The sequence below is a fragment of the Cupressus sempervirens genome, chromosome 8, assembly GCF_028749045.1.
Source record: "Cupressus sempervirens isolate cs-2001-9-10 chromosome 8, ASM2874904v1, whole genome shotgun sequence".
In the NCBI taxonomy this organism is placed as follows: Eukaryota; Viridiplantae; Streptophyta; class Pinopsida; order Cupressales; family Cupressaceae; genus Cupressus; species Cupressus sempervirens.
The window spans coordinates 624672811-624961168 of record NC_143125.1 but is presented as its reverse complement, the minus strand read 5'-3'; the positions used below and the strand labels follow the sequence as shown (position 1 = coordinate 624961168).

At 35.2% G+C, this 288358-nt stretch overlaps 1 protein-coding gene across 3 annotated transcripts; it reads right to left on the bottom strand.

Moving 5' to 3' along the window:
- Positions 1-87782: 87782 nt before the first annotated feature.
- On the bottom strand, positions 87783-256989 carry LOC149543994 (DNA (cytosine-5)-methyltransferase DRM2-like). 3 transcript variants are annotated; one of them, XM_089798633.1, is made up of 13 exons: positions 256808-256989; positions 256559-256603; positions 256361-256459; positions 207997-208093; positions 207834-207877; positions 207521-207617; positions 207359-207405; positions 206972-207068; positions 206795-206841; positions 206584-206709; positions 184009-184084; positions 170897-171012; positions 87783-89078 (listed from the first exon to the last, which is right to left on the bottom strand). In XM_089798633.1, exons 2-13 carry the CDS (start codon positions 256559-256561, stop codon positions 87867-87869), a joined length of 2061 nt encoding a protein of 686 aa, XP_089654759.1. In that variant the 5' UTR covers positions 256562-256603; positions 256808-256989; the 3' UTR covers positions 87783-87866. The 3 variants fall into 3 exon arrangements, with proteins under 3 accessions (XP_089654759.1, XP_089654761.1, XP_089654760.1); XM_089798635.1 differs by having other exon boundaries at positions 207521-207598; XM_089798634.1 differs by lacking the exons at positions 256559-256603; positions 256808-256989 and adding an exon at positions 256658-256755.
- Positions 256990-288358: the final 31369 nt, after the last annotated feature.

Sequence of the window (288358 nt, the reverse complement as noted above, 5' to 3'; positions counted from 1 at the left end):
GATGGATCACAATTAACATGGTGGAGATGTGTGTGCTTGACATCTATCCACCTACTCCATCACAATTAACATGGCGGAGATGTGCATGCTCGACATCTATCCACCTACTCCAATTGGTTGCCTTGAAATCTATGTTGTCGCATCATTTATTCACAGGTCCATATCTATCCACCTGCTCCATCACAATTAACATGGCGGAGATGTGTATGCTCGACATCTATCCACCTACTCCAATTGGTTGCCTTGAAATCTATGTTGTTGAAATCTATGTTGTGGCATCATTTATTCACAGGTCCATGTCATAGTCCACACTGATGGATCACAATTAACATGCCTGCTACTACCATCTCACCATGTCATCTTCATAACTTGAGCACTTGCTTCAAGACATCTTACTTTTGAGTATCCCTTAATAAAAAGACTTTAAAAGTTCATTCCACAGGAAATGTGGGACAAATAATAGTTGCTTTCATCAGTACTTCAATACAGCCATGGTCGTAGCAAACCCCAACTTAACCAGTGCCACAATCAAGATTTAAAAATTTCCCACCGATTCAAGTTGGACCAACTTTCCAAGACTTTTCATTTTTTGTCTATTTTATCTCTACACGAGTCTAAGTCTGTGCATAAACACAACATCCTTGTCAGTTTGTGAACAAAATGGAAGAGAGGGAATTTGCATTAAACGATATCCTGGCATCTTTGTTTATTTTTTGATCCAATGCAACACTCAAATACAAAAGAGATGGGCAACAAAGATAGGAGTCCTCTACAAATTTCTGAACATGTCCTTAAACCAAACTTGTTGTGCCTACATATCTCTATGGTGATACTTGTGGGATAATGGCTCTAGGCCGATCTCATAAAAAAAACTATGCTCCTTCTACTATATATGCAACAGCATTCTACCTGTAGATTGAGAGAATATTTTACTAATGAAGACTCAATATCGTGATGCTTATCACTACTACAATGGAATTTTGATTCATAGTCTTCTATATAACCAATCAGGCCCTTGTCCTTGCACAGAACGACACCTGCAACTTTTTTTTTCTTTTTAAAACAATGGCATTCGAACATCCATATTTCTCTTTTCATCTGTACTCCTCCATTTTTATCAAGGTGTCTTTTCCTGACGTATAGACCAAACAATTTGGGTGCATGTCTATGCTATGCACACATCTAGTCACAAGTATTAATTTCAAACTTTGTCACTGATCTGTGTCGTATTTCCCTAGACTCAAGTTCTGTCAATATATTCCAATGCCCTCCTTTATTGTTTATTGTATGTGTAATCCGCATAACCATCTGATATAAATGATATCCTCTATTACTTTGAGATGTCTATGTGTACTAAACAGTGATCTAGATCCAAATCGCTCCCTCGTATCTGATATAAATCAGAGGTCACTCCAAACTTCATCCTTTTGCATTGAAAGTTTAGTCTGAGTGTATAAACTCCTCCATTTAGTAGAAATGCTCATTCCATTTACAGATTTTATAAAGGTTATGTAGGCATCTCATCAGGTTGGGTAGTCAATTTTGTTCACAACATAGGATAGCCAAACCAATGCATTCGTTACTTGAGTTTGTGCAGTGCCTTAACGTTGAGGGAATTTGTTTATCTTGTAGTACTTTAGTGAGGCATCAAGAATGACTTTAATCAAAGGCTCTATAAGTTTGTTCCCAGACATAGTATGCTAGTGATAGAAAATGCCTCAGACTGGCACATTTCCTTCCCATTTATCTTTGTTTCCTACTTAAACTTGAAATGCATGCCCCCTTAATGGTCCATGATCATGCACTTCAAATCTATGTGAATGTCCAAATTAATCAAGCTCTCTTCATTTGCAAACAACACATTTTTATATCATCAGATAAAGGTTCAATCGAGTGTTATCTTCATATCTCATAGCATGAAATTTCTTCCACACATCACAATATATCACTTTACTATTCATACCATTTATAGCTTCTACTAATAGGAAGAGATAACTTGCATTTTCAAATAATTATTAATATTTCAGTGAGGTGAGTTAGACTCCAAAGTGGGCCTGACTACAAAAAAATCACTTTCAAACAATTTTTGATCTCTAAGAAAATGCTCTAAATAATCTCCTCGCACTAACATGACTTAAAATGGTATGTTGGTTTATCAATTTAAAACCAAGTTTCAAATTCCTTGAAAAGTGTCAAATACGTGTTGATAGGATTTACAACCAGCCTTAAAATCTGACAAAATCACTTGACCAAAACTTCACATTTAATACACTTGCTCTATGGTCTACATACATCTTGCTAGTAAAATCTAAGCTCATGATTACATTTGAGTCAAATGACATTGACTGTCAAAATTTCTCACTTCAAACTATCTGTCAAATAAACAATTTAGAAACAAATAATTGTGTTTCGATTTGACTTTAAAATTCAATCAAACAACCACTTGGCAAAATAAAAATTGAGGCATTACTTCACTTTCTCATAGGGAGTATTAATTTGTGATTTGGGCTGATGATGAATAAGTAGTCATATTTAGAAAGCATGTAAAGTTGGCCATTGAGATTTACAAAACTAGGCAACCTTATGAAATAGAGAGTTTTTGCATATGGAATGGACCTAGGAAAGTGTACAAATTGATTCATCAAGATTTGAAAATTGGTATGTTGGAAGTATTTTTAGGGAAATTTGTTTGATTTCATCTATCATGGTTTGAAATTTATTACCTCATAAACAAGCCTCTTGATCAATCTACACATCTAGTTACCAGAAAAACTTTAGAAATTATATTTGAAATCATGTTTGAAAACTAGTCAAATGGACTAGTCATAAGCTCAAAACTAGAACATAGCATGTCCATGACCCCTAAAATGCAATGGAAAAATAATCTCCTCATTTGGTTCAACTAAGTCAACATTGTGATTAGTCAACTAGGGCCGCTCCTAAACTATCATAAAAGATAACTAGGCAATTTTAAGTTTTTTACAAGTGGAATCAGCTTGGAAAACTCACCAAACAAAGTCATCAAACTTTGAAATTACAAACTTAAGATGTATTTTATGACTATAACATAGTGGTATGACCACTTCTTCAAAACACTAAATGGGTCATGTTGGGTTGTCATTTTGCACAATTCTTAACAGTAGGAATCCTTTCAAACTCCTCCCCTGAAAAGCTAATCTAGGATCAACTCCAAGGTTCTAGACAATCTTGCGACCTAATGGAATTTGCTCAATTGAAGATAAATGTGTATGTTCACAAGGAGGCCTTTATTGGTTTGACAAATTTCAAATAAGATGCTTGATCTGTTGTTTTGAAAAGTAACCACAAAAGAGATATATTTTTGTTATTTTATGTCTTATGATGAATGCAGTTTATTGATTGAACTATATGAATTCTTATTTTAACCAAGTGTTAGAAAAGAAAATAAAAAAGGTAAAGTAATGAGAGATTAAAGTAAATAACTTGAAAGGGAAATTCCTAATGAACATAAACCATGCTAACATGTCTTTGAGTTAAACTATTGAAAAGATTGGGTAGAAAACCAATGAAAATAGGAGCAGCACTTCCTCAATTCCACTAATGCAATCGTCAATGGGAACTCAATAATAATTGAATGATGTTTCACTTCTCATCAAATCACAAGGCCACAAAAAGTGTGCTTAGGCAAGACAAGAATCTATGTAGGAACAATAGATGATCTTTTCTCCAACTTGTTATGTCACAAAATTCGTTAACACGAGGAAAACACTAGAACTAAAGTTCACACAATCATTACAACACAATAAAATCATTGGCTTCATTATTATTCATGAACGTGCATTCACAAAAATAACACACTCTAGCAAGAATAACTACACTCAGAATGAGAGCACCAATAGCATATATTATTGCATCAAAATAATGGCCTAGAGTACATATTACATCCATTTATTTATCTGAAATTATTCCTCCTTTTGTGTTAGGAGTGAGAGCTCTTCTAATGCAAACTCATGATAAAAAAAACTAATAAAACAAAGCTAATTACATACAAATTGACTCTCTAAATGGTGCTAAGTAGGTCTTCACCCTTGTTTATATCAATTCGTGGGTGCATGATCATTTACATGACTTAAAATAATAAAAGAATGAGAAGATAAGAAGAGGGAAGTTGGAAGATGATCTAGAAGTCTCTGGGAGCTCTAAACGCATTTTTAGGAGTTAAATTGTCGTCAAAATGCATTTCTGGTGCATGAAATGCTCTAAATTAGAAATTGGTAGTTAAGTGTCAGTGCATTGATTCTTCTTCAAAACTATTAGCACACCTCTAAGAAAAGCGCACATGCACACCTTCGCACTTCAAGGAATTGTGCAATTCACCAAAAAATCAAAGTTCTCAGTTTTGAAAATAATTTCTAGGTTTTTCTCAAATGGGGTTTTAGATCACTTTTGTGTACTTATTTTGACCATTTTGATGATTTAGGCTAATTTGCGCACCTATATACTTTGCTCTTCAAAACTTGTAAAATTGCGCACATGCACACCTTCTAAAGTCCCTCAACTTATGCATATCTCAAAATTACAATCTAGGAGAACTCTAGTGTACTTATTTTTCCTTTTTTGATGATTTATACCCTCTTTATAGCCCAACATTATCACAGACTTGAACTGCTACTTCTTCTATCTGAAATCCCAAGGCACCTATTTTGAAAATGCACATGCAATACCATGGATATTTTCTATGGTATGCATAATGAGGATGTCATTTTATCTGTATAAAGAAGAAAACATTAGTTATCTTATGCTAAAAGACCCAAAAGAGGACTCTACATGACTTAGACTGACAAAAAATGGGTCAACACTAGTCAAAACAGAAAAGACAGTGGACTTTTCCCCCAAAAGCTAGCTTGGCACACTAGCACACCTTAGCAAGTGTGCTAGTGTGCTAATTTTTCCTTGGATATGGAAAAGTGTGGAGTTGTTCACTAGCACACATGCACACCTTGACAAGATGTGCATATGCACAACTACACACATGCACACTATGGCATTGTGCAAGCGAGGGGCAAGGGTCTTCTATTGGCCCTCGGGGGACTAGAGTGCACAACTCTGTAGGTGTGCACCTTTGAGGGTGCGTGCCTCCAAGGGTGCACACATGCACATGTGTACATCCCTAGAGTGAGGGTGAAGTGCACATGTGCACAATTTAAGCACAATAAAGTCTTAAACTTTATCTTTTTATCTATGTTTAACTGGCCAACCCTTCCCCAATTAGAGACCAAGGTTTGACCTAGACCCAGGGAAGGATCCAAAATGATCGAGGCTTCGGACTAGATGCCTCATAGAGAATTTTGAAACTAGGGGCCCCCCATTTTGTGACTCAAAATGGGGCATGTGTTGTGAGCCCACAAAAAATAGCCCCAACAAAAAGGAAGAAATGACAAAGGCATTTCTTCATCAACAAGCATTCTTTTAACATGAGTCAAGTGACAACTAGATTTCAAAAATTTCTAGCAACTTTCAAGTTCTTTGAAATTTGAAACTTTAGAATCTCAAATTTTCTAGCTAAATGTGTGTTTAGTGTATCAATTCCCTTTGACATCTCGAGGTGTACTCTTTCATAACTATCTAGCAACTTGGAGAAAATATTTTGCTCAACCAATTCATTCATCATGAATTGTCATAAACCTATTTTTCAATTACTATCTAACTAGATGAGAGAATCCATTCTCAGGGCTCTTGGCAACTTATCAATTCTTTCTATTTTGAGTCTTTGGTAATCTTCTTTAGCTTGCTTTGTGGAGCTCAAATTTTTCCACTTGATTCTTCCTTGGAGGATTTTCATAGAACAAGATAGCCATTTTGGAGTGCATATCCCTATATAGTTGATTACCTTTTACAATTGTCTAGAATCTTTATATGTAACACCTTTGTAATTCTCATTTTCTTTCTTTTCTACCTTGACCATGCTTAGACTGTGTGGCCAAGGTATTTGTGTTATTTTCTAGATCTATACTTCAATTGATAACTCTTGTGTTTCTATTTTGATGAACTGTTAGGAAACTCTCATGTGAAATAGTGGTCTGAGCAGGTCTTTGAAGAGTCCATTTGTTTGAACTAACAAGTTTTCAATTATCCCTTGCTATCGTCAACCTAGATTCAAAAATCACCTAGATAATCAATTCTTAAGTTTGTACAGTGTTGAGCTATCAATCTATGATTCTCATTTAATACTAGAAGTCCTCTACAACTACAAGCGACATCTTGTTTTAGTTGGTACAAGAAAAAAAATCATTTGAATGCTTCAACAAAGAAATACCTCTTCCCTAAAGTTGAGACTAGTTGGGATGGACCACATTTTGGGAACAACCTAGACAAAACACACAGATTCCCTGACTCAAAGACTTAAAAAGAAAAAGAAAGAAAAAAGATTAAAAAACTCAAACAAAATAGTCTCGACACAAAGAAATCTAACACCTAACTAAAAGGACTAAATAAATAAATTCAAATATATATATATATATATATATACAAAAGAATATGAATAAAAAGAATGTGGGGTGGTTGTCAATAGATTTCTCATTATGTGCAATAGTAATGAACCACCCCATATAGTTCTAAAAAATACAAACTTGTCTTTGTACTCAAAAAAATAAAATTTGGACAATCTTGGTTCAAACTCTGCATACAAATCACACAAAATTAGAAGTTGTGGTAACTCTCCATGGATTTGATTAAACCAAAAAAAAGTTCTCTTACCATCAACATCATATTCAGATTGAAAATCATCAAATTGAGCAGGATAATGAGAAGATGTCACCTTATCTAGTGAGTCCCCACCATAGGGGTACACTCACACATTGTAATTTCTCCTTTTCATGGTCTTATCTCAATGTACACAACTTCACATACACATGGAAATACTAGCATCGATGATGTAATATAGCTATTAGAACAAGACCCAAAAGATAGAACATTATTTTTTATGGTCCTTATTATCACCATCATTAGCCTTGAACCATGAATTGTCACCTTCAAGCTCCTTGGGAATATAAAACTCAATCATAATCCTTCCTTTCAAATTGTAGGATTCATTAATGTCATTAATCAAGGTGTTTCCTCCCTCATGTCCCAAACAAGCATGTTCAAAATCATACTTGCCCTCCAATGTGATCTCCCAAGCTAACATGAAATCAAGACAACTTACTTCTAAATGAAACCAAAATGGATGGATTCTACATGAATTGGTTATTGCATGGTCTAATATATGTGTAGAATATACACAAATATACATTTCCTCAGTGAAGCTTGAGACCAAATTATGCATTCTATCCATCTCTTCTAATGACATATCTTTTTTTAAGGGAGGCATATTCTTATTATCCAATGGGAGATCAATATCACAATAGGAAGCATTGGTATCTTATTCTTGATGACTCCCTAATTCAAAAATGTCACCAACCTCAGGATCTTTTGCATTTCCTATTGGAATTTACAAGTGGAAGATTTACTTCTGAGAGGGTGGGGTGAATCAGAAGTAACGAACTTTAACCTTTTCAAAACCTTTTAACTGAAAACTTTCACATGTATCTACTTCATCTAATAAACATGAAAGTAAAGAAATGCATGAAAATAGATAACACAAGATTTGGTAACCTAGAAACCCTCCAAAATTAGAAGGTAAAACTTGGGTGGGGATGACACCCACAAAGTATCACTGCAACAATATGTAACTGTTCAAGGTTACAAAGTTTGACCACTTCCAATGGTCTACCCTATGAAAGTCCCATTCTATTAAAGAATTCACACCCTATTAAAAGTGACCTGGTTAAAGGATTTACAAACATTAACTTGGAATGTTATCTTGTTAAAGGATTTAGCACCTTGACTAAAGGCTTACAACATGGCTATTAAACCAACCTATCATCATAGGATTTTCATTCCTAATACAATTGCTAGAGAGTATTATAAATTCTTGACCTGATGACTTGCAATCCTTAATTGCTGATTCTAGATCCTTGTTCTGCTCTATTTGTTCTAATCCTTGCTTGATCTAATATGTCACTCTTCATAACTCTAATACTCTATTCTTGATCAACTGAATTATATGCAATGTTGTTCTACTCTTTCTAAGTCTTTACACCCTTCTGCACTTTGCTATAATTCACTCATACACTTCTCACATCCACACATACAATGGGGTTTCATCTTCCTTTTAAAGGCTTCGAAGACTTAGGGTTAGGTATGAATCTATGATCAATATTTACTCTTCATTTCCTGCTCAATTCTTGAACTTTTCCTATTGGTTGCATGCCTTCTCCAATTTTCTTATTAGCTACATGCTGATTACATAGGTAATGCAAAAGATTCTATCTTATCTTCAAGATCCTTCAAGATTCATCCTATGTCAGCTCAAAAAATGGTTTACATATGAGTTTTTGATGATACAAACTCATATGTCGATTATGTGTTACTTGGCACTTACTAGTTGCTGATGCTTGGCACATAAAGGAATTCTATCTCACTCGGCTCCTATAGCAATTCTATTTCACTTGCCATCTATACTTTTCTCGACACCTATAGTGACTTGGCATCACTTATCACTCGACACTTGAACTTCACTTGGCACCTAAAGTTCACTCGACACCTATTGAATTCTCTGGCTTGGCATAGATTGTAGCTTAGCTTCTATATTATACTCGGCATCATCTTGAGAATTGATTAAGTGTGTTGACACTCAATTGTCAAAACCAATCTGAGACCAAAAATCTCCCCCTTTGACATGAGTGGCAAAAACACTTAACTAAACATTATGAATTTGATCTCTATGAGTACACTACACATTTTTTTTGGCATTTATACAAGACTTTCAAAAACTTGTTCAAAATTCTATATGCCTCAAAACCTTGTAATTCCCCCTGAGCTAATGTGCCAATTCTGTAACCAAAATTCCATTCTTGTAACTAAAAAACTCTTGTGCTGAATTTGTCTCATGTTGATGTGTTTGATACTCTTTTCCTTGTTTTTCTTATCATTCTTTTGCATCTATTTCTATGTACCATGTTTATGCTTTGTTTGTACTCTTCCTTTTTTCCTACTCCCTTTTCACATCTTGTTGCATTTTTTACATCCTTTTGGCTTTATTCACTTATTACTTCTTCAAAATTTAATATCTCCCCTTTTCAACATTCTTTATTACCTTCTTCAAAGAATGTAAAATGTAATTTCTCCCCCTTAATGCTTATCTCGCCCTTTTTGACACTTATGTCAAAGGCTTCTAAGAATGAATAGAATATTTAGCCAAAAATATTTTATTTACCTCCATGATCATCTTCAAAGAAGCATCCCAATTGTCTAAGAAAATTTCCAGTGATTTATGTTGGATGGTTGTCTCTACTGCAAGATGTACTAGCCCTTTGAGGGTAGAAAGATTAGGATCTTTCTTTAAAATATTTTTTACATAGGCCATTTCCTTATGGAGTACTTTTAGATGCGGAGTAATAGAAGATTGGATCTGTATCAATTTGGCCTTAACGTTGGCCTCTTATGTTGTCAATACAGCTAACTCTTTCTGGGTGTGAAGCGTAGTTGCAAAATGCTTCTCACTTTGAGCTAGATCTTTGGGTAGCTGTGTGCTAGCAATCTTGAGATTTCGTTCCAAGCTTAGAACCCTTTGGCTAGTTTCTTGTGTGAGGAATAATGAGTCACACAATTTGAAGTTCAATGATAATATATTCTCAAGTATTGTTTTGACTTTCTCAACCTTCTTAGCCAATTCTACTTGTGAAAGTGTTATTTCACCAGATATCTTTTCATTGACTTTCATTTGAAACTTCTTTTCTAACCACTCTAATAATTTAACATTTGTATCAGGGTCTTCATTTTGTACCTGGTCCACGGTGTTGGATAATTGCTCCATAATAGGCTTGGTTTCATCAGGTACTGGCAATCTAAATGCATCAAGGAATATGTCTTTGATTTCTACAAGTGCTTGCTTCTATCTATACTCATTTTTTAGTATCTCCTGCTTCTTTCTTCTCTCCAGTGCCTCTTCCACTTCATTTATTTGTGCTAGGTTCATTGTCCTAGAGTCATAACTAGGTATGACTATTTTCTCATCAAGTGTAGGGTCTCCATAGTAAATTACCCTTGCAACCTTGGTGGAGCTTGAGCTTGGTGCTAAGATTTGTAGTGGTACTACATCAGTGCTCAACTTTTTGGTAGGAGACCCTAAGGTATGCAAGTTCACCAATGTTTGTGTTGCCTCCTGCTCTTTTCTTTAGGGGTTTTCTCCTCTTCCTTCTCTTCTTCTCTACTCCCTTGAGCAATGATAATGATTTGAGGAGGTGCACCATGGTTTTGTACTATAGGAACATCTTGTCCTATTTGTTCCTTTGTTGGCTCCTTGGAAAATGTTGTTGTTGTGACTGCATGATCATCCTTAGCATTTGTATCCTATGCTTCTTGCTCTTTTGGTTGATTTTTTGTAGCTATGGGAGGTTGTGGAGGTGGTTCTTGTGTGTTCACCTTCTCGCTAGTGATCTCTATTGTAACCTTTTGCAACTCTTCAACACTCACCGAAATAGGATTTGTGCATAGTTGTGATTACAATGTGGTTTGGTGAAGGATCTTTTTGAGATCCTCTATAGTGAGTGGATTGATGTTCTAACCTAAGGTGTCAGGAACATAGTTTACAATTACTATTTCTATAAGTTTTGTATGTGGAGGACTTGGTGATGGCAATTGGGTGTCTTGGACACTCTGTTTTGGCTGTTGCTCCTCATCTGTTACCTCTTCACCTTATGTCTTCTCCACTATTTCCTCTTCTTTTTCTTTCTCTCCTTCCGAGCATCTTTTTCATTCTCCTCTTCTTCTTCATCATTTCTTCCTTCAAAGGGGTCTTCCTACCCTTCCTTTACTATAGTCAATCCATAAATTAATTTCCACATCTATGTGGACTTTTGCACAACATCTTCAATTTGATTTTGTAGAATTCTAAAGGCTTTTTATTTAGGTGAAAATTTTCTCCCATGTTTCTTGTTAGACTTGCTTATTTGACCTTTGGTTAGGTTAGGAATTACATGAGCCAATTTAGACTCCCTTATTTCCTTTTCCATTTTAAGGCAGTAATGACATTTGTTCTCTACAATGGAGCTTAGCTACTTAGGCATTGAACTGTCTAGTTCAAGTGGGGTGGTCTTGAACTTAGCCATCATATTGTAGATGGACTCTTCCACTATGTTTTTTTGTTCCCTTGTCAACTTATTAAAATCAATGGTCTTTAAACCAATTAGATCTGCATTATCTCTAATGTTATTACAAACATTTTCCAATTTAGATTTGGCAAAATGCCTTACCAATTTGAATTTTTCATCATTAGACTCTATCTTTTCTTCATCTGATTCTGGAGGTGCAACATATTTTCTTATTTTCTTTGGTTTTGTATGCCCTCCTTGCTTTGTTTCTTTGTTTCTCCTATTCTTTTTCCACTTGTGTTGTTGCCCTGGTATCTGCCCTTGTAGTTAGCTTGGCTGGGCTTAGCTTTGTTGCTTTCTTCTTCCCCTTGGGCTATGCAGTTGGATGTTTTTGTGCTTTTCTCTTCTTTGGCACAGCCTTGGGTGCTTCCTACTTGACACCTTCCTCTTCTTCTACATCCTCCCCTGTTCCTTGGGTTAAAGAAAGTGTTTCCTAACCTTGTTCCTCTTCATCATCTTCGGCTTCTTCACCTTCTTCTTCTTCTACTACTTCTGTAGTGCCCTCACCAAATTTGGCCTTTAACTTCTTTACAATTTTATCTTTCTTTTTTAGTTTGGAGGTAGTCTTTAACTCCATATCCACTTTTGACCTAACCACATCATAGGTTCTAATAGGTGGTGTAATTTTTTCCACTTCTTCAACTAGTAATGTTGTTATAGCCAATGATGCCTCATCTATGTTTATTTCATAATCAAGAGGTCTTAGCCATCTAAATCTTGGTATGGCAGCTTGAATGTATGTATAGTGAATATCTACAAGAAAACATACATCATTTACATGTTTCTCCACTAAAAAAATTAGAATTCTTAGCCTTTGCTTCATTGTCTTCTTAAAGTCTTCAAAATAGCTAGTCATAAGGATCTCAAAATTAGCTCCTATTTGCTCTATGTATTCATTAACTTGAGCTATGATAGACCTATTTTCTTTCCACAATACTTTAGCAAAACAAGGAAACTTGTTCTAAACATAGAAGAATATACAAATCAAAATAGCACAAATTTGCATCGGGCTCCCTTGGTTCTTCTTATTGCTGCTAAATTCTCATTAATTTGTTGCAATTGCAGTTCTGCAAGATCATAAGTATGATCCTTTTTCACTAATTTGTAGCCTACATCTACTGTAATGCAAGGCACACTATTAAGTCTACTAGATTGGTAGAATTTATGTGCAATAACCCTAACAACAAAGTCAACAAGAGGGTCTTGAATGGTGTCTATTGTCATCCCCCTCTTGTTCCACTTAGCACCAATATTTTTCTCAATTGCCTTCTTAGAATCACTCCTAAGGGTCTTTGGTTGATCTAGGGTTGGATACCCTATTACTCTATACAATTCTCTTTTTTTTTTTTATTAGGCCATCCTCCAACCATAAGCTTCCATCATGTATTCTGTTAAGCACTAGCCTGATCCATTCAGTCTTGAAAATGGTACAAAATTTTAGGGCATGCATCAAACACTTCTTCTCAACAATCTGATATTCTTCTTTCAACATTCCATTTTCACACAATTTCTCATAAGCTTCCCTCATTTCCATGTCTCATATGGCTCCAATCTTTCAATTGTAACATCTGCTAACATCTTGAACCATAACTACCTTAGGGGGTATGATAGATAGGGATCTGGTTGGGTCCTTTTTATATGCCACTTTAGGTATTGGATAGAAATTAGGTTGTTTCACTTCATTGGACACTAGTTGTACCTCAAATGGTTCCTTCTCTTGTGTTTTCCTAGAGCTAGAAGCTATTTATATGATCTAGGGTTTGAAAACAAAGAAAATATGAAAATGTGTAGAAGTTGCTCTGCACTCTTTTCTATCTTTGCTCTTCGTTTGCAATGAAGAAGAATGATTGAAAATATGATAATATACCCTATTTTCATTGTATTTAATGCTTAGTGCATTTACAACTATCCACTTGGCTTCTGAAATATTTCTACATTACTTGGCTTCCATTGATTTTCAACACAAAAGTATCACTTACTCAGCTTCAACTCAATTTACCTCTTCACTTGGTTTCCTCTACCAACTCAACTCCAACTAATCATTTGGCTTCTACTAATTTTGATAGTCAACTCAGCATGTACAAGAATTTTACTCGGCATCTAAGGGAAACTTGGCAACACTTATGAAATTTTGAAGTTTTGACTTTGCATCTTTAATCATGCTAATTTCTTCTTTTCAATACTTGCCTATTTAGGAATTGATGTATGATGGAAGTTTGTAAATTAGTCCTTCATGCCTTCTCTTTACTTAGTTTGATGAAGTGTGACCACTTGACCTTTTAGGTGAAGTGATCCCTTCGTTTGATGAGTTTCTCCCATCTTTCTTCTTCCAAGTCTTGTTCATTTCTCCTTTGATGTGTTCAACATCTACCTTCTCTTTACCTTTGTTGACCTCTGAACTGGTGCATTAGACCTTGTTGGGTGATTCCTACTAATGTGACCAGTCTTCAAGCAACTAAAACATGTGGTTTGGCTCAACCATCTGGTATAGTTTCCTCTGAAATGTGTCCTTATTCAATTTTTAGGAATGTTTCCATATTCTTGATAGTAATGACAATTACACTAGGTGTTGTAGTCCCAATTGTAGTGTCCATGGTTATTTCCCCTTGTTGGTTGATTAGGTGTCCACATAGGCGTTGATTTGCACTCAAAAGCTCTATGTCCGTACTTCTTGCAATTGTAGCAGTGACGTTCAAATTTTGATTTTCTGATGGTCCTAGTCCTATAGTTATGTGCTTGATTTCTTTGCTTGTTGCACTTATGAAAGTGACTCACATTCTTAAGTTTGTCATGTTGATGATCATTCTTACTCCTACATACAATAGAGTTGTGTCCTTTTTTACCATAGAAATGAAAAGTAGGTTTAGTGTTCTTACCTTTGTTACTCCTTTCTTCTATAGTCTTGGATGACTCTCCTTGTTCAGTGTTGGTGTATCCTAGTCCTAAAGTATCATTGCTAGACCTTGGTGATTCCAGTAGCTGCTCAAAGTACTTAATGGTCTCATTAGGTTTGTTGAAGCTCTCTACAATATCCTTCTCTCTTTTTAGGTCATTTTATAGTTGTTCATTTTGCATTTTTAGTGTAGAGATCTCAATGTCCTTGAAATTTAGTTCATGATGTGCATTCATCATCTGGCTTAGGGTGTCTAGCTGCATGTTTGAAATTCTTGCAAGTTCAATTGACTTTTCTTCCAGATTATTGGAAATATTTCTCTTGTCTTCTTCTAGCATAGCCTTATCTTCCATGGCTTGTGATTCTTATTCAAGCTTGAGTGTTCTAATTTCTTCTACTTGGGCTCTATTCTTCTCCATCAAGTCTATTATTCTTGCATCAAACTCTCTGAAATCTCCATTTACAAAGGGTTTTGAGGTGTTAATCTCCTTATATTGTGTATCATTCTTAGCTATGGCAATCTCTCTTCTTCTCTTTAAGGATTTTCTCAATTCTTCTTTGGCTTCTTCCAAAGCATGTAAAGCAAGTTGTATATAAATTGTATGATTCTTTATGATCTTACCAAGTTTGTAGACTTCCATTTTCAGATCTTTTCTCCAAGTTGTAAGGCTCCTCCTTGTGAGAACTTGGCTCTGATACCAATTGTTGGAATTTACAAGTGGGAAGATTTACTTCTGAGAGGGGGGGTGAATCAAAAGTAATCAACTTTAACCTTTTCAAAATATTTTAACTGAAAACTTTCACATGTATCTAATTCATCTAATAAACATGAAAGTAAGTACTTGCATGAAAAAAAATAACACAAGATTTGGTAACCTAGAAACCCTCGAAAATGAGAAGGTAAAACTAGGGTGGGGATGATGCCCACAAAGTATCACTGCAGCAATATGTAACTGTTCAGGGTTACAAAGTTTGACCACTTCCAATGGTCTACCTTATGAAAGGCCTATCCTATTAAAGACATTACACCCTACTAAAAGTGACCTGGTTAAAGGATTTACAAACATTCACTTGGAATGTTACCCTGTTAAAGGATTTAGCACCTTCTCTAAAGGTTTACAACATGGCTATTAAACCAACTTATCATCATAGGATTTTCATTCCTAATACAATTGCTAGAAAGTATTAGAAAGTCTTGACCTGATGACTTGCAATCCTTAATTATTGATTCAAGATCCTTGTTCTGCTCTGTCTATTCTGATCCTTGCTTGATCTAATATGTCACTCTTCATAGCTTTGATACTTTGTTCTTGATCAACTAAATTCTGCAATGTTGTTCTACTCTTTCTAAGTCTTTACACCCTTCTACACTTCACTATAATTCACCCATACACTTCTCACATCCACATATACAATGGGGTTTTTTCCTCCTTTTAAAAGTTTCAAAGACTTAGGGTTAGGTATGAATCTATGATCAATATTTACTCTTCATTTCCCACTCAATTCTTGCACTTTTCTTATTGGTTGCATGCCTTCTCCATTTTTCTTATTGGCTACATGATGATTTCATAGGTAATGCAAAAGATTCAATCTTATCTTCAAGATCCTTCAAGATTCATCCTATGTTAGCTCAAAAAATGGTTTACATCTAACTTTGTGATGATACAAACTCATATGTTGATTCTATGTTACTTGGCACTTACTTGTTGTTGATGCTTGGCACATATAGAAATTTTGTCTCACTCAGCTCCTATAGAAATTTTGTTTCACTCGACATCTATACTTTTCTCGACACCTATAGTGACTTGGCATCACTTATCACTCGGCACTTGAACTTTTCTCAGCACTTAAAGTTCACTCGACACTTGAAGTTCACTCTACACCTATTGAGTTCTCTGGCTCAACATACACTATAGCTCAGCTTCTGTATTATACTCAACATCATCTTGAGAATTGTTTAAGTTTGTTGATAGTCAATTGTCAAAACCAATATGAGACCAACATTTCCATCCTTTTTTTTTACTTTGAAAAATTTTGCAACTCCATGGAGTTTTGGAACTTCAATTTTATTTTTCATCCTAAAAATTTCTTGGGATGTCCACACTTATTGTAACATCAAAACTTGAAAGATTTTCATTGCTTCTGACAATTTCAACAAGCCTATCTATCTATGCTAGCACATTAGATATTACATCTTGGCAACTAGCACATTCCAACTCTAATGAATCCTTTGATGGAGGTGACAATAGTTAGGAAGCAAAAGGATTTTCGGATTTTGACCTTCTCCAAGATACTTCAAATTTCTTGCTATGTTATCCATAAAACCTTTCAAAACCTTATCCTTTACATGTAATTCCTTCTAAACTATTTGGTAAATGTTGATTGGAGCCTCATAATGAATTGGAGTATCACAAACCTACACATTTGGATGAGTGGGATGTAACTATAGAGAAAAATCATACATTATAGACTCTTCTCTACTTTTCAAACTTTGTGTGTTCATATTATTGTCGTAATAAAAATGTATCCCAAAGGGTGCATACTCTTTCTCTTCATTGAATGGGAACAAAAACTCCTCTTGATCATCTTCATCATTTTGTCCTACTATAGATTTATCATATGATTCAAACACCATTGCACTAAACTACAAAAGTTGTTCCTCCATGATTTGGGGAGTCTGATTTGAAACATAGTTGTACACATATCCATTTTCACTTGGACTCGTACCTGTAATACCATTATTCTCATTGTTGATGTTACTGTACAAGCCAAAAATTTTGCTTTGATTTTGAGAATAATTTTCTTGGGCAGCAAGTTGTCTTGGATAATTTCCTTGGTTACTTGAGGAATTTAGCTTTATTTTGATGAGCTCATTGGATAAAAGAGAAATTGTCTCCTTGATGGCCTTAGCCTCACTAGCTATATTCTTCTCGAGTTTAACAGGTGGAGAAGTATTTTTCTCAAATAGTATAGTCTTTTGGGGTTCATATTCTGAATATGTAATTGTTGGCATTGGAGCAATAGTAACTTGTTGCAGTATAGGTATTGGATTAAATAGGGGCATTTGATTAGGCATAGTAGATGCCCTTGCAAGAAATGATGGTATGGTTACTATATTATTCAAAATTAAGGATGACACAAAGTTTCCTTCGCCATGGGTATCTACCTACTTCGTGAATATAATAGCCTCTTTGAAGACCTTTTCAATGGTACTAATGTCTCTGGATGGGAGCCTTCTTAGAAAAATAGAAGTTAATGAATCCATTTTTCCCAAATAGATCTCTATGAGATCCTCTTGTGGTACAATGTAAGGAAATTCCATTCTTTGATACATCCTATTGAAGTGATGATTAAACCAGGAAATAGTCTCATAGGGATCCCTCTTAATTGGGATGAACTAATGATGTAGGATAGCTAGATCAATATAGATCTTGAATTGTTCTAGAATTTTTTGCTCAAAAGAGTTTCAATCCCTTATTGATGCTAGTGACAAATTGAGGTACCAATTGAATGTTTTTTCCCCAAAGTATAAGGGAAAAGGCGACAGACCACGTCCATATGCTAAATCTAGTTTCAATTACAAATTTCCTTGAAAATTTTAATATGATCTTCTATTATTTGTGATTCTTCATAGATGAACGTTGAGTAAAAAAATTTAGGATTTTTGGCCAAGTCATGCAACGAACTAGTTAGATTCAAAGGTGAACTTTGGGCATTGAAGAAAGACATGGTGCACGATGATGGGAATGTGTGAAGTAGAATGTAGAGTGGATGATGATGATGATGGAATTTTTGATTTGAAAGGGTGGAGTTCTTGATATCCCTTTTGAATAGAAAGAAAATGGAAACCCTCTTCACAACCATAATTTCCAAAAAGAATGATCCAAATTGATTAAACACAAGAGGGTGTTCAATGCAAAAATGGATCATGTGATGAAAATAGGGAGAAAGAGGGGAAGGTTATATGATCTTTATAGTATGGGGGAGTATGTGCCTAAATCCTGAAACAGATAAAAGACAAATACTAACCTTGAATCTAGAAAATATTTTTTTCTAATGTCTGTATGTAATTTCTAGAAAATCTACAACCTAATCTAGACTGGACATGTCAAGATGGAGAAAATCCAAAAATATTTTTTTCTTTTTGAAGAGAGGTCGACCTTGACCCTGTTGGTGGGGGGCACAATCTTACCCCAAGGCATAATTGTACCCCAAAAAGTCAACCTTGACCTGCACTGCTCTGACAAAATTTCTATTCATAGATCTCACAAGTTCAACAAAAAGGGTGTCCAAATCTTCTCTCTAATTAGTTGTTCTACACCTATATCTACAAGAAAAATGGTTTTTTTTATTTGGATGAGGGGTTTTCCTTGGTAAAACTCTAGTTTGGAATCAACCTAAATAATGGTATTGAAATAGAGAATGCTAGAAAGTAGTAGAAGTAGATCTAACAATGAAGCTATGATATTCAATAGATATGCAATTGTATTTAAAATGTAAATAAGTATATTGATATGAAAGCTTGAGCATAACATTAACAAATGTAAATAAAAACTTCCATGATTGTATGCTTTGAATCAACCTTGAAAGAAGTCTAAATAAATTTTGAAGATGAACAAAGAATCTTGAAGGAAGATCACACCACCATAATGGCTAGATCTAGGGTTTAAATGATGAATCTTGAATGCTTAAAATAAATCCCTTCAAAGACCTAAATGCTTCAATCCTTGATCTTCAATGAAGAACTTGAATGCTTGAATGATAGAATGCTTTCTCACTTGAAAAGTAGGTAGTTGATCATAGATAGTGGATGCACTTATGAAATATATGGATGCCAAAATGGGGGAAGAAGGCTTCCTTATATAGAGATCTAGGGTACTAACTCCTAGAGAAGGCCAACATAGGAGCATTAAATCCCATTTAACTTTAACCCATAGGAATAGACCTATATTAAATGTAATTTAAGAGTCTACCATTTCAAAACCTAAAATAGCCAACCTGGAAGCAAGAAAAGAAACTTTCCAAAGCCGAGATCCCAAAACTTTTGGAAATTAAAAATAGGACCTAGGGTCAGGGAAAAGGTTGACACTACCCTAGGTTAGGGTTGAGGTCATCCTTGACCTAGTTTAGGGTCGAGGTCATCCTTGACCTAGAAGGTTTTCTTTGAGCCAAAGGCCAAAGTCCTTAGTTTCACAAAATAGTTTATCAAAAATAGGTTGAAAATAGAGAGAGAGAGAGAGAGAGAGAGAGAGAGAGAGAGAGAGAGAGAGAGAGAGAGAGAGAGAGAGAGAGAGAGAGAGAGAGAGAGAGAGAGAGAGAGAGAGAGAGAGAAGCAAAATAGGGGGAAAACATCCAAATCCATGCAAAAACCCATTAAAGGTACTTGACATGAACCCAGACCACTTTATCGAAGGGCTAAATTATCTTAACATTGAAGCGCTTCCATTTTAAGATGATACATTAAGCCCCCACTTTAGCAAGAGTATGGACTTGATGCAAACTCTTGGTAAAGGAAGGGAAGAAAGAAGATATCCAAGTGGATTCATAAAGAGATAAAAGAACACTTAGCTAAGGACATAAACCCCTAGGCTAAGGATTATAACTCAACATACATGCATGAGAGTGCAAGAAAAAAAATATATATAAAAGGGTTAGTACAAAAAAACCCAAATCAACTAGCACAAGAAACCTTGGTAACAAATATTTCTCACATTAATTATCATATTTGGAAAGCTAGCATAAAAACATAGGTGATTACATAAGAAAGACAAGAGCAATACTATAAATAACATAGCTTCATGATCCAGTCCTACTACCATGAAAGAAAAAATGAAAGAAAGGAAACAGTGATCATATTGCCTAGTAAGATGCCCACCTTACCATGAATCACCAAGGGAGAGGGGGAGCCAAACAGGTGGCCAAACCTGATAGTTCGCCCATAAACTATGCTTGCAAGTATAAATGCCTCTTCTAACAACTTTTGGAATATTCATAGATCCACCTTCTTGTATCACTATGAATATGAAAAGCATGTCTTCTTAGGATTTAGCAACTTATGTGTGTTACCTTCGAAAGATTTAGCATATTAAAAATTTGAAAAGGTGTGTATCTCTTCAGGATTTAGAAACTTATGTGTGTTACCCTCAGAGGATTTAGCAATGTGTGTCTCTTCAAGATTTAAAAACTTATGTATGTTACCATCAAAGGATTTAGTATATATATTAAAAATTGGAAAATGAATGTCTCTTCAAGAGTTAACATTTTATTTGTGTTACCTTCCAAGATTTGGCATGTAACACAAAAACTATAGTACAAGGGAGATCCTATATATGCCCCCTCCTTATCATGGTTGTATACTAGACATGATAAGGAAGAAGAAGAGGAAACCTACTTCACAATGTAAGGAGGTATCCTATTTAACAATAATGTATACTATATTTTTAACGAGGGATATTGATCCCTTTCATCCAAGAACATAGATAATCATGAAAAGGATATGTCACTAATGGAAAAAGAATCCTCAAAGAAAGAGATCTTATCAACAAGACTCTCATCATAGACGAATTCTTTTAGATAAAATACCATCTTTTAAAGATAAACCAAGTGGGAACAAAGATTCAATAAACAAATCCCTTATAAATAAGGGGAAAAGGAATCTTTGGAAAGAAAAAAACAACTCTAACACCAAAGAAAGGGTAAGAATTTATAAAGAACATAATTTGCAACATAAAGAAGATGTGATGAGCTAGGACAAAAACCTCTCATATAAAAATATTATCCATAATCAAAACATTTGTTAGTATGACAAAATAATATTGCAATATAAACAAATGCCACTAAGCTAAGGAAAGCAATTCCCTAGTCAGAGATAAAGAAGAAATAACCTTGCCCCCCAAGGAGGAAGACAAGGGACATCCTTTGAAAAAAAAAATGTAATAGAAAAGATATCTTGAATAGATTCTATGAATGAGTATAAATAGAATACAAAATCATAGAAAATGAGGAAGAAAGAATACCAATTAAGCCTAATAAAGGACCTAATGTATCCTAAGAGACTAGATGAAAATACACCTCTTGTCCCCCAGTCTAGAGACAAGAGGAGAAGAGATCTATATTATATCAATAGGAGGACAATCCCCTATATCAAAATTATGAAGGAATAATAAATCTACACGAGAGTGAGATATAATTCCTAAAGCACCTCATTTACGAACATACAATTTGAAATGTCTACAATCGACAAGTAAGTGTGTATTACAATAATGAAAAGGACATTTGTACTTGGATAAGACATCTTGCAATATATCTTTAAATATTTCTTTGTTGGAATTCATTAATTCAATACACACATTTTTGGCCACCTCTTAATGAATATCAGTTATCTAAAGTAGGTGTAGGAAGAAGTGTATGAAGAGGAGGACGATGATTAACATCACCTTTCTTAATTTGAGAGTTTTAACAACCAATACCATGAAAATTTGGTTTAGAGGGTATATGAACCAGATGCTCATTAACTTCAAGCCCTAAACCTTTATAAGCTTGTTTAGTGATCATCATATATCTTGTATTGTACATATCATGTAAATCTTCTACAAGAGATGACTATCTATAATGCTTATGAGAAAAAGTTGTATAAGAAGAAATAATAGATTTTGAAGAAGTGTATTTACTCTTTCCTTTAATTTCATCATGAATCAAATGAGAAGGTAAATCAAAGAAGTCTTGCACATTTATATCCTGAACTATAGCTTGAACCTCCTCAAAAATAACTAGGGATAGGAGATGGAGAATTAGGCATTAAATTAGGAATAATAGGATTCAAATTATGAAGATTAAGAGATGGTGTATCATCTACTAAATCCTTCACGTAATCTAAAATAACAATAAGTCTACCACATGAATCTCTAATAAAAGTTTTAAATGTAGAAAGACTAGTATCAGTTAAATTCACAAAGGCACAAACAAGAATAGAATGAAAGATCATGAACATAATAAATGGATTACTCTCTCATAAACATAATAATTATTGTAAAGAGATTCTGAAAGAAGGGTAATAAGAAACATAACCACACACGAAAGAATTTTCATCATATTCATAGTAAACAAAATGCAAAAAAATATGTTTTTGTATTTAATGGAATATATAGATTTTTTTGTATTTTTGAATTGTAAAATGCAAGAGCATAAACTAAATCTAATCTTAAAGAAAGAAAAGACCTAATGAATGAAAGGAAATACAACACCACAAAGAAGAATAGGGCATCTAATTCCACAAAAGAGAGGGGATAACTGTGTCAGGTTCACCAAAATGAATAGTGATGGTGAACACAAGATAATATGAAAGGAAATCTAATACAAGATTTAAATCTAACACCAAAAAGAAAGAGTTGTCTATCACAGGTTCACCAAAATGAATAGAAAGAAAATGGAAACCCTCTTCACAACCCTAATTTTCAAAAGGAATGATCCAAATTGATTAAACACAAGAGGGTGTTCAATGCAAAAATGGATCAAGTGATGAAAAATAGGGATAAAGAGGGGGAGGTTATATGATCTTCCTATTATGGGGGAGTATGTACCTAAATCCTGAAATAGATAAAAGACAAATACTAACCTTGAATCTTGAAAATATTATTTTTTGATGTCTATATGCAATTTCTGGAAAGTCTACAACCTATTTCGGACTAAAAATGTTGAGATGGAGAAAACCCATAAACATTTTGTCTTTTTGCAGGGAGGTCAACCTTGACCCTGTTGGTGGGGCACAATCTTACTATGGGGCATAATTGTACCCCAAAAATTCAACCTTGACGTGCACTTCTCTGACAAAATTTATGTTCTCAAATCTCACAAGTTTGACAAAAAGGGTATATGAGTCTGATCTCCAATTCATTGTTCCACACTTGTATCTACAAGAAAAATGGTTTTTTTTTGTTTGGATGAGGGGTTTGCCTTAGTCAAACCCAGTTTGGAATCAACCTCAATAATGGAATTGAGATAGAGAATGCTAGCAAGTAGTAGAAGTAGATCTAACAATGAAACTATGGTATTCAATAGATATACAATTGTATTTAAAATGTCAACAAGTATATTGACATGAAAGCTTGAACATAACATTAACAAATGTAAATCAAAACCTCCATGATTGTATGCTTAGAATCCACCTTGAAAGAATTATCAATAAATTTTAAAGATGGACAAAGGATCTTGAAGGAAGATCACACCAGCATAATGGCTAGATCTAGGGTTTAAATGATAAATCTTGAATGTTTGAACCAAATCCCTTCAAAGGCTTGAATGCTTCAATCCTTGATCTTCAATCAAAAAATTGAATGTGCTTGAATGGTAGAATGCTTTCTCACTTGAAAAGTAGGTAGTTTTTCATAGATAGTGGATGCGCTCATGAAATATATGATTACAAAATGAGGGAATAAGGCTTCCTTATATAGAGATCTAGGGCACTAACTCCTCAAGAAGGAGGCTTCCTTATATAGAGATCTAGGGCACTAACTCCTCGAAAAGGCTAACATAGGAGCATTAAATCCCATTTAACCTTAACCCCTAGGAATAGACCTAGATTAAATGTAATTTAAGAGTCTACCATTGTGAAACCCAAAACAACTAACCTAGAAGTGGGAAAAGAAACTCTCTAAAGCCCAAGATCCTAAGACTTCTAGAAATTGAAAATAGGACCTGGGGTTAGGGACAAGGTCATCCTTGACCCAGAGGCCAAAGTCCTTAGTTTCACATAATATATTTCTAGAAATAGGTTGGAAAGAGAGAGAGAGAGAGAGAGAGAGAGAGAGAGAGAGAGAGAGAGAGAGAGAGAGAGCAGAATAGGGAAAAACATCCAAATCCATGCAAAAAATCATTCAAGGTGCTTGACATGACCACAAACTACATACTTGGAGGGCTAAACACTCTTAATATAGAAGTGATTCCATTTTAAGATGATACACCTTTATCACTATGAGGCTTGTGAAAGTGATTGAGTTCTAAGAACTTGTGTTTATTCTAGAAAAGTGCGCCTTTGAAAAGTGCACCTACACACCAGCACACCTACGCATCTTCTAATAGTGACAGACTTGGAAAATTTATGAACTTACAAAAATTGCAAAAATTTCAAACAACAACTTGGGTTTTTGAGCCAAATGGTTTTTAGGCCCTCCTTCTAGTGCCACTTATGTTGAGCTATCATTTTGCATGATGCTTAGCAATGGGTATATTTTCAAACTCCTCTCTTGAAAAGATAATCTAGGATCAACTCCAAGGTTTCGAGCAATCTTGCAACCTACTAGAATCTGCTCAATTGAAGATAAATGTGTATGTTCATGAGGAGGCATTTGCTAGTTTGACCAATTTTGAATAATATATTTGATCTACTATTTTAAAAAGTAACCACAAAAGAGATATATGTTTTGTATTTTCTATTTTATTATGAATGAAATTTATTGATGTAACTATGTGAATTCCTATTTTAACCAAGTGTTAGCAAAGAAATAACAAAGATAAGGTAATGAGAGATTAAAGAAAATAACTTGAAAGAGAAATTCCTAATGGACATAAACCACAGTAACAATACATTTGCAAGTTAAATTGTCAAAAAGATCAGGTAGGAAACCAATGAAAATAGGAGCAATGCTTCCTCAATTCCAATTATGAAATCATCGATGGGAACTCAATAATAATCAAAAGATGATTCACTTCTCATAAAATCTCAAGGCCATGGAAAGTGTGCTCATGCGAGACAAGAAGCTATGTAGGAATAATAGGTGATCTTTTCTCCAACGTGGTACATCAACTAAATTCATTAATAAGAGGCAAACACCAGAACTAAATGATTGCACAATCATAAAAACACAATAAAACCATTAGCTCCATTATTATTCATGAACATACATTCACAAAAATAACACACTCCAACAAGAATAACTACACTCAGAATGAGAGCACTAATAACATATATTATTGCATCAAAATAATGGCTTGGAGTACATATTACATCCATGTATTTATAAGAAATTATCTCCTCCTTTTTTTTTAGGAGTGAGAGCTCTTCTAATGCAAACTCATGCTAAAAACTAATAAAATAAAGATAATTACATACAAACTGACTCTCTAAATGGTGCTAAGTAGGTCTCCACCCTTGTTTTTATCAATTAATGGGTGCATGAGCCTTTACATGACTTAAAACAATAAAAGAACGACAAGATAAGAAGAGGGAAGCTGCAAGATTATCTAGAAGTTTTTGGGAGTTCTAAATGTGTTTCTAGAAGTTGAACTCTCATCAAAATGTGCTTCTCGTGCATGAAAAGCTCTAGATTAGTAACTAGCAGTTAACTATCAACACACTCCTTCTTCAATACCATCAATGCAAATTTGAGAAAAGTGTACCTACACACATGCACACCTTCACACATGTGCACCTATGCACCTTCATGGGATTGTGCAAGGTGCCCATTTACAAAAAAATCAAAGTTCTTAGTTTTAAAAATGGTTTCTGGGTTTTGCTCAAATGGGGTTTTAGATCATTCTTGTTTACTTATTATGATCATTTTAATGATTAGGGGTATTTGTGCACCTATGTACTTCTCTCTTCAAAACTTGTAAAATTGCACACATGTGCACCTTCACACATGCACACCTTCTAGAGTCCTTCAACTTATAAATATCTTAAAATTACAATGCGCAATCATGCACCTTGCACACCTATGCACCTTCTAGAGACAATTCATTCACCAAATATTCAATTTGTGCACATGCACACTTGTGCACCTTCAAGAAATTGTGCAAGGTGCTCAATTCACCACAACATCAAAGTTCGTAATTTTGAAAATGGTTTCTGCATTTTTCTTAGACGAGTTTTGCAAGAACTATAATGTACTTATTTTTCCCTTTTTGATGATTTATAAGCTCTTTATAGCCCAACATTGTCATCGACTTGAACTCTTTCTACTTCTTCTATCTGAAATCCCAAGGCATCTATTTTTAAAATGCACATGCAATACCATGTATATTTTTTGTGTTATGGATAATGAGGATGTCATTTTATCTATGCAAAAAAGAAAACATTAGTCATCTTATGCTGAAAGACCCAAAAGAGGACTACACAAGACTCATACTGACAAAAAAATTGGGTCAACACTAGTCAAAATAGAGAAGACAATGGAATTTTTTCCCCCAAAAGCCATTTTTGCACACTATCACACCTTGGTAGGTGCGTTAGTGCACTAATTTTCCCTTGGAAATGGTAAAGTGCATAGTCGCGTACTAGCACACATGCACAGCTTGACAAGGTGCACATGTACATTGTGGAATCGTGCAAGTGAGGGGGGAGGGTCTTATACAAGCCCTCAAAAGACCAGAGTGTGCACCTATGTAGGTGCACACCTATGAGGGTGTGCACCTCCAAGGGTCAGCACATGTGCATGTGTGCATCCTTGGAGGGGGTGGAACTGTGCACATGTGCCCACTTGGCACACATGCACATGTGTGCATGTGTACACTTTAATCACATTAAAGTCTTAAACTTGATCTTTTTATTTGTGTCTAAATAGCCGACCCTTCCTAATTCAAAGACTGGGGTTTAACCTAGACCCAGGGGAGGATCCAAAATGATTGAGGCTTCAAATTAGATGCCTCATAGAGAATTTTGAAACTAGAGGGGCCCCATTTTGTGACTCAAAATGGGGCATGTTCTATGAGGCCACAACAGGTCACAAGATATCAACTATCAAATGGTGCCTCCCAGAATTCTAAACATTCGCATGAACAAGATTATAGTAAACAACCAACTTTGGGGAACTCGAAACCTTATCAAAACATATCAAAATGACTTGAAATATGAAACATAGCTTCTTTGATATGCATAATAAAAAATCCCAAATTGGTAAATCATGACACTCAATTGGGTGTAATATATTAAAATGCAAACTAGCCTTTTAAACTATGTTTGACACTTGGAAGGAAAATGCAGATTTGAAAAGTGCTAAAAACAACCTCACTGAATGATTCAAAAATTCAAACTAATGAATTGGGGTGCATGAATATACTAAATGAATGAAAATAAGTACTTGAAACACATCTCATGACTCAAAATGACAACCCGACACTTAAGCACAAAAAGCATTTATATGGACTTATTTTAGCAAGGTTCACAAATAGGTACTCAAAATCCTAATGCAATTTTGAGTCCAAAGAGAAGTGAAAACTAAGAAAGGAGAAATTACTTATATACATGACACCTTTATTCTGTCAAATTTATCCCATAATCTTTTAAATATTGGGCAACTTGTAGCAAAAAATTATAAGGTGATTATTTAGGATAACTATTGCAAAGTTTTAATTTTGATAAATCAGCTAGCCACCATCTTGTATCAAAGGCTTGTATGAAAGAGAATAGATTATTTCCTCTCACTTTTCTTTCCACTAATATTCATTCTCTTAAGGAAACCACATATGATTCATGGTTATGACATCAAAGATGGTCATTTGCATTTTTAGGGCTTACGTTTGCTTCATAAAAAAGACATGGTGAGAGGACTTCCTACCATTCAAACAAAAGAAGAAGTGCGCTCAAGGTATTCTCTTGGTAAGAAAAATTGACAAATTTTTTTGGTGAAGAAATCAAGGAGGGAAAAATATCCTCTATAGCATGTGCATGTTGAAATTTGTGGTGCTATGCAAGAGGAATCCTTTCGTAAGAACAAATCTTTTTTTTTTTTTAAATTATTGATGATTTCTCATGCCACAAATGGGTTTATTTTCTTAAGCATAAATCTAAAGCACTTGGATGCTTCAAGAATTTTAAAACTATGGAAAAAAAGGGGAAAAAAAGTGGCTATTACATTAAAATACTTAAAATAGATAGAGGGGGAGAATTTATCTCCAAAGAGTTTTCTGATTTTTGTGACACACATGGCATTCAAAGAAAACTTATGGTAAAACCTTTACCCCCTAGCAAAATTTTATTATAGAAACAAATAATTGTATCATTATGGAAATGGTAGGAAGTATGTTAAAGTCTAATAACCTTCTAAATTCCTATTGGGGATCTGTAGTAGTAATCACAGTCTATATTTTGAACCGAACCCAACAAAAGTGCTTTAGAATATCACTCCAAAAGAATCCTAGAGTGGACACAAGCCCTCAGTAGCTCACTTTAGTGTATTTATTTTTACTTTATATTCTCTTGTTCTTATTTAGAAGAGAAAGAAGTTGGATGTAAAATTCCAACTATGTATCTTCATGGGTTATTTAGATTCCACCAAAGGATATAAATTTTATGAACTAGACACAAATCAATGGATTATTAGTTGAGATGTATTTTTTGATGAAGGGGGATTATGGAAATAAAAGAAAAAAGTTCAACAATCTACACCATTCATCATGGGTAATGAAGATGTTCAAGTCCCTCCTCTCCCCACAAGTTCAAGTGGAAGCTCAAGCCCAAGTCTATCAAGTTCACAGAGTTCTTCTTCAAGTGAAAGTTTAAACTCACTATCCGGTCCAAGTTCCTCACAAAAGGTACAAAGTTTAAATGAAATATATCAAAGGAGTTATAATGTGGATCTAGTTTCTAATTTTTTATCGTTAAGTTTCATTCAAGTTGAACCATCTGTGTATCAAGAATTTGTGACAAATTCAATTTGTGTTGATGCTATGAATGAAGAGATGCATGCTATTGAGAAAAATGATACATGGGTGTGTGCACCAAGATGGTGTACAATTTAGTGGACACCACACACAAAAAAACCCAAAATGTTAATAAACTGATCAGTTTGTTTGATATTTCAAAAAGTGGTTAGGCTTTGTTACCAAGTCTAGCCAAAATGCATAAAAAAACAAAAACTGATCAAGTTTTGTAACAAGATCAAGTTTCAAGGACAAAAAACCTCTTCAAAACCCAATCGTGTTTTGAAGTAATAAAACTAGGCTTTACTCTGGAAGCCATAATTTTCTTATCCAGAGTCTAATTGACTCCATTCAAAATGTGTTGGAAAACTATTGAAGATATCTATAAAATTATGTAGATAAATCAATCCTATGTCATAAAAAATTTATTTTCCATCAATTTGAACTAAGCACAGTATAAAACATATAATCATTATTTTTTAAATACATAATCAATAGGTAAACATGAATGCTAACATATTTTTTAATTCTCTCTCTCAAAAACACATATACACATTCACTCACTAACTAAATAACCCCTAAGATGTCTCTCTTACTAACTCTTGACATCTCTCTCTCTCTCTCTCTCTCTCTCTCTCTCTCTCTCTCTCTCTCTCTCTCTCTCTCTCTCTCTCTCTCTCTCTCCTCCTCTCTCCCCCCCCCCCCCCCTCTCTCCATCACCTATCACATTCTCTCCATATTTATCACTCTCTCTATCCATGTCCAATCCCCTCTCACTCTCTCCATCACATCCCCCTATCTCTCTCTCTTCATCTCTCTCACTCTCTCTTATCTTATCCCCTCTCTCTCTCTCTCTCTCTCTCTCTCTCTCTCTCTCTCTCTCTCTCTCTCTCTCTCTCTCAAACCTCTTTCAAACCCCTTACTCATCTCTCTCTAAAGCCTAATCCCTAACCCCTCTCTCTCTCTCTCTCCATAACCTCCAATCCTTGAAATGGGAACTTCACAGAGAGAGAGAGGGGGGGGGGGGGGGGGGGGGGGGGCGGTTAGGGATTAGGGGTCGGAGAGATATGGGTAAGGGGTTAGAGAGAGAGAGAGATTATGGGATAGTATGGAGAGAGTGAGAGGGGATTGGACATGGATAGAGATAGTGAGAAATGTGGAGATAATCTCTCTATGTGTGTGTGTGTGTGTGTGTGTGTGTGTGTGTGTGTGTGTGTGTGTGTGTGTGTGTGTGTGTGTGTGTGTGAGAGAGAGAGGGAAATATGGAGAGAATAAGATAGGATGGAGAAAGAGAGGGAGGATCTTAGGGATTACTCAAAGAGTGACAATGCTTAAGGATAAAAATTTAGACAAAGAGAGAGGTTAGGAGTTAGTTAAAGAATCTAAGAGGTTAGGTGTTAGCATGAGAGAGATATTACAAGTTATTTATTTAGTGAATGAGTATGTGTACGTGTTTTTGAGAGAGATAATTAAAAATATGTTAGCATTTGTGTTTACCTATAGTACAAATTTGGAAAACAATGACTACCTACTTTAGACTATGCTTAATTCAAATAGATGAAAAGTAAAAATTTTATGACATAGGATTGATTTATCTACATAATTTTATAGAGATATTCAATATCCTTCCAATGCATTTCGAAAAGAGTCAAACGAATTACATATGTGAAAGTTATGGCCTTCAAAGTAAAGCCTACTTTTAGTTCTTCAAAACCCAATTGGGTTTTGAACAACTAAATTTTACTTCTTTGAAACCCAATCAGGTTTCATAATCTGATCGGGTTTTGAATGTACTTTTTCATCTTCATAAGCCAATCAGGTTATTTGAATCCTAGAAACTTGTTTGGGTTATGGCTTGGCGATAGGATAGGGAAACAACCCAAAGTCTTGGGAGACTATTTTCCTTGCATTTTTTTCCTTTATGCATTCTTTCAACTTTTAAGATGAATTCTCATCTTTTTCTTCATCAGGTTTGCTAATGGTGAAGTGGGTATCACTAAAATTACTACCATAATATTACATGTCTTCTTAGCTTTCTAACCATATAAATGTTTCAACATTAATTACTTTTACCAATGCCTTGACATTCCTTATAGACATATCTCTACCATTTTTTTATAACTTTTGATATACTTATCCAAATTCATAAATTATATATTATTGTTCTACACTTGATTCTATACACTTTTTTTAAAAACCTTTCCATTTTCAACTATTTTGGTGCAAGTTATGCTCAATACATGAGCAAGTACCAAAACATCAGGATGTAGTATGTTCAATAATTTATAACAAAAAAAATTACTCATCATAAAATTTAAAAAATAATACACATATTATAGATATGACTCTTAACTATCATCATACCAAAGGGATATGCAAAATACTAAATATAACTATCTTTTGTGTTGCACACAAAAATCGCTATGTTTTGCTTTCTAAAAAAATAAAGAACTATTTTTTGTGTCTGCAGGGTTTGACCCACCTATTCTTATCCATTTTGTAAAAAATCTAGTAGTTTAGAAATTAGATTCAAATCACTACAATTTATATATTTTACACATCTTGTCATTTTGAGTGGATGAACGTCAAATGTCTTGTCCAAGTTCAAATTTAACTAATTTCAAAAAAAAGGTGTCCACTTATACCCTCATTTTTGTACACCATCTTGGTGCACTCACCCACATGGAAATTAATTTCACTACCAAAAGATAAATAGGTGATTGGTCTCAAATGGATTTACAAGGTGAAATGCCATATGGATGGTTCCATGAAAAGACACAAAGCTAGACAAGTTGCCAAGGGATTCACACAAATACCTGGAGTAGATTATTGAGAGACCTTTTCTATAGTTGCCAAGTTTGATACAATTAAAATTATATTATCTATTTCTTCTCAATACAAGTGGCCAGTCTATCAAATGGATGTAAAATCAGCTTTCCTAAATGGTTATATTGATACAGAGGTTTATGTGGATCATCCAATTGGCTATGAAATTTTAGGAAAAGAACACTTGTTTTTAAAACCAAAAAAAGAACTCTATGAGTCAAAGAAAGCACCTCATGCTTGGTATGCATGAATTGATAGTTATTTCTTGAAGAAAGGATTCATTCAAAGTCCTTTAGACCCAACCTTCTATATCCAACATGTTGGTAATTATATTCTAATTATTCTCCTTTATGTTGACGGTCTCACATGGAGAAATTCAAAATAGAAATGAAACATGAATTTGAGATGTCAGGTCTGGGACTTATGCATTACTTTTGGAGTAGAGGTGCAGTGACAACCTTAAGGTCTATCCATTTCCAAACCAAATATGTTGTTGATTTATTGAAGTTTTTAAAATGATGTCATGCACTACAGTTGCTACCCATGTAGCCCTCGGTGAAAAGTTAACCAAAGATGAACTAAGTCTCAGAGTTGATCCTACATTATATAGAAGTTTGGTTGAGAGCCTCATGCACCTTACTATGTCAAGACTTGATATTATGTATGTTATAAGCCTAATGTCTTGATTCATGCAAGATCCACATGAGACTCATTAGCAAGCAGAAAAAATAATTTTACAATAAGTGGTACATGCAATTTTGGAATTTTGGAATTTATTATTTGTTGAGGTCGATGAAAGATCAACCCCATAGCTCCCAAGAGTCACCTACATGCAAACACCTATTACAGAAGAGAGAAGAAAAAAGCTATGGAGGCTGATAGATGAGACATTCTTGATGAGAAAAAAATAGATTGTTATTATCAAAAGTGAATCAATGTGTTACAAAGAGAGATCACCCTTATAAAGGAGACAAAAACCCTAAAAAGGTCTAACCTAGGTTCCATCATAATAATTAATAAAAGAATGAATTATTAAATGCCTAAAGTTTAGCTTAAGAAAACTAGAGTTAATTAGAAAATATCTAGTTGCTCTAACACCCCCCCTTAAGATAAACTTAGGGAGTAGCTAGAAACCTATAAACTACTACTAAAAGTAGAATTGGGTCATGACCACAAGGTTTGATGAGGTACCCACACACAACCAAATCTTTTTAAAGAGGAGAAATAGAGAAAACCATATGTGAAAAGCCCTACTCCAAAAAGAGATGGAAAAAATGCTGAAAAATTTAGTGAAGGAATGAAGAAGCCTCCAAACTAGGGAATGTCACAAAATATAGGAACAAAAAATGATCATGAAGAACATCACTAAAGCATGTAGAACTTGCAAAGTTCTATCAAAAGTAATTGTTGATTTGAAGAACCTCCAATGAAATAGAACCTAACCAAGTAGAGAAGACTGTAATCTGCATCAAATTAGGAGGCACACAAAGGAAAACAACTAAACTTGAAGATATAGATGACATGAAACACCAAAACCTAAAGAGTTGATTAATCAAACATGGAAGGCTGCAATCAAAGTAGGAACAAAAAGAAGAGTGTCTATATGGTAGATGATCCAACTCACCAAAATGCATAGGTACCCAACTATTGCATCTGCCTAATACATAGTAATAAATATTGAATACATAGCTCACTCCATCGAACCAAGGAAGTATGAGGGAAAAAAAAGAACCCCCCTTATGCAAACAAGGGTAAGGTGACAGGCAATTGGAATAGTGGGCCAAAACAAAATTGCATGTCAAGGAACCACAATCAAGATGCACAAAAGAATACATATGTGTGTATTGAGGTGATCAATCTTAGATACTTCGTGAAGCTAATTTCACAGAAGGGAAGCTCACTAAACAAAAGAAGATGGCAAACAAAGGAAAAACAATAACCCCCATGGCACTTTAGTTAAAGTAGTGCATGTACAATAAGGTAAAAGATATGGTGAATCCTAAGAATACAATAATCTGCATGAGTGTCCTGAGATGACATTGCTCGAATTAGAAGGAAAAAATGGAAAAAATACTAAAACAAAAATATAGATGGAATATGGCACTTTATCTCAATGTATTTGCAAGAATGCATACTAATGATGTCTAAGTAGACCAGAAGAGACATAAGACTAATACAATAGATATTATAAGTCATGATGAATCATCTGAAGCAAAAAAATTGATCCTTATACCTAAAATAACCAAGATATCCACCAAAATAGAAAAATGAAAAAGAATGAATAGAATGTGCTTGGAGTAGAATCTAGAAAAAACAACTAGCATCACTAGAAAGAGATCAAAAAGACCTTTCCAATGATGTAAAGAATTCCCAAATCAGAGATCAAATGCTCAAGATATGTCTTTAGGAATGAAAAAAGGAACTCCCTACTTTGATAGAAAAAAGCCATCAAAGAAGCATCAAAACTGAAAACTAACTATACCACTATGACAGACTCAGAACTAGCTTTCTGACAATATCTCATTTTTGGAAAACAAAGTCTATATGCTTGAGATGTGAGAAAAAATGCAAAGGTAGGTCCAAATAGAGCCTAAAGAGGTGGAAGGATATACATTTGATGCAATACTAAAAGGGCACTAATGTTAGCAAGTGACGAGCCCAAATTTGATGGTAAAATGGTTGTCAAGGGAAAAAAAATGCCTGAAAAATGACCCCTGCTAGAAAAAAATCCAGCCATCAGAAACATGTACTGAGAAAAGAGTTGGTGTCAAAAAAAATCTTGTGGCCAAGAAATAATCATGTACTTATTAAGGAAAAACACCAAATTCACTCAAAGGGCCATAAACCAGTATGTGGAAAAAAAATTCCTCCATGCTGGAAAAAGTAGTCATTCTAAAAAAAAACGTGTTCACCCAAACTATAAAAAAAACACTTGCCATGGAAAAATAAGTAAGCCCCATGGTGTAAGTCTTTAGAGGACTACAGAGGCCAAGGATGACATTGCACTGGAGGCCATATGGCAAGGTGTGGGGCCTGAGGAGAGGTGGCAAAGTCACCAAAAAATCACCTCAAAATGTTGTACTCCAAGAAGACCATTGGTTGCAATAGGGACTATTAATGTATGACCACAACACAAAATAAATTGTTTCACCATGAAAAATCATGCAACAGTATGGAGTATAGTATAATTTGTGGCTTGAACCCATGTTGAATAGTGTAGAGGTTGATTATTAGGCTCAAAAGCCAATCAAGAAGTTTGAAGGTGAGTAAAATAGAGTCTCCCTCCATAAATCAACTCATGGCATGTCAAAGAAAAAATCGATCAATGCAAACAAAAACTCAATTACAATTGATGGACACTCCACCAAACTGCTTCTCAAAAAATGTTGTAAGTATGTGGAAACAACCACCAAAAATGGAGGATCTTTTGTACCAAAAGGACTGTAATTGTTGAGTTAGTGCTTTGAAGGACAACACATGATACATGAAGGCCATAGCCTATAGTTGAAACAAACCTTCTTCTCCAAAAGAAAAAATATCAGATCATCACAAAGGTCCCCCATAATGAAGGTTCCATAAAAAAGCTCAACCAAAAATAAAAGCTCCACCATGCATCATTGATGGGTTGCTGATGTGACTAGGAGATATCACAAAAAATTTCATACATAAACCACCAACTATAAAATGTGTCTATTGTCCAACACTAGAATGTCACTGATCGAGGAGAAATTCAAGCTCCAATCACATGCACTTCCCACAAAAAACCTCAATCATTGATGTGGCACTATTGGTAGAGGTAGGTTTCGTGTTAGAGGGAGCAGAAGTCAAGGTCTCCAAAGCCAAAATATAATGGGTAGTATGGAGGGGCCAAGGATGAGTTGGCAGCTGACTAGGCCGCATACAACGGCATGAAGAAGGGCCAAACTCCCAAGCAAATCTTTCCCTTCAACAAAAAATTTCCCAAACTCAACTTGGCATATGCAATAGTAGTAGGTACAAATGGTGCAAAGTTGACCATGGTCAATCAAGGCCAGAATATCTGCTCTTAAGACAAAGCATAGGCTCCAATGCACGATTGAGAAATCGTACCCAAATAAGTCTCATCTCCACCAATAAACATTGTACATGGATTGCATGGGTCCACTCACAAGATATATTACTAGAAGGTTGAAGTCCAATCATGAGCAGAGTTACAAGTGTAGGAACATTAGAGAGGATGCCCAACTTTAAAAATTGAAAGAAAATGTCTCTTCAATTTAGCTTATAGATGACAAGCTAGTAGGGATCCAAAAACAAAAAAAACAATTAGGCAAGAAATGCTACCACATTTTTTATCAACCAATGTGGTTAAAAGTATGTTTTATTTTTAATGAAAAAAATTAATAAAAATATCACTGCCTTAGTTTTTGAGCCCAGGTCAAAATGGTCTAGGTGAAAAAAAAATTGCCTTAGATTTCAACAATGTCCAAACTGGATGTACTTTATATGGAAATGGAGGTTTTTGAGTTCTCTGAGCTCAACGGTGATGTCTATTTGGGTTCAAAGTGCTCTAAAAAAAAGGTCCCCCCAAATCCAATACAAAATCCTCTAAAAGCCATAGATCTAAAAATTGATTTGAAATCTCTCAAGAATAGAACAAGGGCATCAAGATTTGGAGCTCTGATACCATGTTGAATTTGATGAAAGATCAACCCCACAACTCCCAAAAATCACTTGCATGAAAACGCCTGTCACAGAAGAGAGAAGCAAAAATTTATGGAGATTGGAATTGCTAGATCCATATATGAGACATTCTTGATGAGAAAAAATGAGATTGCTATTACCAAAAGTGAATCAATGTATTACAAAGAGAGATCATCCTTATAAAGGAGATCAAAAACCTAAAAAGGTCTAACCTAGGTTGCATCATAATAATTAATAAAAGAATTAATTATTAGATGCCTAAAGTTTAGCTTGAGAAAACTAGAGTTAATTAGGCAATATCTAATTACTCTAACATTATTCTCCCAATGATAAGTTTGAACTAGTTGGTTACATAGATTTTGATTGGGTTGGTTCAAAAAATGATAGAAAATCAATCTCTAGTTATATTTTCTCACTTGGTTCTGGAGTTGTTTCATGGAATCGTAAGAAACATGCAATCATGGATCTCTACTCTGCAACAATAGAGTATATTACAGAAGCAATGATTCTTGAAGATTTGTATTTGGTTCAAGAACATTCTACAACCATATTTTGTGATAACAATAGTTCCATTGCAATGACCAAGAATCCAATGTTTCATATAAGATCAAAGCACATTGAAATCCACCATCACTTCATTCAAGATTCAGTTCATAATGGTACAATAGAGTTACAGTTTTTCCAAACCTCTGAGCAAGTTGTTGATATCTTCACCAAACTCTAACTACAACCAATTTTACTAGCCTAAGGATTCATCTCAATCTCATTCACATTTTTCAATTTTACTACCAATTTTACATTCACAATTTCCTCTTTAGTTTCACTGCTTCAGTTCCATTGCATTGTTTTTTTCTTTTTCTTTTTTTTGCTTTTTTTTTCTTTTTTGGGTTTTATCTCATGCCAATAAAACTACATGTATGTAGTTAGCTATGTAGGCACCAATTTTGTGTTCCCTTAAATTAGATTGTATAATGTGAAAAATGGTTGTTATCATGCAATCTTCTTGTATGTTAGTATTTAGAATTTTTTGTGTAGTTAAGACTCAATCTTTCTTGATCATCATAAAGGGTGAAGCTTTTTAATTTTTCTTTATAATGCATTTTATTTTCTAGAATTTATATAGTCAATAAAAAATTGAATTTTTTATTCCAATCTCTAATGTTTCTTTGAAAATGACAATGTTTTGACACATATTGCAATGTAGTAGCAATAATTAGTATAAATTCATAGTAATGATTATAAACCATTGATTTTTTTAAGTTTAATGTGGCACTACTAAAACTTTTTCAAATGAAATTCTTCAATGGTAATAGAGTGTGATTGAATAACCTCTTATATGCTATTCTTTTTTTTTGGAAAATACATGGCTATGCATTGCAGTAATTTTTTTTCGAATTCTATCTTCCAAGGATGCTTTTTTAATGATTTCTATAGACCTAATATATTATTATTTCCACACACCCCTCTATTAATACGGAGAGAAATCATTAAGATTTGTCCTAAAAATTAAAATTAAAATGGCATATATGCATCTAGTAAAACTATTTAAGTGCATAGGTTATGCTTCCATATAACATACATATGCAACATATGTTTGAGTCCTTATATATGTTTACACATTAATAGAACATTCCAAAATCCAAACAAGATAAGAGATCTAGAGGAGATTACAAAGGAAGAGTATCCTCCTTTCTAAAAGTGCTTGGTAAATGATTGGGAAGATTAGCTGGTTGTACAAAATTATAAAAAGGAAGAGTACATATTTCTTTCACAAGAGCATGAAAAATGACTAGGAAGATCACTTTGCTATCAAGAATTACCTAAGTCATGTTTGGGAACAAGAATTATAATGGAAACATTCTTGAGATCCATATAGAAAATAAATTTATTCAGAAGAAAAGTGAGGTATTTGTTGTTTGACGAACAAGGCATGTCTAAGTGAGGTGTTTCTTGTTGGAGGAACATGGTACTTCAAATATGATCATGGATATATTATAATTGAAATTGGTATCTTTGAACTTTTCAATGTTTTTGCCTCAATTGATAACTCTATTAGGGAATGTCATTAAAATTTATGAGTCAACAGTCATCCTCCATGCATGGATGGGATGATCTTGTTTTTATATCATGTGGTATGGAATTCACCAAGAGTATGAATATTAAATTTGAAGGTAAAACTTATTTTGTGGCATTGTAAGGTCTTAACACTTGTTTCCATTGTAGAAATATTTGGAAAAATGTTTAATTATTTAAAAATGTTTAGTCTTGAGGCTAAAAATTAAAGCAAAATGACAATATGCCAAAGGCTAATGTGCAAGACAATTTCATGTAAAACTAAAGATATTGTTGTCCTAGATGACTTAGTTTATCATTGGGTTTTCAAGTCAAGCATTAAAAAAGCTATCAATAATAATGAGAATAACATTAATACTTAGCTTGATTTAAAATATTATTCAAATGATTTTTGGTTGAATTAGATAGTAAAGATATTAATTTCACATAATCTAAATATTATCTTATTCAAGAGAATTTCATCTTATATGCTCTCGGACAATCCTACCTAGAGTAGAAATTATAACCCAAATCTCTAAAGCTAGTTCATTGATGAGACATTGAATATGGGCATTGACAACTAAGACAAAGAAAATATGTAGTACAATATATCTTAAACCTGGGTCAAAATTCAAATAATTTCTTACTATCTTACAATAGAAAAAACAAGGAAACTCACAATGTGCAATGGTAGTGATGATTAAATTAATATATAGGGTGGTCATTGTTAGTTAACTGAGCATATTCTACAAAACTATTGCCATAAATGTGTTAAAATTTTAAACCTACATTATAGTGACTTGCATAACATCAATATTACCATTAATCTTTCCAATAAAATAATTTAACTAGTTCAATATTGTTGAAACCAATATGGCATCGACATTGTCATTAATATTTCTAATAAAATGATATAATCGATTCAATATTGTTGCAAATGATATGGTAACATATACTAGATGTTTTTGACAATTATAATATTTTTTCTTAGAAAATGAAGTAAACTAGCACCTATAATGTCTAAGTGGTTTTGGCTTGGAACAACATTTCCTTAGCTAATTTTTTATAACTTGAAATTCCTAATGATATGAAGATCACTAAAACTAATCAATTTTGTAAACCCAACTAACCTTTGATTTATGTAATGGCTCCTACTAAACTTGTACTATAGACAAGTTGTTGACAAAGTGTCATCTATTATTGCATCATGTGGCACTTCATATCTACCTTATCTAGGACAGTATTGGTCAATCAATTTATGGTCAGCCAATTTATAGCCAAGATTAAACTTGCATTGTGAACCTTTAAAAATAGGTAAAAAAACTAGGTAATATATTTTCTATCCATTTTTAAGTGGAAATAAAAATGTCTTTTTTTCAATCCATTTCAAGAATAAGCTACTTTAATATTGTTAGTTAAAGCATAGTAAAATCAAAATAGTACTTTTGTAATACTATGATAATATATGTTCCTACTATCATAATATTTCTTCTTTTAAAATGAAGGAAACTGGAAGATACGCTATGAAGATTAAACTAATAGATATGTGTTATCAAGTGTCTAGGTTTGGTTGCAAACAAAATTTTCTCAACTCAACTTTTGAACCTTGAAATTAGAGAGAAAAACTAGTGAATCTGTGCTCATCCATTTCCTTATAAAATCCATAAAAGTGAAAAAGTTCTTGGGATGAATCTGCCATAACCTCTGCACATGCATGTCTTATTATTTGAAGTTTCCTAGTTGTACAAGGAAATATTTTTTTAGAGAGAAAAAATTGATTAATTCCATTTACCATTGTAAAATTCATGTGTATTGTGATATGTATCTATTTTTGGCTCTCTTGATTGCAATTGTCTAACCAATGCTAAGAAGGCCTTGATTGCAACCATTTGGCCAGTGCTAAGGAGGACTTTAGTTTAGTAATAGAGAAAATCAACAGCCTGTGAGAAGTCTATAGTTAGCTAGTAGCATCATCATTGAACAGTAACAACCTATGGGCTGAATTTAATCAAATAGTGAGGGGTCAAATAATACTTCACAAATTGTGAATAACTTGATAAAAGCTAGCTACAACATCTCTATGAAATTGAAACAACCAAAGAGAAAATGAAAAAACCTCAATTACTAGGCAAGAGCATACAACATAATGATAAGTTGTGAGCCTCTTATTGAAGAGGTATTGCGTTCAAATCTATATTAAAAAAAACCTTAATTTATTAAGAACTTAAAACAATGAGATATGCTTTCTAGATTTGATTGTGTAGAGTTTTTTTTTATCATCAACGTTTCGGATCATACTACATGATCCATCATCAGGATGAAGTAATTTGGCATGTTAGAACAATGAGATATGCTTTCTGGATTTGATTGTGTAGAGTTTTTTTTTATCATCAACGTTTCGGATCATACTACATGATCCATCATCAGGATGTAGGAGAAGAACATAAAATGATAGATTGCAGATCTAGCACACCACAAAAAATAACAAAGGGGGAGGGGGGCTGAGGAGAGAGAAAAGAAGGTACAAGGGTGACAAGACCAGACACCAACTTGAACAAGAAACAAATAAATACCAGCTTATAAAAAAATTTAATAATAATATTAATAACAAATAATAAATAATTAAACAATAAAAATAATAGGACAATAAAACAATAAAAAGAAGAAGACCATAAAGAATTGAATGTCTACAGAAAATAAAAATAACACGAGTCTATTAATGAAATCTAAAAATAGGAACTTATGTAGATAATAGTTAAAAAATAAAAATACAAAATACAAAACAAACAAACTAAATTAATTAATTAATTAATTGATTAATTAATTAAATAAATAAAAATGTGTATCTATATAAATAGAAAGACTCGCACGCAAAAATAATAATAATAATAATAATAAATTAAAATAAAATAAAAATAAATAAATACATAAATAAAGAAACTAACAAAAAGAAAGAAAAAGAAAAAGAGAGAAAGATAAATAAATAAACTAAAATAAACGATTATATATATATATATATATATATATATATATATATCACTTAATGAAACCTATGAAAACAAGCATGCTGACATCTAACACGAACAGATTCTCAAGTCAGCACTTGCCAAGCATTCTTCTTCGACCAAGCATCACATATGCTTAGAGGACACCCAAATTATGCATAGAGAGGAAAACTTCTTTAAATGTAAGCTCAAAGAGGCCATAGAAATCTATAACAACCCTTCTAACCTCAATTGAGATGTGGGTTGGAACTTAAGCACTTCTTGGCATCCATTGTTATCTTCCCTTCACAGCAGCAGCCCTTCATCCTGACTATCCTTCATAGTTGTTCCCTCTTTCAGGGTTTCTCTCCCCCCTTTCCAACCTCTTGCTACCCCTCTTATGACTCGAGTTCTCTTCTCCCTCTCCCTCATTGCTTGGTTGGTTCGTGATCGCCCCCACCCCCAATCTCCTTTTTGTTGTGCTAGTCCTCTCTCTTCTCTCTTCGCATCTTAGGCTTTGTCCCCCCCCCCATAGCTCTTAGCTCGATGTGTGTTTTCTTCATGGCTCTCACGTCTTCCTGTTACCTTTTCTTGTACTCTCTCCTCTCTTTTTTGTCCATTATTTCTTCTTTTTATATAGATTCACATTTTTATTCAATTAATTAATATATTTATTGAGTTTGTTTATTTTGTATTTTGTATGTTTATTTTTATCACTCTTGTTTTCATAGGTTTCATTAAGTGATATATATATATATATATATATATATATATATATATATATATATATATATATATATATATATATATAATCATTTATTTTAGTTTATTTATTTATCTTTCTCTCTTTTTCTTTTTCTTTCTTTTTGTCAGTTTCTTTATTTATGTATTTATTTATTTATTTATTTATTTATTTATTTATTTATTTTATTTTTTATTTTTATTTTTTTTATCGATAAGAGGCTGAAGCCAAGATTAATTATTATTATTATGTTATGTTATTAATTATGATTATTTATTAAGTGGGAGTATATTTGAACCCAAGACCTCCCATATGAGAGGCTCACAATTTTACCATTGTGTTGTAGGCTCTTGCCTTTTATTTTATTATTATTATTATTATTATTTTATTTTTTATTTTTTTTGCATGTGAGTCTTTCTGTTTATATAGATACACATTTTTATTTATTTAATTAATTAATCAATTTATTTATTTATTTATTTTGTTTGTTTGTTTTGTATTTTGTATTTTTTTTTTTAACTCTTATCTACATAAGTTCCTATTTTTAGATTTCATTAATAGACTCGTGTTATTTTTATTTTCTGTAGACATTCAATTATTTATGGTCTTCTTCTTTTTATTGTTTTATTGTCCTATTATTTTTATTGTTTAATTATTTATTATTTGTTATTAATATTATTATTAAATTTGTTTATAAGCTGCTATTTATTTGTTTCTTGTTCAGGTTGGTGTCTGGTCTTGTCACCCTTGTACCTTATTTTCTCTCTCCTTAGCCCCCCTCCCCCTTTGTTATTTTTTGTGGTGTGCTAGATCTACAATCTATCATTTTATGTTCTTCTCCTGCATCCTGATGATGGATCATGTAGTATGATTCAAAACGTTGATGATAAAAAAAACTCTACACAATCAAATCTAGAAAGCACATCTCATTCTCATGGATTGTGGAAATCTAATAGATCTTATGTTAGAACAAGACTAGTGTAGATCTTCGGTAGCTTTCCTTCTTCAACAATAACTCCACACTAGGCCTAGAAACTAGTACATATCACAAATTGCCCACAAATTTCAGATGAGTATAGCATTGCAATGATAAATGTATAACCATGAAAATTTTGTTTGAACATCTAGGCAAACTATGATTTAGGCAATCAAAAGACTAAAAAACAAAAAAATGAAGAGCCTTTACCATGCTCTACCACTACAGTAAATATCTAAGTCATTACTATCTAACTAAGGACAAAATAAACTATTCTTCCTAATTTCAACCCTAAACTTAGATGATAATATTTAGAAAGATACAAAATAATGAAGGAAATGAGGGTTTCAAAAATTAAATGCATAGCTCCTCAATGAAATGCAAATAAAATCTTAAATGCCCACATTGAAAATAATAAAATTTGGCACACAATTATAGCCCACTTCTCCTTTTGGTTGCATTATAATAAAATTGAAAAAAAAAACATTATTAAAAGGTTGTAATCATACCAAATTACAAGCTCTTGAAATAACATTTTTGTTACCAAAATCAAGATTCAAATAACTTTAAATGAACAATCATCTGTGAAAAAACCTGCACAATTTTATAAGAAAAAAATGGACATCAAAATATCTACAAATTTTATATATATAATTTTTTCATAATCTCACAAATATGGTGTAAACAATTTTTTTTATGAAAACCTTAACAGTGACGTGAAAGAACAAAAAAATATTGAAATGATCATTACTTAAGTTTTAGAGATTTCAAATCTTTATCAGTAGATTATACAATAGAATTGAAAAGAAAATATTTTATTCACAACTATTCCATTTGCCAAAAAATACTATGAATGTTCGAGGGAGTAGTTCAAATTTTTAACCAATGCTCAGTTGTAGTGTTGAAGGTCTACATAGTTAAACCTGTTGTGGTTGATGGACATATCTACAAACTCTTATACCAACTTTCATTTCTCATGTGCTCCTCTTCTGTTACTTCCTTTTCCACCGAATGCACTAAAAACTATAAGTTGTTAGACTATAATAGAGATCATCAAACTGAATACAAAATGGTGCTTAATAATTAAGGCACATAGAGATGCAGTTGCTACATTTTCCAACCTTACATGTCATATGTCACATGCTGTGATTTTCTCTCAATTTTTCAATAGTAAAAGAAAATACTACCACAAAAAATTATTTCATCCAATGAAAAAGGAGAAATCAAAAATATCAAAATATCAAATTCTCTTTAATAGGATATATTACAAAAGAAGCTTCGGTTAAGTTATTTTTGTACAATTCCCAAGACCTGAAGTAATAGGTAAAAGAAAACTAAAAAAATTAGTCACATTCCTTATAGAAGGGACTAATAATTATGTGCACATGTATGAGAGAGAAAAAGCATTCAATAATATATTCTAAACTATAAAAAATAATACGAGGTTGGTAGATGAGACCATGAATAGATTTAAGCAATTAATGCAAAGCCTATTCGAGTCTATCTTGAGATTTGTTTTCAATTGATGTCATTAATGTTGTAGATTAAGTATTGATGCAAAGAATATGAAGGTCATAGAATTTATCAAGATAGTTGGGATTGTGATCTCTATAGCACCTACCCTTCAGAGATATCATTTTTAACTTCTTTCTTGACTTCTTCCATTGGCTATTTGACATACTAAATCTACTAGTTCAAGAGATTGAACCTAGGAAATTGTGTTAATCCATTACAATGCTCTAACCAAAAGCTTTGGCCCATTTTGTTATCATCCCATTGTAGGGTTAAATATGATATAGTTTTTTTTTTTTAACATGTTGCATTTATTTATACTACTAGCTCTTTTGGACCCTAGCTTTAGTGGTCTCTTGAGCCTCATAAAATTCTTAAACAAATTCAAAAATAGAGTGTGTAGCATTTTTTAGATTAGGAATTCAATCCACAGAGGCTTCTCTCCTAGTATACACTCTCTAAGTATTGGCACACATCGACACAAATTCCCTAATGTTTAATATTAAATGCAACTTCAAAATGAACAATATAATAACATACTATGACATATTTATTACATAAGATCTTTGAGAATATGGTGTTCTTTCACGAAAACTAAATTTCATCATGAAACAAAAAAATAATTTTCCTCTCTTTCAAACACTTTAAACCATAAATAGTTTGAAAAACAACACAACTTTTCTTTAACATATTTAGTATACTTTGATTATTTCTTATTCCTTTTTCTATCATTAGAATAACTTCAAAATCCTTTTACTGATCTACATTCTTCACTTATTTCCACATATTCTTCTTTTCACAAATTTATTAACTTATTTTAACTTGTACTATTTGTATCCTTCATGCACTAACTAAAAATGTATACACTTCGTTTAAACCCAATATTTATTCACTAGACTCTATTTTGACTGTGGTGGGGTTTTTCTTCTTTTAGTTGTGCTATTTATTATTTGCTACATCCATCTTCCAAATGCTTTACTATATATATATATATATATATATATATATATATATATATATATATATATATATATATATATATATATATATATATATATATATATATATATATATATATATATATATATATATATATATATATATATATATATATATATATATATATATATATATATATATATATATATTAATACTCTTGATTATTATTAGGGATTATAATTCTTGTTACAGTCATGCTAAAGAATATATATTTTTACAACTTGTTGATTTGTTATAGTAGACTTCAGCATTATGATTACTATTTATTTCTTGATAGTTTTCTCTCATCATGTGCATTCTTTTCTTTGAATTGTTTCACCAAAAAAAAATGCAAATTTTTTGTGCTTCAATTTGAGTTGCAATCATAGATATAGAGAGTTTAGTTTTATTTGTTTATTTATTTTCCATTTAGGCTATGTCTCTTAATCAGTGAAGGATACATCATGTTTTTTAGTCAATTTAGTAGAGAGGAGAGTTTGTGGAAATTTCCATTATCTTATTCAAAAAAAATTATCAAATGATAAATCAAACTTTGATGCTTCTAATCGAGTCAAAACCTAGTCCTTCAAAGTTGCAAAATTGATGCAGGAGCATCCAGTGGTGTAAGGGCAATCCTGTATCACCCAAAAATATGCTTAGTATTTGTTTCTTTTTAAAGTTTTTTAATTTCTAGATACCCATTTGGGTCAAATAAAGATTCCAACTCTCATAGCTCCACTATTGGTTTTTTGGGTTAGAGTTTTTGAGCACCTTGGGATACGAGCCAATGTAGAAAATAGGTTATTTTTTAATTGATTCATAATTATAATGATTTAAAGGGTTTAAATTGGAGGTATGATTATACTTTTAATTTAAAGCACTCCAAAAAAAAAGAATTATGTCAAAAGGCTTTATAGTTTGAAAGTTATTGCAATTTTAAGTTCCCTGGAGACCTCTAAAGAGCACTTCAAATTCAGATTTGAGGCACTAAATGGCCTCATACAGGCCTAAAAAATGGTGGATGAACAAGGCTAGTTGATAAGGCTATAGAGTGCTTGGAGAGCTTTCTAGAAATGTAAACGGTTCATCAATTGGAGTCCTAGATCAAAAGTTATGTCTCTCAAAAGTTGGACTATCATTTCTAGATTCTTCTAATTTTACACCAACTTCTGACATGTTTTCTATAACCTTCTTTTTTTGTGGTCGATGCCAAATGGCATATTCTAAAATGTATTCCTAACCCTTAACCTAATTTGGTTTACTTAAGGAGCTTTATGGCATTGCAAACATAGTTTTTGGTGGAATTTGGGAGAACGTACCATGAGAAGGGTTTTCTCTAGAATATGATAACATTGTAAGCCCATAGGGCATGTTGTGGAGTCAATTTTTTTTGTACTAAATGTAATAGCATATAATTTCTAATAATAATATTCCCCTTTTCCGATTGTGTCCATTTTTTCTTGGATTGTGCCCTCATCAAATGGTATTAGAGCAAGTTTTCCTGAGTGTGTAGACAGAGTGCTGACTGTGAGGTTGTTTTCACTAAGATTGTGTGGTTGTGGATTTTTCTACAAGAAGATGTCTCTACAAATGGAGCATGGTAGAAGGGTCAGAGTTGTTACTCATGATGTGAGAGCCCTCCAAAGAAAAGTCTAGGCATTGCAGGAGGAGATCCGTAGAGGGATGAATGTTTCCATAGGTGAAAAAAGTGAGGAAGAAAATGAAGAAGAAGGAAATATTGGGTAGGAAGGGGAAAGAGAAAGTGAAATCCTAAACTAGGTGGAGAAGAAGCTTTTTAGGCCCATTTCCAAGCTTGGAAAAATATCTAAAATTAACATTGGGATGTTTTCAAGAAATCTAAACCAAGATGAGTTGATCGACTGGATCAATGAGCTAGAGGAATACTTTGAGTAAGAAGATATTGAGGACCCTGATAGGGTTAAGTTTGTGAAGGCAAAAATGAAAGGCCATGCCAAAATATAGTGGCAAGAGACTCAGTTGGAAAGAAATAGAAGAGGAAAGGAGAAAATCACAAGATAGGATCGCATGGTGGACAAACTAAAGAAATAGTTCATTCCTATTGATTACGAGCTTGATTTGTTCAAAAAGATGCAAGGGTTAAAGCAAGTAGGAAAATCTATCCAAGAATACATAAATAAATTTTACTAAGACCTTATTAGGGTGGGGAATGTAGAAGCAAATAAGGAGAAGGTTTCCTATTACCTTAGTGGGTTAAGACCTAGCATTCAGGAGGAGTTAAGTCTAGTTAGAATGACTAGTATTGAAGAGGCATACCAATTTTCCTTGCAAGTTGAGGAGAAGCCAAATAAAAATTTTGATGGAAGGAAAAGACGGTGCGTTCAAGGAGTAAGGGATGGTGGTAGGTCATTTGGAGGCCAAAATGAGAACCAAAAGAAAAATGAAGATGTGGGTATTAGCCAAAATCAAAGGAAAGAGAGTTTCAACTGCTCCCATGATCAAAACTTTGGAGATTAGATAAGAAAAGGTATAAGATGTGGAAAAATTTTAGGAAGAGGAGGCTTTTTTGGTACCTATTTTTATTGTAATGAAGAATTTCATCATGCTATTGAATGGCCTTAATGCCAAGGAAGGAAAGATAGGAGAGTCGATGATAAAGCAAGGGTTGTTGATGTGGATGATGATGCATAGTCATCACATTTAGAGGATGCAAAAAGAGGAGAGGTTCTAGTTAATGAAAGGGTCTTATTAAGCAGTGAGACTAAACCTAGACAAAGGAGGAGTTCATTTTGTACCAAGTGCAAGTGCAAGGATAAACTTTGTGATGTAGTTGTTGATGGTGGAAGAACTAACAACTTGGTGTCAGAGGAGATGGTCTCAAAGCTAAATCTCAAGAGGGAGAAACACCCCCAACCCTATTAGATTGCTTGGTTGCAGGATGATCATAAGGTCCTAGTTAGTGAGAAATTTTTGGTAAGTTCAAGATTGGGAGTTACCATGACAAGGATCTCTGTGGCATCATTCCAATGGATATCTGCCATTTATTGTTGGGAAGATCATGGCAGTTTGATAGGCATGCTATACATGATGGTCATGCAAATACATACTCTCTAACAAAAGATGGAGTTTGCCACAAATTGAAACCCTTGATAAAGGAGGGTGAAAAGGTATGTAGTAGTGCTAGGCTATTTTTTTTATGGAAGAAATTTTTTGGATGACATGAAACATTATCATATGTGTTATGCTTTAATTCCTAGAAAAGATAAGGTACTAGTGAAATTACACTTGAAGTTCCAGGTCTATTAAGTGAGTATGGAGATGTCATCTCTGATAATGTTCTAGAAGGGTTGCCACCAATAAGGAAAATTAGTCATCAAATAGATTTAGTCCCTAGAGCTAATTTGCCTAACAAGGTTGTTCATAGGATGATTCATAATGAGACTAAGGAGCTAAATAGACAAGTTCAAGAGCTATTGAGGAAAGGTTTGATTTGAGAGAGCCTTAGTCCATGTGCAGTATCTATAGTACTATCACCAAAGAAGGATGGAGAGTGGAGAATGTGTATAGACTCTCAGGCCATAAATAGAATAACCATCAAGTGTCAATTTCCTTTGCTAGGAACAAATGATCTTATGGGCTATTTGAGTGGAGCTCAGTACTTCACAAAGATAGATCTCAATAGTGGTTATCACTAGATATAGATATGAGAGGGAGATGAATGGAAGACTGCATTTAAGACCAAGGAGGGTCTATATGAGTGGTTATTCATGCCCTTTGGATTGACCAATGCACTAACCACCTAGATGTGGCTTTTGAATGAGGTACTAAAGAAATTTTTAGGAAAAATTTTTATTGTCTATCTGGATGATATTTTGATTTTTAGTAAGTCTTTGGATGAACATTTATTTCACATTTGTAGTGTCCTTGAAAGGTTGAGTGAAGAGAAATTGTTGATTAATTTGAAGAATTGTAACTTTGTCAAAAGGGAGTTAGTCCATTTGGGGTTTGTTGTATCAATTGAGGGTCTCCAAATGGACCCAGAGAAGGTGAAGGTAATCTTGGAATGGCCTACTCCAAGGTCTACCACTAATGTAAGATCATTCCATGGTTTGGCTAGTTTTTACAGGAAGTTCATTAGCAATTTTAATAGTATATGTGCACCCCTAACTAAAACAATGAGGAGGGATAGAAAAGAGTTCAAGTGGACTACAAGAGTTGCTAGGAGCTTTGAATTGGTGAAGAAGAAGGTGATAGAACAACCTGTGTTGGCACTTCCCAATTTCAACAAAGTGTTCTAGGTGGATTGCACTACTAGTGGTAGTGCTATTGGGGTTGTATTGAGCCAAGAAGGTAAACCTATTGCCTATTTTAATGAAAAATTGAATGGTGCAAAGAAGTATTCGGTTTATGATCAGGAGTTCTATGCAATAGTTTAGGCCTTAGAGAAATGGAGGCATTATTTGTTACCAAAAGAACTTGTTTTGTATGCTAATCACCAAGCATTGCAATACCTAAATAGCCAAGGTAAATTGAATTAGAGACATTTAAAATGGGTAGAATTTATGCAAAGTTATACATTTGTATTAAAACATAGAAGTGAAAGGTCTAATAGGGCTGCAGATGCATTAAGTAGGAGACAATTGTTGTTGATATTATAATGACAGTTGAAGTGGTTGGGTTTGATGAACTCAAGAATCTATACCCTGAGGATCCTAATTTTTCATAGGCTTAGAAGGCATATAAAGAACCCATTGCTCTAGATAGGACCAGATGGCTAGATTACATGATTTAGGATGGTATTTTGTTCAAGGGAAGTCAATTGTGTATTCCAAGGAGTTCCATGAGGGAGAACTTGATCAAGGATAAGCATGGTGGAGGGATGGTAGGACACTTTGCTCAAGATAATACCATTTCCATTATTAGAGAACACTATTTTTGGCCTCAATTGTCACAGGATGTGAAGAAGTTTTTGCAGAGTTGTCAAGTATGTCAAATAGCCAAAGGATTTATTCAAAATACTAAACTCTATCATCCATTGCCTATTCCATCGAAGACTTGGGAGGACATAAGCATGGATTTTTTTCTTGGGTTTCCATGGACACAAAGGGGTAATGACTTAGTTTTTGTGGTGGTTGATAGGTTCTCCAAGATGGAACATTTCATTCCATGCCACAAGACTCATGATGCAGTGCATATTGCAGATTTTTTTTTAGAGAGGTGGTGAGGCTACATGGTCTCCCAAAAAGTATTTTTTTTGATAGAGATACTAAATTTGTTGGGTATTTCTTGAGGACTTTTTGGAAGAAGTTGAAAATAGAATTGAATTTTAGTTCTACACATCATCCATAAACTGATGGACAAATAGAAGTAGTAAATAGAAGTCTGGGAAACTTGTTGAGGTGTTTAATAGGAGATAAACCCAAGTGATGGGATTTGATTCTACCACAAGTAGAATTTGTTTAAAATAATTCTATAAATACGAGTACCAATAGATCATCATTCCCAATTGTGTATGGGAGTGGTCCAAGGATTGCACCAGAGCTGGGGATGATAGAGCAAGGGGAGAAGACAAGGGTTGAGGAAAAAGACTTTGTTGAACATGTCAAGAACCTACATGAGGAGGTCCAAGCACATATTACCAAGATGAACCTACAGTATAAGGCTAGGGCAGATCAAAAGAGGAGACATAAGGAGTTCCAAGTTGGAGATCAGGTTATGGTATATTTGAGAAAGGAATGATTTCCAATGGGTACCTATAACAAGTTGAAGATGAAGAAATTTGGCCCCTACAAAATTTTGAAAAAACATGATTCAGGGAATGCATATGAGGTCTAGTCACCAGATGGGATTCACATTTCTCCTATTTTCAATATTTCAAACTTAACAAAGTATCATGATAATGGTGCATATGAGGAGTTGATGTTGGAGCCATGTCAAATTCCTATTTCTATGAAGGAAGAGATTAAAGAAATTTTGGATAGTCGTGTGGGCCAGAGTACCAGAAATAAGTAGTATGAAGAATACCTAGTGAAGTGGAAAGGATGACCATAGGAGACTCAACTTGGATATCTACAAGGAGGTTGCCCATTTGGGTTTTCCTCTACTGGCTATAAAGTGACAAGGTCACTTTTCAATCTACCCTGGGTGTTTGATGCAAGAGCATCCAATGGTGTAAGGGCAATCCTGTATCACCCAAAAATATGCTTAGTGTTAGTTTTTGTTTAATTTTTTTTCATTTCTATATACCCATTTTGGTCAAATAAAGATTCCAACTCCCATAGCTCCACTATTATTTTTCTGGGTTAGAGTTTTTTAGCACCTTGGAATACATGCCAATGTAGAAAATAGGTTTTTTTTAATCCAGCCATAATTATAATGAGTTAGATGGTGCGATTTGGATGGATTAGTATAATTATAATTTAAAGCACTCTAGAAAAAGAATGAGGTCAAAAGGCTTTACGGTTTGAAATTTATTGCAGTTTTAAGTTGCCTAGAGACCTCCTAAGAGCACTTCAAAGTTAGATTTGAGGCACTTAATGACCTTTTATGGACCCAAAAAATGGGGGATAATCAAATCTGGTCCATGAGGCTATAAAGTGCTTGGAAAGCTTTCCAAAAATGTAAATAGTTCGTCAATCAGAATCTTGGATCAAAAGTTATGCCTCCTGGAAGTTGGACTACCATTTATGGATTCTTTTAATTTTACACCAACTTCTGATGTGTTTTCTAGAACCTTTTATTTTTGTAGTGGGTGCCAAATGACATACTCTAGAATTTATTCCTAACCCTAAACCTAAATTGGTTTACTTAAGGACCTTTCTAGCATTGTAAAGGTAGTTTTTGGTGGAGTTTGGGAGAAGGTATCATGAGAAGGGTTTTCTCCAAAATTTGATAACATTGTAGGCCCATAGGACATGTCATGGAGTCAATTTTTGTTGTACTTAAAGTAATAGCATATAATTTCTGATAATAATATTCTCCCTTTCCTATTGTGTTCAATTTTTCTTAGATTATACCCTCATCAAAAATATAAACAAGTGGTATTGGTTGTCTCATAGTGTGATTAAATTGTATTGTAAGTCTTGAATGCTTTAAATCTCTGAAAAATAGACTTTATCTAAGCATAACTTACCTCAGTTGAAGGGCGTCATTTTTGTGATGTTATATTTCAGCATAAAAAATGTTACAATTAAATGTTGAACCATTTCAAATATTGTATATAATTTAAAATTAATGTAACCATTACATTAAATATACCTACATGAAAGCTTAAACATTGTAAATTCAGCATTTAAAATAAGTGGATCTTCTTCAGAAACATCAACTTCAATATCTTAATATACATTTCTTTTTGCAATACCAAATAGCTTGATTAAAAAAATTACTTGGGTAGGTTTTAATTTTACTTCAATTTTCATAGTTAGTAATAATAGTGTGAACACTATTTCTTCCAATACTTACCTATACTTGATCTCTTTGAACATCATGCTTTATTAGCTATTTAAATTATGAGTTACAGTTAGAAGTTATTTACATATTAATAAATTTATAAGTAATTATGATTAAAATTAGACATATAATATTGTTTAAAAGATTATATATGTGACTCAAAAAAACTTACCATTTTAAATGTAAAACCTATTTCCACCCAAACAAATGTAAAATAGATGATGAAGATCTAGAAGAACTAGAAGCATTATTGGCTAGGAGATTTCACATGAGGCAAAGGAAAATACAAAGGTAAGTTACCCATCATATATTTTAATTGTAATAAAGTTGGTCATATTGCAGAAAGGTGTCCTAAGAAGAAAAAAAATAGAAATGAAGACAAATTCAGAGATAGAAAAGATGAGAGTAACAAAGGCTATAAAGATAAGGGAAAGAAATCTTGTTGCTTTGCTGAAGAAGAATCTAATGATGAATCAAATGATCATGATGATGAAGTTGTGTATGTTTCTAAAAAAGATGATTCAAATGAAGGTGAGGCAATTGTATTAGTATCTTATGTAACCAAAGGTGAAAAATGGATTATTGACAATGGATGTTCTCATCACATGACTAGTGACGAAAGTAAGTTCACTACCCTTGAGCATTAAAATGGAAATAGTGTTAGATTTGGTAATGAAACACCCTATCTAGTGAAAGGTAAAGGATCAATAATATTTCCAAACAAGATCATGTGTCACAACGCTTACTATGTGGAAGGACTTAACTATATTCTATTGAGTGTGTCACAATTGAATAGTTGAGGATACCAAGTTGAATTTGAACACAAGAAAGCTAAGATCTATGATGTTGATGGAGAACTCATTGGAAGTGGAGACCAGACAAGAGGTAATTTCTTTTATCTTGACATGAATGAAGCTACTTGTCTTGTTGTACAATTTGATGATATGTGGCTATGGAAAAAAATATTTCATGTAAATTTTGACAACTTGGTTAGTATCAGTAAGATGAAAAGAGTCTAAAATTTGCCAAAAATGAAGAAACCTGATAATGTTATTTGCAAACAATGTCAATTAAGCAAGATGACAAAGTCTAGTTTTAAGAGCAATACTCACACTTCAAAATAAATTTTGAAATTAGTTCATACTAATCTATGTGAACCAATTTATGTGCAAAGCTACAAAGGTGACAAGTGCAATGCCCAACCAAGAGATCCAAAAGATTTAACCTAAAGTTTTACTAAGTTTGCCAAACATTTTTTTTAACAAGAAAGAATAACATACACATCAAACATAAAGTAGCAGAAGCAATAACATACAATCATCTATAAGCATACATAACAAGTTACATTCCTTAAGGATCCCAAGATGTTGAATCACATTTAAATTTAATTGATACTAAGCCTAATAAATACCACATCCATATGAAAGAATAATTAAAATTCCAATGTCCATTAAATAAATAATTTACATTTGTTCTGAATGCCACTTGGTAATAAAATTTGGAATACTCAGTCATCCACTGTACATGTCATAGGGTATGAAAGGCTAAAAGAATATACATTTATACAAACAAAATTACATCCTCCTCCTCGAATCCATGATACAAAGTACAATACCATAAAAGATATATAACCATCCATTATAAAAGATATATAACCATCCATCATAAAAGATATAAACATCCATCATAAGATACAACCATCCATCATAATGATACAAAGATAGAATGAAATGAAATGCAGATAAGGAAACACTAGCCACGGTAGCAACAGACGGATCTCAATGGTAAGAGTAAAAAGCACTACCATCGGACCACGTGGAACCTAAATGGCCCACTCCCACCACATTGAGGAGATAGTCTCAAGTCCCAAATAGGATATCAATCCAAATATCAAAAGTACTCTCTAAGTCTAAGAAATCCTAAAAGTAATCTAACTCAAAGGTTCCAAGATAAATCGACATCTAAACCTAGAGGCACACAAACACATGTAGGAAACATACTATGTTAGTGGACAACTATCATTGCACGAATCATGCTAGAGTTACCCTGGCAGTCTCTCAGGACCTCAACCCCCTAGTGATCCCTATGCAACACTCATATCCTCTCGTACTGACAAGGCATACTAACGATGTAAAGTCACAACCAAGCATTCTCTCTGCTCCTATCCTAGTCTATACTAGTACTCGAGGCATGGGTGAGAACTTACAAAGACTCTTATTAGGTTCATTTTATTCCCATTTAGTGTAGTGTTTTCACTTATTAAAAAATTTACAATGGGTTACTCTGGTAGCCACTTAGGGCCCTAGCCCCCATTGCAAGCCACTTCCTAACATTACATATAGATAACCTACCCTAGGCTCATAAAAATATAAATCAAAGAATCATATAAAATCACCTCAGTCCTATACAAGTGACTAGAAAGCATCAAAAGCTAATCACAATAACACATCAGTTCTCTATGAGCAATTGGAAAGCATCCCCAAAAATACTGATCAAAGACTCAAAATGGTTTAAGTCAAATATATCATAGCACAATGTCACCAAAACAAATCATACAAACACCTTAATCCTATAAAAGTGATTGGAAAGCAATCCAAATACAACTGATCATAGAGCATACCAACATATTACCATGGTTGAGTTTAAAAGATTGAGATCAATTCAACATGATAACACAATCACAAAACTCTCAAGCCTTTGGTAGATGTCCTAACATTGGTCAACACTCTAGTCAACCCAAACCCAAAACACAACAACACACAGAAATAGAGTAGTCTCACAGTTTGGTTTGATTTGAAAACATATTGTTGAGTTAAATGTAAAGTTTTAGTTTTTGTTTCAATGTATATTCCAGGTAGATGAAATTTGAAGTTTACCCTACAAATTAACCCACTTTAACATTCAGAAAGAAAATGGAATCACCCCTAATTGATTTTAAGATAATTTTCTAAAATACTCCAAGGGTAAATTATTTATTTAAAATTATTAAAATATACTTATTGATTTTTCGAATAAAATAACTAATAATTTTATTAAAATCAATATTATTAAAATTAATAATTTAAATAATTTTTTAAAACTTCATTAATGAACTTCTGTTATTAATTAAAATTAATTTAATTTAATTTAATTAATTAATAAATATATATTTAATAACTATACTAATTTCATTTAATTAATTGTTTAATAAATAAATAAGAACTATTATTAAGTTTTTATTAATTAAATAATATTTAAATTTTATTTATTAAATTTATAATTATAAATAAAATTAATAATAATTAAAATTTAATATTATTAAATATTAATAAAATAACCTTAAAAATTTAAAACGCAATTTTAAATAGAAACACATTTTGTTTTACAAGGCTCATTGGCCTTGGCCTGTAGTGGCAGGTCTGACTACTATTGTTACGGCCAGCAGTCTAGCCTGCGCCCGCTAGCAGGGTAGGATGGAGGTAAGGTGGGGGGTGGGGGTGTCACGGCCCTGCCTCCCCATTTTAAATATAATATTTAAAAAAAAAAAAATTGTTTATTAACAAAAATAAAATCATTCAAATTTTCACCCCCCTCAATTTAATAAAATGTAATAATATAATTATATAGTGATTATAAATTACTATGTAACTATATTATTATATATTTTATTTTTTATAAAAAGTTCTAGCTTCATCAGATAGAGGAAATATGACCAACCAATTGAATTTTCAATTGAAATCTTCAATTTTGATACAGAACCCTTCCCTGTTCATTTTCCACTTTTAAATCTATTGATGAAGGATAATATTAATCTTTTGATTTTATCGTAAACAGAAGATTTAACATGCATACTAGAAATACACAATACTAAAACATTTGTCACAAGAATTCTTCAGATAACCATTCAAAAAACACGAAGAAGACAAGAAAGAAAGAGCATAATGAATTGAGTGAATAATAACAATCGTCTACTTAGACTCTGATGCTAATCACTATGCCCAAGAAGATTGCGAGAGAAATTTCTCCTCTCAATACCTTCTCTCCTTCGAAAATCTTTCCTCTTCCCAAAATTTGCAGTCCCTCAAAAATGAACCCTCCATTTTGATATGGAGTTCTCTCCTAAAATCAGGGCACTAATTGTGCGATCACCTGAGAGAACTCTCTACTCACTAGACTTTAACTCTTTATAAACTTTTTTTAATCTTTTCTTTATCCTTTCCATGCACATTTAGTGAATTATAAAATATCTTTATTTAATTTACTTGACTTCTCTTTTTAAATTAATTTATTAAATTTTAAACTCATGTACACTTTATGCAACCTTTAAACTTTTAATAAATTAATATCTTCTTCACTTTTTAATTAATTTGATACATTTTAATCTTATGCATACTTTATGCAATTTTTAAACTCTTAATAAATTAATATCCTCTCACGCTTTAGCTTATTTTTGAAATGTTAATTGATAAAATGTTTATTAACTTAAATAATAATAATATTTAGCATTTATTTAAAAATTAAATCTAAATATATTATTATTAAATTAAATAAATATTATCACGTTCTAAAATTAAACTCATAAATTTTATCTTTTAAAATTATTATTTTTTATTTAATTAATTCTCCAAATTAATTAAATATAATGAAATATTAAGATAACATAATAAATTTCCATTAAATTAAATCCTTAATTTAATCATTTAATTTGACTTAATTAATAGAAAAATCACTAAAGACTCATAAAAAAAATACAAAAAATCATAATAGAAAAACACATACAAGATCAAACTAAAGGGTTATAATCATGAATTAACGTCATTTGACACATTCGAATGGTAAACAACTCATATACTTGTCCTAATTTTTTAGGACAAATGGCTTAAAGGTTTAGGATTTGGACTTAAGAATTTATCTCCCCTCTCTTACCATTAAGATAATGCAATAGGGTAGGCTCATCCTGGCAATTCAGGGAAGTTGATACTCGGTACCTGCAATCTACATAAAATTCATGCATGTACAAACACAATATTCTAAACTAAGCAGGCAATGGCAGGAAGTGGTGCATCATGTAGATCCTGACTAGCAAGTGACTATGACTCCCTTCCTTAACCACATTAGAAACGCCATATATAAAGAAAACATACATGCACACCATACACATGCAGTATGAGGTAAGTACCCATAAGAAGAAACATAATAATCCATCCAATTAATCATCAACAATAATTGAAATTACTAAATAATCATCATGCATACATGAAGTATGGAGTACCAAGTAATCTCATCATATAATCAATTGAATGTGAAACAATATCTGATAATCTCAAAATAATACTACTAATAATCAAGCATAAAATTGGCCTAAAAGAGTTTGGCAATGATAGCAAAAATACAAACTAGGGTTAGGAACTACAACAAGTTTTTTATTCTATTTTTTGATGATTACTCAGGAATGATGACAATTTTTTTTTTAGAGGAAAATGTGATGCTTTTCAAATATTTAAATGGTATCTGGCTAAAGTGGAAAAGGAAATTGTTAAAAACTTAAAATTTCTAAGACTTGACAAAGGTGGAGAGCTTACATCAAATGAATTCAATAACTTGTGCACCTAGGACCCCTCCACAAAATTAGATAGTTGAAAGGAGGAATAGATCTATGATGGATTGTGCCAGAACACTCTTGATAGAGAAGAGTGTTGCTTTAAATTATTGGATAGAAGTTTTCAATACAATTCTTTATGCCTTGAACCGAGTACAAGTCAAGGAAGGTACAAATTTCACATCTTATAAATTATAGTATGGATACTCACCCAATGTCAAATATTTTAAGGTATTTGGAAGCAAGTGTTACATTCTTAAAGAAAACAAAAATGGTAAACTTGATGTAAAAAGTGAAGAAGGTATATTCCTAGGTTATTTCATAAGAAGTAAAGCTTATAAGTGTTTAAATACTAACACTAACAAAGTTATGCAAAGTGAAATGTAAAATTTGATGAATATACAGAAATACATGAAGATGAACAAAAGAAATAGCTTGAGAATTACAAAACCTTTATGTACTACTATTAAGGCATGCATGCTAATGTTGATGATACTGTAGTTTCTAATCAACAAGAACTAGTGATTGCCAAATCACATACAATTGATGTTGAGTTGCATTCAAGAGCCGAGTTAAAATTAGAATTTGAGGTACATTCTGATGTTAGGATTAGTTTACATGAAAGGAATGTCAAAGTACCTGATAGAACTTTACAAAGTAAACTTGAGATTAAAATTTATGAATGACCTATTGTTGAAGAAAGAAGAACACATCCAAGATATTCAAAATATGTCAGAAGACATCATCCTATTGAACAAATCATTGGAGAAAAAGAGGTTGGGCCAATGACAAGGAATAGATTAAGGAATGAGACATGTTTGTTAAGAATACATGAACCGAAATCAGTGAAGGATGCATTAGAGAATGAAGACTAGAGTCAAGCCATGAAAGAAAAAATTGAACAGATTGAGAAGAACAAAAGATGGACACTACTATCAAAACCAGAGAATAAGAATGTTATTAGAACCAAGTGGGTTTATAGAAAAAAAATTGGATGAGAATGGTGAAGTAACCAGGAATAAGGAAGAGCACAAGTAAGAAAAAATATTGTTTGTTTTGATATACATTAAATTTGGATTTCCATCCAACTTGTTCAATGTGTGCATACAAACTTGTATTTTAGCTTACTTTCTTTCAATTAATCAAACACATGAACGTTCATTATTTTATATGGAAAATGTAATATGTTTATCAAATTCATTATAACATGTAATTGTATGCCACTTATTTTGATGTAATAAGACATGAAAACTAAATATACGTCATGATTTTTGTATTTGTGTCAAAGATCACAACCCAATAATGCTTAGAGATCCTTAGGGACACTTCCATTTAGTGTGGTTAATACTATCAGAGGGGCATTAAGGATGAAATGAGGTTTTTCGTAGCTTGATCCTAACCAACCTAAGCTAATGGAGTAGATAATTCAATCCTAAGACCAACGGCTTGAAATATACACAACCTTGCCCATTTTAAGTGAGCAACATTGTAATTTTTGGTAATAGGCAAGATACGGATACCAAATCCAAAAAAGGTAAAATCTCTAAAAATTGAGATAGATTGTTGTAGGTATAGATAACATGATCCTATAGAACTTGACAATTCATACATACTTTGCAATAGCTCAGAAAAATGTGTGATCAAAGATTATAGCCCAATGGTGCTTAGGGACCCTTAGGAACACTTTTGTTTAGTGTGGTCAATACCTTCGAAGGGATGTTGTGGAAAAAATGAGGTTGGTCCTAGCCTAAACCTAACCAACTAAAGCTAACATAGTGGATGATTCAATCCTACGATCAACAGTTTGAAATATACACAATCTTTCTCATTTTAACTAAGCAATATTACAACTTTTGGTAATAGACAAGACATAGATGTCATATCCAAACAAATTCAAATCTCTAAAAAATCATATAGATTGTTGTAGACCTAGATAACATAATCTTGTAGTACCTGATAGTTTGTCAATACCTTGCACGAGCTCAGAGAAATGTTCAACCAAAGATCGCAACCTGATGGTGCTTAGAGACCCTTAGAAATGCTTTCGTTTAGTGTGGTCGATACCATCAGAGGGACTTTTTTTCTAAAATGAGGTTGATCCTAGCCTAAACTTGGCCAACTAGAGCTAATGGAGTAGATGGTTTGATCCAAGGACAAACTATTTAAAATATACCCAATCTTACTCATTTTAATTGAACAACATTACAACTTTTGACAATAGGCGAGATACGGATGCCAAATCCAAACAAATTCAAATCTCTAAAAATAGAGATAGGTTGTTGTATACCTAGATAACATGATCATGTAGCCCTAACAGTTCATCAATACCTCCCTTGAACTCAGAGAAATGCCCAATCAAATATTGCAGCACAATGGTGCTTAGAGACCCTTGGGGATACTTTCGTTCAATGTGGTTGATACCATTGGAGGGATGTTGTGGGCTGAAATAAGGTTGGTCCTAACCTAAACCCAACCAACCCAAGCTAACAAAGTAGACAATTTGATCCTATTACTAACAATTTGACATATACATTAAATTGTTCATTGTAAATGAGTAACATTGCAACTTTTGGCAATAGGCAAGATACAGATGCCAAATCTAAAAATTTGAATCTCTAAAAATTGAGATAGGTTGTTGTAGGCCTAGATAACATGATCTTGTAGCACTTGACAATTCATCAATATCTTGCATGAGCTTAGAGAAATGTTTGATCAAAGATCCTAGCCTAATGGTGCTTAGAGACCCTTAGAGACACTTTTGTTCAATGTGGTCCATACCATTAAAGGGAAGTTGTAGCTAAAATGAGGTTCATCCTAACCTAAAATTGACCAACTAGAGCTAATGGAGCAGACGACTCGAACCTAGGACCAACGACTTGAAATATAAATTTGCAACTTTTGGCAATAGGCGAGATACAAATGCCAAATCCAAACAAAGTCGAATCTCTAAAAGATGAGATAGGTTGTTGCAAGCCCAAATAACATGATCATGTAGCACCTGACAGTTTGTCAATACTTCACACAAGCTTAAGGAAATTTCTTATAAAATATCATAGCTTGATGGTGCTTAAAGAACTTTAGGTACACTTTCATTCAGCATGGTTGATACCATCAGAGGGATGTTGTGGCTTAAATGAGGTTGGTCCTAGCCTAAACCTACCCAACCAAGGCTAACAGAGTAGACAATTTGATCTTAGGATTAATAGTTTGAAATATACACAACCTTGCTCATTTTAACTAAGCAACATTACAGGGTAAAAGAACAAACCTGTGTCACCCTTTTGTAAAGGAAAAGGCTAACAAAAGTATAACTATTCACCTTCAATGACATAGAACTGCCATTATTATTTAGATTTTGATAATGAAGTAAACTAATGAAATGTGTAGAAATGGATAAAGTTTAGGATTATAGTTTTTAATAATTATTTGGAATAAGAATTGATATATCTTCCTAATTTTTATAAATAATTTTTTAGCTGCTGAAAAACACTGAAAATTAGGAGTCTAGTTCCCACCACAAAACTATATGGAAATAAACTTATTTCCCTTTGATCCTAGACTATATCATAGATAACATATATATATATATATAGAAAAATCAAAACTAAAAATTGGTTGTAGACCTATATTTTCTCTTTTATAATGATTTGAATTTCAAATCACCTAAAATTGATAGATTTCGTCTCCCACCACATTTTTCAAAACAAATCTATTCTAACTAGAAAAAGAAATTATACATTTTGGAAGAAGACTCTCTCCTCTAGAATGTCATATAATTTTATTTTATTTTTGATACCATTTATATTTTGTGCGTTCTCAAAATTGACATCTTTTTGAGTGTTAAAATATGTGCTTGTAGAATCTTTTAATTACAATATACTATATCTAATTAAAACATTATAAACTCTATATAATTAAAACACTATAAACTCTATATGGGAATATTCTTGACTTTGAGCTCTATAAAATGATGTTTCTATGCTATTTTAAAAATATCATAAAAAATAGTAAGAATTATTGAAACGTCAGTTTTCTAAAATAATTTTATTTCTTTAGTAATTAGATAAAAATTAGTCTAAAACATGCATTTAATAGACATTTCCAATTGGAAAAGTGTGAGACCATATATAACTTAGTTAGAATTAATTTATCTAGATCATCTATTTTTTAAAAATTGAGGTTTAGATAGAAATACTCAAATTCAGTCATTTTGATAAGTCGGCCTAAAAGGTGACATAGCTTTGTACTTTTACCCTACAACTTTTGGCAATAGGTGAGATACGGATGCGAAATCCAAACAAAGGAAAATCTGTAAAAATTGAGATAGGTTGTTGTAGGCATAGATAATGCTATCCTTTAGCACCCAACAATTTGTCAATACCACACATGAGCTCAAAGAAATTCCCAATTAAAAATCACAGTCTAATGGTGTTTAGAGACCCTTAGGGATGCTTCCATTCATTGTCATAGATACCATCAGAGGGATTTTGTGGCTGAAAAAAGGTTGGTCCTATCCTAAACCTAACCAACTAGAGCTAACGAAGTAGTCGTGGATTTTTAAGAATGCATTAGAAGCTTCAAAATCCTAGTTGTTAGGAAAGCACAAAAAAATTAGTTTTCTTGCATGGATATGGAGATGAAGAAGAGAATTGAGGTTGTGGGGTCTAGAGGGGTATGAAATGATGGAATTGATCACTGATAGGTCCATAGTGCGGGTTAAGGACCTAGAGTTTGTTCTTTTGGAAGGAAGAGTGAGGTGTTGTTACAAAAGAAAAGAAAACATTAACATTCTCCTAAGAAGATTTTGAAAATACTCCATTAGCCTCTGCATCATGATCTTCATCATAGATACACTCCTCTAGGTCATTTGGTCATTTTCCAACCAACTTTTGCACTTGGTTGTGCATTCTTGACAACTTTTGCAAGAAATTGCAAAAATTACACTTTGCAACTTTTTAAGAACATTTTGCACTATTATGCAATTTTTCTCTTCTCATGCTTTATATAGGGTGGTTGGGTGGTTAGTCACCCTTAAGGACTCCTCTTTAATGCTTCACAACTTTCTCATCAAAAGTTTCTCAAGAAGCTTTTGAAAGTTGCAAAGTTGCATAATGCAACTTTTACATTTTTTTGCAACTTTTCACCAATCTGGTCAAAAGACCTTCCTATCATCTCAAACTTAACCACAAACCTTACCTATGGTAAAAACCTCACCCTTACTCTTCATAGACCCTATTAAACTCATGATGACATCATTATCATGTCTTGTGCTAATCAAAGGGTTATTTTAAGCCTAAAAAGTGGTGACATAGTGTGACAGCAAGGACACGGTCCAAAACAACCCTACCCAAAATTTACATATGTTGTAGAGAAGCCAACTAGGTATCCAAATCTATAAATTATTTTTGTGATGTTTTGGGAAATTTGAGAGAAAAATGCAAGAGGACGGTCATCTAAATCCATATAAGTTGAAGGTAATTGAATATGTTTTTAAGGATATCATCAAACCTACAGAAAAGAGTTCAAGAGAAAAATTTATAACAATAATATACAATATTTACATCTCTTATCAGTTTTATATACAAAATCCAGCATCTAAATATGGACATGTGACATCTCTTATCAGGATTTTATATAAAATATGGCATCTAAATATGCACATGTTACATGTCTTCTCTTTTTTATAAACAAAATTCGGCATCTAAATATGCACATGTGACATCTCTTATCGGATTTTTATACAAAATATGGAATATAAACACATGTTATGTGTCTTATTAGTTTTATATACAAAATTTGGCATCTAAATATGCACATGTGACATCACTTATCGGATTTTTATACAAAATATGGCATATAAATATGCACATGTTACATGTCTTCTCTTTTTTATACACAAAATTTGGCATCTACATATGCACATCATTACAAAGTTGCAATATTTCACATAATATATATACAAAATTTTCAAAATTATTCTACCATATGTAGAATGATCCAGCTATATAGCACACAATCAATTAAAGGAACCTTTTGGATTAGCTCTAACCCTTATTGTATCAAGTATTGCCTCGTGATCAGATTCACATACTTTCCACAACTTCTTGTTAAGAGGCCTACTATGATAGGATATCAATTGTATATTTGTTGCAACAAAAGGTTAGAGTAATGAAGAATATGTTTGTGTGTCTCAAAATCCTCAAATAACCACTTGGCAGAATTCTAGATAGGGTACCTACATTTAATTATAATGACAATTTAATGTCAAAATTGATACATTATACATGAGAAATTGACTTAAAGAGATCTTCATGGCAAGGTACAAAAATATACTACCTTCTAATACATGTTCCTGTCACAATGACGAATCCTATTGGGTACTCAATATCCTCACCATCAATGACTATAGTGTCATGCCCAAAATATCGAGGCAAAACACTCCAAAAAAAAATTCATAGATAATCAGTTCACTAAATAAATGCATGCTATATTGAAAACCTTATGGAAAATTTGACAAAGGATTAAGAGCAAGTTTTGCTTACATTTTACTAGGATGTACAGTTGACATCTCAACTTATTGTATGGGTTTGAAACCCTAAGCCCTAATGCTACAAGAACACTTAGTTTTGATTGAATGAGTCAATTGATTAAACATTAGGTTCAAATTAAAAAGGTACGACATCAAGTTTAAGATATATTTTAGGATTTCCAAGTTCTCCAATTGATTTTGAGATTGCTAGGTATATCTTTCAGTAGAGACAAGATCACATATTTCTATTGGAAATATTATGAAAGGCTAAGATACTGAGAGGGAAGGGGTGAATCAGTAACTTATGAAATTTAATTTTTAATTAGCATCAATCCTTCATGTGAATTTTGATCTAATTGCATGCATGAGAAACGAAAAACATTAAGGCATACACAACACTTTTGAGACACAATTTGGTGACCCAGAAACCTTCCAAATAGAAAATAAAACTAGGGTGGGCATGATACCCACAAGCTTTAGTACTGCAGTTTAAAGTTGTCTAGTTAAGGCTTACAATGATCACTTATGATGATCTACCCTATTAGGAGCAATAAGGACTGCCATGTCCACCTTGCAAAAGGAATTACAAACATACAATAAAGTATGCACTTAGTAAAGAGATTTACACAAGGATGTTAGGTCTACCTTGTTAAAGGATTTGACTGATCCACTTGTTAGGATGAAGCAGTGGTTGATCTCTGATCTACAACTTGGTTTGTTGAATGAGATTCCTCTGAGTGTACAAATCACCTTTCTATGTTAGATAAATCTCTGTTGCTCCTTATACTATTGTCACTTGTGTAATTCTCTCTTCTTCTCTTCTATGATTATTACATTACTTCCATACCATATCATACATTGGATGTGACACAATACATTACATATACACCAATTCAATTTACAAATTACAAAGTTGGCCACAATACAAGTTTACACAAATATTACAAAGTCAACCAAGTGTAGAAGCTTGGGTTCTGAAGAATGACTCAGTGAGGTTTTGATACTTGGCATCCACTATCAATGCTTGACATCATCATGCACTTGATAGACATAGAAGCCTAGTCCATACTAATCACTTCCAAGTAGTCTTGAACACAGTCTGCACTAGTGACTCGGCCAATACTGTGGAACTCGACATATAAATTGAATCATTTTATTTACACTGCATAGCTCGATCAATGCTATCTCTATGAGCTCAAAATAAACTAATTCACTTGGTTAACACTAAATAGTAGTTAACACTAGACTCACATCGCATCAAGTGCGAACTTGGTAAGCACTGCACAACTTGGTTTGCACTAGTAAACTTGGCATACACTGAGATGCTCAGTTTACACTACTAATCATCACCATAGTAGTAACTACTTGACACAAACTGAAATCTATCCAAAGGTCTCGGTAGCAACTATTGAACTTGGTAGTAACTAAATTGTTTGGTCAACACTATTAACTATACAATGTGCTTGGTAAATACTTACAATCTAAATAAATGTGTGTCACTAATAACAAATATGAATAGAATGTCAACAAAATTCATCTTTCGACATGAGGGTAGAAAACACCACAACTTTGACACATTTGAGATCATACACTTTTTTTAATGGTTTGATAAGCCTTACTTAACTAAAATATATTCCATATCATGTGATTTGATTGATAACATAAGTTATATTAAATTTAATCCGATGCTTACACACTTATTACATTTGACTAGGTCAATTCTCTAGCAGGGATAATTCTGTACTTTAAGGTTACCCTACTATCATATTTATACTCAATCTTAGTTAACCACATAGAGCATATTAGAACTAATTCAAAATTTAAACATTTATGATTAGACCAATCATGGCATTAGTGTGTCCTCTAACATAACCTAAATTGTCCAAACAAGTTATTGTGTCAACTCTTGATTCTATAGGACCTTCGAACATTTACATGGTCATTTACTAACTCAAGGACACACTCTAACCAAAACATTAATATATTCTTAGAAAATTGTCAAATACATATTTAATGATAAATGGATCAGATTTGAAAATAATATAATATCATATTTCATATTTAGAAAACATAAATATACAAACTACTCTTTTCCCACTATACAAGCAAAACTTTTATCAAATACTTAACTATTTATCCAAATAGCTTTATAATAAAATGCAATTCAAAACATGATAGAAACAAATAACTATATCTACTAGCCCTATTTTAAAAATTGCTAAGTCATTTAAAACAATGACACTAACAAACTCTACTAAAAATTAACTACTATCCTAACCACAAATCACAATAATATTGACTAACCTATATATAACCTAGCCACTAGCACTTTATCAATTATAGCTCCTAAGAAAATCATAAATTGAAAAGTTAACTAAACATAAATCACTACCCACTAAACACCACTTACCATCCCCAACCTTCTAATCAAAATCTAACTACCCCTTAAACTACATCTAACCCCACCTAACCATGTGCCACTTTCCAAGTGGCCCACTCCACTTGTTCCCCACACATCCCAAGGCTCCTAGGTGCCTCCCAAGGGGACTACATGTTGTCCCAACTTAGAAGTAGATTGCCCATCACAACCTTTTCCAAATGGTATGCCAAGGTCTTGATAGCATGTAAAAAGGTGACGATCTTTTATTGGATTAAAGGTTGGAAGTATATGAAAAGATGTATTGCATTCAAACTGACATGCCTTCCCCTAAGTCAACTATGACAACCCATTCATGCATAACAATGAAGAATGTGAGAAGGCTGCTCCAAGGCCAAGAAGGGTGATAGACCAATGGGAGGATTTGAATTAGAGGCATGAAAGGTAAGTTGCAAGTTGATATTTCTTTTTTTTGTTTAATCTTTAAACATTATTTCCACCAATCAACTACCCCTATGTCAACACACTACCAAAGGAAAAAGGTATGCATGGTATTAAGGTCCAAGACAGAACATTGTTTAAAGTTTTGAATGACTTTATTTGACATCAACAAGGCAAGGAGACATTATGTTTAAAAGTATAGTAGTTGTATCTTAGGATGGGATAGAATAGATATTTCCTTAATTACATTTCACTTTAATTTTATTTCATTTTATAACTAATATTTAAAAATATGTCAAAAGATAATCAAGGGAATCTTTTTAGAATATGCTCTATTCTAAAGGGAATTTAAATTTTCCCATACAAAGGACAAAGAGCAATTTTTCTCTAAGAGAGATTTTTCTTCAAGTCCCTTTTTTTCTAAGTGTTGGATTTTCAAATTTATTTCTTTTTGCCTTTATTTTATTTTTTTAAACAATATACATGGGCTAGCCACTTCTTATTCATTTTATTCAATCACCTAATTCAAGGACTCCCTCAGGGAAGAACCAACGAAGAAAACCTTAGATCATAATCATTTCAAAAATAAGTTTAACAATAAATTTTTATAATAGAATCATTATCCTGAGGATAAGTCTCCCATACATTTGAATTGAAACAACAACTCTGAATTCATGCTTGGCTCCATATCAAGATAGCCACTATGAAATTTGCAAATCACGTCAAGGTAACCATGGAGAAACTAAAACTGACTGGGAGACAAACAAATTTAATATGAAGACACATTCAACCCATTTAATCCCATCCTAGGTTTGCACAATAGGTTCATTATTGAACCAAACTAGGGAGAAGTTGGTTTTTTTTAGGGCAGGTGAAGTCGGTCACAACACCATAATAGAAGCCCCTTTTGAAGCTATAGTTATAAGAACTTTCGTTCTTTCACTTCTTAATTTCCAAAACACAAACATGGTTTGTACGGATGAGTAGGGGCACATATCACCCTACTCTCTCCCTCTCCTCATCAGCAGGAGAGACGCTGCACTGTCCAGAGTCTAATTGAGGCCCTCCTCCTGTACATGGCCACTTCTATTGTATCTAGGGGTAAGTAATGCCAACAAAACCCTTATAGTTTCCCTCATAAATCAAAATGTAAAACATGAAAGAAAACATTTAATAAAATTCATCACAATCTCATCCCTTACATGTTTCATAAAACATACGAACACACACATGCAGAAAACCTACTTAAGCAATGAAAACATAGCATGAAGACATGAATTTGAAAGATTCCTACCTTCACAAATGGTTATGGAAAAAAAAATTTACAAGAGCTATCCTTCTTCCTCCTTCAATCCTGAATTTTACTCTCTAAATGTTGAGATTGGGTGAACACTCTTCCACCCTCAAATCTGCAACTAAATAGGCTCCTAACTCAACCACCTAAAAATTGCTATGACTCCCCACTTGACTAAGGGCTTCTAGAGTCTTTGAACTTAATCTTGTCATTAAGAAAAACTTTATGGTGGAGTATAACCTGTCAAACTCATGGTGAAGCTCCAATTTTCGCACTAAAGCAAAAATGAGATATTTGGATGGTCACAAAAGTCAATGAAAGGGACTAGAGGGGTGAAAACTTCCTCCAACCCATACATATACCTCCTAGGCACTTAGTTTTCATAATTTTTGGCCTCTAGAACTATTTAATGACCTATTAAATTGCTTGAAATATAAGGACTTTCTAAAAGCCCTAGGAATGCAAACTTACCACTAAACCTTGATTAGGGTAATTAATCCTAATTAAGAACTAATTAGTATTAGGTTATTAACCTAGTCCATCTTAGATTATTAGGTTACTCAGCTAACCCTAATTATCATGCTGATATACATATACAGATTACGAGTGTCAAGTGATACTATAAAATCATTGTTTCAAAACATTAAACACTTTACAATTACAAAATGATACACACATTCAAATTATGATACAAATAAAAATGAAACAACAAGGTATGCATCTTTCATTAGACTCAACCCTAGTTTTTACAACCTATACATAGGGTCAAGTTCTGATTCTTCATTAGATTTCTCAACTAATAATTCTACACACTTCACTTCACACATTAGTAGTTTGAGAGAAATCACATGCATATATTTAAAACTTATTTGGATAATCACATTAATTAAACCAGCAACTTTTATTTAAATAACCCTTCCTCATTTCTGTACACATTTAATCATCAGTAATTACATAATCAATATAACATAACTTATTCATTAATTAAGATTAAAATACTAGAATAATCATCATTAGGCATGCACTTACCTATTTGAATGTCTATAACCTAAAAATCTAGGTACCATAATCAACATCATCATCAATAGATGAAACACCTCTTATTATTGTCAGTGCAAATTAATGTTTAAACAATCAAGATAATGTAGTAGTTCTTGAATCATTGAGTATTTAAAAATATGAATGTATCGGCTGATCTCAGTTTCTATTAGGACATCTAAACCATAAAAAATTACTTCATATCCATTCCAATCTCCTATAATGGATTTAACAGAGAAATTTATATTTAATAAGTACATAGAAGGAGGGACCTTACATGTAGCTATCAAATTTTTTTGGGCTCAATACACTGAAATAGAAAGTAATTTGTTCAACTTCATCATTATTATCATATGCAATAACTGCATATACATGACCTGCATTATATAGAAGGATAAGTTAATGGAAAAATTGAAAGTAATCTATTTTAACCAAGTATTCAATTGATAACCTAGTACCTGGTTCAACTAGGTCAGATACATGCTCAAAATTTGTTGATGCTTCAACCTAGTTGAATTGTAGTGTTGTAGGAAGTTGATATGAATCAATTGGATGTAAAGGTCTACAAGACCATTGGTCAACCTACTCTTTTGATTCACATTCATCCCATAAATGATGCATACACAAAGAGAAAAAACATACAAGGTTCTAGTATGAATAGTTAATGACATTGCATTTGAACTTTGAAATGAATGCATCTCACTTGATCCTATAGGTGTACAATAATCTTGCAAATTTTTTAGGTTAGGTTCATGTATCAACCAAAAATATATAGAAACCATAGACTTAGATGTATTACTTGGTCCCATGATAGAATTACACCATTGGACATTTCTTTCAACATTTTCTAATATTGCACCACCTTCATACTTTAATTCCTATCTACTAAGCACTCTTTCCACACATGCTCTAGCACCATCATTTTCTCCCTTTCCATGTCCCGCCTCAATGAAATTCCAAAAATGTTGCACTCCACATGTCACATGCACCCTACTCAACCAATAGAACATCCTTGCATTCTTAAATTGTGTGGTGCAATTGTTTGACCATATAATGTGTTGATTGTATCTTTCATCTCTTTCCCTCAAATTGTCATTGAAAAATCTAAAACATCCTTGCACAAACTCTAATGAATGAGTTTGATCATCATTGATATAGAACTGATACTCTCTTAATACTTTTATGTCATCCTCGGTGCTATCATATGCATAAATAAATGTTGTGTACAAAAATTGACACTTGTATAGAGTTGTTATACATTGGTTGCACTTCATTTTGAGGTTTTTGTGTATATTTTTCAGCGAAGTCAAAAATTGACACAATCATACCCAAGGGAAAAGTGTTCTTACACAGTTCTTGAATTGGTCATCTAACCATCTATCTTTATGTGTATGACCTATGTAATCATAAACTATTTTTTTTGAAATAATTTCATAAAATCAGCTACACATACATCACTTTTCACATATTCACACCTCTTTAATTATTTTCTATATTTAACACCATATATAAGTGACTTGTACTTTCTAAGAGAAACTAGTGTCTTACTAATTCCATGTGTGCTATCTAGATGTAGGCATCTATGAAACTTTTGTAAACCACCACATTGAGGGCAAAATCTTTTCAAACACATGGTCTTATAATAAATGCACCCATCATTGTGTTTACATAGTACACTTGCAATAAATTTTCTTAATGACTTAGGAGGTAATTATAGACCACATTCCTACAATATTTTGTTAGTATGCAAAGTACAACATATAGAATGATAAACATCATAATGAGTAGAAAACTCAACATGAACCCTACAACAACATGTAGTGTGTGTGTGATTTATCGTAACATAGAATGATTTTTTTATCTGAAAAAACCTTTAGCTGATTTTAATTTGAGGAAACCTTTGAAGAAACAATTCTTAATTGTGTTTGAGTCATATCCAAAAAAAAATGCATGTGGCTCAAGGTTTGTTTTTCCAATTCATATTTTGACAACATCTTTTTGGTTTGATGAAGCTCTTGTGTTGTCACGCCAAAATTTTTCTATTAATGTTCCTAGTCCATCAACAATAACTTTATCATTATGTGGGAGTCTACATTGGAATGACCAAAAAGAAGTCTCATCAGAATTCTCAATTTTCTCTCGCCTCACTAAGGCTTTGACTAATGTTGTTCTACTTATCCTTAATGATTTACTCATTTTTCTTACCATACAAGCTTTTGTCATTTCTTGTCCCATTATGGTTGATGTGATGACACGTCAACTTATATTAGCATCTTTAGTATGTTCTTTTGAACCAATGGATTGATATGCATGAAAGAGATTTCTAACAATGCTTCTTTCACTACTATTTTCAGATGTTCTTAACCCCAAAATTCTCATTGTCTCTCTAAATTTCAGATTTTTAACCATTTCAACAACAAGTTGGCATCTTCCACTTTGATTTAAATTTTCAAAATAGTTATTCCAAATCTTTTGAACAATTCTCCTACAATTTTTTTCTGACATTTTATCGTGCATTGGCTTCAAAATTTTCATCAATGTCAATTAGAAACTTTGGGCTTTCTACAAATTATTCTAGGAGATGTTGATGTATGGGTTAATGCAAGAAGTTGGGTCTCACTTTTGGCCAAAAAGTGGAAGTGTTTTTCCTGTTTTCGAAATATTTTGTCAATTGATGCCAAAATTTGAGCCATTTAGAGATCAAATATAAATGGAGTTACCTGACACACCAAAGATTGATGAGAATATTTTTCTTGAATTTTTAAATTAATTTTTAATTGGCTATAAAGGAAAATTTTAAAACCTCTCTTGTACAAACACCATAATTTGATCAAAATTTTACTTTTTTCAATTTATTTTTCTTAAACTTCAAAAGAATTGAATGTAGATTGATGACACATTAATTAATTTAAGAAAAATTATAAAATAAAAAAGCTATTAAAGTTTTAGTGAACGTTGCTATTTTACATTTAAGTACCACCTTTGATTAAAAAATATACAAAAATAGTAAATAAAATCATAACACTATAAAATTTATATTTTTGAAATCAGAAGAGTGAGAGCTCTAATGGGTTTTTGTTTCATAAAAAAATTTGATTAGGAAGACCCTCTAGAGATTATGGCAAGGCATGAATTTGTCAGTTCAATGCCTTAACCAAATCTTGAGAGGCCAAGGCATAGGCTTGGTCTCACCAAGCCTGTCCCAAACCAAAATTCGAGGCAAGAAAAAAAAATCTCGCCTCATGTTGTAAGAAATGGGCACCCATTATTTGAATTTCAAAAAATGGGTACCAAATTTGAAAAGCTAAAAGCAGCATGTAAAATCTGCTGAAAACTTTGAAAAATAAATTTTTAAGAAGCGGATACTCAATTTTTATTTTTAAAAAGCGGGTACCCATTTTTTAAAAATTCAAATTTTTAATTTTTTGAGAAATGGGTACCCATTTTTTGAAAATAAAAAATGGGTACCTGATTTTTAAAAATAATGAGTGCCCATTTTTTAAATTTAGGGTCGAGCACCTGAGCTAAAAACAGGTGCCCATTTCTTAAAATCGAGTACCCATTTCTAAGAGGTCTCATTTTTTGGATTTGACTTCCACGAAATTGTGACCCAACTTTGTGCATTCACTCGTATGCGCATGCTCAATATTTTCATTGCTTACATCATGTGCATTTATCATTTCAACTTGAGATGTCACATTAGGGGCATCAAGTGACATAAGTGTATTCATCATAATCATTTCAACTGGGGTATGTTGAGCATTTTCATTTGTCAAATTAGGTGCATTTGCGACATCAATATCAATAGGTAGATTTTCATCACTTACATTGTAGGAATTTGATGATGTACCCTTACATAATCTCCTCATATGCTCCCTTGTTTTTCCATTGTTGCCTCTCATTTTTCAATTGTTCCTCTTTTGTTCTTTCCCATGATTGTAGATGCAAGTTATGTTACAAACAATAACATGAATAAAATAAATAATAAAATACAAAACTAAATAAATTTGTATGATTATTTTATGTTGAATCACAAGATATTAACATAAAATAGGATGTTGGCACATGAAAAATATAAAATTTAGCATTTCCAAGAACAAAAAACCTTACCCTTGTGTGCCTGGTATAGAAATACATGTGAAACAATAGTAGAATCTAGTGGACCGCATTGAAACATCATAATAATTTTCCTATTGAGTTAACAGAAGAGTCATGTTGAGTGGTAAGAATGAACCTAATCAAAGAAGGAACTTGTTTTGTACAAGGTGCAAACGTGAAGATAAGTGTTGTGATGTGATCATTGATGGTGGAAGTATAAAAAATCTAGTGTCAGAAATGATTTTCATCAAGTTGAATCTAAAGAGACAGAAACACCTATGTCCATATTGTATTGCTTGGGTGCAAGATGACCACAAGGTCATGGTCAATAAGTAGTGCTCTACGAAGTTCAAGATTGGAAGCTACCAAGATGAGGTACTATGTGATATCATACCTATGGACATATCTCATATGTTGTTGGTTAGGCCATGGCAATTTGATAGACATGTTGTACACGATGGGCAAGCAAATACCTACACTCTAAACAAGGATGGAGTGAAACATAAGTTGAAGTTGTTGAAGGAGAAAGAAGAAAAGGTATGTAATGCTACTAGAATATGTTTTTTTGATAGAAAAGAGTTTCTCAAAGGTATGAAGTGTGAGCATGTGTTTTTCTATGATTCCAAAAGATAGTAAAGAAGAAGTAAAGGAGGTACCTGCAGAAGTTGCAGATATGTTGGGAGAGTTTTCTAATATTGTATCAGATAATGTACCTATTGGATTGCCTGCAATGAGGAAGATTAGTCATCAGATGGATTTGGTTTTGGGAGCTTGTTTGCCAAACAAGGCAGTGCACAGAATGACACCAGTAGAAAATGAAGAGTTGAATAGACAAGTTCATGAGTTGTTGTAGAAGGGGTTGATTTGAAAGAGTTTGAGTCCATGTGTTGTACCAGTCATATTAGCACCAAAGAAGAATGGTGAATGAAGGATGTGCATAGATTCTCATGCTATCAACAAGATCACAATCAAATATAGATTTCCATTTCCAAGAATGGATGATATTATGGACTATTTGAGTGGAGCTGAGTATTTCATGAAGATATATTTGAAGAGTGGATACCATAAGATTCATATCAAAGAAGGTGATGAGTGGAAGACTTCTTTTAAGACAAAATAAGGATTGTACAAATGGTTAGTCATGTCTTTTGGGCTAACCAATGCACTGAACACTTTTACAAGGCTTATGAATGAGGTACTAAAGGAGTTTCTACGTAAGTTTGTTATTGTTTACCTAGATGATATTTTGATCTTTAGTAAGACATTGGAGGAGCATTTAATCCATATTTGCAAGGTGTTTGATAAGTTGAGGGAAGAAAAGTTGTTGATAAACTTGAAGAAGTGCAATTTTGTAACGAAGCAGTTGGTGTACCTAGGATTTTTAGTCTCAGTAGAAGATTTGAAAATGGACCCAGAGAAAGTGAAGACTATTCTTGAATGGCCTACCCTAAGGAGTGCAATAGAGGTAAGATCTTTTCATGGACTAGCTAGTTTTTATAGAAAGTTCATAAGAGGTTTTAGTAGTATTTGTTGACCCCTGATTGAAACAATGAGAGGGGATAAGAAACAATTTAAGTGGACTGTAGGGGTAAATAAAAATATTAATCTATTGAAATAGAAAGTTACTGAGTAGCCTGTTTTAGCACTTCTTGATTTTTACAAGGTGTTTCAAGTAAACTATGATGCTAGTGGTACTACAATAGGAGTTGTTATGAGCCAAGAAGATGGACCTGTTGCTTACTTTAGTGAGAAATTGGATGATGCCAAAAAAAAATTCTATTTATGATCAAGAATTTTATGCTATAGTTCAAGCATTGAAGAAGTGGAGACACCATCTTCTTCCTAAGGAGTTTCTTTTGCATATTGATCATCAAGCTTTGCAATATTTAAATAGTCAATGAAAATTACACCAAAGGCATTTGAAGTGGGTTGAGTTATTGCAGAGTTATACATTTTTTTTGGACCACAAGAGTGGAAAATCTAATAGAGTTGCAATAGCTCTTAGTAGAAGACAACTTTTGCTAATAGAAATGCAAATAGAGGTGGTTGGGTTCAAGGAACTCAGTACTTTGTATCCAAATGATCATCATTTTGGTGAAGCATGGAAGGCTTGTATAGAACCTATTACACTTGACAAGACAAAGTGGTTGGATTTCATGATACAGGATAATATGTTGTTCAAAGGAAGCTAGTAGTGCATTCCTAGAAGTTCAATGAGAGAGAATCTCATTAATGAGAAGCGTAGTGGAGGATTGGCTGGATATTTTAGCAGAGATAAAACCATATCTTTGGTTGTTGAGAATTATTACTGACTATAGTTGTAGCAAGATGTGAAGAAGTTTGTATAGAGTTGCAAAGTATGTCAAATGGTGAAAGGAGTGAAGCAAAATACAGGGTTATATCAGTCATTACCCAAAGAAGCCTTGCGAGGATGTCAGCATGGATTTTGTTCTTGGATTGCCAGGGACTTAGCGTGGGCATGATTCTATTTTTGTGGTGGTTGACAGGTTTTCAAAGATGGCATATTTTATTCCTTACAAGAAGACTAGTGATGTTGTTCATGTAGTAGAGTTATTTTTCCAAGAAGTGGTGAGACTAAATGGTCTGCCAAAATGTATAGTTTCAGATCAAGATACCAAATTTGTTGGGCATTTCTGGTGTACATTGTAGAAGAAGTTGAAGATAGATTTGAAGTTTAGTTCAGCACATCATCCATAGACTGATGGATAGACAAAAGTTGTGAATCATAGTTTGGGAAACTTGTTGAGATACTTAGTTGGAGATAAACCAAAAGGATGAGATATGATTTTACCACAAGAGGAATTTTCATATCATAATTTTGTCAATAAGAGTATTGGTAAGTCACCATTCCAGATTGTATATGGGAGTAATCTTATAAATGCTTTTGAATTAATGAAGTTGATTAAAGGAGAGATAAATAGTGTTGAAGCAAAAGATTCTGCTAAACATTTGAAGAATATGAATGAGGAGGTGAGGAAACACATCATAAAGATGAATACAAATTAAAAGGCTAAGGAAAATGTGAAAAGGAGGTATAAGGAATTTCATAGTGGAGATAAAGTCATGGTTCATTTGAGAAAGGAGCATTTTCCAATGGGTACATATAATAAGCTGAAGATGAAGAAGTTTGGACAGTGCAAGATACTAAAAAGGCATGATTCTAAAAATGTGTATGAAGTGGAGTTGTCTACTAAATTGAATATTTCACCTATATTCAAAATTTTAAATTTGACAGAGTATATGAAGGAGGTGATGGAGATGAAGTTGCAGAAGCGTAGTGAGTATCCCAACAATTAGTTTGGCTACAAAGGAGATTGAAGAGATACTAGATAGTCATGTTGGCAAAATTACGAGGAACAAAACTTATGAGGAATATCTGGTCAAAGGGAAAGGGAGGCCAGTTGAGGATTCATCATGGCTAGCAAAGGAGGAGGTTAGGTATCTTGGTTTTCCTTTGAACACCTGAGACATGACGAGGTCACTTCTCAAATTACCCTAGGTGTTTGATATAGGAGCATCCTAGGTGTAAGAGTAATCTTGCATCACCCAAAAAATATTTTATTTTCAGTCTTTTTCTATTTTAATAAGGACTAGTAGATAGGGTGGTTACTATTTATGGAAACTTGCTATTTTTTAGGAAGTTTGTCATATGAGCTTGAAATGTTCTCATTTTCTACATGAAGGTTCATTTTAGAGTTGTAAGCCTACCATAAAAATCTCATTGATCCAGCTTAAGTATCAGAGAAGTTATTATGGATTTTCAATGGAAAATTTGTAGAAAAATCTTTAGGCTCACTATTGGAGGCCTTAGAGTGTTTAGATGAGGTCCAAAAACTTCATAGAAGGGCGCTTGCACAATTTGAAGTCTATAGATCAGGAGTTGACGTTTCCAAAAAATGGTTATAATAGCCAATCAGAGCAACAGTTCAAGAGTTATGGCCTTCTGAAGTTGGACTATTCGAAATATCTAAAATAATTGTCAAAGATGTATTTGGTTGACTCTATATGTATTGTTAGGGTCTGTTGGCCCTAGGTATTAAGTTTCATTGTCTAGAACCTTCTCAGGTAGCATAAAATTGCCTATTTAAGAAAGGCCTGAACATTGTCTAGGACAACTTTGGGTGATGGTTCGTAGCTTGTCTATAGATTATTGTAATGAAGGTGCCGATGTGAGTTAGTATATTATACTTGTGAATTATGTAATACCACATTTGCAGCAGAAATAAGAAGTCCACATTTTGTTCTCACATTTTATTTTGTTTCTTTGTTTCTATTATGAGTTTATGGTATTAAGGGGAGCACCATTCATCAATGGGATGTGAGAGAGAGAGAGAGAGAGAGAGAGAGAGAGAGAGATTAGGGGATAGAATTAGAGAGGGAGAGAGAGATGTAGGATGGAGAAAGGATTAGGGGATAGGAGAAAGAGAGAGAGGGGGGGGGGGAGAGAGAGAGAGAGAGATTAGGGGATATGATAGAAAGAATGTGAGAGAGATGGAGAGAGATGGAGAGAGAGAGAGAGAGAGAGAGAGAGAGAGAGAGAGAAGGGGATAGGAGAAAGAGAGGGAGGGTATGAGAGAGAGAGAGAGAGAGAGAGAGAGAGAGAGAGAGAGAGAAGGGGATAGGAGAAAGAGAGGGAGGGTATGAGAGAGAGAGAGAGAGAGAGAGAGGATGGGATGGAGAGAAGAATTAGATGATATGATAGAAAGAGTGAGAGAGAGAGAGAGATTAAGGGAGATTAGGGGATATGATATAAAGAGTGAGAGAGGTGGAGAGAATGAGTGGGAGAGAAGGGGATAGGAGAAAGAGAGAGAAGGGATATGAGAGAAAGAGATTAGGGGATATGATAGAAATAGAGAGAGAGAGAGAGAGAGAGAGAGAGAGAGAGAGAGAGAGAGAGATTAGGGATATGAGAGTGAGAGAGAGAGGGGGGGAGGATAGGACAAAGAGAGAATGAGAGATAGAGAGGGGATGGGAAGGAGAGAAGAATTAGAGGATATGAGAGAGAGAGAGAGAGAGAGAGAGAGAGAGAGAGGGGTATAGGAGAAAGAGAGAGGGGGATAGAGAGAGAGAGAGAGAGAGAGAGAGAGAGAGAGAGAGATTAGGGGATATGATAGAAATAATGATAGAGAGAGATGGAGAGAATGTGAGCAAGAGAGAGAGAGAGAGAGAGAGAGAGAGAGAGAGAGAGAGAGAGAAGATGGGATGGAGAGAAGAATTAGAGGATATGATATATATATGTAGAGAGAGAGAAGGGGATAGGAGAGAGAGAGAGAGAGAGAGAGAGAGAGAGAGAGAGGGAGAGGGAGAGGGAGAGGGAGAGGGAGAGGGAGAGATTAGGGGATATGATATAAAGAGTAAGAGAGGGAAGGGGATAGGAGAAAGAGAGATGGGGATAGGATAAAAAGAAAAAATGAGACAGAGGGAGTGATGGAGAGAGAGAGAGAGAGAGAGAGAGAGAGAGAGAGAGAGAGAGAATGGGACAGAGATAAGGATTGGGGAATATGGTAGACACTTGTTTAGTATAATACATAACCCAATATCTCTCTCTCATACAATCTAACCTTATGTAGTAGTAATACAAAACTCAATCGGGTTTTGAATGCATTTTTTTCATAACCTAATCGAGTTATTTGAATTCAAAAAAATTGATCGGGTTATGGCTTGGTGATAGCCTAAAAAAATGACCCAAAGGCTTGGGAGACTATTTTCCCTCCATTGCTTTTTCCTTTAGACGTTTTTCATCTTCTAAGATGAATTATCGTCTTTGTCTTCATCAAGTATGCTAATGCTAAAGTGGGTATCTCTAAAATCACCACCATAATCTTACACGTCTTCTTAGCTTTCTAACCATGTAATTTTTTCTTTTTTTGGACAACATTAACATTGTAAACTTTAATTACTTTTACCAATGTCTTGACATTCCTCACAGACAAATGTCTACCACTTTTTTAATAACTTTTGATATACTTAACCAAATTCAAAATATACATATTATTGTTCTACACTTGATTATATACACTTTAAAAAAAAAAATCATTTTCAATTATTTTGGTGCAAGTTATGCTTAGCACACGAACAGGTACCAAAATTTCAAGATGTAGTCTATTCAATAATTCATAACAAAATAAATATTCATTGTAAAATTACAAAAAAATACACAACTTATAGATATGACTCTTAACTATAATCCTACCAAAGGGGTATTCAAAATACTAAATATAACTATGTCTTTTGTGCTACACATGAAAACAGCTATGTTATATTTTTTTAAAAATCAGGAACTATTTTTCATGTGCATGGGTTTTGACCCACCTAATCTTATCCATTTTGTAAAAACTCTAGTAGTTTAGAAAGTGTATTTAGAGTACTACAATTTATATGTTTTACACATCTTGTTATTTTTAATGGATGACCCTCAAATGTCTCATCCAAGTTCAGGTTTACCTAATTTCAAGAAAAAGGTGTCCACTTATACCCCCTTTTTGTACACCATCTTGGTGCACTTACCCATAAACCAAAATTACTATTTTAAATATATCATTCTTTGTTGAATATAAAATGTAAAACATATAAAGCATTCAACACATATTTGACACTAGCATTTTTATATGGAAACCCAATTTGGGAAAAACTACCAGCAACATGTCACCAATTTTTCACTCTTTCGAAGTGAGCTTTGTTAGGAGTCAACCATGTTAAAGGTTACAATACACACTATTAAATGTGACCTGGTTGCAGGATTTAATCACCTTGTTAAGATTGGCCTTGTTTTAGGAGTCTAACATTCCATATAGAATGTTACCTTGTGAAAGGATTTTCACAGACTGTTAAGTCCTACAAATGACTGTTAGGTCAACTTCTATTAAATGATTGCAATATAAACTATTTACAATGATTACAAAGAAAATAGTAGGGTTTCGATCTGTATGATTACAACTCACTTTGCAAGTTCAGATCTTTGTTCAGTTCAGGTATTGACTCATTGATAAGCTCTCCACTGTCATCTATGTTCTTGATTCGCTTGACAACCCTTCAATAAATTAGTCTTCCCTCTTTAATAACACTTAAGCCTTCTTCCTTAGATTTCACTTATCAATATTAGCAACATCTATATAAGCAATCTCCTTTAGCTTCGCATTCACTCTCACTGTGTATCTCTGATCCAGCTTCTTCTGTATGCCTATTTTCACATACACAATTGCATACATACTTCATTCAATTCTACAACTCTTTAAATAGGAAATTCTCGCTTTAACATTTTTTGTGATCACTGTAGATCTTAGGGTTTACGATGAGGTTCAAAATGATTCATTATATATGTCCATCTTCTTGATCTTCCTCTAGAAACCTCTCTAGAATATGTATGTTAGGCCTTTACCTAATCCTCGTCGTGATTTTAATGATCTAACTCATCAATCTTATCTTCAACATGGTTTACATCTCCAAAGAAATCAACTAATTCAGTTGGGAATCACAATTTCCTCAAATTCATCTTCACTAGTGTTACTTAGAAATCATTAAATTCTGACACTCGGTCATCACTTAACACTCAAGTGTTGTGAAACTTTCTAGCTCGGCATCGACTAGCTTTCTCGGTCGATATTGATCCTCATTCAATACTAGATTTGCTCAGCATGTACTATGGCTCGATTGACACTAGCATCATTGGACATTCCTTAACCATTTACTCTATTGCTCAACTTGGCTTAACTTTCTTGACATAAACAATTACTTTGTCTCATCAAAGTCTAACTAATCAAATGTCCATTGTAGCTTCCTTTTCATAACTCATCCTTTCATCTAAGTGCTATTGTTATGAGCAATTTCTCAAATCCTCTTCATCAATCAAATATATATGACATTTAGATTAGGTAGCATTGTCTTATCAATAGATTTGACATCAATGACAAAACAACAATTGTTCCAATTGTAAGTTTCCAATAGTTATCTATTCTTTTGCACATAGATTTTAAGTGCTTATTTAGTTCAAATCTATTATGGGTTGTGGAAATGGTAATATTTTTGGTTACAAGTTTCCTTATAGTTTTTTGTATTTTATAATTTTGTGTCAACCTTTCAATAAGAAATTAACCTTTTGATTCCTATATAAAATATACATTTGATCATTCACAAGGTCTACATTTTGTAAGAAAGAGTTAAGATCCCAATTCACTCTAGAGAAACCATAAATATAGCAATAGACTTCAAGTAATTTACGCTCAAGTATATACTCATGTTTTACATTTATGATTATCATGTCATTTATTACATTGACACCTACAAGAATTCCAAAGAGCATTAAATCACCACCTTTATGTGGAACTCTTTTAGAGGTTTTCATACCTATGATAATATTCTTATTTCAATATTTGATCATTAGTTTTTCCTTTGTCCTTACAAGGGCATGCACACTATCAGTACTCTTTTATGTTGTGGAGATGTGAACACTAACATGGGGTTTGACTTAGGAAAGCCCCTATACAACACAAGTATTTGCCTTTGTTTTCAATGTGTGAGAATTCATATTCATTTACAAGATGACTAGAAGTAGATAAAGAAGACAATGGTAGACAATCCTAGACTTCGAACAAGCCAAAAACCTTGGATTGATTCAATGAGTGTTGCTATATGTCACTTTGAGCTTGGTTTCTTGGATAGAATATTTGGAGCCTCCTAACTATATTCTTGCTCACCTTCTTTAATTTTGGACATCTTAAGACCAAGAACCTAACACTCTTTAACACTTTCTTCTCAATCTTAACACCAAATTCCTCTCTATATTTCCTTTCTAGATCTATATCTTCTTTTGCAATTTTTTTTTTTTTTTTTTTGTTATGTCAATCATGTTTAATCAAGTCTTCTTTACCTAGTTACTACAAATACTTAATCAAATATATTCACATACAATAAACAACAAGGGAGAATCCAAGATAGCTTGGTTCATTGTTTTCATAGTAGCAAAACCCATTTATTACCCAAAAATTGTAAAAGAGAAGGTATTTATCCTAAGTTACGAAACATATTAGTCTAGGATAGCTTTTCCCATATTTCAATTATGTTCTAAAATAATACCAAGATATGTTAATTATTGGCATGGACCATTTTATTTTGGTACATTATTTCAATAAATAATCTCAAGGGTCCAATATATTAAACGCTACCATCAACAAATATATATTCCCTCTTACACATTTCTATCTTTTACTAAATGCACCTTTCAAATTTTCATTCCCATCAAATGCATATATAGAAATATTATTCAAATTATTGGAAATATAGCATGTCAAACATACCATGAACATACAATTAAGGAAATGGAAGTGAAAGGAAATTATGTCATCCATAATCTAAATTTATAGTTGGTAGTTGATAATATTAACGAGTACAATTTAAACTTATAGTTGGCAATGTTGTGGTAGACAGAAAACTAGAAGCGCTATATAGTATCTTATTAATAATTTTATGATAGATAACATAGCAGAAATAATATAATATCTTGTAAACCTAAAGGTTCTAGAAGGTAAGAGCCACTATAGAACAATATGTATTTATTGTTTTATCATCCAATGAACAAATTGTTGATAATTAGTGAACGTATACTTGATTGGTTAATATTTAGCCATTCAGCCATGTAGCATCATTTCATTAGCTAGCACTGTTAGAATAAGATTGAAGCATATAAGATATACGAATATATGAATGAGTGAATTTTAAAAATATTTGACTAATGGAAAAGAAAAAATTGTTATCTCGATCGATAAAACTTACATAATTGATATTATGATTTTAAGCATTCATCGTAAAAATGACCACTTATTTGACAAAGTTATTTTTAAGATGTTAGGTTCATGTTTAGATATGAAACAAGTAAATTGCTTTGATAGAAAAATATATTAAAGTTGCAACACAATCTTATCATACACATAACAATTGATTTTACATATAGACCAATCAATATGCAACTATTTTATATAAAAACTTTATACTAACATATGTTATCATATACATCTCATACAGAAAGTGTTTAGTTTACATCATATCAAAATATTGACAGTATCTATCTACCACCTATCCATATTAAATATATTTCATGTACATTAAAAAATAATTATCATGAAAATATGGAATCTCTCTTTTTGTTGGTAGTAGGTCCTACCATGGCCAACTTTTATGCCAATGGTAGGAGCTTGTGAACACTGTGGGGCCTCTTCATAGCAGAAAATGTGTCAATGACATGCCTTATCAAGGGGACAGCTTTTCTTTTTAGTGTTAAGTGTCATTATAAAAGGGGGTTTTAATTTACTGGATAGCTTCCAGTCTTGGAAGCATGAGGAAATTGATTCCAAGTGTTGGGACTCCAGAATAAAATAAAATAAAATAATTAAAAAGTTGTAAAAATTTCCACATATTGATAGATCGGAATTGTGCAAAGTTTATTATTATCAATTAATTTAATGACTATTTTGTCTAAAAAATTATCATGTTTCAAAAATTAACTTCAGCTTTAAAAAAAGTGTAATATCAATAAAATGATGAACAACAAGAGACACAAAGTGTCATAGTTCCTACCATACATGTCATGATTATAGTATTGTAGAGTATGGCAATAAAGGGTTGAGATGGAGAAATAAAAAAATTTAATTTTAAAGAATGCAAGATGTATTAGAACAACATTCTTTATATCGTTTGATGTTTTAGAGGTTGCACTATCTTTAAATTGTATTAAAATTAATTATAATTGTACATAGAACTCAAGAACTAAAGACAATGGAGAAACATAGACAATTACATTTTGCATTAATGTTCGTAGTTGAATTCAAGTAGATAAGTTATAGCTCTTACCAAGTCTCTGTGTCATTAGAATTTTAACATCAACACCTTTACAAAAAAAAGTTACAAGAAGCTCTAAAATTGGTTAAGAGGACTAGACAATAAATGATATTGTATGGTGTGCTCAACATAATACGAAGTTTACTTTTCATATTGTAATGAATTTGGTGTTAGGAATGCTTTTGTAAAATAACTAAACAACAAAAGTATTGATTTTTTTAATTATAAAATTAAAAAATGGGTCATACTTTTGGTCTACTTTGAAATTTATCACAATCAATTGTTGTTTCTTAAAACAAGCTATTATACTCTATACATATACAGAGAGAAGAAATTTAGAGCATTATAAATGTCTAATGACACGATTTAATTTAAAAAAATGAGTAAATCAAACTCTATAGTAGAAAACTCAAAAGTGTATAAGAATTTTAGAACAAAGTGGAATTCTTTAACTACAAGAGTTTTGAGACTGGAAAGCATCTTCATAAGCACTCAAGAAATGTTGTTCAATTTCACTAAATAAATCATGCATACATTACAAGGCAACACATTTTATGCATTATTGGTTTTTCCATGAGAAGTCTTGAGATAATAAATAAAATTTCTACAATATTAGTTTGAATGCAATTATATACTTGTTATAAATGTGTTGTAATGTGTCGTGAACAAATTGATCGTTGAGATCTTGTGCAAGGTTAAACAATACCAACCAAAACCCTAACAAAAGCATAAGCATGTTATAACTAAATTATACATATAGAAAAGACATCCACAATTTAAATTCTTTATTCTGTGTCTTGGAGTTTGCAATACAATGAATTTTATTTTATTTTTAGCATGTTTGCAATGTAAGCAATTAGAAACCAATTGTTTATCTTAAAAGAATGAATTATATGATTAAAAAACTAGAAAAAATGAAAATTAAGAAACAAAAATAATTTTTTAAAAATATTCAACATCAAATAATCCTTTGTTTAAAAAAAAAAACTACAATTAATTGTCATCTTTATACACTTTTAATTTATTTTTAAAAAAATTAATCAACAACTCGACAATAAAAAATGATATAATATAATAATAAAATTTAAACAAAAACAATAACTACCATTTTAAAATTATTTGTAATATTATTTAGTTTCTAGTTTTTAAAATTCTTTGTTATATTATTTAGTTTTTATTACTTTTAATTCTTTTAAAAGATAATGTTTCAAGGGCAAAATAAATCAAAATATAATGAATTAGTACATTCTATTATTATTAATTTGGCTAATGGTAAAGTAAAGTGTGGTGTAACATACTTTTATTAATAATATTATTAATTGCACAATTAATACAAAAAGTTAGAATTTAAAATTTTCATTAATTTTTAGTTTTAAAAATTAAATTTCTCCATTACTCTTTAGTAGGACCCAATAAGATTTCAATTAAATACTATTCTTGTTTTTAAAAAATAAAAATAAAAATGTTCAGACTTTATAAAAAGTTAAATTGTGAAATTCTTGAAATGATAAATAAATGTAGTGTCACATCATCTTTTATGATATTTTCAATCATATTAATTGCACAATTAATAGCTTTAAATATTTCTTGACTTTTTGTTTTGGAAGATTAATTTTCTCCTCTCCTATTATTAATGAAAACCAATAAAATTTCACTTAAATGACTTTTTCCATTTCAAAAAATAATAAAAATATTCAAACTTTATAAAAAACTTAGAACCTTAAAAAATACTTGAATCTTATTGATTAAACTAATATATTTTATAGTTTTTAATTGCATATGCAATAGTATACTAATAACTAACAATGATAGAACCACGTTATATCGTTTCAGTCGAAAAGTTCAGAATCCTCTCCCACTTTCAAATCTGCATCTGTCAAAAACTCTGGGGAAAAGTTCGTAGTATATTTTTTAATTGGAGCATGTCCACATTGATGTGTTTTTAAAAATGAGCATGATGTAAATGAAAGGTTGTATTGAAACTTGCGTTATCTCCATGAACCACCACATTCCTTCCTGGGTAAGAAAGGTTTGTTGCTAAAAGATGGTCATGATCTGGCTTTGACGTTGAGAAATAAATGAATAAATAAGCTTCCAGCTTCTCTCAAAGTTCTTCGGCTTGGAACATTGACATGAGATCTTGATGGTCATAGCCATCATTAACATATTCAAAAAAACGATTGATTGCCAAAACCTTTGTGGATGCATTACGTTTTCCTAAATTGGTTAAACGGGTGCAAATAGTAATTTTCAAGAATCCCATGGCTGTTTACATAACTTCATGTTGCAATCCTTCTTCGGAGAAACTGAGAAGAGAAAATTTGACAAACAAGTCATGAGACCCAGAGTAGGCAGAAAGGTCATTTCACAGTGAATCTACATGCAATAATTATCGTCCATACAAAAACAGTTATTCTGATGGGCGCCCACACACACAACTTGTTACATGTTCTAGCTATCAGATTTGTACATCAAACATCCACTGGATTAATATATAATGTCAACTACTAGCAGCGAAACAAGTATTCAAACATTGTTACAGATAATGTAAAATACTAGAAGTGAAAAAAGTAATCAAACGTTGCTACAGAAACTCTCTAGTAGATTTCCAAGACCTCCAAACATTTGCATGCTGGATTTGAAATAATTGACCGTAGAGGGTTTGTATTGCAAAATTGTACTAGTTTGTTACACCTTTGGTAATGATATTATTGTGTGAAGTTAGGCTCGAGTGCATTGCACACCCCTTACATAATTCAGAATCCTAGGGAATTCATAGAAAATAGAAGATTCATTTCCATCTAGTCCATGCCTGGTGCACCTATTGTTGCCTGACAGATTATTACAGGGGCTTCCACCTATTATGAGATCAAAACCTCCAATTGAGTTGATCATTTCATCAAGTCTTTCTGCTGTCAGATTCTTCACATCCCCCACCTCAATCAGTTTACCCTTTTGAAGTGTTTTTTCCCACCAGCTTCTGAGGATAAGCCTGTTTTGTTTGCAAATTTCTGCAGATACAACATAGTTGAGTACTATACCCAAACGATGTAAAGCAACTTCAGCACCCCCAATTCCAGAGAACAAAGAAAGCACATTTATCCCATTTGGATAAATAGACTTCAAAACAGAAAGATGGTATCCGACTGTTTCTACTTGAAATGCATTTCCAAGAGATCGTATACACTCTGTCCTGGAATAACAGACACGTGTGTGCCCCACATCATATCCTAACACACGCTCCATTTCATGAGGTTCAAGAGGAGCCAGCTGATCTGGACAGACCCATACCAAGTTCCACTTTTTACATTGCGAAAGTACAATATCCTGCTCTTCAGGAGTGGGTTCTCCGTTGGAAAGCTTGACAATATTCCTAAGTCTATCACATAATGGAATCCTTGCTTCCTCTGTTTTTATGCAGTTTAGTTTAGTTCTCTTATCCCATAATGGCCGATACTTCTGATACTGAGGAAATGCCTCTTCAATTGTCATGGGTGGCAAAGGTAAAATCTGAAAACGATTATCAATAGGAAGGTTATGGACGTAGCCACGTTTTCTACTAGAAACTGAAAAGTACTTTGAATCCACAAATTCCGGTTCAATATTATGGAGATATCGGGAAATTTTTGCCCATACACCCTTTGGTGTATTATACACATTTTCGAAGTAAAAATAAGGGGGTCCTTGCACAAACTTTTTGAGCTTCAGCCGTCGATTGACAGGGTGACCTGGAGCTCCAAACCCAACCAACTCTTTAACACGGTGTGATAAATGAAAATTCATATCTTCTACAGACAAACCTTTAAAATGTGCACTTTCTTTCAACTTTATCTTCTGAAATGGTTTCTTGTGATGGGTTTCGTTGCGGTCCTCTAAGTGCCCTTTTTTATGAATATTTTTTTCCTTCACATTCCTTAGGCTTTCATTCAATCCCTGCAAAAGAAAACCTTGGTTAGCCTGAATAATCAAACTGATGCCCCCATAATAATTGTTAATGGACTCTTCCTTCTTTTTTCTTTTTTTTCTTTTGTCTTTTTTTTTTCTTTCCCTTCTTTTTTTTAAAGCTTATTTGCACTTCTTAGTCTACTGATTTCGTTTTCTTACATTATATTTAAAACTAGGGACATTATTTTGCTTTTGTCATGTTTGTCTGCACAATCAATATTGAATCAATAGCAGTGGTCACGTTTATTCAACATTTTGAATGTATAATTGATCTCAATAATTAATCGAAATTCAAAAGTACGACAGGCAGAAGAAGATTATGTGTGCAGCCAAAGTGTCTGATAGATAATAAATTTATTTTCTCAAATTTCTACCTTTAAATTTTATTTTTTAAATTCCAATAGTCAATTTTTTGGTTTTAAATTTCAAGTTTCTGATTTTGATCATTCATTCTAATTTTAACTTAAATTATTATAAATTAAATAAACTTTTAAAATTATAAAATTGAAAAAAAATTAACTAACATCCCAAATGTACATTTTAAGACATTTCTTAACAGAAATTTAGAATATAACATGTTTTAAATTTTGAATCAATTGATAAATAAGTAAAATGCTCATCTGACTGTTGGATTTGTAAAATGGATGATCAAATTTAAAGACCAAAAAAATTCAACAAGTCAAATTTGCAGAACCCAAAAAATGAAGTCGTATGGAGAAAATCACACCTAAACCTATAATTTCATAGACTATAGACTCAGTTATCAATTTATATTTTACAATTTTAATATACATCAAATTAATATATTCTTACCTAAGTTGCTGGTTCAGGCATGGGTTCTGATTTTGGATACAACAATTCATTGTTTTTTTAATTCAGATTATGTACAACCATCTACAATATGAAAATCTATTGAATATATAAAATTTTGCCATTACTAACAGAATATATCAAAATAAAACAAAACATAAATGATAATTAACAAGAGCTCCGATGGAGCTGAAATCCCTGCCTTTTGTTAAATATGGAGAATATATTTGATCTAAATAAGCAAGGTTAGCAACAAAGATCTAAGAAAGTCTATTTTCCACAATATTAGGATTAGTGAGAGTCTTAGTTTATTTATAAATCATAATGAATGAATATAAAACAAAAGATGAATGAGTAACTAATCATATGGTTACCTTAGAGTTATACATATATAAATCATTTAAATACAATTCCATAAAAAGTATTATGCATGCTTTTTTCTTTAATGCTCAAATTTTATTAAATTGATAGTTGAATTCAATGGATGCTACATTTAAACATCATACTCTTCATTTATAAAATTACTTATGTATGCAAGAATATAAAGTGTAGTTAAGTCCTAGACATTGGAGGATATCTACAAATTGAATCTTAAAAAAGGCTTCAAAGATCTTTGAGGAGATTCTTATTGCTTCAAACACCATGGCTCCCAGTGACACAAAAAGATTTATGTTGACGAGGTTATGGTGTTGTTAGATTTGGAAAGCACTTAGTGCGTGAGAAATTTGAAGAGTCTCCTCAAGCTTTTTTAGATAAATGTGGACAGTTCAAAGTCAAACTCAACGATCTTTGTTGGTGTTCTTCTTGCATGTTCTAACATACGATATGGAAGTGCATGGAGGAATAAGGGATGGATATGAGGTAGGATTGGTCTACAATCATGGTTTCTTTACATTATCATGGATGAAATTCTGCCTTGCATTAAGACAATATGTTTGTAGCAATACACTTACGTACTTATGTGTTCAATGAAAAATAAATTTTGCAAAGACAATAATGTGACTAGAAACTAAATATCAAAAGTTGCATATTAGATAACTATATTTATGTATATGAGATTTATTATTATTCTTTAATATATATGAATAAATAGATATACAAATTAAACTTTGTCAAATACAAACTACTTTACATAATAAATATAAAAATATTTTAAGAAATAGTTTGCAAATGTATATAAATAATTTAACAATATATATATATATATATATATATATATATATATATATATATATATATTGTAAGGAAAATCATTTTTTAATTAAGATCTGTAATTTTTGAATTTACAGTTGAATCACATTAATTATTTGAATCACACTATTTATTTATCATTACAAAAAAATCAAACAAATTTCAAAAATAATTTACTTTCCAATCTATAAATTGTACAAAATTAAAATAAATTTAAATATGTAATAGTTATAATTATAATTTATTAAAACACAAATAATATTTATCTGCAAAATATCATAAATTTTTTAATTAAGATATGTAATTTTTGAATTTACACTGGAATCACATTAATTATTTGAATCACACTATTTATTTATCATTAAAAAAATCAAACAAATTTCAAAAATAATTTACTTTCCAATCTATAAATTGTATTACATTACATAAATATAAATATGTAATAGTTATAATTATAATTTATTAAAACACAAATAATATTTATAGGCAAAATATCATCAAAATTTATAAAATAATATAATTTTAATAAAAAGCAAACAAACATTTTTATATATCTATAATAAAAATGATGCAGTATCTTGATAAAGTATATATGTATAATCAATTCTACTGTTTTAAAAATATGTAAAATGAGCCATGTCCAATCAAACCAATCAAAAGAAAGATATATCATAATATTTTAAACGATGATATTAATTAGAAAACCAAACTTTAATTTTCAAAGCATGGTTAATGCCATCTGGTGGAAATAAAAACATGAACCCCTCCCTAGGCAAAAGCCAAGAGTCTGCCGTGCAAGTGCTTGTAAGTTTGAGCGTCGGAAAAAAAAAAATAGCAGAATCTGACGGTTAATAAATAGAAGAAGCTTCCAGAAAGAACAAAGACTTGTATTTCTATAAATTTTTGTATTAAAATTTTATTTTTACCTCTAGTAAAATTAGTGTTAGCCAATTACAAAATAAGAAATAATGAATAAAAATTAATTTAAAAATAAACTGTTTTAAAACCTTAGAAATTCACAGATGTTTGTCATAAAAAATAATTGTGAACCTCAATGAAAACATTAGTTCCCTGCCTATAGCATAGGCAGGGACTAATAATTGAAATTCAATGCCAAAATTCAAAGATAAAATAAAATGGTTTATATTTATGGCGTGTCTGAAATAGAAGAATATTCAGTGATCATACTACACCGACATTGTGCAACTGCACATGGAAACTATCTAATACTCTAGGTTTACCTAGAATAAAACTTTCTTTAAGTATGGACATTATAGAACAATAGCACAAATGGAGAAAATTACTCCTCTTAGGTTTTTTCAATTGATTAACAATATGCTTTTATAATAATAAGCAGAAAAACAATGGTAACATCCTATGAAAAAAAAACAGCCCAGAAGGTGTAAAACCATCAACTGCATTTTGACAGCAAACTAAGATAAAAAACTATACCAATTTAATAACATACTATAAACAAAAGTTTCAATGCTGCAACCATAGTCCAATAAAGTATATAAAATCATAAAGAGTCTTATCATAAGGCCACCTAGGGCCCTTACTAGAACTAACAATGAAAACGACAGCAAATTAACCATGGCCAGGGGTCTTAATTTAGCAGCCAATCTGAAAGAAGACATTTATCCAGTCCTCAGTTAGGAACTTAAAAGTTCCTTGTAGTTCCCTTTGTTCTCCTCATCTTTCCCTACAATCATTTTCTCTATGTCCATGACTTTGGTTTTGAGAAACTCCATATCCTTAGTAATGGATTTGCATTCTGCAAAAGTCCCTTCTGCATAGGCTTTGCAGGTCCATTCTACACCGGTTTTGTTCATCAACACTTCCTTTGGCATGGCATCATAAGTTAAGTCTATGAGCCCCATTTTTACACTCTTAGAAATGAGGTTAGAGCTGTCATTTGTTGAATTCTCTGAGCTATTCATCTCTTCATCAGTTCCTTTGTCCTTATTAGCCCCTTTACTCTTCCCTTCTTTCTCTGTTCTTGTATTCACTTTCCTGTTCTTCAGAATAATAATCCACAATCCACCAAATTATTCATTTGTTCTTTCTCCACTGAATAGGTTGTCAGTCTGTATTTGTTGAATTCTCTGAGCTATTCATCTCTTCCTCAGTTCCTTTGTCCTTACTAGCCCCCTCACTCTTCCATTTTTCCTCTGTTGTTGTATTCACTTTCCTGTTCTTCAGAATCATAATCCACCAAATTATTCATTTTTTCTTTATCCACTGAATAGGTTGTCAGTCTGTGTGAATGTCTTGGGTTACCTTCATTTTTGCTGTCTTCCCAAACATCCTCTCCTTCTCCAATTATCTATTGAATGTTTAAATTGGGTTTTTTTGGCTTAAGGGGAAGGTGTTTTACCCTTTTTCTTGCTAACAGAACCCAGAATTGGGGTTTCACAGTTCAAGTCATATGGATCACTGGTGACGGCAAAGGGTGTGGTGGTTTCAAGGATCCCAGGGCTGGAAGTGATTTTAGTAGCCCTAGGATAATGGATGCAGTTCTTTTTCTCAGGGCCAGGGATGTCAAAATTATTGTTAGGAGTGACTCAGTGGCTTCCTAAACAGTAATTTGCTCAGGCGGGCACATAGCTAGGTGAAGATGGTAGAAGCAATAAATAAAGCCTTAATGTTGTTGTGTTGGTAACACACACAGCCCAATGCAAATGGGGATGCCCATCTTTTGTTTTTATGTTTGTGCTTAGGGGTCTTCGTGTTAGTGTCTAGTCTGTTACCTCTGCAATGGGTCCAGTCCTGGGTTTCCAAATTGATCCAAGGATATTGTTAAGACAATATTCCAACGTTTCATCTAAGAAGAGTAGACAAGGCACCCTAACAATGTTGTGGCCAAGTGTTTGTTACACCCCTCCGAGATGCTCTGCATTAAACAATGGTTTTGTAAATTGTGCCCTAAATGGTTTTATTTTGGACTTAACAGTGGTTCTACAGGTCATGCCCTAAGCAGTTTTTGGTTTTATTTTAAGTTCACAGTGGTTTTGTGAATTATGCCCTAGATGGCTTCTGCACGAATTAATTCATGATTTTGAAATATTATTATTTAGTAATGAATTTCATTTGGTATTAAGATGTCGCTTATGGTTAATCAAATCAGGTAGATTTAATTATTGTTTTGCATTACGTATGCTTATAAATTTACATATGATAATAGGCTGAATATTTTCGCTTGATAAGTGGTTGCAGGACCGACATGAGTACCCAGAGCAAGGTGGAAGCTACCATCAAGAAAGAGGGATCTGTTAGAAAGGCCAGAGTTGCCGTTGCACCAAAAGATCAACCTATCAATGCCTGATACAACCAATAGTCTTATAGAACCACATGAGGCGGTTAAGCCATGTCACGAATCCTAAGAGGGATGCTGGCCCATTGCCAACAATCCCCCTCCTAATGTCACTCGCTATGGCCTGCGAAATTTGAACCTGTGACCAAGCTCTGATACCAATTGTTAGAAAGACCAGAGTAGTCGTTGCACCAAAAGATCGACTTGTCAATACCTGATACAACTAATAGTCTTATGGAACCATAGGAGGTAGTTAAGCCATGTTGCGAATCTTGCAAGGTATGCTAGCCCATTGCCAACAGGATCATCATATAGACTGAGGAAAGGTATGAACAATGAGGACAAGGTCTTCAGTAAACTAGTCAAGCTAACTAGCCTAGGAATAGAGCAATGTAGTAGGCTAGGGGTCTCAAGGAAGTGTTATCCTCTGTCTCTCAATCACAAGGATAGCATAATACTAACTTACACCTAGCTCAGACAACTTGCTTGCGACACTTTAAATCATTAACGGTCATCCTTTTGACATCCTCAATCCTAGCTTACCTTAGATTCTGAGCATATATGCATATAAGATATAATCAAGCATTTAATACATCTATACTACTTATTTAGCTATATTAATGCCCATCCATATACAAGTGATTTGTCATGGGCAACGTGTTTGACCATGACTAATCAAGTATTTATGAGCGCATAATGTGAGTTAAACTATTATGGAAGTGCATAAATGTTTACATGTATTATCATGCCAATCTTTATCATATTGTGGATTCAATTGATTATGGGTTATTATCAAAATTGATACCTCTTTTCAACACACCCACACTTATGATAACTATGATTCCCTTTTAATCAAAAGCTAAATCTATTATTATCTACAATTCCCCTCAATCTTATGTCCTAAACTTAAATGGGGAGTGACCTTGGATCCAAAACTTATAATAACTGAATAATATATTTTCTAACCAGCAAGGAAGCCGTGATATTAATAAGATGATTTTCTTTCAAGGCCTTTATAATGGACAGACATGCTTGGTGATTTGAGTGTGAACAAGTGATAGCAAAAAATTGTGCCTAGTCATTTACATCCATGGCAAGGATGCCATTGTTTTCTAGGGTGACATCATGGGGAATAGGTGGTGAATTTTATCGGTTATATGAAAGGAGAAGTCTCTTTCTTTTGTGCAAGAAACACATTCACTTGTGTTGAGAAATAAATTTTTTGGTTGCTTGTGTGGTTGCGGACCACAATATTATCCTTATCTTTGCACAATGACTTCTTGAACATTATCTTCTTTATCTTTGTGCAGTGCCTTGTCTTCAATACTACCTTCATTGTCTCTACACAATGTCTTCTATTATTATTCACCTTGAATAAGCAGTATGCAATGGGAGTTTCTCTGTAGCTAAACACATTGAACGATTAGCAAAGGAGAGTTGGTCCTCAATTTATTGCAGACTCCTCAACTTCAAAGTTCCAACATTACCTTGTCAACATATTTTAAGCTCAAGCACATCTATACATTTCTTCTTGTCTTAAGGAGGCTTGTGATTTGCTCTCTGTCTCAGATTTTGACGAATTGGAAGGAATACTTGTTGGTTGAGTACTCCAAAAATATGTATGCATGCCATCTAATGGATGGTCAAGTTCAAGATGATAGATATAGAGTGGTTGATGACATCATCTACTACAAGGGCAGAATCTCCTTGGTACTTGAGTCCAAGAGGAAGGAAAGAATTTTAAAGGAGATGCATGACTCACATTCGGCCAGACACCTGAGATATATGAAGACCTACTAACAAATTCAAGAACAATTTTAATGGAACAAGTGTTGTGTGGCAGTCACGCATTGAGGGCCAAAGATTAGCTGCAGAAGAGTTTGGCTATCCTAAGATTTGTCAAGGATAACTAACAGAGGGCTCAAAACCAAAAAAAGATGTATGTTGACTGACACTGGGTCGAGCAAAGTTTTGAGGTTGTTGATCTAGTATACCTCTGGCTTGAATCATACAAACAATCTTCCTTGAAGATCTGTGGTAGGGAAAAGTTGAGGTTGTGTTTCTACAAACCTTACAGAGTGGTTCGGAGGGTAAGCAAAGTTGCCTACGAATTGGAGCTTCCTTAAGGGAGTTGGATTCACAATGTCTTTCATATGTCATGTTTGAAGAAGGCCATAGAGCAGTGTGTCATAGCGTCAGAAGAATTGTCTCCTATTAATGGGGAAAAGAAACTAATTTTGGAGCCAACACATATCATCCATGTCCAGCAAAAGAAGTTTAGGTCACACACTATCAATGAGTTTCTTGTGCGATAGAAGTATCTTCCAGTCAAGGATACCACCTAAGAAGGCAAGCAAATTTTGGAGAATCCAAGTCTACGATTGATTGAGGACAAGCAATTTTCGAGTGGGGAGGACTACGATGACCTCGATATCATTAAATAAATTAATATAATAATAAATTTGAATATATGGCCTCAATAATTAATTTAAATCTCTTAGGCCCACTTTTTTTTTTTTTTGTTCGTAGGAGAGAGTCATGTTGGCACCCTTTTGTTAACCCTCAAGTGTTTATCTGAAGGGGTGTTTATACCGGCTTGTAGGTTCTAGTACGAATGTGTCTTGGAATATTTTATTGTATTGCGAATTCCATTCAAATTTTACGTGTCACCATTTCAAAAGGGTAAGGTCTTCCCTATTTGGTAAAAGTAGAGTTTTGATGGGAGTAACTCTGCACTCTATTCTACTCTGTGATGCAAAGGGCAACAATGAAATATGGTACTTAAGCCTCACTCCACAATCTGCAAGGAAAACAAAGAAAAGTGCGCAACACCATAGGGTTCCCTGTATAATGTTTCAATCCCTTCGTTTAGTGACAAATTTAAAATATGTTGTGTAACAAGATCCTCTGATCTCACACTTCAATGTAGAATTCACCCTTATTGCAACACCTATGCAAAATGACATGAAATGGATAGCGACATGTTCAACATGTTCAAAGGGACTTGAATTAACCATTAGTTAGGAACCCAAAGGTTGATGGATGGATTCTTGCAGTTTGATCTAGTAGGGAGACCTAGTAGAATTAGGTCAACCTAATGAGTAATCTGGCCTTAACTCCAAAAACTCCTGAACAACCTTTTAAACTAAGCACAGTTCCAAGTACCCATTTGGAAGATTTATTTTATTACAAGATTTCAATGCTTGGTTTGTTCATTCAATGCCCAAACCCCAATTTGGTCCTATTTGGACTATTAGGCCTAAATAAGTAGGTTTCAACTGCAAGTGCCTAAAAAAACAATGGGACAAACTTGTCAAATGTTGGAATAGTGTTAACACACCATAGGAACTCCAAATCCACCATTTGCATGGTCTTGATCCACCTTGTGTATTTGTTTTAGCCCAATTTACCTCTGTTCAAAGGTCGGTCACATAGAGATGTCCAACTAGGGCTGAGTGGAAAAAGTAGTAAAAGTGTTTTTCCTGTAAAAAGCTTTTGGAATCTGAGAGTACATCTAGTCTACTTGGTTTCCACCAAAGGCCATTGAAATCCTATGGTGTAAACTCAAGATGGAAGCATTGAATTGGGAAACCCTATAAAAATGAGGGTTTCGAACCAATCTTCCTTAATTTGATGATTTCTCCTCCCAAACTTTATCAAATTAAACCAAACCAAAACCAAATTACTATGAATTCATTCCTCTATTAATATCAATCAAAATTGCCTGAAGATCAATGCATTAACACCAATAACAAAGATCAGAATGTTGAAATTGCAAGAAAAGTAATTGTTTTTATTAGCTTTAACACACCAAAACTTTCTCATACATGCATTGCTTGTATGGATTTGACCCACGGGGACTTAAATAGAGCAACACCTTCTCAATCAACCAAAATTTGAACTTCCCAATCTTTGAGAAGGATCGTTGGTTGTTAGTTTAATGGAGTTGCACAAAATGTTGACAATGTTGTCAAGCAACATTGTCAACATTGACAACTTTTTGCTAATGTTGCATTTTGTGTGCAAATCTTTTGAAAACTTGTTCGTTTGATGTCTAAGGGCTTCAAAACCCCCCAAGAACACTAGATCTTATCTTCTAAGCTGCCCTTTGACCAATTTGACCAAGAGGTTTATAGGTGCACCTCATGGCAATGGCCTTACATATGAATTCTTTATTACATTGAATTTGGTCCAATGGACCTTAGACCTACTAGTCATAACCCGATACACCATTTATAGTCATGGCATCCCATGAGTGGGCATGATGAGGGTGTCATGCACCACTCTGCTCTCTTGTTTTGGATCTAGCAAATCTAAAGCATTATCATTATTTGAATATGAAGTTCTGTAACTGAAAAATTCTCTAGGTGTGATACTTATATCATTGTTGTGTCTCTATGGCATTAAATCTCTATTGTTCCATACTCTCATCTGCCAATACAATATTTGTAACATCTTAACAATATTGCCAACATTTGTATTTGCATGCGTATTGTGCAAAAGGAGATCAAATTGGTCCCTACTACATAGCATCGTGATTTGGTGTTCTACCACTTTATGAATAGATTGTCTATCACCACACGGCTTGGGAGTCCACTGTACTCTAATCCATGCACCAAGTTCAGATGATGAAATCAATCACCATAGTATGACACATAGCACCACATGGCCTCACACCCATACTACCTATTGACTCCGTACAACTAAATCCCCCCCACACCAAATGGACACCAGACCTATGCCACTATCCAGCGCACTGGTCCCTACCATATAGTTTCCTATAACCAACGGTCTTATTTCCCACGTCATACGATCATATCATCACCATATGAACTGCACATTAGAACAAGTTTGTGAGAGGTGTTTGCTTGTTTAGTACAAGTGGTAGTTCAATCTTTTGGAACATTATATAGAAAAACATCACTTAGCTACAAGAAAACATGCAAATTGGTTAGACAAAATCATTTAGAAGCTAGGAAAGTAGCAACCCCTCCATTTGAGTTAGGACTCCAATGAAAGCTCACATCTTGAAAAGAAAACATTTGTAAACATTTTATTGATGTCCATGGTTCAAGATGATCCACGATCACATAAGGAAAACTCAAGCAAGAGTTCATTGATGTTTTATGCCTCAAATTGATCTTCCTCATTGGAATTCATCCCCATCTAATAGAGATACTCTACATCCTTTTAAAAATATCTAGTAACATCCTAAAATTGTAGAACTTATTGTAATGATGATGACCATCTCACATTATTTTTGAATCCCATCACACATTACTTTTGACATACTCAAATCAAACTCAAATGAAACATTTTTTTCTATAAGCTAAGTTGCTGATTTGAATTCCGATACAAATGTGGGTTTTAGATTCGTCCAAAACAAATTTGGCTTGGGTTCGAATTCATTTTGGGTTCGTTTGTACAAAAACATATGTTTTTTAACTATATTAATGTGTGTGTGTGTGTATTCAACAACAAATAAGTCCATACACCACTCTACCACTCTACTAATAGTAAAGCAACATAGCAAAATAAACCACCATATCTATATTTTCAGTTCCATAGGATACTAATTGCATCATTTAGCCATTCATGCAACACGATGCATTTGCTCGGTCACATGCATGGGACATATTTCCATATGAAGGGGACTGTTTGAGAATGAAAGGAAACGTCAAAAGATAAGTGCAATTGTCTGAATTTTTATTTTGTATTGGTTATAGGATTTCTTACCAAGCTAGATCAAAAGTTGAGATTCAAATTTAAGCCCTAGATTCAAAGATATCATTGATTGTTTTAAGAAATTTCTCTATAATCATCAATTTGGATTTCACCTATTGCCAATTTGGATTTCCTCTATAAGCAAGTATTCAGTTTCATTCACAAATGCAAACTACATATAAACCACCTTGTTTGGCCTTTTTAGTGGTCACTCTTAAGGTTCGGAGGATCAAACGAACCAAATTAGGCCCAAAAAACACTTAATTTTTTAAAAAATGTTTTGAGACCAAATTTGGCCTAGGCTTGGCTGTTGGGCAACAGATTCTTCAGAATTCACTCCAGATTTTTCCTGGGTTCCTCTAATAGAAGTTGCAGCGAATCTGTGGCTCTATAGGAGAATTTGGGGAGAATTTGATAAGGACCAGACTTTGTACAAAATTGAACGAGTATTTGAGTGTTGCTAGAGAGAATCTAGTAACTTAGTCTATCAAAGGTGAGTATTTTTCATCATTTGTTTCTAACTCTACAATTTGAAAATGGGTACTAGCCATGAGTCTTGGAGAGGAAACACATTCTTATTTTCATTATTTGTATTTATGGAACCTCAACAAAAGAAACCTTTGAGATTCATATTACTCAAAACACCAAATTATTCTTGAATTCCACATGTCGAAGAACAATGTCAATCTCTAGCAACACCCTGTGAGAATTTTCCTCAAAAAATGACTGATATTTAAGTGAATTAGGCTTCTAGAAGTTCATCAAGAAGATTCCATTCAAAAAATGCATCCATGAGAGGAAGAAGAAACTTAGCTTCATTGTTTTCAAATGTTCAACTATTGTCCTCTCCTATGATATCTATCTCAAATAGATTTATTTTGCCAACTATTGCATGCTAAACTCTTAGTTCTTCATTGATACTTATGGAAGATGTTGAAGATTACAAGAAGTCAAGACAAGAGAAAATTCATTGTCTTCTATTTATGATCATCTCATAAGGTGTTCCAAGGAAATATCGAGACCTAGCAATGACTTCATAGATACTTTTGATATGATGTGTGCCTGTAAAGTACAAACATCAACAAGACTGTCTTGTTCTTTAGTTAATTGTGTTCTTTCTTTAGTACTTTCCCATCAAACTCTTTATATGCATCTTCGACTATAAAGAGGAACTCATTTGATGTTTCTTCATCCACGAAACAATTGCCCATTTATTCAAATACAAAATGCTAGATCATCATTCATCTCTACAAATGCATTGGAAACTTTGTCTTCCTTAGAAAGCAAATAATATGCTTGAGAAATTGCTTTTGTATCCAACCCAAAAGGTTGTTCATCTTGAATCAATAAACCTCCTCCCTCTTCATTAAGCAAGCTTTACGTGTTAGACAAAAAATCTAATGCCTCACCATGGTTCTTCATTGATGCTTATGGAAGATGTTGAAGATTACAATAAGTCAAAACACGAGAAAATTTACTGTCTTCTATTTATGATCATCTCATAAGGTGTTCCAAGGAAATATTGACACCGAGCAATGACTTCATAGATACTTTTGACAAGATGTGTACTTGTAAAGTACAAACATCAACAAGAATATCTTGTTCTTTAGTTAATTGTGTTCTTTCTATAGTACTTTCCCATCAAACTCTTTATATGCATCTTCGACTATAAAGAGGAACTCATTTGATGTTTCTTCATCCATGAAACAATTGCCCATTTACTCAATAAAAAATATTAGATCATTATTCATCTCTACAAAAGCATTGGAAACACTGTCTTCCCTAGAAAGGAAATGGTATGCTTGAGAAATTGCTTTTGTATCCAACCCAAAAGGTTGTTCATCTTGAATCAACAAACCGCCTCCCTCTTCATTTAAGCAAGCAATGGGCATTAGACAAAAAATCCAATGCCTCACTATGATTTTGTATTGAAGGAGAAAAGCTAGATTCTTGAGTTCAAGGCACTATGTTTTGGCAAAATAAGTCCATTTTGGGGTATAGAGTAGGGGATTTCCTACCTTAGGATATCAAGACCCTGAAGAGAAAAGGTACCTTATGCTACCTCGCTTCCACTAGCACTCTTGTGAGTGAGGGAACCAAAACAACAAAATAATAGATTATTAAATTAAGGTCAGTACAATCCAATATGAAGAAACTAATTGACCTAAATTATATTAATACGAAGTTAATTTCGAGATCAAAATACTTAGTTAACTAATGACTATGAAATGCTAGAAGTGTTTTGACTATAAGAACCAAATGTACAAATGATGTTCATACCTTGAGATGCGAAAACTTTCGGCCTTGGATGATAGACCATGAGGACATTTGTGCATCGCAGTGTAGTTCGTATCGCTAGAAACAACAGTGACCCTAGACTGATTTTCTTGCATGTCTTTTGCATTGTGGACTTGTTTGTCACATACACACACTTTAACAAGGAAATAAAGTTGGAGTTGTATAGGTGCTTGTCGCAATCTAAGTCCTTTCTTGGTGTTACCTCCTCCACAAAAAGAAACATAGAAAGATCAAAATGAAGCCAATATATAATAGTGTAATAGAAATGAACCCTGCTTTATGGAAGAAATCCCCTATTATGTGAGATATGCAAATAGAAACAAACCCCATTTAGTGGAAGAGAAATCCTATTGCACAAAATAAAAGATATATAAACAAGCAATAAAAATGAGTCCTCCCTAATGGAGGAAAGCCCCTATTCCCCAAAGATCATGACACAAATAGATAATATTAATGAACATTGATAAAATAATAGATATGTATTTATACAAGAGAGAAGAAAGGGTGTTATGTACTATAGACCCCTCTCCAACGATAGTATCTTTAAACGTGCACGTGAGAAGAGCAAGTTGTAGGAAACTTTTCAATAAAAAGAGCATAATAAGATCCAAGAGCCAAGAGACCAGACAGAGTCTAAAAGAAAAGGTGTTTGAGACCATGTGAGAGAGATTAAAAAGTGAAAATTGAGGAGGATAAAGTGTTTTGTTACTTAGAATAGGTGGTGGTAGTCACTTCAAATGCACTCAAAGGAAGGGATACATGTCAAAAGGCGATTAAGAATGGAATGTGCTCATTTTGAAAATGGAATCTCACAGCGATGAAAGTGTGTCATGCAAACATCTACAAGTCGTGTTGTCAGCCAACCATATTGACTCCAAATTTGGGCTAGGGATCATGAACACCTTGTTCTTACTATTAATGATGTCAAAACATGAATACTCGATCATGGATTTTTGTCATGAATGCACTAGGCTTAATTCTCAAGTATCATAAATGCACAAGGTGCAATCTAGATGCTACGTCTTCCCCATATTAGTAAACCAATCGAGTGCACTACATTAGCTCAAGAGCTATATTTCTTCAGTTCATGCAGTGCATTAAAGGCATTAATAACTTTGAAAAAACTAGATTGTAGCAATCACAAAAATTAACCAAGTGAATGCAAATGATGCCCCCAGTGCTTAGTGTGAAACCATGGTCTCTAGTGTGAAATTTTGAATTTTGTAAAACAAAAAAATTAGCACAAAAATGAAAGAACTAACTTTTATGAGAAGAATGCTTAGGAGACATTACTATCCGTTAGAATGAAAAATTAGGTGAAGGGGAAATAATATGACCCTATGTTTGTTCCCCTAGGGGGTGGGGAAAAGCAAGAAGGATTTGGAGCCAAATTCACCACGAAAAAAGTTAAATATTTGGGCCAATTCAAGGCTATATATGTGTAATGTGGGCCCTCAAAAGGGTACTTTGCACTATTCACCATGAGGAGCTCATTGAATTTCTAGAGCATTGCAATACAAATAACTTCCAAATGAGAATTGTGGGCCACCAAAAATGAGGAGTTACATGCCTCAATCAAGCAAGATGAGCCCATCGACAAGGGAAGTCTCGTTTAACCCCCTTTGGTCAATTTTTATGCACTTTATAGGCATTTTTAGAAAGAGGGGCAGCACATGCATCCCACTTTCATGCACATGTCCAAAATTTAAGCATGCATCCTAGGAGCGGTTCCGCACTAGCGACTTGGGATGTCAGTTGCACTAGTGTCCTCGGACTTTAGCCTCTCTAGTGTCTATAGGATGCACATCTATTTTAATTCGGTTTTCTTGTAGAAGATGTAGAAGTATTTGTTCTTACAACACATAAGCTGATATATTGTTCTCATACTTGCTTGGAGATGTTACCTAAGGTTTGTGAGCATAGAAAGGGGCATTCATCAAGCATAATATGTGACAGCAAACAAGGTTCCAATAGGTGCACAAAGAAGGTTTCAACTGATAGGTCTTTGGTGGGTTTGTCAGATACCTAAGATGAGGTTCCATTCATTGATGTTGGTGGCGTTAAAGGAGAGGTAGGATACCAACATTATATTATTCCATCTTCCTATGAGAGAGATGACTAGCATTGGTGGACATGTGCAAGGGTGACCCTAAATACCCCACATATAGTTTTTGCAGATCAATGTTGGATAATAGTCCAATGCACCAACATAGATGGCTATGTCACAACACACGTATGCCTGTGATGATCAAAGCAGGGACGGGTGGAGATTCCTAGGATTTGGAGGATCCTAATCAACATAGATGGCAATGACACAACACACGTATGCCTACAATGATTAGAGCAAATACTGGAGGAGATTCCTAGGATTAGGAGGATCCTAATCACCACAATGACACTAGGGTGGTTATAGACGGACAGGGCTTTCACCTACCAGGGAGCCTCATCCCTTATATCCGAGTAATGGAGATTTGGCAAATATATGTGTGGGGTTGTAGCATGTTAGCCCACTTATGTCACGACCTTAGTTAGTACATACATCATGAGTACAATAGACTTACAACATGTAAATAATTGCATGCTTGGATCTTAGATCACATCACATACACATGACAAGTTAGGTTCCCGCAGCCTATTGGTCACTAGCTACCTTGTGCTCATGCATACCCATTGCAATGTTGGGGATGAAGATTCCAAGATCTTATGTTTTAGCAGCTCATTATAGATTGCTTATGAGCTGGAGACGTGGTCTAGCAGCCATATAGAGGGATGGTTTCATGGAGATCTAATGTGGATTAGATATTATGTATGCAATGCAAAGTTTTCTTGTTGGCCACCCTAGCGATATCATAGTTCCATACTACAAGCCACAAAGTGTGCATTTGTTTGAGTAGATACAAACACTAGTAGTGGCTCCACCTCATATGTCCAGCAATTGTGCCTAGATCCAAACCTGCCAACACTATAAGGTTCGATGGCCCATGCTCCAAGTGAATCATGATTATGTGTATACATTTTTGATAGAGATAGATAGATATAGACATTGATATATCTCATGTATAGCACTCTTATTGAGTTATAGGGATATATATACATATAAATGGACATCACATGTTTTTGTAGTGATGTGGCATATACATTTGATATTCATCAATTAATTATATTTATAATAAAAGATTGTACCTTCCATTTATGCTTGTAAATATTTTCCATTTGATGATACATGTATTATGAATGCTCTTTTTATGTATGGTTAGATTAGAGGATATCATGTTTTGATATTTACATATGTTACACATTTTTTATTAAAAATGATCATCTAATATTTTGGATAGATGCAAATTATAGTTTTTTACTATGCATGTAATGGTATTTCATGCATATATGTTCATGTTCATGACTAAATCATGGGTCAAGAATCCACACACACACACTGGGTAGGTACAAACACTACCAATGACTCCACATATATACGTCCAAAAACCACATCGACACCCATATGCTAGAAGGTTTGGAGATGCATGCTCTAGGTGAATCATAATCATGTGTATACACTTTAGATAAAGATAGATATAGAAATTGATAGATCATGTACTGAATTCATTTTGAGACCCATAGATACATATACACGTACATTGACATCACATGTCTTTGTAGTGATGTGACACATACATTTGCAATTCACACATTGATGATATAAATATCGAGAATTTGATCTGTCTTTTTATTCTTTGTGTGGATACTTCGCATTTAATGTTGCATGCTTTATGGATGCTCTTGTTATGTATGGTTAGATTAGATGATATCATGATTTAATATTTACATATGTTGCACACATATTTAATTAAATATGATCTTCTAATGTTTTGGATAGATGTAGATTTTAGTCTTTTCCTATGTGCATAATGGGAATCCATGCACACATATGCATGCCTAAATATTGGATAGAGAATCCACACACACACATGCATGTACACATCATAACACAATGCATGTAACCTTTGTTGATATAGAAATGTTATGACACAATTACCTTGACAAAATATATGCTTGGGATCACACACATGCCACACAAGTAGATAAGATAAGATAAGATAATAAGATAAGATAATGATATTAATGTCCAACAAAAGACTAAAAAAAAGGTCTATGGGACCGAAAGATTACGATAGTGAGGCAAATACCAGCAAGAACACACAAAGGTGTCCGAAAATAAATGACTAAAACCAAAGCAACAACAACAAAGAAAGAGAGAGAGAGAGACAAAGAAAACAGAACACACAAAGGTGTTCGAAAATAAATGACTAAAACCAAAGCAACAACAACAAAGAAAGAGAGAGAGACAGAGAAAACACTAAGAGAGACTAGGAGTCATTCTTAGGCGAGAAGAAATCAGTCACTGAATGATACACATGTCAATATGTAGAGGCACTCTAACCGGAGCGAGATCTGACATATCTGGATAGCTCGATTGATCTAATAGAGCTAGAAGGCCTTTTTAAACCACGCAAAGGAGATAAAGGTGTAAAAAAGGCAATAATGAGCTGAGTAGATGAGTGGTGGTGTGGAAGCAGTGACTAGATCGTGCTATCACGGAGCGCAGTAGCCTCACGAAGATAAAGTGCAAGACATTTCTGATCATAATAGCTGAAAATGCCATAGAGAGAGAGAGAAGCATTCCTGGAACAGATCGAAGAATCTCCCTCTGATCTCGTAGAATATAGGGCATCGAAAAAGGAAATGAGCCTCGGTCTCCACCTCCCCTAGAGTACAGAGCATATAGATCTGTTCCCCACTATCAATATGATGGTCACTCTGGGCCTGAAGATGGTGAGATCCAACTCTGAAAGAACCTAAGGAGATCCGCCAAGCATGAGACCACCGTCGGGAGAGGTAGCTAGAACAAACAATAATCCCATCAGAAATATCCAAAAAGTGCTCCGTATAAAAAGACATCCATGGATGTAAGCTGCCAGAAGGGTTAACCCAGGTGGTTTCAATGTAATGTCTATAGATGACAAGTCAAACATGCTCATTCAACTACTGTCGAGAGGGGAGAAGATGAGTAGGGCCATCTAATGAGAACTGAAAAGGAGGGAGATGATCAATATCAATCCCAATCAAACCCAACAAGGAAGAGGCCTGTGCATACCAATAGCGAGCACGAGAACCAGACTCAACCTTCGCAATGGAAACAGACGAACAATAAGCTAAATAGGAGTAACGGTCACGGTCCCTAACATTATCCGCAAACCCACGGAGGCGATGAAGAAACCAAACCAAGTCAAAGATGGCCCCGAGACTGAAGGGATGAGCACCAAACTCAACGAAAATGACACTGTGACGAGTGACCCTATGACATCTCATGATGTGCCTTAAAAACAAAGTCTGAACACACTCAATCAAAGCCCAATCTAAGCTGAGAAGAGAAGGGCCCCAAACCACAGATCTATAAAGAACAGTCGACCGCACAAGAGAGTCTAAAATTGATAGCTTAGACAAGGTATCCTGGAACTGATGTCTAAAACATTGCTTCTCAAGCAAAGCAAGAGAACCCATACCCTTATTAACTCTAGGCAGAATAGCTGGTCTCATACTGAAACGTGCACTGGAAAACATAACCCCCAGATAAGTGTAGGATGAAGTGATCTCAATCTCCTGAACTTGAAAAATGAAGTGGAGATGAGAGGTCTTTAAGCAATTAAAAACCATGACCCGAGTCTTACCCAAGTTAACCACAAGCTGTCGCTGATCACAAAATGAAGCCAAGCCATCAAGAAGTCTCTGTAACCTGTTTGGAGAGGAAGCAAGAAGAACCACATAATTCACAAAAAGGATGGAGATCAGAACCTGACGAAGATAACATCCATCCCCAAGAAGCGAAGACTTCAAGAGGAAGTCCTCAAGCTCATCAATATATAACCCAAACAAGGTAGGAGAGAGAGGACAACCCTGCTTAACCCCAATGGTGCTATGGATCGGATCCGAAAAACCCTCAGGAGTCTTGAATCTACCAATCACGGTCTCATACAGTCTCATAATAGCAATACGTAACATCTCAGAGATACCGACCTCTCTAAGTCTCTCAAACAGAGCCACCCTAGGAACAGATTCAAAAGCTTTGCAGAAATCAACAAAGTAACAATAAACCTTTTCCGATCTGTGTCTAACCTCCTCAATAATAGCCCGTAGAGTGAAAATGTGATCCATAGTTTGATAATCAGCCCGAAAACCAGCCTGCCCTCTAGCCCTACAACCTTTCCTATCTAGCTCCACAGAAAGCATAGCATTAAGGGTTGTCGCATACAATTTGGCAAAGGTGTGCCCAATCATGATAGTTTTGTAGTTCCCTGGATCTGAGACATTACCGGTCTTGTGAATGGGATAAATCAAATGTGCGGGGCAGGAGGTCGGGAAACCAGTGTGAATCACTCTATTGAAAAGAATAGAGAGATAGAGGCCGAGAGCTGAGGAACCGAACTTGAAAAGCTTTGCCTGGAAACCCTCCTTGTCAGCAGCTCTACTACACTTTATGGATCTAATCGCCTCATAAATGTGGGAGGGGGTGAAAAGGTGGGTGAAAGGAGGTGAAGAGGGGTGGATGGAAGGCTATCCAGGAATGTCATAAAAAGCCATGGTGTGCAAGGTAAGAGAACGAAAGTCAAGAGTGGAGGATGGAGGGGAGTTACGAGGGAAAAGAGTGCTTCAAAAGAGCTGGGGATTGCGGATCAGCATGGAGCAAAGAGATTTGCACTTAGAAGCAACAAAGTTACACTTCTTACTCCGAAGAAAGTGGAAATAAGATGAGCGAATGCAGGCAAAATCAATGGAGTGAGCCACAAAAGCTTAATGCATAAAATGATGGAAAGATTTACAGTCTGAATCAAACCATTGGTTCATAGGGCAGGTATTATAGCATTTGTTGCAAAGGGGCAAGGAAGTACGATGCAGAATGGAAAGGGTGGCAAACTAAAGGATAGTCGTCGCAAGCAACTCAAACATGGAGGCAGCCTCGCATGAGTCTGAGAAGCACGATGGGTGGAGTCTCAAAAGATGAGCGAAAAAAGGCTCACAATCACCATCAATAAAACGGAAGTAAATGAGCGAGCGGGCAGTGATAGATGAAGGATGAGGCAACATGAGAGAGGGTGAAAGATAAGGGGAGAGGCGAAAATGAATATTGAGGAGAGCATGGTCCGCCAAACGAAGGCGCGAGATGGTGAAACTACGAATGTAAGAAATGAAGGAGGGACAAGCAAGAACATAATCCACAACACTAGCACCACCACAATGAGGCCAACAAGTGAAGATCTCAGAACCAGGAAAGCAGGAGAGGTCATTCAAGATCACAAAGTTAGAAGACTCACAAAGTTGGAGTAAATGTCTACCATACATGGATAATAGCCCAAGAGCATCCTCAAAACACCTCTGAAGTCCTAGAGAAGTAGGATCAATCTCGGTGTAGCATGAGGAATCTGAACCACGATCATAAAGTGGAGTCTGTAGTACTCTAGTTCTCAAATTGAAATCCTTGAGAATAAGAATGTCCCCTAAAGCAGCAAATTGTGAGATAGTTTCGCAAAGATAGAAAAATGGGTCTCCATCCTCGGTACCATGGATAGCATAGGGAGAAGAAGCCGGTGGAAAGTAGCAAGCAGCCAAATAGAGATCTCTCTAATGGTGACACTTACGGTCAATTGGGACCCACAAATCTGGCAAACATATCTAAGTGTACAATAGTAGTGCTACTGAAAATATCTTCCTTAATCAAACAAGCTACACCACCAAGCCCCATACCCCACCAGAAACATGAACCTCCTCTCTACAAATGAATAACCACTGAAAACTAGTAACACTTGGAAGAGGATGCATAGGACTCTCATGAGTCTCAGATATGACAAGAATATTTGCGGATCTCACAACATCATGTAGAAGACCAGGTAATGACCATAAAGATCCATTACCATTCCAGCAGTTAACAAGAAGGGAGCAAGTGGGGGTCTCCCTCTTCTCCGACTACTGGTGGGACCATCATTTGGCCTTGGGGACCTGCCTCTCAATCCAACCACTGGGGGGGGGGGGAATCTCTAATAACTGCTTTCAGCTTTCTGATAACTACCCATTTACCAACCCATCTTGCTTCTGCAACCATACCTCGAGCATGTTTGAGCTCTGCAAGCTGAGTCTTCGTGAGATCTTCATCTAAAAAGATCTTGGAAGGAAGAGAAAAAAGCTTCCTCTTAGCATGTAGAGCCCGAAGCCTGTCTACAAGTGAAAAGAATCTAATAAATAGGACATCACCATGTCCAAACCAGCACCTATCCAATGCGATGTCGGTAAGACCAAGTTGATCACAAAGGAAAGAGCATCCAACTGCAAGAGGATTGAGAGTAGAGAGAAGTCCACGTGAACATGTCTCACCCACTCATCCTCAATCTTACCTTGTACCATTTTGTCAATACTAGCCAGAGGTTCAGAATCTATGTTACTATAAAGAGAAGCCCATGACTTGACTTTCAGTTCTGTTTAAGATACAAGAGACGAGTGTTTAGCTACTATGATAGATTGTTGTTCTTTGATGGCATCAAGACCCTCCAACTATGAAATAATAGAGTTGATACCGTTTTGCAGTCCTACTGTCTCATTGGTGAAAGTATGTAAGAAACATTGGAACTTAGCCATATTAGAGATCGTAACACTCTTAAGTTCAGAAATGGTATCAATTAGTGAGGTAATCTGCTCTCTTAATTGTAAATTGTCTATTTCAAGTTTGGAAATCCTATCGCATAACTTTTGATAAGTGAGGAGTTGCTGCTGACCATGGGTTGAGCTTGAATCAATGTTTATCTGCCATAATAGCCATAATCAGACAAAGCAAAAGTCGCAACCAATGTGGAAAACTATGGAAAAATCCAAACACCTCGGAACCCTCAAAATCAAGTCGCAGAAATCACAAAAAACGCAGGCTACAAAAACATCCCGTGTACACTCAAAAACCCCTACACAAATCAGGTCGCAAATACCAAAAAAACAGGCGGCAAAAATGAGGTCGCAATCACGGAAAAGTAGCAGAAGAAATGGCACCCCATAAATGACGTGACGGGAGGTCTAGTGGCGAAAAACCACAGAAGAAATCACAGACGCGGCTAGATGCGATTTTGTAAATTTTAGAGGGGGCGGAAATCTCAGACATGGGCAGAAGATGGTGAAAATGGTGATCTATTAATAACGTCAATGCAAGTGTATAACATTTATGTTCCTTTAGTTGTGTGTCATCCATTATAGATAGACCATAAGCACTAGAACCACAGAGAAAGGTGATAAGGTAAGGACCTAACCAATTTGGGCTAAACTTCCCTTATTGGTTGGGTGTTGAATTTACACTTCTCTTATTCTCGTAGAGAATGAGATCGTCTACTTTGAAAGTTTGAGAAATAACATTTTGGCTATATTGTTTAGACAACATTTTTTTTCAAGCTTAGGGGTGTTGAAGGGCCTTAAGGTGTTTCTCATCAAGCAATTCCAATTCATGAAGTTGGTTAACATGGTGGGTGTAATAATTAACGAGCCCTCTTAGGGAAACCCACAAGGATGGGATCTCCAACTCAAGAGGCATAATAGCATCTGCGCCATACACAAGATTATAGGACATAGTGTCAATGGTCACACAGACCCTCCTATGATAGGCCCATAATGCATAATTTAATTAAATGTGACAATCCTTACAATGCTTGTCCATTGTCTTCTGCAAGTTCTGCTCAATAGTCTTGTTAGAAGCCTCTTCTTGGACATTAGATTGAGGGTAATAAGGTTTAAAAAGGATATTGAATGTGAAATTTCATAAGGAATTGCTTCACTTCCTTGTTGTGAAAGAAGGTAGCCTTATCAGAAATGATGGAATAAGTCAATACAAAACAAAAATGATTTTGTTTAAGAGAAAGCTACAAATGGCTTCAATAGTGGTGGGCCTTAGTAGAACAACTGCAACCCATCTATTAAGTAATCAATAGCTATTACGCTGAAGGTGGGTCCTTCAGAATAAGGAGGAGATATCTTTCCAAAGATATCTAGACGCCAAGTGTGAAATGGCCAAGCAGTCTAACTTCAAAGCTCAATAAATCAAATTACTATATTGGTCATACTAGGGATATTTCTTGGTAAAGGAAAAGGAATCTTGTTCAATGATTTGCCAATAGTAAACCATGTTAATTAGTTTATGTACTAAGGATTTACCATCTATAAGGACCCCAATAAGTTCTAACTCTGAAGACTTGATTCTAGCCTTTTGGCATTTTGTCAAACAGTTGTCACGCAATGCCTAAGCTCTGATTTTCTGAATGTATATGGTTTGCTTCGTTTGTATTTAAATGATTTTGCAATTTCAAACATATAGCAATACATGAAATCTAAAGATAACTACACAAAGTAAACACAAGAAATCCTTTATTGGCTGACTATTAACTTGCAATTATTTACAACGATAATCTGATGCAATAATAATTTACTAAATATCAAAATGCAGGAACTTGGTAATCTAAACATGTGTTACTAGACATCACAAAATTAATGTGTCAATTCTGAAAATGACACCAATGTCTGCAAACATAGATTGGGGTACTTCCCAGTCGGAAATGTGTTCTATACCTTTAACCTCTGCCCTCTAAATGAATGTCGTTTCCTCTAAATGGCATGCGGCTATCTGAAAATACCAAATGTAGTCCTTACAATGGCTGCAATTTACAATTAAATCAAATCCTCTACCCTTCAAACGGTTCTGAGATTAAATGGGGCTGCTAATAATTACTTTTCTAGGAGTCAACGAAAGCAATCTTGGTCTCTGGATGAAGCCAAAGCATCTGCACAATTCATTTGTATCTTGCAACCAATTCGAGGAGCTATACCAATGAAGAATTTACAATTCCCCAAGCTGATATTGTATTACTCTTGTTTCCATTCCTTCACCACACCAACAAAAGAAAATACATATCTTGAATAAAACCACCACTCACTTTGAAGGTATTTATAAATTCCATATACAAATTGAGCCTGAAGCTCCAAACTTACACTCCATATTTTTTATCATATTGGCTTTTGCTGCAAGTTTGAGATATAATACTTAATATTTCCATCCATTAGATGCAAAACAAAATAGTATAAAGTCTATTTTAATAACCTCTTATATCCCCCTTTAAATTTGCACTAAAAAATTATTCTTGACATGAACTTTATAATTTTACTTTATCGGACCCAGAGTCCATCAGGCAAATTGCCTCTGGCCTCGGACTTGGCAAAGTCAACATGGACTTGTTGAGTCCAAGGACTCTCCTAACTCGTAGAGTCCCGAGCTTTGGACTCTCTCCGGTAGCATGACTCATAAAGTGCAAAATAATATTTTTAAAAAGGGTTAAGTGAATTGTTTGTGCTTTGTATAGCATCTATTTTACCTAAAAAGGTCATTCTATCCTTTGTTAATGCTTGTGATAGAGAGAAAAGAGTTAGAGAAGAGTAATAGGATTTTGAGAAAGAAATTAGCAAACCGGTTGGCTCTCCCATATCCACTGCTGATTGTTTGTGCAACTTTGCAGCTTGCACTTAAGTGTTGAGAGGAGCTAAAGGAAGCATTTGGAGGAGGCTTCTACAAACTTATTTGCATTTCTATTGTTTATGCAAAAATTGAATGATCTTGTATTTGTAGTTTGTTCACTACAACCTTCGCCTTCTCCATAGACAGATCCAGGGCACCGATATATCACCGATTGTATTTAAGACTATTGATCCACATGCATTGTGGAACAGAGAGATTGTTGATCATGTCTTCTGTGATGAAGATGCAGAGTGGGTTGATCAGGTGGATTGTGAGGCAGAGGCAATAGCGATGGCAGTCAAGGAGGCTACAACGCAAGGAGATTGAGTGCAAGACCCTAAGGCTAGGAGTGATGGATCTGATTCTGATGATGAAGATTATGTGGGTGTGGATGAGGACGAGGATTCCACTGAGGTTCAGCCCTAAACATAGGGAGAGAGGATGGCTCTAGAGTCTTCCATGACTTATCTTAAGCGTATTCGTAGGAGGGAATAGGCTACTATGAGCCTTAGTCTTTTAAACTCTAGCTGATATTTTGGTATATATGTTTTGAACTTTTGATTCCATGGATTTCATATATTGTAGACATTTGACAATGACACTATGTTAACTTTATATTATGTTATTCATTTTTTTTCCTTCAGAATTTCGTTTTTATAGTTATGATCTATGCAAAATTGTGTATGTGTATTAAGTAGCTTCTATTTATCTCAATTATTGTGGATTTGATGTTAATTGACAAAAATATTCATAAAAAATCTTTAAATCCTTAAAAATCTTTGAATTTCACGAGTTTTTCAATTTTTCGAGTCCTTCCCAAGTCCTGGCCGAGTCTCATACACAAGTCCAAGTCTAAGCCCAGTTTTGAATTTTCGAGTCAAAGGTGAGTTCGGGTCCAGTAGCATAAAGGCAAATAACATTTAATGATGTAAATTTTTTAATTAATTGTAATGTCATAACTCCAGGATACTCATTATTCCTCGATTCCGACAAAACTTGGGAATTAACCATTGTATCCATTATGCATCCCATTGCCTTGCTAAATATAATAAGGGTCCCTCTCTAACATCCATTGACTTACCATGAATAGTAATTCTTCAAAACTGAGTCAATTGATGAATGAGCTAAATCACTAAGCATACCATGACTTCAGGTACTCCTTCCAGATATAGAAACTCCTTGACATGACTTACTATAAATAGTAAGTCTTGAAATAATTACTCCAACCAATGATATTGAATCTCAACACTACCTCCAAGTTGTTCAGGCGCCCTACTAAATATAGAAACCATAACTTTCCCAAAATATAGACACTACAAATATTAAGTGTGCCAAACTAATCCAAATGAAAGAGAAAGCCTAAACATCCCTGACAACTGTTGTGGAATCGGTCTTTAGCACTACCAACTCGACCCTTTGAACAACTCCATTAGCCTATAAGGATCAAGAATTAGGCTAATTCTCTAAAAGTTAATGCTCATGAACATAGTTCAAAATCTTGTTCTCTGCCACTTCTTGGCAAGGCCTAAAAAAATCTCCACAAATATCGGAGAGAAATCAGAAACTTCTCAGGAAAATATCAGGAATGTCAAAAATGACTTAAATTTAATTTAAATGATTTTTTTTCACAAAATTCAAGTAGATGCATGTAATGAGTCAATAAATGAATAAACAAACCAAACAAGTTGTCTAGATATATATAAATGCAATAAGTAACAAAATTGCATCCTCATCTAGAATGCCAATGTAGTCAGAGACTCTGAACTCTAAAGCAAACTACAAATACTGAATTGTCTTCGTAAAAATATAAGCAAATACAAATGTTAAGTACAATATGAAACTAGTCTACATCTTCCTCTTCCCCCTCCAAGTAGTTCTAGTAAAAACTATGGGAGAGGGAGGGAGTTTAGCAACTCTAGCTGTACTAGTCATCTGTGGTGGTGTTGGTGCTGGCTTTGGCACTGACTCATCATCCTCACTATCACTATACTCACTGTCAATGTCCTCACTCCCATTGCCCTCCTATTGGATGTCATCTAGTCCCACTACAAAACCACCCTCCTCCATAGCTTGCCTCTCCAACTCATATATGTCATCCTTGGTGAACAATGAAGGTTGCTCCTGTGTTATCCTATCACCAAATGGATTTGTGCCATCCAAATCAAGTGGCTCAACTGTTGTTGGCATTGTGACTTAACTTGACAGTGTGACTTACTATAAATAGACGCTTCCTCCAAGATTCTTGGATCCCAAACTGGAAGCCCGAACTAAAAATTGAGAGCATCGCACAACTCCTCTAACTCAATTGAGCTCACTGGAACCAACGTTTGACTTACTATAAATAGTAAGTCCCTCAAATGGAGCCAAAACACACCATAGGCTACTGAAAAGCCTATAACCCCACAACTGAGACCCTCAAATCCCATTGTTAGCTCACAAGGGTCGCAATGGTGAACTGACCAAGCCAATTGCAGGAACCGGCTAAAAATGGGGACATTGCAGTCCTCCCTCCCTAAGATTGCTTGTCCCCAAGAAATCCTAGAGCAAAATGAACATCACAATCTGCCTAGGTCCCAAAGGTAGAATTGCGTACTACCCCTACTGTGTATAAGCAACTCTTGTAGCACCAACACCCAATTAACGGACATCAATATCAAAATCAATTGAAAACGAACCGCAGTCCTCCCTCCCTAAGATTGCTTGTCCCCAAGAAATCCTAGAGTAAAATGAACATCACAATCCACCTAGGTCCCAAAGGTAGAATTGCGTACTACCCCTACTGTGTACAAGCAACTCTTGTAGCACCAACACCCAATTAACAGACATCAATATCAAAATCAATTGAAAACTGACCCGAGGCATTGACAAAGGCAACAACTAATCGGAACTCAACCCAACTAAAATACCAACTCTGTCCACACCTAAGTCTCCATCAAACTGATACTCACACCCAACTACACTGTGGAGATGGTAATAACCATAGGTACCTGAAACACTACCACCAACTCCAGCCTCTACCAAACCGTCATGGGTGTGTAAATATTGCAAGGGATCTAATTCACAACTATCAATCCCATCTACAAAAGATGGTGCTAACCCATCCCTTAATGGATTGTATGAAACTAGAGTCAACCCACACCAATGTGAAACCAAATCCTCTACCTCTGAGTCAAAATAAAAGTGATGAGCACTCCTCACAGTGTAATGTCGATAAAAACTCCCAAACTCTGTCAAGGGCTCATCAATATAACTCTGGGAATCAGAAGATGGCTCCAATCTCTGACTCTAAACTACTAGTCAGGCAGGATCACAGGCAATCCTCTCAGCAAACCCAACCTCGAAATTCCTGTGGGGAAACATTGTAGACAAAGTCTCTACAATCTTTCCCACCAACCTTCGAATGGCACGAGAGCCTCGGATGAGAGCACCCTCAAACACTGTATGAATCCTCCCTCATATCCGAACTCTCCAATAGATACTCCATGAAGGACTCTGTGCAGTAGAAACTATATGTGGAACCATCAACTTGCTCCCTTGCAACCCATAGTTGATCCCTCTAAAAATGTGGCACTGCCACCTGTCCAATGCTATCAACTATATGAGATAAAGAAATAGATTTGCTTCCAACAAAAGGAAGCAAATCAACATGAGAGCTCGACTCCACTGATACTCACCTCATCTGTACCTACTGCACCTATATCTTGGATGGATGTGTCTACCACATCATCATGTCTCTCATCCCCAACAGTGGAAGCAAACTCACCACCAACCACAATATGTAACTGCACGAGGACTGGGGCTGGTGTCGACAATACCCGCTCTAACTCCATGATAACCTCATGCAACTATGACTATGACTTCTAAAGAGCCAACTAAGTGTACTAAAGAGAGTCCACAGTCACCTCAAGCTCCTAGGTGAGCTCAACCACCTCCTCTTTCCCTAACAACATCTCATAGTAGGTGCTACCCCACTCCACAAGGTAATTCTTATTAGCAACTGACTGAGAGTAACTAAGCTTCAAGATCCTAACAACCTCTTGAAACACATGAACCTCTACCAGGGAAAAACTACTATCACCATGCTCATTTGACACAGGAGCACCTTGTAGCTAGCATTTGACAAATAGCATCATAATGCTCAAGAGCTGAAGAAATGTCACTATTGCTCACCTTCAACTGACAAGTCACATGATGACTCTATAACCACTGACTCCTATTCAAGCTCTTTGTTTCACTAACTACACTGTGATAGGAAACTGAATCAGAACTGCCTACCACAAGATCGCTCATGCTTATGCTATCGTCCTCGCACAACTCTACATCTGAGATACAACTACTATGTACCTTAACAAACTCCTCATCCAAAGAAATAGAAGCCCTCGCAGTATCAATCTCCTCGCATGTCTCAACTTTCACCTCAACATTAAAATACTGTAAACATCAATCCTGGGACGCAGCCAAAAACTCCTTGAAGTCATGACCCAATATCTGACAAGGGGTTTCATACCCAGTACAACTCATAGCATCATTAAACAAATCATCAGAGGTGTCCATATTATTTGCATCCACACCACCTAACAAAGCCTCAACTGTCATCACCTAACTCTACACACATGACTCTATGCCAGGCTGTGAATCAATAATGCTAGAGCATGAACCCACATCTACTAACTCTGCTCCAACATCCAAATCACTAACATAAAAGCTGGGTGACTCCATTTATGCATCAATCCCACCTGAGGAAGCAACTGCCTTCTGCACTGGAGCAACTCTATGATAGCTCACAAACAAATCTCCAATAATAATCCCCTTCTCAAGAGAGCCAGAAGTATCTGTAGTAATAATCGCATCATCTATCTCTGCACCAACTACAGCAACAACTCTGGGAGACTCAACCTGTTGAAGCTCAATGCCACTATCCACCAAGGGTACTGACACATCTACTGAGCTTTGTGAAATGATTCCATCATCAACACTGCAACTAGGACTATCAAGTGTCATACTAAATACAGATACATTTGCATCATGTACACTTGTCAAAGAAAACTCAAGCTTCCTTGCTGTCGACCTTCTAAAGGCGGAAACTATATACCTCACTACCCTCTCAACTGTCTTAGGATCCGAGAAGCTCTTCGCTAACCTTTTTTGATGAAACTTAAGTTTCTCCATACTCTCTTGCAAAGCATTCATTTTCATGCTAACTTCATCATTACTCCACCAGCTTCTAGAGCTACCTATCCTCTTATGTTTGTCCATGGCTAGAAAATTCTAGAATGCTGGTCACTCCAAATGCAATAGCAAATGAAAATAAAATAACTTTCCTCCCCCACATGATGTTAGAAAACCTCTGTGATACCACTGTAATAACTCCAACCGATTATAATTTTGTCAAACACTAAATTCTTTTATAATTCAATTGTTTGACATTTCATCAAACACTTCGCAAGCAAACTCTGATACCACTGTAATAATTGGGTTGGCTTTCAAACACTCTGCGCTGAAGAATTTATTTCTTTTTTTTTGTTCTTGAGGTTTGCAAATTTGATACAACAATATAGCAACAAACTAGAAAATTTTGCAATAATAATTTCAACTCAAATATTTAGATATTACATAGGGAATATACAGCTGTAAAACTCTAGATTTCAATACCAACTTAGATACTTAGTATTTTCACAAAATACCAACAACCCAGCTGATAAAATATCCCCTACTTTCTAAATCAACAATAGCCAAAAAAATTAGAAGTTACAATCCATGAACTTACAGATAAGACATGCCTTGAAACCCTCTGAAATGAAGACTAGCAGCAACAAAGAATTCTTCAACAAACAAATGCAACTACAGATTTGGAAAATGTTGCTCCCAAAGTGCAAATAGAAAATAACACCCAACAACAAATATAAATTGGCGCTCAACCAACTCCAAATTAACCAGCACACAATTTGAAATAACAATTCCAGTGAATCTCTTCACAAATTCGAGAACAACCTCAAGCAGCAAGAAAAATTAAATTTCTCCTTAGCAACAGTTAATAGAGTAGGAGAAATGACAAATCGTATACCTCAACACAATTTGCCAAGCAATCTCAAAATTGAATCTACAATACTTCAGCTGTAAATCCCAAACCCTTATACTTCAGCAAGGGCACAAAATTTCAGAACTTCAAAAGTGTCACAAAGACAACAAAGAGAGATAAGATAATCAAATAATCGAATGCTTTACTCATCAAATGGGCTCATATTTTTAATCTACAAATGGCACAAAGTTTCTCAAATGAACTTCACTTAAGAAGCTTCCCACACACAACATTAAAATATAATAAAGTGCCATTAATATAATTTATTAATTGCTTTTGGCTCCAAAAATGACCTTTTCCACCATAACTTAATATTTTGACACGCAAGGCCACTGTTTCTTGTTCCCACAATTTAAAACTTTTTGTTCCAGTTCCAACGAGCTATGATATTAAGCAACCAACAACACCAACAAAAATAGCAACCTCAACGTATTTAGATGAATAATAATAATTCACCCGTCTTGCGAAAACAACTAACAAAGCATCATAATCAAACTCTAACAACACCAAAGTGATCTTGATGATGAAAGACAATGAATGAACCTGACAGGGTGACTTGCTATAAATGGATGCTTCCCCCAAGATTCTTGGAACCCAAACTGGAAGCCCGAACTAAAAACTGCAAGCATCACACAACTATAACTCAACTGAGCTCGTCAGAACCAACAGTTTGACTTACTATAAATAATAAGTCCCTCAAATGGAGCCAAAACACACCATAGGCTACTGAAAAGCCTATAACCCCACAACTGAGACCCTCAAATCCCAGTGTCAACTCACTAGGGTCGAGATGGTTAACTGACCAAGCCAACTGCAAGAACCTGCTAAAAATGGGGACATTACACAATTTCACCACCAAGCATCTACAAGATAAATATTAAGGAGCTAGAAAGCAAGGTGAGGACAAGTTTTTGTAGCTTAGTATTTATATACTTATCATGCATGTGAAAGACTCCAAATTCCAAATATTGTACTAAGGGTTTGAGTTTGCCTGCCTCTCTTTGCCCAAGGCTGAGGAGAGTAGTTTTCCCATTGCATTTTGATACACTTCCATCTCGGCCACAATGAGGTCTCTCATCACAATGTCAGGTACCATCCTCTGCTTGCATTCACTAAAGCCCTCCATGACCTCTCCATTAGGATCCGTGCATGATAGAAAGAAGCGGTAACAAGGGTTGAGGAAAATAACCCACTACATGAATTGGATGATGGAGCTGATTGCTCCATCTCCTTTTAAAACAATCCCATATGGTCTGAAATTTTAGGCCCTCCCCCTATACTTATGTCTCACAGCCTCTTTGGCCCTATCAATGGCCTCATAAAGGAACCCCATTGGGGTTTGTTCCCCATCTACCAAGAACTCTAACCAAGGGATTCACCACCTACAATTGAAACATAAAAAACAATTATTAATCAAAGAGTAGGGTTATATATTAATAATGAAATACTTGATTAAGTACAAAAAATATATATTCAACTTTTGAAGTTTCCAATTTATCTCCACAATTTATGTAGCTCGATCAAAAAATTGGATGTCAAAGACAATGCATGCAACACTTTGACCATCGACCTTCTTTGAATAACTTGACTGTAGCCATTTTGTACACACAAACATCTGCCTCAAAGGATTCATATGAAGAAGAACACTTTGCAACGTTAAAAAAATCATTGCAAATCTTGTCTAAATAGCTCCTTATCTTGGGTGAAGTCTCTCATCAAGCAAAGAACCCAAGGGTGATTGTAGATATATTTTGTTATCTTCCTTGCTTCCTCTATAACTAGTTTCACCCAATCCGATTTCCCTATATCCTCCAAAAGAACATCAATAACATGCGTTGCAAAAGGAGACCAAAAGAGTGTGTTATGCTTTTCTTGTAAGATCCTACCTGTTGCCACATATGTCGTTGCATTGTCAGTTATGATTTGCACCACATTTTCAGCACCAACCTCCATCACAACATTCTCTATCATTAGAGCCAAAGTCTCAGCTGTCTTTATCTTGTCTGAGGCATCCAAGGATTTAAGAAAGACTACTTGATCCTTGCAAAAAACCAAAAAGTTGATGATGGTACGGTTTCTTCCATCTTTCCATCCATCTGGAAGTATGGTGCAGCCATACTATTTCCATTGTAACTTTTATTGTTCAACCACATCTTTACCCTAGAAACAACATCTTTCAGCAATTTACAAACACAAAATAAAAAAAGAGATTAAGTACACAACTTTGATTAAAAGAAATTGACTTTCAACAAAAATTAGTAAATTGTAAAACTGTAAAAGTATTAAAGTTTGAAACAAGTAAACTAACCTCCCACTCAAGGTTGCAGGAATAGGTGGCTTGTAGCCCTTTCCCGCTACCATACATCAAGTCACAAATTTTCAAAAAATATGGACTTGCTGCAACATTGAAGGAGAGGTTGTTAAAAAACCAAAAATCACCACATTGAATGTCAAGTTGCTCATGTACAACACGGTTCCATCCAGTACCCTCCAGTGATGGTTGTGCTCCAAGTGTATTTCTATGCATAAAATAAGAGTTATGTGGTCTACTAGAACCAATGGATGTGGAAGCTAAGCCTGAGAACCTGCCACGGGTAGGTGTGTTCCATGTGTGCATCCGTGGGCTATGAAAAGAGCCCACCATCCCCTCAAGTGCATCTTCTTCTTCATTAAGGGTGACTAGGATACCTAGTCACAACCCACATCATTTCACGATGAATCATGATAGTTGTTTTAGCACAAACATTAGTCATGATTAGAAAATAATAGATGATTCTTAAAAAGGAAACATACCTCACAATTCGTAAATGGATGACCGTATGGCCAATTTTGCCCTTTCCCTTTTCAACTTCTCTTCTTGGGCATTGGGCAAAGCAATTGTCTCCCTTTTTATTTCCTCTGTAGTTGCATCACAAATCCTTGTCATGCTTTCCCATACCAGCAAGGTGGTACTTCATACAAGATATGCCTCCATGAACTTGTTTTTCGCATTTTATGCATATGACACTATTATACTTCATTCTTTCAAAGCCATACTTCCATGCAAAGTCTCTAGCCCCTATAGGGCGCATGCCTATGAATCTAGATGGACGTGCTACGAGGAAAATAGGAGATGTTACATTTGAGACAGTTGTAGAGGAAGCCATATTTGCCATTTAATGTAAAATCAACCTACACATACAAAATAAGCCACAAATTTAGAAATTTAATAAACATATTTAGGAACAAACTATACCAGATTAAAACTTCAAATAAGTTTAAACACAAGCTGCAAATTCAAAGAATAAAACAAAAAAAATTAGGTTATGAAATTATTGAAAAATATGTTTTTTTTCCGAAAAATTTGCAAAAACATGGTGTTAGATCTTTGTCATTACACTCTAAAACATGTTAGAGAACATTAGAAATGGTATTCATAGAGTTTGTAAAAGGTTAGATGCAAGATATGCAAGTATGGCAAGGAAAACAATTTTTAACTCAAAAGAACAAAAAATTAAGAAACTTACTTGTGAATCCGGATTTGCTTGAAAAGAGCTTCAAATTGGCTTTGAATCCACTCTGAATCCATCGACAACCGCTCCAAATCTCTAGCAAACACCTAAATTTCTCCTCCCGAACCTTTCTCCCACACCCAACAAGCTCAACGCTGCAAAAAAGAAAGAATGAACTCATTTCTTGGTGTCAATCTTTTTACTAGCAACTCACGCACTGCCGGCGAGAACTTAAACAGCAAGAAGTTGCAAAGATCTCGCCAAGAAAATGGCATTGTCTCACAGCGAGAAGTTTGTTTTCTATGCCCCGGAATGTCGTGAGAAAAGGATGGAATTTTTCACCGCTGCTAGAATCTCGCAAGAAGCCAAGATATCACCGCTATTTTGGCAAGAATTTGAATTATGTTCACAAAAATAGGGACATTACGCCACTAGCACGCGCGCCTATGGAACTTGAATGGGCTTTGTAGAGAGACATGGTTATTTCAGCTTTAGTAAGACATTATAAAAGAAGCCCATGGTAAGATTTGCGATAAAGCACATTATACTAGATCAAGAAACAATCTAAGTGATTTTGTATTTGGATGTGATTACTTTTTCTTGCATCATCAAGAAAACTCCCCAACTTAAGATAAGCATCAATATTAAAAGACCATCCTCCAGAATCTATGTGAGAACACATAAGATTCTTGAGAATTGATTTGTTTGATATAGTACTAGAGCATAGGACTAAAACTACAAAGAGGTAATCATCTATATGATAATCTGTGCGTAAAAGGTAAGTTCATTTTTCCATTGCATTTGTACAACAATTCTCTCCTAGACATACTACCAATGGTATAGTGTGAGAAATATATAAGAAGGGATAAAGACAATTCTTGATAGTGGGATAGCTTTGATTCCTTAGCACGATATTTTCCCATCATTTGACTCATGATTAGCTATAAATCCACATGAATACGGATATACATAACTTTGGAAGCTATCGCAACACACAAGCCAACAATGAGAAATTCTTACTTGGAGATGATATTAGTGCAATGTTCAAGGTAGAAGGAAAGAGGAACTGGTTTTCCTTCGAGTGAGATTAAAATAGCACCCACTTCAAAGCTAATCTGACACCTGTTAATCTGATTATGGTTTTGACAAAGTAGTGACAAAACACTTAAGTCGTTATGTATCATGGTTGGTCATCACTGTGACCAAGCCACTACTTAGGCCGAGTGAACAGTGCATGTCGAGTGAAGAGAACAAGCCGAGTGATCAGTGTGAGTCGAGCGATCAGAGCATGCGAGCATAAGTGTCCAAACAATACATGCCAAACAATATGACAGTTAGTGTCGAGCAATAGTAGGTGTTGAGCAACAGTGTGCGCCAAGACATTCAAGAGCCGAGTAAACACCATAAGTGCACAGTTAAGGCTGAGCATTAGAAGCCTATTGATGTCAAGTAACCAATCAATGACATAGATGTTTGTAATGGCACAAACTCCTACGTAAACCATTTTCGGCCGACATTCACAATAATTTTCGATATTAGGAGATAAGGATGGAGTCATATCACACATCCCTACATGATACATGCAACCAATCAAAAAAGGGGAAGCATTAGGCGGCAATAAGAATCAACCAGAGTCGTTGATTATTATCTAAGATCGTCTCTTAGTTCCTACTTAAAGAGGTAAACCCTAAGGGGGAGTAAGTGTGATGAAGAAAGATACTAAGGAGTGTATCACGTCTGAAAGGAGGCATGGAGAAGATGTTTAAGTGAAGGTTAAGCATTGCAGAACCAGTTAATGAAAACAGAACCAGTTGAGAAGACAAGCAGTGAAAGGTTAGAGAAGATGCATTCCATCAAAAGGATCAAGATACAATCAGTAAAGAGGAGATCTAACATCTAGCAAAAAGGTGCTAACCGAAGGATTAGGTACTGAATCATTTTGACAGGTGATACAGGGTAAATCTCTTAACAGAGTAGTCCTAACAGACTTTTGTAAATCTCCTAACAAAGTGCTTACTTAATTGTGAGCTTAAATCATTTAGTCAAAGTGAGCCCTAACAGTCTTTGTAAGACTTTAACAGGGCAGACCTCTCACAAAGTAGATCATAGTTTATGATCAAAACTTTGTAGCCATAATTGGCCACAATTTATTGTTGCAGTAGTGAAAATTTGTGGGTGTCATCCCGACCCCAGTTTTACCTTCTCCTTGGATGGTTTTTGGGTAACCAAAATCTTTTGTGTTATGTGTTGGTTTACATTATGCTATGGATGTGATGCATGTTACATATTTCAGTTCATATGTGAAGTTATGAGATGGATGATGGTGAAATGTTGTATGGTTAAAAGTTTTAAGTACTGATTCACCCCACCTCCCCGCCCCCCCCCCCCCCCTCAAAACTTACTTTCCCATTTATATTTCCAACAATTGGTATCAGAGCATAGTTCTCTAGAAAGGAAAGTTTGACAGCTTGAGAGGAAAGATCTTGAAGATGGAAGTCTACAAATTGGGAAAGATTATTGAGAACCAGAAGATTGAAATACAGCTTGCAGTACATCAATTGAAGGAAGCAAGAGATGAATTGAAACAATCATTAAAGAGAAGAAAGGATCTAGCTATTCAGCAAAATGACACTCAACATCAAGAAGCAGACACTACAAGATTGTTTGAAGACAAGAACTCCAAAGAATTTAATGAAGCTATTGCAGATCTGATGGAAAAGAATCGTGCCCTAAATGAAGAAGTCGAGAATCTGAAAAGGGAACAAGAAGCTCAATCAGTAATGTTGTGTGAGATATCTGAACTGAAAAAGAAAGCTCGGGAAGATAAAGTCATGATTGAAGAAGACAAAAGATTACTGACAAATAGACTTCAAGAGAAGTCATTAGATGTGTAGAAACTTGCAAACATTCAATTGGACATGATGAATCAACTAATGATTGGAAATCAAGAACTGAAGAGGAAAGACATTGAGATTACAACTTTGAAATCACAGAATGACCTACTGCAGAATGAATTGAAAAGAGAGAAGGAATTCATTGAAAGGCTTAATAAGCCTAGTGAAGCCATAAAGCACTTTGAAAAATTGATGAACACATCAAGAACAAATGGTAATACTACAAGATTGGGATATTCTACTACTGAGGAAGGAGAATCATATAAAAGTAGTGAGCAAAGGAGTAAAAAGGGAAAGACCAACAAACCCACTTGTCATCATTGTGGCAAATTAGGTCATACAACAAATGTTTGCAGAAGTAACACTGGTAATCAAAACCAAGACCATCAACACTCAGAAATTTGAAGGATACTGCTACAACTGTCAAAAGTATGGGCACAAGGCATACGAATGCATATCTAAACCTAAGTGGACATCAAACAAGCAAGCAAAGGTATATCATCATGGAAACTCTTACAATTGGGATAACAATACAAGGTATAGTTGTCACTATTGTGAAGAGTATGGTCATATTCTTGAAAATTGCATAAGAACGCACTTAAGAGGCAATTACAATAAGTAGTTGAATGAGATTGTATGTTTCAGTTCTCAAGGTCAATCATGTAAGCAGAAACTGCCCAACTCGGTCACCTGCACCGAGTTATGAATACAACAAAGGCAAAGAAAAGGTAGTTGTTGAAAAGGTAAAATTCTAGATGAACAAGACATGAATAAAGAAGGAAGATTGCAGCACATCAAGCCAGGATGAGGTCACTTTATCCAATGGATCAAGTGATCACATCACCCCCAACTAGGCAATCAAAGGTATGTGTGGAACTGACACTTGAAATGATCTATTTTGCATCAGTTCCAAGCCTTTAAGGAATGAAAAGAGTTATTAGCATGAATTAACATGCAAAGAAGTGATTAGGAGAAAGAGACAATCTATCGTTATGATATATTCTGTGTTCTTGCCGAGTAAAGAAGGAATCGTAGTGACTGCTGAGTTAGCTATGTTGACCAAGCACATTGTAAAATTCTATAGCGACCGAGCTTACAGTTGTATATGCACTAAGCATTAAATGCAAGGTTTTTAAGGCTATTTATTCGATTTGCGAGTCATTTGCATTTACTAGACAATCAAAGAGCAAGAAGGCAATTTGTGAAAGAGGATTCCAACAACTGCAAACGAGATTCAACTACTACACAACAATTTTCATCGTATCGAGAGGTATTCCACTTGTGCCGAGTTGCATTGTTTCACGAATTCAAACCCTAGCAAGTGAATATGGCAGAAAGGAAAGAAGGCAAAGAGGTTGCGAATGTTCAATTGATATGCAATGATGTGCGTGAACCTCCTAAATTTCGAGCTATACCTGAAATCACATACAAGGGTGATCCGTCAGGAGCTTTATTGACGATCCCAACCAAGGTTTTGATGATTCGCGATGTAAGGTGTTGCTATATGTGCAAGGTAGGAGAAATTGGAGACCTAGAGATCAGAGAAACCTATCAGAAGTCGTGTGAGAATGGAATACTTAAGGAAGAGAACAAAATCGTAGAATAAAAAGGGTTAACGCATGCCCTTGATTTTCCCCTGGTATTCAAAACGGAATGGATCAAAATTGTTTTGAGCCGAATTCATGACAACCAGTTGTGGTTGGAAGATGGTCTTGTCAAGATCACTAAGCGAATCATTCATAGGGTAACAGGGTATCCTACCCTAGACAAACACAAGAGCATGAGGAGTGACACCAAGGAAGCGATTGAGAAATCTACAGGAGCAGTATGGAGCAAGAGGGGAATGTCAATTGATACAACTACAGACCCTATTATTACATTTCCAATGCATGTGATTGCACACAAATTCTACCAATCTAGCCAACTCAACAGTGTGCCATGCATTGTCGTTGACCTAGGTTATAAAATTATCAAGAGAGATCACATCTATGACCTAGCCGAGCTACAGCTTCAGCAATTATCAAAAAACCTTGAAGCTATCAAGAAAGCAAAGAGTTCATGTAAGTTTGGTTCACTTATTGTTTGCATATTTTTCTATGTGCAAAATACGTTTCCTACATTTGGCAAGGTAGTATGGAAGACCAGTCGGTCTATTACTTGGCACATAGGTGAGTTCATTGATTAACTAGGAGAGAACTTTGATTCAGTTATGACTAGCTACTTTGAAGATTTTAAGAAGTCTATAAAGCAGAGATCAAGGATACCTATATCTCTAGTGAAGCAACATTATAATGACGTTTGTTTCCTAGTAGATGTTGACTATACATATGTTCAGGTGGTCATTCCAAGGGTCAGATGGCTGAAACATTTATCTTATGAGATGAATCTTGATGAAGCATCTGCAGCCATCACTGCACTATTGGCAGAGGACATTGACAAGAATGCTATGGCATTTGGGAATTATCAACTTTCAAACTGCCACCATTGATGGAAAGAAGAACAAATTGAAGAAGAAACTAAAAGATCAATTTGGTGATGAAGAAGAAGTAGAAGAAGGCGGCCAAGGACCTCTACAGTTGACACAAGGACAAGGTGAGGATCAAGGCTCGGATGATGAAGAGGAAGCCAAGGAAGAACCTAAGGAAACTGGAAAAAAGAGGAAGGCACAACAGAAGAAAGAGCAAAAGGCAAAGAAGACAACAAAGAAGAAAGAACAAAAACCAACTGCACCTTTGACAAGATCAAGCACAAGCGCTGCCACTGCACAAGCAAAAGAAGCACAATCAGCTAAAGGAAGAATGATACTGCAAAGCTGAGTCAACCTGCAAAGAAACCAAGGAGGCAATACAAATCTCAAGATGATTCAGATGAAGAGAGGACAAAATCAAATGACGAAAATCAATTCAAAGTGGTAAGCCACAATCCCTCATCTAATATAGAGAATCTATGTGAGAATGTAAAGAATAATGCATATTTATCTGGATTTCCACATATCAATTTTGATAAGTTATATAATGGAGACAAGAATAACATTGAAGAAGCTATTTATGATATGGTGGCTAATTTCAAAACCACCCCATTAGAAATTGCTAACTCTGTACCTAAAAGTTTATATGAGAGATTTGAGCAAAAATGGAAGTTCAGCATGCAAACTAAAAAGGCAGATTAGAGAGGCAACTTTAGCTCAAGTTATGCCTTCTCTAGATAAGAAAATGATTAACAAGGTTGTAGAGAAGTATAAAGGGAGATTTGCTCCTAAATATAGAGCTTTTCATATTTTGAGGAAACAATTTGAAGAGGTGGTAACCCAAAGTACATTACTTTGGAGAACAATATATGGGTTGACCACAAAAGAAGTAAAAGTAGTAGAAGAGAGGGAAGAAGCAGTTCAAAAGAAGACATAGAAAAAGATGACACAAAAGACTATAGATGTTAATATGTCGGACAACAGTCTTCCACAGGAAGAGAAAAAGAGTCAAAATGACTCTATTACTATTAAAGACATCCCTGACAACTCCACACAGAATGCCAATTCACTGACTGATGATGACATAAAGAAATTGCTACAAGAATCCACTAATACAGCTAGTCCATGCACAAATCCTATATTGGTAAGGATTGATGAATCTCAAAAGGCTGAGATTGCATCCACTGAGAAACAACAAGAAGATACATCTATTGTGCCCCCACTTGTTGCAGAATTAAAGGAGAAAGAATCACATGATCAATCACAGGACAAGGTTTTGGTGAAGAAAGATGAGCTTCCTAATGTACCATCTGCAATACCAACATTTGTCATTGAGATGAAAGAGAAAGAGGCAGATACACCAGCTATATCACTGTCAAATCTCCAAAGCTCAGGGATTCCAGCAATTGTTATAATTGACAAGAAAGGAAGTGAAGAGAATAAGGGTAAGGAAGTTAGTCCTATACCCACCTCCCCAAAACATATTGAAGATCATAAGGAGGATGAACAAACAGAAAAGGATAAGAAGACTGCTGAGACAAAGGAGAAAGTACCAACGCAGAGACCAGTTACCTTGCCAGTGACTACATCACCTCTCAACAGCCAAACTCTTCAAGGATAGAGTACTCAAGCCACACCATTGCAGATATCAATGTCAAGTACTAGCACACCAAGGAGTGTTGAAACTACATTACTGGAGGATGTTAGTTTGGATGAAGTGATTGTTTTACCACAGTTCAATCCCACAACAATCACAATGGAAGAAATGGAGATACTCCAAGAGGCCCTTCAAAGAAAATCTAGGCAAGAGAAGCTCGAGAGAGAGAGAGAGAGAGCATAAGCAAAAACAGGTTTTGCATGAAATCAAAGATATTTTTATTGATGCCTTTGATATTTCAGATTCATTGTCCAATAATTCTGTCATTGATCCACTTGTACGTATAGTAGATAGGTTAAAAGAGGAAGACATAATAACTAATATAAAGTTATTGGAATGGTCCGAAAAGAAGTTTCACACTAAGGTCATGGATAAGATATCCTATGCTATTGAACTGAGACAGGTTGATTTGTCAACCAAGATGGATAGCGTGAAGAAAGTTTTGGAGAACATATACTCTCTGTATAGTAAATTATGCAATGTTGATTTCTTTACTCAAGAAATGCAACAAACAATTGATCGATTGCAAGGAGATCTTAAGTCTACTAGATCTTCATTAAAGACATCTCCTGGCACCACTCAATTACACTTTCAAAGATTATTGCTGACACGGGGAAGGCTTGCCGAGTTGCAAGCTAATGATGCAAATATAAGATCAACTTTGATCAGCATTCAGTCCATGTTGACCCCACACATGGAAGTTTTGTAGAGAGAACTAGCCTTTGCAAAGACATTGATGAAGAAAGATTCCCATCTTTCTACATAAGGTCTAGTTGACATGGCAGAAAATTTAGAAATTCAGATCCAATCTCTAGATGCAGCAAGAGATAATTAGGATTCCGCATTAGGAATCATAATGCAAGTACACAAGCCATTTTTGGATAAATACACTTTAAGTGTGATGGGGCTCCAAATTTTAGCAAAATTTTAGCCCTAAGCATCATGGAAAAGACAGATATGCTTATACAATGATTATTCATATATTGCTTGACATGTTTCAGGAAGAGCCTGCAAATATAAGAACGTGATATAATGATCAGAATGGGAACATTTTGTTGAAGACAATTCAGTTTCTCCAGAGATTCCTAATTCAGAGAAGTTAAATAGTATTGGCATAGATGATATCTTAGCATCCATAGCTGACAGTTATATAGCAACACATATTTCTGCTACCTACAGAATGCTTCTCCTGATCCAGAAATGAAGGTAAATCTGACACACATGGTAAATGTGCACATATGGAGGTTACCAATTACGGATCTACATTGAGGTAACAGGAGGAAGATTGTCCCAAGTATAGACTGCTGTATGTATCCCCATTTTATAAGGAGATATTGCTCAGTCTGAGACTTTTTATGAGTTGAAAGTAATTCTTCTAGTTCTGAAGATATTGCCTGTTCTTCATGTCAAGTAGAAGCAGTTTCTAAGAAAGAAAAATGTGAGCCCATTCAAGTTTGTGACTGCAAAAAAGATGCCTCGACATATTATTCTGAAATTACAACATGTTGCACTCACTTTACATGCTGATTTGCACTTCAGTACAATTTCTTTGCTCCAACTTATGGATGTACTAAATAAGCTTTTTCTAGAACAACAACATCTATGTTTGATTAACAAGAATGTCATCCAGGTTGAAGGAAATCACATGCAGCAGGTAGAATTTCCAACTAAAGCAAGTGAAGCTGTAAATCAGAGCTGTATGCTCCTTTACAAGTACTTGAACGACTGTGTGATGAAGGCTATTGAAGCATGCAGTGCAGACCCTTCATGGATGGAGAGGATGTTAGACATTATGGCTCATCAGGCTGGTAATCAGTCTCTCAATCTTTATCGACTTGAAACATTAAAACAAGTACTGTGCAAACAATTGGAAGTAATGATGGAAGAGTATCATAGATGAATTTGCAACCTCACCGTGACATTGTCCCTACTGAATAAAGATAGCATTGACAGTGCTAAATTCCAATGGATGATAAGAGCCGACAAAATCAAGCTTGTCTCATACATTAAGGAGAAAACTAGATATGCAATTAATCCAAGTACTGTGTTTGATATACAGGTTAGACGTATCCACGAGTACAGGAGGCAGCTATTGAATATTTTGGGAATTGTATATCGGTACAAAAGGATGAATGAAATAAGTCCAGAGAAAATGTTTGTTAAAGATTTGCCCTTCGTGTATGCATGTTTGGTGGTAGAGCATTCACAACGATATTGTACAAGCCAGAGATATAAGACAAGGATAAAATGAAATACATGCAAGACTGGAAAATATGCATAAAATCAATACCTCAAAAAGCCGGAAGTTATATTCTATTTAAGATATCTGGAGGTGTGGCTGAGTTCGTAGGAGAATATAGTCACCTTCCTACGGCAGCAATATTCATATGAATGACGTTTTTCATCCCACGTCCATGAGTCACCAAGAGTATGATCAGAAAGCTATATAAAATGAAACGTTATGTCTTCAGAAATATATAAAGACTAACGATAATGCAGATTAGATGATTCCCAGAGCATAAATTTGTGTGTTCAGATTGAAGAGTTTAAAATATATGCTTGTGCACCGGAAGTCTTTGCTGTATCTTTCTATGGTGAGGAACGATATACATTGATGGCCTGAGAAAGAATGCGAGTTTTCCAAGACTCAATCTTCGAATCGGGTTTACCTCTACCTGTGTCAATGGCGTCCACAGGGCCTTCAGCTAAATGTTTCCTATCAGATTATTCACCCCTATGTTTCCTTATAGTGCCCTTTTTGTGTTTTGGCAGATTGCAATTGGATGAAGGAAGTCATTTGATGGGTGAAGAATTGCGCAGGAGAAGATGAAATAAACGATGCCCAAAAAATATAAATGAGAATGGTCTAAAGTGCCGATTATGTTTGGGTTCAAATAAAATTATATATTGGTTAGCTTACCCAAATAAAATTAATTTGGTTGGTTTTTTGTTATGAAGGGATACGATGTTTAGTATAGTAACCGACACCCCTTACTCATATTATAAATATGAGATGTAAAAGCCAAACAAGAGAGACTTATGACATTATTGTTATTCATATTTTAAATTTCTGCCTTGCGATGATGTATTATATTCTTTTAATTGGCGAAGAAAATGACCTTTTGAACCTAGCTTCTGGATGGTGAATTATGGAATAAATTCTTGTGCGATTCCGGAGTTGAATTATATTGGATGGATCACCTGTAGGGAATGTCTCTAGTACGATTTTATTTCGGGATCAGTAAGAAGTATTTATTTAATTTACTTGCATTAGAGTTTTAATTTTTTATTAAGTTGTGTCCTTTATAAATGTTTTTTATTATTTTCTATAAATATTTTAATATTTGGATAAGTGGACTGGATCGTTATTGCATTTTAAATTTGATAAACTTAAATATTGTGAAATACTTTATTGTTTCCGTATTTAGGTCTAATTTGTCTCTGCAGGAGTTAAAGTGCATTTTAGACTAATTTGAATTGCATTCATATAATTGATCTGTCGCGTCTGAATCATTAAATTTATTTATAGTTAGATATATTAAACTTTATAAAGTTATACGTTTCAACTAATAATGTTGACTCTATTGCCCATTTAATTAGGCACTGGTCTTTTACTCCTAATTCATAATCCATATGCTGGCAAATGTTTCATTTCTTTCCATTGAAGAAATAATATATTCATCTATTGCGTTAATCTATACTTATTCTTTATTTTAAACATTATTTCAATCATTAGCTTTTGTTCTCAGTTCGTAAATCGCAAGTATAAAGTTTTTCTATAATTCTTGCCATTTGGAAAACGTTTATTGTATTCGCGTTCTAACCCATCTGCTTTAAGCATCTTGGATTTAAGTGTTTTATCTAGGATTGGGTACACCCGCCTTGGTCTTGCAGAGCCGGAAGCGCAGGGGATTTAGATCACATTGATCAATCTCGTCAAGTTGGCCTCAATCGGTTGGATATCCCAGCATCGAGCAAGCAAGGCTCGTAGGATTCCAATCTGCGGTTTTGGGAACCAACAGATTGGCGACTCTACTGGGGATAATTGCAACAGAAAACCCTAAGAGTTTTTTATTTTGAGATCAATAAGAGTTAAATTCTATTTGTTAAAACGCTTTGATATATATGAAATTCTAGATTAATAAGTCTTTTACATTTAATATTGTGCATATTAATTTTCTTGAAGATTTCGATCTCGTAATCATTTTATAAATCTGATTGCTTTGTGGAGATTGTATCTTGTAGAGCATTGTATGTCTTCTTCAAACCTTTGCCACAGGTGAAGTATACACTATACTCTGCTGGAAGGAAGTATTCAGATTCTTGAAGATTATTTATTTCCTCTATTTGAGGTGGCGATTCTATTGTATTTTGATTGGTACTTTAACAAAAGATGCCTAGATCATCAGTGACTCTACTGAGGGAGTAGACTCAAAAGGAAATTGTGGATGGTTTTTTAGATGTATCGACCATTTGAAAGAAAGTCTTTCATTCCAGATGGCATCAGGCCATTGGATTTCAGCAAGTTTGATTATGAACCTGACAAGTTATCTCCAAAGCTTTCACAACTGGTAACGAAATTTCATGGAGAATGGGATGAATCAGCAATTCGACATTTGGATCCATTCTATACATTTATAGAAGATTATGAGATTTGTTCGGAAGATCAAGTGATGAAGTTGTTTGCTAGAACTTTGAAGGACAGTGCAAGACAAGCATATAAAGCACTACCTACACAATGTATTGCATCTTGGAAAGAATTTGGAGGATGGTTCCTATATGAATTTGATGATGCAAACCATGAAGAAAAGATGTTTTATGAACGGTATGATGATCAAAACTGCAATATAGAAGAGGATCCTGAGATGTCTCCACTTGATGTTTTCTTCAATATAGAGAGATATGAAGGCGAGACTTCAGCGCATTTGTTTTTGAGAGTGATGAATGCTTACCATGAGATTCCATCCAATTTCAAACCTCCATACGAGGAATTTCTAAGCAAGATTGTCAAGTTGAAAATTTCACCAAAAGACCCTGATGTGAAGCTTCTTCTTCAAATATGGGAACAAGGTATTAAAGATGAAGCAAAGGATACCAAAGTAATAAAAGAATATGATGATGTCTCGAATTCAACTACAAAGAAAATGGAAGAAGAATCTGATCATAATGAGAACGGTAAGGAATTAGAAGGCGAAAATGGAAATGATGAAGAGGATTCTCTTAATGTGGATGAGATTTCGATCTTGTTAGATGTGGAATATCAAAAGTACGTTGAAAAGGGTGGTAAAATTTTTCTTCTTGTATATAAAGAAAAGCATATTGATGAGATAATAGATGTGTCCTATGAAAGCTTAGCCCTTTCTACAAATCCATATTACTTTCACGAGATGGAAACCAATGAACCCGAAGAATAATACAACTCTCAAAGGGATGACATGTTTGCTAAAGATGTGTATTGTAGTCCAAGTATAGAGAGTGATATGTTTAAATACAATGATCCTATACATGATGAACTAGTAGAAGGGAATGAAGAATACAGCCCTTATACATTTCTAAATTTTGAGGATAGTGTGAATATGCATGAAGAAGAAGAAAAGGCATCCAACGTCTTCAATATCATTCCAGATCTTTTATGCAATGAAACAATGGAGAATCTGGATATAGTATCTTGTGAAAATGAAGATGAACAGTATGAGAAAATGTTGGATGAAGGATATCATGGAAATATACTTGAGCATTCTATATTTTTGAGTCCATTGTTGGAGGAACAAATATATCAACGCTGTGATCAAAATAATAAAGATACCATGCTTAATGATAATTGTGAAGTCCATAAGATGTCTAATATATATTCACAAGGAGGGAATCTTTTTAGTTCATCCTATGAGCCAAAATTATATCAAATACAAGAGGATGATATGGAGTCAAACAAGTGCAGTGAAGAGAGTGTGTTGATCTTGAAGCATAGTTCTGAAATTTTTTCAAGCATCATATCTAATCAGAACCTTGATCACAGGAAGTCTATGTTACCTGAAAGTGGCCTGCTTTCAAAACCTTTGTGCGAGGAAAATCAGCATTTAAGGTATGGAGATCAAGGAAATTGTGTGCTAAAAGATGTCCAAGCAAAGAAAAACATTTGTGTGATTGATCAAATGCATGAAGACAAGGATTTTCTATCCAACAAGGACCATAGTGTAATTGATGACTTACCGAAGGCTAATAATTGCTCTGAATAAGAAAATCATATTCATAGGGATAATGCATTTGATACAGGTATGAAATATGGACAGCACACCGAGGTATGTATCCTCGAAGACCCTACGATAATATTTGCTAACAATATGCTTAGGGAGATGTTTTTAAGATTTTATCATTTTTTTGAGGATTTTTCTTCCATGTATACTGAACAAATGAATGAAGCAAGGGATCAAACGTTTGATTTAAATGATAGTGAAATATATTTCTTCTCATTTGATCCTATTGATAACGCAATGGTAGGAATTAAGTCTAGACAAGTATTAAATGAAATGCACATATTATGTAATGATTGTTTTCTAACACTCGTTAATGGATCAGATTTTTATAATTCCATGTTCAGTAGGTTCAAAGTATTGCAGGATCAGAATCGGGTATTTGATCGAGGAAACAAGTGATGTTTATTTTTTGGGGGCCGAGGGGCCACCCAATTTCATGTGCATCATGCTAAGCACGGGTGCACGGTCCGCTTTTCCAGAGATAGCTAGAATCTCGCTATGCTCACATGGAGCATACGTCCCCAAAAAGAGCCACTAATGGGGCTCCAAATTTTAGCAAAATTTTAGCCCTAAGCATCATGGAAAAGACAGATATGCTTATACAATGATTATTCATATATTGCTTGACATGTTTCAGGAAGAGCCTGCAAATATAAGAACATGATATAATGATCAGAATGGGAACATTTTGTTGAAGACAATTCAGTTTCTCCAGAGATTCCTAATTCAGAGAAGTTAAATAGTATTGGCATAGATGATATCTTAGCATCCATAGCTGACAGTTATATAGCAACACATATTTCTGCTACCTACAGAATGCTTCTCCTGATCCAGAAATGAAGGTAAATCTGACACACATGGTAAATGTGCACATATGGAGGTTACCAATTACGGATCTACATTGAGGTAACAGGAGGAAGATTGTCCCAAGTATAGACTGCTGTATGTAATCCCATTTTATAAGGAGATATTGCTCAGTCTGAGACTTTTTATGAGTTGAAAGTAATTCTTCTAGTTCTGAAGATATTGCCTGTTCTTCATGTCAAGTAGAAGCAGTTTCTAAAAAGAAAAATGTGAGCCCATTCAAGTTTGTGACTGCAAAAAAGATGCCTCGTCATATTATTCTGAAATTACAACATGTTGCACTCACTTTACATGCTGATTTGCACTTCAGTACAATTTCTTTGCTCCAACTTATGGATGTACTAAATAAGCTTTTTCTAGAACAACAACATCTATGTTTGATTAACAAGAATGTCATCCAGGTTGAAGGAAATCACATGCAGCAGGTAGAATTTCCAACCAAAGCAAGTGAAGCTGTAAATCAGAGCTGTATGCTCCTTCACAAGTACTTGAACGACTGTGTGATGAAGGCTATTGAAGCATGCAGTGCAAACCCTTCATGGATGGAGAGGATGTTAGACATTATGGCTCATCAGGCTGGTAATCAGTCTCTCAATCTTTATCGACTTGAAACATTAAAACAAGTACTGTGCAAACAATTGGAAGTAATGATGGAAGAGTATCATAGATGAATTTGCAACCTCACCGTGACATTGTCCCTACTGAATAAAGATAGCATTGACAGTGCTAAATTCCAATGGATGATAAGAGCCGACAAAATCAAGCTTGTCTCATACATTAAGGAGAAAACTAGATATGCAATTAATCCAGGTACTATGTTTGATATACAGGTTAGACGTATCCACGAGTACAGGAGGCAGCTATTGAATATTTTGGGAATTGTATATCGGTACAAAAGGATGAATGAAATAAGTCCAGAGAAAAGGTTTGTTAAAGATTTGCCCTTCGTGTATGCATGTTTGGTGGTAGAGCATTCACAACGATATTGTACAAGCCAGAGAGATAAGACAAGGATAAAATGAAATACATGCAAGACTGGAAAATATGCATAAAATCAATACCTTAGAAAGCCGGAAGTTATATTCTATTTAAGATATCTGGAGGTGTGGCTGAGTTCGTAGGAGAATATAGTCACCTTCCTGCGGCAGCAATATTCATATGAATGACGTTTTTCATCCCACGTCCATGAGTCACCAAGCGTATGATCAGAAAGCTATATAAAATGAAACGTTATGTCTTCAGAAATATATAAAGACTAACGATAATGCAGATTAGATGATTCCCGGAGCATAAATTTGTGTGTTCAGATTGAAGAGTTTAAAATATATGCTGGTGCCCCGGAAGTCTTTGCTGTATCTTTCTATGGTGAGGAACGATATACATTGATGGCCTGAGAAAGAATGCGAGTTTTCCAAGACTCAATCTTTGAATCGGGTTTGCCTCTACCTATGTCAATGGCGTCCACAGGGCCTTCAGCTAAATGTTTCCTATCAGATTATTCACCCGTATGTTTCCTTATAGTGCCCTTTTTGTGTTTTGGCAGATTGCAATTGGATGAAGGAAGTCATTTGACGGGTGAAGAATTGCGCAGGAGAAGATGAAATAAACGATGCCCAAAAAATATAAATGAGAATGGTCTAAAGTGCCGATTATGTTTGGGTTCAAATAAAATTATATATTGGTTAGCTTACCCAAATAAAATTAATTTGGTTGGTTTTTTGTTATGAAGGGATACGATGTTTAGTATAGTAACCGACACCCCTTACTCATATTATAAATATGAGATGTAAAAGCCAAACAAGAGAGACTTATGACATTATTGTTATTCATATTTTAAATTTCTGCCTTGCAATGATGTATTATATTCTTTTAATTGGCGAAGAAAATGACCTTTTGAACCTAGCTTCTGGATGGTGAATTATGGAATAAATTCTTGTGCGATTCCGGAGTTGAATTATATTGGATGTATCACCTGTAGGGAATGTCTCTAGTACGATTTTGTTTTGGGATCAGTAAGAAGTATTTATTTAATTTACTTGCATTAGAGTTTTAATTTTTTATTAAGTTGTGTCCTTTATAAATGTTTTTTATTATTTTCTATAAATATTTTAATATTTGGATAAGTGGACTGGATCGTTATTGCATTTTAAATTTGATAAACTTAAATATTGTGAAATACTTTATTGTTTCCGTATTTAGGTCTAATTTGTCTCTGCAGGAGTTAAAGTGCATTTTAGACTAATTTGAATTGCATTCATATAATTGATCTGTCGCGTCTGAATCATTAAATTTATTTATAGTTAGATATATTAAAATTTATAAAGTTGTACGTTTCAACTAATAATGTTGACTCTATTGTCCATTTAATTAGGCACTGGTCTTTTACTCCTAATTCATAATCCATATGCTGGCAAATATTTCATTTCTTTCCATTGAAGAAATAATATATTCATCTGTTGCGTTAATCTATACTTATTCTTTATTTTAAACATTATTTCAATCATTAGCTTTTGTTCTTAGTTTGTAAATCGCAAGTATAAAGTTTTTCTATAATTCTTGCCATTTGGAAAACGTTTATTGTATTCGCGTTCTAACCCATCTGCTTTAAGCATCTTGGATTTAAGTGTTTTATCCAGGATTGGGTACACCCACCTCAGTCTTGCAGAGCCAGAAGTGCAGGGGATTTAGATCACATTGATCAATCCCGTCAAGTTGGCCTCAACCGGTTGGATATCCCAGCATCGAGCAGGCAAGGCTCGTAGGATTCCAATCTGCGGTTTTGGGAACCAACAAAGTGTACAGCCCTCGGTGACATAAGTGTCAAAAAAGGAGGATTTTGAACATTTTGTAAATTTTGAGAATTTGTCCAAGCAAATATCTAGTCAAAGGGAATTACAAAACTAGAATGAAGTATTTACTCAAGGGGAGTAACATAAGAAGGTAATGACAGCATTTTTGCATATTTTGAGATTTTGAAATTTTGAATAGAGACTGAGCAAAGATTAGACATTGTCTGACTTATGTAGGAAGTAAGATTATATATGCCATGACAAAGTGTTTTTGCCACTCATGTCAAAGGGGGAGATTGCTAATGGTAAGTACCAGATACTGAATTGAATGAGTTCAGTAATCCTAGTATAACATGGGAATCACTTCGATGTGGGACATGCAGTTGAAGTGAGACCCCTAGTTTCTAGGCCAATTCCTATTAGATGCTTCACTTAAAACTTGAAAACTTATGAGGGAAAGGGATAGAAAGATAAAGGAAAACAAAAAAAACTAAACCTATGGTGATGCACCTAAAGTTTGAATCAATGATATTCAAAGAACTTTTACACTTTAAAACCATGAAACAATTTTCAAACTCACACAACTTGCGTAACACATGCATCCACATAAATATTTTACAAAAAGGTTGGAATGGATATTTGCTCAGTAAAGGATAATTAATCTTTCACAATAGAGAACACATTACATCGACTCTACACAACCTACAACCTGAGCCATACATTTATCACAGAAAAGGTACAAAAGTGAGACAAAACTGAAAGGAAAATAAGGCTTTAACTAACAGTTTGATCAAATCATATAAACACAACTCTGCAAATGACAAGAAGATAAAAATTATGCCAAAATAGTCTCCAAGGTAGCTTCCCAATATCACCGAGTCACAAAATCATACAAAAATTATGCTCAAAGGACCAAGAAAAATCTCTAAGAGCCCTAAATCTACATAAGAGAGAACTCCCTAAAATGAGTTGCAAAACTCATTAGGTACAATGTTAATTCAACCAACTGGATCAAATTGAGAAAAAAAAGGCCCAAAAATAGCACCTAAAGCACCTCTAAACCACCTCATACCTCCCCATGAAAGCTCTTTAAAATCCCAATAAACAGCCTCCAAACTGAGTCAAAACACTCCTAAATGAACTCAACTATCTCCTAGATTCCCTCATTGAAACTCCTCCATCTTTATGAGCATCCAAAAACTTGGCAATAATATCTTTGCTCAACTTCTATATTTGCATTTAAATTTATTATTTAATTAATTGATTTATGATATCAATTAATAAATAATAATTACAATTTATATGAAAATGCAAATATAAGATGTTTACCGTACAGGTAAAGAAGTCAACACATACAGACAATAATAGCAGAATAGCAGAATTATATTCGCAATAGTAGATGAATGATCCTTTACAATGATCCCAAACGGGATATAAATACTACTGCCGAACCTTCCCGAAGGAGTCCGTCGGCCACAATTATTCTATCCGTTACAAACTATTTACCGTCGGACCATCAGCTACAGAATACCGAAACACCGCCGGACCGTCGGCTTCAGAAACATCACCGGACCGTCGGCTACAGAATACAGCAACACCGCCGGACCGTCGGCTACAGGAACACCACTGGACTGTCGGCTACAGGAACACCGCTGGACCGTCGGCTACAGAAACATCGCCAGACCGTCGGCTACATAATACAAAATACCGCCGGAACCATCCAGTCGGCTAACACCATCCCCCCCAAAAAGAAAAGTCGTCTCCTGACGACTGACAAAATATCTGAAACAAATTAACAAACAAAATACATTAACAGAGTGACTACAACAAGAGAAATCTGCTTCCGACACATCATTGTCACCTTCGTCCCGTGCCTATAGCCTCTGCTAACACAACACTGTCTCCTCAAGCTGACCTTGATAGCCACTTGTGCTGCTTTCTCTGTTTTCAATTCCTCGGTACCCTAAGCCAAGTGTCGCTGCACTGCCTCCAACCGGATGATCAGCTCCTCCCGAGCTCTCTACGCATCCACCAAGACAACCTCACAGCCAACACCTGCTTCCACTGCCTCTGGTACATAGAAAGTCCATGCCTGCAGCCACTTCAACTCTTCTCAACTGGTCAGACTCCCACGACTGGGGGTCCAGGGGGCAATGCCCCCGGCGGGGTCCAGGGGCAGCGCCCCTCGCCGCTAAGACCAATTTAACACTTCGCAACTCACACAGAAATGCACGGATCACACCATTTTTGTCATTTTCTGCCGATTCTGCACTCTTTCTGGCAATCACGGATGCGTCCCTTTTCCTTTGGCATCATCTGTCACTCATTCTGAACAACTTGATTCTGTCGTCGTTTTTTTTATTTTTTTATTTTTTTATTTATTTTTTTTGGTAAATAAGTATCTTCCATTCATTACAAGCACACTCTCCGCCGGAAAATAATGTTTGCTACCATGCTCACAATCAGCAAGAGATGAAAACAGCCTCCACGGATGAGCATAAGGCAAATCATGAATTGAAACCTGCACCACTGCTATAGATCAATTCTTCCCATGGCAATGATCCGCAACAGCAACCCTCTGGTTGGACGACGGCAAAGTTCCGCCAGAAACCACTTCGCGGCAATTTAAAAAACTCCGCCAGACGCAACCACAACTTCATCGCCCGTGGCCTTCCTGTTCTCCCCGCGGCCTTTCTGTTCTCCCCGCGGCTTTTCCGTCTTCACCGGCAGTCTTTCTTTTTCTACTCGCGGGTCTTTCTTTTTCTACCCACGGCTAACTGAGCGAGGTTTTATAAAATGTTAAGCCCGCGGACATCTGCCCGCGGGGTTTTTAATAACCCGCGGACAGACTATCCGCGGGGACCTCCGGTTCCCTGCTCGCGAGGCTTTGTCTGCCCATGGGGCTTGTCTGCCCACGGACAACAGTTGCCCACGGGACTTTTCAGCCCGCGGGTCTGTCTGTCCGCGGCCCCTCTTTTTCAGCCCGCGGACAGCAGCTGCCCGCAGGACTTTTCAGCCCGCGGGCCCTTCTGTCCGCGGCCCTTTTTCAAAGAATTTTCAAATTTATTTATTTTTATTTTTCTTGTTTTTTTATATATATATAAATTTCTTTTTTCTTTTTCAAATTTTTTTTCAAATTTTTATTTTTATTTTTTTCCTCTTAAAAGAAATCAAATAACAAAGGTACCTCCATTTTGCCTCCAGGCGTCGCCATTCTGCAACGACGACGGAGTCAGCTGGCCATCTTGTGACAGCGACGGAGTCTTCCTGGCACCATATATTTTGAATTTGGATCTGTTGACTGCTGGAGGTACTTTCTGCCCGTCCAAAGTTGATAATCTGATCGCTCCATTATCGCCGACCTTCCGAATATGATATGGTCCAACCCATCTGCCCCTAAACTTTTCCACTTTGATTTCATTCTGACCGTCGTACACCTTACGTTTGTTCTGTGCCACCCCCATCGCCCATTGTGCCTGTGGTCATCGCGCAACTGGATTATTTCTTTGCTGTCGGTGCCCTTCCACTAATTTTATGCTGCGGTGTAACCTTTTCTTTCTGCGCGGTCCATTCACCATGTACCGGACAGTGGGATTTTTCGTTTTTCTGTGTTCAGACTGTATGTTCTTCCCCTCAGCTTCAGCCATGGCAACTTTTCCTTCTTCCACTTCCCTGCATTCCTCCGGACATTCATTTTCCTCCTTTTTCTCATCTTCGTCGACCCTTAGCATATTGCAACTCGGAAAGAGTTCATAGTCTTCTATCTGCCAGTGGTAAAGGCCATTTACCGAGTCTAGGTCGTCGTCATTCGATCCTCCGTCAAGTCTCAATACTCCTTCATCCGGTTCCATTCTCCTCTTTCCTTCGTCATCACTCTCGCCTTCACTGTCAGAATCTGACAATGCTGCCTCCTCGCCAACCATTTGCGTGTGCAGGTCAATTATGAATCTTTTGCCTCCACGCTCCATTGATAGGGTATTGCGTTTCCAATCATGTTTTACTTTTGCTTGCACCAACCAATCCCATCCCAGAATAGCATCATAGCCTTTTCTTTTTAATGGAATGACCACAAAATCCAACAAAAATGGTTGCGTACCAATTGTTACCGGTTGCGCTTTCACAATTCCCAACGGTTTGATTCCATGTTGGTCTGCCGTGAGCAACTGAAATGCAGGTGGCCACAACGTCGGCTTTCCCAACTTCTTGCAAGTATCCTCCGGCAACACATTCACGCCGGACCCTCCGTCAACAATTGTCTCTGTCAAAACATTTCCCAAAATCCCCATCTTGACGACCGCTGGATGCCGTCCGGAGGTGAGTGCCAGCAGCATTGGGTCTGCTGCCGTCGCTTCCCTACTGTCCCTTCCTGTGTCCTCCGTTGCTTTCAAAAACGGTGTATGATTCAGAATGACCGTCCGTAACTGGGGCATTGTGAGAAGGAGGTCACTTATCTTGACCGGTATCTCCGTTTGTAAGATCTGTCGTACAATGTTTTGTTCTACAAAGTTCCTTGCCAAGGTGTCGGTAATATCCTTCAACTGAGATGTCCCCGCCGACGATGCCTTTGCAATTTTCGCCTGCGCTTCCCCCACTTTTCTCTTTTCCTCTGTTTGCCTCCGTGTAATTTCCAGGACCTCCTCTATATCCATGCCAATAGTGATCAAGTTTACTCCAGCCTTTGGACACTTGGAATCTTCGTGATCGCCGGGTCCGCACCATCTGCATAATAATTTCGGTGTGTTTGCCGTTGTACAATCCCGTGCAAAATGACCCCACAAATTACATGCTCGGCATTGAACGATCGGCCGTCCGTTTGCATCATACTAAGTTCGACTTCGGCTCCCATTATTATTGTTATTGGTTGCATTTTTGTTATTTTGCCCTCTGCTATTATTCCTGTATCCTCCAGATGTAGCACCGGCAGTACTCGTGTTTCCGCTACTACCCGACGGGAAAGCCTCCTGTGTGAGAAACACCTGCGGAGATCCTCTTGTCTTCATGTTAAAGGGACAGTCCTTTGTTGAATGGCCCATGATCTGACAGATGTCACAAAATTGGTTCTTCAGACACGATCCTTTACTATGACCGTCGGTCTTACATTCCGTGCACCATAATTCACTACCTTTTGGCTCTTTCTGCATATTTTTAAATTCCTTCATCATTCGAACCATATCCTTCTGTAAGGCACGAACCTTTTTGCTACTACCTTCGTCGTCGCTGCTATCATCTCTAGCAGATTCGTCATCATCAAAGTCAGAGGAGCTAGTTTTCTTCTTCTTTGTCTTCTGCGCACTTTCAAGGTCCAGTGCTCTGTTATAAGCATCGGCATATGATGACGGTGGCACGATTTTCATTTTCCTCCGCAACTTCGAGCGTAGGCCATCCACAAACCATCTTTTCTGCAATCCGTCCGCTGGCTTGCTTTCCATTTTGTTTACTAAGTCTTTTAATCTCCTGGCATAGACGCGGACAGTTTCGTGCTTCCTTTGCTTGGTATTGAAAATTTCCGCTACGATTTCATTATCATCCCGCAAAAGTTTAAATTTCGCCAAGAACTCCTTTTTAATGTTATCCCATGTATCCAGCTTCTGCGGATCCATATCCGAAAACCAATCAATCGTGACACCCCGTAGGGTTGCCGGAAATTGCCTGGCCCATTTGTCGGCATCTGTGATTCCATTTGCCCGCCAGATCATCTCACATTTCTTACAATGTCGGAGGGGGTCGGTTGTACCATCGCCTTCAAATTTTGGTAATTTTTCTTTGGGTCCCGCCATAACTCTGGAGGTCTGCACTCCTACAGTGGTCGGCACTCCCACACCGGCAATCGGCACTCCCACACCGGCAGTCTGAACTCCCACACCGACAGTCTGTATTCCCACACCGGCGGACTAGTCTCCCACACCGGAGGTGTCGACCGCTGCAAACCTTGGTGAAGACGAAGGATCCTTCGAAATTGTTTCCCGCGGAAGTCTATCCTGGACGAAGAGGTCACTCCACGCTCGTGCTCCGTCGGCACTGCAAGCCGTGCGAGTTGATGCTCTCCCGTCTGAATTTTCTTCCCTCGGCAAACACAAATTCAAGAACTCCTCCCGTGCTTCTTCCACCAATTCCACCCGCTGCCGAGTCTCCTCCAACAATTTCTGCGCACTTCGGTTTCTGTCGGCAATCCTCTGAAATCTTCGTCGGCGTTCGGCTTGCTGTGCTAGAATTAAATTCTCTTGCGCAATACAGATTCCATCTTTTCCCTTCGCCTTATTCCGATCCTTGTTAAGCTGATTTGGCATTAATCTTCATTCCTCCCACCTTCCAGATTCATAAGGCAACAGCGCCAAATGTTTACCGTACAGGTAAAGAAGTCAACACATACAGACAATAATAGCAGAATAGCAGAATTATATTCGCAATAGTAGATGAATGATCCTTTACAATGATCCCAAACGGGATATAAATACTACTGCCGAACCTTCCCAAAGGAGTCCGTCGGCCACAATTATTCTATCCGTTACAAACTATTTACCGTCGGACCGTCGGCTACAGAATACAGAAACACCGCCGGACCGGAACACCGCCGGACCGTCGGCTACATAATACAAAATACCGCCGGAACCATCCAGTCGGCTAACATAAGGAATACTTAACAATATGATAATATATTAATTTATATATTTTTTTAGAAAATATTATCATATTGCTTAGTATATAGTATATTAAGAAAAATCTTTTATTACTATTAATATAATAACACACTACTTTAAATGTATTAAGTAATGTATAATTATAGTAATAATAATAATAAGGAATTTGATAAAGGCAAGAAAACCTTCCTATATTCAACTAGACTTTTATAAGGCTGTGGATTCCAAATAAAAATGCAAAAGAATTGAGGAAAACATAAAAGAGCCCTAAGAGCATCTTTCTACCTCATTCAAAACATATGGAGCTTTGAGGAAAATGTGGAGAGAGGGTTATCAAACATGTCATTGATCTGCTGTTATATGTAACTATGGAATCTGCTTCTGAATTTTTCCTCCATGAAAATCGATGCTCCTGCTGCCGTGACTAATGCTATCAACTTGTAGTTGTTAAGCTAGATTTTTGGCACAAAACTGGTTCAACTTAACCACAAATCTGGGCTCATTCACTGCTCTGTAGTTGCCTGTCGACTTGGTATTTGAGCTGTTGGAATTTACTGAAATTATTTCTCTTGTTTCTGGCAATTATTGTGCCTAATTTTCTTCATTTCAAGGGCATGTTGGATGTTTCTCTGCTATTTTTCTGACTTTAGACTACTGCCATGAGCATCACCCTTTGAATCTAATCTTGTTGTGACTTAATTTGGAGTTTGCTGAGAGTTTTACAGACCTTGGCAATGAGGTTTCATTTTCTTTTGATTTAATGGCAATCTCATATGCCATACTGGAGTCATTCCGCTGCTTGTTTGTAGCATTATTGATTACACGTGTTCGTGACCTGGTCTCTCCAAATTTATTGGCCGTCATCGGTTGGGAAACGTGGGTTTTCATCCTTCAGCTGTAAGTTGTTTTAATGCACTTGGAATTGTATTTCCTTTGAAAAATCATGCTTCTCTTTCTGTTTTATAATGAGCAAAATTTGGCTTAGATATACATGTTTCCTTCATTTTTTAAAAATATATTCAGATCCGGACCCTTTCATTGATTTCTGTATATGAGCTTTCTTCCTCTATTGCCATCAATATTGATCTATCTGTCTTCTTTGAAATGACGAATCTGCTCTTACTGGAGTTATTGCTCTAACACGACAATGTGAAGAGCCTGTTGGGATTGCACCACTCTCCTCTTCGTGCACTTATTTTGTAACAGCAATTTATTTCTTTGCACTTATCTAGTTGCTAACAGACGTATTTTCCTGATTTTCTTACGGGTTTTTTTAACTCTTTATTTTATTCTCCCTCATTTTCATCTCTGGCACCATCATGGAGGTTTTCTGTCGACCTTTTGTAGGGGTTAAGGCTGAAATTTGTTCTGATTTAAGCCCTTTACTGTTGTTCAGAATATATTAGACTGTGCTTCTGGAAGAGGTTTGAAAGCTTGCAGCTATATACTGTATTGTTGAGTTGGCAATATTCAATATATGAGACTCTATTCGAAAGGTAGAATGAAATCTGGAACATTATATTTGCTTTGAAGAATATAAACTGTATCCCAGCACAATATCTATCTTTGGAGAATTCCTGTAGTCATAGCATCACGTACATGCAACATCACAAAGATATAAGAATGGTTGTAGCTATATGTCATAACATGAAATCATTCCTGTTAAACTGTAATTGCTAATGATTGCTCTTAAGTCTGATTTTGATCTTTACTGTTTCTGCACAAATAAGATCATGACTGAATAACATAAGTGCAGAGGTATGTTGTTATTGGAAATTAGTCATTGCTTAGATCATAAAGATCTAACCTGTTCCTTTTCTTATTTTTTGGAGGACATGGAGAACTTGGAGGCACATTTGACACACACAGGCAAAGAGGACAAAGATCTACATCAGCCATTCAAGACCAGGCAAAGGCTGGCTTCCTTTCCCTTCGTACATATGCATTTCTGTTATTACTTTCCTGCTCTCTATTTGCGTAGGAATAGTAAAGATCACTCTCACAGTCTCGTCTGGGAGAATCATTTGTAATTCAACATTTAATTTATCATTTCATCAATTGTTTAAACAATTGAATATCAAATGTATGAGCCTTCAAAAATGCAATTTTCTCTTTTTGCTTAATACAAAATTTTACACTTGCAAAATTTTAGTAACAGTTAATCTCATTATGGTTTTGACAAAGTAATGACAAAACACTTAGTCATTATCTAGCATAGTTGATTTGTTGTCACTGCCACTGAGCCACTACTAAGGCCGAGTGAACAGTGCATGCTGAGTGAACAAAGCGAGTCGAGTGATCAATGCGAGTTGAGTAATCAATACGAGCCAAGTGATCAGAGCATGCCGAGCATAAGTGTCCAAACAATACATGACAAGTGATATGACAGTTAGTGCCGAGCACTAGTAGGTGTCAAGAAAGAGTGTGTGCTGAGCTATTCAGGAGCCGAGCAAACAGCATAAGTGCACAATTAAGATCGAGCATCAAAAGCCTATCGATGCCGAGTAACCAGTCAATGACATAGATGTTTGTAATGGCACAAACTCCTATGTAAACCATTTTTGGCCAACATGAACAATAATTTTTTATATTAGGAGATAAGGATGGAGTCGTATCACGCATCCCTATGTGATACATCCAGCCAATTAGAAAAGGGGAAGCATTAGGCCTCAATAAGAATCAACCAGAGCCATTGATTATTACCTAAGATCATCTCCTAGTGCCTACTTAAAGAGGTAAACCCTAAGGGAAAGTAAGTGTGACGAAGAAAGATACTAAGGATAGTATCATGTGCAGAAGGAGGCATGGAGAAGATGCTTAAGTGAAGGTTAAGCATTGCAGAACCAATTAATGAAAACAGACCCAGTTGAGGAGACAAGCAACGAAAGGTCAGAGAAGATACATTCGATCAGAAGGATCATGATACAATCAGTAAAGAGGAGATCTGACATCTAGCAGAAAGGTGCTAACCGAAGGATCAGGTTTTGTATCATTTTGACAGGTGATACAGGGTAAATCTCTTAACAAAGTAATCCTAACAAACTTTTGTAAATCTCCTAACATAGTGCTTACTTAATTGTGAGTTTAAATCCTTTGGTCAAGGTGAGACCTAACAATCTTTGTAAGCCTTTAACAAGGCATACCTCTCACAGGGTAGATCATAGTTTATGATAAAAACTTTGCAGCTATAATTGGCCACACTTTATTGCTGCAATAGTGAAGATTTGTGGGTGTCATCCCCACCCAAGTTTTACCTTCTCCTTGGAGGGTTCCTAGGTAACCGAAATCTTTTGTGTTACGTGTTGATTTACATTATGCTATGGATGTGATGCATGTTACATATTTCAGTTTATATGCTAAGTTATGAGATGGATGATGGTGAAATGTTTTATGGTTAAAAGTTTTAAGTACTAATTCACCCCCCCCCCCCCCCCCACCTCAAAACTTACTTTCCCATTTATATTGAGAACATATTTTCACAAGGAATAAAACCTAGAGTAGGAAATGTCTCAAGTGAAGGGGCTTTTGACCAATTGATCGATGATACCCTGATCCTTGGTACACTTTTGAGCTACATACATAAGGTCAAACTCAAAAAGTAGCATTGTCACTTTGCCAATCTCCCTACAAGATCAGCTCTAGAAAATAAGTGCTTGGGCAGATCATTCCTAGAGAAGAATGGAGTATCTACATGTATGATGTTGTGCCTTAGCTTTTGTATTACAAAAGCCAAAGAAAGACATTACTTTTCCATCACAGAGTATCAGATTTTATAATAAACAAAAACGTAGCTGATGTAATTGACATATCTTACTTTTCCATTGTTGTTGTATTGAGCCAATTACGATGCTAAAGAAATAACAATTCTAAAGCTTTGATGAAGCAAGGTCTATCTTGCATAGTGGGCATCAAGATGGGAGGATTAGCCAAATATCCTTGATGGAATTAGAATCTCCCTAGCATTCAGTATCCCATTTGAAATGTACATCTTTCTTGAACAATCACGAGAATGGAAGGGTACAATCAGCCATTTGAGAAAAATATCTTCATATGGCCTAAATTTTCCCTTGTTAACTATGAAGCTAAGAGATGTTCTTAGGTGTGAACAATTGCACAGATCTTTTTTTTGTCAACATTGATTCCAACTAAGAGATAATGAATCCCAATAGTTTGTCAATGCGTACACCTAGCACCAATGTCATCGAGAAATGAGGAGACTTCGAGGTCTCCAGTACTGGTACTAGTACTGATATGCCAATTTTTCAAAAATAGGAGACGGAGATACTTGGAGACAACAAAAAAAATTTAATACTTTAAAGAGTAATACTAATTACAAAATAGTTATACTGTAAAACTAAGAGAGTTAAGTAAATAATAATAGTAATGTCACATTAATATAGAGTCAAATATTTCAAAACTCACATTATCACATTATTGTATCTCATAGTCATACTTGTTTTCCGAACATTGCATATGATCATCATAAGATCAAATTGATAATTGCTAATATTAGCATTGCATATTCAAATTTTAAGTTCAAAAACGTATAGCTTGATGCTAAATTGCCAATATGCAAACAAAAATGAACAAACTTAGTACAGTAAACAAAAACCAAACATCTATCTAGTACTAGTATGTTGATTGTACTATAATCCACTCCACAAGGTTGTGATCATCAATCTCAAGGTCTTCAGCTATCATGCTCTCTAAAAAATCATTTAAATTGTCATTGGTCTTAATTTTTGCATTAAAAACATAAAAATGAGAGCTAAAATACATAAAATAATTTAATATTATATATTACATTAATTTTTTAGCGGGAGACTTCACTTTTTGGATTAGGAGGCTGGGAGACTTCAGGAGACTTCTTCATGTAGTCTCCAACCTTTTTTGAGGTCTCTGGAGACACAAAAAGTCTCTGAGATGTGTCTCTGTCTCCGAGACATGTCTTTTAGGGGGGAGACGGGTCTCCCCGCAACCATGCCTAATACACACTTAAGACAATTATGTCACATCTTATAGAGGCGAAAATTGTCTGAAGATGAATTGAAGTTTGTTAATATGATCCTGATAGAGAATTGGCTTCGCCAAAGATGTAATCCACATAATCTTTATATCAATAGGAGAAGAGGAAAATCACTCTTAAATAAGTCTTATTAAGATCACAAAATTTGATGTACATATGAATACAATTACTAAGCTTACTATTAGAAACTGTAATTGATATCCAAAGCTAGTGGACCATGGGATAGATGAAATTTACATTGAGAAGATTCTCTATCTAAACCTTGACTAACAAAGAAAGCCTATAATTCATCTTTTGGATGTATTGTTTTACTGGCTTGGCATTTGCACATAATACAATATTGTGAACCACTATTGACTCATCAATGCCAAGCATGTCTCCATATGCCCAAGCAAAAGCATCGGAATATTGGTGTAAAATATCAACATGTGACTTAGCTTCCTATACGGAGAAGCACTTGCCAATCTTTAAAATCCTTTAGGTGTGTTTAGAATCCATAATGACATCAATGGTATCTCCTTCGACAAGGGTACTATGCTCCTCTATACGTGCTATTAAAGTATTTTTCCCATCATATGACAAGGTTGCTCCATCATCATTATTGTTAACATATTCTCCCAAAATATGCTTGACTTTCCAAGCAATAGGGGAATGGAGACTTGTGGTGATGAGACAAAAACAAGCATAAGCTTACAAGAATTCTTCTAGAGGTTCTTTTGAGGAGAATACAACTAGGGCAACTTGCTAAGGGTTTGCATTGGTGTCAATGTACTCAGGGTGAACCAGCTCAAATGGGAGAGGTTTGATAATAATCATGTTTTGTGAATCAGTTTCTGGATTAGATTGTGTGACAATTTTTACCATCAACGTTTCGAATCACACTACGTGATCCATCATCAGGATGAGAGAGCAAGAGATGTCAAACAAAATAAGTAATAAATGATTTAAGATTATTATTATTATATTAGTATAAGAGCTGCATGTAAGCATCAGATATTTATATATATATATAGTTGTGACACAAATAATTATGAGATACATATATGTATGTATGTATGTATGTACATACATACATACATACATACATATATATATGTATATAAATTTCTAATATAAAATCAATTATATTGAAATTCCAATAGAAGCTACAAACATTAACACTCCCTCTTAGCTAGGGAGGATGATTATAAAAAGATTTATGCACAATATAAGTAGAATATTACCTCAATGTAATATATGATATAATTTAAGGATATTGTTGATCAAAGAATATCCACCATTTGATGTAATGAGTATTGGCCTTCAAAATATCAACATCTCATATTCACCGAATACTCTAAGTAATGGTCTCCAGAATATCAACACTTGATATTCACCATGTACTCAATAAGGTAATGGTCTAAAGAATATCAACATATGATATTCACCATTTTGATATCACAATTAAATATTGGTCTTCAGAATAACAATATATGATATTCACCAAAGACTCTTTGAGTAATGGTCTCCGGAATGAGATGTAAGATTTCTAATATAAAATCAATTATATTGAAATTCCAATAGAAGCTACAAACATTAACACTCCCTCTTAGCTAGGGAGGATGATTATGAAAAGATTCATGCACAATATAAGTAGAATATTATGTCAATGTAATATATGATATAATTTAAGGATATCATTGATCAAAGAATATCCACCATTTGATGTAATGAGTATTGGCCTTCAAAATATCAACATCTCATATTCACCGAATACTCTGAGTAATGGTCTCCAGAATATCAACACTTGATATTCACCATGTACTCAATAAGGTAATGGTCTAAAGAATATCAACATATGATATTCACCATTTTGATATCACAATTAAATATTGGTCTTCAGAATAACAATATATGATATTCACCAAAGACTCTTTCAGAAATGGCCTCCAGAATGAGATGTAAGATATTCACCAAGTACTATGAGTAATGGCCTTCAGAATATCATGTCATATGATATTCACCATGTACTTTGTGTAATGGCCTCTAGAACATCTATTTGCATAACATTCACCATATGCTCAAAAATGTTTATAAGGTATGTGCGCATGCATTCTCATAATGCTTTCCATGTAAACATCCGCCATACAAGGTATAATCTATCACGATCTGCATAGACATCGTAACATATCAATCATTATAGAAAATTTAGTTATTGTAAGATCGTCACCTTTCAATAACATCTACAAATACAAGTGATATCATTTAGAAGTTGTCACTTCCTCATGATGTACACTACGAATAGGCCTATTGAAAATATAGTCACTCAAAAAGACTTTGAACTCCCTCTGAATGTTAATCATCTAAGCTCTTCATTGAAGATTTCTTTTGAAGAAGTATCAGACTCTCTCTTCCTGCAATAACATTCTTAGAAAAAAAAATCATGGCATATAATTCTTATGGTATGTATTCAAACAAATAAATGTGATTTTAAGGTTAGATTTATTAAAAAAATATTACAATAATTTGGTATTCTAAGACTATCTTAAAAATTGTAACCATGCCAAGTTCACTTTGAAAACGCTTCACATTTATTTCATAGTTTGATGAAGATGATAAGAAAAATAGAGAACTCCCTCTTAGTCCAATATTTCACACATGTTATGGATATTTTGAAGTTCCTTTAGGATGGACATTTCTCTGGATCTATATCAAAATTTCTGACTTTGGCGAAGGTTGCTTGATGTTTCAGTCTATCAGGCAATGAGATGCTAAGTGACCATAGTTGTCACATCTAAAGCACTATATTTTAGAGTAATCCATATGTTTTGTTTTCCCTTTGAATTTAGGTTTCTTCTTTTTGTCGACTTGGGTTGTGAGAGCCTGAACATCGCATCCAGTAGAAGTATCATCTTAAGACATTAACATGTCGTATCATCTTAAGACATTAACATGCCCTTGTATGCAATCAGCCTTTAGTTGAGCAAGTTTAGGAAGTTTGCAACAAGCGCATACTCCTTGTCTAAAGGTTTTCCATGACGATGGAAATCCCTTTAGGGAAATCATGGTTAATTCTCTCATCATAGATTTGACCAATCGTAGAAAGTTGGTTCCTTAGTTCTGTTATCCTCATGAAATATGAAGTGGCAGATTCTCCCTTGTTCATATTAATGTTGGAGAGATTGTCTTTCAGAGTTAGAATTCTAGTGGTATTGTTTATCTCAAACATTTCTTGAAGTGCTTTAAACATTTCATGTGTTGTGTTTAGCTCAATGACGATTGGAAGTAAATGGTTCCTAAACCATTCACAATTAACTTCATGGCTTTGGCGTTATCATTTTCCCATTTTTCCAATTCATTATTTCCTTTACATGGTGGTTCGTATTTTCCAATGAATTGTTTTAAACCATTCTCTTTCAAGGTTAACTTCATTCGTAATTTCCATCCCACAAAATCTGAATCACCTTCGAGCCTTGCTTCTAGCCTCATACCACTCACAATTTTTACAAAAGTGAGATTTAAGAAAACTTGATTTCTTTTGGATAAATCTGATCAGGATCGTCTCTTAGACTAGCTCTGATACCATTTTAAGTTTTATCAGATTTATCTGACAATTTAGATAGTAAGTATATCTCCTTTATATGTTATATAAATATGATCTCTATTATTATCACATAGTTTGAGCAAAACATATATATATTGCTAATACTATCACAAAAGACGTTGAACTTTTATCACCAATAAGGTTGATTTGTGCCTTTTCTATCTAAAGAAGATTGAGCAAATTTTGTATCCACAAATTTACACGTCCACAAGTTAAGAGTACACTTTCCTATCACTCATTCAACTAGGCACTGTCATAGTGGAGGTACTCTAGCTTGATTTATTTACATCCTCGTTCCTTGTCTCCTCTCAACAATGTATTTGTCAAACCCGATACTTCTCTCAATGCCCTCTACTCACTTTCCGATGGCTAAGTATGTTTTGCAAATGCTGCCAATGTTTTTGTGATCAAATATATTTTATTTAAAACTTCGTGGTAATCTCCATATATAGGACTAGAAAGACATCGACAACAAACATGACCGATACAATTGAGTGGGATCACGACCCTCCACTTACCTCTTCAACATATCACACATCCTATCAGAACTATGCTGACCTGTATGAACCCCTTCCACAAATAAATCAAAAGAAACGAGGTCAAAGCATATTTGACGACCGAGGTTAACATGGTAATAATCAGAGAGAGGGATTGAACCCATCGAGGCAACTAATAAATGATTTAAGATTATTATATTATTTAATATAAGAGTTGCATATAAGTATCAAATATTAATATATATATATATAGTTGTGAAACAAATAATTATGAGTACATATATATTTCTAATATAAAATCAATTATATTGAAATATCATCTGACAAAAGCTACAAACATTAACAAAAACCTCAACCATCATAACCATATTTTGAAGCCAAATCATACCACAGTTCATAGATCAACTAAATTGCCTTATAATATGCTGGATTGGTATTGAAGAGACGATCAACATGATAAGTATCACCAGGATTTATAGAAGCATAATCTTCTTGTATTTTCCAATCATGATTCCTTTTCTCCATTGTATATTCCATCTGCTATTGTCTTTCATATTATAGACTCCAATAAATAGACCGCTGTTATTAATAGTGCCTCTGTCCATATCTTGAAATGTCATCCTGTAGCTGCTTAGTGTTCGATATTCTTTTAACAAAGAAGGTAATGTACTTATGTTTCATCATATTATATATATATATATATATATATATATATATATATATATATATATATATATATATATATATATATATATATATATATATATATATCTGTAACAGCAACACTTGAATATGAAAGACACATGATTCTACTCCTTAAATCTGACCACTCAATGATGCTTAGTTGTTTGGTATCAAAACTTAGTACTCTGTTACATAATAGATGTATACTGTATATGCATCTCCTTGTTCATTAATTGTTTGCTAATTCTAAGTATTACCATATAAATAATGAACTCTCCATTCCTTTAATGAGTTTAAATCTTTAATTTAAACTTTAATATCTTGAGGTGTTAATTTATTTTATCTTGCTTATGTATCTTGGATTTAATGGTCATGACTCATTGTAATGTTTCCATCACTCTTCCTAAAGATCTTTGACATCAATGACAATAGTTTCATCAATCCAATCCATCTATAATTTAATGGATCTAACTTTATAACCTTCCTTTTACAAATGAGAGGGTCCTGACCTTTTAGAGAGGTTCAATTACAATGAAGTGCCAAGCTCGATCCAAGATTAAGGGCCAAGATCATTCCCCACAAACCCTAATTAGGGTTTCCAAATTTATAACCAATTACACGAGGGCACCTATTCATGGGCAAATAAGAAAATCATGATGATGTTTACAACAATGGGAAAAGAGGACACTTAGCATGCTATGATTGCTTGTACTAGAATCTGGAATGTTTTGATTGGATAAGATAACCAATTGCCACATCAGCATCATTTTCTCATAGATTTATGTAAGAACATGTGCTTTGAAGCTTGGCCTAAGAAAATGTCTATTAAAACTATGAATATTTCTTGCTCAATTGTAAGAAAGTAACTCTTGAAACCTTTCATCTGTTTGAGGATGATTGTGGTGGCTCATATTCCTGAATTGCTTTGCCTCTCAAATCATTTCATGGTTTGAATTGAATTGGTAAGCTTGAATCCAGAAGATTATTGTATTTTGGAACTTGGTTAAATCAGTGAACCTGATTTGTCCTTTGAACCCTCCTCATTTAGTTGGAATCTATCTTTATCTTGATTTGAGTTTGGACAATCTTGATCTCAGTTTGGAGTTGCAAATTGATTCTTTCCTCCTTCTGAATCCCTTGAAGTTATTGATCACCACCTTGCTACTATCCCCCTTCCAATTCACTTCCTTTCAATAGCCTTTGCGAAACATTGCTTCTGATCCTCCTTGCAAAAACAACAGAAAGAGGCATTAAGTTTGTGAAAAGTTGATTAGATAAAGCTACAATAAAAGAAAACTCAGAATTACCATGTAAGTAAAGTCTCTTTCAGATTCTATTTCCCTTTAATGGCCCTTATGAAAGTTTCAAATTCCATTGTGAAACCTTTCTAATTTGAGATCAAACCCCCTTTCCAAAAAATTCTTCCAGATTTTGGTCTTATTGCAATTCTGAAATGAGTTTTGCTAAATTCTGGACTTTGGATGGATCTTGGAATTGCGTTGTTTTGTTTAAACTATGAATTTTCCTCCGAAGGCTGACCTACACTCAGGTTGCACTTTGTTTTAGTTATTAGGGAGGTCGGAATATATAGAAATTCGGGAAAAAATTCCCAGGAGAGGGCGGATTCAGCCCTCTCTTGGGAAATATCCCAAAAACAACCATTAAATTTGCACTCTCATGTCTTGACCTACCACACGTCACCTTCCCAAATTCTATTTATATTGAAACATTACAATTAAAGGATGAAATTATGTGTGATAAAGGGAGAACAAATCACAAGAATTTGGGAAAAAATGCCCAAGGACGGTCAGATTCCTTAATTTTTAAGGCAAAATTTCATGCGGATAGAAAGTTATATTCAGTATATCTGCACATATATGATCCATCAATATATTCACATCTACTAGCCTTGCAAAAGAGAGAAGTAAGATCTTTTTGAAGAGCTTCCTAAGGCATAACTTTGTGAACCAAGGCTATTTGAAGAAATTCCTAAAGTGAAATCTTAGCAGGGGTGGCTTGAAGTAGCTCAATAAGATCGTAGTCACTTGGTTCTTTAGCCACAAGTTTTGGTGCTTGTGGAAGACCTAGTTGAGAAGGAAGTAGAACTGTGCTAGGCTAGTTAACATTATCTTTATTTCTTCTAATATTATAGGCATGAGAAACAAGGTTGTAAGAATTATTTTTAAATCAAGTGAGCCTAGTGAAGAGATCTGAAGAGTTATTATCAAACACTTTTCCATAAATGAGTTTAAACTTCTTAGGAGAATGGCAAGCGATTGTCATGCAAATGACTAGTATCTTAGACTTTGAAGGAGCCACAGAGACAGCAATGGTAGCAACAAACTCCCCATCCTTCAACGAAAATGTTCCATATGTGGAAGAAATTTAGCAAAAATTTGAGGAGACAACCCTAGGAAGTAATCCAAGGTGTCATCTGACCTATCAAAATCATCAAATCCTTGAAGAAAGACAGCTGACATTGAGGCATTCAGATCAGGTTCACCAAAATGTAGAGGCATTCAAAACTAAATAATAGAACTATGAAATTAAAGATACTACAATACAACGTAAAGAAACTAAACTGAATTGAGTTATATTAACAAGATCTTCAAGTTGATAGCACTATCAAAATACTAACCTTACTAATTGTTATGAGATACTATGAGTATTCTAATTAAGGGAATCAAAAGTACAAATGATGAAGATCCTACCTTGAGATGGGAAAATCATCGATCTCGAAAGCAAGTGCACTACAGGGGCAGTCGCCATATCGCGCTATAGTTCATACAAACAAAAACAATAGACTGATTCCAAACTGATTTTATTGCACAATCATTTGCTCTTTGGACCTATTAGTCCCCTAAACACATTGAAAATGGAAAACTATCGGGGTTAAATAGGGGCTTGCCACAGTCAAACCCCTACTTTGGTGTTCCCACCTCAATGGATAACCAAATAGAAAGATAGAAATAGTACCACCAAACAATAGCATAAAATAAAATCTGCATAATGGAGGGAAACCCTTATTGTGTAAGATATGCAAATACAAATCTCGCTTAGTGAAAGAGAACCCCTATTGCACAAAATACAATATATATAGACAAGCAATAGAAATGAGCCTCACTTGATTCAAGAAAGTCTCTATTCTACAAAGGTCATGAAACACATAGATAATATTAATAAACAATTGAAAAAATAACAAACATGTATTTAGATAAGAGAGAAGAAAGCGAGTTACGCAACATCGACCTTTCCAAAGATAAAAGCTTCAGAAGTGCAGGTTAGAGGAGCAAGTCACAATGGTGAGAGTATGATTTTGACAAAACTTCGGTCAAGAGAGAGCAACAAAAGTTAAGAGCCAAGAGATTAGAAAGAGCCAAAAAGAAAAACTGTTCCAAGACAACATAAGAGAGATTAGAGAGTGAAAAATAAGGATGAAGGGTTTTGTTCCCCAAAATCACTTGTGGTAGTCATTTCAAACATGCCCAAAGGAAGTGACTAATCAAAAGGCGGTTAAGAATGGAATATACTCCTTTTAAAAATGGAATCTTTTATGGACGAATGCATATCGTGTAGATGTTTGTGCATCATGTTGTCATTTAACCATATGGACTCTAAATTTGAGCCAATAGGCATAAACACCATGTTCTTAAAATTCGTGATCTCAAAATATGAATAATTGATCATGGATTTTTTTTATAAATGCATTGTACTTAGTGATTGGGTGTCATAAATGCATAGGGTGTGATTTTCTATACTGCATGGAGACATCCCTTCATAGAGTAGTCATTAAGCTAATCTAGGAGATATCAGATGTCACTTGATAACCATTAATAGTTCAATTGAGAATGAGATATCTACTACATCATGTAAAGCCTTTCTAGTCAATTTATAACACCATGGCATCTTGTCTTTTCGACAAAGAAAAAACTAAAGTAATACTTCATGAATACTTCAAAAACAAGTTGTGCAGACGGAAGTAATCCAAATCTATCATTCCTACTATTTTTCTAAGGAAGTCCATGATATTGTTGAGCCAATAAATCTAGCGAAGTTGTCTCTTATACATGCCACATCAATCACCAACTTTTGCAAGAAAGAACGGAAATTTGTATCCCTGATATACCAGAATCTATAGTTTGAGTTCACCAATACTAAGCATAATATCCCTGAGCTCAACTATTCACTCCTAAGCTTCTTCTTGTTCATCAATCTCACCATATTTTATCATGAAGCTAATTTTTGAAGGAGGTGCCTTAATGTAGCATTGATTATGCCATTGTAACAATTAAATTATGCAATAAACACCCACTAAGTCATTCTTTCCTTCTTTGCATTTAATTTTTAGGTAGAAAGAATATGATTTCCTCCACAAGATTGAAAATGTGACAAGAACTTCTCATGCATGATCTCCCATCCAATGGTTGAACCAACCACAAGATGGTGGAGTCATTTTTGTATGCTATTGACCGAAGTATCGACAAAAAAGGCTAACTACATCTTTGTGGGCCACTCGCACAATACATGTTGATGTGAAGGCTACAATATGCTCAATATTTTGTCCGTCGTCACCATAAAATCGAGAAAATCATTTACTCAAACCTTCTGGAAAGTCAATATACCTTATAAAGCTAAATGACCAATATAAGCTTCCCATTGCAAAAAAAGGAATATTATTATTGTTATGAGCAACAACATTCATTGTGTATAGTGGCCCTTAGTCCAATGATAAAATATCTTGATAAGTTCAAGGTATTAGTGAATAACTAGCTCCACTTAAAGGTGCTTGATTGATTTCTTGAAAGAATATCAATGAACATTGCTTATCTTAATGATCTATTGTAGAAATTATCAAATGTGGTGAATAATTCAATTAAAGGTGGTAATTTTGAATTTCCTACAAAAGATCATTTGTCATATCTCATTCCCTAATGAGTCATCAAAAACTCTCAATGTTTTCATTTGTCTTTTTTGAGACAACAAAAAACAAAATAGGGTGTATGATAAAACCATTCTTTAAATTCAGTTGTGAAGCTCCCTCCGACAAAAAAAAACGAAAACCTAATCTATTAACTATCTAATAACAAATAAACACAATCACCTACTAGTTACGATAAGATAAGATAAGATAATAATATTAATGTCCAACAAAAGACCACAAAAGGTCTATGGGACTGAGAGATTACAACAAGACAACTGACAACAGCAAGAGCACCAAACAGTGTCCGAGAAAGGCGAACAACGATAACCAAGAAGAAGAGGGGCGCAAAGAGAGGCCAAGACAAAGACTAGGAGTCCTTCCTTGGTAAAAAGAAATCAGTCACAGAAGGATAAGACTGGAAGTGGATAGTAGCTCTAATCTGTCTCTGTGAGCTCATGGAAGAGTGTCACTGACGTAAGAAGCCGTTGCGGGGTCTAACAAACCTAGAATGACCAGTAGAACTAGACGGCCTTTTCACACCACACAAAGGAGATAAAGGTGTGAAAAAGGCAGTAATTAGCTAAAAAGAGGTATGTTGGTGAGGAAGTAGTGATTGTAAAGCGCTATCACGGAGTAGGGTGGCCTCCTGAAGATAGAGCGCAAGACACCGCTAGTCACTATAACTGAAGAAAGCTAAAAGAGAAAAACAATCCCGAAATAGACAATAAAATTTCCTTCTGATCTCATAAAAGATAGGGCAATGGAATATAAGTGAGTCTCCGTCTCGACCTCGGCTAAAGTACACAGCTTACAAATCCGCTCTTCATTGTCACTATGATGGTCGGTCTGAGCTTGAAGACGGTGAGAACCAACTCTGAAGGACCCCAGAGAGATATGCAGGGCATGATACCACCGTTGAGATAGGTAACTAGGACAAACAATAATCCCATCACAAATCTCCAAAAAGTGCTCCGCATAGAAGGCTATCCTCAGAGGTAAGCCACCATGAGGGTAGTCCAAGTAGTGATAATGTACTACCTATAGAGATCTAGTCTGACATGCTCATTTAACTCCTGTTGTGAGGGGAGGAGATGAATGGAGCATTTAGCAAGAACTGGTGAGGAGGGAGACGATCAATATCAATCCCAATCGAGCTCAGCAGAGAAAATGCCTGTCCATACTGTTGGGTGGATATTTTGCAACCAACAGTTTTGGATAAAAAATTCAGTCGCAAAATAGGATGACCAGCCATAGCGTGTGAGACAGAGTCTCTCCTACCTTAAAGGGAAGGCTCCCCCTTCTCATTGTTCCTTGGATCAACTCAAGGTAAGCAAGAAATTGAGAGATTTATAAACTGGGTGTTACTATTATCCTTTCTTCTTAACTTTCAAAAAAGAATCCACTTATTCGTAAGGCGAATAATGGGCAAGGTGAATCTCTAATTACACTTCTATCGCGAGTTGGAAACAGTGATACCGATAAATTTTAACTAACTCAAAAGCTAGCCAAAACGTACTAGTTTGGCTCTAAGTCCTGTTGTACTTCTATGTGGTAAAATCTTTACAATTAGGGTACAAAGACTCCTAAAAGGAATAACAATCTAACTATTTTGCGAATTAAGATGAAAATACAAACTACAGACAAAGCTTCTAGCTATGGATTTTCACAATTGTTCCTGGTCAAAGCTCGGGATTCAATTGTTTCTTAACTCTCTATGCTCTTTTATTGAACACACAATAATAACATGAATCAAGACAATAGGCACAAATTATAGTCAAAGTTTCTAATTTGTTCTATCACAATTGCTTCTAGTCAAAACTTCGAATCCAATTGCTTCTTTTATTCACTTTTCTCTCAAATTCGTACTACACAATCAAAGTTATGCTTGCACAAATGTGGCAGAGCTTTCTTGCATACAATAAAAGATAATTTTTACAATGAGGGGGCACTCCTTTATATAGGCAAAGAAGTTGAGAAAAAGGGGGAGGAACTCAACCAACTTTGACCAAGTCTAACTACAAAAACTAAAGGGTTACATGCAACTCGCATTACATCTTTTACATACACATGTAACTCACATTACATGTAATTACACTTTTTCATGTAATGCATCTTCTCCAACTACAAACATGAAAGAAGAAGAAAGAAGACGGAAGAGAAAAGAACAATTTTGAAAGGCCTTGTACTTGACGATGCAATCCTAGAGGATAACAGGATTGGGAGTTCCTATACCTTGTACTGCTGCATTCACGTTGATAACCATAGTGTTGCATCTTTTGATGAATTGTTCATTATCATTTGGAAACTTGATGTGATCCATCTTTTCTTGCTCAAGTTGTCGTGAATTCTCCTTTGTAGATCAGCACAAACTGGAGTCTTTGACACTTTGAAAACCTTTTTGATGATGTTCGGATGTACACTCGGCACAACTTTCCATCAACACCTTTAACTCATTTTTTCTTTTTTCTTTTTTTAAGTAAAGTGCTTGGTGCATGGGAATGCGTGTAAATGGAAATTGCTGATTTTCAAAAAGTGACGGGCTTTCAAGATGTCACTGCACGGAAAATGGATTACATGTAAATGCAACATGTAACGGAAGGTGGAGAGTGAAATCAGATGCAAGTGTGAGTGAAAAATACGTTTTACATGCATATGCGGATGAAGGCTAAGATGGAAAGCATGGAAAGATATGGAAACATGTATTTACTCATGGAGGTGTGAATGCATACGGAGAGGAGAAAATGACAGCTTTTTGACTTTACAAAAAGTGACTTCTAGTCAAAATCGGACCTTTTAGATGCAATTACACATAAGACATTTCGTGTAATCGTGTCATGCGAATGGAAATGAAAAATGAGATGGATGAAAACGGGAGTGGAAAATGGGATTACATGCATATGCAGATGACGAATGGGATGAAAAACATGTAATCACATTTCATTGAGTGAGAGATGAAGTGTTGTGGCATGGAAATAGAAAGTGGAGTGAAGTGAAACATGCTCAAGTTCTTGGGAAAGAACTTGCAATTTCTTCCAAATGGAGAAAAAACCGAAATGCAAACAAGCAAAACATAAAAACAAACACAAAATAAACACATGCTTTTGGCAAAATACTCAAACATGTCAACAAGGAAACCACTTCAATATGCAAATTCGAATTTGGAGTTTGGGGAAATTCCAAAAGTGTGAAAATGAGAGTTTTCATCCTTTTTAAAAGCAAAATGCACTTTTCATGGCATATATATGGACCTAAAATGACCACTTTTGAGGATCTAAAATGACTATATCTCTTGACTGACAACTCCGATTGACCTCTAGGTTAGACCGAATCGAAGGGGAAATTGAAAGGCATAACATGAGCGAATTCAAAGGACCAAAAACAAGCAAACACAAACTCAAAAGCAAAGAACGAACTGTGAAGGCTTCAAAAATCAAGCAAAGGCTCGACAAAAAGCAAAACAAAAAAGACTTGACGAAGGCCTTCAATAAAAAGATTCATTGTATCAATTGGTACCGATTGGTTGATCAATACTAACCAATTAAATAATGAAATAAAGTCAGAGAAATGCAAAATTAATTTGAAAAAGTTTCATACTGTTACCCACATTTTGTGGTGACAAAATGCAAGACAACACATACCAGCAGCGAGCTCAAGAACTAGTATCAAAACTTGCAATAGCAACACAAGAACAATAAGCCAGGTAGGAGTATCTATCACATTCACCAGCCAGATCCATAAAAGCACGCAAGCGATGAAGGAACCAAATCAGATCAAATATGGTCGCACGACTGAAGGGATGAGCACCAGACTCAGCAAGAATGATACTATGAGGAGTGAACCTGTAACATCTAATGATGCGTCATAAAAGCAATGTTTGAACCCGTTCGATCGAGGCCCAATCAGAACCAAGAAGAGAAGGCCCCCAAACCACTGAGCCATAAAGAATAGTCGGCCGAACAAGGGAGTCCAAGAGGGATAACTTGGACGAGGTATCCTGAAAATGGTGTCTGAAACACTGTTTCTCAAGCATAGTAAGAGAACCCATTCCCTTACTAACTCTGGACTATATCGTCGATCTCATACTAAAGCAGGGTCCAGAAAACTTCACACCCAGATACATATAAAAAGAAGTGATCTCAATCTCCCGTCCCTAAAAAAAGAAGTGAAGATGAGAAGTCTTTAAGCAATTAAAGATCATAACCCAAGTCTTACCCAAGTTAACCACAAGCTGTCGTTGACTACAAAAGGAAGCCAAACCATCAAGAAGCCTCGGTAAACTCTCTGGAGAAGAAGCAAGAAGAACCACATCAACTGCGAAAAAGAAAAATGGAGATCAAACCCTGGTGTAAGTAACAACCATCACCTCAGAGTGAGGACTTCAAAAGGAAGTCCTCAAGCTCATCAATATACAAATCAAACAAAGTGGGGGAGAGAGGAAAGCTTTGTTTGACCTCAATGGTGCTATGGATCGGCACTGAGAATCCCTCAAGAGTCCTGAATCTACTCACCACAGTTTCATAAAATTTCATGATAGCAGTAAGCAACATCTCTGAAATCCCAATCGCCCAACGCCTCTGAAATAGAGTCATCCTAGGAACAGAATCAAAAGCCTTGCTAAAATCAACAAAGCAGTAGTAAACTTTCACCAATTTGTGTCTAGCCTCCTCAATAATAGCCCATAAAGTGAAAATGTGATCCATGGTCTACTACAACGTTTCCTATCAAGCTCTCTAGATAACATAGCATTGAGGGTAGTAGCATAAAGTTTGGCAAACATGTGCCCAATCATAATGGTTTTGTAATTCCTAGGGTCAGAAGAGAACTGGTCTTGTGGATTGGATAAATCAGATGCCTGAACCAAGAAATCATAAACCCAGTGCAAACCACTCTATTGAAGAGTATAGAGAGATATGGGCCCACAACCAAGGCACCAAACTTGAAGAGCTCAGCCTGGAAGCCCTCCTCATTTGTCGCTCTGCTATATCTCATGGATCTGATGGCCTTGTAAATGTAAGAGGGGGTGAAAAAGTGACAGAAAGGAAGCCGGATGGGATGGATAGAAGGCTGCCCAAGAATAAATGTAAGATAATGTTGAGACTAAAAACATGCTACAAATAAGATTTTGAAGAATTATCAATTTAAATAAATGACAAACACAATTAACTGAACTGAATTACCAAGTTGCATACATACCACTCAGATGAACAACAATATCTATACAAAGCGTTTCAAAATTACCCAATTCCAATTTAATTAATGGAATTAGAAACCATACTTGAAAACTCAGATTGAACAATAACTTGTCTGACCCGAAAATATTGGAAAACTCGAACTCGCCAAAAAATCGGCAAATACAATAATAAATCGACACTTTTATCAAACCGAAAATATATTATTTTTTAAAATATTCTTATTAAATACATAAACACAGACACACATAGTAGTATGGTCTCTCCATTGAAAGTTCCACATTTTTATCATTTAAATACAGTATGAATCAAATTGTGGGAAAGTATTTGACAAGTCATGAACAAATCGAGTAAAATCTCACCTGATTTCATATATATAAATTAAAAATTAATGTATTATTTATTAGTAAACATTTGCATTTCTTATCTATAAATTAAACTACAAATATTAAAATAATAAACACAAATTAAATTATCAAATTCTATATTTAACAAATTATATTATTGAAAAAATAAAATCACTATATTATACATGCAAAATTAGATTATCAAAATATAAAATATTATTTGGATTGAAAAGCTAAACTTTAAATTTAGAAGTATTAGAAATGTAAGTAAATTATATTCCTTTGTAAGATATTGCACGCTAGGATAGAATACATAGAATATGTTTGATTGTGTAGGCTAGATCAGAGGGCAAAGCAGTTGTCACATTTGATAAATTTGACACGATATCTTCTTGCAGATGTGTTGCTAGGGTTTTTGTAACGACCCCTGCTAGTACCAACTTGACAAACACCAATTTTCTTTACTTTGCATGCAAGCTTAATCTCGCTGTACTTTATTTTCAGATTGTGCTCTTTAAGTTTATAGTCTGCAAATGAGGTTATTGAACACTTACAGCAATGAAGGTTGTTATAAAAATGATATAATAGTTGTTTCAGACCTTTGGTAAACAATTATATGACTGACATTACCTATTACAGCTAATAGATATAAAGACAAGCACTTTCCATGCATCTCAATATGCACCTACAGCCACTAGGCATTTCTACAAACACTTGGCATGCATAATAATGACTGAAACACATATATTCAACTTGACATTTCATCAAACAATTGTTATGCAACCTTGTAACTCCAAACCATTTACAATGACAATTAATAATAATTGCAACTTTGAAAATTCAACTACAATATAAACCAAATTACAATTTGCACCTACAACCATCAATGGCATTTGATAGAAACTTGCAGCAGTACAATGCCCACATACAGGTCAAACTTTGCATGCCAATTAACTCCTCTCTCAATGATATTTGCAGGCCTTAAACAGAGTAGTAACTGCTCTTTAAGTCCCACACAGATATGAAAACACAAACACCAATATGTAGCTACCTTAGCCTGGAAAACTCTTAATTGCAAACGCTGGTACGCAACACACTCAGGCATTCAATTTCAGGTATTATAGACGCCTGATTTCCTTGCACTTACATGCCCTATATTGCAGATATCTCATGGTACCAACAAACAGCAGCTTGGGCATTGGGAATGCAATAATGGCTCATAATTAGAACTGTGATGCTTGATGCCAAACTCAGAAATAACCAACAACAAATACCAGATGAAAAATATGTGGCAACCCTAACAATTAAAAAGTCTTCCCTGTCACAGAAACCACAGAATGGAAGACACAAACCAATACTCTTCTCAGCCACAGTAGCAACGGTAGAGAAGATGCTCAGAAAATCAGACTAGAAATCTCAGTACAAAACCACTATACTTCAGCAGTGGAATTGAAAATCAGAAATTCAGAAACCCTCACCAAGACAAATATAATCAAAGACTTTCTCCATGATGTCTCTTTTATAATGCAACTTGGGTTTCTTCATCACACTTTTCACTTAAATGCAAACTTTACTTTTGGTCGCATATTTGAATTTGTAGTAATACAAAATGATAATCATTTCCTCCCAAAACTTTAATAAATTCCTTGGCATAGGCTTCCATGAATTAATTAATTAAATGGCCCCTTCCAATGATGACTCAACCCTCAACTTAAGTGAAATTATAAAGTTAAATTATAACTTTATAATAAGCTATTTAATGATTTATTAATAATTTGGCCACTAAAATAATAATAACTCCCAAAATACTTATCCTTAAAATATGTCATCGGAAACAAGAGTCACTCGTATTATTTCACCATGTGACCAAATGCACTTTCCAAAAATAGAAAGGGTCCCTCTCAATCATCACCCGACTTTCCATAAATAGCAAGTGCATGCAACTAAGACCAAACGAACTCCAAACTAAGTCAAACGAAGACCAAACTTGAACATACTGAATTGTGAAGAAGACAAGACCCTCTCATAGCCAAGCCTTTGACTCAAAAGACCCTCTAACTGCAATAACTAGCCTACGAGGATCACAATAATAGGCTAATCCCTCAAACTCCAATGGTGGCAAAAATCGGGACATTACAGTTTTCAGCGGCAGCTGTCACTATTTTGCTTTTTGTTTTTAATATTTGAATTTTGGACCTTCCTATGAAAGTCATTGCTTATGGTCACAGAAGTACAAGAAACCTAAGTCTTCTTTTTTTTTTGACTTTTCTGCCAATATTTTGGGTCCGGTATCATGCAATTTCACGAGTTTTTTCAAAAACATCATTGTGCGACTTTGGAATATAGCGTCGCCGAGATAAATGATAATAATACCCCACAAAATTGCAGCACGATATATCGCAGAGATTTTCAACAATGTTACAAATAAAGCCAAACCATCTGAACAATAGTTTCTCCAGCATAAGCATAGTATCAACAATTCTCTTCACTCTATGTGCTCAAAGCACTTATTTATTGGTTACAAATGCCCAAACTTTGGGAGTTTAAAATAATTTATTTTAAACTCAGAAACAAAGCTTTAAAGAAAAACACTTGTAGTTAAACTATACCATAAGACCTCTAGTAGAGAGTGTAAATTGGTTAACCACTCGGGGCAAGTAGCACAGAAACATCAAGCCGACTAGGTGCCCTGTCTTTTCGTCTAATCTTGATGGATTGTTTCAAGTTAACTACTTAAGAATTTATGTTTCCTCTTCAACTATGGCATTTACTTTCTCTATAGTTTATCGCTTGAATTATTTAGCACTTTCTATCAAATCATTATTGATGAGTCAAGCTCTTTGAGCATGAAATGTGTTCTATAATGGAATATACTAATACAAACATTTGAATATAAAATTCAGCATATGTTCTACTCAGAAAGGTGCACAAGCAGACAACAAGTTTCAAGGCCATAAGACAAAATGCAGCACTAAATCCAATAGATAAGGTATATTACTAAAAGTAAATATTTTATAAACATATTTCATAAATCATATACCATCAAGATAAAGTCAATCATTTGTCATGGGGAAATGCTTGACTGGATGGTAATGCCTCTCCCAGATTGATCAAGAAGAAACTCATTTCATTATTGATGACTAACGCTCATTCGAGTATAATGCACCTTGTATAATGAGATATCTTATTAGAAATCCTTATTTACCCCTTCAAAAGTAATAAAAGAGGCTAACATCTTTTCGTTGTCATCTTGTAGCATTCTTATATCAGCAGATTTGATTTTCTGTAGCTATCTATGTGTTGATGCCAGTGTGTATGGAGAGAGGGGAAAGTGTGAGTAATAGTATTATTGTTCAAATTAGAACAAAATCTATATGAAATCAAAAGCACATCAAATAATTGTATCAGCATAGGTACATTCAACAATGTGTGTGTGTGCACGCACAGGTGTGTGTGTGTGTGTGTGTGTGTGTGTGAGAGAGAGAGAGAGAGAGAGAGAGAACAACCTCCTCCTTTGAAGTAAGGTCATTATATGGATCTCCCATATCTTCATTTCTTATAGCCCCACTATTTCTAAGAGCATCAATCGAATCAATCAAGATATCAATTGGAACATCTATACCTACAAAACAAACAAAAAATAATCACCCCATGGTAAAGATCTTGCACAAAATAAGAGAATTAATATTTAACATGTCAAAAATAATTCATAGAGGACTATTATCCACATGATTTTATTCAAATGAAATTTGAAAAAATTAATATAACCAAGTACACAAAATTACTTAATTATTTTATTTATTCTCTAAGTTTAAACTCTAATCACCAAGACAAACTATGAAACCAAAAGGTATAATAACTTATTTGATTTCCACACAAACTTCATCCAATGATCTTGTTTTCATTTTTATAACAAATACTTCTAGCAAAAGTTAATATAAGAAAAGAAAGTGAAACTATTAATGATCAAAAGAATCCCTACAAGCTGTATTATACTAACAAAATTAGAGGCCAAATAACAATATCTTTAAAGATACTCAACGTCAGCATGATTTAGTCAGTCTCCCCATGATCTAAGTGTCTTAGGTAAAGATAAGAGAACTAATCTTTTACTAGTCAAACAAGTAATTCGTTGCAGACAAATAAATAAATAAAACAAATGAGTCTATTATCTCAAACTTGAGATCAAATCACTGAGACATGTTAGCTGAATTTTTTGCAAGTCACTATGACCACAACTTACAAAATTGTGACTTTAGGCAACATATCATGAAATTTCTCTCTCCTCTCAGCAATAGGGGAGGCTCCCTTCTTACTGAAGATGGCTTCAACAGAAACTTAACTGGAAATACAGAAACGGCATTTCTATTGATCAATTCCTCTTCTTTGAGGAATAATTTGCATACAACTACTACTTTCCAAATTAACAAAAAGCGTCTCATTGCTACGATAATACTGGTGACCCTGGAATTGACAAAAGAACTACTTTTTAATATTTTGTGGAGCAAACAAGAGAACCCAAAGTCTTATGTGCTTGCCTTGAATGAGGATTCAAGCAAAATAATCAATAAGGCATTGTTACATCCCCAATTTTTGCCAGTTTAAATAATCATATAGCCATTATGTAATTCATGTGAATGTCAGTTGGCTAGTAAATCAATTGAATATTATGACCATGTGAAATGGAAATATGGTTGTTTGTTTTAATTCATATAAAGATGACATGTTAGTTGGTTGTTACAATTTTAACAAAAAATGAATATTTATTTTAAATAAGTTGGAAAAGTCAGTTGCTTATTTGAAATGGTGGATCATTTTGACGATTATAAAAATAACTTCTGATTATAGTTATCTTGATTTAAATTGAGGAATATGTTATTATCATGGAAATTCTTCTTGGTTGCAGAACATGACAAAGGGGGGAAGTATTTCTAAATGGGAGCTAGGGAGTCGAGCACCAAAAGTCTACTGACAGGCCATCAAGTATGGATTCTAACCATCTTGGTTAAGGATTTAATGACTAGGGAAGCAAGAGTATACCTTGGATGACCATGAGCTCACCAATCAGTTCATAACACTTATCAAGAAAAACATTAAGTATCTAAATAATAATATAAATTGTTACCTTTTCTATCTGAGATCGTTGCGGAGTCTCCTCATTATATTCCATATATTGACACCATGTTATCATGGCATCTATACTTGCACATACATGTATATATATTTATATATCTGTGTGTATGCGTAAATCAATATAATGATACAAAGGAAATATACGATTAAATTTATGCAGCTCCAGTTATACCAATGGTCCCTGTACAGACACCTCCAACTTCTCCTGCAAAATCACCCAAATTTGTAGATGCTTCACCTAAGTTTGATCCAAACTCTTTTGATGAGGAACCTAATCATAGAGCATCTCCTAATACTAACGTTGGTCATTCTCCTCTCCGGCCTAATTGGTGGGCTAAGACACTTGGTGATCTTTGAGATAGTGAGCTCATTGATGGGAGAACTTCTTGAAAAAAGTGCAAACCTACAGAGTCAGTTAATTTTGCTCTTATGTCCAATGTTCACAGTGTGTTTGAATCTCAAACATACTCCGAGGCTAAAGGAATTCCAGAGTAGGAATAGGCCATGACATCTAAACACCAGAGCCTGCTGAAGAATAAGGGTTCTTTCTAATCTACCATCGGGGAAGAAATCCATTGGCTGCAAATGGGTTTGCATAATTAAATACAAATCTTATGGTACTTTGGATAACTACAAAGCTCATTTAGTTGCAAAGGGCTTTTCTCAGCGTCAGGGCATTGATTATGACGAGACATTTGCTCCTATTGCAAAGATGAGCACAATCAGATTAGTCCTAACCATGGCAACCCAATTTGGCTTGAAAAGGTCCATCAAATGGACGTCAAGAGTGCTTTCATGAATGGTGATCTCCACGAAGAGGTCTACATGATGCAACCTCTTGGTTTCAAGGTTGCTGGTAAAGAATATCAAATTCTCAGATTAGTGAAAGCTCTCTATGGCTTGAAGCAAGCCCCTTGGGCATGGCACACAAAAATTGATAAGTACCTCAATGATCAAGGCTTCTAGAGGAGTTCTTCAGACTCAAATTTGTACATCAAGACTACTGACAGTGGCATCATCCTTCTGGTTATTTATGTGGATGATCTGATCAACACTGGCAATTCAGCATCTTTGATTCAGGGAATCAAAAAGAATTTATGCCAGTCTTTTGATATGATTGACCTTGAGCTCATGCATTATTGCCTAAGTGTTGAGGTTTGGCAATAGTCTTCTGGTATATTCATCTCTCTATCCAAATATGCTAGGTCTTTGTTAGACAAATTCCGGATGCAGGATTGCAAGCCTACATCTACACCCATGGAGAAAGGTCTCAAGTTATCAACCACATCTAATTCTCCTCCCGTTGATGATACTACATACAGTCAACTAGTAGGCAACCTCATCTACCTCACTGCTAGTAGGTTTGATATCAGCTTCGCAATCAGCTACATCTCCTTCTTTATGACAGCTCCCAAGACTGATCATTGTATAGTAGCAAAGTGTGTGCTTCATTATGTGAAGTGCACTTCAGATTATGGACTTCTTTACTTTTGGAGTTCTGATCCTAGACTCAGTCGGTTCACAGATTCAAATTGGGTGTGCTCTGTTGATGATAAAAAGTCAACTTTTGGATATGTGTTCAGTTTGGGATCCGGTGCCGTCACATGGACCAGTAAGAAGCAGCAAAACATTTCTCTCTCCTCTACAGAGCTTGAATACTGACAAATAGTAAAGGCAAGTTGTAAAGTTGTTTGACCTCGTCAAATGCTTGGAGATATGCAGATGTCACCAATAGGACCGACTACTTTGTTTGTTGATAATGAAGGCTTTATCAAATTAGCAATTAATTTAATTTATTTAATTATTAAAAAAATATATTTAATTAAAGTTGAATAAATTTTAATTTATTTGATAATAAATGAGTTTAATTTAAGTTTAATAAATTTCAATTTATTTAAAAATTTATGAGTTTAATTTAAGTTTTATTAAATTAATCTATTTAAATTTAATAAAGTTTGAAGTTTTAAGATGTGGATAAAAAATAGTTTATAATTATTAAACCTTATGATTATGGTTAATGAATATTGGGTATTAATAAATGCTTCAATTTTATTTTTATCAAAAACGAATGGAGCCATTAAATAATTTATTTGTTATATAACTAATTCAATAACTCCACAGGGAAAGAACTAGTCAGAAAACCTTGCTTCCTCGTTTATTTACAAAATAGAAAGGTTCTAAATTAGCCACAAATAGGAAAGAAGTACACTGAACAAAAAATACCATATGAATAGTATCCTACCAACCAGCCCTCCTGAATAAAAATAGCCCACCATAACAAAATGGCACTTTTGCAGAGATTTGAAAAAGACTTCAATCTCTTAATTACATGCCTCACTAATATATCCAAAAGCACCCAAAGAGAGACCTACATCACATCATGAATTTTCGGCCCAAAAATGTCACAAATTGGCACGAAGGCAATCACAAGTAGAAAGGAGAACGCTATGTCATCACCGGAAGCCCTGACCCAACACAAAATCCCTGTCGATACTCTGAAGCAGTGACCCAAAATCCTCTATCGAACCACTAAACCAAAGTCATTAGAAGAAAGATGATACACGAATCAAAAAGCTCGTACAACTATCGAAAAAGTAACCAATCCAACAATCAAAAGGCTTCATCGATTTCCATGGGTCGCACATCAGGATCCTCTGTTTCAGCACACCCAATATCTTGTCCACAAAATTCATCGCCATGGTAAGCAGGGGTAGTTGAGGGAAGAGTAGTCTCGCCCTCAGACAACCCTAATGAATCCCATCCATCAAAATCCCCTTGAGACCTACCCCCGAAATTGTGCACATTTTGATTGTTCTGAAATGATGTAATGCTAGGTAGTTTGCTTGCTTAGTGCATATCTTCTCCAGCACTTGCTTAGGCTTTCTCTTAGCCTATTAAGGTTCACTTTAGTAATCCAAGCCTCTAGAGGATCTCTATCTTATCCTCCAACTTCTCACTGCGTAGTTACACCAAGGATTTTTGCTCCTGCATTCACCAAATGCCTCTACAAACTAACTTGCCAACTTCAATTCTTGATCCATCTTGTTCATTTTCTCAACTACATGGAATGAGGGGCTCATACATGAGGTATTGGACCTCACCTAGGCTTCTGGACTCAAACCCCATAAGTTTTCCTCAAGTTCTTTGCATTTACTCCAAAACTATCAAAAACAGGCCTAATTGAATTAGCCCTCCTAATTGGATTTTTGGACTATAATCTCAAATTTCTCTTAACAAGGTGGCAAACAAATCATGGATTCGAGTACCCTTTTGGAAAACCTAAAGGATTTTCTGGATCTCAGGTTCCCAATCTGTCCGTACACTCCCCTGTTGTTTTTATGCCTTAAAAGAAGGATTTCTAATACTTCCAAACAACATTCATTTGGATCTTTTGAAAACCTTAACAAAATTGATCATGGAAGCTTGTCATTTCACTTGGGGCTTCCTCACACATCCCTCCTTCTACAACTCACAGATTGAACCATCTGATGCATTCAACGTACTCATATCCACTTGTTAACTCTGTGACCACCTAGCCATGCATCAAAGCCTTGCCTAGGGCATCACATTAAAAACAGTTGCCACGCTTTTCCAGGCCTCTCCCTTGCTATGTACACTATACAAGGGCTCCACTCCCACATCCCCAAAAACCATGATGATTCCATGGTGAGGATTCATGGAGGAGCCATTCTCCCAAAAACTGCCAATGCAAAAACAGTGACCAATCTATGTACAAATGATTTCCTAACTATGCACAAATGAGCTCTAAACAACTTGAAGTCTAAAATGAAAGGTACTATAACAACATGAACAATAAGAATCCAACACAAAAATGAGCCTTTCAAATCCATTAGTCTTTACTTGCAACCAAGAATCTCAAATTGTCAAAATCTGGACTGTATATCGTGGATCTACTTGCAAAATTCTGCTTATTACAACTTCCAACCTTTAGAATGGGCTTACTTCGTGGTTTTACAAGTTCCTCAAGAGGTTCCAGACAGTTAGAATAATCATCAACCTCTTTCTTGTATTATACAACTTTCCAATCAAAAAGTTGTCAAGCAACTTTTCAAAATTGCTGACTTTGACAACTTTTTGCATTTTTGGGCAACTTTGATTTCCTTAATTTGGGAACTTCCAAATTTGTCCATTATGACCTATTTATAATGTCTAGGCATGTTTTAGCCTTTAGAACATCAATTCACAAGATTTAGACCATTTTTCCCTATTTGGCAATTTTTTCACATTTGACATCTTTTTGACATCATTCCTCAACTTTTTCCAAATGACAAGGTATAGTCTCCACCCTATGCACAAGGATGTGGAAACATCATAGAGGAGAACATAACTCAAAACCACACCTTACTCAGGTTGCTAGGGCATAAGACCCACAACTCCTAACTCAAAACACAAACAACCTAAAGCAAGATAATCAAACCACCTAGACTGGATTGAACCTAGTCAACTCCACATAGGGACAAACTCAACCATGAGCTTGGAAAGCCCAAACTCACACTTCTAACTTGGCTAGAGTCAGTACATGCTAAAATCAACACTAGAAATCAAAACAACTTATCTAGAAATCCAAACAAGGAATTTGACTAGGTGCCCCTACACCATGAAAGTCCCAACCAAAGGCTCTCGAGTAATTTTCCTGCCACCCTACTTTTGAGTCAAACAAATGGAGGTGGCATACGAAATGGGGTGATCAATGTCCATTGAATGACTAAGCAAATGCAATATTTTTCAAACTACATTTAAAATTTTAGCCTTCCCCGCAAGCTCCACCGAATTGGGGATAGCAATCCTATCCAAGTCGCGAAATTGAATGCCCAACTTCGCATTTTGAAATACCACCTTGGCCTAGTTACCCTTCCTAACAATCTTCGGACAACATAAGCTACAAATTGCACCTTTGGAAGTGACCAGATTATACTTGGATAAGATAAGAAAATATTATTAATGTCCAACAAAAAACCACAAGGGTTTATGGGACTGAGCATACAAATAGAAGAGCTGCCCAAAGCAAGAACACCAAACAGTGTCAGAGAAGAAACAAAACAAGACATGAAGCCAGTGAAGCCAAGGTAAGGACTAAGGATCCTTCCTTGGTACAAAGAAACCAATCACAGAAGGATATAACTGTGAAAGATCCAGAGTTTTTGATCGTCACTGAGAATCACTGGAGGAGTGTTGTTGTCTAGATAGACTGGTGCAGTGTCTGAGTTGTCTGGAATAAGTGATACTGGATGGCCTTTTTACGCCCCATGGAGGAGACAAGGGGGAGAAAAAGGCAATAATGAGCTGATCTAAGGTATGACCCTTAGGTATGAGTGACTGTAAGGTATGCTCATGAAGCTGGGTGGCCTCACAAAGGTAGAGTGCAAGACACTGTTGGTCAATATACTAAAGAATGCTAAAAGAGAAAAACAATCTCTGAAAAGGCAATAGAATCTTCCTTTGATCTTATAGTAAATGGGACAATAAAATATAAAGTGGGTCTCAGTCTCAACCTCTGCCAAAGTACACAATCGACAGATCCGATCCTCCCTAACTATATCGTGATTAGCCTGGGCACGAAGACGGTGAGAGCCAACTCTAAAGGAGCCCAAAGAGAAGCGTAAGTTGTGACTCCAGCACCAATAAAGATAGGCAGGGCGAACAATAATACCATTTTGAATCTCAAGAAAATGCTTAGCATAAAAGGCCATCTTAGGTCATAACCCACCAGGAAGATTACACCAGGTAGTAATAATGTACTGTCTATAGATATCCTGCCTGACAAACTCATTCAACTCCTATCGAGAGGGAAGGAGGTCTGCAGGAGCATCCAGCAAGAACTAATAAGGGGGAAGTCGATCAATCTCAATCTCGATCGAACCCAATAGAGAGGTGGCCTGAGCATACCAACAGCGAGATCTAGTGCTAGTGTCAAATCTCATAATCGCAACAGAAGAACAATACGCCAAATGAGAGTACCTATGTCGGTCGACCTTTGAATCCATAAAACCACGGAGCTGATGGCGAAACTAGATCAAGTCAAAAATGGCTGCAAGTTTGAAAGGATGAGCTCCAAACTCGGCCAAGACAATGCTATGGAGGGATAAGTCTGTAACATCTAATGATACATCATAAAAGCAACATCTGAACGCATTATGTAGAGGCCCAATCAGACGCAAGAAGAGAAGGTCCCCACGAATATCAAATCACAAAAACAAATCTTAGGCAAGGAATCTTGAAAGCTCTCTCTACCTCAGGGGTACCACAACTATTGATAAAGAAAAGATAGTAAATGTCGAAATGACAAGCAACCAATTCCAAGACCACTTACCAAAGTCAACAACTAGATACCAACTCCAAACAAGTACCAAATCCAATGACAAACAACCACTGAAAGAATTTCAACTTCCAAATCAAATACCAATAACCAAAAGAATAATAACCAATGAAAAAATGACTATAATTAGTAAGTACAAACCACCACCAATAAATAACATCCACCAAAGGCAAATACAAAATCTACAGAGGAGACTCAATTATGCAATGCAAGGCAGGAGAATCCCCAAAAGGAGATGTCCTAGCCCCCAGCAATATAACCATATAGCGGAAACACAATAAAAGATAACAACAATGCAAGATATGATACCAAATCACAACTCTTTATTTATAAAATAACTGTTTACATGCAATATGCCCAACTGTAAGGTCTTCCGGGTTATGGCCAAATACAACAGCAATTACAATAAGAGTTCTGCAAGATCCCTCAAGATCCAATCCAAACCCTAGTTAGTCCAGAGTTGTAACTTAACAACAATCTAGTAGAAACCCTCAAGATCTCAACATGTGCTTGCAAGCCACCAAGCAACCTCCTTGTTTCTAAACCACAACCACTAGCTCTTCTCCAAACTCGCTACTCCACCACAATCCTGTTGTAAACTGCCTCACATTCGGCACTCTGTCCATAGACTCAGGAAAGCTCACCCTTCAACTACTCCCAAAATTGCTCCTCCCAAATCCCTCCACGCTACTCTAACTCTAAGCCTAAACACCCTATTTATACTTGCCAAAATGGCTTACAAAACAGAAAGGTCGCCCCAACAACAATTTGCACACATTTGAAGACAAGATCTAATCATAAACATCACGATCGAAATAAATCCCGCAAGTCGGCTCGCGTTAAGAAACAAAACACAAAAAACATGTCCAAAATGTTGACACAGGGCATCAACAGGAAAACTTAGCACATGAAGGATCACTCCGCACATGAAGAATAGCTTGGCACAGACTGTGGAACTCGGCACACACTGTAGAGTGAGATGGGATAACATGCTAACCCGAGTGTTAACATGACGTGGGATAACTTCAACTCGGCTTATACCGCAAAATGAACACAAATGAGCAGGATAACACATCAACCCAGGATGATCCTGCATCACTCAGGATACATGTTAGGGAGTGTCATCACATGGTCAAACTACTTCAGTTGCCTTGGACTGGTCTCTTAGTAGACACCAAACCCTCAAGCGTTTAGTTACCTTGGACTAGTCGCTCTGCAACATTGATGAAAAAAATCTAAGTACCATGTATACCAAATATATATGTTCCTCATCTTCCTTTGCTCCCCCATTCATGTTACCCATGAATGTAAATGTACATCTTTGTCTCAAGCAGGTTGTAAAGAGTTTTTCATGTTATGATCACAACCATATAGTACATCAAATAACCAATATGCACGAAGGTGTTAATCTCCCCCATACATAAACATCAATACTTTCTCCCCCATTGATATCAATCAATGTGTATCTCTACCCCATAAAGAATGTTTTTCATGTATACTTCTCCCCCATTGACATCAATGACAAAGGTATCATTATGTCAATCTTCTAAGTTAAATCATTTCCAAAACACTGTGAAAGCTCACAACAAAGTGACACTATTAAATACCACTACCAAGAGTCCTTAGTGACTCAGGTCAAACACAAATACTCCCCTATAGGAGAAGCATCAGGCATCCAGTCCAAACAAAGGAAATAGCGCTCTACTACAATCTGAACTGATGCAATCTCTACATCAACTACTCTTAAGTAGGTTGGGGTATGACCCCAAGCATACCTATCAAACACTCAAATATGTCCTTAGCCTAAGGTTTTGTAAATGTACCTTCTCTTTGCTCCTTTGTGCTAACATATTCCAATCTGACCTTTTTCTTTGCCACCTTCTCTCTCAAAAAGTGATTTTTAATTGATATGTGCTTTGTTTTGACTGTAAAAATAGATTCCTTGACATACTCATTGTACTTGTGTTATCACAATGTATGATTATATGCTCAGTAAACTCAATTCCAATATCCTTCAGCATCTACTTTATCTAAATAATCTGATTACAATTATTTGGTGCTACTACATATTCTGCTTATACTGTACTTTGTAAAATGCAATCTTGTTTCTTTCTCAACCAAGAAACCAATCTTCCTCCTAAGAAGAATGCTCCACCACTAGTGTCTTTTCTATCATCCACACTTCCTGCCTAATCAGAATTAGTGTATGCACATCATGTGAAATCATGTAATATGTCATACCATAGACCGAAACCAGGAGTTCCTTTCAAGTATCTGAAAATTCTTTTTACTGCTGCAAGCTGTGTCTCTTTAGGATCTGCTTAAAATCTCGTCACAATTTCAACTACATTAGCTGTATCAGGTTTAGCATGTGTCACATACTGCAATCCACCAATCATAGATCTGTACTTTGTTTGTTCTACACTTGGGGATTCATCTTTGCTAGATAACTTACATCCAATTACCATAGGTGTTCCAACACGTTTACAATTCTCCAAACCAAATCTCTTCAACAAATCTCTAAGATACTTAGCTTGTGATATGAAAATGTCATCTTTGTTCTGTACAATCTACAATCCCAAGAAATATGTCATCTCTCCAATCATACTCATCTTAAATTCTTTCTTCTTTTTTCTGAAAATGTCTTCCTAGCTTAATCATTACCTCATAAAAAATAATGTCATCCACAAATACTGCAAAAATTATTAAACCGTCTTCATTCTTTCTCAAGTACAAATTTTTATCGGCGTTGCCTTTCACAAATCCCAAATTTGTCAAATGTTTATCCAATCTTGCATAGCAGGCTCTACGTGCTTGTTTTAATCCATACAATCCCTTCTTCAATCTGCAAACCATATCTTTTTCATCTGTCAAAAGGAAGCCATCAGGTTGTTCAATGTATACCCCTTCTTCAAGTTCTCCATTCAGAAAGTTTTTATTGGCAATAATGAGTACCAATCTCTTTTATATTTAATAATGTCAAATATAAATATGTATATATAATTTAACAATACACAATCATAACATAACCAAGGAGGGGTTGTGGCCTTGGCTCGACCGGATAAAGCATCATGTTTCATCCAAGTGGTCACAAAGTCCAAGCTCGCGACCCTCCCCCACCACCCTCCCCCCATTATCATGGTACCAGAGGGCATCTCACAGCAGCATTGCCAATCACACGAAATTTTTTTACCAAGCGTATTCTAGTTTATACTGGGGGCTACCTAACTTCTGCACTCCAAAAAAATAGCCAAGAAGTAAAGAAAATGTTGTACCGGCATACTTGAGCAACATACCCATTCCTGACCCAATTCCGTAATCTGCATCTTATTTTTCTGGCCAAATTGAGGGTTTGATATGATCAATTTCAGTTGTCTACAATAGTTATCAGAACTTCATTTTTATTATGGTTGTCTGTTCCTTGTTAGATGACATTGAAAATTTTATAAAAAGATCCATTTCAACCATTCAGAAATAAAGAGACTTCAATCTGTGCTAGATAAGACACATCAAACTGGGCTTTCATTCATACATGCATCTTTTTTGAGTCATTTTATGCAAAATCATTTGTTAACTGAAGATAACATTTGTTTCAAAAACTTTCAACCTATATTTATAAATAGAAATGGCAAATATTACATTAAGACCATCCAATTCCAGGAAACATTTTGGTGGCAATTAAAAAGAAAACTGTAGATATGAAACATGAAACCCATATTTAAGGAACAGTTTAGAACATCAGTAACATCCCACTTAACTATTGCATAATCATAAAGAATAAAAAGGCTATATTAAATATTTGCTTAGGATGATGCAGCCACATAGGTATACATAACTTAGTCCCAAGTAAGCGTAAAAATCAAATCATCTCCAAATCTATACAAATGCATCTGAAAACATGTTAAACCTCTCAGTTTCATATTTTATGATAGTTTGCAGTCTGGAATATGTAGTCATCGTTTAGGAAAAAGAGCAAGCTCTCTTTTACCACAAATCTAGTGCCTAAATGGCTTCCCTATTAAGTCATCTTAACTCCCATCTGAAATACAGTATGTAAATGCTAAGAATTCTAAGGTGTATCGAACCTACTATGCCAAAATTAGGGAAAACTTCTTCCACCATTTAAGAAAAAAAAGGCCCTTTTATACCACAAATCTAGTGCCTAAATGGCTTCCCTATAAAGTCGCCTCAACTCTCATCCGAACCACAGTACATAAATGTTAAAAATTCTAAGGCATATCAAACCTGCTATACCAAAATTAAGGAGCACTTCTTCCACCATGGATGAGAAGGAATGTGAAGATTGTTAATGGAATAATGTGCACATAGTTATGCAATCTTTTTGTACCATGAATCCACTATGTGTCTATATACCAGGGTAGAGGTTAACCTCAACCAGGATTTAACCAATCAACTCTCATGCAAGTACCATCTATGCATGCAATAAATGGCATCCACACTCTTTCATTGCCTGTTTTTGCCCTAGGCTGACTTATGAGGCATGATCGACGCTTTAGGATTAATGGCTGCAACATTTATTTCTATTATAATTTACAATATGTGATTACTAGATCCTATTAGGAATCAGGAGATTGTCTTCAGAAAATCAATTTATCTTATACATATGTTTTCATAAAATGACAATATGTAACGAAACTCTAGACAATTCATTACCACATATTTGCAGTGTTCCCTGCAACTCATGGTAACAGTCATATACTCAAAACACTAAACAAACCAATTTAATATTAGTTTGTCCTAACCAACTATGAAAGAAGGCCAAAATCACGAAGCTGCAGACACATTAATTTATATAAAAATAAACTTTGGATAATATCAATCTTCCAACTTCCTTCTGTTAATAACTTAATATATATGGGCAATCAAAGAGATTTCCATAATTTAGTCAAGAATTTAAACAATGGGGATATGCAATAGATTCATTTTACTTTGCCTCTCATATACTTCTGCACTGCTGGATCTCTTATGTTAGGATGATTTACTATTGTTCAAGAAACTGAAGCTTTGCACGTTAGCCTCTTATGCAAATTAATTTGATATTTAGTAGAGACAAAATTTAAAAGTAATATTCAATACCTCAATCCACTTAATGCTCCAGTCAAACTTTCAGCTCAGAAATTAACATACCATATCTTTCAATGGCCAAAGATACTTCCTCTCCCGCATAACCCATTTCCAATAAGCAGGCTTTGAGATTGATTTCCTGGGAAATTTAAACAATAAATCACACCATAGATAAATATTAAAAGAATGAAATCCATACAAATGCTTTCCTAGTTACAAAATTGCTACTTAGAATAGCCATAAGAAACCAAATGTCTGAGAAAAAAAAATACGGCAATTCAGCTCCTTCTAGAAAGAAATTCAGCAATCAAACCTAGCTCCCTCCCTCCCTCTCTCCCTCTCACACAAACAACCCTACACACCTGTACCTGCCTGTCCGCACAACCCCGCGCGCGCGCGAGAGAGAGAGAGAGAGAGAGAGAGAGAGAGATGATAACAAAAGGACACAAAGTATAGCACCAATCTACCCAGCTGCACATTATTAAGCCCCTTAATCAATCCCAAGTACATGAGAAGTAAGAATCATGTTTTTAAAAAGATTGTCCCCATACCTTACAAAGATGACGAGTACTTGAAAAATATCAATATTGTTCTAGAAGAAAGCATTAAAAAATGTCACTGGCAATAACAAGTAGTAGTCTCACTAGCACTTGAAGCCTTCCCCAACCAGCATACATCAAAAATGACCTTCAGACTTTAAAGAAACATTATTAAACACATTTATCAGATTAAAAAGAAAAGACAAAAACCTAGTTAGCATACAATTTCAATATTGTGTGTTACAAATACATGTATACTGTATTATAATAGGCTGAAACAACCATAAAATGATAAAAGCAATAAAAATAGACCTGATATTTTTTTATGTTTCTAACTTCTTCAATTTCTTTAGACTCATAATTCTAAGATTTTCTTGATTTCTGTTGAAGTTCACAACTAACATTTTACCATTCTTTGGAGATGAGGGAGACCTTGTAGTACAGTTTATACATAGAACTGGGTACAAGTCAAGAATAGAATTGGTAAGACAACTTATGAATAATGGTATGGCCACACTCCTAGTCTGATTTACTTCAAAGTTTTTGTAAGCCTAGAGAGGAATTCTCTGGAAAGTTTGATCCTACAAGTGATGGAGGAATATTCTTAAGTTATTCTACCAAGAGTAAGGCATAAAAGTGTTGGAATAAAAGAACTAATAAAATAACTGAAAGTGCTAATATGAAGGTAGATGAATTTCCAGACATATCTGAAGTACATGATTCAAATAAGTAAGAAACCGAAAAGGGCAAGGATATGATATTCAAACAACCAGGAAGTACACGAGACTGTTGAGAAAAACAATGAGGAAAATGAAGAGTTGCAACCGGTAAATGAAGAAGAAACACAAAGGCTTGAGCCGGTAATGCCATAGTTGCAAGTTTCAGCATTATATCGCCAATACCGCAAAATATCGCTGAACAAAACAGGTCCCAATATAATCACGGTTTATCTCGGGGCCAAAATAATTGAAAAAACTGCCATGAAATTGTTGATCCTATGGCAAGACATATTGTCATTAAGTAAAACACTTAGTCATCATAAAGTCGGATTGTACTACAACCGAGCTTCTGTGTAAACCAAGTAGCCAAGCATTCCAGTTTCAAAATGGCAATCAAGTAGGCAAAGTAGTGTAGACCAAGTCAACTGAGTCAACCGAGTGTTCAATGTGAACCGAGCATCCAAGGTCAACTGAGTGCAAGAGTTAGCCGAGTTCACTGTGTTTCCTGAGTGTCACTATAACACCCGAGTGAATAATAAGACCCGAGTGTAAGGTTCCCAAGTGAAGAGGCCTAGTGAAGACCGATTTGATGGCCGTACAGAAGCCTAGGGTGAGGGTCGTATGGTGTGAAGGTCACAAAAGTGGCCGTACGGAAGTTGGGTAGTGGCCGTACAGAATATCAAATTAAGGCCGTACATGGAAGGGATGGCAAAGTGTAAGACCGTACAGTGATCAAGTGGTCGTACGATGGTTATTGATGTCCGTACGGTAGCCTTTGTTGGCATATGGTGGAGAGGGCGGGGATGGCATACAGTGCCTTGGATACCTAGCAATGATATGTGAATTGTACAGTGTTGTTTGGTGCCACTTTTTGCAGATGTACGGACAAAATAATGTAGAAAAAAATGCAAACAATTACAACCATGAACAAAAATAAACACAGAGATGATCAATTATTATTTGCTAGAAGATAGTGCTCCGATTTGCCAGATCTAAGCGAAGTATGACATGCAACAATGGAATAGGGTGAGGGTTGAATCTCACTGAAACCGCACGAGCCAAATAGGGAAGATCTTTCACTTCTAAAATGGCGAACAATCCAAAACTCCAATAGGAATTCGCAGTACATAGAAAAATCCAAATGCATACCTAATGACTACCTATAAGCCATGCTTAAATACCCGTTGGGGAAAACTTTTCGAGGGTGTACAAAGATAGCCAACAGCGACACAAACTACGGAAACAAAATACAAATGTTTCCAAGATCCTTTATTAACTAAAGGAAGCTAGCTGAGTTAGGTAGATGCCTGGGATGCAGATGTGGCAACACGTGAGGAGGAACATGAGCTTGGTCATCCTTCAAATGCTTTTGTTTACCCTAAGGACGTATTCACGCACCTATTGAGGATGTTACAACTGCAAATACTTCAACACCACCCACGTAGAAACAACGATCTCTTTTGAGCTTTATTCGTAGACGCAATCTATGGTTTCGTCTTCTAGTTTTTATTGATACTGAAACTTGAATTTAACACATTCAGAAGTGGTAGTTTCATGGAGTTTGACTTCTACATGTATTGAACTTATTTTTGTTGAGATGTACTTTTTTTGGGGTATATGATTCCATCACTATGTTAATCTACAAAGTTTTAGTTTTTTATTTCTATGAATTACTATTTAACTCAAAACTTTGATTAAGATATGGTGGATATCTCAAATCATTATATGTTCTACAAGTTTGGTGTGTATTGTGTATTTTCCAGAATATTTTAATAAATTATATATTTTTAAATGTTCAATAAAAGTGTCAATTTATTGCCAAATCGTTCCCCAACTTTTGGCAATATTGAGATATTCAAAAAAAATTGGTCTGTTGAGATATTGCCAAAACCGATTTTTTTTCAACAATGGGTAATACCAAGGTATGTGAAATTGAATCATTCTTCTAATCAAATAATTGGAGATAAGAATGCAGGAGTGCACACTAGAGGGAAGATTAGAGAAAGTACCTATTTGATTTCTGAATTTGAGCCTAGAACAATGGATGAAGCCTTAAAAAGTGATGATTGGGACAGAAATGGAAGAGGAACTTGATTAGATAGACACGAATGATACTTGGACAATAGATCCCGAACCAAAGAACAAGAATATAATTGATGTAAAGTGGGTCTTCAGGAATAAATTGAATGAAGATAGTACAATTGTCAAGAACAAAGCAAGTTTAGTTTTCAAGGGATATTGTCAAGAAAAATGTTCGGATTATAGTGGGACTTTTGCACTAGTCGCTAGACTTGAAGGAGTTAGGATGATGCTAGCCTAAGCAAGTTATAAGAAATTAAAAGTCTTTCGGATGGATGTTAAATCTTCTTTCTTGACTGGTATAGTGGAAGAAGTTTACACTGAACAACCTGATGGGTTTGCTTTATTGGAAGATGAGGATATGGTTTGCAAATTGAAGAAAGTTTTTTTTTCAACAATGGGTAATACCAAAGTATGTGAAATTAAATCATTCTCCTAATCACATAATTGCAGATAAGAATGCAGGAGCACACACTAGAGGGAAGATTAGAAAAGTACATGTTTGATTTCTAAATTTGAGCCTAGAACAATGAATAAAAGCCTTACAAAGTGTGATGATTGTGTCAAAGAAATGGAAGACAAACTTGATCAAATTGACAAGAATGATACTTGGAAAATAGTTCCCAAACCAAAGAACAAGAATGTAATTGGTGCAAACTGGGTCTTCAAAAATAAATTGAATGAAGATAGTACAATTGTCAGGAACAAAGCAAGATTGGTTTGCCAATGATATGCTCAAGAAAAAGGTTTGGATTATGGTGAGACTTTTGCACCACTCACTAGACTTGAAGGAGCTAGGATATTGCTAGCATATGCAAGTTATAAGAGGTTCAAAGTCTTTCAAATGGATGTTAAATCTTCTTTTTTGAATGGTATATTGGAAGAAGTCTACATTGAACAACCTAATGGGTTTGACTTATTAGAAGATGAGGTTATGGTTTGCAACTTGAATATAAACTTTTATGGTTTGAAGCTGAGCATCAAGAGCATGGTATGAAAAGTTATATTCATACTTAGTTAAGATTGGTTTCAAAAGAACAAGTGAACATGGAATGTATATTTGAAGGTTGAAGGTGACAGATTGTTGATTGTTGAAGTGTTCTTAGATGATATTATCTTTGGAGGAGATGCTAATTTAAGTTTGGGTTTTGTTGAAGAGATGATGAAAGAATTTGAAATGTCCATGATTGGTGAGATAAAATTCTTTGTGGGGTTATAGGTGATGCAAATGGAAGATGGGATTTTCATTCATCAATACAAATATGTCAAGTGTTTAAGACTTATGGTTTGGAAGATTTTAAAACCAGTAGGTACACCTATGGTCACAGAATGTACGTTGTCTAAGAATGACACTTGAAGTTTAGTTAATGAAACACTTTACACATCCATGATTGCAAAGTTGCATTACATTGTACACAGTAGGCTTCATATAGCTCACGCGGTTGGGATAGTTGCTAAATTCCAATCAAATCCAAAGGAACTACATATGGTCGCAGTGAAGAGGATATTTAGATAGCTTAAAGGAACAATTGATTATGGTCTTTGGTATCCTCACAATCATGATTTTGCTTTGAAAGTGTTTACTAATGCAGATTGGGTAGAAAATGTTGATGACAAGAAGAGTACAAGTGGTCGAGCATTCTTTCTTAAAGGAAAACTTGTTTTTGGGATCAATAAGAAACAAAATTGTATATCTCATAGAATAGTTGAAGCTGAATATATAGTTGCCTAAGTAATTGTTCACAAGCAATATGGATGAAACAAATCTTGGAAGGGATAAATGAGAACGTTACAGAACCGGTTACTATCTATTGTAACAATGCAAGTGCTATTTAGATATCAAAGAATCCAATCCAGCATCCTAAGACAAAGAACATTGCAATTAAGTATCATTTTCTAAGGTAAAAGATACAAGAGAAGGAAGTAAGGATGGATTGTGTGACATCAATCTAGCAATTGCAAATATACTCACTAAGTCATTACCTAAGGACACTTTTGAGTATCTGAGAGGCAGGTTAGGGGTTATTCCCCTACTGGAGAAGAACTAAGATGCTATTATTGCATCAATCCACTTAACTTATTTGTTCTTTCTATGGGTTGATGTAATGGAGACTACTTCTTGGAGGGAGGAAGCAGTTGGTTGTTACTGAAGGTAATAGTTGGTCAGAAAGTTGTTTGAAATTCAAAGTATGAAGGTCACTTACGAATGAGTGAGGCACCTTTGGCATTGTTTTCGAAGGGGATAAAGTCTAAGAAAGATCACAAGCAAATCATATGCCCAAGGGGAGAAGTACTAGAATGGGAGAAGAATGTGACAAATCACAATTGGAGAAGATCAACAAGATCAAAGGCATGTGGCAAAAGAAGTACAAATTAGAGGTTGGATTAGCTGTGGGGGAGCAATCAAATAATTCGCCAACTAGCATTCACATTTCTTGATGTGTTTGTATTAGTTGTTGGTTTTCCCAATGTTTTTGGCATTGGTGACAGTTGGTGATCTTGGTGTTTCCATCAATGCCAAGGGGGGTCATTTTTGGTATAACTGATGCAGATGTCTTCAAGAATTGTTAAGGGGGATGATTACAACATATGTTTGATGGTCATTAGATTAGTTATTATGTTGTCATTGATGATAACTTTATCGTTGGCTATGAACTATTTATAGTGAAGCTAGGTTCTTTACTATGCAAGAGACAAATCAAGTGTGTAGTTTTGTGTGACGAGCTAGTATGCAGGATTTTTGATATGGGAGACTTGGAGCTGGTTCTAGTTTTTGTATATGTAATTTCATGTATTGCATATAAGTATTGAGTTATGATTGATTGAAGTAAGACAATATAACTGTCTTAATTAGTTTATGACAAACAATGAATGATTTGATTAGTCTATCAAATCTATGATGTTTCAAGAAATGAAATTTAGGACATATGTTGTTTACTCAGTTGTTTGATCATGGCCAAAGTTGTGTATGATTTATTTTACATGACGGCATGTTTTAAATCAATCAAAGGCAATCCAGGAAGGAAAGTGAAGAACAAGTTGAATTTTTGTGTTTGATCTTGAACTGGTAACATGTAAGCCGTTTTCGGTAGATCTTTCAAGATGAAAAGTTGTTTGAAGATGTGGCAATGACATGGCACCAATAAAGTTTGATGGATAGGTTATACATTGGCAATTGTAATGGAATTTCTTGGAAGTGTGTCTATTCATTGGAAAAAGTGATATGGCCAAATGTTCTTTGTTGGATCGATGTTGATTCAAATGGTTGATCGAGAACCATCAATTGATGATAGATTAGGGTTTGGTAATGTGTGTTGGTCAAGCTCTGGTGGACTTCAGATGTAACATGTTTAGCTTAAGATGGTGGATGACCTACTGAGAAGTATATTTGTATGGAAAAATCTTAATTTTGCAAGTGTGAGAGTGGATAGTAATATCGACAAGGGTTATGCGATCGAGTTGGTAGTTGAATATCTTCAAGTAGATGCAGATAGTGAATTGAAAGGGATCTATACAAGCAGTGTTGAAGTGCTACTTAAGTCAACTTTAATAAGGTGAGTAGGTTCTTAACAGTTCTGAAGTTAATTCCTTTAACAGGGTGGCTCTTTAATATGAGTTAGAAAATCCTTTCACAAGGTTACTCCTAAAAGGATAAAGCTCCTAATACAGCTAGAGATAAATCCCTTAACTGAGTGACTCCTAAATGGGCATGTTCTTTAACTAGGCATCACTGTAAGCTCCTACAGGGCCAAGCCTTTAACAAGGCACATTTCAAAAGATTGCTCAATACTTGTAGGCATTAATTCTTCATGGTTATTCCCTCTGACCAAGGGTTTCCACAATAAAAATCTTGGTGCTATAGTGTTACTTGCGTGGATGATTTTATTAGTTGTCTTATTGATCTTTTCACAAGCTAACATGGAATGAATGGATCGATGGATAGATGTAAGATCTAACATATTACGAAGTAATTGGTAAAATACTTGCTTAATATTAACAAAGACCGAGAGGTCAATATATACAAAAGAATAAAACGATGTTTCCTTAGGAAACAATTGTAAAGAATAGAAACAATCTATTCTAGCTAAAAGAAAGCTAAGGAAAGCTACAGACTAACTAATATTAGAAACATTCTAATATTAACAATAGATTACAAATAGATAACCATTAACTAATAATAGAAGCTTTATCTATTATCGTAATACCCTCCCTTAATGGTTAATCTATCCACAACACCAAGTTGTCCTCTAAATTTAACATACTTATCAGGACCAAGAGGCTTGGTCAGAATGTCTGCAGTCTGATCCGTGGTAGGAACATAGTGCACGTCTATTGTCCCATCTTCAACCAGTTGTCGTATGCAATCACAGTGAACATCAACATGCTTGGATCGTTCATGGAAGATTGGATTTCGTGCTAACTTGATAATGCCTTCGTTATCAACAAACAAAGTGGTCGGTCCTGCTGGTGACATCTACATACCCCCAAGCATCTGACTAAGCCAAACAATTTCAAACTTGCCTTGACTGTCACTCTGTATTCAGCCTTTGTAGAGGAGAGCGAAATTGCTTGCTTCTTCTTACTAGTCCATGTGATGGCACCATATCCAACTAGAACACATATCCAGAAGTTGACTTTTTATCGTCAACGGAGCCTACCCAATCTAAATCTATGAACCCTCTGAGTCTAGAATTAGAACTCTGAGAGTAAAGAAGTCCATAATCTGAAGTGCCCTTCACATAACGAAGCACACACTTTGCTACCATCCAATGAACAGCCTTAGGAGCTGTCATAAAACATGAGATGTAGCTAACTATGAAGCTTATATCAGGCCTAGTAGCAAAGAGATAGAAAAGGCTGCCTACTAGTTGCCTATATGTAGTATCATCAATAGGAGGTGAATCAGACTTGGCTAATAACTTGAGACCTTTCTCCATGGGTGTAGATGCAAGCTTGCAATCCTGCATACGGGATTTGTCTAATAAAGCCCTGGCATATATAGACTGAAAGATGAATATACCAAAAGATGATTGCCAAACCTCAACATCTAGGCAATAGTGCATGAGCCCAAGGTCAGTCATATCAAAACATTGGCATAAATTCTGTTTGATTCCCTGAATCAAAGATGTCGAACTGCCAATAATTCTCAAATCACCCACATAAATAACCAGAAGGATGATGTCATTGTCAGTAGTCTTGATTTACAAATTTGAGTCTGAAGAAATCCTCTGAAAGCCTTGATCACTTAGATACTTATCAATTTTCATGTACCATGCCCTAGGGGCCTACTTCAAGCAATAGAGAGCTTTCACTAATCTGAGGACCTAATGTTATTTACCGGCAACCTTAAAACCAAGAGGTTGTGTCATGTAGACCTCTTGGTGGAAATCAACATTCAGGAAAGCACTCTTGACATCTATCTGATGGACATTCCAACCAAATTGTGTTGCCATGGCTAGGACTAATCTGATTATGCTCATCTTTGTAGTATGGGCAAAGGTCTCCTCATAATCAATACCCTAACGTTGAGAAAAGCCCTTTGCAACTAAACGAGCTTTGTACTTATCCAAAGTACCATCAGATTTGTATTTGATTTTGTAAACCCATTTGTAGCCAATTGGTTTCTTCGCTAGAGGAAGATCATAATGGAGCTAGGTGTTATTCTTCAGCAGGCTCTGGTGTTCATGGCATGTTCCCATTCTGGAATTCCTTTAGCTTCGGAATATGTTTGAGGTTCTAAGGTTCTAACACACTGTGAATGCTGACCATGAGAGCTAAGTTAACAAACTCTATAGGTTTTCTCTTTTTCCGAACAATCCTCCCATCAATGAGCTCATCATCACGAAGATCAGTAAGAGTATTAGCCCACCACTTAGGCTGGAGAGGAGAATGACCAACATTAGTATCAGGAGATGCTCTATGATCAAGTTCCTCATCTAAAGAATTTGGATCAAACTCAGGTGAAGCATCTACAACTCTGGGTGATCCTGCAAGAGAAGTTGGAGGTGTCTGTATAGGGATCACTTGTGTAACTGGAGCCATAGTAGCTACTGGAGCCCTCCTATCAGATGGACCTAATGGAAGCCTAACTCCCAAATCATGAGCCTTCTTAGGCTGGTCTATTGGATCAAGAACAGGAGAAACAAGCATGAATGGTTCACGTTGCTCATCAAAGATTACATCACGACTGTACAGGAGACGAGATGTCCCAGTGTCAATCAAGTGGTAGGCTTTGTGAGGACTATTATATCCAACAAGCATGAGTTTTTGACTCTGGGCATCCAACTTGGTGCGAGACGCATCAGGGATCCAAACAAAATCACGTGAGCCAAAAACTTTCAGGTGACTAATTTTGAGCTTGCGATCTGACCAAGTCTCTTCCTGAATCTTACCTTTAACTGTCACTGTGGGTGACCAGTTCAAAAGATAAACTGCAGTATTAACTGCTTCTGCCCAGAACTTATTTAGAACATGTCAATGCTCGAGCATGGAGCGAGCCATCTCGGTGATTATTTTGTTCCAACCTTCAACTACACTATTTTGTTGTCGTGTGTGGGGTCTAGTTAAGTGGCGTTTGATGCCAAGAGTCTCTAAGAAGCTAGAGAATTCATTAGAACAAAATTCGCCCCCATTGTTTGCCCTAAGAGTAATAATAGATTTCTCAAACTCTTTTTGAACTAAACGTAATGTTCCAATGTCCCATTGACCCTTAGTAACAAGTTTGTGCGTGTGTGTCTAAAGACTGCTCGAATACAATCTACCACATGCGGCAAGAAGGCCTAGATAGGCCATACAGTACCTTATTGGTTTAATGTGGAGGTCGTACAATGTGCAAGATGGGGAAGTAATAAACAGATTGGTCATACGTGGTGGTAAGTGGACCGTACGATAGACAAGGGATGTACAAGTGGCAGAGTTGGATGGTCATACAAGAGGGGCCCGATGGTCATATGGAAGAGGCATGTTGGTCGTATGGTAGACTGGAGGTGAAGGCTATACGGTATGGTATTCGTATGGTAGATAGTATGCAACTGTAGTACAGTAAGAGGGACGTATGGAGGTGTGGGTGGATGATGTATGGAAGACAGAATGAAGGTCGTACGGAAAATGAGGAAGTAGTACGAGAATGTTTCGAAAGCGCACAATTAGGTGTCTCAGCCAGGAATGATAAACCACAACTATGAATGCAATCTTGTTCGTACATAAACGCAATAGATATAGATGAAATCCAGACACAATAATAGAGACTTGAACACGAATAATCCTTCAATTAATATATGCCGAAAGATGATGCTCCAATTTGCCAGATCCAAGCGAAGTGTTACAAGTGACGGAATACGATGAGGGTTAAATCCCACCGAAACTAGATAAAACAAATAAGGAAGGTCTTTCACTTCTGAAATAGCAAACAATAAAGAACTCCAACGAGAATTCGCAGAACAAAGAAGATAATCCAAATTGCATACCTACAACTACCTACAAGCTGTGCTTAAATACCTGTCGGGAAAACTTTCTGAGGGTGTACAAAGATAGCCGACTACACTTACCTATGGAAACAATACTAAAATGAGTCCAAGATATTTTAAATCAATCGACTGATTAACAAATATTTGATTAATAAACTATTTCATTATGGGGATATTACAGTCCTCCAGTCCCAAATTTTTCTTGCCCTCAAGCAAACGCAATGCCGGATGTTGTAGAATGTGCTCACCTTCCTAGGTTGCATCATCCAGCGGCAAGTGTTCCCAACATACCAAATTTTCCGTCACTGTTCAGTTCTGCAGGGTCTTCCCACGTACTTCAATAATCTCGGCTAGTTCCAATATGAGCTTTCCTTCATTGAGTGGCGGAAGGTCTGAGGCTACCGTGACCACCTATCGCATGGCTTTTTTCAAGTAGGAAATATGAAAAGCGTTACGAATACGACTTCCCTCTAGAAGTTCTAGCTCATAGGCAACTTCACCGATGCGGCGAACTACATGATAAGAGCCATAAAATCGTGGCTTCAATTTTTCTTTTCCCTTCTCCTTCAATGAGGATTGTCGGTATGGCTGGAGCCTAAGATAGACCAAGTCTCCCACTTCGAAACTCCTCTCCATTCGATGTCTGTCGGTGTACATCTTTTGTTGATTTTGTGCCCGTTGTAAGGTGCTCTGACCCTCTTGAAGCCAATCCCTCGCCCTTGGTGCGTGACTACCACCAAGAACTTTGTCAATGAAGGAAAGGGGTTCTTACCCATATAGCGCTTTGAATGGTGTCATCCCGATGGACATGTGGTATGTGGTATTGTAACAATATTCCCCTAGGTGTATCCATTTGATCCACGCCCGTTGTTGCGCCGAAATGTAGTTCCAAAGGTAACGCTCGAGCCACTTGTTCACAATCTTCGTTTGTCCGTCTATTTGAGGGTGGTAACTAGTACTTGGTGACAATTTTATCCCTACCAACCGAAACAGTTATGTCCACAGGATACTGATAAATCGCCCATCCCGATCACTAACAATGTTTCAGGGTAACCCGTGCAGTTGAAAGAGTTCTCTAAAAAATAGACCAACCACTTGTGTGGCCTGAAAATCTCAAATGGCAAAAAAATGTGCGTACTTTGTCAATCTATCAACCACTACAAAGATACAATACTTTCCGTTCACCTTGAGAAGTCCAGTTATGAAATCCATCGAGATACTTTCCCACTTTTGTTCTGGCATTGGCAAAGGTTGCAGTAACCCGGTGGGTTGAGTATGTTCGGATTTGTTCTGCTGGCCAATCGCACACTTTCTTACATACTGCAATACGTCTCCTTTAAGACCTTTCCATGAAAACCTCTCCCCGAGACGTCTATAAGTTTTGAGGAAGCTCGGGTGTCCTACCAAGGGTGAGTCGTGAACCTCCTTCAATTTGGACTCCAGCACTAAAAATATCCGATTCTTATAGTAAATGATGTCATCCACCACTTTGTACCGATTATCCTAGGTATCACCACCCATTAGTTTATAGCCAAATGTGTTTTTGGAATATTCTACCAACAAATGTGCTTTGCAGTCAACTGAAATCTAGGTTAGCAAGTAGAAGGCGGGTTTCCTGGACAAAGCATCTGCAACCACATTGTTCTTTACTTTCACATATACAATGTCAAAATCAAAAGCCTGAACCTTGCTTACCCATTTTTGTTGCCTCTCGTTCAAGTCTCGTTGCTCCAGAAAATATCTGACTATTGTGATCCGTACGAAGGACAAACTTGGCACCCACCAGATACTGTCAGAACTTGGTTAGTGCATGTACGATGACCAACATCTCTTTGTCATAAATAGAATATAAGCATTCTGTTTGCGTAAGCTTCCTACTCTCATAGGCTATGGGGTGTCTATCTTGCATCAGTACCGCACTAATGCCTTCTCTGGATGCATCGCACTCCATAATGAACGATCGAGTGAAATCAGGTAAAGCAAGCACGGGACAAGTGCTCATTGCTTCCTTCAGCTTATCAAAAGTGAGTTGTGCCTTTTCATTCCACTGGAAGGACCGCTTTATTGTCAGATCTATTAATGGTGCGTTGAGCTGATAGAACCCTTTTACAAACCTCCGGTAATAACTGCACAGTCCAAAAAATCCTCGCAACTTCGTGAGTGATTTTGGGGGAGGCCAATCAACAATAGCCTGAATCTTCTCCTAATGAACTTGAACTCCATATTTACTGACAACATGCCCCAGGTACAATATTTCTGTCATACGGAATTCACACTTGGATTGCTTGGTGAACAAAGATCGATCCTTCATGATCCTTAGGACTTCATCCAGATGCTTCAAGTGCTCTTCCCATGTCCTACTATAAATAAGAATATCATCAAAAGATACTAGTAAGCACTTGAGCAATTGTTTGTTGAAGATGCAATTCATGCATGATTGGAATGTAGCAGGTGCATTCGTTAATCTGAACAGCATGACCAGGAACTCATAATGCCTGTAGTGACAACGAAAGGCCGTCTTTTCCACGTCTTCCTCCCTCATGCAAATCTGATGGTATTTGAAACGGAGATCTATTTTCGAAAAATAGATTGCACTGTGTAATTCATCTAGCAACTCATCTATCCTTGGAATGGGATATCTATTCTTTATTGTTTTTTTGTTCAACGCACCGTAGTCCACACACATGTACATTGTCCCATCCTTTTTGACCAAAACCACTGATGACACGAAGGGGCTAGAATTGGGACGGATCCATCCTTTCTCCAGCAGTTCCTGAAATGCCTTTTCGATCTCATCTTTGAATTTTTTGGGGCGGTAGGGTGTGGTTATGACCGGCTTGGTTCTTGCTTCCAATTCGATATTATGTTCAAACCCTCGATGAGGGGGTATGCTAGGAGGAATGTCTATAAAAACTTTATCATGTTTACTCAAGATATTCTAGAGATCATCATCCTGGGGAGGTTTCCATTGGCCTTTTATAGGTTCTACTGAAACAAAACAATGTGCAGCCCAAACAACGTCTTCATGCCGAACAATTGCCTCCATCCGATGAGCAAAAACTTCCTTGGACTCTCATTTCCCATTCCACAGAGAACAACCTTCTTTCCATCGATAACAAAAGTGAAGTCCATCCGTTTGAAGCTCTGAGTGTATTCATCAAGTGTCTCCATCCATTGTATGCCCAGAATAATCTCCATATCATCAAGGTCCACTATAAAGAAATCCTCAATCACTGTGTGATTCGCCATTGTGATGCTTAGCTGAGGAACAAGGTGTGTGCAGGGCAGAAGAGTTCCTCGGACAACCTTGACCTGGAATCCTACACACGTCTCCATAGGTAAGCCTCTTCGCTTTACCAGAGATGAGTTTATGAAGTTTAGAGTGGCTCCGCTATCGAGCATCACCATAACCCTTTGTCCTTGAAGGGTTCCCCATACATGAAATACCGTGCACCTTGGGCTACCAGCTAGGGGGATAGTTCCTCCACGCCGCACCAATGTTGCAATTCTTTTTGTATGGTTCAAACTAACCATTTTGGTGTCTTCATAGGGTTGGTTGTCTTCAAAGGGTATATCTTCCTGTTCGTCCTCATCATCGGACATGACATCAATATAGTGGATTTTTCCTTTCACGAGGCATTTGTGCCCAAGTTCCCATGTTCCTTTGCAGTTGAAACTTACTTTCTTCCTTCGGAGCTCCTGTCTGGTAGCTTTGTCCAATGACGGATTTCTCGATGGAGGTTTGTTATCTTTGTCCCTCGGAAACACCGGTGGTTTGGAATATGAGTAACTTCATGAGGATGACACCATTGATGATGCCATACTTCTTGCCTTCTTAATAGCTTCCAACAAGGTGACAGGATTGAACCCTTTAACCCAACCCTTCATTGGTTCTATTAGTCCATCCATGAAGAGCACTATTCATCTTCCTTCAAAAATGTCCATGACCAAAACAGAGAGTTTCTAAAATTCTACAATGTAGTGGTCAACCGATCCAGTTTGCCTCAGTTGTGCCAAATCTTTGAAATTGAGTTTCATATCTTTACCGCCAAATCGATCTATCAATCTCTCAGTGAATTCCGCATAGGTATTTATTTGATCATGCCCCAATGTGATGGTGTTGTGATGCCACCATTCATGCGCAACTCCCTCCAAGTGTAAGGCCGCAAATTTTGCTTCTTCTGGCATGGGATTAAGTTGGAAGCATCTGCCTTCATTGCCCCGCGCTTGCGCAAATATGGCTCCGGATCTGTCAAATGGAGACAAATTTACTTTACTCAACTTCCTCCTGAGATCATTGTTAAAATATCGTCTCTTTCCGCCTCCCAAATATCTCATTCTCAAATCTACGTAATCTTTGTAGGATATTCTTCATCCAAATTCGCATTCTTCCAGTCTTCTCTCAGTTCCTCTTGCATTTCTTTAAAGGTCGATTGCTTCACTCTAGGTGATGCCTTTGTTCGTGGGGGAAAAGACGGCATGGAAGATCAAGAGCGTGCTAGATGAGGGTTTGCTTTACCCGACACCAAGTCAGCAGTGTGACCATTTTGTTCTCCAGATATTTTATTGTCTACCAACTTCTTGAGAGTCTCTTCCATGACTCGCTAAGTATCATTGATTTGTGCCTAATTCCTCGCAAGTTCTCTCAGTAGTGCCATGAGTTCGACAACTTTGAGTTCTGGTTCGGTAGCCATTCTATCAACAGAATGGGTTCTTCTCTTCCAGCTATAAACTCTCATTCATTGTCCAGAGGTTGGCAAGATCGAAGCTCTGATACCACTGTAATGTTACAATGCCCCCCTGACCCTTAGTAACTGCCCGAATACAATCTACCACATGTGACAAGAAGGCCTAGATAGGTCGTAAGGTACCTTATTGGTTTGATGTGGAGGTCATACAGTGTGCAAGATGGGGAAGTAATATATAGACTGGTCGTACGTGGTGGTAAGTGGACCATATGGTAGATAGGGAAGGGATGTACGACTAGCAGAGTTGGATGGCCATACGGGAGGGACCTGATGGTCGTACGGAAGAGGCATGTTGGCCGTACGGTGCACTGGAGGTGGAGGTCATACAGTATGTTGTTCGTACAGTAGATAGTATGCAGATGTAGTACGGTAAGAGGGCCATGTAGAGGTGTAGGTAGATGATGTATGGAAGACATAATGAAGGCCGTACGAAAAATGAGGAAGCAGTACGGGAATGTTTCAAAAGCTTCACGATTAGGTGTCTGAGCCAGGAATGATAAACCACAACTGTGAATGCAATCTTGTTCATACATAAATGCACTAGATTTAGATGAAATCCAGACACAATAATAGAGACTTGAACACAAATAATCCTTCAATTAATATATGCCGCAAGATGATGCTCCGATTTTCTAGATCCGAGCGAAGCGTTATAGATGACAAAATAGGGTGAGGGTTAAATCCCAACAAAACCGGATAAACCAAATAGAGAAGGTCTTTCACTTCTGAAATAGCGAACAAAGAACTCCAACAGGAATTCACAGTACATAGAAAATAATCCAAATCGCATACCTACAACCTACAACTCGTGCTTAAATACCCGTCGGGAAAACGTTCCAAGGGTGTACAAAGATAGCCAACGGCTACACTTACCTACAGAAACAAAACTAAAATGGGTTAGAAATATATTAAAACAATCGGCCCATTAACAAAGATTTGATTGATAAACTATTTTATGACGGGGATATTACAGTAAAGGTTTAAACTTCTAAAAGACAGGAAATGCATCTAATTTCTTTTTAAGAAAATATACCCATATTTTTCTACCGAAATCATCAACGAACAACAAAAAATACCAGGACCCAAGAACAGGAGTGGCAATAAGGTCGTAGATGTTAGCATGAACAAGTTGAAGTACCTAAGAAGCTCACCATGAATCATCACCAATAAAAGGTGTGATGTTGCTTCCAAACCTAGCATGCATCACAAACTCCAAGCTGTTGAGTCTGAATCTCAGGCAAACCGAGGACAAGCTCTTCTCAAGCAAGATGAGAGAGAGAATGCACATTTAAGTGTCCATACCGTTAATGTCAAAGTGTGCTAACAGAAGACTGCCGAGTAGCCATAGCTAAGTCCCAAGAATCACCAGAATCAGTTAGTCAAAAAAGACCATGATCCCCAAGACCCACCACAACAATAGGCTGAGTCGCCCTATCAATGATGTTATACTGATGTGAACTGATGGTGACATCCAACTATGGAGAATGTCACAACCACTGACTGATTGAGTAGATTTAGTTCCATCCTTGGAACGTAGTACACATCGAGGAAAAGGAGATTTCTCCCAGCAGACTAAATTTGAATGTTGCCTTTGCCAACAACAATGTACTCTTCTCCGCCACCAAAAATGACAAAATCTGAATAAGGTTGGCAGTCAGTGAAACAATCTCTACAGTGGGTGAAATGACAAGAGTCACCTAAATCAATGTACCAGACAAACGACTTCACATGATCTGCAGGTCTTTTAGCCATGAAGGCATAAAAGGCAAATTATCTCTGCTCAGAGTGCTCTGCACTGTTCGCTTTGGTCTGCAAACCTGATTGCTTAGATTAAGCAACTAAGCGTTTCTGACATTCAACCCTCATATGAACAAACTTGTGACAATAGTTGCATTAACTGTTCTTCTTCCGGGAGCCTTCTGAAGTTGGAGCAAAGGACTTCTGCTAAGAAGACTGCTGATACATGCCTTTATCCTTCGGAAAGGATTTAGTAGCAAAGGCTTGCTCTGTGGAGGTGGAGCTGGAACTGCTACCGAACTGTAGTTTCCACCAGTCTTGCTGAAGCAAGAGTGTGCAGAGATCTATGAATTTCAGAGCAACACCAGAAGAAGTGATGTTGAGAGCCTCGATAAAATGCTCATAAGACCTGGGTAAACTCCTAAGAGTGATGACCACAATGTCCTATTCCTCCATCTAGCAACCAATGGCAAGCAACTGATCATGGATTTCCTAAATCTTATTCAGATGAGCCTGGAGCGATGTTCGCTCATCTGTTATAATAGAAAACAATGTTCTTCAAAAAGAAAGCTATTGTTTTGTCAGGAGTCTCATGATGATTCTTGAGATGTGCCCATATCTCAACAGCTATCTTGTCCAATGGAAATTGAGAGAGTTGATCGTCAACTACGAATAAATTTGAGAAGCATCACCACCTCCCGATTATTCAGATCCCATGTAGCCTGATTAGTATCAGGGGCAGTCGGATGCTGTGTAACACTAAGAACAATCTGATCAGTATTCTGATATTCAAAAATTGCTATTATCTGCTACTTCCAAGTGTCATAATTCTAACCATTGAATTTTGAATTGCTCTCGAGCAAAATACTAGTAAAAAATGCCACAGCACGTTTTCCAATGAAAAAGCGTGAAAATCTATGGAGGCACATACTTCGAGGCAAAAAACGAAAGACCCAAAAAAATTTAAGGGATACCCAAAAGAGCGCTTGAAAAACCCAAAAAGAATATGTTGTCAATCTCTGGATCCGCCTGCTCAAAAATTAAGGCACAAAAATTGAGGCACCCAGAAAAATCTAACGACAAACCAGTTGAGCTCTCAAAAACCCCACCAAGAATTTGTAATTAGAAAAAAATTAAGCCCAAAAATTACGGTTTTGAACAAACACATCCTGGGCTAAAAAAAGCTTGAAATCAATGACGAATCTGAAGAAAAAAAACATAGTTTCTAGGCCGAATTTGTTATTGAGGATTTTAAGAAACCCATCGTATTGCTCCCAGTCTTAGATGTGCAGAAAAATGGACGAAAATGCCCAAAAAATTAGTCACGTTTTTTCAAAAACAGCCAAAAAAAATGTGAATATTGATGGTCAATATTCTCAGACAAAACCTAGTTCGAAGCAAATATTTCAAAAAAATAATTTCGAAAATAGGGTCTAATTTCGAAAAAATTTAAAGAAGTGGCTCTAATACCATATTACAACGTAATTGGTAAAATACTTGCTTGATATTAACAGAGACCGAGAGGTCAGTATATACGAAAGAATAAAACGATGTTTCCTTGGGAAACGATCGTAAAGAATAGAAACATTCTACTCTAGTTAAAAGAAAGCTAAAGAAGGCTAACAAATAGCTACAGACTAACTAATATTAGAAACATTCTAATATTTATAATAGATTACAAATAGATAACCATTAACTAATAATAGAAGCTTATCTATTCTCATAATATAATATTGGTCAATCAGCTTTCAGAAGTTGTGGTTTACGTTTGAATCTAGTAGATTACTGATTCACACCCCCTGGATCTTAAGTTTATCAACAACTCCAAAATATAATCAATGCAGTTAGGATAAGATCCACTCCAAATTGACTATTAAATTGTAAACTAGCAAGAGCATTGACTTTACTATCTCACTCTGACTTAGTTACATGTAAACACATTTATTAGGAAGGAAACAAAGAGGCTGATGAATTAGTCAATTTGGGAGAAGATGGTATCTCCATCCCTCAAACCTAAAATTAATTTTCTTTCCTACTAAGAGCTTAATTTAATCACTTAGTCTTAAGATACTAGACCTCTAAGTCTTTGATCAATATATTTAGGAGTTTTTGGAATATGCTTTTCTATACACATTTATTATCTTTCTTCGTGAAAATTAAAATTTTATCTACGAATATCAATAATGTAGGCAACTCCCTATAAGGTTTTCTTTGGCAGTTTCTTGCATTAAGGGTACAAGTGGATTTTTTTTATGTCAATAATCTCCTAATGATCAAGCTTGCTCTATGTATACTTAGCTGCATCACCTTCTTGTTCCTTGGCATTAGCCTAGGTTTTTTACTCAATTTACCTATGAAAATCATTATTATTTTTCTTGAGGCCCACTTTTTGCATCATTTTTCCTCCCCTTAGGCTATGCTCATTTAAGATAGTATTTAATGTTTCCTGACTTCCATTACACCCTCACCATCATTACATGATGCTATTTGCATTTTGAAACTTGCCTGAACATCTAGGTGACCCTTCACACGGATTTTGGGTAGTTTTTAACTCATACTCTTTTTGTATTAGCATCATTCACTGTTTCCATGCTTCAAAATTTGAAGCACCTTCAAGCCTATCTTCATGTCTAATGCCATTCCATCTTGAAAGGTGTAGTATTTTCCAAAAACTCTTTATGTCAATTATCCAAAAAAGATCTGATCTGATCTTTTTCTCACACCTGCTATGATACCATGTTAAGGAAAAAGGATCAGTTATAATACTTCTTGCACCATATATACTATATATGTATCAATTTGTTCAATAAGTCTCTTCCACCTTGCAGATTTAGACTATATATGTATACTTAATTTAAACGAGTAATGAGTTCTAATTTTGTTCTTCAAGATTGACTTAGATTATACATCCACTGCAGATGTACTGAATATGTTTGTCTGATATGTTTCGATCTGCTGGGGATGTATCTCTATAAATACTATAATGGGGAGGCACGTCCATGTATGGACATGACTCTACATGGCTTTTGGGACATGCAGAGCCATTTCCATACATGGACATACCCTTCCAAGTAAAATAAAACTAATACACCCTTTAACAATATATCAGCCCGTGAGATTTTGGTCGCAGCCATTTGCATAATATAATCAGGGTTATAATACCCAATTCTCATGCCCGATGGAATATAGTCAGAGTTGATCGATTAAATTAATCCTTTCTGACTAATGATTATTAAATGTTATTAATAGATTTAATATATGCATATATATTTATGTATATATGTAATTGTACAATTAGATGTGTGTGTGTGTGTGTGTTAATTATATGATAATCATTAGTCAAGGATGACCATGAGTAACTTATCTAAATTAAATATAGTTTATCTCAGATCTAATCAATCCGGCTAATGCTACAACATTAACACATCATTTCCTAGGTTATTAACATCAAAAACCAATATTGAACTTGGCAGGATATTTGAAATCTATTAGACTGATTTTAATTTTAATTTGGATTAACATGAATATCTGTGGTACTAGATTCCCAATATACACTAATAATTGATCCTAGTTGGCAGTAGAATTTTTTGTTTTTTTGGACAAGCCTGTTTACAGGGATCTGAATCCCTATGTTGAATCAAGGAAGAGACAATCAAAAGGGGAAGCAGGAAGAGCAAATCAAGATTTAGCCACTACGGACCGAATTCAAAATGAATCATGTAATATGTAATATTAAAATATTTTATTCTAATAAGTTTATCCTGTCCAATAGGGCAGTGACTTTGTAAGCAGCAAGGCTGCATTTTGTAATCTGGATATGTAAATGAAAGCCAAAAAGGTCTTTCATATTGTTGTTGGTCTAGGGTGGTCAAATTGCCATATATGCATTGTTTCCAGATTGCATAAGTCCCAAGCTATACTGGGAGTTTTCTTTCCTCATTCTTTTCCCCCAGTGCCTGCATCTAAATTGGGTGTTACCCTGTATGCAGGGTAGGAGGGCCCCTAAATATTAATAAAATAAATTTCTCAAGGCCACAACCTCTTATCTATCAGAAAAAAAAAACAGACCCACAAACTTCATAAGATGACCATAGAATTTTTATTTGCCCAACTTTTTAATATAATTTATCATCAAATGTGGACTATTTGCAAACCAAATAATTTTCAGTGCTTGCAGTTTCCAGTCAACGGGAAAACTTTGAGGGAGATGGGTTTGTCTTTTAAATATATGGTAATCTTTCCATTCCTTCACCAATACTTCGATGTCATTCCAAACCCAACAAATAAAGCCCGCATGCCAATATCATTACTACTGAGTATTGTATTAACACAAATACTTGGTGATGATACCATTGAACTAATAAAGTCTTCGGGGCCAAATATTAGTGAGCTTAAATGCTTTAATTTGCATAAAATAATTTATTATTCCACTGCAAAAATCAGACTTCAATATTCAGAATAATATAATCTTCTCAAAACACAAAAATCTGCAAATACCTTAATTTTTAAGGCCGGCAGAAAAATTCTCTCTGATACCCACTAAAATGTCTCCCTAGGATATTTGTTCCGTTTCTTTTCCATATTTAGCACAAGAATTCAATCAACAATTTGCATGAAATTGATTTTTGATTTAACAAACAGGCTATTTTGAAAGCCATTTAATGTCAGTCTAAAATAAAGATGAATATTGGCATTCAAATATTCTCATTACAACCTTATTCTCATAACAGATATGAAATACCTCTATTACTGCAAGAGTTGTCCTTAGATGAAGAGTTTACAAATTCACCCAGTTGTAAAATTCATTGCGAATCTATCTCCAAAGATGAACTGGGTTTCATCCAATCTACCAAGAAATCTTGAAGATTTCCATCCTCAAGGTTTTAAAACTAAAAGCTAAAGCTTCCCAAAGTTCTCCAAGAGAAAGAAATAACCAAGCATGTTGACAATGAGTCTCTCAATGTTCTTTAATAGCACAATCCTATGACTCTTTGTTTTCCTTTTGCCTGCCTCTCGGTATTCATCTTCTTTGACTCTTTATTATTCTTCTTTAAATTAAAATTACTTGATTAATTATTCACTTAGCTCTATTAAAGTCATTTTTAATGCTTTATTAAATAATTAAGTTGTCATTAAATTTTATATAATTTGAGCATGGAAAATTTAATTTTTAATTGACTTCTAATGTCCCAAAGGTGGGACATTACACTAGCTATAGGATAGTATATTATTTACTTAATATTTGTAATATTCTTGTTATCAATATGAGTCCACCATTCCACAACCATGACAAGCTTGTCAATAGCTCACTAAATCAAATTGAACAAAAACTACAATTTTCAAGCAATACCTCATTAGAATGTCCAATATCTTCATCATCTGTATCTATAACCTCACTCATTAAAATCTCTGATTGAGTGAGTAAATCATCATTGTCTGAACTAAATTTCTTCAGCAATGCTTTCTTCAGATTCAACTGCTAACATAAACCAGGAAAAAGAGCTTATTTATAGTTTGGAAGATGGGAAAGACGTGAAATGTAGAAGCACTGACTGAACTACCTCATAGGTCAAGATGGACTTAAAAATTCCATCCTCATCCTTGGTTCCTAAACCAAGAAACAGAAAACAGTTAGCGAACATATCAAAGAATAGAATAATTTATTTTGCCATTATAAATCAAAAGCAAATAAAATTATGCACATAAACATGCTTAAGGTGTATCCCTAGATTCCATACCACATTCTTTGATAGCTTTATCAACAATATCTGAAGAAAACCCCATCATTATAAAATGATTCCTAAATGAGGATGAAGATGACTCACATGAGCTTCCCTGTAAATGAAAGGACATACAACATTATCACTCTTGTTAACATTTACCAACTAAGATATTTTCCACATTCTTTAAGGATTTTCAGAATAAACTAAGATAAAACTACCCAATCACCACAGACAAAAACTTTGGGGAAGACTCACATCTCCAGCTTAATAGCCCACATCTTTTGTCACAATTTAAGAAAATTTGAATGAGAAAAGTGAATTTGCTAGTTAGGTGGTAAGTTGAGGGTGTATTTCTCTTTAAACATACCGGGTAAAAGAAGTAATGATATGTAAATTTACTACCTTATAATTTGTCAGAAAGTCAAGTATCAGTGCCTCATCTCCTGTCCCTGAAACAGATAAATAAAAAAGAAATCTCAAGAAAAATTGTAAATATAAAATTTCACCATTTATAGGTCAATGAAAAATACAACTCAAACAAATATATGTAGAGCATGCCCATACCACATTCTTCTAGTGCTTTGTCTACTATAGTAGAAGAGAATCCCATGCTCAGAAAGTCCATTTTAATTGAGCACCAATCTGAATCACATGAGCATTCCTGTAAATCATAATGATATTTATGGCATAAACTACATTATCTAGATAACATTTTCTTGTAACTTCAACTGCCTGAACAGAAAGAAAACAGTTCAAACCTTCCAAACTCCAAACTCCCCAATATCTCAGGGGTGAATGACATTACCAATCTCAAGGGTCACATAATTTAATAGAATTTCAATGAAACAGGGAGAGCAAAGAGTAAAATGTCCCTGACCTGATTACTTATGTATTCCAATATTTCATTTTCAGTCACCAATCCTAGAACAATAGAAGTGGGACAATAATATGAGAACTTACACAATGAGCTTCAATATCACCTCAAAGCAAAGTAGTGTTTAAACATTAATCCAAAGGAAAATCCCAAAAAGAAGCCATACCAACTTCTTGAATTGCCTTGTCCACTACTAAAGCACTGTATCCCATACCAATAAAGTGACTTCTGATTGGTAACCAAGAAGAATTTGAATAGCTTGCCTGCAAAACACATAAATGTATTTGAAGGGACCCATTTTGAATCTTTAATGTCAATTTTCATCATCTAGTTTTCTTAAGAACACAATGGTTTATGTTTTTGGAGTAACCTGTATCATATTAAAACTTATAAATTTCCAGAAGACTAAACAAAAACTAAATAAGAGTTTTCTACATTTTCTAATTTCCATCAATGTTGCAATCTCAGGCAAACTTATTTTGGTCCTTGAAGTCATGTTCTCCCTGTATTTTGTTTAATTCAAATGCTGTAGATAAGATAAGATAAGATAAAGTGTATCAATTTTGATGCTGTAGAAACATCATCAAAATTATTTACATTCTACTTGAGCAGAAGAAAAATTTATCCCTGTAATTCCAAAGATTTGGCAAACAACCCAATGTTCATTTTAATTATATTTGAAAAACACTTGCACTCTTTTTGTTAATAGGAATTTAAGAGGCTTGTAATCAGTATTCTCTTCCATGCATAACTTTATAAATGTATGAAGTTAATAGCTTGTATACACAGAATAAAAGAATAAGAAGCTAAAAACGTTGAGAGAAAGAACCATATAGCACATCAAAACCATTCGACCATACCATTTTTTATTTCAAATTATGTCATTCTGTTATGAAATTATCTGCTCCAAAATTTGAACTAGCCACCCAGTTCTCAAGGAATTTTAAAATTGGTGTTTACCTATGGTGATGCATTCACTTTTATGGCACAAGCATTGTCTTATTTTTGGCAACTAAGAATAGCATGTAAATTGTAAAATCTGAATCTTGTCACCATAGAAAGCATATTAATCCAGTGGCAAGGAGTTAAATTTTGTTAGTTGTCTGATTGAGGGAATTTCTTTTTACTATTTTTTCATAGAGACAGTATAATTAAATTTTGTTAGTTGTCTGATTGAGGGAATTTCCTTTTACTATTTTTTTCATAGAGACAGTATAATTTCTAAAGCACGGGAACTTAGCACAGAATTGACTGTAGTCAGCATAATTAGAACTTATTATATTTTGATATTAATTGTGAGATCAACTTACTAGTTTTTTAATATTTATGCAGAGATTTTGAAAGGGCTCTGATCCCTTGCACAAACAGAAAAATTATGCTTTAAGCACAGCAGAACACCAAAAACAAGTTACTGAACAAAGGAAACAGCCAGCAAGACAACAAAACAGGGCTACAAAGAGCAGAAAAAGATAAAAAAAAATACAGCACTTAACAGCCACACCATGCAAATAGAACCCCAACCATAACATGGAGGTTTAAAGAAATGATTTTTAGTTAACATTAGTTCCTGCGTCCCTCCCAATGATGTGTTTCTTAAAACAATGAGAATCAATTGAAATATGATTATTAACCATCTGCTCTTCCATTATAGAGGGGAAAGGCTGATCCTTCTCCACCAAGCACCTTCTCTTGTGACTATGAAAATCCAGAAAGTTACCAACAAAACCTTCAAACAAATTTTCTGCATTAAGGGAAGAATCGGAATCCACCACATGATCAGTTTCTTTGAGTGAAGAAAATTGATCACAGTTAGGATAAGTTTGTTTCCTTTTCCTCCAGACAAAATGGTTCTCCTCCATGGTCATAGAAGATGAAGTAGCATGACCAGCTTTATCACAAGAACTGCAAATGACCAAAGAAATTTCATCTGGTTCCAACATCCATTTTCCAAAATTAGAAGACAAAGTGACCTGAGCAGGGAGCACCTTGTTATTTTCCACCAGCACACAATCTAGCACAAAGAAGACATTTATCGGAACTGGAGATCAATAGCACAAAATTGCTCAAAAATGTTGGCTATGGACATAAGAATATGCTGTTCAGAAAATCCGAAGGTAACCCTTGTGGGTCAACCCAAATAAGGATATTGAGTTTTTGCAAAATGAAACCAGGAAATCAATAAGAGAGACAAAGGCCATTCAAGCCCAAAAACTAGGGACCATTACTAAGAATCCTAGTGCAGTCCTCAAAAGTAGAGAGGAAAAAGGAAATTGTCAGCCATAGCAATTACGTTAACAACTTAACTTGGCCACCCAATTCCCAAATTTGAGAAAACCATCTTTTGACAAAATCAATATGAGTCCAATTACCACAAAATCACCCAATGAGAGAATTCTCAAGCCTAGCTGAAGTCTCTATAAGAAGAGACTCGAGAATCTCATCCTCGGGCACCAAATCACCATTGGGAGCACCATGAAGAGAAGGAATGGTCGAAGGAAGGCTCCACAATTTTGGAAGCAGTACCCCAAAAAACCCATAGCCAAAGTCCAAGGCAATATTGAATTAGGGATTAATAATCTTTGGCAAGGCACAAAACTAACCCTCAAAAGCCTCATCACTAACTAAAACAATAGACCCAGTTGTAACCATGGGGGAAACATCGAACAAGTCCCCACATCTAGCTGTTACCTAAAAGGGGTCAACATCCCCTTCAATTTCCACAAATCTAATCTTTGTGCAAATTATGGAATCTTCTAGTCCACCATTTTAAAAAGACAAGGAAAAAACCTTGACACAAGAACTACCTTTCAAATCACCTAGGAGAGTTGGCTCAACAAACGGAGCATCACTTATGAAACAAACACTAGAAGTTGTGAGACCAAACCAACAGTACCTCCAAAACTAAGAAGTATTAGGACGCAAAGGGAAGGAGAGGAAAACAATCCACAAATAATGAATAGGGAAGCTACTATTGGAAGGACTCCACAGATTGTTGCTTCTCCCCACACAAAGCCTCAACATCCAGATCTGACTAGCACTCTTCAACATAGTAGAGCCCCTCATCATAGAAACCATTTTTTGCCTCCAAGTGAGCAAAGCATAAGCATCCAATGCAATATCCAAAATTAGTTCATCCTTTTCGTTCACCCAGCTTGCCATTGTCACTGTCATCCTTCAAGCATTTATCTCAATCTCCTTGGCTAGAAAGACCTCCTCCATTGTTAACAGCTAGGATTTTCATGTCTACCACCTTTGTTTCTCTCGAATACATCCCCATTGTAGGAGATAGTTCAACTTATTTTGTTAGTTCATTGCCCTCTTTGGATGATATGTTTGTTATCTCACAAAGTTGCATCCCTATCAAGTTACAGAAACTTGATCCTTCAGAGAAACATGTAATCACTCCTAGGCTGTGGGTGACCTAAAGGTTGGAGTGAATCTATGGATAAGGTCAGCTCTTAACTGGTTAATCAGCTGACATAAACTTGCTCAGAAAAGGGTCAGAAGGATAACAGAAAAACAATATCTAAATCTAACGGGTGATACACCAAGTTTGACAGGACCATGAGAACACAGAAAACTAGATTCTTGGTTAAGAACATTAAGTTTCTTGGTTAAAAACATTAAGTTGAAAAACTGCACAACTCACTTTCGCATATCCTTGCATAAGTGTTTCATAGAAAGGTTTGGAAGCCGAATTTCTCAAGAGGAAGAAAGTTTCACAACTGAGATACGTGCATCTTTAAAACACAATCTACAACCTGCAACAATATTCTTCTCTGTAAAATGGTTCTAAAAATGAGACGGAGATAACATGGAATGACACATTCACTAGTAATCGTTTCAACCACCAAGATGCACACAAATAAATAAAGAGAAGGCAAACAACTCAATGATTACTCTCCAAGAACTTTCACAGTACAAATCATATCTAAAGAGTTACAGAAAAATGCAGAAAATGTCAAATGACTTAACAAAAGTCACTAAGTACAACTGCATAATGAGAACCTCTCAAAATGAGTTGCAAAACTCATTAAGTACAAAACTTCCTTCAACCCACTGGATCGGATGCATCAAAAAAGGCTAAAATATAGCACTTGAAATCCCTTGAAAGGTGCTCCACAATGATGAAATGGTCAAGCATGACCAAGCCCTACATAAAGGCCAGCTAAAAAGGCTCCAAAAGCTCTCAAAATGCTTTCTAAGAGGCACAACGATTTCCAATATCATTGGGACATGTCTTTAAAACTGATTCAACCTCCCCTAGATGCTTTCCAGCTCATAAAGTTCATCCTTATCTCTCTTATGACCAAGTTTATACTCACATGCAAAAAAGAAGTAAGGCCTCTCCTAACAGAATTTCTGAAAACCAACACCCTTATTTTTTGCATATTGAAATGAACATAAATGAATTCAAGAGTTTAGAAGACACACTCTTGCTCATTTGTCATACAAAGAGTTTTAGTGCAAAAAATAATAATTACATGCCCCTTTGCCTTATTATATATTATATTAATTAATTAAATGTTGAATGCTTCAACAAGAAATAATTAATTAAAAATATACATCCAACAGTGAATAAGAAATAAAAATAAAGAGTAATGTAAATCTCAATAAATATAAGTAAATATCTAACATTTACTAATATAAATCACTGAAATCAACATTACTATCCTATCCTGTCAACATTCACATCATCATACCTTCCTCTAAGGCATTTGGTAGAAATCAAAGACTCGCACTTCAATCTTGTCCTAGGAACACAACTCCCTAGACACTAAAATCGGCAGGGTACAGCATCAGTCACTCTGGCATTTAAGAAACCCCACAAAAAACAAGCTTCTTGCTGAAGCTTCTAGGGGATTTCTTTACCATAAATCGATCCAACTCCTCATTTCACATTCGACACTTTGTGAAAACTTGTGCTCTGCTATGAAGTGCTGCCATGAAAAGGGTTTAACTGTGCTGGAGAATTAAAGCTTCTCTGAGATTTTATCACCGTCATCCTTGCTAGTAGAGGGAAAGACGAAATATTTCTTGGTGAATTTGAGGCTTTTATTGAAGATTTTCTTTGCAAATTTGGGATATTTGAGACCCTTTTCCTGTACTCTTTGGATATTACACAGGTACGCTTTTGTTCTTTGTTATTGGATCCTTGCACCGGCTGCATATGCTCTTCTTCATCTCAGTGCATTCATGCCTTTGACTTTTTTTTTAATGGCAAACTTTTTGCATAACACGTGAGGATTTTTTTATATCTCATATACTGGTTACTACCCTTCATGGTGTACTAATATTAGGGCACAACTTTTACCCTTGTATGCTCATTCCACTCAATAGTATTACCAGGAATCTCTGGCCATAGTATTCATTATGTGACCTGACTTGCTTTAATGTGCATTTGATCTGGACTTTTCCAGTTTCGTGGGTGTGCATATATCACACATTTCAGCATTGACACTTAAGGTACATGGCAGTCACAAGCTAATTCTATTGGAGTTATCTTATGGCACAATGATTTTATTGGTCTTCTTCAACATGCTTTCCTGTAGCTATAAATCACTGCACTTTTGTGGTGAAGAGTTTTATTTTGGTTATTCTAACTGTAAATGTCATGATAAGAAGATTTAACAGTCTAACTTTGTCCATGGATTTCTCATGTTATTGAAGACCGAATCACTACCTATCTTTGTATAGGCACAAGGTTCTCACTGTGTTGAGCATCTATATCTAGGTCTTTGAGCTCCATACTTTTCTCTATATGAATCTTCTTTGTTTTTCTGATCCCGAACTATAATAGAAAGAAAAATCAATCATATGTTCTTACCTAAACATTGACTTGTTGCTAATAAAACTTTACTAATGGACAATGCCATAATTTTGATTTATATACTGCCACACATTTCCGTTTCGCATTATAATAGTCATTTTATGATATCGGTGTGCTTTTTGTTAGCATACATTTGTGATACATTTGGGGTTTTCGTTATCTAAACTATGACAGCTCATCATCATGTATCATGTTCATTTTCTGATATATAACATTGGAAGTTAATCTTTCATACTGTAGAAACGCTTGTCATTATAACATCCTTTTATATGCTCATATGTCTGTTTTAATTCAGTAGATACTTGTGGGATCAAAGTGCATTTACTACATTTAGCACTACTTTTATAACTCTGATCAGTATTGCATCTGTTATTTGTCTTAGATTATGTTGATACTTGATAGCAGCTGTTGAAGGTATACTTCTTTGTCTCTGTCACTGTATTACTGTTCCTTCCATCTTCTCCATTGATGTTTATGTGGCTTCTCAATGCTTCTCCATGTCATCTGGCACTTATCCTTTTCTTTAATGGTGTTTGCATTCACTGTTCTAACTGTTATTGGCTCTAAATTGTCCCTTGCCACTACAGTCATCATAGACAATTCCTTATTGACCATACAACTGTAGATTGTTGTGTCTTCATGACTGACTCTTGATCATTGTTATGCATCCTCTACCTTGTCATGCATCACTATAACAGTCACCTCTAGATTTGTAACGTCCCTATTTTTGGCCAGTCTCTGCAGCTGGCCAGGTCAGTTCATCATCGCAACCCTCGTGGGCTGACAGTGGGATTTGAGGGTCTCAGTTGTGGACTTCCTATTTTTAGTAAGTCTATTTTGGGCAAGTTCCAGATTTAGCAGTGCAGCTGGTGGCACTGGCAGTTGGTCATCACCTACATTGGATGGGGCTATTTATTTTGTGGGCTGATATTTATTAATTAATTATTAGAAGTTTACATTATTACAAGGCACTTTATTATATTTAATGTTGTAAAATGATGTTGTGCTGATGAAGCTTCTTTAGTGGAGTTACATTTTGGAAACTAAGTGTCATGTGGAGATTATAAATATGAGCTCGTTGTTAAGGAACAAAAAGCATCCGATTGTCTATTTGTATTTGCTGTCTTTGAGAGGTTTTCTGAGGCTGATGATTTCTATGTCATTGCTAAAGTATACGGGTTTGAAGCTGAAAAGTGTGTTGAATCACTGCTGAAGTATAGTGATTTAATTATATTTTGGATATTGGTTGTATCTCCTTTATTGTATTTATCTGTGGCTGGGAGATATCGTTGTTGCTGAGAAACATTACTTTGTTGAGCAATTTAAGATCTGCATTTCTGAGAGTTTGGAGTGTCTTCTATTTCTGTGTTTATTGTGGTTGGAAGACATCATTGGTTAGTGAATTATGGTTCTGGAATCAAGAGGTCAATCAAGTAGAGTTTTGGGGTTATTGATTGGTCTGTCCTACAATTCTAGCTGGTGCGGTTATCTTCATTATTTGCAGACCTGCATTGATTACTGGAGACCTGAGTTTGTCCAATTGGGGGCTGTAATCACCCAAGTGAGGCCCGCGAATTGCCTTAGAGGCCCTGCATCCATCTTTCAAGGCTTGTGTATAGTTTTTGCAGACCTGCGTCCATCTGTTGGGGGCCTGTGCATTGTTGCCTTGGCCCAGCATTGGAGAATTTATACCTGCGATCAGTCTTTGGAAGTCTTCATTTACATTTGGGAGACAAGTGATTGCATTTGGAGGCTAGCGTGCACCTGGGGAAGGCCTGTGTTACATCTCAGAGGAGCTGCATTACATATTTGTGGACCTGCCTTGTAATTTCCAAGGCCTGTGAACACCTGCTAGGAGCCTACGGTCAATCCATATGCCCTGTGATTAATTGTGTGAGGTCTGCAATTTCAATATCTACGCCTGCACTTGATATTTGTGCCTACATTTTGATGAGCAAGGACTGTAAATTTAAACAGAGGTTTGCATATGCATCAAGAGGTGATTATCTTGCGTTTGACAGCCTATTGTGGAGGAACTACATTTACACTTCCAGGTTCTTGCCATTATTTAAATTACTGTTTCTGCATATGATTTTGGTTATTACCTACTGATGAATTTGGAATGAAGAATTGGACATGTAAATTTGGAATGAAAATTATTAAAATTGCAGGATAAGTTGCTTTCTTTCAGCAGTCAGTATCATAGCTGGGAATTAATTAATTGCATCCCATTTGAATTTAGTTGAGATGTGATCAGAACTTTCAATTTCATATCACTATTTTCATTTCATGTTCAAATGCCCAAGTCACAACTAGTTATCACTATTCCACTGAGGGTTGTCATAGGCTTTACCACAGTAATTTTAGAGTTCGCTAGCAAAATGTTTGACAAAAAATTGAATAGTTGGGAAAATTGGAGTTAAGACAATTCCTATAACCGGTTGGGGGTTATTACAAGATAATCAGCCTTGCAATCAGCAAATTGGGTGTCTGAGCAGGGAGGCCTTAGAGGCATTTTGTAGGTTGGGGTCTGTTCTTGAACACCACTGTACAGGCGTTGTGAATTGGGAAGCAATAACAACTGCTGGAGCACATTGGGAATGCAGTGTTTGAGATAAGGGAAGAGCTATTGCTGCAATTTCTGGACTGTTCAACTTCACTCGGTTTTCTACAACCATTGTTTGTAGATTTTATTATCTTTACAGTGTAAGTTGGAGGGTAATAAATTGTAACTCTCTTCTACACACTGCAGCGGTAATTTGTGAAAAATTTTGAATTACAATACATCCAGTTTGGAATTCAGCTGTGGTTATTTTCAGTATTTCATTTGACTCATCACCATATTGGAGTTGCATTCAGTTGATTTGCGAATATAAATTAGGAGTTGAAATAAGTGTAGTAAATAAATTTGTAAGATCTCAATTGCTTGAATAATTTGAAATCTGATAATTGGCATTATTGTTGGAGCAACCATTTACATATTTCAGCATTGTGCTTAATATATTGAAGGATTTATAAGCTCCGTAGTGTGAGCCAATTGGGTTCTTTACATAAAACTAAGAATGAAGATTTATTGGATTACATTTACTAAAGGTCCGTGTAATCGAACTACATGCAATTGCAATTACATTATAATCTACCTTCTTCATCTACAAAGCTGAAATGTTAAAAACTAAAAAGAAAAAGGCAGAAAAAGTTGAATCAATCCTTAAGTTTGTCAAGAAAAGCCTTATGCTTGGCAATACAATCATGAAGTATGGGAAGATCTGGAATCTTCATTGTCTTTGAAATGGCTTCAACTCTGACTATTTTGGCATGTCCTGTTTTTACAACTTCGTAGTTCTTCGCAAGGGAATCCCATAAGTGCTTTGCAAAATACTTATATGTGGCAAACCTATTCATCATATGCGATCCAAAATCTTCTGAATCAAATTCATCATTCACTCTATCAATCTACTCTAAAATCATCTCCTCTTCAATGAACAAGTTGTCATCCTTTGCAAGGACCTGTTGATGCGAGTTTTGTGTCACTACATAACATATTAGGATTTGAATATTCGATATGGGATATCAAACATGCAACTCCTCTCTTCAAAAGTTAATGCTCATGAAACATGAGTATAACTCCAATGTTCCTTACACCGTTGGATACTCGCTCAGTTTATCAATGTGATTTGCTGGTAATCACGTAGGCAGCCTTATGTTGTTCATTCAAGGATGACTTGGACTTTGGTGGAATGATGATGATGGTGATGGGTTTGTGAAATATGCGGGTGGCAGATAATGTTGATGGTGGTGATGATGGAGGATGTGTCTACCAATGATGATGTTGACGAGAAAGCGGTGGTAGTGGAGGGTGAATGGGTGTGCTCTAATACTTGACTTGCTTCTCTAACTTCCTTCTCTAAACTTTGACTACCTAGCTACTCACTATTCTACTCCTACTCCTATGAATGGAAGGTTAGCAAATGGACGAGGATCAAATCTAATGAAGGTTAACCAGTGGCCCCACCTCCACAGATGCAAGGATTCAAAGGAAAGTAAACTCGTTTGCCACACAAGGCTTCCCAACAAGCCGCTAGGATGCTAGTGGTCTAGTATTGATCCCTATCAAACATGTACTAAGGCTACCATACAACTATCTATCTACTTTACTCTTGCTTAAACAACTTGAAATGCAACCAACTTTAACAACTTGGAAAAGAAATCTAACTCTAACTATTTGGAAGTAGAAAATATGTAATAATGCCAAAGACTCTTAATCACCATGCAAGTCACAACAATGAGAAAGAAATAGCGAATTTTGGCATTATCTTAGCAACAATTTCTCCAACACTTTACAAATGAGAGCAAATGGCCTTATATAGGGGCCAAAAATACAATGGACGGTGGAGATCAAAACAAGATCAACGATTCAGATTGAATCCTAAACACCCTAATTAGGGTTGCCACCCCATCCGCCAATGAGAAGACGTCACCTCGTTAATGGACCAATGAAAAAAGTGCAAAAAGTGGCAACCAATGAGAAGGCACCAAAATGGTGGCCAATCAGAAATAGACACTTGTCCTATTCTAGAAGAAAGAGAAATTGCCACTTGGGCTTACATCAAATGATCTTCTAATATAACTCTTCCCTTTTCTCTCATTTTCTTCGCTAAGGCAATGAACTTAGCTAGCCTTTCATTAACTTCTTCCATAGGAGGACAAGGTGTGTGCTTTATCTTGAGTTCAGCTGACTTCATCACACTGCTTGCTGCGTGTAGTATCTTTTCATGATCCTTCTCATATTCTTTTGCAAATCCAATAAAAGCATTGAGAGAGGAAAGGGTGCCCAAATGCTTTCTCTTGATAGCGACCTTTCCTAACTCATCCAACCTCGATCCAAAATCTATCTCATTGATATTCTCCTCCCTGATATCCTCAAAATTAAGTGCCATCTAACATCGCTCATCATAGTTGAAATGGAAGTGTCGACATTTGGGTTGTGCCATGCAATCTCATTATGTATTTCTTCAAGTGTTCTAAATCTAGTAGTCAATGCAACAAACCAAGATTCAACTGTACTCAATCCTCTCTCATCAACCAACCTAGCCCTCTCCAAATATGCTTCTAGTAGTCCAATGAACGCCTATAGCCTAGGAATAGCCAAATCTTTGATAGGGAGGAAACCTTTCCACTCCTCTTCGAATAATTTGAGTTCGTCTCTAACAGTCACTAATGACTAGAATGTCGAGATGAAGGAAGGCAAGAAATTTCGCCCATCTTGGATTGTATCATGGATCCAATCCCTGACTTCATGTAGCTGAGCTGATATCTCTTCTGAATTGCTCCTGCTGTCTTGAGGAAGGGTTGCCTGGTGTAGCTGTTGGATGGGCTGGCAATCTCTCCAATATTTGTTCTCAGCCTCCAACTTTACTATTCTTTCATTTGCCTTCCTCAACCTTTCTCTGATTGATGCTATGCCTTCCTGGATCTCCTCACATTCCATATCATCCGTATTTATTCCCAAGGTGTGTTCTACTATCTCATATTCCTGAGCCGCAATTTCACCCACTGCCTTATTGACTGTTGGTATAGCAATCTGAACCTTTCGGTGACCATCATTGTCGCTCCTAATTACCTTTGCCACCGTCTTTTTGTCATTTGGTTTTTGATTCTCACTATCATCCTTTTCTATTAATCCTTGGATGTCCTCAACTGTATGGGCAGTTACCGCCTCGCCTCTTGGCATAAGCATTTGTCTTAACCATAGTGGTGTAGTGCATCTCCCCAAATCTGGATTCGGTTCGACTAACAAAGCATCACCAACAGCCTCGGGCGCCTGACTTATCTCCTTAATGTCAATCGGTCCATCCTCTTCTCCACTAGTAACTACCATACCATCACCTTGTTGGTTCTCTGAGAGAGGGGAGTACTCGGTACTCACTGTACCCACTTGATTCTGAACCAGAGCTCACCTCTACCGTGGCCCCTTTATCACTTGAATTGACCTCTTGGCTTCTCGCCTCAATTATACTTTCTCTTGATGGCGCTACATGTTGTCTCTTGGTTGGAGGTTCCTGATGTTCTTTGCTTTTTTCAACCTCCAAAGCTTTCTTCTTACCGTTTCTAACCGTTTCTTCTTGCCAGCTACTTCATTCCTCTGTCCGACTGATTCTGTTTGTCTCTCTTTTGGCTTCATCATCTCATAAGTAAGGGGAATCCTTTGTCTTTGTAGCTTCCTTAGTCTTTCATTATACCACGACTCAATATGTAAAATCTACTGCCCTTGTGACCGCCTCCAAGGAAGGATCCTGATGGTCATCCCAATCCACTAGATTCAATTTTGTTCCTTCTACTGTATCATAATCTCCTCTCAACACATTTCCATCATCCTCTAGTTGATCCGGAATATCGGGGCCTCTCCATTTGCTAGCTCTCATCATGTTCACCAACAACCTTGAGAAAGCTAGCTTTCTCACATGAAAGTCATCCTTGGAATTGGCCCAAAAATCTTTTATGGTGGGAACATGCTTGAATTCATTTCCATGAGATACCTTGATAAGACCATTAGGATCAAATCCTTGCCTTGCTCTGTACCATCCTAGATGATATCATTCCAATTTCTTCTCCGCAATTGCAAAGGAGGCCCGACTTGGGCAACTATCATTGCCAATTATGATTGAGAAGGTAACGCTTGTTTTTCCTTCGTTTCTCATTATTTTATCATAGTGCTCAAGTTGCCTAGCCAATTCCATTAAAACTACCTTGTCAGGTGGGTACCTTGGAAGTCTCTTGGGACAAACTGTACTCCCTGCCACTCTAATGTATGTAAATTGCGGAAATTGGATGAACCAATTCCCATACTTCTAAATTCTTGCTTCTACTTCCGGTGAAAGTCTCTTAGCAGGTATCCCTCGTAATACCCTTACTGTCTTCATGGCGAAGGCATCACAAAATATCTTGTAATCCTTGTTGTTGTACAGATGGAGCTGAGGATAGCATTCATGCACCAAATATTGCCCCGGCCCACTACCAATTTCTCCTAAGGCCTTAAGTCCCAGACTCTTATACAATCTAGCAATCAAGTAAAACAGATAGGATCCAATGTAGAATTGCCTTTGGTTTTGTACAGTTCTAAGTTGCAATTCTAAGTTCTCGCTTATGATCCTAGCCCAATCAAATCTTCTTTTCCCCTTTTCAATCTCATCAATTAAGAAGTACATCCAAATTTCAAATTGCATCCCCTGAGCTAGACCCATGATCCGGCTGAGAAGAATAACGATATCGCCATATTCTAGTTTGAAATCTGCCATTGTGAACCTTGATGATCTTTTAACTCCCTTCTTTCCCTCATGAATCCAATTCTGCTTTAGATGCATAAAATAGGCCTCTTGGTTATCTTGAAATGATTTAGCCACTTGGTCCATCATCACAACTGTCATGCTTTTATACTGGGGAGTGTTGAATGTTTCTTCGATTGCTTGTTCGCCGATGTCGGCCAACACTCTCTTCCTTTCATCAAAAATAATGGATTTGTTGTTTAGATCAAATCTGGATGCACATTCCATAATCAATTCCGAACACGGCAATGTAGGAGGGAAAGCTGTTGCATAATTCCGCTTCTGTATATCCTTTTTGCCAAGGGGGAATTGTCCTTCTTTTAGTCTGTCCTTCATCCATATCATGTCCACTATACCGATATTGGTGTCGATTATTCGCTTCATTTTCGAGAAGAAAGGTGTTTTGGGCATCATATCCTCTTTGTCTTTCTTAGTGTTTGTCCACTTGGGATTCTTGCTTGCACTAACATCCTCCATACTCGTCACCCTATTACGGGATGGTAGAGTGGTGGACTAGAAGGCAAGTAGAACCAAGAGAAGCAATCCTTAGACTAGAACGAAAGAAGGATGTCAGCTTAAGGACCCCTTTCAACTCTAAATGATTAAAATTCACCTTAACCAATAACCGGACAGCGACTTTTCGGAATTTAGGATTAGACTTCAAGAACTTCAAATCCAAATAATTCACCAATCGAAATTTTACCATGTAATTCACCTCCAAATAAAATTGCCCAACCTAGGGCAAAATCGCAGTTCCTTGCAAAAATCAGAATTTGCATAAAATCATCAACACCATGAAAAATCTACCCTCCAATAAGAATCACCAAGCAAGGAAGGGCCAAATTTGCCCAATGAAGAAATCGCTAATGGAAGAGAAATCTGCCCTCAAGAAAAAATCACCCAAAATGGAGGAAAATTGCCCAACCTAAAAGCTGCTCCAAGAAGAAAATTCGCCCAACTTAGGAGAAATCTGCTCTTAAAAAAAAATTGCCCACAAGCAAGGAGGAGGAGATGAGAAGTGAGGAATGAAGAGGAAGGGGATTCCTCTTATAGCCAACTCCACATGTCTTCCCAGCTGGCCGACTTGGACCTGGAAGGGAGAAAAAACAAAAATTAATTCAAAATTATGGCCTACAATTAAATGCTTAGCTAGGAATTAACTTTGCCAAATGAAAATTGCCTTTTTCAGAATTGCCAATTAGCTCTAAATTGCAAAAAGAAATTAAATAATGCCTTGGGGGGGGGGGGGGGGGGGGGGGGGGGCGGGGGGTTAAATATTTCCATTTAATGAGGATTTAGTAATTAATACATCATTAAGATTGGATTTTGGCTAACCAAAAGCCATTTTTCAATATTAAATTACCAATTTCATTAAAGGCAAAAAGTTTTTAAGGCAATTTTAATCTATTAAAACCAAATTTTGCAATTTTAATTCAAATTGATTTTGCTATGCCATTTAAAATTTTATGACAAAAATAAAATTGCCTCTAGAGTCAAAAAAATCAATTTTGCAATTCAGCCTCAATTCTACAAAATTAAAATTCTCACCAAAGAAAAATTTAAAATTTTCCAAAACATAAGTCTAACAAAATTTCCCTTTTGAAAATTATTCAAATTTACACAGTTATATCCGGATTTTCAAAAGAAAACGTCTAAGTACAAATTTACAATTTTATCCTGCCAAACATTGCCTGTTAAATTTTGTCCGGCCTAAGGATGAAATTGGTTGCTCTGGAAAATCAAGCGAAACTAGGTGAAAATAAGCTAAGTCTCCCTCACTGGCCTAAAGGTGTCCAAGGCTCAAAATTTTCAAAACTCAAAAAAAACTTTTTGACAACTTCAAAAAAACACTATTGCCAAGGCAATTAAAAAAAAGGGGGTCCCAAAAATTTGGGGCGATGGTGTGAAAAACTCACAACAAGACCTTGCATCCACTCTGTCTTAGATCGCTCATGATCTCCATTTCCACCGCCTAGCAACTTCTAGGGTTCCCTGTATCTTTGTCAAAAGTTTTTCCACCACCTGCGCCTTATGACTCATCAGTCCTTGATATTCATAGAACATATCTACGGATGGAATGATGTCGTATGTGATCAAGACATCCAAATCACCCTTTGATCCCAAGTACCCAAATCTTCTTTCAAGGTATTTGTCTCTTTATTGAAAGAAGTGACCATGTCATGGAATCTTTCTTCAACACCTCTAATACGTTCAAGGGCTTTGTGCGCATCTTTAATCGACTAAACTCCTTTTGAGATAACCTCCTTGAAACAAGTCTTTGTTGCCTCAACTCTCCAATTCACCTAAGTTTTTTGTGATGTGATGACCACAGGCTGTGAGGATTGTTGGCGAATGTCCTCGTGAAGACGAGCATTCTCCTACTTCAACTAATTTTTTTTCTCCCACAGCTCGTGATTTCTTTTTGACAAGTTTCAAAGCGCATCTTGGGCATCCTGTAAACACCCCTACTGTGATTGCTTACCAAGTTCAATTTTGGTGAACTTGTAATTTGAGTGATTAAGCTCTTTAGATGGTTTATCCATCAAAGGCTTTACAATCAAAACATATTCGATCTTCTCAAAATCAACAAGGATTCTTGAGACAACTTTTTCCTTTGAGCACTTAGATTTTATTTTATTTGCAAGGAGATCATCTAGGGGTACTATGATCTTTCTCCATCTCATGGTGATGTTTCTCAACCATGCAGGCAAACTGAAACCTTCATCTGCTAAAACTGGAATAGTGGCTACAACATTCATCCTGATTGCATTTCTATTGTCATAGTACACACTTTAGTTTGCATAGCTGGAGCCTCGAACTATGGGTGTTTTTTGAGATGACTCCATTATGAACATCTCAAATCCTACAGCTGAGGTATCAAGTTGGGAAACGTGTCCTTCTGTGAGAGTTGGAAAAATCATCAAATACATTTCCCAAGTTCTCACATTGCTTTGTTGTGAGGATAGGAGTTGCAAAAGAGATAGGGAGTGCTGACATATTCACCTCTGAAATGGAAATCGTAGGCGTGGATACAGAGAATGAATCCTCATCATTGTCTACGGTATCCAAGAATGGTTCCTCTTGAGTAAATAGCTCCTGGTTGTTTGGCAGTTGTGGGGGAGATATGATCATTATCTCTCCCTCTTCCTCTTCGTCTTCTCCATCTAATTCTTGTGCTTACAGGGGTGCTTGGAAAGAATCTGAGGGTAAAATTACAACTTTTCATCCTTTGAGCTTAAACTTGAGTCTTAGCTAGCCCTGAGGAGGATGCACCGTCTTTCTTCTTGCTCTCCACTTGAGACTTCCTTCCAATGGGCCCGAAATGATTGCAATCTATCCCAACCTTCAGATGTACCCTTTAAAGACCTTTTATTTTTAGCCACTTGTTGGTATTCAACAAAATAGATTGGAATCTATCAAAGATAGAAATTCCTTCCTTTTATTGCCACTGAATAGGAAAGGGGGAAAGCTTTTCAAGTTGAGTATTGTGATATTCTGGATCCAAGAGTACACCATCATCTTCAATCTCAAACCCTTTTGGAATCTCAACCATGTTGAAGTCGATGATTTGCTGCAAAATAAGCCTGCAGTAGTCCATCTTGATGATATCTACCTCAATACGCAAATCAATCCACACATCCTCCATGCAATGAAAATAGGTGAATGCCCTTTTTATCTTTGATCTATAGTCAAAGTCGGATTTGTCCTTGAACTTCTTCAGGGTGATGAGTTGAAGTTCGGATTCCATAGCTTTCGCCTTAAACACCAAATTGAGTGTATATCAACCAATTTGGAGGGGTTTAGCAGTGGTAATGTCGAATCGTAGCCTATGTTGGTTGTGTTGGTATGTTTGCACCTCTATGAGTTGTCTGGTCATTTCCATGAGAATGATCCTATCAGTAGGATATCTTGGCAAAGTGTATGGTTCTCCTTGACAATAACCAAATTACTAGTAGGTGAAAGTTTGAAATTGCAGGAAAATGCACCCTCACTGATTTACTCTTTCCCGTGCCTCACTTGATACTCTTTTGATCGTTAACTCTTTGTTGAAAAGGCACCTGAAATGCCCAAAAAATACATCCTGCACTCTCCTATAGTGATCCTTGCTTTGTGTTAGTGTAAGTTGATCATAGTAGTTCCAGATGGGAACCAAAGACCGATCTCATTTGGTGGAGACTCCTAAGAACACCCCCATGGTTGCAGCGATGTAGACCAAATATGAATGCATGTGGAATGTCACCTGTTCGCACAATGTTGTGCTCACGAGCTCTCCCCAATAGATGGGTTCTTTGTTTCCAAAAATCGAAAAGATGAACTTAAACATCCAAGTCTCAAAGTGATTGGATTCTTTGAGACCACAGATTCTACTAAGAAGAGTAATCAAATCATTAACTTATGGAGAGAAGTCAAATCTCTGTATTGTTCTCAGCCATTTGGAGAAGTTGTGTCTCTTATAATCTAGCCAGTTATCATTTGTACGCCTTTGATAATCTAGTGCAAGTTATTAAGGTTTTAAGCATGTTGGAGGTGTAGTTTGCATCTTATTAAAAAGCCTTTAAAAGTGAGCTTTTTATTAATAATTAGACAAAATAAACATGTCATTTATATGTAAAGTGGGTTTAGAACCCCATTTTCAAATTTCACATCATTTAGAAGATTTGAATATAGTTTTTAATATTTTTAAGGCAAATGTGGGTTTTTCCAATACCTACATATTATATTATTAAAAACTATAGTTACATATAAATATAATTACATGAGACACTTTAAACGCAATTAAAGAGGGGTTTTTATTTATCAGTGAAAGTTGTCATACTACAAATCACTTTTTAAAAACTCCACTAATCATAAATTCCAAGTCCCAAATGCATAAAGGTGGGCTTTTGAATGCAAATACATGTTTTAATCTAAAAACATATAACTCAGCTTGTACAAGTGGGGTTTTTAGATGTGTTTACATTTAAGAAACTCATTATTATAAACCTTTTTAACTTAAAAGCTTTATGGTGGGAAATTTTAGCCCAAAGACACTTTTTTTTTTCTCTCAAAAAGCACGTTATTATGTTTTCAACTTATGTTTTGCTTTTAAAAGCATATGGGTGGCATTTTTTAGATGAAATGCACATGTTTTCAACTCCAAAAAGCCCTTTAGTGACATTATAACATGCATTTGAGACTAAAAAATCATTTGCATATTTTTTTAGTAACAAAAAGCCCATTATTATGCATCTTGAGCTGCATTTTTAGTCAAAAAAACAAGGTCGGCGATTTGGAATACAAAGGCACGTGTGTTTGTACTCGGAAAACACATTTTTTGTCTTCTCTTGCATGCTATAACCAAGGGTGGCATGATTTTCCGTGCTGTAGTCCTAGGTGCAAAATGACCTCCCGATTCTCCGTCATGAAATTCTCTAAGTACTCTTTCTACTTGATCAGAACCAATACACCGTAACAATATACCATTGATATCCTTTTTGAACAACATGTCATTCAATAAGATATAAGGAATAGATTGTAAACGAAAATATCTTTGCTTGGCTCTGTCTAATTGTAGTGGGCATTCACCGGTTTTCAAGAAACGGATCATGTCATGCACCCAACCTTCATTTCTTGGTGGTTCAGCAACTTGCACACCATCACTATTGAACAAAACAGCAACTGTAACTTCATCCTTTTCACCACTTGGGCCTACTGCCATTTCCTCACATGGTCCTTTACCTCTTATCAGTTTTGTGATATTGATATCCACATCAAACTCCATGACCTTAGTAATCCATCCAGCCCGTTTGTCATTCAAATCCTTGCTCAGCAGAAATTCCCTTACACTAGGATGAGTTACCAAAATGTGTACTTTATTGGCAGCAACTAGGGGCTTAAATATTTTGAAACTGCGCACTACTGCAAGCACATGTTTCTCAAAAAATGTATACCTAGTTTCATAGTCAGCTAGAGATTGACTGAAAAAGGCTATGGGTAGTTCATAGTTATCGTTGTTCTTCTGTACCAGCATTGCAGAAATGTTATAAATGCTACCAAAAGTATACAAAACGAAGTCTTTGGTAAAATGTGGACTGACAAGGGTTGGCGAGGTTGATAGTGCCTCCTTGATAGCTTGAAAACTATCCTTTCTTTCCTTAGTCCATTTGAATTCTATATTCTTCTTCAACATTGTTGTTAATGGCTGCTGTAACCTCGCCATATCTAGAATGAATCCTCTAATAAAATGTATCCTTCCCAAAAAACTCTGCAAACCCTTCTTGTGGTTAGGTAGCAACAGTTCTAGGATAGCTTGCACCCTCTCAGGGTCAATAGTGACTCCTTCCTTGGACACAATGTGTCCCAACAGCTTACCCTCATGCACTATGAAAATGCTCGTTTTCGGATTGAGGGAGATAGCAAAATACTTTACACCTTTCAAAAACTTGCCTTAAATGATGCAAATGTTTAGCTGTAGATTTACTATAAATTGTCACATCGTCAAGATAAACAAATAGAAAATCATAAATCAAACCTTTAAATGTGTGCTCCATGGCTTTCTGAAATGTTGCACCAACATTAGACAACCCAAAAGGCATCCATTTGTAGGCCATGGTACCCCACTTTGTTCTAAAAGCTGTCTTGAACTGATCAGCTTCACTAACACACACTTGGTTGTAACCAGAATAGCCATCCAAGAGGGAAAACCTTTCAGAACCAGCAACCAACTGAAGAATCTGCTCCATAGAAGGCAGCAGATGACAATCTTTGAGGGATGCTCTATTGAGATCACAAAAATCTACACACAGTCTGATCTCACAATTCTTTTTCCTCGCTGGTACTAGATTCGATACGCAAGACATGTGTTTGATGGGAAAGATAATCCCTCCCTCGATGAGCTTGGTCAATTCCTTGATCATTAGCGGTTCCAATCTTGGATTTATAAGCCTTTGCTTCTGCCTTACAGGTTTGGAATTTGGGTCCAAATCAACGGTATGTTCCACTATACTTAGATCAAAACCCTTCAAATCATAATACTGCCAAGCAAAAACCTCTGGAAATTCCTGACACAACTCTTTAATTTTTTGTTTTTCTTCCGCTGAACAAACTTTTCCAACCTTCAGAAATTTGCCTTCTGCTACTTCCAGCTCTTCAAAATGATCATCCTTTACTTGTATTCTGTCTTTTCCCTTCCTCAGCTGATCATCACTGTTGAAATTGGACTCCAATGCAACCAGACCTTTTGGAACCTTGTTATTTTTTTGCTGAATGATCTGATCATCATATTGTTGTTTTATCTTATTCTAATTTCTAACAGTAAAATGCTCTTCTTGTAAAGATTCTGCAAATTCCTTATCTCTAAATCAAACTTTTAATCCAGTCTTTAAATGCTGAGAATGGTCTTCTAAGAACTCTGAATATTGATGGAGTTATTCCTAATTTTATGCAGATCCAATAATGAATATTCGATTTTTGATTGTGAGGAAGTATCTCTGATATTATGTGCAGGATATAGATACTTAGAGGGCAAACTTTGTTGTAGTTGTGTGTCCTTAATCTGCATCTATAACCTCCCTATATATCCTTCCTAAAGGGTATGTCCCTCAAAGGGACATAACCCTTCCTAAACTAGCACTAACTAAACTCCCTCTAAGTCGACGATTAGAAAAGACAAATTAATAACACCTAACTAACTATGTGTTAGTTTAGTTAAGCATCATACTATTGCTTCCTGACAAGTTGTTGACTCCTAGGAAGAGTTATATATATAATATACCTGCCAGTTTAGAGATATATAATAAGAAGAGGAAGTACGGTTTTTACTATCAGACCTATAGGTTATCTAGCTAATATTCTTAACACTCCCTCTTAACTTGATAATCCTACAGAGAGATATTATATCTAGCAACACCAATACAGATGAATAAGCAAGAATTAATAGTCTATATCTATCTGTTTCTTCTTAGTATGTGTTATCATAGAACACATGATACAAAGTCATATTACTAAACTTGAGATATAAAAAATCACTGCTACTAGTGATATTATACAAGATAAATCTAAAGAGTAATCTCTTCATTTATCCAAAGTGTGATTTCATAGAAACTAGTATTTCTATATCACAACAAGATTCTGAGTTTTAAGATCTACCAGAATACAGGATAAACACGGAGAATACTAAGATTCTTCCTTTATCCAATTTGTGACCCATGAACATAGCAATGTCAATATCACAATATGATCTAAAACTCATCTAGATCTTATAGTAAAATCTATTGTTTAGAACATTATCTAAGAGATCGTCATCTCTTATAATGCCTTTTATACAAGTGTTTATTATTTCAGAGATCGTCACCTCTTTAAATAATGAATACATATGGTGGAGCCCATAACAATGAATAGCCTAACAAAATAAAATTATTTTATTAATAATCAAAAGAGTACAAATAGATTACAACTCAACCATACCAAGTCTCCTCCTGAAATGTTCTATCTTCACTCCAGATAGAGGTTTGGTGAGTATGTCTGTTGTCTGATCTGCAGTGCAAATGTATTCCAATTTTATAGAATTCCTATCTACCATATCTCTTACATAATGGTAAGGAATTTCAATATCCTTGGACCTATCATGGAAAATTGGATTCATTGGGAGCTTGATGGAACTTTGATTATCACAATGAATAATCGTAAGATTCATGGCCTACCCAAATAATCCCACAAGTAACTTCCTCAGCTAGACTGCTTCTCGAGAGGCCATCGCTGCTACAATGTATTCGGCTTCTATGGAGCTCTGAGCTACTAAAGATTGTTTTGTGCGAATCCAAGATATCATAGCTGATCCTAAACTAAAACAACATCCTGAAGTGCTTTTTCTATCTTTAACACTTCCACCCCAATCTGAGTCAGTGAATCCATGCAAATCTAAAACAACTTACTCATATTTGAGTCCAAAATTAAGAGTGCCTTGTAGGTATCTCATTATGTGTTTAACTGCAACTACAATCTCCTTTGGTTCACACATAAACTGACTTGAGGCATTAACTGCATAGCAAATATCTAGCCTTGTATTTACTAAGTACATAAGGGACCCAATCATCTGTCTGTAGAGAGTAGAATCTATGGAAGGTAATTTTGTTGCTGTTTCCTTAAGCTGATGTAGATTAGTTTCCATTGGAGAAGACATAGGTCTGCAATTCCACATTCCAAATCTCTTCAAAATGTCTGATGTATACTTTCCTTGATTAAGTATGATACTGTCAAAATTCTTTCGTACTTCCAGTCCTAAAAAGTAATGAAGGAGTCCCAAATCTTTCATTTCGAACTCTCTAGTTAGATCTTTCTAGCACTAATCTATGAGATGATCATCACCTATTATTAGTAAATCATCAAGATACAGTATCAAAATTACCATATCATCTCTTTTATAATATAAATTTGGATCAGCTTCATTCTTGGAGAATCCTAAGCTGGTGAGATACTTATCAATTCTTTCATACCAGGCCCTAGGACCCTGTTTAAGCCCATAGAGAGCTTTCTTGAGCCTGCAAACAAACGTGTTAGGATCATGAGTTTCAAATCCTTCTGGTTGCTCTAGATATACTTCTGAAATCTTTCCATTTAGGAATGTTGTTTTTACATCCATCTGATGCACCTTCCATCCCTTTGATGCGGCAATTGCTAAGACTGCTCTTATAGAGGTATATGTGGCAACAAGAGCAAAGGTTTCTTCATAATCAATCCCTTCTTTCTGAGAAAATCCTCTAGCTTTATACTTCTCAATACTACCATCAGCAACATGCTTTATTTTAAATATCCATTTGGAAGAAACAATATATTTTCCTTTAGGTCTTAGAACAATTTCCCAAACATCATTTTTCATAATAGATTGGTATTCTTCTGTCATAGCTTCTTTCCAAGCTATATGTTTAATAGCATCAAAAGGATTGGTTGGCTCTGTTTTGGATAAAGCACTCATGTTTGTTGTATAATTAGAAAATCTTTTAGGTATTTTGCTTTCTCTAACTGTTCTGGAAGGTGCAGCAAAGTCTTGAACTGCTTCAACTGTTTTAATGGCCCAAAGTGGTCTTTTCTTTGAATTTTCTTCAAAGTTCATATTTTGAATTTCATCTTTGATTTCTTCTAAGTTCTCCCTCTGGGACCTAAATTCACTATTTCTTTCAAAACTAGATAAAGGAGAAGGTTCATTAGAACTAAAGGAGAAGGTTCATCAAAACTAATGGCTCTTTTGAATGCAACCTCTTATTCAAAAATTACATCTCTGCTAAGTTCAATATTTTTCTATCCAGGTATGAAAATCCTATATGCCTTGGATGTTTCATTATACCCTACAAAAATACCTTTCCTCCCAGAGGGTTCTAACTTGGTTCTCTTTTCTTTTGGAACATGGATACATACAGGACACCCAAAAATTCTAAGATGACTTATATTGGGTTTTACTTTAGTAAATACTTCTTCAAGGGTTTTATTTTTAAGATAGGAGTGAGGACTTCTGTTTTGAATATATACAGCAGTACAAAAGGCTTCTACCCAAAGACAACATTCTAGATTTTGATCAAAAATCATAGCTCTAACAGCTTCTATAATTGTCCTATTCTTTCTTTCGGCTACCCCATTTTGCTCTGGATTATAAGGAACAGTGTACTCCCTCTTAATCCCTGATTCTTTATAAAACCTTTTAAACAAATCTGAGGTACATTCTCCTCTGTTATCAGTTCTGAGGGTTTTAATTTTATGTCCCAGAGCACATCCTTTGCAAATAATTGGGTGGTCTTTACTTAGTTTAGGTAATCCAGTAACCATCTTCTCCATAGTTGATAAAGTTTTGATATTTAGATGCCCTAATCTTCTGTGCCATATTTCATTTGTATATGCAGCTTCGTGAACTAGGGCTTGAATAGAACGACTAGGTTCTGTATTCAATTCATATAAATATCCTTTTCTTTGACCAAATAACTTTGCTTTCTTGATAGAGGAGTTCTTAGCCCAAGTTAATACTTTGTCATCTACGAATGCAACATTGTGCCCATCATCTTCAAGTGTTGTAATTGAGATTAGGTTTCTTTTAATTCCTGGTACATAGAGTACACCTTTAAGAATAAGAGTATTCCTGATTTTAGTTTCAAAGTACAATTTCCAATTCCTTCAACGGAGTGTGCTGAGTTATCACAAATGGTAACTTCATCGTTAAACTTCTCTGATAAAGAATCTAGAGTTTCTTTGTATCCCGTTAGATGTCTAGAAGATCCACTATCAATTACCCATGCTTTATTTAAAATTTCATTTGATAGAGAGGAATGCAAAACACGGTTCTCAGGATCATAAGTATCTTCTTCTCTAATGACATTTGTACAATTTGCTTGTTGTTTGGAATTTTCAAGACAATTAGATCTATAGTGTCCAAATTTTTCACATTTGAAACACTTTATTTTAGATAGATCTTTCATGGGTTTTCCATTCTTTTGATTTCCCTTTTTCTTCTTGAAATGCTTCTTCTTGCCCTTATAGAAGCTTGCGTTAAGAACGTGAAGTTCTTCATCTTCTACTTTTGGTTTCCCTCCTTTCTTTAGTTTTCTGGATTCCTCTTGAAGACAATCATTCTTGAGTTTGTTAAAGTCCAGAAGCTTATCTCTGGCACTTATTCCTTGTGCAAATGTCTCCCATGAATCTAGCAATCCATCTATAGCCATAAGTGTTAATTATGTGTCACTAATGATGGTTCCTATGCTTGATAGTTCATCTCTAATGCCGGCAACTCTTAGGAAGTAAGAATTTATCGATTCTCCTTTCTTTATCTAAATGTGATTAAGTTGCCTTTTTAGTGTAAGAACCCTAGTTGCATTGTTTACTTCATAGGCATTGTGCAATGCATTCATCATATCAAAGGCAGTTTGATGTTTTGTAAGCATAGGTACAATATCATTTTTTACTCCATCCAAGATGATTTGAATAGCGTTTCTATTTCCTCTGCTCCAGATAGATTTGTGAGGTTCAACTGGGGGTTGTTTGAATGCTCCATCAACGAATTGTTTTACATTGTTCTCTTCAAGAATCATCATGATTCTGAATTTCTAGTCTTCAAAGTGCTCTTTCCCATCAAACCTGTCCTCAGGTTTGATTGTGTATGCCATTGAAGATAGAAGATAGTTGCTAGATATATATAGAGTCTGATGATTGAATTTTGCAGAGCCTAGGTTTGATTACCAGAGCTTTAATACCATATAAAGATTCTGCAAATTCCTTATCTCTGAATCTGACTTTTAATCTAGTCTTTAAATGTTGAGAATGGTCTTCTAAGAATTCTGAATATTGATGAAGTTAATTCCTAATTTTATGCAGATCCAATAATGAATATTCGACTTTTGATTGTGAGGAAGTATCTCTGATATTATTTGCAGGATATAGATACTTAGAGGGCAGACTTTGTTGTAGCTGTGTGTCCTTAATCTGCATCTATAACCTCCCTATATATCCTTCCTAAAGGGTATGTCCCTTACCCTTCCTAAACCAGCACAAACTAAACTCCCTCTAAGTCGGCGATTAGAGAAGATAAATTAATAACACCTAACTAACTGTGTTAGTGTAGTTAAGCATCATACTATTGCTTCTTGAAAATTCGTTGGCTCCTAGGAAGAGTTTTATATATAATATACTGCTAGTTTAGAGATATATAATAAGAAGAGGAAGTACGATCTGTACTATCAAACCTGTAGGTTATCTGGTTAATATTCTTAACACTTCTTCCAACAAGAATGTCAGAATCTGCTCATCACTGTCAAAAACCTGCCAGTTGATGTCATTATCAAGGATAGATGGTCGGATAACTAGTTTCACATGTGCCTGTACTTTCTCTCTTTTAATAACTTCCACTGGATCAAACTGAGCCACAATAGTAGCTAGTCGATCCGCATGTTTATTCTGATTTCTAGGAATTGAAACAATATTAAAGGCATTGAAATCTTCAATCAAGTCCCATACCCTGTTCCTATAGCATTTTAGAACATGGTTTTTCGCAACACTCAGGCCTCTAACCTGGTTTACCACTGACTCGCTATCTCCATAAACTTTCACAAAGTTGATAACCACGATTTCTTGCCCATTCAAGACCAGCTATTAACCCTTCATACTCAGCTATGTTGTTCATATAAGAAAAAGCAAAACAGAAAGTTGAGTAACACCTTTCCCCTAAAGGTGATATAAGCATGGCCCCTCCTCCAAAACCATTTTTACTACAAGAGCCATCAAAGTACATTTCCCACAACTCATTATGCTAATGGTACAACTCTTCATTCCCTTTTTCCAGATCTAGAATCACTGCATCCCACTCATGAATGACATAATTCCCCATGTCAGTCTCAACAACCATATCAGAAGGGTTGTCAATAACATTTTCTTCTGCCCATTCTCGTAACAAAATATCAGGAATACTGCCATCTTCATAACTGTCATGAATAACAGCAGCTGGATTGTTTGACAGCATGATCCACTACTATTGCATCTGAAATTACATTGACTGTACTAGGAGAATAAGGTTCTATATGATCTTTGGCCAACCTTTCCGACTTAATGGTGACTTTTGTTCCGTATCGGGTCCTAAACAACATATGAGACCAATTGGCAGATAGATAACCACCTATTTTGGTTGTGAAATCTCTTGAAAGACACATGGCAAAGTATGGAGGTAAATCAATTACACAAATATCTTGGGGAACAGCAAGAATAGGACAAGCGTGACGTGTAAGGTCTAACCTCTTAATGATCCCTAAGGTATTGATTGTTGTTCTGTCTAACTAGACAACACCTTTCTCTAAAAGTTGATACTTGAGTCCTAACTTATAAGCGATTTCTTTGGGCATAATAGAACTGCTAGCACCACTATCTACCATGCAGTTGTGGACTAGTTTATTACCCACAATTACCATTAAATAGAAAGGAGGAGGCTTAGGGTCTTTAGATACCTCATTTCTTGACACATTGTTGTTGTCCTACGGATGATTTGTGAGCATGCTACCTCTTACTGTTGCTACAGATTCACTCTCGCCTTTTAGTCCTTCCAAAGCAACTTGCAACATGTCCTCCTGCCCTGGAATTGCCAATGTATCCCATACTAACATATTCACATTCAGCTTCTTCATACTGTCCACAATATTGAATGGTACAGTAGGATTTGCCTTTTGATGAACCTTTCCCATATCACAGTCAGCTTGTACATGAGGTTGTCCTTTTGACACAACAAGTGGATTCTTTTGTAGCACATGTATTTGTGGCGTGGATGATTGTGCAACTGCTTCACCTTTATTTTTTACTTTAGCTGCTGCTTGTGTTGCGTCAGCTGCTTTATCAGTTGCACTATTGAGCTCAAAAGCTCTCTCTTTAGTTCTGGTGTAAACAGTAGTTGTAGGGTCATCCATATTCACACCACAAAACTCCTCCCCTTGCCAGTTTAGAAGCACAGTCTCATTTGAAGGTTGATTATGATGTGGAGCAGTGTCGTCATGAGGTATATCTTGTTGAGCCATTGGTGTGCTTTGAACCATCAATGCTTGGTTGATCACACTGTTTGAACATGTACTTTGATTATGTGGCTAATTGCATGGAAAACACCACTCATAATCAGCAGCAAGGTTGTTTTGAGCAGGCACTATATCCTTGGAAGTACTAATTGCGGCGGGATTATATGGTTGAAATGGCCTTGAATTTACGTTCTGCCTATTCCCTTGATATCCACCTTGGTTCTGCTGTTGGAAATTATTATTTGGCTGGTAAGGCCTTGCATTTTGGAATTGTTGCTTCTTGATATTTGTCAACTCATTTAAGCACGAAGTTTTTGATATGAAAGTGAGTGTGTGTCCAAGTGTGATGTCTCTATATCTTTTAGCTCACTTACTTCTCATCTTTCCCGAAGTGCTCTACTTTCTTTGTTTTCCGATTCCCCCTTGCATTGCCTTTACCCACCATCTAAAGCGGGTTTCCTGTTTTTCCGGTGCGAGTGGGGTCTAGGTGATCTAGGCATGGTTGGGATGTGTTTTGGCATCCTCCCAATGAGAAGTAAGGTTTTCCACGTTTCATTTTTTGCTACCTTGCCCTAACATTCCATGTCCCACAGATTCTCAACTTTCAAGTTGGCTTTCCCCTTGAGCAAACTATATCAAGTGTGAATCCAAAGGATGAAGCCGTGACAGTGATCAAAAAGCTGAGAATATGATTAAGTCATGCTAATAAGGCCTACTAAGTTGTGGATCGAAGCCAAAATGAATCTCATTCAAATTTGTGGAGGAAAAATCAAGTACTACGAGAGAACACGGGTCTAAAGGTTTTTTGTTGCATACTCATGGAAGCGAAGTTTCGTTCTACTTCCGATGCTGTATAAACTTGAGCCAGATCTCAGTCCCAAAGATCAAATAGTGTGAGCACAATGTTGAATGAACCATTTATGGACTCATAATTAGTAAGGCATGCTCGAGATCTAGCTTCAAAGCCAATATATTGAAGTGAAAGAATGAAGTGTTGTTAGTTGTGCTCCAGTCCAAGAAATGTTGCTAAGAAACGAGTTTTCCGTCCCAAGGCAATAAAAAAGGCCACTTCTCTAGAGGCTTTGAAAATAAAAAGTCAAGTTACTCTTAAGTACGAATATTCCTCGAAGATGCTCAAAAGATACTTCCGAAAAAGTTAGCGATAGAAATGCGACCTCAATATAAAGGAGATGCAATGATAAAAGATTTTGGCGGAAAGTGAAAGAATGAAGTGCGCAAGCTAGCAAAAGGATTACTCCTCGTTCTACGATCCTGAATAGAAGGAAAATGGGTTTGTGGAAAAGCTAAGTTCCTTTCCCTCTCCCGCATATGTTAACATTATCAAGTATATCCGCATTCTGGATTGTGAAGCAAAGTAAGGCATTTCCCGTAAAGCTAAAGCATTTATGTTGTTAAGTGATTCTTAGTCATATCACTTTACTTTAAGTAAAGTAACAGAGCTTTCGTGAATCTAATATTTTACATGCAAATGAACGGAAAGTTTAAATAGCCGTTGATCATGGAATTAAATGCAAATCCTGTCGTTATAATCATGTAATGTTCCTAAGGTGAACTCGACCTGTAGGTGATCTCCATTTGTAAGCAATTACCTATCACTTTACTTAAAGTAAAGTAACAAAGCTTTCGGGAATCTAATATTTTACATGCAAATGAACGGAAAGTTTAAATAGTCGTTGATCATGGAATTAAATGCAAATCCTCCCATTATAATCGTGTAATGTTCATAAGGTGAACTCGGCCTCTAGGTGATCTCGATCCGTAAGCAATTACTTAGGTAGCCTTGTCGTGTGCTCCCAGTAGCAAATGCTTGAGGTAGTTCTCCCTCCGTGCTTCGGGTAGTCTTTCTAGTGCCTCAGGTAGTTCTCCTCCGTGCCTCGGGTAGTTTTTCCAGTGCCTCAAGTAGGCAGTATATCAGCTACAATGGAATCAGGCGGTGAAAGGGGTGATCGTACGGTCCAAGAAGGATGTCCATATGGTGATGGGTGAGGTCATACGGTAGTCTAGGATAGGCCGTATGATAGTCTGGGTCAGGTCGTACGGTAGTTTGGGACAGGCCATATGGTATTTTGGTGTTAGGCTACCAGGCCGTACAATAGTCTGTGGACAAGTCGTACGGTAGCAGTAGGGCTATACAGTGGGCCTTGGGTAGCCGTATGGTAAGTAAACAGAAAGTTGTATGGTACAAGATGAAGAAGGAAATCGTGGAGAATGGAGTGAGGGAGGTCCAACAAAGTCGCTCCACAAAATATATCGATATTTCCCAGAATCAAATCAAGAAATACACAGACAGAATAGGGTGAGGGTTAAATCCCACTGAAACTGCACAAGCCAAATAGGGAAGATCTTTCACTTCCGAAATCGCAAATGATCCAAAACTCCAATAGGAATTCGCCGTACATAGAAAATAATCCAAAAGCATGCCTAAAACAACCTACAAGAAGGCCTTATAAAGGGCTTCGCGGAAACTTCCCGAAGGATTACAAAATAGCAATAAGCCAACAAGTACAAAAATAAAGAGTGGACCTGAGAGATTAAAAACATTGATTCTCGATCACATAACAAAATATTATTATTTAATAATATTGGGGACATTACAAATCGTTGGTCGAACTTAATTTCATTCAGGTGGCGCCAACGTTCTAATTCCTATACCTATTTCATCGGAATTGCCTGCAATTGGTTTCTTCAAGTATATTTAAATGGCTATTTATCGAGAACTATATCTTGTGCAATTATAGTGAATGGCAATCAAAGCTGTTGGTTACAATAAGTTAATTGGCCTAGAGAGTGAGTTAAGAGAGCTTACAGACCCATCTTTCAAATTCTACGATTTGGGTGATCTTCATAAAAGACTTAATTCTCAACCCATTCGCCCAATCACTTAGAAACTTAAAGAGCAGATTGGTTGAAACAGTCGGTTTTCCAATAGCGGTTCATGCACCTGAGTTACTTAAGGAATGCATCGAGAGATACAACCCGGAAACGAAGCAGATTTTGTTTCCTAACCAATCTATTCTCATCTCGATCCATAAGGCACTGATGTAGTCCACATTTGGCATTCCCATGAAAGAGCAATATTGTGATGTTGATTTCGGATCTTCCGCGTCTATGTTCAACGAGAAAAAGACCCTCTGACAGGAAGATATGATGAGGACATGGTTCCAAAGTGCCCCCTCAAAGAAGAGCAAAATGTCAAAGACCTTGTTCGGCACGAATTTAAAAAGAGAGATTGTGGATCCTCACACTCCTCAAACTCAAAGGAAAAGAGGAGATTTTGGAGTTCAATGAGCACCATTTCTTCATTGAGCGCAGTTGTGGCTCTCTTACAAACATCAAGAAGGCTAGGGAGAAGCAGGATGCCAAGGATAAGGGGAAAGAACAAGAAAAATCAATGGCCAAGCCACTTCCCCTGTCCAAGTCATCAATTTGGATGATGACACTAACCCCATGGATGGCCAGGAATAGGATGCATTAGCCCTTTCAGTAACTAAGGTCATTGCCTTCCCTGTTGCTTCTTAGAGAAAGCCAACTCCATTAACCCTGAGGAAGCTATTCGATCCTATTGCATTGCAATCCGCTATTAATGTGCTCTCTATAGAGTCATGGCTCGAAGATACCATTGATAGAAAGAAGAGGAGATATGAGGAAGCGGCTCCATCGAAGGACTTGATCACACAAGTCACCTCCTCTCAACCATCCAAGAAGACAAAGAAGCAGAAGACAATCGCTGCACTGGCTACGGATTCAACGACTGGCCATAATGTAGTTGAGATCGCTGAGCCACAAAAAGAAGGCAAATTTCATGAGCTCTCGAAGGATGATTTCCAGACCAAAATGGTAGCTCTTGGCATCCTAGTTCACGACTTCATGGTGAACATGTGGAAGTCTACCAATGAGAAAATCAAAGATAAGCTGGAAGAGCTTAGAGCAGAGAAGGAAATATTGAAAGCCTCAAGCAAAGAATTAGTGGAATACATAAGGTTTGCACTTGGGAGCACTTCGTCGAGTCAATTTGACCCGAATGTAGAGGAGAATAAAAATCTACTCCTAAAGCTAGAATAAGAAAGGCAATTCGGGCAGGTTGGACGAGCATGGGTAGATCAGATCAAGGCTCAAGGTCTCCCACTAGTTGAAAACCTGAGACTAGTGTTGGATGCTCACAAGCTCAAGGAAGCAACTTCAAATCATCAGACAACCATACAGTAGGCAGCAGACAAGCTGACAGAGCAATTGGCCCTCCTACAAGAAGTAATAAACATGAAGACAAATGTGGCCATTGCTCATGGGATCCTTAAGATAGGCAAGGAGTCACTGTTTCACTAAAAACAATCCTTGGAGTTTGTTATAGAAAGCTCCATGAGATCTGTAAATGAGTTCAAGGATGTGCACGACCTAGTGCAAAAGGTCATTGAAAAGTTGTTTCAATATTTGAAGATATTGTACATAGAGTCCTTTGTGTCCACCAATGGCAAGCTTGTGGATATTGAGAGAATGAAATCAAAGTTCTTGGCATTTGTCGATGAAGTCGTTGACCCACTCAACTTCCAAGTGTCAAAGATTCAGGAACTCTCAGCAACGGACGCAATCATAGGGAGAGAAATGGAGAAATTCCAATCAAGGGTGGCCAGAATAGATGAATTAACAAAGATGCACGACTACTAGATGGTCCGAGCCGACAACATCATCATTCCAAATGTTGAAGAGCTGGACAAAGTAACCGAAGCCATGAAAGCTTATAGAGCTAAATCAGTTACTCCTAAGAAGACATGGTGCCTTGATGCTTTTCTAGACATCTGTCAATCTTCCCATTCTCTTTCTTTTTGTATCCATTCATGGCATTTTCCCAATCTCTGTAACGGACAATGATTCAAGTTTGTCCTATTTTTAGTTGATTCTATTCAGAGATACTCTATGAAGCAATCATCCAATGTAACCAGCCATTTTGAGAAGGCCTATAAATGTAACCTTTTATGATGTTAATAAGATCGGCAAAATTTACTTTGGGCAACCCCTTGTAGCTGGGACTACTGTGTGTGACTAACTCCATTTCAAGTTTTGTTGTTCATTTAGTTTTAATATAGCATATGGAATGAATGTGCTAATGTTGAGAATTGAATGAATGTGAATGAACTTGTTTTGTTTCCTTCACTCAATAGATTGTATGTCTTACTCTCTTCAGCATAAGCATCTCTTTTGTTCTCTGCGCTGTATGTTGTAGTTTATGTGTTTAGTATAGTTAGTCACATGAGGAAGTCGGAAACTGGGGTGTGGAGAAGCTGAGAGATAGACACTCCGGGTATTGTGAAAACATCAACTAATTGTGTGGTCCGAGAATTACCTATTTCACCATCTCTTCCTTTCTTCCTGTTGTTGTAGTTGGTTATGCATGTTTCCATTCATTGCATTGTAGGTCAGAATAGATTGCATGTTGTGGGTTAGTCCCCTTTTTAATTGCCTAGGTTGTTTAAAGTGTTGAACAACTTGGTTTTTGCCTCTTCTGCTCTCTGGTTAAGAGCATACCCACAAAACCTAAAAAACAAAATTCATTGCATATCTTGCATTTAAAAGGGAGTTGTACCTTTCAATTAAGGGGTCCTTGATAGATTACTGCATTGACCCATTCTGTTGTTAGCATCTTTTTCCTCCATAGGCCATTGGGCAAGTTAAGAGTCAAGGTATAAACCATAGTAACGAGAATCGCGTGAATCGGCGATTCAACGATAAGATTTAAGGTGGGCGATTTTTTTGGAGTCGAGAATCGCCACACCCAATTTTTTTGGATGAATCGCATGAATCGCCAGTATCGGCGATTCATCAAAAAAATGGCATGAATCGAATGAAAAAATGGGCAAGAAATCGCCTGTGGCCAAAAAAGTATGGAGTTGTAAATTTAAAAAAAAATAAATTGTTTTTTTTACTTTCTTTTTGACCTATTCTCTTTGTTATAACCCTAAAGGGCCTTCTATTTGTTAAGCATGAGTAGAAGAGAGGAAAAGTGAGAGAGAAGAAGAGGCTTGAGCTGGAGCCTTGTTTTTATATTTTGTTTACACTATATAGATATTGATAGTGATACTGAATCATTGATAGACATACGTTTCAAACTTTCATTGATCTTCATCTTAGATTTATACATACATTTATGATTTGATGTCTTATAGATCTTCATGATTTCATCTTACATACATTCTATGATTTGAATCATTATGATCATTTGATTTTTATTTACTTCAGCTAGCCTACAATTTACATTTTAGTACATAATGATAACATAGTTACGTATGTGATGGATTTTATGTTTCATGTTTATGTATGTTAAGTTTTAACTTCTATTTGATGATGTTATAATGTGTTTAAGTTATATTCAATAAAGAGTGCATGAAATAAGTCTTAAATTGTTAAAATCTCTACATTTAAAGGGTTTTTCAAATTTGCCGATTCACCGGCAATTCACCCCCGATTCACGATTCGATTCGGCCATGCTAATTCCGATACAATTCTGATTCTCGTTACTTTGGTGTAAACCAAAAAAATAAAGAAGACAAACTATTAACCAACATTCCTATAATTTTTTCAAAATATATATACGTAAACAGTTGCATCTGTGTTGTTCTTACGTCAACTCCAAAGCCACCAATATTATTGTAGCAATGATACCTTTTGTTAAGTTGAAAATTGTAGTTGCTTATGAATCATTCTTGAAAAAAGAGCAAGTGATTAAGAAAAACCATCCTTTAGTTAATTTCAGTTAGGTCTTTGTTGAAGCCACCTACACTAAGAAGGGAGCTTCTCCTATTGCTGAGAGGAGAGAAAATCTCATGAGACATTGCCTAAAGTAACAATTTTGTAAGTTGTGGTATCAGTGACTTAAAAAAAGTTTACCCATCCCACCAATGGATTCCAAGGAAATTATTCTTAGAGGAATTATTAAATGCGTAAAGTGCAACTTTCTACATATCTTAGAAAGTGTTTCATAATGGATATAATTATTATTGACTGCCAACCAAAATGGTGTATGTTGATGTCAGGAAAGTGGGCATCTTCAATAAGCGGCAACATCCAGATGGGCATGTCGAATTCCACTACATAGAAAGAGGTCAAATTGCATACTAAAAGGAAAATGTTGCATATCATGGAATATCTATAAGAACAAAAAAAGAGGTACTTTATACAAAAGGTGAGCCTAATAGAATAAATGGGTGTTGTGATGATGATGTTGGTGACCATGTTGTTCTTGCTTCACACCAACAAGCTCCTTTTTTGGGAAATAATGAAATATGGAATGTTATGTTTTAAACTTTTAATGTTGCATACTCAAAGGAAGGGAATAGTGCAGGCAATATTCTTGTGTCACTGATGACACAAGTCAGAATTTCGCTTTTAGTTTAAATTATGAATGCGCCAACAATGTGGTTTTTCAAATATACTCGACTTTGCCCAAAATTTACAGTTTCAAAAAATGCAATTCATTTACAAACTGAGTACTATAATAAAATTACACATAATTGTAATGCCAATTCAGAGAGAATCCTAATTTAGGTCTTATCTAATATAAACAATATTAATTAACATCAAGCATTGCTATCAAGAATCTATAATCGTATACGAATAATCTTTATTACAATCAAAGTATCTAGTTCATCCATCTTGAGGTGGCGTACTTGATAAGGGAAGACCAGTACTGTAGCATCTTCTTATTTACAAATCATTTTGCATTGATTATGTTAATGTTTACGGTAGCTACGAGAGAGCTCCTTCATACCAACGATCATTTGTGTAAATCTATAAAAGTATTTTAAGGGTCTCCACACAAGACTTGTTGGGTGGATATTTTGCAACCGACAATTTTGCGTAAAATCTAGTCGCAAAATAGGATGACCAACCACAACGTGTGAGACAAAGTCTCTCCTACCTTAAAGGGAAGACTTCCCCTTCTCACAGTTCCTTGGATCAACTCAAAGTATGCAAGAAATTGAGAGATTTTGTAAGCAGTGTTACCTATATCCTTTCCTCTTAACTTTCAAGAAAGAATCCACTTACTCGTGGAGCAAGTAATGAGCAAGGTGAAATTTCTAACTACATTTCTATCTAAAGCTGAAAACGATGATATCGATAAACCCACACTAACTCAAAGGCTAGTTGAAAGTGTACCGATTTGGTTCTAAGTCCGATCGTAATTCTATATGAATAAGCTTTACTAATAGAGCACAAAGACTTCCAGAAGTAAAGATATCTTAGCTATTTTGTGAATCAAGAAAGAGATATAAACTACAAACAAAGCTTCTAACTATATATCTCCACAATTGCTCCTAGTCAAAGCTCTGGCTCCAATTGCTTCTTAATTCTTTTTACACTCAATTATCACGAACACAAGACTATATGAATCAAAGATAGCGTATGTAAATCACAGACAAAGCTTCTAATTCACAAAAGTAACAATCTCACTCAATCAAATTTAAGTCTCAATTGCTCCTCTATATTCACTTTCCTATAAAAGAATGCTACACAAACAAAGTTCTGCTAGCACAATTTCTCCAGAGCTCTCTTGCATACAAAAAAAAGATGATTTTACAATAAGAGGGCACTCCTTTATATAGGTAAAGGAGTTGAGAAAAAGATGGAGGAAAAAGTGGGAGCAACTCGACCAACTTTGACCAAGTCTAACTAGAAGAGAAATTATTGGGTTACATGCAACTCGCATTACATGTAATTACATCTTTTCATGCAATGCATCCTCTTTGATCTACAAACAAAAATAAAAACAAAATAACAATCTTAAAGATTGTTCTTATATTGGGTTACATGCACCTCGCACTACATGTAATTACATCTTTTCATGCAATGCATCCTCTTTGATCTACAAATAGAAATTAAAACAAAATAACAATCTTAAAGATTGTTCTTTAGTACCTTGAATTTGATGATAACATCACGCTCTGTAGGAAGATTTTTTTTCCATTGTCTTCAATATTGCTTCTATCCTTACTGCATCTTTATATGCTGATTGCACAACCTTGGATTTGCCGTCAGAGAATCTAGCAAATGTTTTGTCGAAGATTTATAAAGAACAAATTTGTTCATCGCATGAGAACCAAAATCTTCAAAATCTAAATCAGCATTGATCCTAATTGTATATTCTGAGCTTGCTCTTTCAACTACAATTAAATTACCATGTTCATCAAGAATCTGACATCCCATTTGTTCTAAATCACATGTGATCCCCATTTCTATCATCTGACAATCTCCAAGAGCTATCTACGACTTTGTAACCTATTTTCTCAATGTTTCTTCTTTATAACCCATAAGCCCTTGATATCTGAAAAACATTTAACATGACAGACAAATGTCACATGAAACCATGGCATCTAAATCAAATTTAACAATCTCATCAATCATTGAGAATCTCTTACAAATCATCTTCTCCTTGCGTCAAAGAGAAAATCAAGCCTTGCTTCATTTTAATCATATCTTTGATACATCTAAGGATTTTTAATGTATCTCTAATAGCTCAAACTCCTTCAAAAATGACTTCTCCTATCCAAGACTTGGCGGCTTCAATCAGCTTTCTTTCCTTGGATGTCTGAGACACAATAATAGCCACTTTGAGAAGATTGTTGCCGAATGACTTGATTCTTCTTTTTCCATAATTTGTGATTGCTTTTTGATACATTAGCTAATGCATCTTGAGCATCTTGCAAGTAACTCAAACATGATTGCTTCCCACTTTCTACCTTAGTGAACTTGTAATTAGAACGAGTAAATTCTTCAACGGGTTTGTCCACCAATGGCTCAGCAACCTCTAAAAATTTGGTTTTCTCCAAATCAACTAAGATCTTTGAAACAATCTTATCTTTCAAAGATCTGGACTTAGTTTTCTTTACAGGAAGCTTATCTCGGGGTACAACCACTTTCCTTCTCTTCATTGTGATCCTGCTCAACCATGCAAGCAAGCTGAAACTTTCATCTATGGAAGCAGGTATAGTGGAGACCATTGGCATTGATCCTGATTGTATCTTTGTTGTAACTGAGCAAGACTCAGTTTGCACAGCTAAATTCATAGGTGCATAGTGAGATGATTCTTTCATGAATAGCTCAAAACTTGTCAGAAATGTATCAAGTTGAGAAACTTGACCCTTTGTAAGAGTCGGAAAATCTTCGAACACATTTCCTAAATGTTCATATTGTTCATTTGTTAAAATGGGAGGAGTTGCTGAAGATATAAGAAGCGCCAATGTATTGACCTCTGAAACCGGAATGGAAGGTGTGAAAACAGTGAAAAATGAATCAACATCATCATCTATCTCATCCAGAAAAGGTGCTTCATGCATGGATGGTGCATGAGTTTGTGCAGGTCTTGGGGGAGATAGATCATAACTTCCCCTTCTTCTTCCTCATCTTCTTCGTCTGATTCTATCTATAATTCCTCCTTTGATTCCTCCTTTGACTCCTGAACTGGTTCAAGGATCTGAGATGATTTAGATCTCTTTCCGCCCTTCAACTTGAATTTAAGAGACTTCTTCACATCAAAAGAAGAAGCTCCATCTTTACTTGTAACTTCCAACTGAGACTTCTTTCCAGGAGGACCAAAACTTCCATAATCCCAAGACATATTTTGAATTTAACCCTTTTTAGGCCTTTAATTTTCAGCCACTAGTTGGTGTTTGCTAAAATGGATTGGAATCTATCTAGGATAGATGTACCTACCTTTTGCTGCCATTGAATGGGAAAAGAGCACCTTTTATCAAAACCTACCTAATGATATTTGGGATCAAGAACATTGCCATCATCTTCGATTTGAAAACCTGAAGGAATCTCAAGCATGTTAAGATCAATGACTTGCTGCAAAGTTAGTCTGCAGTAATCCATCTTCATTATAACCAATTATCTACATGTCAATCCAAATATCCTTGATGCGATGAAGATGTGTAAAATCCCTTGATTTGAGAATTCATTTCTTGGTAATCAAAGTCAAATCTGGCTTTAAATTTTTCAAAGTTATTAGCGGAAGTTCTACTTCCATATTTTTTGTTTTATGCACAAACTTGATCAAATAATTACCAATTACCAAGGGTTTGCCAGAAGAAATACCAAAACCAGGCCTATGCAAAGCATGCTAATCAGATTGAACTTCCATGAGTTTTCTGGCTAATTCCATCAGACTAATCTTATCAGTAACATACCTAGGTAAGGCATACGGCTCACCTTTAAAGTATCCAACCCTCAAGTAAGTAAAAGTTGGAAACTAGATAAAGATACAACCATACTGATTTACCTTTTCCCAAGCTTCATCAAATTCCCTTTTGATGGATAACTCTCTATCAAACAGACACCGTAAATGCCCAAAGAAAGCATCTTGAACTCTTTTGTAATGGAACTTACTATTAGCCAAAATGATCTGATCATAGTAATCCCAAACTAGAGTTTGAAGACAATCTCCTTTAGTTGAGAGTCCAGAGAAAGATCCCATGGCAGCAACAATGTAAACAAGGTAGGAATTCATGTAGAAAGGCATTGAAGTCCCTACATTGAGCAACTATTGACAGAGTGCAATAATATCAGTTCTCCCCAAAAGATATGCTCCTTATTCTGCATGATCTAGAAGATGAATTTGATCCATGGTTCAAAATCGGTGGAATCTTTAAGACCACAAACCCTGCTAAGAAGAATGATAAGATCTTTGTACTCCTGCTTAAAATTAGATCTGTGAACGATCTTTGGCCATCTCAAGAAGTTGTTTCTCTTAGTATCTAACCAATATTGATTCACATACTTCAGATAATCTCCGTTTATCTCATTCCATATTTTCAAAGATGATTCTTTGGTTAGATCTACGCATTTTGCATTATGTGGCACTTTGAAAATTTTCTCGATAACTTCTGGATCAAGACTAATTATAACTTTGTCGTTAGCATCTTTGATTGTCTTTGACTTTGGGCTGAAATGCTTTGCGCATCCAAGAACAAACTCAAGTTCTAAGGCAGCCATGGGAAACGTAGATACCAAGTGAAAATGACTTCTCTTGACACATTTCATATCGTGACCAACAGGAGTTTCTATTCTCCGTAGAAAACCAGTCATGTCCACGTGTCTAATCTTCGTGTCTAACATGTTGTCAAAAAATGGGCATGACATGAGATGGAGTTGCATGAGCCAACTCTTTATCAAACTGGTATTTTATTTTGCCCTTAGATTTAGATGGTGAGAGCATCTCTTGCGCTTGTGTTGCATCATCAGAGGAAATCACCATAAAGGTTGATTCTTGATCAGCAACGAAGGTTCGAGTATGGATTAGATACTATGTAGACCTGATAAGATAATCTCAAGAAAAGACATCATACATATGCACTGCATGAAAATGGAAGGTGGAGTGAAAAATTATGAAAGTCAAAATGGAAAGATATGAATATGTGTGACAGCGGAATGCATGGGAATGCGTGCGAATGAAGATTCCTAGTTTTCAAAAAGTGACTTAGCTTTCAAGATGTTATTGCATGGAAAATGGATTACATGTAATGAGGGATGGGAAGTGAGATAACATGCTGATGCGGATGGAGAATGAGCTTACATGTATGTGCGGATAACGGATAAGATGCGAAGTGTGTAATGACACAAGAAGTGGAATAACATGTATTTGTTCATGGAGGCATAAGTGTATATGGAAAGATGGAAATGGAATGTAGCTTGAGGTGAATGAACTTTATAGTCGTCTTTGTGGAAAGGTGAAGTCAAAGTACATGGGAAAAAATGCACATGACATTTTTGACCTTTTAAAAAGTGACTTTAAGTCAAAAACGGGTTCCAAAGATGCAATTACATGTAAGACTTTTCATGTAATCGTGTCATGTGATCGAATACGGAAAATGAGATGAGTGGAAATGGAAATGGAAAATGAGATTACATGTATGTGCGGATGATGAATGGGATAAAATACATGTAATCGCATTTGACGAATGAGATGCAGAGTGTTGTGGCATGGAAAGATGGAAATGAAATGTGATGATGCTCTTGCATGAAATGGAAATGGAGTGAAGTGAAACATGACCAAGTTCTTGGCAAAGAACTTCCAACTTCTCCAAAAATGAAGAAAAACCGAAAGCAAGCACACAAAACACAAAAACAAACTTCAAAAGAACATACCTTTGGCAAAAGACTCAAACATATCAACAAGCAAACCACTTCAACATGCAATTTCGAATTTGGAGTTTGGGAAAAAAACAAAAACATGAAAATGAACCATTTCATCATTTTTAAAGAAAAAATACACTTTCCATGGCAACAAAATCATCAAGCTAAAATATGCATAAAATCAGCAAGATAAACACAAATTAATTAGCACGAAGGAAAATGTCCACTTACATGACAATTGTGTGTCAAAAATGAAGGAGGGAAAAGCTCCAATACTGAAAAAATCTCCAACAAACTTAGATTTTTTCAAACTTTGCAAGAGAAATTCGCAAGGGGCAGAAAATGAGGCATTTTTTATGCACAATGCCAAAAATGTGCCCTAAACTCTCTCAAACTTCCAAACGTACTTCCAAGTGAATTACATTTGTTGTTTTTCACTTTCAAATGCAATAACGTGACCCTTGGTATATTGAAAATAGATTAACATGCCAAAATGCCTCTTTTCCAAGCAAAAACATGAGCTTAAATGACAAATTTTAGGCCTTTTTTGCCAAAACATGCCCTTGAATGGAGTCAAAAATGACGTTTTTTGCATGAGATCTCAACGTTTAATGTTTGGAAACACTTAGAAAAAGCAAAACGCCCCCTATGGAACGAATTTCATACCATGGAATGGAGAGATTTGCAAATTCCAAGCAAAAATGGGTTCTTGGAGGACACTCACATGAAGTTTTTTCAAAAACGGGTTTTGGAAGATCAAATGCATATGTTTGAGAGCAAAACTCACCTTTTAGAGGTGTTTGCATATATTAAAAATGCAACATGGAGCAAAACGCATCTTTTAGAGGCCATTACATGTTTTAAAAACATGTAATCAGTAATGGGCTCTCCCAAGGCAGAAACACACCTTTTAGGTGCATATGCATGTTTTAAAAACATGTTTTTTGCCCAAAAACGGGTTTGGGAAGTGCAATTACATGTCTTTGGTGCAAAACGCACCTTTTTGGTGTAAAGACATGTTTAAGTTGCATATGCAACTCAAGGCAAAAGGTCGCATTTTTGGTGCATTTGCATATAACACATGTAGTTCATCTTTTTGATGTCATTGCACAGTTTTAGTGAGTTTACATGCAATGGCATCAAAAAGGTCCACTTTTAAGTGATTTTACATGTAATTGCATGAAAAAGGTCCGCTATTAAATGATTTTACACATTTCAGTGACTTTTAAAAACACATATTAATTTAATTTTGATAAAATATAACTTAAGTGGGACATAAATTATATTTACATTATCATATTAACAATATAATATGTGAATATCATTTAATAAGTAATATTTACTAGAGCATTTGATTTAAATATCAAAAATTAAATTGAACTATATAGTTAATATAGTCGCTTAAGTGAAAAATCAAAAAGTAAACTCAACTTACAAATATAAAATAAAGTGCACCATAGTTACTTTAAGTGAAAATTTAAATGATTAAGTAACTTTAAAACATAACATAAAGTGAATTTAAGTTATATTTTTCAAAAAGTGAATGTCCAATTAAAAATATAACATGATATTTTAATTCATGCAATCGCATCAAAAAGTTCCACTTTTTGGGCACTAAACTGGTCATATTTTTTGACTGACAACTCCGATTAAGCCCCAAGTAGATCAAATTGAAGGGGAAACCTAAAGCAATGATTTGAGCAAAACCAAAGAACTAAAAACCAAGAAACACACACTCAAAAACAAAGAAAAGGACAATGAAAGCCTCAAAAATCAAGCATAGGCTCAACAATCAGAAAAAAGAAAAAGACTTGACGAAAGCCTTCCACAAAAGAATTTGCTACATGAATTGGAGTTGATTGACTGATCAGTGTTAAGCAATCAAATAAAAAATTCAACTTAGAGAAATGAGAAACTAGTTTGAAAAAGTTTCATACTGTTACCTGCATTTTGTGGTGACAAAATGTAAGACAACGGGACTAATGCGACATCATGTGTATTTCCAAGAGTCACCAACATGGAACTCAAAGAGGCTCGATTGAGTATTGTTATTCAAGAGTCACCAATGTCGGGCATGAAGAGGCGCGAATAGACCCAATAGTTAGTTATACGTTTGAGAATGGGAAGAGTCTTCCATTTAGAGTCTTCTATTGACATGCGTTGAGACTCTTCAGTTTTTGCATTCTATAATAGTTCAAGCATTTTGGAGGATTTTTTTGGGAATCATATTCATATATTTATGAGTCGTTATCATATTGCTACTGCTGGGACATATTGATAGGTTGTTGTTATACTGTTGTAGTATGCATTTTACTAAGCATGTATTATGGATTCAATTGTAGCATATATTCTGAGCATTTCATTATTGCAAAGATTCATTGTTGATTATTGGTCTGATTGTCTCAAAATATTGAAGTATTGTATTAAATTCATTCCATCATAATAAGGGATTTTATTTTGCGCTGTGGCTGGGTTTTTCCCTTGAGTAGGAAGGTTCTCCTCGGATGGATGTATGAGCCTTATGTTCTTGTATATTTTGTTGAATGCTATTTTGGTTCCTAAATCTTAACATGGTATCAAAGCCAGGTTTAAGGAAACAATTTAATTGGAATAGGAATATTGGGAATTTAAGAAATGTAAGATTTGAGGAAATTGTGGAAAGTTTTTTTTTGTTCTCGATGGATGGGAATTAGAGGAAACTTCGGGCTCAATTTGGGTAGTAGAATTGAGTGATAGAGACATCAATTTTACCCAAGGACCAAAGAGAAATTGCAAAGATGGAAGTACCATCATTGCTGGGAAAGAAAAGAAAAAAAAAAATCTTTTGGATGTACCATATTGAGGCGTGAGCTTCCTAGACAAATCCAAGGCAAAAGGAATTATTTTGTGAGACTCTTAGGATGATCGAAGAGTCACAGCAATTCAAGATTCCTTGTGTGCTGGGGTCTATCTTCAAGAAGATTAGACAATAAAAAGCTAAGGATTTCTTTTATTATACCTTTGAACATTGTTTATGAATTTTATGTAGCTAATTCATGCTATAATATTGAGAATAGTGAATCATGTATATCTTTAGCATTGATCTGCATATTTCTCTTTAAATTAGTTTTGAACTACTACTAATCTCTCCTAAAATGCTTCCAAGAGGGATCGAGAAGCAATGTTATGATGAGAGATTACATGCGAAGTCATGCAGGTTGTAAAAATGTACACGGAAACGCTGTTTGCAGCCATAGGATTGAATTTGTGTCACATAAGTTCATTATAGAGGAAGATCCTATTCAATTTGTCATTTTGATTTGTTTCTTCAAAGAGGAAGAAATGAGATTCAGAGGGAGCTTGTGTGGCAAAGGAAGAGTGTCAAATCCTTTTGCTGAGGATCAACATCTTGTGTAGCGCTATGACTGCTAAAGTTTCTTGCTTGGTCAACATCGGAATCAGATCGATTCTGTTTTAATAATCAAAGCAGTATGCTGCCCCGGCTGTGAGGGAGTTTGTCTCTTCATCACAGGCAACCTTGGATAAGGAGGTCAGAAGGTTGATATCAGATTCAGAGGGAGTCTAATTTAGGAAGCGAAAAGGTTGATATATGTCTCAAAGAGACTCCTATCATCATGAAGATGTTTTTTAATGAGTTCTTCTTCGCAAGGGATCGAGGTGCAATCCCTTGTTAATGAGTTCTTCTCTGCAAAAAGTTCGAGGTCAAATCCCCTTTTAATGAGCTTTTCTCTATGAGAGAAGTTTGAGGTGAAATCCCTTGTTCCACCCTCTGGGAGTAGCCATGGTGGAAGTCATGTGTGAGACTCCATGACTTAGTTTTTTGTTCTTTCACCCTCTAGGAGTAGCCATGGTGAATGTCATGCTGAGATGACAAAATTATGTTGAGAAAATCTGTGATGAGATTTTGTTATTGACATTTTTTAGCTGTAGATCTATTGTGCTCGACAAGTTGATACACACTATGTAATATGAACGATCTCTCTCTTGCTAAGAGAGAGTGGTAATGTTTATGGTAGCTACGAGAGAGCTCCTTCATCTGCAATCATTTGTGTAAATCTGCAGAAGTATTTGAAGGGTCAATGCACACGAGTGATGTGGCATCATGTGTATTTCCAAGAGTCACCAGCATGGAAATCAAAGAGGCTTGAGTATTGTCATTCAAGAGTGACCCTCGTGGAACATGAAGAGGCACGAGCAGACCTGCTAGTTAGCTATACGTTTCAGAATGGGGAAAGTCTTTCATTCAGAGAGTCTTCTATTAATATGCGTTGAGACTCTTCAGTTTTTGCATTCTGTAACAGTTCAAGCATTTGGGGGATGTTGTTTTTTGGGAATCGTATTCATCTATTTATGAGTTATTGTTATCATATTGCTACTGATGGGACTTATCAATAGGTTGTTATACTGATGTAGTATGCATTTTACTAAGCATGTATTGTGGATTCAGCTGTAGCATATATTCTGAGCATTTCATTATTGCAGAGATTCATTGTTGAATATTATTCTGATTATCTCAGAATATTGAAGTATTGTATTGAATTCATTCCATCATAATAAAGGAGATTATTTTGTGGTGTGGCTAGGTTTTTCCATCAAGCAGGAGGCATTTCCCAGGATAAATGTGTCTTCTGTTCTTGTATATTTTGAAGTTTCAGGATTTTGTTGAATGCTATTCTGGTTCCTAAAACTTAACAGATTCCAAACATGGTTGCTGATGCGGATTATGGAAATAATTGCTTATCCTAAATTTCTTGATGGATTGGCCATTTAATCATCTAAGTAAGGCTTAAAAGATTCCTATCCAATTTATGTCAAAATAAATAACTACAATAATACTGGCATGCCAATTATTTTCCTTAATATTCTAGCCTGTTCTTCTTAATTTCTAACGCATGTTTACTTCTGAATTCTTCTCCAATTCAAACCTGATTGATATTTATACTTATTTCTTCTAAATTCATTGATTCCTTGATGCCTTCACAACTGAATTGATCTCCCTATATATCTCGAATGAGAGATGATGAAGGGCACCATTAAGGCATGAGAAGTGACCAGGTGGAGGACTTACAGATGCAGCTTGCTACTGTGTAAGCAGAGTATGATGAGGCTCACCTGTGAGGAGATCAACTACTAGTAGAGAGAGATATTGGACATGCACAATTAGCCAGCATATGTATCTTATTAGGGAAAAGGACAAACAAGAGATACCCTCCAAGTAGAGAGGGACAAACTTGTGGTTAGGCACAGGAGGTAGAGAATGTCACATGATCGACATGATCTCCCTTCATATCTCCAATAGTGGAAGGAAAGGTTACATTTTTTCCTAAAGTTTGTGACCCTTGCAAGATATGCACCTCTTTCAAACCAAGCAATACCCTAATCAGTGCTCCTAATGCTTTTAAATGATAATTTGTCAGCCCTGTTAAATTTATGTATATCTCTTAAACTGGTCAGCTCTCTTATTTGAGACTAGTCAACCTCCCATGCGCATCTTTCAAGTTTAACATGAGAATGGGCTGTTGTTAGAACTTATATTTACTACAAGCTGTGAATTATTTGAAAGGGCAACATTCTGGCAGGATATGATCAGCCCTTCCCAAAATTGATTGTCTGAGAACAATGGAAGGAGTGTTCAAGTTGACTCCAATTAGGAAAAGTTTTGATGTATGCAACTTCTAACTTTACTTTGAGGATCTAATTCATAAATCATCTTCCCTTGCGCTATTTTAATATTATATCAGATCACTAATTTGGACAAAGAAATATTTTAACCTCAAATTCAAAACTGAGTAATCCCAATAATCAAGAGTTGGAAATTTGCAAGGTCCATCATTTGAGATAATTTTTTCCAACAAACATAGTGATGAGTCTCACCAACATTGTTCGGTCTCAACTATTTCTACAAGCTTTACTTTAAGGGATACTAAGAGGTGAATATCATTAGAGATTAACCAGACACATCTTTAAATTTCCTACATGGTTTTGTACCTGCCTGATAAATATTTGAAGCACTTGTATTAGAAATATAACATATAGGTGTTTCTCTTATGCAATGGATGATCCTTTGATTCCCTTTAATCTAGCACCTCAATGAATACCCCTCTTTGCCTAGCAAAAACAAAAGCAGAAGGGACTACCCATCCTTATCAATTGGTCCTTAGTTATCCCCGCTTATTCATGAGTTGTCAGCTGCTACTTTAAATTTGAGACCAAAACCAAACTAAACTTCAAAAAAATTGGAACCTACAACTTTGACCAACAACACCATCAACATGACAAAAACAGGAATGCTAATTTCCTTCCCAGGACCAAATTAAAAATGATAATTTAAGCAACTGTTAAAGAAAGTGCCTAAAAAACTTGAGCACACCTTTAGATGTTTAATCGACAAGTTGCAGCCACCAGATCCCTTTTTTTTAACAATTTCCTACCAAAACATTTAGTTCCCGTAATCCTAAAAATCCCTCTAGATTTTCCCCCAGAACAACTATATTTAGGAGGTTAGTAGACTCTTCCCCTGCAAACGTTCCTATGTTTTCTTAGTAGCTACTAATAAATTAGTTAAGTTCCGTCAATAAGACAAATATGAAAATGAAATCTGTGTGATTACCTGCACACTGTTTTGGTTCTTTCACTTCTGACAGTTCAGGTCTACCTTAAGGCTTATTTTGAATCCACACTATTCCCATCCATTTTTTTTTTAATTTTTTTTTTTTTAGTCCATGTAATATTATCTTTTAATTAGAATAATAGGCATTATTCATCCAGAAGTTATGTCAAACAAAAGGACCTCAAGTAATAAAAATAATGACACTCTTGGTTGTCAACCCCGTCGAGTCACATGCTCTCAACTGGATCTCCTCCTTAAATTGTTCAAGTGCCTAGGGGCTCTAAAGTCAATCAAATGCCAAAGGCTCTAAAGTCTTTACCGCAATTTGCTTAATCTCCTGTCAAGTACCAAGGAGCCTTAGGAATAAGTGGGTGCCTAAAGACCTTTTCCCTCGACTCTCACTGCAATTCTAAGCAACAGTCCAAGTATTGCGAAAAATGGGGTAAGAGCAGAACTTACCTGGGAAAGCCTGATAGTGAAGTTATTGTATTGTCCATAGAGGTGGTCGCAGGCTCAAATCCAGACGCCATAAGTTCAAAGCCAAAGGTGCGTAGGAATGTACACTACATTGAACAACATGAAGGGAAAAAAATCTCCCTAGGTAAACAGCAAAATAGTCTCCCTAGGGAAACGTCAATAGCAAAACAATCTCCCTAGAAAAGTCATATACAAGTTAATTGACTAGAATTTTAAAGTAAAACATACCCTAAAGCAACTTTCTAGGACATGTTCTCAAATGCTAAGGCATATATATATACACACACTCCCCTGCCCCAGTAAACCTAAACCACCTGAGGGAAGACAAACGGAAGCTGACCTTCGAAAGACAAATTATTAATATAAATCAATTCGTCTAGCGGCCAAAATCTTACTCGCCATTAATTGTACATTATTATCACAGGTGGTTCGTCCAATTACATTACCTTCTATAAAATGATTCAGCTGCAAACAGATTCAATGCAGCCAGTTAAATTCATTTGTATGGCTTCTTTTCATGCGCAAATTTCATTGAACAATTGCAATTTCTGCCCGCACTTGTTTACATGAAATATTTTTGCCTGAAGCTATATACACACAAGCATGCTAAAAGAGTAACGTGAAACAGATAATCAATTCACCTCGCTGCGCATGTTACTCGGCCAGTCTCTTTTCTCTGTAATACGGGCCACTGTAGTAAATGCTGCTTCATCACTGTCCTCGCAATCTTCAACGCTTACCTTCAAGAAATGAAAATTAAAAAATGTTTAAAAGATGTAGTAGTGAAAGAAATTTAAGAGATGGATTCATGCGAGCTCAACTACATTAAGATACCTTACCATTGTAATGTGTTGTACTGAATTGTCTTTCCATATAAATCCAAGCTGCAGAAGTGTGAAAATGTTTTACAAAGAATAATTATTCTGTTTTCTACAAACCTTAAATCTCCGAGCTTTTAACAGCTACCCAGACGCATTACGTACAATTACAGACAGACTAATAAGCTCGAAGGATATAAATAAAGAAAACAGATGAGGTGACTAAAAATTTCTGCTAAATATGTCGTACAAGAGGACGTAAATGCACACCAAGTTTCTGCAGTAAATCTTCACTTGTCACGTTTAAATGAATGTATGAAAGGCGAGGCGTCCTGCCAGTACAGAAAAAATACATGATACATACATCCTTTTTTAATGGCATGTCATCTCATGGAAGTCCCTGCCCTGCCCTGCCCTGCCCTGCCCTGCCCAACGATGCACTGACTCTCGCTGTCATTTTCCCACAACTACACTTTTTATGTACTTCATTCAACTTTTTATATTATATTTTTAAAATAAAATAATATTTGGATTTATGTATTCAGTTGGTAAAATTTTGCATTTATTTTTATATATGATTTTTTAATTTCAACAAAATAAAATTTAGTTAATAATTTCTTATTTTTAAAAAATGAGATGTATAAATATATTTTTAGTTGAATGTAATTTTTTCGTTATATGATATAAAATGTAAAAAAAATGAAAAAAAAAAAAGTATTAAATAATGTGTAGTTAGAATGTTGTGCCAATTCCTTGTCCTTTGTGCCATTTATTTGTTTTTCAATTTATGTATTTAAATGAATGATTTATTGTTAGTTGATAAAAACGTCAAAAAAAATTCAAGCATTTTAAGATGAGTTTTTTTAGTTCAAAATATGATATAATATCAAGTTCATAAATTTAATTTAAAAAATTATATTATATTTTATATTTTAAATTGTAAGTATTATTAATGACTATTTTATATTTTTATTATTGAAAAATTACATTCATATATTTATCATATCTTATCTATTGATATATGTTTATATTTTTTATTTTTTTTAAATGAAAAGAATTAAATTCATAAAATAAAACTATTATATCAATTTTTTAAAAAGTTTATGTTAATTTCAACTTAGATTGGAAAGGGATAATTACAATTTTCAGAACAGGAAAACAGAGGAGGATAAGGACATGGATAACAAAGTGGAGAAAGTGAAGAGTAGGGTTCAAACCATGGAGGGCTCTATGTAAAATATTACTAAGCAAAGCTACAACATCCTCAAAGAGGGTAATGAGAACATAAAGGTGCTCATCAACAAAAGTGAAGAACTCAGGGGCAACAAGGAGGATGACCATTCACCTAACAAAGCCAAAGATAGATCTCTTGAGGATGGCTCGAGGAAGAGAACCAGATCCAGCACAAAGAAGAAGGACATCCAAGAACCTAATAAAGATATGTTTGATATGAAAGAGGTGGTTGGAAAAATGTCTGAGCTAGAAATTCAAGCTGCGAAAATACTCAAAGAAATTCCCTGAGCAGCTTTCTTGGCTTTTGGGCCTCTCCTGGATTTTTGTTCTACTCCCCTATTTTTGTCTAGTTTATATCATGTTTCTCTGTGGGGGGCTGTTTCAGTTTGTTGCTTTTAGTTTCTCTGATACTTTAAGCACTTTTTCTATGTTTTACTTTTAGAAGTGTAAGTGTTTTAGGGCCCATTAAAACGTGTTTTCCTTAATCAAAAAACTTCGGAGGCAAGGTCATTTCAGTATTTAAAAAGGAAGTTTTTATTTTTAATTAAAGCTGTCATATAATATTAAAAAATTTATAATTCTTAGACATAATTTAAATGTTAATTTTTCTTTTTGATAAAAATTGTTTTAAAATATTTTGTATTATAAATATTTTGAAAAAATATTATAAAATCTACATGTAATTGAATTCAAAATTTAATTTATTAAATATATGAATCTAATTTTGCCTTTTTGAGATATTATATAGTATTAAATTGAAGTTATAATATTAATAAATTATATAATAGTAAATTCAAATAAGAAATAAAAATATATTATTAACATATCAGCCTAACTTATTATTAACAAAAAAAAATGAATTGATATTTTTTGAGGTGAAGTTAGCCAAAACAAAAATATGATACTAATAAAAGAAAACAACATATTTATTTAAAATGTAATATAGATAATTAATAAGTGTATTCAATTAAACAATAACAAGTTTGATTTTTATTTTTATTTCTCCCAAATCTATTTTAAATATAATTTTTACTTAAAATTCTCCATCTTTTTAAATTTACTTTTTTATTTAAAATGTTTTTAATTTTATAACTGAAGTAGATTTATAAATATAGTCATTTATTTTTATTTATTTTTTGATAGGTAATCGGTCGAAGCCTACATTATTTATTATTCATTTTATTTTTATTATTGTTAAGGTTAATTATTATTATGTCTTAATCTCAAGAAGATTCGAACTCACTCGCAATTTACCATTGCGTTGTAGGCTCTTGCCTAGTCATTTTTAATTTTTAATTATTATTATATCCTTTTATTATTAATGAAAACTAAAACAATAATCTATTAAGATTAAAATATTTTCTGATTATAAAATTAATTAGATTTATACATTTAAAATTATTGTTAATACTTTATAAAAATAATTACATTTTATATCATATATTAAAAAATTTACATTCAAATAAAAATATATTTATACATCTTATTTTGTTTTTAAATATAAAATTATTGGCCAAAATTTATTTCCTTTAAATAAAAATACCATATATAAAAATATATAGAATTATTTTTTCAACTGAATACATAAATTCAAATATTAATTTATTTTAAAAAACAAATATAAAAGTTGTATATCATTAAAACACATAGAGGATGTATTTAAAAATGAAAGTGAAGTACATAAACAAAATTTATGGTGTTAGTTGTGGGGAAATGACAGTGAATAAGTACATGTTTGGGCAAGGCAGGATTTAGCCTAGTTTTCTACGGTGCAAATAAGTTGCATCATAGTGGTACCTGGTCCTTCTGTGTCCTTCCCTAAGTGTCTTGTGGGCATGTCTGACGGATGTTTCCTTGAATTGATAATTGATTTTTGTGTTTTTTATTAATTATACAGTCGTATAGATGCCAAGTAATGGAGTTACACTATTTTCGTATGAATTCATATTGGAAAAGTAACCTCATTCGATGTGGTTTCATGGGCCTATTAAAGTTGCATCAAGTTAGATAACTGTTTATGTACCTCCGATTAGCCATTACTGTTACTTCACCGCAGAGTTAAACATTTAAAATGATTTAACCATAGTTAGCCGACAAAACATTTAAACATTTATCCGATCTTGTTCGTACATTCACATTGTAAGATGGAATCGATAAAACATTTATTTCAAGTCCTTTGCTGTATCCTTTCTTTCGCACAATTGCCACATGTTACGATTTAATGTTCCTTCGACATAGAGATAGAATTACTATTTCTCCTTCAACATGTTGTAGGCCTCGATTGATAGATTTACTATTTGTTCCTTCGACGTATCATATCGAATGCTCATGGGTCACACTGTTTATTGTTAAAGGAGCTCGCAAACGTGTGAATTGCAAGCTTGGCACCATTACAACCACAGACAATTGAACATTAATTAAAGTTGTGAAAGCACAAACAATATCATTCTGCACTCAACAAATTAATAAGTAATGGTAATAGCACCTACAAATGACTATTATCACCTTCGTGGCTCCAACAATTTAATTTTAAAACATCTTGTGAAGAATACAGAACAATAGTGTTTTGCACAGTCTAGGGCTTCCATAATATTAATTTAAATGATCTTGTGTTCCAATGAACAATAGGATTTCGCACATTCGCAACCTTCCATATTTATAATTTAAGGATCCAGAGCAACAATGATGAGAAGAGTTTTGCACATTCATGGGCTTCCATTATGGAAAATTTAAATGATCTTGTGTTCCTACAAACAATATAGTTTCACACCTTCGCGGCCTTCAATAATTTAATTTTCAATGATCATGCACTATTGATGCCTTCAATAATTTAAATTAAACGATTCTACATTCCACCAAACAAAATACTTTTTCATCTTCGCAACCATCCATATTTGTGTTTTGCATGATCTTGCATAGCAACGCACAATGCAATTTCGTGTCTTTACGGCCTTCCATAGTTGCATGTTAAATGAACATGTGATCAAAAGATTTTTGCACAAAATCTTTCATAGAATAGTGGATCCATGAACAAAACCCTAGCTTGATACAAAACCTTGCCTTGCTATGAAACTTTAGTCACCAGACTTGTTTTATAATTTAAATTATAATTCGACTAGTCAGCAGACTCTTCAATTGAAATGGAAGACAAATGTGTAAATTGAACTTTTTTTTTGTATTTGTAAATTGAACAACAAAATGGATATGTATTTTTGGTATTACTCTCACCGCACAATAACATTAAACTATTACGGGTTGTTGGGATAATTTCATCGTAAGCATTCATCAATAGAAGTGTTATTCTTTCATTCAACATATTCTTTCAATCACCTAATCATGGATCTCATGGTTAAACGGTAAAGCAATGATCGCGTAACCATGACCTCTAAGAAATGAATGTTAAGTGAACCGTCAAACATGCAAATAGCATTGTTTTGTATTTAATGTTTATTTTACTTGCGAACACACGATGAAAATTGTACCACACTATTGCAACGTGTGAGCAAGTTCATGTCATTTAACCTGCATCACAACAAATAGTAGTGTTTTACATCATCGCAACCTTCAACAATTTACATTGAAGTGATCCTGCAAACGAGCGAATGAAACATTTGAATTTATACGATCTTGCGTGCCATCATTATCTATCAATGAGACTTAGGCATGGAGTGATTGTGTAGAGACTAGTGTGTCCCATCTATCCTAGTTGTTCATATAAATCTAAAACTAATGGAATATTAGCAGTGGTGATAAATCTTTACGCTTTTTCTAATTTTGAAAATGTTTTGATCATGCCTTGCATGATACTTTAGGGAATATTTCAGTATGAAAAGATAGAAATAGTTTAATTCCATTCTTCATCGACAGTCAATGCACTTGGTTCAGGACCAATTGAGAGGCTTAAAGTGCATAATCTCACTGTTCAAAGGAAGTTATAATGGCTTCTTTTGTTTCCCTTAGCTACATGAACTGTGACAACAATATCTCACAACAGATTCAGAACCTTTTCAGGGTGCCCGATGATATGCTTCATTTAATTTTGTCAATGGTGGAAGCATTTGTCCCACTAAACAAACATTGGTGTGATGACATTGTTTATGCCACTCTACTAACTCCTCTTGGCATGGATATTGTTACATCCAGGGAGAAGGTTGTTGAACTAATTGTTAATTTTGTAAATCCACTCAACAAAGATTCTATGGATAATGTTATTCTTGGCCTCGACAAAGGACATTTGAATAGTAGGCTCAAAAATTATTTCAATCCTTGCATGTATTATCCTACGATAGATGGGAATGTTAGTGAGACATCCAAGGAAGAGGATGATACGTTATCTACTAAAGATGATGTTGTGCAGGTCCTAGATGAGGATATCATTGCCCAATACGAGAGATAATTTATGAGGCTTGCATTGAGGATGTATAGAGAGGATGTGTTGCGAGGAGTTTTGTCAAGGTTCAGAACTTTGCAATTGTTGATATATTGGTGGCTATACGTCCACCAACATAGTGGTGGCCTAGGGCGAATTAATATCATGCCTATATCAATATTTATGTTGTAATTGACAGTTATGTTTTATAGTTTGTATGTGGTAGTTATTATGTTGCATGTCTAACCTTTTAGTTATGTTGGAGCATTTATCCTAGTTCCTATTGTTGTTATTGGGATGATGTACTTTGTGTTTTCATGTTTTATCGTTAGCACATAACGTACGCCTTATTTCATTTGGACAAATGTGATATTTGAGCTTTGTTTGCATTGCAATCATTTTTTCGAGTTTGATTGGAACTCCTTGACTTCATTACATTTATATGTCATTTGTTGAATGTTATTGGGTGATTAGATTATTATCGAAAATGTGTTATAGTTTTATCCATGTTTAGATAATGTTTTTGAGCAGTTGGTTAATATCGAAAACACATAACAGTTTCCTCTACATTTAAATAATCTAATCGAGCAGTTAGGTAAATATCGAAAACACATGACAATTTCATCCATATATATATATATATATATATATATATATATATAGTTTTTTCAAGGTGTTAGGGTTATATCAAAAATAGATAGACATTTCATCCTTTTTTTTTATGTTATACAATGGTTAGGGTTGTATCAAAAAAGCATAACAATTGTTTACATAAACTTATGGAGTGGTGACAGTCTTACATGCAGAGCAGTATACGATATTCATGCAACTTTTAAACTTTTAACAAATAGGAAAGAAGTTATAAATCATAAGAGGGATACATCATAATATTCCCCATAGAAACATAGAAGTTATAAATCATAATATTCCTGATGTTAGTAAATTAAAATATGGATTAATTCTTAATAATTAAAAATAAAATAGTTTTAAATCTATGACAAATATATGTTTTCAATCTCCATTTTGAATGTAAATATAAATTTTAGATAATACCAATTTTTACTTTCATAAGTTTTATAAATGAAAAGATTTATTGAATATAATTTGGAACAACATAAATTATTCTAAATTCCACAAAAGTAATTAGGTTTTACTATGATTTTTAAATGTAATTATAGATCTTAGACAATTAAATATCTAAGTCAAAGATATTATTCTTTGGCATAACAAAATAAATGCTCTTTAATGTTGATATTTTGTAAGGTACTCGAAAAAGTTACGTTGTTTTGAAAAACTACACTATGTTTTCATGCTAAAGCTTTCTACTATTCTATTTTGTGTTAACGTGCCTATGCATTAATTATTAAATATGATTACAAATAAAATAGTTTAAAATCCATGACACTTTTCTTATTTTCAGTCTTTATTTTCAATGTAAATACAAAATAGTAATAAGTGTTGTTGTGTGTTATCGTCTTGTTGTGTGTCGTTATGTTTTCAATCTTTATTTTCAATATTTTGTGTGATAGTTTAATTTAAATTAGTACTCCAGTAATAGTGCATGCACCATAGCATGTAGTGTGAACTATTGTGATGTTTTGTTAAAAGGAGGAGTATGACTAAGAATGGTTTAAGTGAACCTTGGCAAAAAACCAAGTAGTAACAACAATATGAAAAACATATCATATATTGTTATGTCTCACCCATAACATTCTATTTATAAGTCAACTTTAAGGTCACCTCATGTCTTCTTCAAGATAAAATAAGAGAACCAATCATCTTTGATCCTCACACATCAATTAGAATTGGAAAAAATAATGTACAATATATTTAAATTGTTAGAAGAATCACCCCAGTTTTGTTATCTAAAGATATGTACAAATCAATATTTATGTAAGTGTAAAGAAAATTGAAAACAAAATTAGATACAGTAAGTAGCAAGCAATCAAAATATTTATTTCTACTACATATTGCACATCAATTAGAATTGGACAAATAAAAGTAGAATATATTTAAATTGATAGAAGAATCACCCCAGTTTTCTTATCTAAACATATGTACAAATTAGTATTTATCTAAGTGTAAAGCAATTTGAAAACAAAATTAGATAGAGTAAGTAGCAAGAAATCAAAATATTTGTTTCTATTATACATTGCACATCAAGTCTTCCCTTTGCACTCCTCGCTTCTCATGATGAATATCAACCAGCATCTGAATAATCATTTTGCATAAGCTTTGGGAGTCTTATAAAGTATCAAAATTATAAGTCATTTTTATTGTAGAAATGTTTAAATTGAGAGTGTTTTATTGAAAATTGCAAGGCTTTTTGGACAATAGAAAACTATCAAAATTCCAAATGATTTTTATTGTAGATATGTTTCGATTGAGTGTGTTTTATTGAAAATTACAAGGTTTTGTGGACAATAAATCATTCTTGTTGTATTGGCACTTTTTTTTTTGGAATCTTGAATAATCATTTTGCATAAGCATTATATTTATTCTGAATGATAAATATAAAATAGTATATACTGGAACAATCTATAATAGATTTATAGAAGCACATAGTGGAACACTACAATTGTTTGGAATGATAGATATATAGTGGTAAATACTTGAGCATATTTGAGAAACTTTTTGGGTGCAACCCACAACAGTAGCATGCTGATTTTGGAGAAAATTGTACTCAATCAAGTTTGTGTTGACCTATTTGAATGGTTCTTGTGTTACATTTTCCCTCTACAAGCAATAGAATCATCAACCAGTAAATAAACAACTAATATGTTACAAAGACTTGGTGACAAATCTCAAGGTGCATTGTAGTTTCCCTCATTATTCATCGAAGTCAACTCAATTTTTTATTCATTACAAATGTTATCAATCAAACCAACATCTTCAACAATATTGGAATGATTTCGATCAAGTGAAATTTCATAACTAGTATCTCTTGGCTTATTGTCATCCTCATGTGAAAAGGTTGTTACCTCATGATATTGTGAAGACATATCACCGCTCTTGTAAAAACTAAAATTTTTGTGGCAACCTTGTCTCATATCTTCTCTCTTCACAAGTACAACACATTCTAATTTTTGAAGACCCTTGATCATTTTTGTCTTGTGGTTGAAGCTACTCTAAAATTTGCCCATGGAATCTATTATAGCAACTATTTCATTGCTACATAATGAAGCATCATTGATAGATTATTCATCAAAGTTCTTGAGTTTAACTTCTTGTTGGTTCTTGTTTTTACATCCTTAATAAAGACTAATAGTATTACTATAGTTGTGCCCTTGTCTTTACATCCTTTCAATATCCTTTGTTTTTCCATCACATAAACGACACAACCTTTTCATTCATATAAATCATTGTCTTTACTCTTCCATAGTTCTTCCTATTGGAATTATTTAGAATAACTGAGAGGGGGGGTGAATCAATTATCCAAGGTCCAGGTCTACAAATAAAACTTTTCAAAGCTTAGTGAATCCATATCCATAAAACATATTCATGCATGCATCCATTACATCATACAATCACTTAAACTTGTAGATTATTGTCCTAGGTCAAAATAACTTTGTAGAAATGTAAATATGAAACATAACAAATTCAATAACACATTTTACACAAGGATTTTACGTGGAAACCCAATTTGGGAAAAACCACCAGTAACATGCTATTCATTCTCACTCTTTTGAAATGATGCCTTGTAAAAGGCCAACCCTGTTAAAGGTTACAATACACACTGTTAAATGTGACTTGGTTAGAGGATTTTAATCATCCTATTAGGAGTGAGCCTTGTTAGAGGACTTGAGATCATTCACTTAGAATGTCACCTAGTTAAAGGATTTACAAATGATTGTTAGGTCAACCTTAATCCAAAGGATTTACCCTAGACTAGTAGAATGATTAGAAAGTAACAGTGAGGCTTGAGCTGAATACAAATTACAACTCACTTGTAAATTATAGATATTTGTTTTAGTCCTCCATTTTGCTTGGCTTTCACACACTTCATCTCTAATAGCTTGTTCACCCTTCAAGCATTCATACTCTTAAGCCTTCTTACTTTCCTTGCCAATAACACTCTCTTTTATTCGATCACTGAATGAAGCAATACCTTAGACCTCTTTTCTAACTTAGGTTCTTGAACATGACCAACCTTGCTTCTAACCAACCATCTCTATAAATAGAAAATTAAGATCTTTTTCCGTTCAACTTCTATCATCCATTTTTGGGTTAGGTAGGATTAGGTAGGATTCAATGAATCTACTCATCTTTTCATTTGAGTCCCTTTTAGAAAATTCTTCAATCTTGTTTGAATTTGCCTCAAAATGGTTTACCATGAATTTTGTGCCACCAACTCATCATAGTTATCTTCCACACACTTCACAAAATTTGAGAAAACAAAATAGTCGGCTCATATTAGTCAAATCTACGATTTAACATGAATACTGGCACTCGACATCAATATATTGTCACTCAGCTTCCAAATTGTTCTTCCACTCATCTTCAACAAGATCACTTGGCAAACGCTAAAGTTTACTAGTGCTCGACATCAACTAAACTTTACTCGGCTTACACTGTATCGCTTGAGATACACTGAACTTTCACTTTGCTCAACTCCAACTGATTTTCTACGTGGCTTGCACTAACTTTGCTTGACAACTACTATCCACTCAGTCAAGCTTGACTGACTCAATTCTTCTTACTTGTTCTTCTTAACTCAGTTAGTGTATCCAATCTTTGCAACCTTAAGTAGATATTCAATACAATATAACATCATTGTCTTGGCTGATCTTTGTACTCCTTTTTCTTACCATAACTCAAGCTTTCCTCTAGGTGCTTTTGTTATCTCATTTGATCAAAACCTCCTCATCAATCAAAAAAATGATAGTACTCAAATCAATTAGGAAGTTGTCTTACCAGCAAGTAGTACATCAGTGACAAAACAATGATTGAAACATATTCTTATACTTATGTCAATCTGTTTTCAACACTTCCTTCCATGGTGTTGTTAAGGTTGGTTGTAAGACGAGAAGTGGTAGCAACATATTTTGAGTGAAAACATACATAAACGAATAAATTTTGTTCAAAATCAATCCCAATATATAGTATTGTTGATGATAAGGAATTCTCACAATTGTGAATGTCGAAGGCTTTAATTGTAGATGTTTATTTCATTCTCATCTATGTGTACAACAATTTCACATGTTACTGTGGTATGATCATTTCTTATGGGTTAAATCAAACTAGTTGTAGGTTTGGTATGGATTCATTTCTATATATTCTCCAATCAAAGCTAACAACAATAGGGATCATAGCTTTTCAGGCACCAACAATTATAGTGATATTCTTTTAATGAATGCTTTTCTTATATATATATATATATATATATATATATATATATATATATATATATATATATATATATATATATATATATATATATATATAGTATAATTCCTTTGATTTGTTTAGATGCCATCCTTACTAAAGAGAGAGTAATATTTTATTATTTTATTATTATGGATTATATACAAGATACTACTAATGATTGTATGTTTATATTTGATATACTTTTGTTGCTCAAATATTTGATCATGAAGAAAGTCCACGCCTAACAATATGAACCCAGAATAAAATAAGGCAACAATTGCTAGATTGTAGTCTCAATTCAAATGAAATGGTGATGGAAAATGTTATTTTTCCTTGCAAAAAATGCAAGGGTTTAAAGAATCAAATAATTCTAATCACAACAACTCAAAGATATTGTAGACAACATGACCACATTGAAGGGGGAAAGGATTTTCATCCTTTTGTGAATGTGGATTTCGAACTGGTGGAACATGGAGGTGTGAATATTGAAGCAGAAGGTAATGCTCCCATGAAAGAAGATGATCCTGAGGCAAAGAACACAATTGAATATGTTGGTATTGGTGCAACTGATAATGTGCCAAAGAATAGGATTGAAGAAGATGATGATAGTCACGCATCTAATGATGGTGATGAAGAGAACCTTGATATACCTATAATTGAAAAGGCATATGAGGCCTTGCACCAAGGCTCCCAAGCAACACTTCTCTCCAATGTATTGTCGATGGTAAACTTCAAGGTTATGAATGGTATATCCAATGTAGCAATCTCACGCATGCTAAGGTATAGTGTCATTTTTGTCATCTTCTATGTTAGTGTACCATTAATGTTCTTTATATTAACAATATTTTTCCATAGGTTGATAGGTGAGTGTTTGTTACCACCATCAAACATTCTACCTCGCTCTTACCGAGAATTATGGACCATTATGAAAGATATTGGAATGGAGTATCAAACAATGCATGCATGTCCCAATGATCATATTATATATCATAAACAACATGAATTTGCAATGCAGTGCCCTAATTGTCACGTTAGTGGATATCAATAAGATCAAATAAACAAACAGGTGCCTCACAAGGTTCTTTGATGCATTCTCATTATTCCACGTCTACAACGATTATTTAGGTGTACTAGTTTGGCACAATTTGTGGATTATCATGTACACAATAGAAGTCAAGATGAAATTATGTAAATGCCTATGGATTGTTCTACATTTAAAGACATAGAATATAGGTGACCAATATTAAAAGAAGAGCCTCATAATCTAAAGCTTTCATTGGCAGTAAACGGTGTCAATCCATTTGAAGAGATGAGAATTGTTTACTCGATCTACCCTATTTTTGTAATTAACAATAACATTCCTCCTTGGATGTTCGTAAAGAGGGAGCACATAATGTTGGAAATGATTGTACTAGGTATTTTTCCATTTAATAGTAATCTAAATTAATTTATAAACACAATATCAAAATGGTCATAATAATTATCTTTTGTTTATGTTCATTCAACTAGGTAAGTACCAAGTGAAAGATATGAATGTATATATTGAGCCCTTGATTGATGAGTTGTTGGAGTTATGGAATGGGATCACTATGTACAACATCTCTAGACCAATTAGTAAAAGACAATTTCAATTATGTGCAATGCTTGTATGGATAATACATGACGCCCTTGGACTAACACATTTTTATGGTATATAAAATTGTTAACGCAAATTTTTGGTTATGTAATAGTGCTAACACATTTTTCATTGTATGTTTATGTTGCATGTGATAATTTTAAATATAAATCTTATAGTACACATGTCATCTAGTTATACACAATCTTGTAGGTCTTCAGACAAAGGGAAAATGTGCATGTCCAATTTGTGGTCCAAAGATGAAATCTTGTCATTCAAAAAGTTTAGGAAAGTAGGTGTTCGATGAGCATAGACACTTTCTCCAAAAAAATTATAAGTATCAAATTGCCAAAAAATATCTTTTCAATGGGAGAGAAGAGACAACATCAAAGCCACAAAGAATAAGACCTCACATGTGGAATTTGGAATACAATAGAATAAATCGTCGAGGTAATGTCATTCCATTTGATGCAGGTTTTCGTATGAAATTAAAATTTGGATATTGTCTTTTGTTTAGTAATGATATAATTGATGTTCATGAATTTCATCAAGGCATTGATGAGCAACTTCCAAAAGGACTTAAAAGCTATCCTAGACAATTTAGTAGGTTGTTGTACTATAAGCACCTCCCAATCGTGCATTTGTTTGATGCTTCACATATTGGAAAGAATGTAATAGAGGCACTATGAAAAATATTGAATGGAAGGTGTGACAAAAAAAAATTGGTCAAAATTTGCAATGACATTGATGAATCCAATCATGTATTGAGGTTTTTCCTTGAATCAAATAGCAATATTAGAAACTAGATTAATACGAGTGTCATTCCTTAGTTATTAATGCATCAACAAACTGATGCCATAAAAAAAACTAAATTTCTCATAGGATTTGTTGCAAACATAAGCAGTCTAATATCAAAAAAATGTGATTTTGGATTAGGGTTGAAAATGCATGATTGCCATACCTTCGTCAAGATAAGTCATGTTCTTCTCTATTTACAATAAATTTGTAAAACATTATGTACTTTCAATTATTTTATTTTATAATATATTGAAAAGATCATTTTATTATTACTGCAGTATGTTCTACCTCTATCTTGCCCACATAACATTGACAACATGAGTGTCAAACATGTTATATATGATCTTGAGAAATACTTGAGGTAAGAAGTGTTATTTGTTAGATTTGTTGTATAGAAGTGTTATTTGTCTTGTTAATATGTTTTTGCGTGATGAATATCTTTTAGGTGGTTGTCATCTAAAGAAATTGATAAAAAAGACATAAAGCAATGGAAGAGAAAAATTCCTCAACTTTTGTGTGAGATGCAAAAGTGTCTACCTTCAACTTTTTTCAATGCACCACAAGAACACTACCTCATACATCTAGTTGAGGAGATCGAATTGTGTGGACCTGTACCAATTAGAGCAATGTCGATAGTTGAGAGGCACTTGAAATTTTTGAAGGGCTTGGTTCGATAGAGAGCACATCCTAAGGGTTCTGTGGTCGAGAGATATATGATCTACCAAACCACGGTGTACATTTGTGAATATCTTCTCAGTTTGCATCAAAGATCCATGTAGATTGCATTTGGGCTCTCAACTCCATTAATAGATTCAAAGGGGAGTACTTGATGGGGAAAAGTAGATTGAGGAAAGTGAGAGGTAATTATAAGATGTTATCACAGTTAATTAATTATTATCCATCATCAATATAAGTTGTTTTAACTGGTCTATTTATTTTATACAGTTTCTCGTGAGTGGGATGTACTTCATTTGTATATTGCAAACAATATTTTATTAGATGATGGTATGGATTAAACGATCTCAACAAAATGGTCGCTCATTAACATGGGCAGGTGTTGCTTCATTGGTTAAAGAAGCTCATTGTAACGAAGATCCCAACGTTACGCCAATGGTAATTGATCTAGCAAATGGTTTAAGAGGCATGAAGGTAAGTATAAGTTAATCTATCATAACCATTTGTTTAATATCAACTCACGGATGGATGCATAATTTTGGCATGTTTGAAAAATAACAGGTCAAACACCACAAAGTTATGTACTACAATGGTCATAAATTTTGCATAAAAAAGGTGGACGAGACTAATAGAACTTGTGATTCTGAGATAACTGTAGTCTTCGAGGTCACCAATATTTCATCTAGAAATGAGATCCATCTTCAACAATCTAAAAATAAATATTATGGCATTTTGGACGATATAATTGAGTGTGACTTTAATTTCTTCAAACTAGTTTTATTTATTGTCAAATGGTACATGCTGCGATTGGACCAAAATGATCCTAATAGAACTTTTATTGAACATGATAATGGATTTACAATGATTAATACAAGATCATTTGAGCCAGTTGGAAATGAGCCCTATGTTCTTCCAAGTCAATGTGAGCAAGTGTTTTACTTTGGCATTCCACATAAACTAGGTTGGTCATTTGTCATTAGATACGATCCAAGAGGAAGACCAGTAAACTATAATGTGATTGAAGAAGAAGATACCAAAGAAGTGGAAGATGATGATGGCGAAGATAAAGAAGGAGATGATGATGATGATGATGATGGCGAAGATGTTCATGATGATGGTGATGACATTGTTGATGATGGTGGTGGTGGTGGTGGTGGCGACGGCGACAATAGAGATGATGATGGTGGTGATGGTGATGGTGATGGTGATGGTGATGGTGATGGTGATGGTGATGGTGATGGTGATGGTGATGGCGATGATGGTCATAGTGATGATCATGATGTTGACAATGGTCATTCTGATGATTTAGATGATGATGGTGATAATGATGATGTTCATTATGATGAAATGGATGAAGAAGATGATCAATGGAAATGTGTTAGGTTTTAATTAGGTTGAAATATTTATTATGATGCTCAATTCCTGGTGTTGATTACTTATAATATGTTTTTTATAGAGGTAACCTATTAAAAAATATACAATGTTATTTTTTTTTGTGATGTATGCATATTGTTCATGTTATGTTCTATGTAATTTGTAGCATGAGTTGTAAGAAAACTTGCAACAAAATATAACTGTTTCCACATAACCCATAATAGATCTGAAATAAATATTTAATTAAAATTCCACATGCAAGAGAATAGACAACATACCCACACAAATTGTGACACAAGATATACCCTGGGAAACCCTCATTGAGGGAAAAACCTAGCCTCCAAAAGCATCCATCATCATGTATTATTCAGCAAAAACACCATTGCAATACAACCATAGAAGCCTTCAAAGCCATAGCCACAACCAAGCAATCCGTCTGAACAAGTATGAATACACACATCTCATGTCATGCTTCCAACCTTCACAAATGCTCCCTTGGCTAACCTGTCAAGCCTTGTCTTGCTTGACTCTTTCCCTTTTTCCCTTCTATCTTCTCCTCTTTCATACAACAACTACCTTTGTGGCTACTTATATAGTAGAAAGTCCCACAAAACCACCAAGTGGTATTGCATAAACCATGTGCTACCTATCCCATTAACCCCACATTTAATATTGAAAATTTAATTCTTTTCCCCAATATTAAATAATTACATGAAATATTATCACAATGTTACAATACAACTCATGAAGTATATCACATGAGAATCTTTCCATCTTGCACGTCCATCTAGGTGCAATATTATATAATATAATAAAATAATACAATATAACAATATTATGCAATGTTTGCAACACCCATTATCTCAATAATCTCCCACTTGTTGTATATATTGCATAGGGTCAATCTGTAGCCACATAAATGAAAACGAAAACAATCCCTCCTAGCACATCCACCATCATGGATGAAAGTACACAAAATGCTCCATCTTGGCACTCGACAACAAAATTAAAGTATTCAGCATCTCAAACATGAATGATCTCACCTCCTATTATGTTACTGCCACCGAACATACATAAAATCATAAAATCCTGTACCAACTAAAATGTCAAGCACAAAAACCTTATCCAAAGGTAATCATATAAATTCATAGCTAAAAATAGCACCCACAACAAGTGCCAAACCCATCCAACTATCCATACCTCCAAAGGTATACCAAGTGAATCTCACATCATCAATATATCCAATCTGTAACCTACCATCACAAGCCTCAAGAGAAATACCTACCACATATATACCAAGAAGCTCCCACTGTTAGGATAAACCACAGACAGAAATTTAAAAAAACTACATTCAAATATAACCAATAATAGAAAATAATAGAACACACAGAAATGAACACAAGGCACCAAGATTTAACGTGGTTCACCCAATCCCTGGGCTACGTCCACCAAACAGCAAGTCCGATCTTATTACAATCCAGTGATTACAACCTAATTAAAATCCGTAATCCCTTATAGCTCAATACCGCCACAAGAACCAATTTCGTATCACCACATATAAAAAATACCCAACCCTAAGCTCTTTGTATACAAGTATTAAACTGCTTTAGGGTTATAACATGTCGGCCATAATATGTCGGCTACTTCCCAAAAAAAAAAAACGAACCCCACTATTTATGAAGTATGTACAGTACTTTCCTGATCAGTCACCATAATCTAACAATCTCCCACTTGGAGATTGATCCTGTAGCAATACAACTACCGCATGGGGCTCCCACTGGATCAAACCAACCTGGACTCTGCTGTTCTTTTATTCACATTTAGTCTAAAAGACCAACTGAAGCTGAAGAAGAGTTCAGCTTCTCCCTTGTTACAACCTTTGTCAACATATCTGCTGGATTTTCATTGGTATGGATCTTCTCTAGCTTTAACTGTCCATCTTCCAAAACTGACCGAATGAAATGGTACCACAACTGTATGTGTTTGGTCTTAGAATGCAGAGCTGAATTCTTAGCAAGATGAATGGCACTCTGACTATCTATGAACAAATAATTATCCTTCTAAGGATGTCCCAATTCTTCCAAGAAGAATTGAAGCCATATCATCTCTTTGGCTGCCTCTGTAGCAGCAACATACTCTGCCTCTGTAGTGGAGAGAGCATTAATCTTCTGTAGCCTAGAAACCCAGCTCACGGCTGCCCCACCAACAGTAAAGACATAACCTGTAGTACTCTGCCTGGTATCAATATCTCCAGCCAAATCTGAGTCAACATAGCCCTGTAAATCAGTAGTAGAGCCCCCAAAGTGTAAACACTTATTGGATGTTCCTCTCAAATATCTGAGAATCCACTTGACAGCATTCCAATGCTCAAATCCTAGATGACTCATATACCTGCTAACGACTCCCACTGCATGTGCAATATCTGGCCTAGTGCATACCATAGCATACATCAAACTTCCTACAGCTGAAGCATAGGGTACCTTGGACATCTTATCCTCCTCTTCCTGTGTCTTGGGACACATCTCCTTAGTCAATTTCAAATGACCAGGTAAAGGTGTGCTGACAGCTTTAGCATTCTCCATAGAGAAACATTGCAACACCTTCTCAACATAATCAGCTTGAGATAGCGTCAATGTTCTATTCTTCCTATCTCTGCAAATCTTCATACCAAGGATTTGTTTTGTTGCCCCCAAATCCTTCATAGCAAATGCATGTGCTAATTGACATTTCAGCCCCTTAATATGATCCATGTTAGACCCAGCTATAAGCATATCATCAACATATAAACATAAAATAATGTAGCTATCATCATCCAACCTCTTAAAATAAACACAGTAATCTGAATGACACCTATTATATCCATGCTCATGCATAAAACTGTCAAATTTCAGATACCATTGCCAAGGTGCTTGCTTCAAGCCATATAAACTTTTCTTCAATTTGCACACTAAGTTCTCCTTACCTTTGACCTCAAAACCCTGTGGCTGAGCCATATATATTTCTTCATCCAAATCACCATGAAGAAAGGCTATTTTAACATCCATCTGCTCTAAATGCAAATCTTCAGTAGCCACAAGACTTAAAACAGTACGAATAGAAGTCATTTTAACAACAGGAGAAAATATCTCATCAAAATCAATTCCCTTTTTCTATGCAAATCCTTTTACAACTAACCTGGCCTTAAATCTTTTCTTACCTCCTTCCTCTTCTTTCAACCTGTAAACCCATTTATTCTGTAAAGCCTTTTTACCTGCAGGCAACTTGCACAAATCCCATGTCTTATTTTTCAGCAAAGAGTCCATTTCATCTTTCATTGTAGACTCCCACTGAATCTTAGTATCCACCTGCACAGCTTCATTATAACTTTCAGGTTCACCAGCATCAGTAAGTAAAATAGAATACAAAGAGGGAGAAAACCTTTGTGGAGGTCTAATTGGCCTTGTTGACCGTCTAACATTCACTGGTGTGTGTGGTATTTGTTGTTGCAGTTGTTGCACATCATGAGGAATGGCTGGAACATCAGCTTTTGGAGTATCATCCAGCACTACATAATCATCTTCTTTCTTCTCATGTTGCTGCAACAGATCTTTGTACAACACTTTTTCATTGAATATGACATCCCGACTTCTTATAATTTTATGATTTTCAAAATCCTAAAGCCTATAGCCAAATTCATTAATGCCATATCCAACAAAGACACATTTCTTTGATTTAGCTTCTAGCTTGGTTCTATTTTCAGAGTCTATATGAGCAAAAGCTTCACAACCGAAGGTCTTGAGAAAAGAATAACTCACCTTCTTACCAATCCATGCTTCCTCTGGAATACCACAACCCAAAGGAGTAGAGGGACCTCTATTAATCAAATATACTGCAGTATTGACAGCCTCTGCCCACATGTGTAAGGGCAACCCAGCATGCAACCTCATGCTCCTTGCGCACTCCATTATAGTCCTGTTCATGCGTTCAGCCACTCCATTTTCCTGTGGAGTCCTTGGAATAGTTTTTTGTCTACGAATACCATTAGTGGAGCAATAATCTTCAAATTCATGATTGCAATACTCACCACCATTATCAGATCTGAGACATTTTAATTTCTTACTAGTCTCATTTTCAACCAAGCATTTCCATTTCTTAAAAGTTTGAAATACATCAGATTTCTGTCTAAGGAAATAAACCCATACTTTTCTAGTTGCGTCATCAATAAATGTAACATAATAATGAGAGCCACCAAGGGAAGATACCTGAGCCGGTCCCCATACATCTGTATGCACAAGCTCTAATTTCTCCTTTTTGTTTTCCTTCCCCGTCTTTACAAAACTCACTCTCTTTTGTTTTCCATACACACAACTTTCACAGAAATCCATATTCACACATTTTAGACCTGGTAAAACTTTCCTTGAATGAAGTACTTTCATACCTTTCTCACTCATGTGCCCAAGTCTATTGTGTCGCAATGCTGTATCAGAATCTACAACAACTATTTGTTCTCCCTGCTCAACTGCAGTAATTGTTCCTGAATATTCATTTTTCTCTGAAACAATCAAAGTAGAAGGAACAATATGACCTGTACAAAGATATAAGGTGCCTACTTTCACACCTTTTGCTACTACAAGGGAACCTTTTGAAACCTTCCAATTTTTATCATTAAAAGTAACTACACAACCCTCATCACCGAGTTGCTCTGCTGAAATTAAATTTCTACTTAGTTTTGGAACAAGTCTTACCTCATGTAGTAGCCAATGATTCCCATTCTGCAACTTAATCTTAATTTTTCCCTTTCCAACAGTCTGATAGGGTTCATTATCCCCCAAATAAACAAGCCCAAAATCCCCTTGGACATAATAAATGAAATAACCTTTATGAGGTGTAGCATGAAAAGAAGCACCAGAATCTAAAACCCATGAATCATCAACACTCTCTAAAGACAGAAGCAAAGCATCCTCTTCGGATTTGTTACTTACCACATTTGCCTCTTTGTCTCCATCTAATTTATCTCCTTCATTTTTCTTTCGAGTCCAACAATCTTTCTTGTTGTGCCCTGGTTTCCCACAGTACTAGCAATCATTTGGTCCTCTCGATTGAGACCTCCTCCCCTTTGACTTTCCTCTTGATTTCCCACGATTTCCAGAGTTACTTCCTCTTTTAGTCATTCTGCCCCTGCTTTGTGCATTTAAAGCACTTCCTGATGTAGATCCACCTGAGGATTTTCTACGAGTTTCCTCACTTAAAATAACACCGATCACATCATCATATTTTAGGGTACTAGATCCAGGAACAAAATTACTGACCACCATTACCAAGCCATTCCAGCTTTCGGGCAAAGAACACAAAATCAAGAGAGCCCTAATTTCTTCATCAAAATTGATACCCACAGAAGATAATTGACTAGTAATAGTATTAAACTCATTTAAATGATCTGCAACAGATCCACCTTTTTCCATTTTCATATTAAATAAACGCTTCATGAGAAATACCTTATTTGAAGCGGAGGGCTTTTCATACAGTGTTGCTAGGGTTTTCATCAAATCTTCTGTCGTCTTTGCTTTTGTAATATTAAATGCCACTGATGGTGCCAAGCATAACCAAATGCTTCCGAGTGCCTTTCTGTCCAAAAGATCCCATTGAGCCTCTGACATAGTTCCCTGATTCTTGGCTTTTCCTTCCAACGGCTTCCATAAATCCTTCTGATATAAATAGTCTTCCATTTGCATCTTCCATAACTGGAAGTTCTGCCCATTAAACCTATCAACCCTCAACTTACCCTCATCTGCCATCGCTCCCACTCAACTGTGAGACTCCCACTTAACCGTGAGACTTTCCTGCAGAGGATAACTGAAAGACAACTAGGCTCTGATACCACTTGTTAGGATAAACCACAGACAGAAATAAAAAAAAACTACATGCAAATATAACCAATAATAGAAAATAATAGAACACACAGAAATGAACACAAGGTACCAAGATTTAACGTGGTTCACCCAATCCCTGGGCTACGTCCACCAAACAGCAAGTCCGATCTTATTACAATCTAGTGATTACAACCTGATTACAATCCGTAATCCCTTACAGCTCAATACCGCCGCAAGAACCAATTTCGTATCACCACATATAAAAAATACCCAACCCTAAGCCCTTTTTATACAAGTATTAAACCGCTTTAGGGTTATAACATGTCGGCCATAATATGTCGGCTACTTCCCAAAAAAAAAAAAATCGGGGCGATGCCCCAAACCCCACTATTTATGAAGTATGTACAGTACTTTCCTGATCAGTCACCACAATCTAGCAATCTCCCAATTGGGGACTGATCAGGCTCCACACTAAACAACACCCACTACAAAAGATAATATCAAATATATAACCAATCCACTCACAACATCTCAAAGAAGTGAATCTATGTAGTCTCAAGGACATCCACAATACATTAACCAATTACCTGCAAGAATAACTCTTATAACCAATCTCCAATGCTCTCCCAAGTTCTCCACAACCAATAGAGGAAAGATATAAAAGAATATAACCATGTCATCTCTCACATGACATACATGAGAACAAACCAGTGATCAAAATCTCCAACCAATCTCAAATCCAATGTAAGCAAAACCGAACATCTAGGAAGATAACCAAGACCAAAGATAAACCATGCAAATCATAACCTGTCTCACCTACCTCTAGATGTAAACTGTGCAAGTATGATCTCCTCCATACAATGCCAACAAGAAGCCTCAACAACACCCAAACCATACCATAAAAATAATCGTGGATGTAAGCCTCTCACAGGAATATCAAACTCATAAACCATTCCTAATCCAAGGAATATGCCCAATATAAAACCATCTCCTAAACTCAACTAGCATAACAACATATGCAAGTGGAGATAACCAATGCTAAACCATCTCTCAAATGAACCCTCTAGAACTAAATCATGTACCATAGCTCAAGATCCATATCCATGAAAGACAAGCATAAACATAATGCACCTGAGAGAAACAATGGGCTCTAACTCTCAAGTAGCAAAATCATCAAGTAGACCAAGAGTGGGGAATGAGAATGCTCATCAAGATATCCAAGTCTCCAACCAAGACTCAACTAAGAACAATCTCCTCCTAAGTCCATATTAGGTGAATGCCCCTCGGACTTCCTGCTAAAACCATCAACTATTCCAACAATACTTCTCTGATCCAGGAGAAATCAACATCACCAAAATCTCTAAGTATCCACGAGCACCTATAACCAATCAATCCATGCCAAATCCAAATGCAACATAGCAATATCATAAAGTATTCAGCTTATGATCAATGTACTCAATACCAAGAAACTAAACCAAGATCAATGTTAAAGTTCCAACCATGACCTCATGAACATAAACATGACAACATGATCTAAACCATCTCAACCAAAGAGATAACATGTTTGATATGAACATACTATAACATGTCAAAACTTTAAACATGTATCAAGAGTATATCATGACATAATAATGAAACCATCCTAACTCCAAGGATAACATGTCAAATGAAAGCGTAAACTACACCTTTACCAAGAACCCCATTAGTCCTCAAGATGCAACCATCTCCACAAACCATAAAGAAAATCATCTCCACATAGCATGGAGAACCATCTCCACACACCATGAAGATAACCAAGAACCCGATGAGTCCTCAAGATCTAACCATCTTCACACACCATGAAGATAACAAGTGCACCATGCAAATGTCAAAGATGCTTTGGCAGCAACAGGATCTAAGACAAACCTCTAACATCTATAAAAACTCAATAAATATATCAATGCCAACAACTCCCACTCAATTGTGGTACTGAGTCACCCATGACATCATAAAATCCATCTCCTACATGAAGATCCTCTGGGTCTACATTCACATAACTGAAGTGTCAGTATCAAGTAAAGCTAAGATCTCCAAACTAAGAAGATACAAACCAAACTAAGAACCAATCCTACATTGTCACGTCATCATTGTCACAAGCTCCCACTAAATCATGTATCCAAGCTATCCATGATATCACGATGAAAAACTATCCTCTAAGCATGAGAATTAACCAAGGCATCAAATCATCAAAGAACTCAAAGTACACATCATGAGCTCCTCAAAAGAAACCAAATAATTATGATCCTCAACCAAGAGGATACGCCACCATAACTAAATCAGGAATCAAAACCAATGAACATCAAGGATGTACCTACATATCTAATCATTTCATGCCAAAATCTATGGCACCATGATCACATCCATGAACTGAGCAATTATCCCTCAACATGTCCAACCTGTCAGCATAAAATAGTTACCATAATCCTTCACCATGACTATACTTGGTAATAACATCTCATCCATTCTACATGAAGAAAAAAATCAGCAAATCATGTGACTTAGGGCATAGACAACCCACATCCAAGCAAATAATTTGAATATGCATCAATAATGAAAGATCAATGGGCAAAGACAACCCATAACCAAGCTATAAATGCAACCTGTAAGTATAGACCGCTTACAACACTACACAACTTGTAGACCCAACAAGTCATCATACATATCCAAATCAAACACTAATAACCATATCATCATGAGACCAATATGAAATATGAACTGAGTATACAATGACATCAAATCTTAAATCTCCAAACATACAATATCATAAAATTACAATGTTACCACAGTCAATATATACCATAAACTATTGAAATTAATATATATCTCCAAATAAACCATGCCAAACCTACACCAAATTTGAACCAATGTGTAGAGCTCTCCAAGAGATTTTCATTGACTACTTGAAGTCCAAAATTCAACTCTGTATGCCCAAGTTATGCCCTAATCTATGCTCAAAGTAAATAACATCTAAATTGTAGGCTCTTAAAACTTGCCAAAATTTCATTATCATAGAATCAAACCTACACCAAGTTGTAGTGCTATGGATTAGCTTTCCAACACTTGTAAGAAGTCTAAAATCCGATATCCTGAGAGAAAGTTATGGCCGTTTTACTAAGATAGTATTTTTTTCATTTTCATTGCGATTTTTTTTTGTAACAACAATTTTGATAGGATTGAATTTGATAGCCATCACAAGATGAAACTAAAAAAACTCTTTCATTTCCTCTGAACATGGCCAAACTAGGGCATATTGAATATCAAAATTTATGGAAACGTCGACCTGGATCTAATGGTGAGGTTTGTTTTGACCCAGAAGGTCATTTCTACAAACTCCCCCTAAAACCCTCATTCAAATGAAACATTCAAAAAATCCATTTGTCTAAAAATTTCACATGCCCAAAATCTACCAATATCTCATCATAACACTAAACTCAAAACCCTCAGATCTGCAATAAACAACCCATATATCTTACCCTTTCTTTCATCCTCTCATGCATTCCTATGGATTCAATCTAGGGTTACAATAATAAAACCATAGCTTTGATACCACTTGTAAGGAAACTTGCAACAAAAATATAATTGTTTCCACATAATCCATAATAGATCTGAAACAAATAGTTAATTAAAATTCCACATGCAAGAGAATAGACAACATACCTGCAAAAATTGTGACACAAGATATACCTTGGGAAACCCTTATTGAGGGAAAAACCCATCCTCGAAAAGCATCCATCAACATGTATTATTCAGCAAAAATTCAGCCTCCAAAAGCATCCATCAACATGTATTATTCAAAGCCATAACCACAACCAAGCAATCCATGTGAACAAGCATGAATCCACACATCCCATGCCATGCTTCCAACCTTCACAAATTCTCCCTTGGCTAACCTGTTAAGCCTTGTCCTACTCAACTCTTTCCCATTTTCTCTTCTATCTTCTCCTCTCATACAAAAACTACCCTTGTGGTTGCTTATATAGTAGCAAGTCCCACAAAACCACCAATTGGTATTACATAAACCATGCGCTACCTAACCCATTAACCCCACATTTAACATTGGAAATTTAATTCTTTTCCCCAATATTAAATAATTACATGAAATATTATCACAATGTTACAATACAAATCATCAAGTATATCCCATGGGAATATTTCCATGTTGCATGCTCATCTAGGTGCAATATTACATAATAAAATAAAATAATACAAATAACAATATTATGCAATGTGTGCAACACCCATTATCTCAACATAAGTATCATATAATTTGTGACTAACTTAAGACAAATGGTTTACATATGTAGGAAACTATACCCCTTTAACAAGGATCATACAAAGTGACATGGATCAGGAGGTATAATTTTATTACATGCTTACTTTCTCTTTACCTTCAACATTAACTTTAGGAAAACTTCATCAATATTAGCCTCATTTTATAGAAAAATGTTTCACTCCTTTAACTATATCTCTCATTTGATGGGCTACAGGTACCACCAAATAGGTATCTATCATATTTGTCTTTCTTGAGTGAGCGAAATGCATGAATAGAAGAGAATAGTGAGACATGTAGTAGGTCTATGAAAGAGAGACAAACTATAGGTCAAAATATTAGAAGAAAATTCAACAAATGCATGCAATTTTTCCTTGCTCAAGGGCAGTCATGTTCTTATGATGACGAGACAAAGGGAGGCATCAAGATTCCCTTGAGGTACACACATCTTGAGAAAGAATGGGTACCCAAGGAATTACCTCCAATTAACACTGATTTTTGTCGTAACGAGAGGATATATCGCATAGCTCCATTATCATTACATGGTTTGGGCCTATTTTCCATGGATGGTATAAAGTTCAATTATAACAAAGTTGTTGAATTGATGGAGTATGTAGGACCTTGTTACAATTATAATAATTGGATGCAGATAGTTCAATATAAAAAAAAATGTCTGGGTATGCACTGTCAACAAATTATCTACAATGGAATGAAAATGATCAAAGTAAAAGACTTGTTGTATACATCGATGGAAGGCCAAAAGCAACAGGGAACATTGGAGGTTTTATAAATAGTATGTGTCTTGGCCAAAAGAAATAGGGAACATTCTATAATAAAATGAAGTAAAAAATATTCTCTATTAGGTTACACATACTTACATAATAGATTATAATTATTTTTAAAAATAAGAATAATAATTATTTTTTATAAATATAATTATGACTACTTTTTTTTTCTTTAATCAATTTTACTATTATTATTTATAAATTTATTGGTTTATATTTTTCATTCAATCTCTATAGTAGAGCTTATTAATAAATTGTGCCTCTTTTGTAATTGTAAAATATATATACTTTCCATAACTTAATTAATGACTATTTTGTATTTATCTGATGATAGTAAATGTGCAATTGATTTCAAACATGTTATATTAAATTTATCTTAGTTCAATTGTATATTATAATTTAATAACATATAATTATTTCAACATTTTTTTTTTGTATACATAGCTCATGTACTCGTAGATAAGTCATGATTCCTAATTCCTGGGGTAAAACTACACTAGCTAGTAACATGATGTGATGAGAAAATAAGTGACAAATAATCTCCTCTAGATCTACAACATTAGGTCATCCATTTGATTCACTATCATATATATGATTGGCAATTTGGTTAGTTTGTCCATTTTCCCTAATAATACAAGCTTGTTTCAAGGTATGAAAAAACCTCTTAATTGTTGATCTCAAATTGGTTTTGACAAGTGAGTTTCAACACACTTAAGTTATTTACTTAGTTCATGCCGAACTAGTAGTACATGTCGAGCACAACATATATATGTTAGACCATGTTGAGTCATAGTGAGTGTCGAACCACTCATGTCCCAAGTCACTCAAGTGTTGGGAGTCAAGTAAAAAATGGATATCAAGCAATACAAGGGCCAAGTTACAACAGAGAGATTAGTCTATGTCGAGCACCAGAGATTTAAAATGCTAAGTAAGACAATTTTGAGATATTTGTTTGTAAAGGCACAAACAACTATGTAAACTATTTTTGAGCTAAGTTAAGATTGAATTTTGATATTTTGGAGATAAGGAAAAATCTCTAGTTGGATTCCCTATGCAATTACATGCATCCAATCAAAAAATGGGAAGGATTAAGCGACAAGATGGATGAATCTCAGTCATAGATTTATACCTAACCCTAACTCACTAAGTCTTCTTAAGGAGGAAAAACCCTAAAATCTCTAGTGAGTTTGTAAGGAATTGAAGGAGTGAAGAGAGAGCAAACAAAGCATTCATGGTGTCTTAGAAGTTATGAAGTGAAACAACATTGCAGAATCAATTAGAGAAGAACAGAGGAAAGGAAAAGGATACAACAAAGAGACATTTGATCGAGAAGGATCAATGAGACATCAATTTAGAGGTGATCTATTATCAAACAAGCAAGTGCTAACCATAGGATCAAAGCTAAAACATTCTAACAGGTGATTTCAGTCAAAATCTCTTAACAGAGTAGTCCTAACAGGCTATATGAAATCCTCTAACAAGGTGCTTATGTAGTTGTAAGTTAAAGTCCTTTAGCAAGACACACTTCTAACAGGCTATTGAAATCCTCTAACAAGGTGAGACCTAATAGTCTTTGTAAGCCTTTAACAAGGCATACCTTTCACAGGGTAGATCATGTTTCATGGTCAAAACATTGTAACCTTCATTGTATACACTTTATTATTGTAGTAGTGAAGATTTGTGGGTGTCATCCCCACCCAAGTTTTACCTTCTCATTGGAGCGTTTTTGGGTAATCATATCTTGTGTCATATGTGTATGATTGCTTATGTGTTTACATGATTTAGATGTATATGCTTTACATGTTGTTTCAGTTTACTCATTGAATGTATGAGATGGATGTGTGGTGAAATTTTTTATGGGTCCAACTTTAAACTATTGATTTACCCCCACCCCCACCCCAAAGAAGTTTACCTTTACTATTGTAATTTCAACATTAATTATATTGTTTTCCATGATAGAAGATAACATTGACAAGATATGGTTATTGTACAGTAAATGTGAACATAATTTTGTATATGAAAGACCAATCCGAGGATTTAATTTGGTTCATGGGCACCTATTCAATTCTCAATACTGTGGCAATAAGAATTTCATTATTTTGTTTCATTGTTCTTCCTAATAATTTAAAAATTGTCTTATTCAGTAGTAACAATTGATATGAACTATTAGCCAATGCTTCTCTTCTTCTACAAGGTTCATATACACATCTTTTTTCAATCATTCATTTGAATTCAACTAAAAAATAATATTAACTTTGATATAGAAGAAATAATTTCAAGATGACAAGATCTTTGTCTAGTCTTAATTGATCCAAAGTATATGATAATAATTCAAAGGAGCCAAAATATATGAAAACCATTATAAAAAATGTACAAAATTATAATTTATAATGATAGATGTGTAAATACTTATATTTTTGTATACTTACTATAAAATTTGTTTAAGTCTTTCTTCTATTTACCTATCGGCTTCTCCCTGCACCTCTTAGTTGTGTAAGTGCTAGTTTTGATTTATGAAGAGAAGTTAAATCAATTTTTACAGTGTTATTGATTATAATGATTCCATCATCAGCCATGTCAATAAAGTTTGGTACACTAATCTTGATGTTTCCTCTTGGAAGAAGTACTTTGATAAGCGGTGGAAAAGCACAATTGATCCTAAAATTAAATGTTTTAAATGGATGTTAATTCTTGATAGACTCCCCATTAGAAAGGACTTTTTTGAGATGCATTATTGTACTATCTGTAGAACTCCAAAAATTGGGAGGCATATTTTCTTCGATTGCATCTTTGCTAAAGAGATCTAGCTCATGTTTGGTATCTCTTTTCCTACCAAGTTTATTATTTTTGAAATTATTACTGGTCATATTGATGGGATTAAGAAGGATACTAATCTTTTTTGGAACATTCTTTCTTCTAACATTATATGGCAGATCTGGAAATGTAGAAATGAGGAAAGGTTTCAGAACACTCCTAGGATTCTTACTAAGTCTTTTCGAAGTCTCACACATTTTAATTTTTTTTTGCAGGTTCCTATTACTATGAAGGTTGATAAATACAAATTTAAAAGACTTTTCAAGACTAGTTACGCCACTTTTTTCTCCACTAAGCTCAAGGATGGACACTTATGGAGGAGGCATATGGACAACTTCCAACTTTTTGAGCAAACTATTAAGCAACTAAATAGGAAGTTAGGAGGACTAATAAAAACACCACTAGCAACATGATCCTCTTGCTCAATCAAATTCAAAGCCAAAAGAATATTGTTTAGACACAGGGCAGTTTGGGTTGGATTGCGTGGGTGGATGCTCATGAGGACCTGCTTCATTAGTCCTTCTTTCCTATTTTCTAGTGTTTATGTTTGTAACTATACTCTTTGATACTCTCGTGATGAGGCTTTGCCTCTGAATCTTTTGTTCACCTTGGTGAATTGTTGTATTTTGATCTCCTTATATATAATACAAAAAAATTCAAATAATTAAATCTAACTTTAGAGAAGTAAATCAAACTTTATAGACTTAAATTAAATTATATGTAATTAAATAAATAAGTAGATTAATTTAATAGTAAACCATATTAAACCCTAATCCTTGTATAGGTTTTATTTTAATAGTAAAATCAATTATTTGTTGCTTTGAAATGTGAAAATGAAGACGAGTATAATTTTTTTTTAATCAGTTAAAAAATGACTATTAATTATTAATACTTGTAAAACCTTAAAATTATTGAACACATTTCTTAATCAATATTCATATTTCTTAAATTATTCAAGTTAATTTCATATCTATGTTGTAATCTTCAATTCTTGAAATTTTTTCCCATTAAACAAAAAAACTATCTTACATTATTTCATGATCATTCTACATTTTTTAAATATATCATCTTGTACCACCAACTCCTTGCATGCATGCAACTCAAAACATATTTTATAGGGAGGATAGTTGTGTCATGGGTTGAAAGTTTCAAAAAAATCCACTATATTTACTTGTTTTCAAGATTTGGTCTATTAAAAATAGATAATACTGAGGGGGGGGGGGGGGCGGGGCAGTGTGAATCAATATTCTACAAACTTTTTCCCACAAATGAATATTGTTAATTACTTTATAACTTTCATATGAAAGTAAACCAATGATGCTAAATAGTAAATATAACTATCAACATAAAGAACTCATAACACCATTATTTGTTAACTAGGGAAACCCTAGTCAAGGGAAAACCCCAGTGGGGATGATACCCACTAGATGATCCACTAAACAAAAGAGTCTTGTTAAGGATATTGACCCTGTTAGGAGTCTATGAAGTACATATAGTGTCTCAAGTCCTTGTTAGAGGACTAGGCCTAGTTAGAAGCCTCGACTTTGTTAGGAGTTGGTAGGTCAAATACAATGTATGAAAGAAGAGCCCACTACCCTAACGTGCATTTATACAATAAAATTATTCACAACAATAGATATACATACAATACTTTTTGACAACTATAATTTGCACTTGCTCTGATCATACATCATATATAGTTTGCATATCATCTCATCAAATTCACATCAATCACAAATATCACATAGATCACACACTTATCTGTGCAAGATAATATCTCTACTTATACTTCACAACTTAGTAAATCTTTGGTGAGTTGGCCTTCATGTCTTCACACGCTTGACATAATATAAAATAAATTATGGATTAACATCCACAAAGTTAGCTCATCATGAATTAGTAATTATTTTGTTACCAAAATAATTCCTTAAGTCATGCAACTCAATTCTCTGATATGCTTTGTTTTGCTCTGTCAAATACTCATATTGGTGTTTCAATCATAACTCATGTTGTACAACCCGAACACATCTGTGCATTGGCACACATCGTCATGACACTATCATAGAGATTTCCTCAACTATGCATAAGCCAACTCTCAATGAGTCATTTGTACACATCTCATTTGTCTTTGTGCTATTGCAAACTATCAAACACTTAGACAATTTTCTAACTCTAAATGCATAAATAAAATTTTGAATACATGTTTCCATAAATGACAACCCTCAAGATATCTATTGGATCATATTGCCAAAAATCTCCCCCTTTGGAATTGATGGAAACATTTGGAAAAAATTTTGAGTCCCAAAATGATGTCATTCATAACAAAAACAAATAAAAGTAACTACACAAAATTGCCTTCAAAACATAACAATTTTATTCATGTTTTGATGGATCATTACATTCCTTATCACTCCTTTACATTGATACATAAGTGTACTCCCCCTTACATATATAATACATACATACAATTTTCCTTTACATATTACTCCCCCTTTGACATCAATGCCAAAGGTGTCAAATATTATATCCAAAAACTAGGTGGTCTACTGTTGATAAACTTGTTATTCTAGAAAAGCAATCTGCATAAACACGTTTTAGCCTATCCACTTCCTTCTTCAAGTTCTCTTTCATCG

Excerpts from the sequence above, each read along its gene's own strand:
- LOC149543994 (XM_089798633.1), bottom strand. Across the intron at positions 207,878-207,996 it reads CAAGGCAATTCAAGAAGTTG|GATTGGTGACTGAAAATGAA; the intron begins GTATGGCTTCTT and ends CTATTGTTCTAG. Across the intron at positions 207,069-207,358 it reads ACTTTCTGACAAATTATAAG|GGAAGCTCATGTGAGTCATC; the intron begins GTAGTAAATTTA and ends TTTCATTTACAG.